General features: G+C 47.4%; 1 protein-coding gene and 1 long non-coding RNA gene across 4 annotated transcripts; one reads left to right on the top strand and one right to left on the bottom strand.

Annotated features, from left to right (window-relative positions):
• Positions 1–55,306: 55,306 nt before the first annotated feature.
• LOC139249383 (guanylate-binding protein 2-like) lies at positions 55,307–128,305 on the top strand. Of its 3 annotated transcripts, none has more exons than XR_011591160.1 (10): positions 55,307–55,413; positions 63,140–63,333; positions 77,040–77,167; positions 86,278–86,387; positions 92,073–92,260; positions 97,863–98,111; positions 102,986–103,260; positions 103,429–103,641; positions 108,300–108,742; positions 111,542–111,631. XR_011591160.1 is itself a non-coding variant. In XM_070872377.1 (10 exons), the coding sequence occupies exons 2-10, from the start codon at positions 63,141–63,143 to the stop codon at positions 128,182–128,184; spliced, it is 1,701 nt and encodes a 566-aa protein (XP_070728478.1). In that variant the 5' UTR covers positions 55,307–55,413; position 63,140; the 3' UTR covers positions 128,185–128,305. The 3 variants fall into 3 exon arrangements, 2 of the variants coding, with proteins under 2 accessions (XP_070728478.1, XP_070728479.1); XM_070872377.1 differs by lacking the exon at positions 108,300–108,742 and adding an exon at positions 127,943–128,305 and having other exon boundaries at positions 111,542–111,644; XM_070872378.1 differs by lacking the exons at positions 108,300–108,742; positions 111,542–111,631 and adding an exon at positions 127,943–128,051.
• LOC139249384 (uncharacterized) lies at positions 77,008–187,455 on the bottom strand. The gene is made up of 3 exons (XR_011591161.1): positions 187,313–187,455; positions 94,978–95,135; positions 77,008–77,191 (listed from the first exon to the last, which is right to left on the bottom strand). It is a non-coding gene; the product is annotated as an uncharacterized lncRNA (long non-coding RNA).
• Between the last annotated feature and the right edge of the window lie 100,903 nt (positions 187,456–288,358).

The following is a 288,358-nucleotide window of genomic DNA, read 5'->3' on the forward strand; positions in this document are numbered from 1 at the left end:
CCGTGAGTACACAAATCATAACCTCTAAACAAATTCTCAGTCTGCGTTGTACGCCACTACAGACCGAGTCCTTAACTTATCCTAATAACAGCTGATAAAACTTAAGGTTCCGTACCCAAACTCTTTGATCGATTGCGCTCTTTTTTTTTATAGTCTTATCACATAAGAACCCCTTCCGAATTAAAAACAATAAAAATCTTATCACATAAGAACCTTCGATCGATTAGCGCTTTCTTTTTTTATTTTTTTTTAATAGTCTTATCACATAAGAACCCCTTCCGAATTAAAAACAATAAAAATCTTATCACATAAGAACCTGGAACCCTTTTCGATCGACTAGCGCTCCCTTACCTACTGAAACCTTCCCCGGGCTGTCTCGAGATTTTTTCCAGAACCTGTTCTCTTCTGCTGGCGAGCTGAGAAAGAAATGGTTATAAAAAAAATACCTTTAACTTTTAAATGCCGAGTCTTGTAGATGCAGTACCTCAGCTGTGGACAACAGATTACATCTGCGATTCAACAGTGAAGAAACCTCTTGTGAGCAAAGGCTCACCTTGTTTGGCCACCGAAGCCTTTCACTGGAGAGGCACTATGCCTGTATCCGTTTTACTCACAGAACAGAGAGTATGCATCTCGGTGGAACCTCCAATAACTGTCGAAATCTCGACCTCAGAAAAGAATGACTCCGACACTTACAGCTCCGATAGAAGTTTCCCTTTTAATTTACTTGCTCGCAAGGGGTAGGTTTCACTCAGTCAAGGGCTAAATGAACACCTCTGCAATGGTTCAGTTTAACAAGATATTTATACAGTAAAACCAAAGTTCTGGCCTCTCCCTGTGTATTGCTCTGTCTCACAGTCAGTGAATACAGATAAAGAGTTAATTACTATATCCTGGTCCTGACATGGTGTCCAAATATTTCCTTTTGTCAGGGTTATCAGAAAGCCAAACGGCCATTACTCCATGAGTCATAGGTAATGGGCTATCACCTGTCTTGTATTGTGTCAGGATTGTTTCAATTTCCTGGTCAGTTTACCTGTTTGCTTCAAATGGATGAGGTAAAGGAACAGAGATAATGGCTAGAAGATAAGGGTGGGGTGACATGGAACTCCTGTAGTGTAGACAATAGGAGAGCACCATGGGGGTTACTTGTCTCAGCATGACTTGTCTCCTAGCTGTCTGATAACCATCAGCCATCTAACAGCAGGTTTAGCTGTTTATGCAAGCTGGCTGCTAAAATGCAGAAAGTTCTGGAAGGGCCAGAACTCCATTTTAATCAAAAGGCACACAAATACCGTATGGTATCAGCTTAGATAAAAATACATTTCCACACTGGCCACAGACAAAGGTCCTCTGTGTGGGAGTGAGAAACAGAAAGTGATACTACAGGGGAAAGCTCTCCTTTATCTCAGAGCAGAAACTGAACTTTAAAATGGATACTTCGAGAAAGGGTGAAAAAAAATGAGGTTTAATAATATGGCTGGTCCTTTCCAGACATGTTAAGAGATGCTCCAATGTACGGAGAGTAAGGAACAGGGTCATTGCCATTCTAATACGTGATCCTGAATCGTACAACAGGCTGGGATCAAGGTCCTCGCCGGAAAGATAACACGTGCCGTGAAAAGGACTTTAAACCAATAAATGCGGGAGGGCTCAGGCAGCAACAATAATAACAGTGAAAATCGTCTCAAGATAAGAAAAAGAGATCAGAGCAAATTACAGACCATAATTAGTGTTAAAGGTAATAAAACACTTCAGGTTCGGTGAAGATACAGCAAATAATAATAAAATTACTGTTAAAATACAGGAGGAGTGCTGGGAAACAAGAAACGTGATGTTAAACAGTGAGAGAAACAACATCAGCCCAACAGGGCAGGGTAGGCTCTGTTACCCAAGAACAGTTTTAGACACTAATGCACAGAGCATACTGAATAAAAGCAGTGAATTAGAAAAGCAGATTGGGGAAGTCCAGAACCAGGGGACATAGTCTTAGGATAAGGGCTAAGCTATTTAGGACTGAGATGAGGAGGAACTTCTTCACTCAGAGAGTTGTTAACCTGTGGAATTCCCGACCGCAGAGAGTTGTTGATGCCAGTTCATTGGATATATTCAAGAGGGAGTTAGATATGGCCCTTATGGTTAAAGGGATCAAAGGGTATGGAGAGAAAACAGGAACGGGGTACTGAAGGAATGATCAGCCATGATCTTATTGAATGGTGGTGCAGGCTCGAAGGGCCGGATGGCCTACTCTTGCACCTATTTTCTATGTTTCTATGTAACAGGAAGGTCATGCCTGACGGACCTGATGGAATTTTTTGAGGAGGTGACTGAAGTATTGGACAGGGATGTCTATGGATGTTATTTTTACCGACTTCCAGAAGGCATTTAATAAAGTTCCTCATAAGAGACGGTTAGAACATAAGAAGAAAAGAAGGTAAGAAGATAAGAAATAGGAGCAGGAGTCGGCCACCTGGCCCCTCGAGCCTGCTCCGCCATTCAATAAGATCATGGCTGATCTGATCATGGACTCGGCTCCACTTCCCCGCCCGCTCTCCATAAATCTTTACTCCCTTATCGATCAAAAATCTATCTATATCCGCCTTAAATATATTCAATGACACAGCCTCCACACCTCTCTGGGGCAGAGAATTCCACAGATTTACAGCCTAACTCAAGTTGCTGCTCACGGAATTGAAGGTAAATGATGGACCTAGTTAGGAAATTGGCAGAGCAGTAGGAGACACAGAGTAGGGACAATGGGCAGGTACTCTAATGGAGAGGATGTGACTAGTGATGTTAAAGTTCATGCTACAGCCACATTGGTTAGATCACACCTGGAGTACTGTGAGCATTTCTGAGCACCACACCATAGGAAGGATATATTAGCCTTGGAGGGAGTGTAGCGTAGGTTTACCAGAATGACTCCTGGACTACAAGCTCACTGACAATCCCACACAGTTCAGCTCCATTCAAAAGTCCTCCAACAAAACAGCAGCACATGGCAGGAAACAGCAGAATTGTAGAACCTCCAGCCCAGCATGGTCAAGTGTAGATAACACTTGGTGCCACGTCACGACCAGGTAAGGACCATCACCAAACAGAGAAATCTCAGCGCAAACCCCAACTTTCAATTCCAACACTGTGAGTGGCCAACCCTTAATATCTTAGCAGTTACCGATGGTTACAATGGGAAAAGATCCAGTTATATCAATACTGTGGCTTCAAGTGCAGGAAGGTACTGCCCCCACACTGCGTTCAAGCATCCATTTCACATTACAGCTGAAATGTTAGTGTGGGTTTGTGGTAATGAGTGAGGGTCCTGATACTGAATGTTCAGTGTGGGGGGAGTATTGTGAGTGAGGGTCCTGATACTGAATGTTCAGTGTGGGGAGGAGTACTGTGAGTGAGGGTCCTGATACTGAATGTTCAGTGTGGGGGGAGTATTGTGAGTGAGGGTCCTGATACTGAATGTTCAGTGTGGGGAGGAGTACTGTGAGTGAGGGTCCTGATACTGAATGTTCAGTGGGAGGGGGAGTACTGTGAGTGAGGGTCCTGATACTGAATGTTCAGTATGAGATGCTTACAGGTGATGGAGCTGAATGTTGGGTTGTTTGCTGTTGATCCTCGTGTATGAGAATTGTGGAGTGCAGGGTGACTCAAACAGTTGGCCATTTTCAGACATGAGCTGGACATTGATGTTTGGTGCCCTGTTTGACCATTGACAGGGTTGGCATCTCCTCTGAGGACATAGAAACATAGAAACATAGAAAATAGGTGCAGGAGTAGGCCATTCGGCCCTTCTAGCCTGCACCGCCATTCAATGAGTTCATGGCTGAACATGCAACTTCAGTACCCCATTCCTGCTTTCTCACCATACCCCTTGATTCCCCTAGTAGTAAGGACTTCATCTAACTCCTTTTTGAATATATTTAGTGAATTGGCCTCAACAACTTTCTGTAGTAGAGAATTCCACAGGTTCACCACTCTCTGGGTGAAGAAATTCCTCCTCATCTCGGTCCTAAATGGCTTACCCCTTATCCTTAGACTGTGTCCCCTGGTTCTGGACTTCCCCAACATTGGGAATATTCTTCCTGCATCTAACCTGTCTAACCCCGTCAGAATTTTAAACGTTTCTATGAGGTCCCCTCTCATTCTTCTGAACTCCAGTGAATACAAGCCCAGTTGATCCAGTCTTTCTTGATAGGTCAGTCCCGCCATCCCGGGAATCAGTCTGGTGAACCTTCGCTGCACTCCCTCAATAGCAAGAATGTCTTTCCTCAGGTTAGGAGACCAAAACTGAACACAATACTCCAGGTGTGGCCTCACCAAGGCCCTGTACAATTGCAGCAACACCTCCCTGCTCCTATACTCAAATCCCCTCGCTATGAAGGCCAACATGCCATTTGCTTTCTTAACCGCCTGCTGTACCTGCATGCCAACCTTCAATGACTGATGTACCATGACACCCAGGTCTCTTTGCACCTCCCCTTTTCCTAATCTGTCACCATTCAGATAATAGTCTGTCTCTCTGTTTTTACCACCAAAGTGGATAACCTCACATTTATCCACATTATACTTCATCTGCCATGCATTTGCCCACTCACCTAACCTATCCAAGTCACTCTGCAGCCTCATAGCATCCTCCTCGCAGCTCACACTGCCACCCAACTTAGTGTCATCCGCAAATTTGGAGATACTACATTTAATCCCCTCGTCTAAATCATTAATATACAGTGTAAACAGCTGGGGCCCCAGCACAGAACCTTGCGGTACCCCACTAGTCACTGCCTGCCATTCTGAAAAGTCCCCATTTACTCCTACTCTTTGCTTCCTGTCTGACAACCAGTTCTCAATCCATGTCAGCACACTACCCCCAATCTCATGTGCTTTAACTTTGCACATTAATCTCTTGTGTGGGACCTTGTCGAAAGCCTTCTGAAAGTCCAAATATACCACATCAACTGGTTCTCCCTTGTCTACTCTACTGGAAACATCCTCAAAAAATTCCAGAAGATTTGTCAAGCATGATTTCCCTTTCACAAATCCATGCTGACTTGGACCTATAATATTACCTCTTTCCAAATGCACTGCTATGACATCCTTAATAATTGATTCCATCATTTTACCCACTACCGATGTCAGGCTGACCGGTCTATAATTCTCTGTTTTCTCTCTACCTCCTTTTTTAAAAAGTGGGGTTACATTGGCTACCCTCCACTCCATAGGAACTGATCCAAAGTCAATGGAATGTTGGAAAATGACTGTCAATGCATCCACTATTTCCAAGGCCACCTCCTTAAGTACTCTGGGATGCAGTCCATCAGGCCCTGGGGATTTATCGGCCTTCAATCCCATCAATTTCCCCAACACAATTTCCCGACTAATGAGGATTTCCCTCAGTTCCAACTCCTTACTAGACCCTCCGACCCCTTTTATATCCGGAAGGTTGTTTGTGTCCTCCTCAGTGAATACCGAACCAAAGTACTTGTTCAATTGGTCCGCCATTTCTTTGTTCCCCGTTATGACTTCCCCTGATTCTGACTGCAGGGGACCTACGTTTGTCTTTACTAACCTTTTTCTCTTTACATATCTGTAGAAACTTTTGCAATCCGTCTTAATATTCCCTGCAAGCTTCTTCTCGTACTCCATTTTCCCTGCCCTAATCAAACCCTTTGTCCTCCTCTGCTGAGTTCTAAATTTCTCCCAGTCCCCGGGTTCGCTGCTATTTCTGGCCAATTTGTATGCCACTTCCTTGGCTTTAATGCTATCCCTGATTTCCCTTGATAGCCACGGTTGAGCCACCTTCCCTTTTTTATTTTTACGCCAGACAGGAATGTACAATTGTTGTAGTTCATCCATGCGGTCTCTAAATGTCTGCCATTGCCCATCCTCAGTCAATCCCTCCAGTATCATTCGCCAATCTATCCTAGCCAATTCACGCCTCATACCTTCAAAGTTACCCTTCTTTAAGTTCTGGACCATGGTCTCTGAATTAACTGTTTCATTCTCCATCCTAATGCAGAATTCCACCATATTATGGTCACTCTTCCCCAAGGGGCCTCGCACAATGAGATTGCTAATTAATCCTCTCTCATTACACAACACCCAGTCTAAGATGGCCTCCCCCCGAGTTGGTTCCTCGACATATTGGTCTAAAAAACCATCCCTTATGCACTCCAGGAAATCCTCCTCCACCGTATTGCTTCCAGTTTGGTGAACCCAATCTATGTGCATATTAAAGTCACCCATTATAACTGCTGCACCTTTATTGCACGCACCCCTAATTTCATGTTTGATGCCCTCCCCAACATCACTACTACTGTTTGGAGGTCTGTACACAACTCCCACTAACGTTTTTTGCCCTTTGGTATTCTGCAGCTCTACCCATATAGATTCCACATCATCCAAGCTAATGTCCTTCCGAACTATTGCCTTAATTTGCTCCTTAACCAGCAATGCTACCCCACCTCCTTTTCCTTTTATTCTATCTTTCCTGAATGTTGAATACCCCTGGATGTTGAGTTCCCAGCCCTGATCATCCTGGAGCCACGTCTCCGTAATCCCAATCACATCATATTTGTTAACATCTATTTGCACAGTTAATTCATCCACCTTATTGCGGATACTCCTTGCATTAAGACACAAAGCCTTCAGGCCTGTTTTTTTAACACCCTTTGTCCTTTTAGAATTTTGCTGTACAGTGGCCCTTTTTGTTCTTTGCCTTGGGTTTCTCTGCCCTCCACTTTTCCTCATCTCCTTTCTGTCTTTTGCTTTTGCCTCCTTTTTGTTTCCCTCTGTCTCCCTGCATTGGTTCCCATCCCCCTGCCATATTAGTTTAAATCCTCCCCAACATGACTAGCAAACACTCCACCTAGGACATTGGTTCCGGTCCTGCCCAGGTGCAGACCGTCTGGTTTGTACTGGTCCCACCTCCCCCAGAACCGGTCCCAATGCCCCAGGAATTTGAATCCCTCCCTGCTGCACCACTGCTCAAGCCACATATTCATCTGCGCTATCCTGCGATTCCTACTCTGACTATCACGTGGCACTGGTAGCAATCCAGAGATTACTACTTTTGAGGTCCTACTTTTTAATTTAGCTCCTAGCTCCTTAAATTTGTTTCGTAGGACCTCATCCCTTTTTTTACCTATGTCGTTGGTACCAATGTGCACCACGACAACTGGCTGTTCTCCCTCCCTTTTTAGAATGTCCTGCATCCGCTCCGAGACATCCTTGACCCTTGCACCAGGGAGGCAACATACCATCCTTGTTCAATCTTGTTCAATGTTAACCACCACGATTGCCTTCATTCCAGCGACAATCACTGGATGATGATCTCGAGCGGAGGTGTTTGTCAATTTTTCCCCATGCTGCTGAGAAACAACAATTTCTCTCACTGAGTTTGGCCAACCACAGACCGGGGATTGAATCTTAGACCATGTTGGGCCCTGTGGCTGAATATCAGAACAAGGTGTATTTCCCCACTGTGAGCACTCCCTACACTGAATATTATACATTCCCTCTCTCTCAGTCACTCACCAACTCACTGCCCAGCCCTGTGTATTGTTAGCATGTTGCGGCACAAAACTAACATTGCAGAATGTTTTTGACAAGCAGCTGCCTGATTTACCAGAAATGCAATTTGCAATCGTCACCTTATCACTAGGTGCTGGCCACAGATAAAGGTCCTCTGTGTGGGAGTGAGAAATAGAAAGTGATACTACAGGGGAAAGTTCTCCTTTATCTCAGAGCAGAAACTGAACTTTAAAATGGATACTTCGAGAAAGGGTGAAATAAAATGAGGTTTAATAATATGGCTGGTCCTTTCCAGACAGGTTAAGAGATGTTCCAATGTACGGAGAGTAAGGAACAGGGTCATTGCCATTCTAATACGTGACCCTGAATTGTCCAACAGGCAGTTGTAAGCTGGGACCAAGGTCCTCGCCGGAAAGATAACACGTGCCGTGAAAAGGACTTTAAACCAATAAATGCGGGAGGGCTCAGGCAGCAACAATAATAACAGTGAAAATCGTCTCAAGAAAAGAAAAAGAGATCAGAGCAAATTACAGATCATAATTATTGTTAAAGGTAATAAAACACTTCATGTTCGGTAAAGATACAGCAAATAATAATAAAATTACTGTTAAAATACAAGAGGAGTGCTGGGAAACAAGAAACGTGATGTTAAACAGTGAGAGAAACAACATCAGCCCAACAGGGCAGGGTCGGCTCTGTTGCCCAAGAACAGTTTTAGACACTAATGCACAAAGCATACTGAATAAAAGCAGTGAATTAGAAAAGCAGATTGGGGAAGTCCAGAACCAGGGGACATAGTCTTAGGATAAGGGCTAAGCCATTTAGGACTGAGATGAGGAGGAACTTCTTCACTCAGAGAGTTGTTAACCTGTGGAATTCCCGACCGCAGAGAGTTGTTGATGCCAGTTCATTGGATATATTCAAGAGGGAGTTAGATATGGCCCTTATGGCTAAAGGGATCAAAGGGTATGGAGAGAAAACAGGAATGGGGTACTGAAGGAATGATCAGCCATGATCTTATTGAATGGTGGTGCAGGCTCGAAGGGCCGGATGGCCTACTCCTGCACCTATTTTCTATGTTTCTATGTTTCTATGTAACAGGAAGGTCATGCCTGACGGACCTGATGGAATTTTTTGAGGAGGTGACTGAAGTATTGGACAGGGATGTCTATGGATGTTATTTTTACCGACTTCCAGAAGGCATTTAATAAAGTTCCTCATAAGAGACGGTTAGAACATAAGAAGATAAGAAGATAAGAAATAGGAGCAGGAGACGGCCACCTGGCCCCTCGAGCCTGCTCCACCATTCAATAAGATCATGGCTGATCTGATCATGGACTCAGCTCCACTTCCCCGCACGCTCTCCATAAATCTTTACTCCCTTATCGATCAAAAATCTATCTATCTCCGCCTTAAATACATTCAATGACACAGCCTCCACACCTCTCTGGGGCAGAGAATTCCACAGATTTACAGCCTAACTCAAGTTGCTGCTCACGGAATTGAAGGCAAATGATGGACCTAGTTAGGAAATTGGCAGAGCAGTAGGAGACAGAGAGTAGGGACAATGGGCAGGTACTCTAATGGAGAGGATGTGACTAGTGATGTTAAAGTTCATGCTACAGCTATGAAAAGCATTGGTTAGATCACACCTGGAGTACTGTGAGCATTTCTGAGCACCACACCATAGGAAGGATATATTAGCCTTGGAGGGAGTGTAGCGTAGGTTTACCAGAATGACTCCTGGACTACAAGCTCACTGACAATCCCACACAGTTCAGCTCCATTCAAAAGTCCTCCAACAAAACAGCAGCACATGGCAGGAAACAGCAGGAATTGTAGAACCTCCAGCCCAGCATGGTCAAGTGTAGATAACACTTGGTGCCACGTCACGACCAGGTAAGGACCATCACCAAGCAGAGAAATCTCAGCGCAAACCCCAACTTTCAATTCCAACACTGTGAGTGGCCGACCCTTAATATCTTAGCAGTTACCGATGGTTACAATGGGAAAAGATCCAGTTATATCAATACTGTGGCTTCAAGTGCAGGAAGGTACTGCCCCCACACTGCGTTCAAGCATCCATTTCACATTACAGCTGAAATCTTAGTGTGGGTTTGTGGTAATGAGTGAGGGTCCTGATACTGAATGTTCAGTGTGGAGGGGGGGAGTACTGTGAGTGAGGGTCCTGATACTGAATGTTCAGTGTGGGGGGAGTACTGTGAGTGAGGGTCCTGATACTGAATGTTCAGTGTGGGGGATACTGTGAGTGAGGGTCCTGATACTGAATGTTCAGTGTGGGGAGGAGTACTGTGAGTGAGGGTCCTGATACTGAATGTTCAGTGTGGGGGGAGTACTGTGAGTGAGGGTCCTGATACTGAATGTTCAGTGTGGGGGATACTGTGAGTGAGGGTCCTGATACCGAATGTTCAGTGTGTTGGGGGGGAGTATTGTGAGTGAGGGTCCTGATACTGAATGTTTAGTCGGGGGGGGGAGTACTGTGAGTGAGGGTCCTGATACTGAATGTTCAGTGTGGGGGGGGGGGGGTGTACTGTAAGTGAGGGTCCTGATACTGAATGTTCAGTGTGGGGGTACTGTGAGTGAGGGTCCTGATACTGAATGTTCAGTGTGGGGGGAGTACTGTGAGTGGGGGTCCTGATACTGAATGTTCAGTGTGGGGGGAGTACTGTGAGTGAGGGTCCTGATACTGAATGTTCAGTGTGGGGGATACTGTGAGTGAGGGTCCTGATACTGAATGTTCAGTGTGTTGGGGGGGAGTATTGTGAGTGAGGGTCCTGATACTGAATGTTTAGTCGGGGGGGGGAGTACTGTGAGTGAGGTTCCTGATACTGAATGAGATGCTTACAGGTGATGGAGCTGAATGTTGGGTTGTTTGCTGTTGATCCTCGTGTATGAGAATTGTGGAGTGCAGGGTGACTCAAACAGTTGGCCATTTTCAGACATGAGCTGGACATTGATGTTTGGTGCCCTGTTTGACCATTGACAGGGTTGGCATCTCCTCTGAGGACATAGAAACATAGAAACATAGAAAATAGGTGCAGGAGTAGGCCATTCGGCCCTTCTAGCCTGCACCGCCATTCAATGAGTTCATGGCTGAACATGCAACTTCAGTACCCCATTCCTGCTTTCTCACCATACCCCTTGATTCCCCTAGTAGTAAGGACTTCATCTAACTCCTTTTTGAATATATTTAGTGAATTGGCCTCAACAACTTTCTGTAGTAGAGAATTCCACAGGTTCACCACTCTCTGGGTGAAGAAATTCCTCCTCATCTCGGTCCTAAATGGCTTACCCCTTATCCTTAGACTGTGTCCCCTGGTTCTGGACTTCCCCAACATTGGGAACAGTCTTCCTGCATCTAACCTGTCTAACTCCGTCAGAATTTTAAACGTTTCTATGAGGTCCCCTCTCATTCTTCTGAACTCCAGTGAATACAAGCCCAGTTGATCCAGTCTTTCTTGATAGGTCAGTCCCGCCATCCCGGGAATCAGTCTGGTGAACCTTCGCTGCACTCCCTCAATAGCAAGAATGTCCTTCCTCAGGTTAGGAGACCAAAACTGTACACAATACTCCAGGTGTGGCCTCACCAAGGCCCTGTACAATTGCAGCAACACCTCCCTGCCCCTGTACTCAAATCCCCTCGCTATGAAGGCCAACATGCCATTTGCTTTCCTAACCGCCTGCTGTACCTGCATGCCAACCTTCAATGACTGATGTACCATGACACCCAGGTCTCTTTGCATCTCCCCTTTTCCTAATCTGTCATCATTCAGATAATAGTCTGTCTCTCTGTTTTTACCACCAAAGTGGATAACCTCACATTTATCCACATTATACTTCATCTGCCATGCATTTGCCCACTCACCTAACCTATCCAAGTCGCTCTGCAGCCTCATAGCATCCTCCTCGCAGCTCACACTGCCACCCAACTTAGTGTCATCCGCAAATTTGGAGATACTACATTTAATCCCCTCGTCTAAATCATTAATGTACAGTGTAAACAGCTGGGGCCCCAGCACAGAACCTTGCGGTACCCCACTAGTCACTGCCTGCCATTCTGAAAAGTCCCCATTTACTCCTACTCTTTGCTTCCTGTCTGACAACCAGTTCTCAATCCATGTCAGCACACTAACCCCAATCCCATGTGCTTTAACTTTGCACATTAATCTCTTGTGTGGGACCTTGTCGAAAGCCTTCTGAAAGTCCAAATATACCACATCAACTGGTTCTCCCTTGTCCACTCTACTGGAAACATCCTCAAAAAATTCCAGAAGATTTGTCAAGCATGATTTCCCTTTCACAAATCCATGCTGACTTGGACCTATCATATTACCTCTTTCCAAATGCACTCCTATGACATCCTTAATAATTCATTCCATCATTTTACCCACTACTGAGGTCAGGCTGACCGGTCTATAATTCCCTGTTTTCTCTCTCCCTCCTTTTTTAAAAAGTGGGGTTACATTGGCTACCCTCCACTCCATAGGAACTGATCCAGAGTCAATGGAATGTTGGAAAATGACTGTCAATGCATCCACTATTTCCAAGGCCACCTCCTTAAGTACTCTGGGATGCAGTCCATCAGGCCCTGGGGATTTATCGGCCTTCAATCCCATCAATTTCCCCAACACAATTTCCCGATTAATGAGGATTTCCCTCAGTTCCTCCTCCTTACTAGACCCTCCGACCCCTTTTATATCCGGAAGGTTGTTTGTGTCCTCCTCAGTGAATACCGAACCAAAGTACTAGTTCAATTGGTCCGCCATTTCTTTGTTCCCCGTTATGACTTCCCCTGATTCTGACTGCAGGGGACCTACATTTGTCTTTACTAACCTTTTTCTCTTTACATATCTATAGAAACTTTTGCAATCCGTCTTAATATTCCCTGCAAGCTTCTTCTCGTACTCCATTTTCCCTGCCCAAATCAAACCCTTTGTCCTCCTCTGCTGAGTTCTAAATTTCTCCCAGTCCCCGGGTTCGCTGCTATTTCTGGCCAATTTGTATGCCACTTCCTTGGCTTTAATGCTATCCCTGATTTCCCTTGATAGCCACGGTTGAGCCACCTTCCCTTTTTTATTTTTACGCCAGACAGGAATGTACAATTGTTGTAGATCATCCATGCGGTCTCTAAATGTCTGCCATTGCCCATCCACAGTCAACCCCTCCAGTATCATTCGCCAATCTATCCTAGCCAATTCACGCCTCATACCTTCAAAGTTACCCTTCTTTAAGTTCTGGACCATGGTCTCTGAATTAACTGTTTCATTCTCCATCCTAATGCAGAATTCCACCATATTATGGTCACTCTTCCCCAAGGGGCCTCGCACAATGAGATTGCTAATTAATCCTCTCTCATTATACAACACCCAGTCTAAGATGGCCTCCCCCCGAGTTGGTTCCTCGACATATTGGTCTAAAAAACCATCCCTTATGCACTCCAGGAAATCCTCCTCCACCGTATTGCTTCCAGTTTGGTTAACCCAATCTATGTGCATATTAAAGTCACCCATTATAACTGCTGCACCTTTATTGCACGCACCCCTAATTTCATGTTTGATGCCCTCCCCAACATCACTACTACTGTTTGGAGGTCTGTACACAACTCCCACTAACGTTTTTTGCCCTTTGGTATTCTGCAGCTCTACCCATATAGATTCCACATCATCCAAGCTAATGTCCTTCCGAACTATTGCCTTAATTTGCTCCTTAACCAGCAATGCTACCCCACCTCCTTTTCCTTTTATTCTATCTTTCCTGAATGTTGAATACGCCTGGATGTTGAGTTCCCAGCCCTGATCATCCTGGAGCCACGTCTCCGTAATCCCAATCACATCATATTTGTTAACATCTATTTGCACAGTTAATTCATCCACCTTATTGCGGATACTCCTTGCATTAAGACACAAAGCCTTCAGGCTTGTTTTTTTAACACCCTTTGTCCTTTTAGAATTTTGCTGTACAGTGGCCCTTTTTGTTCTTTGGCTTGGGTTTCTCTGCCCTCCACTTTTCCTCATCTCCTTTCTGTCTTTTGCTTTTGCCTCCTTTTTGTTTCCCTCTGTATCCCTGCATTGGTTCCCATCCCCCTGCCATATTAGTTTAAATCCTCCCCAACAGCACGAGCAAACACTCCCCCTAGGACATTGGTTCCGGTCCTGCCCAGGTGCAGACCGTCCGGTTTGTACTGGTCCCACCTCCCCCAGAACCGGTTCCAATGCCCCAGGAATTTGAATCCCTCCCTGCTGCACCACTGCTCAAGCCACATATTCATCTGCGCTATCCTGCGATTCCTACTCTGACTATCACGTGGCACTGGTACCAATCCCGAGATTACTACTTTTGAGGTCCTACTTTTTAATTCAGCTCCTAGCTCCTTAAATTCGTTTCGTAGGACCTCATCACTTTTTTTATCTATATCGTTGGTACCAATGTGCACCACGACAACTGGCTGTTCTCCCTCCCTTTTTAGAATGTCCTGCATCCGCTCCGAGACATCCTTGACCCTTGCACCAGGGAGGCAACATACCATCCTTGTTCAATCTTGTTCAATGTTAACCACCACGATTGCCTTCATTCCAGCGACAATCACTGGATGATGATCTCGAGCGGAGGTGTTTGTCAATTTTTCCCCATGCTGCTGAGAAACAACAATTTCTTTCACTGAGTTTGGCCAACCACAGACCGGGGATTGAAACTTAGACCGTGTTGGGCCTTGTGGCTGAATATCAGAACAAGCTGCATTTCCCCACTGTGAGCAGTCCCTACACTGAATATTATACATTCCCTCTCTCTCAGTCACTCACCATCTCACTGCCCAGCCCTGTGTAATGTTAGCATGTTGCGGCACAAAACTAACATTGCAGAATGTTTTTGACAAGCAGCTGCCTGATTTACCAGAAATGCAATTTGCAATCGTCACCTTATCACTAGGTGCTGGCCACAGACAAAGGTCCTCTGTGTGGGAGTGAGAAACAGAAAGTGATACTACAGGGGAAAGTTCTCCTTTATCTCAGAGCAGTAACTGAACTTTAAAATGGATACTTCGAGAAAGGGTGAAATAAAATGAGGTTTAATAATATGGCTGGTCCTTTCCAGACAGGTTAAGAGATGCTCCAATGTACGGAGAGTAAGGAACAGGGTCATTGCCATTCTAATACGTGACCCTGAATTGTCCAACAGGCAGTTGTAAGCTGGGACCAAGGTCCTCGCCGGAAAGATAACACGTGCCGTGAAAAGGACTTTAAACCAATAAATGCGGGAGGGCTCAGGCAGCAACAATAATAACAGTGAAAATTGTCTCAAGATAAGAAAAAGAGATCAGAGCAAATTACAGATCATAATTAGTGTTAAAGGTAATAAAACACTTCAGATTCGGTAAAGATACAGCAAATAATAATAAAATTACTGTTAAAATACAGGAGGAGTGCTGGGAAACAAGAAACGTGATGTTAAACAGTGAGAGAAACAACATCAGCCCAACAGGGCAGGGTAGGCTCTGTTGCCCAAGAACAGTTTTAGACACTAATGCACAAAGCATACTGAACAAAAGTAGTGAATTAGAAAAGCAGATTGGGGAAGTCCAGAACCAGGGGACATAGTCTTAGGATAAGTGGTAAGACATTTAGGACTGAGATGAGGAGGAACTTCTTCACTCAGAGAGTTGTTAACCTGTGGAATTCCCTACCGCAGAGAGTTGTTGATGCCAGTTCATTGGATATATTCAAGAGGGAGTTAGATATGGCCCTTATGGCTAAAGGGTTCAAAGGGTATGGAGAGAAAGCAGGAAAGGGGTACTGAAGGAATGATCAGCCATGATCTTATTGAATGGTGGTGCAGGCTCGAAGGGCCGGATGGCCAACTCCTGCACCTACTTTCTATGTTTCTATGTTTCTATGTAACGGGAAGGTCATGCCTGACGGACCTGATGGAATTTTTTGAGGAGGTGACTGAGATGACTGCTATTGAGGGAGTGCAGCGAAGGTTCACCAGACTGATTCCCGGGATGGCAGGACTGACCTATCAAGAAAGACTGGATCAACTGGGCTTGTATTCACTGGAGTTCAGAAGAATGAGAGGGGACCTCATAGAAACATTTAAAATTCTGATGGGTTTAGACTGGTTAGATGCAGGAAGAATGTTTCCAATGTTGGGGCAGTCCAGAACCAGGGGTCACAGTCTAAGGATAAGGGGTAAGCCATTTAGGACCGAGATGAGGAGAAACTTCTTCACCCAGAGAGTGGTGAACCTGTGGAATTCTCTACCACAGAAAGTTGTTGAGGCCAATTCACTAAATATATTCAAAAAGGAGTTAGATGAACTCCTTATTACAAGGGGGATCAAGGAGTATGGCGAGAAAACAGGAATGGAGGACTGAAGTTGCACGTTCAGCCATGAACTCATTGAATGGCGATGCAGGCTAGAAGGGTTGAATGGCCGACTCCTTCAACTATTTTCTATGTTTCTATGTATTGGACAGGGATGTCTATGGATGTTATTTTTACCGACTTCCAGAAGGCATTTAATAAAGTTCCTCATAAGAGACGGTTAGAACATAAGAAGTTAAGAAGATAAGAAGATAAGAAGATAAGAAATAGGAGCAGGAGACGGCCACCTGGCCCCTCGAGCCTGCTCCGCCATTCAATAAGATCATGGCTGATCTGATCATGGACTCAGCTCCACTTCCCCGCCCGCTCTCCATAAATCTTTACTCCCTTATCGATCAAAAATCTATCTATCTCCGCCTTAAATATATTCAATGACACAGCCTCCACACCTCTCTGGGGCAGAGAATTCCACAGATTTACAGCCTAACTCAAGTTGCTGCTCACGGAATTGAAGGCAAATGATGGACCTAGTTAGGAAATTGGTAGAGCAGTAGGAGACAGAGAGTAGGGACAATGGGCAGATACTCTAATGGAGAGGATGTGACCAGTGATGTTAAAGTTCATGCTACAGCTATGAAAAGCATTGGTTAGATCACACCTGGAGTACTGTGAGCATTTCTGAGCACCACACCATAGGAAGGATATATTAGCCTTGGAGGGAGTGTAGCATAGGTTTACCAGAATGACTCCTGGACTACAAGCTCACTGACAATCCCACACAGTTCAGCTCCATTCAAAAGTCCTCCAACAAAACAGCAGCACATGGCAGCAAACAGCATGGTCAAGTGTAGATAACACTTGGTGCCACATCACGACCAGGTAAGGACCATCACCAAGCAGAGAAATCTCAGCGCAAACCCCAACTTTCAATTCCAACACTGTGAGTGGCCGACCCTTAATATCTTAGCAGTTACCGATGGTTACAATGGGAAAAGATCCAGTTATATCAATATTGAGGCTTCAAGTGCAGGAAGGTACTGCCCCCACACTGCGTTCAAGCATCCATTTCACATTACATCTGAAATCTTAGTGTGGGTTTGTGGTAATGAGTGAGGGTCCTGATACTGAATGTTCAGTGTGGGGAGGGGGGAGTACTGTGAGTGAGGGTCCTGATACTGAATGTTCAGTGTGGGATGAATACTGTGAGTGAGGGTCCTGATACTGAATGTTCAGTGTGGGGGGGGAGGTACTGTGAGTGAGGGTCCTGATACTGAATGTTCAGTGTGGGGGGAGTACTGTGAGTGAGGGTCCTGATACTGAATGTTCAGTGCGGGGGGGAGGTACTGTGAGTGAGGGTCCTGATACTGAATGTTCAGTGTGGGGGGGGGAGGAGTACTGTGAGTGAGGGTCCTGATACTGAATGTTCAGTGTGTGGGGGGAGTACTGTGAGTGAGGGTCCTGATACTGAATGTTCAGTGTGGGGTGAATACTGTGAGTGAGGGTCCTGATACTGAACGTTCAGTTTGGGGGGGAGGGCGAGTACTGTGAGTGAGGGTCCTGATACTGAATGTTCAGTGTCGGGGGGGGGGGGGGAGTTCTGTAAGTGAGAGTCCTGGTACTGAATGTTCAGTGTGGGGGCGAGGGGGAGTACTGTGAGTGAGGGTCCTGATACTGAACGTTCAGTGTGGGGGGGGAGGGGGAGTACTGTGAGTGACGGTCTTGATACTGAATGTTCAGTGTGTGGGGGGGGGGGGGCTACTGTAAGTGGGGGTCCTGATACTTAATGTTCAGTGTGGGGAGATGGTTGGTACGGTGATTGAGTGTCCTGATAATGAATGTTCAGTCTGTGGGGGGTGTACTGTGAGTGAGGGTCCTGATACTGAATGTTCAGTGTGCGCGGGTCCTGTGAGTGAGGGTCCTGATACTGAATGTTCAGTGTGTGGGGGTACTGTGAGTGAGGGTCCTGATACTGAATGTTCAGTGTGTGGGGAGTACTGTGAGTGAGGGTCCTGATACTGAATGTTCAGTGTGTGGGGGTACTGTGAGTGAGGGTCCTGATACTGAATGTTCAGTGTCGGGGCGAGGTACTGTGAGTGAGAGTCCTGATACTGAATGTTCAGTGTGGCGGGGAGTACTGTGAGTGAGGGTCCTGATACTGAATGTTCAGTGTGGGGTTGCTGGTTCTGTGAATGATGGTCCTGATTATATTACATTCTTACAACATCACGAACAAATTCACTCTGCAAAATGGCTCTTAATGCAGAAACTGTGATCATGTGACTTTGCCACCTCATCCTTTATTATTTGCATCAGTAGTTGCAGCATATCAGTAGGCCACTAGATGGTGCAGTAGTCCACTAGGAGGAGCTGTATATTGCACTTCTCCCTCCTTAATGAAGTTGTAATCATAACAAACTAATCATTAAACATAACTTGCATGTTTATAGACAACAAAAGATATGGACTTATTTTACCATATTTACAAATCAAACTTAACCAATAGTTTATTGTTTCAAAGAGGATACCTTCGCTCTTGAGCAGAACTTTCTAATCTTAGTAGCGAACTTAGACTCATTCTAGGCTGAGCCTGAGGAGAGTTTTTCTCCAAGGGTAATCTTGATCTACATTTCAACTCTCTACAACTTCAGACTGTTTGTCTGCCTGACTCAGATTCAGACTTAAATTCTGACTTTCTCTTTGACATGTTTCTAGTACATCTGATGTAGGATTTGCTACTGGTACTCTACTTGTAATAAGGCTATCTGATGAGTCAGAAATCATCGCATCGTCCCAATTTCAACTCCTTCCACATCTGTAGGTAAAATATGATCAATGTGAACAAACCTAACCTGTCCATGATCAAACATCTTGATCAAATATGTGCGAGGACCAATATCTTGATTAATCTTCCTGGTAACCACTTGAGCCATTTATGGTGATGGTTCTTCACTCTAACCTTCTGATTCAATCTCACACTTCTCTCTCTTACTCTACCTCCATCATGATTGGCTTTCTGTCTTAATTGTTTCTCTTCTACTGACTGTGCCAAGTTTGGTTTTAACAATGACAACCTGGTTTGTGGCTGTCGTTTGAGAAACAACTCTACTGCTGTTCTACCAGTAGTTGTATGAGGAGTATTACGATAAGTATTCAGAAAATTTGCTAATTTGTGGTCCAACAACAACTGCTGTTTCTTTGGATTTTCATCCAACCTTTGCTTGATGAGGGCACATTTTACAATTTGTACTGTGTACTCTGCTGCAACATTTGAAGCAGGGTGGTATGGTGGAACTTTGGTATGTTTCACAGTGTTTCTGCTCATGAACTGTGCATATTCTTCTGAACAAAATTGCGGCCTATTGTCAAGCACAATTTCTTCTGGGAGGCCATATGAAGAAAACAATCTTCGCAAATTATCTAGTGTTTTACTTGTTATTTTCCACATCGGAAACACCTCTGCCCACTGCGAATGACTATCTATTACTATGAGCAATTGCTGTCATTCTAGCTCAGCAAAATCTACATGTAACCTTTGCCACACCCTGGGAGGCCATTTCTTTGGCTGTAATGATACTGATGGTGGTTTCTTGCTTACTGATTGACATGTCGTACATGGACTAACGATGTACTCTATGGGCTGGATTTTTGGCTAATTTGCTCCCCAGTTCATGCCTTGGCTGGGCACAAAAATGTGTTTTTCTGCATCCAAGATTTAGCACCCACCCGGGATTTTTGCCAATGGTTTTGCGGTGGTACACAAATTTACCGTCCCGCCCTGCGTTTTGACCGTCAGGATGACGTCAATCATCGCGCAAGGCCACGCCAGTGCCCCGATTGGAACTTTGGAGCATTATGCCTGATTTGGCGTCCGCCCCAGGATGTAACCAAAATAGCCAGACGGTCCCAGGGTGCAGCAGGCACAATTGATGCCATATTCAAAGGGAGGCTGGAGAATCTTATATCACAGTTGACAGTGACTGTCACGCTTGCGCGCAGAATGCTGCGCGAGTGCACACTTTGAAGTTGTGCTTTTATGTGAGTTGACCCTTTGTTTTCAAGGTCAGTTAGATAGTTCAATAGGGGCAATGCTAGTTTGGCAACAAATCATGTTCGTTGCAGGCAACTGCAAGCTGGAAGGAGGCTTATTGTCCATGGTTTGCAATGGAATCGAAGAGGTGGCAGGTGTTTGGGGAGGAGGCCTTACTCCCCATGTGTTTACAGGGAACATCAGTCATACCGACACATTTCTGATGTGCAGTGCGTTCGAAGGCTGTGCTTCAGAAAAGAAGTGCTGACAGAAATATGCCAGCTCTTAAAAGCAGACCTACAGCTTACCAGTGGCAACAGAACTGCACTGTGCGTCGAGATGAAGATGACTGCGGAGCTGGCCTTCTATGCCTCCGGCTCCTTCCAGGCAGCAGCAGGGGACATCTGCTCCATCTCGCAGCACGCTGCACATTGCTGCATTCGTCAGGTGACAAGGGCACTGTACGCATGCAAAATGGACTTCATAAAGTTCCCAATGAGCAGGGACAGCCAGAATGAGAGGGCTATAGGTTTTGCATGATGTGCAGGCTTCCCCAAGGTTCAGGGTGCAATTGACTGTACATACGTCACCCTGCGAGCACAAACACAGAATGGTGAGGTCTTCTGAAACTGAAAAGGCTGCCACTCCCTAAACGTTGAGCTGGTCTGTGGCCACACTCACCGCATCCTCGCAGTCAATGCCCACTATCCAGGGAGCGCACATGATGCAGCCAGTGGGAGCAGGAGGCTCAAGGCCTATAAAAGGCCAGTTGCAGTCGGAGGAGCGGCAGTCAGGAGCAGCCAGCTGGAGTGGGAGGCTCAAGGCCTATAAAAGGCCTGTGGCAGTCGGAGGAGCGGCAGTCGGGAGCAGCCAGCTGGAGTGGGAGGCTCAAGGCCTATAAAAGGCCTGTGGCAGTCAGAGGAGCAACAGTCGGGAGCAGCCAGCTGGTGCAGGGACAAAACGCAAAATAGAAGTAAAAACAAATCAGAGTGTGACGTCACAGCCAAGTGGGTAAGTGATTGGCTGGTTGATTGGTGAGTACTTTTTCATTTACTTTTTCTTTTTCTTTTCTTATCAGTAGGAAACCTTTGGCATTGTTGCCAAATTAATTTAATCTAAGGGTTAAGTCATGGCAGGAGAGCCCAGACCCATGTCATGCTCTTCCTGTGCTATGTGGGAAGTTAGAGACACTTCAAGTGTCCCTGACTACTATGTGTGCAGGAAGTGTATCCAGCTGCAGCTCCTGTCAGACCGTATTGTGGCATTGGAGCTGCTCATGGATTCACTCTGGAGCATCCGCGATGCTGAGGACATCGTGGACAGCGCATTTAATGAACTGGTCACACCGCAGGTAAAGGTTACACCGGCAGATAGGGATTGGGTGACCATCAGGAAGAGCAAGGGAAGGGCAGGGGTCCCCTGTGGTCACCTCCCTCCAAGTGAAGACAGCACTGGGACACTCTGCTCTCCTCCGGTTCCCGGGATCTTTGCTCAGGGTAACGAATCTCCCCGGCTTTGTGAAACCAGGATAATAGGGAAAATCCCGGGACATACAACATCAGGAAATGTTGATCAAAGTTCAACACTGGACGCCCCTTTTGTGGAAATGGATTTTATTTTTGTGTCAGAGATTGAACCAGACTGAATCAGAGTGATTGTAACTTTAACATGACTGAGAGAAGGGGAATAGTGTACAGTGGGGCAGCAGCAGAGGGAGATGGAGACAGGGACAGGGGAGCTGGAGGGTCCCACTGCTGCCGGTGTACAGGTTTATAGAATGAGTGGGGGTGTCTAATCGACAGGCAGCATCATTGGTTCATATCCGAATACTTCGGATCCGATTGTAACCGAAAGGACCCGGCGGGGAAGGGGCGGGGCTGAGGGCAATGCTGAGCAAGATTGGGCGGGGCCTAAAAGGGGCGTCTGCTCTGAAGCCGGCAGGTGGTTCTAGTTAATAGTGAGCCTTTAAGGCCTGAGAATAGCGCTCCCCACACATTCCCAATACACAGGCACTTTACACCGCCTGCACCTCTCCCTCCACATTAGCATGGATGTGGTTTGTGAGAAAGAGCCTGGTCACCAGGTGTGAGGTGCTCTGGGTGTTGCTGTACCTGGCACAGGTCTGGCCCATATCCCGCCCCTGCACTGCACCAGTCACCCGAGCCGTCTCCCACTTTGTCTGGAGATCGCAAACGTACCGTGTCCGCAGCGATACGATGTTCAAATCTCCAGACAAAGGGGGAAAGGACGTACCCAACGTGGCCCTCGGCCTGATGGCCACTTGTGTGTGCGGCTGCACCAAGCTGTGTATAGACCCTCGGTACACAAACACCGAGAGTCATTACATGCTGACGTTCTCTCTGTCCCCGGGGTTGTGACAGAGGGTGGTTCCCCGAACAGACTGGCAAAGTCGTTTGGCAGAATGTCTCATCACCAGAGCTTTCACACAAGCTGCAAGACGTAGCTTGGCCGGCGGTGAGAGGGGCCCGACCCGTCAGATCCTTCATGCACAGCCGGTGTCACAGCACCACGGCACTCTGCCCTTGTGTCGGCTGTGGGGCGGACCAGACCATCGTCCATCTGCTTCTGGGAGGTGCCTTTGCAAAGAGGGTCTGGAAAGAGATGCAGTGGTTGCTGTCGAGGATCATCCCGAGCAGCTCCATGACACAGGACTCTGTGCTCTATGGACCGTTCCCAGGGACGTACACCGAGACAGACATCGACTGCTGCTGGAGGGCCATCAACTCAGTGAAAGATGCCCTTTGGTCTGCCTGAAACTTGCTGGCCTTCCAGAGCAAGGAGCTGTCCACGTGCGAGGGTTGCAGACTGGCGTATTCCAAGGTGGAGGAGTACGTGCTGAGGGACACACTGAAGTTTGGTGCAGCCGTCACAAAGGCACGATGGGGAAGGGTCATTGTCTAAGGCCCTCCCACCACTGTACACCCGGGGGTTAGAACCCGTATAAAGCACCCCTCGGGCTGTCTGAACATAGTGAACATGTTATCAGTTTGTGTAAGTAGAACTCGGCGTGCTGATTTCACGTGTATCGCGCTGTATGTAATGTGATTGCTCTATTGTACTGCAATGTACCTTGAAATGTAATGTAAATGTGTTCTTATCAGTTCCATGTCCTGCTTTCATCTGCATAGTGCTAAATGTATCGTCATCTGTGGATTGTATTGCAATGTACCTTGAAAAGCTATGTATTGTATTTTGCCAGAATTCTATCAATAAAGTATACTTTTAGATTCAAACAATAAATGAGCATGGATGTGCAATCCCCCCGCCCTGTACATTGCAGGGGGCTGACAGTCCTTCCAGCTGTCCCTCATATCAAAGAATCTATCTCTCAGATCGACAGTCTGCCCCTTGCTGACTAATCCCTTTTTAGAGGTTTCTGAAACTGTATTGCAAGGATAGTGTCTGATATTCCAATAGACATCTCCCCATCCGCCCCACCATTGTGTCCCCTCAGCATGGCTATAGGTAACCCAATCCACTTCACAGGAACAGGAGGAGGTCACAGAGCGACGAGGGGACGCCCTCGTCCCAAAATAAAATGTAAAAGTAAACTCAGTTCTGCTCCGGGCTCCGACCAGCAGACGGAGCCAGAGATCAGGTGAAAGTGAAAGCAGTGACAATCTAACGTGATTTCCCGGAATACAGAGAGATTCCCGGACCCTCACTGCGGTGAGAAACACACACAGGAAAAGGGGGGCCCAGACAGCGGGGGGGCTGAGGGGGGGGGTGGGGGAGAGCCGGGAGGGAGGTGTACTGGGGGGCCCAGGCCTGTGAGAGGGGTGTACGGGGGGTTGGGGAGTAACCCCGCCCCGGGAGACGGGTGTACAGGGCGGGTAGAGCTGGGTGTCATCAGCGTAAATGTGGAAACTGACGCTGGGTTTTTGGATGATATTGTCAAGGGGCAACATGTAGATGAGAAATAGGGGGCCGAGGATAGATCCTTGGGGGACACCAGAGGTAACAATGCGGGGGCAGGAAGAGAAGCCATTGTAGGTGATTCTCGGGCTACGATTGGATAGATAAGAGTGGAACCAGGCGAGTGCAGTCCCACCCAGCTGGACGAGGCGTTGGAGAAGAATAGAGTGGTCAACCGTGTCAAAGGCTGCAGACAGGTCCAGAAGGACGAGGAGGGATAGTTTTCCTTTACCACAGTCACAAAGGATGTCATTTGTGACTTTGATGAGTGATGTTTCGGTACTGTGGCAGGTGAGGAAACTGGATTGGAGGGATTCAAACATGGAATTGTGGGAAAGATGGGCACGGATTTGGGAGGAGACAACACGTTCAAGGACATTGGAGAGGAAAGGGAGGTTGGAGATGGGGCGGTAGCTTGCAATGACGGAGGGGTGGAGGGTTGTTTTTTTGAGGAGAGGGTGATGACGGCAGATTTGGAGGAGAGGGGGACAGTACCTGAGGGGAGAGAACCGGTAACAATGTCAGCTAACATGGGAGTGAGAAAAGGAAGTTGGGTGGTCAGCAGTTTGGTGGGAATAGGGTCAAGGGAGCATGAAGTGGGTCACATGGATAAGATGAGCTCAGAGAGGTCATGACGGGAGATCGGAGAGAAACTGGAGAAAGATGTGAGGTCAGGGCTAGGGCAAGGGGCTTCCTTAGAGGAAGTTTGGGCCCGGTGGGCTCGGGGAAGGAAGGGAAGGGGCAGAGGCAGCTGAACGGATGGTCTCAATCTTAGAGACAAAGAAGTCCATGAGCTCCTATTGTCGGAGGTGAGGGTGGAGACTGGGGAGAGGGGTTTAACAAGATGGTTAGTAGTAGAGAATAGAAGCCGGGGTTTATCTTTACATTCAAGTAGAATTCTGGAATGGTGAGTGATTTTGGCAGACGAGAGCAGGACCCGATAGTCCTTTATGTGGTCCAGCCAGATCTGGCGGTGAATGGTAAACCAGTTGTCCGCCACATCTGTTCAAGTCTGCGTCCCTTGCACTTAAAGAAGTGAAGATGAGAGCCGTACCAGGGGAAGGGCCAGGGTGAGAGAGAGTACTGGTTTTAACAGGGACTGGGGCATCAAAGGTGGTGGTGAGGGTGTGATTGAGCAGATCGGTAGCTACAGAAATGTCCTGGTGAATGGAAGGCCAAAGGTTGGACAATTGGGAGTTCATAAGTGCAGTTGTAAGAGAGTTGGGAGAGAGTTTCATCCAGGGGTGGACACAGAAGGAGGGAGAGTTGGTGGGAGGGGGGTGGAATGGGGTTGTGGGTGGAGAGCGATACGAGGAAGTGGTCAGAGATGGCCTTATCTGCGATTGACACGATGGGAGTAGCGAGGCCACGAGAGTGACAAGGTTGAGGGGGTGGCTGTGAATTTGGATTGGGGAGTTTACATGGAGGGAGGGATTAAGGGAGGACAGGAGGCGAGTGAACTCAGAGGAGAGAGAGTATGACGAATTGAGATGGAGGTTGAATCACTGAGGATGAGAAGTCACTCGGTGCAGAGGCTGAGTGAGGAAAGCAGTGACGATATATCGGTAATAAACTGTTTATGGTACTTGGGCGGGGGGGGGTAGAGAATGATAATTTTAAATGAGAGGTGAAAGGGGTAGAATAAGGTGAGACACTCAAAGGAGGAGAAAGTGCCGAGGAGTAAAGGGATAGACCAAGATATGATTTGATGCTGAGAGTCACACCGTCACCACGGCAGCCTGGACAGGGCAAGAGGTGGATGGTACAGCCGGGTGGGGAGGCTTCATTGAAGGGTAAGGTGACATCGCCCCTCAGCCAGGCTTCCGTCAGGGCCATGATTTAAACATTTTTTAAACCAGCAAAGTACGACTAAAACAATGATGGCCCAGAAATCCCGGCCTCCCCGGGTCTGTACGGAGTGTGTATGGAGTGTGTCCGGAGTGTGTACAGAGTGTGTACAGAATGTGTCCGGAGTGTGTACAGAGTGTGTACGGAGTGTGTACAGAGTGTGTACGGAGTGTGTACGGAGTGTGTACAGAGTGTGTCCGGAGTGTGTACAGAGTGTGTACAGAGTGTGTATGGAGTGTGTCCGGAGTGTGTACGGAGTGTGTACAGAGTGTGTACAGAGTGTGTATGGAGTGTGTCCGGAGTGTGTCCGGAGTGTGTACAGAGTGTGTACAGAGTGTGTACGGAGTGTGTACAGAGTGTGTACAGAGTGTGTCCGGAGTGTGTACAGAGTGTGTACAGAGTGTGTAAAGCCGGTTTCCAGCGCACAATGCGCATGTGCTGAAATTTGGCTTTTCCGATCTGTAAAGCTCCAGTTTGACAGATCCTCCGCAGCTCAGGAGCGAGGACATTTGCACGGGCAAGATTGTGGTATTTACCCATATCTTTCCCGGCAAATGTCCTCAAAACTCTTGCACGTGATAAAAGCAGGTGCATAGCCTACTGTTGCAGGCATAAGAATCTTAAAACACACAAAAACATTGTAAAATAAAATTAAAAAAACACATTTTATTGTTAGAAACCCTGCCCCCTAAGGTAAGTTTATTTTAAACCACGCAAAAAAACCTTTGAAAAGATTGGAAAAAACTACTTTTTTTTAAAGACACAAATAACTTTAATTTAAATTAATGTTAAATATGTGGTATATTTTTTATATTTTTTATGTGTTTTGGGTGTTTGGGGGCTGTTTCTCAATCATAATTTAAAAACGGATGCAGACAAAAAGCAGGAACTACAGACCAGTTAGCCCTAATCTGTCTTTGTTAAAATGCTGAAGTCCATAATTAAGGAAGCAGTAGTGGGACATTTGCAAAAGCATAATTCAATCAAGCAGAGTCAGCATGGTTTTATGAAAGGGAAATCATGTTTGACAAATTTGCTGCAATTTTTTGAGGCTGTGACGAGCAGGGTGGATAAGGGGGGACCAGTGGATTTCCAGAAGGCATTCGATAAGGTGCCACATAAGAGGTTACTGCACAAGATAAAAGCTCATGGGGTTGGGGTAATATATTAGCATGGATAGAGGATTGGTTAACTAACAGAAAACAGAGAGTCGTTTTCCGCTTGGGAAAGAGTGACTACTGGGGTGCCGCAGGGATCAGTGCTGGGTCCTCAACTATTTACAATCTATATTAATGACTTGGATGAAGGGACCGAGTGTAATGTAACCAAGTTTGCTGATGATACAAAGATGGATGGGAAAGCAAATTGTGAAGTGAACACAAAAAATCTGCAGAGGGATATGGAGTGGGTGGGCAAACCTTTGGCAGTGGAGTATAATGTGAGGTTAGCCACTTTGACAGGAAAAATAAAAAAGTAAATTATAATTTAAATGCAAAAATTTGCAAAGTGCTGCAGTACAGAGAACATAAGAACATAAGAACATAGGAATTTGGAACAGGAGTAGGCCATCTAGCCCCTCGAGCCTGCTCCGCCATTCAACAAGATCATGGCTGATCTGGCCGTGGACTCAGCTCCACTTACCCGCCCGCTCCCCGTAACCCTTAATTCCCTTATTGGTTAAAAATCTATCTATCTGTGATTTGAATACATTCAATGAGCTAGCCTCAACTGCTTTCTTGGGCAGAGAATTCCACAGATTCACAACCCTCTGGGAGAAGAAATTCCTTCTCAACTCGGTTTTAAATTGGCTCCCCCGTATTTTGAGGCTGTGCCCCCTAGTTGTAGTCTCCCCAACCAGTGGAAACAACCTCTCTGCCTCTATCTTATCTATCCCTTTCATTATTTTAAATGTTTCTGTAAGATCACCCCTCATCCTTCTGAACTCCAACGACTAAAGACCCAGTCTACTCAATCTATCATCATAAGGTAACCCTCTCATCTCCGGAATCAGCCTCGTGAATCGTCTCTGTACCCCCTCCAAAGCCAGTATATCCTTCCTTAAGTAAGGTGACCAAAACTGCACGCAGTACTCCAGGTGCGGCCTCACCAATACCCACATACTTCAATAACAAAAGAAAATCTATATCCTGCAGTGACATTGTTATAAAATGAATACTGCAGCCTGCAGTATACAATGTGGATCATTGATTCAAGAGCCATCCTGCAGTGGGCTCCATTCTTGGGTTGCCCTACTGCTGATGGCTACTGCCTTTTGCCCTCCTTCCCTTCAACCCCTCCAATGCGTGCTGCTCCCCCTCAATGTGACATCAGGGCATGCAGAAAGGCTGCTAGAGGGCTGCTGTCTTGGGGGCTGAGACAATGGTGAGAGCGTCTGAGGACACACTGGACCAGCTCATGGCCAGGAAGGTCCGGCTCCCCATTGGCTCACCTCTTCCTTGGTGTTGTCAGTCATAGGTGGTTTGGGTGTCAACCATCGTTGGTGCTTGGTTGGCGAGTGAGTGGAGGGAGATGGAATGTCATCATCCTGAGGAATGCCAGCACCTCCCATCTCCCTGGAGCCACTCTGTCGCCGACGGGGTTGGGCCTTAGCAACCGGAACACGATGTAAAGGAGCACCTTCCCGGCCTGCTTCGGCACCGTCACTTTTCCGTGGGACAGTGGGGAACACAGAGGGTGTGGAGGCAGGCATGGACTGCATCCCCTGCCCAAGCTGAAGCAGAGCTTGTGCCTGTAATGCGCCCGAGTCTGCAACGTGCTCAAGGTCACGTGCCACACTCTCTGGAACTCCACTGTCACTGCTCGAGGACACCAGCCTCTGAGCGTGGGCAATGATGGCCTCGCTGGAGACAATCGCAGTGAGCTTGTCAACGCTCACGGGCATCCGTCCCCAGGTATCAAGGAGCTGATGGCTGATCACGGTGTTAGCCCTGGACATTTCCACCAGATCTAGTTCTAATTCTGCCTGTCTGTTAGCAGCCCAATGTTGCTGACTCACCCTCTGGAGAGCTGGCCTGCAGGATTCCACTCCAGCACCGTGTTGCTGCACTCCACTGTGCCCAGGGGCTTCCGAGTCCTCAAACCCCGGGAACGCAGCCTCGTTCCCAGATGAGCTCAGTCGAGATGGCACATCAGGTGGGTTGGGATGCTCTGCCGGAGCTGTGTCATCCATCTCCTCCTCCTCCTCCTCCTCCTCCACACCATGGCCTGATATGGAGGGCTCCCTCGAGGGATGTGGTGCCTCTGGTTGGTCATCTGGAAGTAGAAAGGAGAGGCGGCCGGGCAACATGAGGAAGGTGGCATTGCACAGGCTCATTTGAAGGACTACCGCTACTCCATTGTATGTCTCAAGGCAGTGTTTTGAGTCGCACGATCCATTTAATTACCCTCAGTACCCGAAGGGGGCTCAGTAACCCAACCAGCAGCTGCCCGACCTGTGACTCCGATAAGGGCTGATACTCTCTCCTCCACATCAGTCAGTGGAAGTTTCTGAGGCGGATTCCTGCCTGTCCTTATTTGCTCCCTCCAGTTGTGGGGGTGCTTCAACTGAAAAGATAAACATGTGAATGGTTACATAAGGTCAATTTGCTGTTGTGGCACAGATGGCCACCAAAGTAGTTTAGGTTATGCTGTGTGAATGTTCTCGGGGCCTCTGTTTAATGTGCTTGGATCTTTCATGTGCTTCGCCAGTATGTTATCGATGTTTACAGGCATCTAACATGAGGTGCGTAAGAGATCTTTCAGAAAGCGATAGGAACAGTTGTATTGCGATGAACGGTGTTAATTATGCCCACAGATCATTCAACACATATCGGGTGCTGAAGTAAGCCGTCCTTTCTGTTATGCATCGTGGGAGGCAACACACAGAATGTTGCAACATTAGAACAATCAGATACTGTGGCAGATTTATCTTTGAAGTCATGGAGGATTGCACAGATGAAATCATTAAACTTTTTTCGGCACAGTGTGCTAGTCCTGGGCACAATGTCTGTAGCAAACACCTAACGTTATCCCAGCGCTATTTCCTTCCAAATCTGCTTGAAGACAGCAGGCTGTGGTCTGGATCCCCTGGAAGATGCAGTGCAGCCCACCCCCTCTCCATCGCATCCACCAACGCTTCTTTGGACTCATGGGTGAAGCGCCTAGCACGCCAACTGCCCTGCCCCTCCTCCATCTCAGCAGAAGTGGCTGAGGTGGTCCGGTTTAAGTGCACATACGCACAGTAAGTTGCCACGCTCTGCATTAGTGTTTGCGACAGGAACGTAAACTAGGAGGTGGAGAAAAAAAACGGGAAAAAAAGCACATGCGCAAAATGATCGCCTCTTTCAATGCCGGAAGTTTCGGGAGTGTTGTAGAGAGTAGAAACCCATATATAACTAGGCATTAGGCACCTGCTGGACATTTAAAACCCACATAAGCTTAAAGTGGACACACACATAAAATGGCTGCCCAGGCATGATGGGAAATCAGGTAGTCAAGCTGTGAACTGTTGAACGTTCAATGACCGAGCAATAACCCTGTGAGGCCCACTATAGGAATGCCTGGGATGCGGGAAGACAGAGATAAGAAGGAAACCATCTCCTGTGAACAAGGTCATAAACCAATTAATTCCCCAGGAAGAAAGATAAGAGGGAAACCATCTCCTGTAAACAAGGTTATAAACCAATTATTTCTCCCAGATGAAAGAACTAGGGAGAGAACCTATCTCCCGTAATAAAGTCATAACCGAACATATGGTTCCCGGGACACTAGGGGAATTCTATTGGGTTAAAAGAACCTATATATAATCTATAATCGTTGTGATTGGCTTGTGTCCAGCCGTGATGGGCTGTGTAGCTGTAGTAAACTGTTTTGTAACTGTTGTGAAACATATAAAGGTGCATGTAACTCTTTGTTCTGTGGAGAGAAACCTGGATACGGTCCTGAGTTTTCCTCCCCGCTGAGCGTAATAAAGGCCGCCAGGCGTTGGAACCGACTCTGAGTGTTGAGTGATTCTTCTAAGAAAACACTAACGCTAACAATGGCGTAGTCGACGGGATTTCCCGGAGTCGCTGGACACCCTTGGAAAAAACCCGGGTGAGTATAAAAAACAATTTTTAAGTATAAAGGGTGCGGAAGGTGGAAGCTGGTTGATCGACACGAGGAGACGGTCTAATATCTCAAACGCCTAGCCTGAGCCTGAATTAAGAGGACTTTTGTCCCACGTGATGGCCAGGAACCAAGTAGGCGTAGGGAACACACTTAGACCGTGGGATCGTGATACCGAGAGACATCTTCCGGACCCAGCCGTGTAATTTGAAATACCCCGGGGGAGAACCAAGCGGTGTACAGCGGCTAACGGAATCCAAACCTGTGAACAGGGTCGGAGCAACGGGCCGAGCGGTGGTAGGTAGTCGTTAAGGATACGTAGAGCACTGCGGGAATTGCTTAAACGCGTTTTAAGAATTGTATAAGTTTGTGTAACAGCAGAACTTGTGACCTGACAGTAGCTAGGAGACGGTTTACTACAAGTTACGCTAGGAAGAAAGCGGACCTCTGAGAGTAGATTCCTAACGGTACTAGTCCTACCCAGGAATGGCCATGAAAGCAAGTAACCTCGAGTGGGGACCAGAAGGGTCGCTTACCCGCCACCTGGCGGAAAAAACAAAAGAAACTAATCGAAAAAAAAAAATGATTAGCTCAGGGTGGGATCCTCAGGAACTACCAGCAAAGCAAAGGGAATGGTGGGAGAAGGAACGGAAAGTCAAAAAGAAAAAAAAGGCTGTGGTCTTGATACTGCGAGCCCATGTAAATTAACATGGGAAACTAAGATTAAAAAAAAACTGACGGTGATTGTCTTAAGTGAAGTATGGAAGAGGAATAGAACCGGCCAAAAAAAAAGAATAATGAGAAGTGCCTGTGTGATTTTGTGACTGCGGAATGAATTTTTATGTTGTCATGTTCCTGAAAGCCTGGTTGGAAGAGAAATGCAAGTGTCTGTTTATTTTAGCTAACTCTTTGTAGTGCTGTCCTGTATGTGGGAAGTTTTAAGACATTTAAGTTAGAAACGCAGGTGTGGATTTATTCGGATGATAAGTTACGGAGCTAGGAAATGTACAAAGGATAGGTTTGTTGAGCAAAAGATTTATTTGACACGCTCACTTACTTGCCGAAAGAAAACATGCAATGATTGATTGGGTTGAAAGACATAAATTTAGTCTCGGAATGAGATAAAGAATGCTTTAAAAAAAAGAGCTTCTAGCAAAAAAAAAAGTTTTAAATAAAGATTGAAATTACAAAGTTTGAATTGGGATTTTGAGATATTCAGAGAAGGCACAGAAAATACTGAGGTGGATTAAAAAAAAAAAATTATTAAATTAAATCTGATCAGGTCAAACTCCGGGGCGAGTGGCGAGCTATCTGCGAAGATGTAAAAGGGACTTTTGGAAAATGTTAAAAACAGCAAGCTTTAGTAACGACTTTGAAACTGGAGCATTTTGAGATAACGAAAGGCAGCCCTCAAACTCTCAAAGCTGGACTCCATTCCAGTTATGGAGAAAAAGAAAAAGATAAAGACGCCACTTTGAAAATAAACAAATGATTTTAAATTAACAACTTTATGGAGTTACAAACCCTCCGTGTAAAATACAAAGCCTAATTTGAAGAAAGAAAAAAAAAGATGTAACGGACTAAATGGAAAAAACATAACTTACTAAATACTAGTTGATGTTTACTGTGAAAAAGATATTGGTTTAATTGGAAGAAAAAAATTGGAATAAGTAAAAAACACTCTACATGGATTCGAATTTTAAATTAGAGAAAGTTTCAATGCAGTTTGAAAAGATTTCCAAAATGGACAGTGTTTATAAAAAAAAGTCCCGAACAGTCTAACCAAGCAGGAGGGTTTTGAAGATAACGAGGAGAAAGAGAGAAATTTAAAAAAAACAGAATTGAATTTCAGTAAACAAAATTGCTATTGTATGTGTGGTCTCGTTTTAAAACAATTTAAAAAAAAATTATTTGGCAAGTACTTGAATTAGAAGTTAAGAAAACATTGGAGTTTACTCTAATGATTTATGCTGTTTAACGGATTCCTAATTTCGAAGCCAGTTTTGAAGGCACAAAGACTTTTTTTTTTCAGATGATTCCGTGAAGTCACGTAATGACATCAGGTCTTCTTACAAACCTGGAAAGGAGTTAACCCTTTCCATTGACAGCCGTTTTATACTGAACATTATTTGGATTTCTTAATAGAAAAAAAAGACTCACCTAACAGAGGAAACAAAAATAAAAACACAACTAGCTTATGTAATAATACTTGCCTGATACAATAAAGAAATAGATACTCAATAAAACAAATTGAAGAATTAAAAGCTAAGATAAACAGGTTGGAAGAGATAAGGGGACTAGACGGACAGTGCAGTGCGCAGCCATAGCACCATCACCTATGGCAATAGAGCCAATGTACTCCACGGTGGGTAGGTGTAGTCCACAAACCCAACCTAACGGTAAAGCAGACAGCGATGTTTGGAGGAATAGCTTTGGCCTTGGTCATAGGAGTTTGGGTAATATTTAAGTGGGTAAAGACACGGGCGCATGCCCTACAGATTCAGCTCGAAATGGTTCGATTATAACCTTGTGCTTCTGATTTTGCAGGGTGACAGGAACACTCGTAGAGCAAAAAAACTTAACCCCTGGTGACGACCAGGCCATCTGTTTAAAATTACAGATAATACTTACCGGACTGGGAATACGAACGGCGCTACTCGTAATATGGATAGCCCTGCGACATGCACGTACCCTGGGCAACACCGACGGATTGCAGAGCACGCTGGAAATAAACAACTACCTGAACTATGGAGTCTTGTTTAATTTAATGGATGGAATGTGCATCCCAGCAGCCAAGGACTGGAGCAAGGACAGGACTTATTTTAATGCATGGTTACAAGTGAATCCTAAAAGGAATCCTAATAAGAATAAGAGTATGTGTACAGTGCTCCACGGGTACAAGGAGCAGCTGCATTAAACGGAGGGATGTCAAAGGGCCTGATGAATGTACTTTCGGCATAATTTGCGCGTCTCCGGGACAATCCCAGCAATCGGTCATCCGCAAGAAGGGAATGGGGCTGTGTGGGTATTACGAGGAGGTGGGGGCGGCTGCAATATCATTGTATGTATGTTTCTCACCCCCTCCAACACCGCACCCCATAAGAACCACTACATTGCCCGAGGAACTGCCTTGTCCCATAACTACTAAGGGACCAGAGAATGGGATTGTAATGTACAACGAAGGGGAATTATTGTATGATAATGTTAAACATGAAATTGTGCCTGTTCTGATCAATATTTCAGGCATCCAGATGCCGGAATACTGTACCGAACAGTCAAGGAAAATGTACAATGTATTAAGTAAAGTCGTAATGCAGCAGGCTGCCGATGCCATGGGTGCCAGTAGGTTCCGGGGACAGGGGTTAGCCCCCAGGGTGAAGAAGGAAATAGTTAATGATGTTGCAACCGTTTTCAATACAGGGACCTCCGTAGTGAACTCGATAGACATACACGGGTTAAATGAGAGAGTGGAACAGCTTAGAGGGGTGATGAAGGGGTTATTGGAGAGGGTGGAGCAAAACCAGGAAGACCAAGACAACCGAGGAAAGGAGGGTGCTGAAATCCAGTTGGATGGCATCTCAGTCCTGGAAGCTCACGCCAAAACCATCAATCACCTCATTGATAGAGAAAAAGAAGTTACCGGAAAGCAAAGACAGGGCAACTCTGCCACGCTTATGGTCTGTGGATGGTGGGACAGATCCGCCACAACCTCGACCAGATCCAACGCGGGGAAGTACCCGATTGGATAGACAGTTCACATTTAGCTCAGTTGGCTAACCAGAAGGGGACACTGGATAATTGTACTCTGAAGGGACTGACCCGAGTATACCCAGCAATTCCAGATTGGCAGATGGGTAAGACTACCGGGATAGGGATAGTCCTGGTGATCCCTATAGCCACGCCGGACTCAGGGCCGTTCCCCCTATACCAACTAGAGAATATCGGAGTAATACGGGAAAATGTCTCCATACGCTACTACCTGACCACCACCTCTGCCGTTCGTTGAAACAACATACTTACCGGGATTTCCCTAGCAGATTGCAAGCAAAAGGGGGAAATCACAGTATGCCCTCACCCGGTGGGCCGAGGGGAGCTAGACGAGTGCGGGTTTAACCGAACCGATGGGTGTGTACTAGAAATAGTGCCCGCACACATGCACTTCGCGAGGGCAGGCTACGGAGGGAAGGGAAGATACTGCATCTCTACTACTGAGCGTTCATTCCAGTATAATGATCTGCAGTGCCCTATACCACAGCCAAACTTTTGCTTTACACCACTTCGACCTGTCGCGATCGGGCAAGCGCACATCACCCAGGTTAGGCGCCGGAAGTCTGAAGTTATTGAAGTAACCGATCAGCTCCATGATCATTTACAGGATTATGACGAGCCAGATCATGTCCCTATCCCACATCTAACCGAAGTATTACGAGAGTTGAGGCTCAGAGTGGGTCAATCCGTAAAGCTCTATCACCAACTGCAAACTAAAATCAAAGAACTGGAAGAAGATATCGATGTAGACTTACAAAGTCAGAGTTGGTGGAGAAAGGTCTGGGACTGGGGAATAAATGTGAACATCCACCCGTGGATTCGAATAATTTTGCACATACTGGTCGGAGTACAATTGATCTTAGCAATAACATGGGGCGTGATGGCCTGCCAGGCATGCAGGCACCACAAACAGCGCAGACGGACCAATCACCGTTCCCCGGATATTAAACAAGCCTGTTTAATAGGGGGACGGGAGGAGATAGCCTTTGTTAATTTGATCTAAGCAACCGGGACTCCTGAAACCGCGTGACTGGCCAGCATGTTGAGGCAGGGAGTACCGGGCCATGCACAAAAATCTGATAAAGGCAGTACGGTCGGTTAAAAGCAGACTAGGACTAGTCCCTTTACCGAAAGGGGGAATTGTTGTAGAGAGTAGAAACCCATATATAACTAGGCATTAGGCACCTGCTGGATATTTAAAACCCACATAAGCTTAAAGTGGACACACACATAAAATGGCTGCCCAGGCATGATGGGAAATCAGGTAGTCAAGCTGTGAACTGTTGAACGTTCAATGACCGAGCAATAACCCTGTGAGGCCCACTATAGGAATGCCTGGGATGCGGGAAGACAGAGATAAGAAGGAAACCATCTCCTGTAAACAAGGTTATAAACCAATTATTTCTCCCAGATGAAAGAACTAGGGAGAGAACCTATCTCCCGTAATAAAGTCATCGATCAGCCCAAGCTGACAATAACCGAACATATGGTTCCCGGGACACTAGGGGAATTCTATTGGGTTAAAAGAACCTATATGTAATCTATAATCGTTGTGATTGGCTTGTGTCCAGCCATGATGGGCTGTGTAGCTGTAGTAAACTGTTTGTAACTGTTGTGAAACATATAAAGGTGCATGTAACTCTTTGTTCTGTGGATAGAAACCTGGATACAGTCCTGAGTTTTCCTCCCCGCTGAGCGTAATAAAGGCCGCCAGGCGTTGGAACCGACTCTGAGTGTTGAGTGATTCTTCTGAGAAAACACTAACGCTAACAGGATGTTTACCCTCATGGGGGAATCTGGAACTTGGGGGCATAGTTTCAGAATAAAGGTCGCTCATTTAAACCAGAAATGAGGGAGAATTTCTTCTCTCAGAGGGTTGTAAATCTGTGGAATTCACTTCCCCAGAGAGCTGTGGAGGCTGGATCATTGAATATATTTAAGGTGGAGATAAACAGATTTTTGAAAGATAAGGAAGTCAAGGGTTATGGGGAGAGGGCAGGGAAGGGAGCTGAGGCCAAGATCAGATCAGCCATGATCATATTGAATGGTGGAGCAGGCTCGAGGAGCCAAATAGCCGACTCCTGCTCCTATTTCTTATGTTCGGATGTTCTTATGTGCTGTGAAAAATCAGGTCTTTGTGAAGATTGTTGGTAATGCAGCTGCTTCCTGTGTTTCTGCTGCTGCCAGTGTTGAGGCTCAACTTGGTTCGATTCTGAGGCAATATAAATGGTACGCATGCTCAGGTAATCGATAGCAGGTCAAATAGCAGGTCAGAGAAGCAATCTGTCAATGGTGTGATAGTTGGTAGCAGTGAGGTGAGATTGGCCTCCGAAGTTGCAGAAAATACTTGCAAACTCTTGACACCTAAATCTGTGCTCAAAATGCCCTCAGTACGAGCCTTTCCCTGAGGTAAGTAATGAGGTGCCATGTGGGAGTATTTATTTGGATTTCCATGCTCTGCATTAAGGATCTCACACAATGACCACTGAGCTCCTGCCTCAGGTTGACAGACGCGGTTCCCGAGCTACGTGGTTCCCGAGCTGCATCATTCCCGTGGTCATTGTGTGAACTACAAAAGGTCAGGTTACAAACACTGTTCGGGGTCTGACAACAAGGTTTTAATGAGTTACATTAGGTCACTGCGACTCTGCCGTTCGGCTCTGTTTTATTCCGACTTTTACTGCCAACCCGCCTCCAATCCCACACACACGGCAGCAGGAAAATTCCAGCCGTAGAGTTTAAAATGAAATGGAAAAAGAAGGCTTCTGATAAATGTCAGGTTCATAATTCAGTAAAGAAGCAAATTGCACATAGAAAGTACAGGGGAGAACTGAAAAAGATAATTAAGAGCGGTACATCTTGTTTGACTAATTTAATCAAATTAAGAACATAAGAACACAAGAAATAGGGCAGGAGTAGGCCATACGGCCCCTCGAGCCTGCTCCGCCATTTAATACGATCATGGCTGATCCAATCATGGACTCAGCTCCAATTCCCCATAACCACTTATCCCCTAATCGTTTAAGAAACTGTCTATTTCTGTCTTAAATTTATTCAATGTCCCAACTTCCACAGCTCTCTGAGGCAGTGAATTCCGCAGAGTTACAACCCTCTGAGAGAAGAAATTTCTCATCATCTCTGTTTTAAATGGGCGGCCCCTTCTTCTAAGATCATGTCCTCTAGTTCTAGTCTCCCCCATCAGTGGAAACATCCTCTCTGCATCCACCTTGTCAAGCCCCCTCATAATCTTATATGTTTCGATAAGATCACCTCTCATTCTTCTGAATTCCAATGAGTAGAGGCCCAACCGACTCAACCTTTCCTCATAACTCAACCCCCTCTTCTCCGGAATCAACCGAGTGAACCTCCTCTGAACTGCCTCCAAAGCAAGTATATCCTTTCGTAAATATGGAAACCAAAACTCCACGCAATATTCCAGGTGTGACCTCACCAATACCCTGTATAACTGCAGCACGACTTCCTTGCTTTTATACTCCATCCCCTTTGCAATAAAGGCCAAGATATCATTGGCCTTCCTGATCACTTGCTGTACCTGCAAACTATCCTTTTGTGTTTCATGCACAAGTACCCCCAGGTCCCGCTGTACTGCAGCACTTTGCAATCTTTCTCCATTTAAATAAAAGAGTTCTTTAATGAAGTAATAAGAAGAAACTGCTTCCAGTGGCAGGAGGGTCACTACCTGGAGGACAGAGATTTAAGGGAATTGGTAAAAAGCCACGAGAGGCGTCGGGAGGTGCATTGGAGAGGCGTGAGTCCGAGGTCAGCGAGAGGCCTACAAAAGGCCACGAGAGGCGTCGGGAGGTGCATCGGAGAGGCAGGAGTCCAGGATCAGCGAGAGGCCTACAAAAGGCCGCGAGAGGCGTCGGGAGGTGCATCGGAGAGACGTGAGTCCGGGGTCAGCGAGAGGCCTACAAAAGGCCACGAGAGGCGTCGGGAGGTGCGTCGGAGAGGCAGGAGTCCGGGGTCGGCGAGCTGCCTACAAAAGGCCACGAAAGGCGTCGGGAGGTGCGTCGGAGAGGCAGGAGTCCGGGGTCAGCGAGAGGCCTACAAAAGGCCACCAGAGGCATCGCGAGGTGGGGCAGAGAGGCGTGAGTCTGGGGTCAGCGAGAGGCCTACAAAAGGCCACGAGAGGCGTCGGGAGGTGCGTCGGAGAGACGTGAGTCCGGGGTCGGCGAGCTGCCTACAAAAGGCCACCAGAGGCATCGCGAGGTGGGGCAGAGAGGCGTGAGTCTGGGGTCAGCGAGAGGCCTACAAAAGGCCATGAAAGGCGTCGGGAGGTGCATCGGAGAGGCAGGAGTCCGGGGTCGGCGATAGGCCTACAAAGGCTGGCCGGTGCAGCTACAAGGAGAAGACAAAAAAGAAGCAGAAAGAAATGGAAAGGTGACGTCACAGCCAAGGGGGTAAGTGATTGGCTGGTGATTGGTGAGTAGTTTTTCTTTTTTCTCCTCTAACAGTGAGTAAACTTTAGCATTGTTGTTGCCAATTTAAGTTAATCGAAGGGTTAAGTTATGACAGGAGAGCTTGGTCACGTGATATGCTCCTCCTGTACCATGTGAGAACTCAGGGATACTTCCGGTGTCCCAGACGACTACGTGTGCAGGAAGTGTATCCACCTCCAGCTCCTTACGGACCGCGTTGCGGAATTGGAGCTGAGGGTGGATTCACTCTGGAGCATCCACGATGCTGAGAATGACGTGAGTAGCACGTGTAGCAAGTTGGTCTTACCACAGGTGAAGGGTCCACAGCCAGTTAGGGAATGGAAGACCAGCAGGAAGAGTAGTGCAAGGAAGTTAGTGCAGGGGTCCCCTGCGGTCATCCCCGTGCAAAACAGATACACTGCTTTGGGTACTGTTGCGGAGGATGACTCATCAGGGGAGGGCAGCAGCAGCCAAGTTCATGGCACCGTGGTTGGCTCTGCTGCACAGAAGGGTGGGAAAAAGAGTGGGAGAGCGATAGTGATAGGGGATTCAATTGTAAGGGGAATGGATCGGAGTTTCTGCGGCCACAACCGAGACTCCAGGATGGTATGTTCCCTTCCTGGTGCAAGGGTCAAGGATATCTCGGAGTGGCTGCAGAGCATTCTGGAGAGGGAGGGTGAACAGCCAGTTGTCGTGGTATATGTAGGTACCAACGATATAGGTAAGAAGTGGGAAGAGGTCCTACATGCTGAATTTAGGGAGCTAGGAGTTAAATTAAAAAGTACGACCACAAAGATAGTAATCTCAGGATTGCTACCAGTGCCACGTGCTGATCAGAGTAGAGGGAGCAGGATAGTTAGAATAAATACGTGGCTTGAGCAGTGGTGCAAGAGGGAGGGATTCAAATTCCTGGGACATTGGAACCAGTTCTGGGGAAGTGGGACCTGTACAAAAGAGACGGTCTGCACTTGGGCAGGACTGGAACTGATGTCCTAGGGGTAACATTTGCTAATGCAGTTCGGGAGTGTTTAAATTAATATGGCAGGGGGATGGGAACCTATGCAGCGAGATAGGGTGAAGTAATATGGAGTCAGAAACAGATGGTAGAAAGGTAAAAAAGCAACAGTGGAAGGCCGAGTAAACAAAGGCAAGAAACAAAAAGGGCCACACTACATCATAATTCTAAAAAGACAAAGAGTGTTAAAAAAACAAGCCTGAAGGCTTTGTGTCTTAATGCAAGGAGTATTCGTAATAAAGTGGATGATTTAACTGTGCAAATAGATGTTAACAGATATGATGTGATTGGGATTACAGAGACGTGGCTCCAGGATGATCAGGGCTGGGAACTCAATATCCATGGGTATTCAACATTCAGGAAGGATAGAATAAAAAGAAAAGGAGGTGGGGTAGCATTGCTGGTTAAAGAGGAGATTAATGCAATAGTTAGGAAGGGCATTAGCTTGGATGATGTAGAATCTATATGGGTGGAGCTGCAGAACAGCAAAGAGCAAAAAACGTTAGTGGGAGTTGTGTACAGACCTCCAAACAGTAGTAGTGATGTTGGGGAGGGCATCAAACAGGAAATTAGTGGTGCATGCAATAAAGGTGCAGCAGTTATAATGGGTGACTTTAATATGCATGTAGATTGGGCGAACCAAACTGGAAGCAATACGGTGAAGGAGGATTTCCTGGAGTGCATAAGGGATGGTTTTTTAGACCAATATGTCGAGGAACCAACTAGGGAGGAGGCCACCTTAGACTGGGTGTTGTGTAATGAGAGAGGATTAATTAGCAATCTCGTTGTGCGAGGGCCCTTGGGGAAGAGTGACCATAATATGGTGGAATTCTGCATTAGGATGGAGAATGAAACAGTTAATTCAGAGACCATGGTCCAGAACTTAAAGAAGGGTAACTTTGAAGGTATAAGGCATGAATTGGCTAGGATAGATTGGCGAATGATCCTTCAGGGATTGACTGTGGATTGGCAATGGCAGACATTTAGAGACCGCATGGATGAACTACAACAATTGTACATTCCTGTCTGGCGTAAAAATAAAAAAGGGAAGGTGGCTCAACCGTGGCTATCTAGGGAAATCAGGGATAGTATTAAAGCCAAGGAAGTGGCATACAAATTGGCCAGAAATAGCAGTGAACCTGGGGACTGGGAGAAATTTAGAACTCAGCAGAGGAGGACAAAGGGTTTGATTAGGGCAGGGAAAATTGAGTACGAGAGGAAGCTTGCAGGGAACATTAAGACGGACTGCAAAAGATTCTATACATATGTAAAGAGAAAAAGGTTAGTAAAAACAAACGTAGGTCCCCTGCAGTCAGAATCAGGGGAAGTCATAACAGGGAACAAAGAAATGGCAGACCAATTGAACAAGTACTTTGGTTCGGTATTCACTAAGGAGGACACAAACAATCTTCCGGATATAAAAGGGGTCAGAGGGTCTCGTAAGAAGGAGGAACTGAGGGAAATCCTTATTAGTCGGGAAATTGTGTTGGGGAAATTGATGGGATTGAAGGCTGATAAATCCCCAGGGCCTGAGGGACGGCATCCCAGAGTACTTAAGGAGGTGGCCTTGGAAATAGCAGATGCATTGACAGTCATTTTCCAACATTCCATAGACTCTGGATCAGTTCCTATGGAGTGGAGGGTAGCCAATGTAACCCCACTTTTTAAAAAAGGAGGGAGAGAGAAAACAGAGAATTATAGACCGGTCAGCCTGACCTCAATAGTGGGTAAAATGATGGAATCAATTATTAAGGATGTCATAGCAGTGCATTTGGAAAGAGGTGACATGATAGGTCCAAGTCAGCATGGATTTGTGAAAGGGAAATCATGCTTGACAAATCTTCTGGAATTTTTTGAGGATGTTTCCAGTCGAGTGGACATGGGAGAACCAGTTGATGTGGTATATTTGGACTTTCAGAAGGCTTTCGACAAGGTCCCACACAAGAGATTAATGTGAAAAGTTGACATTGGAATTAGGGGTAGTGTGCTGACATGGATTGAGAACTGGTTGTCAGACAGGAAGCAAAGAGTCGGAGTAAATGGGTACTTTTCAGAATGGCAGGCAGTGACTAGTGGGGTACCGCAAGGTTCTGTGCTGGGGACCCAACTGTTTACATTGTACATTAATGATTTAGACGAGGGGATTAAATATAGTATCTACAAATTTGCAGATGACACTAAGTTGGGTGGCAGTGTGAGCTGCGAGGAGGATGCTATGAGGCTGCAGAGTGACTGGATAGGTTAGGTGAGTGGGCAAATGCATGGCAGATGAAGTATAATGTGGATAAATGAGAGCCAGGATAAACGGGTCCTTTTCAGAAAGGCAGGCAGTGACTAGTGGGGTGCCGCATGGCTCAGTGCTGGGACCCCAGCTATTTACAATCTACATTAATGATTTAGATGAAGGAATTGAGAGTAATATCTCCAAGTTGCAGATGACAGTGAACTGGTGTGAGCTGTGAGTAGGACGCTAAAAGGCTGCAGGGTGACTTGGATAGGTTAGGTGTGAGGGCAAACGCATGGCAGATGCAGTATAATGTGGATAAATGTGAGGTTATCCACTTTGGTGGCAAAAACACGAAGGCAGAATATTATGTGAAATGGCGGCAGATTAGGAAAAGGGGAGGTGCAACGAGACCTGGGTGTCATGGTACATCAGTCATTGAAAGTTGGCATGCAGGTACAGCAGGCAGTGAAGAAGGCAAATGGTATGTTGGCCTTCATAGCGAGAGGATTTGTGTATAGGAGCAGGGAGGTCTTACTGCAGTTGTACAGGGCCTTGGTAAGGCCACACCTTGAATATTGTGTACAGTTTTGGTCTCCTAATCTGAGGAAGGATGTTTTTGCTCTTGAGGGAGTGTCGCGAAGGTTCACCAGAATGATTCCCGGGATGGCAGGACTGACATATGAGCAGAGACTGGATCGACTGGGCTTTACTGGTGTTTAGAAGGATGAGAGTGGATCTCATAGAAACATATAAAATTCTGACGAGACTGGGCAGGTTAGATGCAGGAAGAATGTTCCCGATGTTGGGGAAGTCCAGAACCAGGGGACATAGTCTAAGGTTAAGGGGTAAGCCATTTAGGACAGAGATGAGGAGAAACTTCTTCACTCAGAGAGTTGTAGACCTGTGGAATTCCCTACCGCAGAGAGTTGTTGATGCCAGTTCATTGGATATATTCAAGACGGAGTTAGATATGGCCCTTACGGCTAAAGGGATCAAGGTGTATGGAGAGAAAGCAGGAAAGGGGTACTGAGGTGAATGATCAGCCATAATCTTATTGAATGGCAGTGCAGGCTCGAGGTGCCGAATGGCCTACTCCTGCACCTATTTTCTATATTTCTTTGCTTCTATGCAAGACACTTACTGACTGACCCCCTTCCCTCTTTCTTACAGGTGAGGGTGGCATATAACAGCAGGGAGCAGCAAAGACCGGAGAGGATAAGCCCGCGTTCATGTTTTAATCCCCATGGAGGAGACATTGCTGGCCATCATCTCTTAGGAGGACAGCATTCATCCATCTACCTCTACCCCTCGCAGAGAGATCAACAACCAGGGGGCATAAATTTAAAGTAATTGGTAGAAGATTTAGAGGGGACATGACGGTAGATTTGTTCATGCAGAGGGTTGTGGGGGTCTGGAAGTCACTGCCTGAAAGGTGGTAGAGGCAGAAACTCTCATTGCATTTAAAAAGTACTTGGATGTGCACTTGAAGTGCCGTGACCTGCAGGGTTATGGACCTAGAGCTGGAAAGTGGGATTAGGCTGGATAGCCTCTTGTTGGTCGGTGCGGACATGATCGGCCGAAATGGCCTCCTTCCGAGCTGTAAATTTCCCTGATTCGATGATTCTCTGCAATCTGCCACTGCCCTTGCTGTTGCCCGTCAGCCAACCAGCCCAGACTGCTGCAGCCCAGGCCGAGATGGTGCAGTGTGAAGCCAGGCCTTAGTAGCTCAGAGCCAAAGCCATTTGCAGTCTCCTCAATTAAAGATCAGCAGATTTCCACCAACAATGCTGCAGCCCCTGGGGAAGCACCTCAAAGGAGCACTAGGAGAAGCAAAGGCGCATGGAAGACAGGGACCAAGGAAATGCACCAGAGCATTTCATTTCATTTAGTATGCATTATATAGAGGAAAGCTAAGGAGTGTGGGACTGTTGGTGAAGGGAGGGAGTTCCAGGATTTTGACCCAGCGACTACAAAGAAACGGCGATATATTTCCAAGCCAGGATAGCGTGTGACTTGGAGGGGAACTTGGTAATAATGGTGTTCGCATGCACCTGCTGCTCTTGTCCTTCTCAGTGGGACAGGTCGCTGGTTTGGGAGGTGCTGCCAAAGAATCCTTGGCAATTTGCTGCAGTGCATCTTGTAGATGGTGCACACTGCACCCTTGGTGCGCTGGAGTCGAAGGAGTGAATGTTTAAGGTGGTGGATGGGGTACCAATCAAACAGGCTGCTTTGTCCTGGATGGTGTCGAGCTTCTTGAGTGTTGTTGGAGCTGCACTCCTCCAAGCAAGTGAAGCTTTTCCATCCTGATTTGTGCCTTGTTGATGGTGGAAAGGCTTTGGGGAGTCAGGAGGTGAGATACTCACCGCAGAATACCCAGCCTCTGACTTGCTCTTGTTGGCATAGTATATACGTGGCTGGTCCAGTTATGTTTCTGGTCAATGGCGATCCCGAGGATGTTGATGTTGGTGGATTCAGTGATGGTAATGCCGATGAATGCCAAGGGGAGGTGGTTAGACTTTCACTTGTTGGAGATAGTCATTGCCTGGCACTTGTGTGTCGCGAATGTTACTTGTTACTTATCACCCCAAGCCTGAATATCATCCAGATCTTGCTGCATGCAGGCATGGATTGCTCCATTATCTGAGGAGATGCAAACCAAACTGAACACTGTGCAATCATCAGCGAACATCCCCACTTCTGACTTTATGATGGAGGGAATGTCATTGATGAACCAGGTGAAGTTGGTTGGGCCTAGGACACTGCCCTGAGGAACTCCTCAGCGATGTCCTGGGGCTGAGATGATTGACCTCCAACCACCACAACATCTTCCTTTGTGCTAGGTATGACTCCAGCCAGTGGAGAGCCCCCTGATTCTCATTAACTTCAGTTTTACTCGGGCTCCTTGATGCCACACTCGGTCAAATGCTGCCTTGATGTTAAGGGCAGTCACTCTCACCTCACCTCTGGAATTCAGTTCTTTTGTCCATGTTTGGACCCAGGCTGTAATGAGGTCTGGAGCTGAGTGGTCCTGGCAGAATGCAAACTGGGCATCGGTGAGCAGGTTATTTGTGAGTAAGTGCCGCTTGATAGCACTGTCCATGACAACTTCTATCGCTTTGGTGATGATTGAGAGTAGACTGATCGGGTGGTAATTGGCTGGATTGGATGTGTCCTGTATTTTGTGGACAGCACATACCTGGGCAGTTTTCTCTATTGTCGGGTACATACCAGTGTTGTAGTTGTACTGGAACAGCTTGGCTAGAGGCGCGGCTAGTTTTGGAGCATAAGGCTTCAGTACGACAGCCGGGATGATGCCGAGGTCCATAGCCTTTGCAGTACCCATTGAGCTCAGCTGTTTCTTGATATCACGTGGAGTAAATCGAATTGGCTGAAGACTGGCTTCTGTGATGGTGGGGACCTCAGGAGGAGGCTGATATGGATTATCCACTTTGCACTTCTGGCTCAAGATAGTTGCAAATGCTTCAGCCTTGTCTTTTGCACTCATGTGCTGGACTCCGCCATCATTGAGACTGGGGATATTGATGGAGCCTCCTCCTCCTGTTAGGTGTTTAATGATCCATCACCATTCACATGGATTTGGCAGGACTGCAGAGCCTTGATCTGATCTATTGGTTGTGGGATCGCTTAGCTCTATCTATAGTATGCTGCTTCCATTGTTTAGCATGCATATAGTCCTGTGTTGCAGCTTCCCCAGGTTGGCACCTCATTTTTAGGTACGCCTGGTGCTGCTCCTGGCATGCACTTCTGCACTCCTCATTGAACCAGGGTTGGTCCCCTGGCTAGATGGTAATGGTAGAGTGAAGGATATTCTGGGCCATGGGGTTACAGATTGTGGTGGAATACAATTCTGCTGCTGCTGATGGCCCACAGTGCCTCATGGATGCCCAGTTTTGAGTTGCTAGATCTGTTCTGAATCTATCCCATTTAGCACGGTGGTAGTGCCACACAACACGATGGAGGGTGTCCTCCTTGTGAAGACGGGACTTTGTCTCAACAAGGACTGTGTGGTGGTCACTGCTATCTATATGGTCATGGACAGATTCATCGGCAACAGATAGATTGGTGAGGACAAGGTTAAGTAGGTATTTCCCTCGCGTTGGTTCTTCACCGTCTGCTGCAGGCCCAGTCTGGCAACTATCTCCTTCAGGACTCAGTCTGATTGGTCAGTAGTGGTTCAACCGAGCCACTCTTGGTGATGGACATTGAAGTCCCCCAACAAGAGTACATTCTGTGCCCTTGCTACCCTCAGTGCTTCTTCCAAGTGGCATTCAATACGGAGGAGTACTGATTCATCAAGTGATTGGGGGTGGTAGTCAGCAGGTTTGCTTGCCCATGTTTGACCTGAAGCCATGAGAATTCATGGGGTCCAAAGTCAATGTTGAGGACTCCCAGGGCCATGCCCTCCCAACTGTAGCTCTCGACTGCTGTGCCGCCTCCCTAGGTGGGTGTGTCCTGCCGGTGGGACAGGGATGGTGATGGAGGAGTCTGGGACTTTGCCTGTGAATATGACTATGTCAGGCTGTTGCTTGACTAGTCTGTGGGACAGCTCTCCCAGATGTTAGTGAGTACAGGGTTGGCTGGGCTGGGTGTGCCATTGTGGTGTTTGAAGCAGGTGCATAGGTCGATGCCGGGTAGCCCATCTGGTTTTATTCTTACTGTTGTTTCTTGTAGCAGTTTGTTACAACTGAGTGGTTCTGGGCCATTTGAGAGGGCAGTTACGAGTCAACCATGTTGCTGTGTGTCTGGTGTCACAGAACAGGTAAGGACGGCAGATTTCTTTCCCTAAATTACATTAGTGAACCAGATGGGTTTTTATGACAATCCGGCAGTTTCATGGTCACCTGTTAGCTTTTTATTCCAGATTTATTCAATTAACTGAATTTAAATTCCACAGCTGCTGTGGTGGGATATGAACTCACGTCTCTAGATTATTAGTCAAAGCCTCTGAATGACTTGTCCAGTAACGATCACAATGCTGCCGTATCCTTGCACTGCTGCTGCTCAGCTTCCTGCCTGATAGGTAATGGCGAGGTTGTGCAGCATGCAGCATACTGTCTTGATACCCGCTCAGCTGAGTACTGCAGGACTCCTCCAGAGAGGTCCAGGCAGCAGAAGCGTTGCTTGAGGATGCTGATGGTGGGCTCTATAATGTTGCTCATGGCAGTACGGCTCTCTCACTGTACGCCGGCTGTGCACATGGTCGTGGGGGGTTCTGAACCAGAGTCATGAGTGGCTAGCCCTTGTTGCCCAATCTTTGACTTCCCAAGGTCGGTCAAATTCAGCCGGCACAGAGGACTGCTGCAGAATGAAGAAATCGTGACGACTGCCAGGGTAACAGGCATTCGCCTGCATGCGCGGCTGCCTGTGGTCGGACCTATCTGCACATTGAAAGAATGGAATCCCTTTCGCTTCATGAAAATGGCCGAATTCACATGAGGCACACATAAGGCCATGTGCATTCATGCAGTGGCAGCCTGCACCATGGGGAAGTCTGAAATTCATGCAAACTCTCATGGTCACTCCACCGGCTTGTCAATGGCAAGTAGGAATGAGATGAAGCTGTCTCTCGGTGTATGGCGAGCCTCAGTAACCTCCCTTATGTCGCAGTGTACAGAAAACTGTGAGATGTTGCTTATATCTCCAGCAGCAGCCTGGATGGAGTCAGATTCACAAAAGTTAAAAGTCACAGTCACCTTGACAGACACAGGAAATGCAGTCTCTACTTTGAACTTGCAGCAGGGCTACGTCTGGCACCAACCCTCTTCTCGATCTTCCTTGTTGTAATGCTCCACCTCACACTTAACAAGCTCCCCGCTAGAATGGAACTAAACTACAGAACCAGTGGGAACCTGTTCAACCTTTGTCGCCTCCAGGCCAGATCCAAGACCGTCCCATCCTCTGTCATCGAGCTACAGTACGCGGACAATGCCTACATCGGCGTATATTCAGAGACTGAACTCCAAGTCAAATTCAACACCTTCACCGAGGTGTATGAAAGCATGGGCCTTACACTAAGCATCCGTAAGGCAAAGGTCCTCCACCAACCTGACCCCACCACACAGCACTGCCCCCCAGTCATCAAGATCCACGGCGTGGCCCTGGACAACGAGAACCACTTTCCGTACCTCGGGAGCTGAGTATCAGCAAGGGCAGACATTGATGACGGGGTTCAACATCGCCTCCAGTGCACCAGCACAGTCTTCGGCCACCTGAGAAAAAGAGTGTTCAAAGATCAGGCCCTCAAATCTGCCACCAAGCTCATGGTCTGTAGTGATACCCGCCCTCCTGTATGTTTCAGAGACGTGGACCATATAGACACTTCAAATCGCTGGAGAAATACCACCAACGATGTCTCCGCAAGATCCCTTCAAATCTTCAGGGAGGACAGATGCACCAACATTAGCGTCCTCGACCAGGCCAACATCCCCAGCATCGAAGCACTAACCACACTCGACTAGCACATTGTTCGCATGCCTGACACAAGACTCCCAAAGCAAGTGCTCTACTCGGAACTCCTACCTGGCAAGCAAGCCCCAGGTGGGCAGAGGAAACGTTTCCAGGACACCCTCAAAACCTCCTCGATAAAGTGCAACATTCCCACCGGTATCTGGGAGTCCCTGGCCAAAGACCGCCCTGAGTGGAGGAAGTACATCCGGGAGGGCACTGAGCACCTTGAGTCTCGTCGCCGAGAGCATGCAGAAATCAAGCGCAGACAACGGAAGGCGCGTGCGGCAAACCAGACTCCCCACCCACTCTTTCCTTCAATGACTATCTGTTCCATCTATGACAGAGACGGTAATTTTCACATTGGACTGTTCAGTCACCTGAGAACTCACTTTTAGAGTGGAAGCAAGGACTGCCTATGATGGTGATGGCAATGTTAGGCTAACTGGTCTATAGTTTCCTGCTTTTTGTCTGCCTTCTTTCTTAAATAGGGGCGTTACATTTGCAGTTTTCCAATCTGCTGGGACCGCCCCAGAATCCAGGGAATTTTGATAAATTACAACCAATGCATCCACTATCTCTGCAGTCCCTTCTTTTAAGACCCTAGAACGTAAGCCATGAGGTCCAGGGGACTTCTCCACCTTTAGTCCCATTATTTTACCGAGTATTACTTCATTAGTGATTGTGATTGTATTAAATTTCTCCCTCCCTTATAGCCCTTGATTATCCACTATTGGGATGTTTTTAGTTTCATCTACCATGAAGACCAATACAAAATATTTGTTCAATGTCTCTGCCATTTCCCTGTTCTCCCATTATTAATTCCCCAGTCTCATCCTCCCGGGGACCAACATTTACTTTAGCCACTCTTTTCCTTTTTATGTACCTGTAGAAACTCTTACTATCTGTTTTTATATTTTGTGCTAGTTTACTTTCATAATCTATCTTCCCTCTCAATCATTTTTTTCGTCGTTCTCTGCTGGTTTTAAACATTTCCCAATTCTCTGGCCTCCCACTGGTCTTGGCCACATTGTATGCCTTTGTTTTCAGTTTGATACCCTCCCTTATTTCCTTAGTTAGCCACGGATGGTTATCCCTTCTCTTGCAGTCTTTCCTTCTCATTGGGATATATTTTTGTTGCAAGTTATGAAATATCTCCTTAAATGTCTGCCACTGCTCATCAACCGTCCTATTCTTTAGTCTATTTTCCCAGTCCACTTTAGCCAACTCTGCTCTCATACCTTTGTAGTCTCCTTTAAGCTTAGGACCCTTGTTTGAGAACCAACTTTGTCACCCTTAAACTGATTTTGAAATTCAACCATATTATGGTCACTCATTCCTAGAGGATCTTTTACTATGAGATCGTTTATTAATCCTGCCTCATTACACAGTTGTAGATCTAAGATAGCCTGCTCCCTGGTTGGTTCCGCAACGTACTATACAAGGAACCTGTCCCGGATACACTCTGTGAACTCCTCCTCAAGGCTACCCTGGCCAATTTGCTTTGTCCAATCAAAATGAAGGTTAAAATCACCCATGATTATTGCAGTTCCTTTATTACAAGCCTCCATTATTTCTTGATTTATACTTTGTCCAACAGTCCAACAGGAGAAATACCACCAACGATGCCTCTGTTCAGCCACCTAAGGACTCATTCTAAGAGTAGAAGCAAGTCTTCCTCTATTCCGAGGGACTGCCTATGATGATGATGTTAGGGGGCCTATAGACTATGCCCACCAGCAACATTTTCCCTTGATTATTCCACCCAAACTGATTCACCATTTTTATCCTCTGAGCCAATATCGTTTCTCACTAACGCACTGATCCCATCCTTTAACAGAGCTACCCCACCTCCTTTTCCTTTCTGTCTGTCCTTCCGAATTGTCAAATACCCCTGAATATTTAGTTCCCAGTCCTGGTCACCTTACAACCATGTCTCTGTAATGGCTATCAGATCATACCCATTTGTATCTATTTGTGCCGTCAACTCATCTATTTTGGTACGAATGCTACATGCATTTAGACAAAGATCTTTTAAATGTGTTTGTTTTTTTACTCTCGGCCCTTCCTATCCACTCTATCGAGGCCCCTCATAATTTTATACACTTCAATCAGGTCTCCCCTCAGCCTCCTCTGTTCCAAAGAAAAAAACAAAGCCTATCCAGTCTTTTCTCATTGCTAAAATACTCCAGTCCAGGCAACATCCTCATAAGTCTTCTCTGTAGCCTCTCTAGTGCAATCACATCTTTCCTGTAATGTGGTGACTAGAACAGCACATAGTACTCTAGCTGTGGCCTAATTATTCTTTAATACATTTCAAGCATAACCTCCCTGCTCATGTATTCTATGCCTCGGCTAATAAAGGCAAGCATTCTGTATGCCTTCTAAACCACCATATCTACCTAGCCTGCTACCTTCAGGGATCTGTGGACATGCACTCCAAGATCCCTTTGTTCCTCTACATTTCTCAGTGTCCTACCATTTATTGTGTATTCCCTTGCCTTGTTAGCCCTCCCCAATGCATTACCTCACATTTCTAGATTGAATTCCATTTGCCACATTTCTGCCCACCTGACCAGTTTATTGATATCTTCCAGCAGTCTACAGCTTTTTTCTGCATTATAAACCACACAGACAACTTTTGTATCATCTGCAAACTTCTTAATCATACCATCTATATTCAAGTCTAACTCATTGATAAATACCACAAAAAGCAAGGGACCCAGTACTGAGTCCTGCGGAACCCCACTGGATACATCCTTCCAGTCATAACAACACCCATCAACCATTACACTTTGCTTCCTGCCTCTGAGCCAATTTTGGATCCAACTTGTCATTTTGCCTTGAATTCCGTGGGCTTTTATTTTCGTGACCAGTCTGTCATGTGGGACCTTATCAAAAGCGATGCTAAAATCCATATACACTACATCATAGGCACTACCCTCATCGACCCTCCTTGTTACCTCCTCAAAAAATTCAATCAAGTTAATCAGACACAACCTTCTCTTAACCAATCCATGCTGACCGTCCTTGATTAATCCATGCCTTTCTAAATGAAGATTTATCCAGTCCCTCAGAATTTTTTCAAATAATTTTCCTACCACTGAGGTTAGGCTGGCTGGCCTGTAATTACTCGGTCTGTCCCTTTCTCCCTTTTTAAACAAAGGTATGTTAGCAGTCCTGTACCAGAGAGGATTGGAAAATGATGGTCAGAGCCTCTGCTATTTGCTAATTTGCTTCTCTTAACTGCCTGGGATACATTTCATCCGGGCCTGGGGATTTATCCACTTTCAAAGCTGCTAAGCCCCTTAATACTTCCTTTCATGCCATGTTTATTTCATCGAATATTTCACACTCCTCCTCCTTGATTGCAATGTCTGCATCGTCCCTCTCTTTTGTGAAAACAGATGTAAAGTATTCATCAAGAACTATACCCACGTCTTCCTCCTCCACACACAGATTACCCTTTTGGTCTCTAATAGACCCTACTCTTTCTTTAGTTATCCTCTTGCTCTTGATGTATTTATAAAACATCTTTGGGTTTTCCTTGATTTTACTTGCCAAAATGTTTTCATGCTCTCTCTATGCTTTCCGAATTTCCTTTTTAATTGCATCCTTGCACTTTCTCTCGAATGTCTGCAGTACTCAGCCCTTGGTATCTGTCATAAATCTCCCTTTTTTCTGAATAAAAGCTCACTTACTGCAATTGCTGCCTCAGTTCCCTCTGGCAAACGCTTGGCAGAGAGTTCTAGTGTGAAGAGGAAGACCATCACCATTCTCAACAGTGACGACGTGCTTTGGTGAGAGTAACTTGTTTCTTCTTCCTATTGTCCCTCCTGCTCTTGACTGCACCCAGCAGTAATTCCAGCAATACGTCATTGAATCGGTGTGCTGCCCTTGCTCTATGTTAACACCAACTACTTGTATTTATATAGTGTCATTAACGTAGTAAACTGTCCCAGGAATGTTATAAGAGAACAAAAATTGACACCTAGCCACATCAGGTGATATGAGGAGATGACAATTTTGGTCCAAGAGGCAGGTTTTAATCAGCATCTTAAAGGAGGAAAGAGAGGTAGAGAGACGGAGACATCTAGGGAGGGAATTCCAGAGCTTGGGGCCTAGGCAGCTGAAGGCACAGCCACCAATGGTGGAGCGATTAAAATTGGGGATGCTCAAGAGGGCAGAATTAGAGGAGCGCAGACATCTTGGGGGGTTGAAGGAGATTACAGAGATAGGGAGGGACGAGGTTATGGAGGGACTTGAAAACAAAGATGAGAATTTTAAAATGGAAAGGTTGCTTATTCAGGAGCCAATGGAGGTCAGTGAGCACATGGTTAATGGGTGAACGGGACTTGGTGTGAGATAGAACATGGGCAGCTGAGTTTTGGATGAGCTCAAGTTTACATAGGGTAGAACATGGGAGACTGGATGGGCAAGAGTAGAACCAAGCCAGGGCAGTCCCACTCACCTAGACAAAAAAAGGAGAGGCATTGGAAGAGGATAGCATTGTCAACCATGTCAAAGGCTGCAGAGAGATCAAGCAGTAAGTGTACCATAATCACAGTCAAATAGGATGTCATTTAAAGATTTCATTGCCCACCTCCTCCCCGATCTTAGCCTATCTGCTGATGAAACCCTCGTCCATTGCTTTATCACCTGTCTGGACTATTCCACTGCTCTCATATCCTCTACCCATCATTCATCCAAACCTCCGCTATCTATATCCAATAGTGCACAAAGTTCCATTCACCCATCACCCTGTCCTCGCCAATCTACATTGGCTCCTGATCCCTCAACTCAAATTTAAAATTCTCAACTTGGTCTGAATATTTTTCAATGGGAAGAAACTATTAAATGTTGGTGTTCAGAGAGATTTCCTGTCCTCGTACAGAAAACACAGAGTTAGCATGCAGGTACAGCAAGCAATTAGGATGGCAAATGGCATGTTGGCTTTATTACTATGGGTTGGAGTACAAGAGTAGGGATGTCTTGTTACAATTGTACAGGGCTTTGGTGAGACCACACCTGGAGTAGTCTGTACAGTTTTTGTCTCCTTATCTAAGGAAGGATGTCCTTGCCTTAGAGGCGGTTCAACGGAGGTTCACTAGACTCCTCCCTGCGATGAGAGAGTTGTCCTATAAGGAGAATTTGAATAGATTAGGCCTATACTCTTTGGAATCTAAAAGAATGAGAGGTGATCTCATTGAAACATATAAGATTCTGAAGATCGTTAACAGGGTAGATGCTGGGAGATTGTTTCCCTTGGCCGTAGTGTCCAGAACATGGATGCATAGTCTCAGGATAAGGGGTCGGCCATTTAAGACTGAGGGAATTTCTTCATTTAGAGAGTTGTGAATCTTTGGAATTCTCCACCCCAAAGGGCTGTGGATTTTGAGTCATTGAGTATATTCAAGGCTGAAATAGAATTTTGGAATCAAAGGATATGGGGATCAGGCAGGAAAATGGAGTTGAGGTCGAAGATCAGCCATGATCTTATTGAATGGCGGAACAGGTGCAAAGGCTGTATGGCCTGCTCCTAATTCTTATGTTCTTAAACCTCTTCATGGCCTCATGCCTCCCTATCTCCTTCAGTGTCAATCTGTGAATTCTTCCTATTCCTGCCTTTTATGCACTACAGTTCCCACCCACTTCAGCACCACCCACCGCACATTTTCCCATAATTACAAAAGAACGCGCATTTATATAGTGCCTTTCACAACCTCAGGTTGTCCAGAAACATTTTGCAGCCAATTAAGCTCTTTTTGAAGTGTAGTTACTGTTGTAATGTGGGAAACGCAGCAACCGTTTTGCAGACAGTAAGCTCCCACAAACAGCAATGTGAAAGTGAGCAGATAGTCTGTTTTAGTGATGTAGGTTGAGGGATAAATGTTGGGCAGAACTCCCTTGCTCTGCTATTCCGTCCATCTTAGGGGTTTAATGTTTCATCCGAAAGATGGAACCTCAGACAGTGCGGCACTCCCTCAGTGTGGCACTGAGGTGTCAGCTGTATATATAGTCACCTGGGCCCCATGCTCTGGAAATACCTTCCTAAACCCCTGTACTTCTCCACCATGCTCTGCTTCTTTGACCCTCCTTAAAACCCACCTTTTTGGACTAAGCTTTTGGTCTCCCTCCTTTGGATCGGTTTGTGAAGGGCTTTGTTTTTTTCTACTTTCAGGCAAGGTTTGGTGGCGCAATAAAGCAGAGCTGGAGCCAACAGGCCCGAGGCAGATTTGGGTGAGGGGACACTGGAGAGATTGTTTATATCACAGACCAGGAATAAAAGTCGTGATCAGAAACACACTGGGAATTAAAGAGGGTTAAAAGAACGGTTGAGTATTTCCAGACAATCCTTAGGGGATTTTGGAATGTATGAAACTTTGCGTTGTTTGATGTGGCTGTAACCTTCTCCCTCCCCCTCCAATTCTTCCTGTTTTTACTGATCATTTCAGACCTGAACCTCCTGCTGAGACTATTGGAACCAGCGCCACCCTCTGAACACTGAGTTTATTACAGTGGGCGGGCTCTTGTTTTATGAGTCACAATCATAAAACACTTTCCTGTTGAACATTGGTTGAACAACAGCTCTTCCTGTGATTGGTAGAATTGCAAGATATTTACTGGGGCATTTACAGCAAGCATTGCTGATCCAGCTTCATACCAACTGGTGCTGAACAGTACAGTTACTGAGCAGCGGAGAGGTGAGTATTTCAACACGTATTAGACAGTAAGAGAATGTAAGCTGTCAAGCAGTAAAAGGTCACATTTACAGCTAACCGGTGTCTCTGGGAGTTTGTGCTAGTCTGTAGGACAGTGTGGCTTTTATTTAGAATGAGATTTGGGAAGGCTGACAGAGCAGTAAATGATATTCACTCTCAGAGAAGCATTACTTCCATGTGTGCAGGTTCTACTGAATGCTACGAAGTGAGGTGGCTGCAGGAGCTTAGTAAAAATGAAGCAAACCTTGCGAGCATTGAGCTCGAGCAGGGGCCACAGTACACAGGGCGAGGACCTCTTCAATGTTCATTTGGTGCGAGTGGGAATTAGATGCAGAGGTGAAAGGAGCTGCCAAGTGAATTAACTGAGGGATAAAAGCAGGCGGGGGAATTCAAGGGATAGCTCTTTTTCTCAAGGTTATTATTACGTCAAACAAGCTTAAGACTTTAGTGTTGCTCGAGGGTGGTTGCAGAAATTGTAAAGTGTTTGCCTTCCAGACCCATATTCTGGAGGGTTTCATCTTCAGTTGAGGAGAGAAACTGTTGGAGAGCACCAGGGAGAGTTGCTTCTGGTCCATTGGTTGATGCACTCAAGGTGGAAGAAGTTTTAGAGATGAGGGTTGGAGAAGGAGAGAATACCCTGGTGTCGGGGGGGGAGAGGGGTCTCAGAAAGGGTGGCCAAAAGTGGTGGTCATGTAATGGGGCAGGAGCGGTTATCCCTGGTGCTCGCCAACAGTTTCTCTCCTTGAAATGACTGTGACACGCAAAGATGTGCCTTGCACTGGCTGATCCAGCAGCCTGTCGGGGAAGGGAGGAGAGAAAGGGAAGCAGACATGTTGCGGTGTTAGGGGATCTGATTAGTCACCATATAGATATAATTCTGTGCAAACTAGACCCAAAAAAATCAAATGGTGTCGTCTCTTGGGCGCACAGATCGATGATCTGGCGTTCCAGCTTGACAGAACATTAGAAGGAGCAGGATCAATTGTTCTCCATGTGGGAACAAATAACATGGGTAGAAGTAGACCAGAAGTCCTCCATGCTAAATTTAGGACATTATGTGTAGTATTTGCTGAAATACAACCCATGTCACATGCGAGTGAATATAGTCTGAGGGTAACTACACAGACCAACGCATGGCAAATGAATCGGGATTAGGAATCAGAGTATTGGTTCTTCAAACAATGGAGCAGCTTTTTTGAATAGAGGGAGCCTGTGCTTACTGGGTGGGCTCCATCTAAACAAAAGTGGGGTAGAGCTGTTGGTGGGAAGGATAGATAGATGGTGGGGATTGTTTAAACTAGATGCAGGGCTTGTTGTGAGTGATGTAAGGAACATCTGTACCGATTGGAACAAATGTACCTATGAAAATATAAATGAAAGTTGGATAAGCCTAATTCCAATGATGGGAGATAAATAAAATGTGACTGTAATCTATATAGCTTCACCCAGTGGACTACTGGAGCATTGCAGCCAGTGCTGTTTACAACAATAAACAGTTCAGGTCACCTGACTGTGGTTCCTGAAGTTATCAGCCATCTTCGAGCCTGTGTGTTTGTGATGTCTTACTGAAAACATATCATCAGAGGCAGTCCCTCGAACGAGAATGACTTGCTTCCATCAGTTCACAGGTGTTTCAATGAAAGACCCGATATTCCAGTCCTGAACTCCAATTGAGGGGGTGGAAGATGCCAGTGCATGGAGTTTTTTTTAACATATGGTGACCGTTGCACACCAGCCACCACACGGGCTTGATAGAGCTAGGTCTTGATCCAGTGACAAGGTCGCAGTGTGGGCTGGCCCGTACTGCCCTTGGGCCCTCGGTCCTTCTGGGCCCCATAACCTCATCTGTCACACCTCCGCCACCATCTCTTGCCGCTCCTCCACCATAAATATTCACCGCATCTTGCCACAAACTCTCACTGCTCATCTGCCCCGACCTTCCCACCCCTCTGTACCTGGGACCTGCCGATATTCCTGCCCACACTCCAAAATGGTGACCAGGGTTTTGATAACGTCAGCCAGTCGCCCAACTCAAAATCGTCGCACACTTGGAGCAGCTCGCGCTGGAGGTTGAAGTATTATGTCCTCCAGCTCTTTTATAACCTGACCTGTGGAGCTGTTCTCTCGCAGGTCGTGGGGAGTGGGGGCCACGATGTCCCAGGGCCCACTGCTCCAGCTCTTTTATAACCCGACCTGTGGAGCTGTTCTCTCGCAGGTCGGGGGGAGTGGGGGCCACGATGTCCCAGGGCCCACTGCTCCAGCTCTTTTATAACCCGACCTGTGGAGCTGTTCTCTCGCAGGTCGGGGGCCACAATGTCCCCGTGAAAACATAACAGTGACAGTGAAGGTCTTGCAAGGACCGGCAGATTGGACATAATCAGCATCACAGACAACTGGTGGAAAGAGCCCAATCAGTGGGATACCAATCTGGAAAGCTATAAATCTTTCGAAGCGACCATATCGGGAGAATCGGAAGTGGAGTGACCATGTATATAAACTCCAGTACTGAAGCACAAGAGTGAAGATATAAAAAAGGAAAGGACAAACACAAAATCTCTTTGTGCATAATTAATGGATGGTAACTGAGAGAAACTATTATTGAGGGTATGCTAAAGATTCCAGGCCAGAGTGAAAACCTTGATGTGTTTGTATATTTCTTCCTCCACCTCCCTTCCATGATTGGGTGGCCTGTAGACTATCCCTATTAGTGTGATTGATCCTTTATTATCTTTTACCTCTATTCACATTGATTCTATGTTTGTCTTACTGATAGCTGTATCACTTTTTTCTACTGCCATAATGTTATCCCTAATAAGTACAGCTAATCCACTTCCCCTTTTTCCTACTCCATCTTTTCTAAATATGTTGTACCTTAATTCCCAGTCCTGATTTTTCTGTAGCCATGTCTGAGTAATCCCCACTATATCTGGTTCCTCACAATGTATTGTTGCCTCCAATTCCCCTGTTTTATTATGGACACTGTGCATTGCTGTATAGACAGTTTAACTCACTTGTAATAGCAATTCCCCTCTTATTTTTAACCCTCTCTTTATACCCTATTCTACAAACCTATTTATTCCCTGGCCATTTCTGTTTTCCCTTAGTTTAGTATGCCTCATGCTCGCCTTCCCTGTTTTATTTATATTTAGGCTGGTTTCATCTCTTGTAGATCCCTCCCCCATCTTACTCAATTAAAAGCCTTTGCAACCCCCCTATTTACTCTTTCCACTCGGACACTGGTCCCATTCTGGTTCAGGTGGAGCCTCTCCCATCGGTACAGTTCTTTCTTGACCCAGTACTGGTGCCCATGCCCCATGGAGAAGAACCCTCTTGCCCACACCACTGCTTTAGCCATTTGTTAACTTGCCTAATCTGTCTGTCTCGATGCCAATTTACACATGGCTCAGGCAATAATCCAGAGATATTACTCCCGAGGTCCTCCTTTTAAATTTAGTTCCCAACTATTGATACTCCCTCAGCAGGACCTCCTCCCTGTTCCTACCAATGGACCATGACAACTGGATTTACCCCCCTCCCTTTCCAAATTCCTCTCCCTTACCCTAGGTAGGCAATGCACCCTCGGGACTCTTGTTTGAGGCTTCTGCAGATGCTATCGATTTCCTAATTAGAGAATCCTCGAACACCACTACATTTCTATGCTGCTCTTCCCCAACCCATGAACAGCCTTCTGAGCCACGGTGCTTTGGTCTGCATTGGTAGCGAGTACATCGTACCTGTTGAACAGGACCAGTGTCTGCGGGACCTCCTTCGCAACCTCTCCTAAGTCACCACTACCTGCCTCCCTAACAGTCACAGGCTCCCTTTCCTGAACCTGTGCTTTCCTCTGAGTGTGACTGTTCTCTGAATGAAACTATCCAGAAATTCCTCCCCCTCCCTTATGTTTCAGTGTGTCTAACTCACACTTCATCTCACTGACTCTGAACTGGAGTGACTGAAGGCAGAGACATTTTGTGCAGCTGTGGGAATCCGGGATGGTCTCACTGTCCACAAACTCCCACATACTACAGTCCCGACACACAGCCCGCACTGCCATTTCTAATCTTTTTTATTTACTTGTTTATCAGTAGCCTGAATTAAAATTAGGTAGACAGCTGTTGTTAAAGAAAACAAATTACTTACTGCTTACACACCTGATTTATTCACCCTCAGAGCTCCTCCGCTGTGCTCACCGTGACATCATTTTCCCTTGAGTTGGTTTCTGTCTGCTCCTTTTAACCATGTTTTATCTCTGCGCTGGTTCTGATATCACTCGCTCGTCATTCTTTCCATTTCCGCTTTATCCCAGCTCCACTCTGGCCGCCAGAGAAGGTTAAGAGGTGATTTGATCAAGGTGTTCAAAATCATGAATGTTGTAGATTGAGTAAAGATAACCTGTTTCCAGTGGCAGAAAGTTTGATAACCAGAGGGCACAGATTTAATGTGATTGGCAAAATAATCAGGAGATATGAGGAAAAATGTTTTTTACACAGCGAGTTGCCATCTGGAATGCACTGCCTGACACGGTGGTGGAAGTGAATTCCAATGCAACATTTAAGAGAGAATTGGATAAATACTTGAAGAGCTATGGGAAAAGAGCATGGAAGTGTGATTAATTGGTAGCTCTAGCAGAGAGATGGCACAGGCACGATGGACTGAATGAACTCCTTCTATGCCATATCATTCAGTGATTCTACAATTCTTATGCTACGTACGTTAGTGTATAGAACTTTAAATTGGGCAACTTTTAACTGTCCCACTCTTGTGTTCTGATCTTGTTTTTAATAGCAGTGTCTACAAGAGTAATTCTTTAGCTGTGAATGTTTTTCTTTCCTTAAAATATCTGCAGTGCTGCTCTTCAATAATTAAACAAGGAAGGAGCCTGTATCATGAGTCTGATTTAAAGAGTTGCTCACAAATCTGCCATTTATTCCCGATTCTTTTCTGTTTGTTTGATACTCTGGAAATTTACTCACATATTTTTTCTTTGAACAAAATATTTCAAGTTTAGTTTTGTTTTTCTGTGTTGTTAAACACTTGTTTATTCAAAGTTTTGCTTTATTGGTAATGTTTAATGCCATTTTTGGCACACTTTAGTATCAATTTAAGTTCCAAACCCACATTCCTCCATTGTCCTGCCCTTGTCCAGTTTGGGTTTGGTAAAAAAGTGGCTCAGATTGAGAGTCAGGACTCGAGCGCCAGATAGACAGACAGTCCGTGCTTTAATCCAATTCTCTGTGGCATAAAAGCTAAAGCCACCCAGTTTTCCTCTATGGGGACTCATTGCCAGGGATTTTCAGGGGAAGGTTTACTAAAACAGATTGTGTGAACCCAACAGGAAACAAATGGAAAGTGTATTGCTCAGGAGGAGATTAGGCTGGTGTACACATGGAAGTCTGAAACATCTTGGAAGGGAAATCCCAACAGAACAAAGATAACTCCAATTAAACATCCTGTTCTATTTAAAAGGTGTCACTTGTACTGCACCATCTTATGACAGCAGCTAAGCAAATGATTCGGATTTGAAACCAGCCACAGTGCAAGCATCATATCTTGTTGCAAATACTGGAACTCCAGGGACCCAACATAGCACATCACCAGGAGGCCTCTCAAAGTGTAGGTTTTCAAACTGCGCTGTCCAGGGTCCAGAGGGTCCACAAGAGGGTTCTAGAGGGTTCCAATCTCAATCACATTTCTGTATTTATTGATATATTAGCAAATTATTTCTATTGCTGGATAATAATGTTATTTGAATTTTGGTTAGACACAAGAATTGAAATCTTTCTTAGGATGACTAGTCTGATTGTCAATTTCGGGTTGGCAGGCTGTAACTAGTGGGGTTCCGCAGGGATCAGTGCTGGGGCCTCCACTATTTACATTCTATTTTAATGACTTAGATGAAGGGACAAAGTGTAATGTATCCAAGTTTTCTGACAATACAAAGCTAGGTGGGGAAGTAAGTTGTGTGGAGGATGAGGGGATTGCCCTATGAGGAGAGAGTGAGTCGACTAGGGCTACCTTCCCAGAAGTTTAGAAGATGAGAGATGATCTCATTGAAACAAAATTCGTAAATAGCTTGACAGGGTAGATAGAAACATAGAAGCATTGAAAATAGGTGCAGGAGTAGGCCATTCGACCCTTCGAGCCTGCACCACCATTCAATAAGATCATAGCTGTTCATTCTCTCAGTACCCCTTTCCTGCTTTTTTCCATATCCCTTGATCCCTTTAGCCGTAAGGGCCATATCTAACTCCCCCTTGAATATATCCAATGAACTGGCATCAACAACTCTCTGCGGTAGGGAATTCCACAGGTTAACAACTCTGAGTGAAGAGGTTTCTCCTCATCTCAGTCCTAAATGGCTTACCCCTTATTTTTGATTATGTCCCCTGGTTCTGGACTTCACCAACATTGAGAACATTCTTCCTGCATCTAGCCTGTGCAGTCCTGTCAGAATTTTATATGTTTCTATGAGATCCCTCCTCATCCTTCTTAACTCCAGTGAATACAGGCCCTGCCGATCCAGTCTCTCATATATCAGTCCTGCCATCCCAGGAATCAGTCTGGTGAACCTTCGCTGCACTCCCTCAATAGCAAGAACGTCCTTCCTCAGATTAGGAGACCAAAACTGAACACAATATTCCAGGTGAGGCCTCACTAAGGCCCTGTACAACTGCCGTAAGACTTCCCTGCTCCTATACTCAAATCCCCTCGCTATGAAGGCCAATATACCATTTGCCTTCTTCACCGCCTGCTGTACCTGCATGCTAACTTTCAATGACTGATGGACCATGACACCCAGGTCTCATTGCACCTCCCCTTTTCCTAATCTGCTACCATTCAGATAATATTCTGCCTTCGTGTTTTTGCAAACAAAGTGGATAACCTCACATTTATCCACATTATACTGCATCTGCCACGTGTTTGCCCACTTATCTAACCTGTCCAAGTCACCCTACAGCCTCTTAGCGTCCTCTTCACAGCTCACACCGCCACCCAGCTTAGTGTCATCTGCAAATTTGGAGATATTACACTCAATTCCCTCATCCAAATCATTAATGTATATTGTAAAGAGCTGGGGTCCCAGCACTGAGCCCTGCGGCACCCCACTAGTCACTGCCTGCCATTCTGAAAAGGACCCTTTATCCCGACTCTCTGCTTCCTTCTGCCAACCAGTTCTCTGGGAGGATATTTCCCCAGTTGGTTAGGGGTCGGCGATTTAGGACTGATGAGAAAAAATGTCTTCATGCAAAGTGTTCTGCATATTTGGAATTCTGTACTCGAGAGCTGTGGATGCTCACTCATTAAGTATATTCAAAACAGAGACCGATAGATTTTTGGATATAAAGGGAATCAAGGGACACGGGGATAGTGCAGGAAAGTGGAGTTGAGGTCGAAGATCAGATATCATCTTATTGAATGGCAGAGCAGGCTTGAAGAGCTGAATGGCCTACTCCTGCTCCTACTTCTTGTGTTCTTATATCAAATGTACTGGAAAAAACAATGGCAAGAGGAAGAAAACTGCAATCTAAAGACATTCAATTTAAAATTATAATTTGACCTCTTGAAGCAAAAAATAAAGTTTGTATAAGCTGCCAAAAAATATTTCACGTAATTGTCCAATTTTGACAACCTACTAATGCCAGTAGCTGTACTATATAATATAAATTTCTCTGTGATAATCCTATTATCATGTGGTCTTGGTTAACAGGATGGCACCATTCATACCAATGGAATCTCCAATGTACCTGGTTGCAAATTCAACTGATGGAAAACTGTCTGTGTGTCAAGATGCTGTGGTCATGTTAACTTCTATTGATCAGCCTTTGGTTGTTGTGGCTTTGGTTGGGAAATACCGCACGGGAAAATCATTTCTGCTGAACCGACTTGCTAAAAGAAATACAGGTAAGTGTGAGAATGTGAAAGAACTTGTAATTATTGTCCATTGTGAAAGTGATTGTTGACACTACATGGATAGAGCTGAGCACTGCAGTTTGACGGAATTTGATGTCTTATACTTTGGGTGAGGATAGCACGCAGCAAATATGATCAAGCATTTGTGATGTAAGAATATCAGATTCAATGCTTAGTCAATGTGAAGAATGACCTAATAGCCCAGAATTTCCTGACCTTTTTGGGGCAGAATTTGGCCGAAGGGTCAGTGCATGGACCCGAACTTCATGTTGCACAAGCAAATTGGGAGTGGAGACAAGTGCCTCTTCTGCTTGCTCTCCTGCATCCTGGCTCCAGTCTGCTGGAGTTTCTGGTGGCATTCTTGGACCAACCCAGGAATCCCACAAAATACACTCCCTACATGCACAGAAATCAGCCGTAAGCATCATTCTGGACCACTCCACAACTAAATTGGCTCAGTTTGCTCACTGCAATCAGGTTAAGCAGAAGGTCCGGGATGTACTCTGAAATCCCGCACCATCGACATCCTGGGGGTTACCGTTGCCCAGGCACTTAACTGGACCAGCCACATAAATACTGTGGCTACCAGAGTAGGTCAGAGGCTGGGTATTCAGCGGCAAGTGTCTCATCTCCTGAGTCCCCAAAGCCTTTCCACCATCTACAAGGCACCATTTAGGAGTGTGATGGAATACTCTCCACTTGCCTGGATGAGTGCAGCTCCAACAACATGAAGAAGCTCGACACCATTCAGGTCAAAGCATCCCGCTTGATTAGCATCCCTTTTAACATCTTCACTCTTTCCACACCAGCGTACCGGGGCTGCAGTGTGTACCATCTACAAGATGCACTGCAACAACTCACCAAGGTTTCTTTGGCAGAACCTCCCAAACCCATGATCTCCACAGCCTGGAAGGACAAGGGCAGCAGACGGGTGGGAACACCACCATGTCCAAGTTCCCTTCCAAGTCACACACCATCCTGACTTGGAAATATATCGCCGTTCCTTCATCGTCGCTGGGTCAAAAATCCTGGAACCCGCTCCCGAACAGCACTGTGGGAGTACCTTCACCACACGGACTGCAGCGGTTCAAGAAGGTGGCTCACCACCACCTTCTCGTAGGCAATTAGGGATGGGCAATAAATGTTGACCTTGCCAGCAATGACCACATCCCGTGAATGAATGAAAAAAACAGCTACCTCCATAATTTAAAATCCGTGAACAGCAGATTAGTGAACAAAGGCTGCACAACCAGCCTGGCTGTCCCCTGCCTGATCTGTCTTAACCATTTGGTCCGTGTCGGCCATGGCTCAGTTGGTAGCACTCTCAGCTCCGAGTCTGAAGGTTGTGGATTCAAGTCCCACTCCAGAGACGTGAGCACAAAAATCTAAGCTGACTGTTGGAGTTGCCACCTTTCAAATCATAGAAAGGTTACAACACAGAAGGAGGCCATTTGGCCAGTAACTCCGCAATTTCCACATTTATTTTCCTCCGCATCCTAGGATGCATCACATCCGGTCCTGGTGACTTATCCACTTTAAGTTCATCATAGGCAGTCCCTCAGAATCGAGGAAGACTTGCTTCCATTTCTGACATGAGTTCTTTGGTGGCTGAACAGTCCAATACGAGAGCCACAGGCTCTGTCACAAGTGGGACAATAGAAACATAGAAAATAAGTGCAGGAGTAGGCCATTCGGCCCTTCGAGCCTGCACCACCATTCACTATGATCATGGCTGAGCATGCAACTTGAGTACCCCATTCCTGCTTTCTCTCCATACCCTTGATCCCCTTAGCCGTAAGGGTCACATCTAACTCCCTTTTAATATATCGAACGAACTGGCCTCAACAACTTTCTGTGGTAGAGAATTCCACAGGTTCACAATTCTCTGAGTGAAGAAGTTTCTCCTCATCTCGGTCCTAAATGGCTTACCCCTTATCCTTAGACTGTGATCCCTGGTTCTGGACTTCCCCAACATCGGGAACATTCTTCCTGCATCTAACCTGTCCAATCCTGTCAGAATTTTATATGTTTTTCTATGATATCCCCTCTCATTCTTCTAAATTCCAGTGAATATAAGCCTAGTCGATCCAATCTTTCTTCATATATTAGTCCTGCCATCCCAGGAATCAGTCTGGTGAACCTTCGCTGCACTCCCTCAATAGCAAGAATGTCCTTCCTCAGATTAGGAGACCAAAACTGTGCACAATATTCAAGGTGTGGCCTCACCAAGGCCCTGTACAACTGCAGTAAGACCTCCCTGCTCCTATACTCAAATCCTCTCGCTATGAAGGCCAACATACCATTTGCCGCCTTCTCTGCATGCTGTACCTGCATGCCAACTTTCAATGACTGATGTACCATGACACCCAGGTCACTGCCTGCCATTCTGAAAAGGACCCGTTTATCCCGACTCTCTGCTTCCTGTCTGCCAACCAGTTCTCTATCCACGTCAATATATTACCCCCAATACCATGTGCTTTAATTTTGCACACTAATCTCTTGTGTGAGACCTTGTCAAAAGTGTTTTGAAAGTCCAAATACACCACATCCACTGGTTCTCCCTTGTCCACTCTACTAGTTACATACTCAAAAGATTCTAGAAGGTTTGTTAAGCATGATTTCCCCTTCATAAATCCATGCTGACTTGGACTGATCCTGTCACTGCTTTCCAAATGCGCTGATATTACATCTTTAATAATTGATTCCAACATTTTCCCCACTACCGATGTCAGGCTAAGCGATCTATAATTCCCTGTTTTCTCTTTCCCTCCTTTTTTTTTTAAAAGTGGGGTTACATTATCTACCCTCCAATCCATAGGAATTGATCCAGAGTCTATAGAATGTTGGAAAATGACCATCAATGCATCCACTATTTCTAGGGCCACTTCCTTAAGTACTCTGGGATGCAGACTATCAGGCCCCGGGGATTTATCGTCCTTCAATTTCCCAAACACAATTTCCTGACTAATAAGGATTTCCTGCAGTTCCTCCTTCTCACTAGAACCTCGATCCCCTATTATTTTCGGGAGGTTATTCGTGGCTTCCTTAGTGAAGCCGGAACCAAAATATTTGTTTAATTGGTCTGCCATTTCCTCGTTCCCCATTATGAATTCGCCTGATTCTGACTGCAAAGGACCTACATTAGTCTTCACTAATCTTTTTCTCTTCACATATCTATGGAAGCTTTTGCAGTCAGTTTTTATGTTCTCTGCAAGCTTACACTCGTACTCTATTTTCCCCCTCCTAATTAAACTCTTTGTCCACCTCTGCTGGATTCTAAATTTATCCCAATGCTCAGGTTTGCTGCTTTTTCTAGACAATTTATATGCCACTTCCTTGGATTTAAACACTATCCCTAATTTCCCTTATTAGCCACGGTTGAGCCACCTTCCCCTTTTTTATTTTTACGCCAGACAGGGATGTACAATTGTTGAAGTTCATCCATGTGGTCTTTAAACGTCTGCCATTGCCTATCCACCGTCAACCCTTTAAGTATCATTTGCCTGTCTATTCTAGCCAATTCACATCTCATACCATCGAAGTTACCTTTCTTTAAGTTCAGGACCCTAGTCTCTGAATTAACTGTCACTCTCCATCTTACTGAAGAATTCTACCATATTATGGTCACTCTTCCCCAAGCGGCCTCGCTTGACCAGATTTCTAATTAATCCTCTCTCATTACACAAGACCCAGTCTAGGATGGCCAGCCCTCTAGTTGGTTCCTTGACGTATTGGTCGAGAAAACCATCCCTAATACACCAGGAAATCCTCCTCCACAGTACTGCTGCCAGTTTGGTTAGTCCAATCTATATGTAGATTAAAATCACCCATGATAACTGCTGTACCTTTATTGCACGCATCCCTATTTCCCGTTTGATGTCATCCCCAACCTCCCTACTACTTTCGTTGAGGGAAGGGGTGGGTGGGACTGGTTTGCCACTTGCTCTTTCCGCTGCCTACGCTTGATTTTTGCATGCTTTCGGCGTTGAGATTCGAGGTGCTCAGCGCCCTCTCAGATGCACTTCCTCCACTTCGGGCGGTCTTGGGCCAGGGACTCCCAGGTGTCAGTGGGGATGTCTTTATCACAACATCAGCGTCCTCATCCAGCCTAACATCCCCAGCATCGAAGCACTGACCACACTTGATCAGCTCCGCCGGGCAGGCCACATAGTTCGCATGCCAGACACGAGACTCCAAATGCAAGTGCTCTACTTGGAGCTCCTTCACGGCAAACGAGCCAAAGCTGGGCAGCGGAAACGCTACAAGGAGACTCTCAAAGCCTCCCTGATAAAGTGATTAAGTACAACCAGCCTTTCTAATAACTCCTCCTTATCAATTTTTATCCCATACATTATCTCAGCTACCTCCTCTTTCACTATGACTTTGGCAGCACCTTCTTCCTTGGTAAAGACAGGTGCAAAATATGTATTTAGTATCTCAGCCATGCCCTCTGCCTCCATGGGTAGGTCTCCATTTTGGTCCCGAATTGTCCCGACGCCTCCTCTTCCTACCTGTTTACTATTTATATACCAATGGAAGACTTTTGGATTCCCTTTTATGTTAGCTGCAAATTTATTATATTCTCTCTTTGGCCCTCTTATCTTTTTTTTCACTTCCTCTCTGAACTTTCTATATTCAGCCTGGTTCTCACTTGTATTGTCAATCTGACATTTGTTATACGCCCCCTTTTTTCTGCTCTGTCTTCCTCTCTATCTCTTCCATCATCCAGGGAGCTCTGGCTTTGGTTGCCCTACCTTTCCCCTCGTGGGAATGTACCTCGACTGGACCCGAACCATCTCCTCTTTAAAGGCAGCCTATTTTGTGATTACAGTTTTGCCTGCCAATCTTTGATTCCAATTTACCCGGGCCAGATCTTTTAACCCCACTGAAATTGGCCTTCCTCCAATTAAGTATTTTTACTTTAGATTGTTCCCTGTCCTTTTCCAAAGCTAATCTAAACCTTATGATATTATGATCACTGTTCCCTAAATGTTCCCCAATGACACATGCTCTACTTGACCCACCTCATTCCACAGAACCAGATCGAGCAATGCCTTCTTTCTCGTTTGGCCAGGAACGTACTGATCAAGAGTTCTCCTGAACACCCTTCAGAAATTCTTCCCCTCTCGGTCCTTTACACTACTATCCCAGTGGTATGCCGCCACGTTGCTCCTTCCACTCCCCGGCCTGCTCCGATGGTGCTCACAGGCCGGGGGCTACTCAGCCTGCTGGGCTACACCACCACATTGCTCCTTCCACTCCCCGGCCTGCTCCAGGGAGCAGCACGTGCTGGAGCAGGAGAGCAAGGCAGTGAAAAGGGACATCATCAAGGTCCAGGTCAGTGATTGGAGCGTGGGCAGGGACTGCAGCAGTGGCCAGGTTGGGGCGAAGGAGCGGCGAGAGATTGTAGAGGGACGTGATCGGGGCCCAGGAGAGGCGTGAGTTCGGGGCCCAGAAGAGGCGAGGGCCCAGGGGCAGCACGGGCCAGCCCACACTGCGATATGTGTGCACACCAGGTCCGTGCAGCAGAGCTGGTCTCCAGTCGTCTTGGTTAATCCTTGCTACTGGGCCAAGACCTAGCTCTGTCAAGCCCGTGAGGTGGCTGATGTGCAACGGTCACCACACGTTAAAAAAATCCAAGCACAGGCATCTTCCACCCTTCAAGCTTTAGTTCGTACCTGGAATGTCAGGTGTTTCAATGAAACACCTGTGAACTTTTTGACGTGGAAGCAAGTCATCCTCGATTCGAGGGATTGCCTATGATGATGATCCCAGTCTATATTAGGAGAGTTGAAGTCTCCCATTATCATTACTCTATAGTTCTTGCACCTCTGTAATTTCCCTGAAAATTTGCTCCTTTATATCCTTCCCACTAGTTGGTGGCATGTAGAATACACCGCATAATGTAATGGCATCTCTATTGTTTCTCAACTCTAACCAAATGGATTCTGTCCTCAACCCATCCAGGACATCCTCTCTCCAGCCCTGTAATATTCTCCTTAATCTGTACTGCCACCCCACTGTAAAGTCCTTACTCTACAATATGAAACCACACGAGGCACATTCTGGGAACAAGGTCACTCTGTGACCTTAACTCTTTATTCACAGGACCTCAAGTGATGATCCTGCATGGGACCTCCCTTTTTATACCTGTGTGATCAGGTAAGGAGTGTCTCCCACAAGTTCACCCCTTGTGGTCAAGGTGTGCATTTAGGTTGAGTGTATACAGTAATACTGTGGTGTTACATTGTGGTTACATACATGACACCCACCTCCTTCTTTTCCTGAACACCTTGTATCAATTTATATTTAATACCCAATCCTGTCATTTTTGAGCCAGGTCTCCATGATCGCCTGGACATCATATTCCCAAGTGGCTATTTCACCTGCAACTCACCAACCTTACTTAGCACACTTTGTGCATTCACACTCATGCACTGTGGGCCTATACTCACTGGAGTTAAGAAGAATGAGGTGATCTTATTGAAACATAAAAAATACTGAGGGGGCTCGTCAAGGTAGATTCAGAGAGGATGCTTCCACTCGTGATTGAATCTAGAACTAGGGGACATAGTTTAAGAATAAGGGGTCACCCATTTAGAACTGAGATGACAATGAATTTCTTCTCTGAGGGTTCCAAATCTGTGGAATACTCTACCCTATAGAGCTGTGAAGGCTGGGTCATTGAACGTATTTAAGGTGGAGATAGACAGATTTTTGAGTGATATTCATTCATTCATTCATACATAGGCTGTCCCTCGGAATTGAGAAAGACTTGCTTCCACTCCCGAAGTGAGTTCTTCGGTGGCTGAACAGTCCAATACGAGAGCCACAGACTCTGTCACAGGTGGGACAGATATTCACTGAGGGGAGGGGTGGGTGGGACTGGTTTGTCACATGCTCCTTCCGCTGCCCGCGCCTGACCTCTTCACGCCCTTGGCAATGAGACTCGAAGAGCTCAACGCCCTCCCGGATGCACTTTCTACACCTAGGGCGGTCTTCGGCCAGGGACTCCCAGGTGTCAGTGGTGATGTCGCACTTTATCGGGGAGGCTTTGAGGGTTTCTACTGCCCACCTTTGTCTCATTTGCTGTGAAGGAGCTCTGTGGTCAGTGCTTCAATGCTGGGGATGTTAGCCTGGTCGAGGACACTGATGTTGGTGCACCTGTCCTCCCAGGGGATTTGCAGGATCTTGCGTAGACATCGTTGGTGATATATCTCCCACGACTTGAGGTGTCTTCTGTACATCGTCCATGCCTCTGATCCATACAGGAGGGCGGGTATTACTACAGCCCTGTAGACCATGAGCTTGGTGGTAGATTTGAGGGCATGGTCTTCAAACACTTTTCCTCAGGCAGCTGAAGGCTGCACTGGCGCACTGGAGGCAGTGTTGAATCTCCGCATCAATGTCTGCATTTGTTAAGAGGCTCCCGAGGTATGGGAAATGGTCCACGTTGTCGAAGGCCGCGCCGTGAATCTTGATGACTGGGGGACAGTGCTGTGCAGCGAGGACAGGTTAGTGGAGGACCTTTGTCTTATGGATGTTAAGCGTAAGGCCCATGCTTTCATATGCCTCTGTGCATATATTGACTATATCCTGGAGTTCAGCCTCAGAATGTGCGCAGATGCAGGCGTCGTCCGTGTACTGTAGCTCAACGACGGAGGTTGGGGTGATCTTGGACCTGGCCTGGAGGCGGCGTAGGTTAAACAGCTTCCCACTGGTTCTGTAGTTTAGTTCCACTCCAAGGTGACTGTGAGGTGGAGCATGGCGGTGAGGAAGATTGAGAAGAGGGTTGGAGCGATGACACAGCCCTGTTTGACCCCGGTCCGGACGTGGATTTGGTCTGTAATGGATCAGTTTTAAGGATCACTGCCTGCATATCATCGTGAAGCAGGCGAAGGATGTTGACAAACTTTTGGGGGCATCCGAAACGGAGAAGGACGTTCCAAAGACCCTCACGGTTGACACTGTCAAAGGCTTTTGTAAGATCGAAAAAGGCCATGTATAAGGGCTGGCGCTGCTCCTTGCATTTTTTCTGCAGCTATCGCGCTGCAAAGATCATGTCCATTGTGCCCCATAGGGGATGAAATCCGCATTGTGATTCCGGGAGGAGCTCCTCGGCCACAGGGAAAGATGGTTGAAGAGAACTCTAGCGACAACTTTCCCAGTGGCTGATAGCAGGGAGATTCCCCTGTAGTTGCTGCAGTTGGACTTGTCCCATTTTTAAAGATGGTCACGATCACTGCATCTCTGAGATCTGCTGGCATGCTCTTCCCCCCCGCTCCAGATGAGAGAGATGAGGTCATGTATCCGTGCCAACTTTAGCACCTCAGCAGGGATTCCATCCGCTCCCATAGCCTTGTTATTCTTGAGCTGTTTTATGGCTTTGCCTACCTTGTGCAATGTTGGGGTTTCACTGAGGTGGTGGCATGTCGCATGTTGCAGGATGGAGTCGAGAACACTCGAATCAAAGGCAGAGTCTCGATTGAGGAGATCTTTGAAGTGCTCCTTGACAGCCTTAGTGTCCTTGATGAGTGTTTCTCCATTCTTGGCCAGGAGTGGGGTGGGGCCTTGGGAGTTTGGACCATAGGTGGCCTTGACTGCAAGAAGAATCCTCACATATCATGGCTGTCGGCCAGTTGTTGTATCTCCTGTGCTTTCTCCATCCACCACCTTCTCCTTCTCCAATCTCTGTCTGAGACATTAAATCAAGTTTGCTCTCTCAGGTGGATGTAAAAGATCCCATGGTACTATTTCCAACAAGAGTGGGGCGTTAAACCCAGGGTCCTCGCCAATATTGATTCCTCAATCAACATCACTGAGCAGATAATCTGCTTTTTTCTCACATTGTTGTTTGTGGGACCTTGCTGAGCACAAATTGGCACCGTGTTTCCCACATTGTAACAGTGACTACACACCAAAAGTACTTCATTGGCTGGAAAGCGCTCTGGGACATCCTGAGGTGGTGAAAGCAAGCCGTTTTTTCCACATCCATGTTCTCTTATTCTAGAGTGATTCTAGATGGCAAAGGAAACCTCAAATTCCTCTTTGCCACCACTCGCCCCTCAGTTATTGCATCCTCAATCGTCATCTCTGATTCAAGATTAGAGAAGCTGATCTTTTAAATTCTCTTAAAGATGTGGGTGGCGCTGTCCATCTCAGTTGCCATGAGAGGTTGGCAGTGGGCTTTCCCCTTGAACTGCTAAAGTCCTTATGGTGTAGCTATCCCCAGGAAGCTGTTAAAAACATAGAAATTTACAGCACAGAAGGAGACCATTTCGGCCCATGTCCGTGCCGGCCGACAAAGAGCCACACGGCCCTCGGTCAGCAGCCCTAAAGGATACATATAAACCTATGAACAATGACGGAAAGGTAAAGAGCACCCGGCCCAACCAGTCCGCCTCACACAACTGTGACACCCCTGATACTAAAACATTCTACACTCCACCCCAACCGGAGCGATTGATCTCCTGGGAGAGGCAAAAACCAGATAAAAGCCCAGGCCAATTTAGGGAGGAAAAAAATCTGGGAAAATTCCTCTCCGACCCCATCCAGGCGATCGAAACTAGTCCAGATCACCCTGGCCATATTCTATTCCCTGCAGTACTTACCAATATATATGCGCCATCCATCGTAAGGTCATCCAGTCTAATCCCAATTACCAGCTCTAGGTCCGTAACCCTGCAGGTTACGGCACTTTAAGTGCCCATCCAACCATCTCTTAAAAGTGGTGAGGGTTTCTGCATCCACCACTTCAGGCAGGGAGTTCCAGATTCCCACAACCCTCTGCATAAAGAAACCCCCATCAAATCCCCTCTTAACCTTTCACCAACCACCTTAAAACTATGCCCCCTCATAATAGCCCCCTCCACCAATGGAAATAGGCCCTTACTATCCACTATGTCCAGGCCCCTCAATATTTTGCACACCTCGATGAGGTCTCCTCTCAACCTCCTCTGTTCCAATGAGAACAAACCCAATCTATCCAATCTGTCCTCATAACTAAGATTCTCCATTCCAGGCAGCATCCTAGTAAATCTCCTCTGCACCCTCTCTAGTGCAATCATGTCCTTCCTATAATACGGCGACCAGAACTGCACGCAGTACTCCAGCTGTGGCCTAACCAAAGTATTATACAATTTAAGCATAACCTCCCTGCTCTTATATTCTATGCCTCAGCCAATAAAGGTAAGCATTCCGTATGCCTTCTTAACCACCTTATCCACCTGGCCTGCTACTTTCAGGGATCTGTGGACAAGCACTCCAAGGTCCCTTTGTTCATCTACACTATTAAGTGGCCTACCGCTTAATGTGTATACCCTTTGCTTATTAGCCCTCCCAAAGTGCATCACCTCACACTTCTCTGAATTAAATTCCATTTGCCACTGCTCTGCCTACCTGACCCATAGATTGATATCCTCCTGCAGCCCATGACTTTCCTCTTCATTATCAACCACACAGCCAATTTTTGTGTCATCTGCAAACTTCTTAATCATACCCCCTATATTCAAATCTAAATCATTGATATATACCACAAAAATCAAGGGACCCAGTACTGAGCCCTGCGGAACCCCACTGGAAACATCCTTCCAGTCACAAAAACATCCATCAATCATTACGCTTTGCTTCCGACCTCCAAGCCAATTTTGGATCCAACTTGCCACTTTGCCCTGGATCCCATGGGCTTTAACCTTCATGACCAATCTACCATGCAGGACCTTATCAAAAGCCTTGCTAAAGTCCATATATACCACATCGTACGCACTACCCTCATCGACCCTCTTGGTTACATCCTCAAAAAATTCAATCAGGTTAGTCAAACACAATCTTTCCTTAACAAATCTGTGCTGACTGTCCTTAATTAATCCTTGCCTATTCAAATGCAGATTTATCCTGTCTTTCAGGATTTTTTTCCAATAACTTTCCCACCACTGACGTTAGGCTGACAGGCCTGTAATTACTCGGCCTATCCCTTTTTCTCTTCTTAAACAAGGGTACTTACTACATTAGCAGTCCTCCAATCCTCCAGCACTATGCCCAGATCCAAAGTAAAGCGTAAAATGATGGGTAAGGAGTTCTTGGACTTTGACCTGGCAACAATGGTGGACAGTGATAAATACCCAAATCAGGATGATGTGTGACATGGAGGGGAACTTGAAGTGTTCCCATCATTTTGCTGCTTTTGTTCTTCTAGGTGGTAGAGGTCACATCATTGTGCTGTAGAAGTAGGTTCAGCAAGTTGCTGTAGTGCATCCTATAGATAGCATATAACTGCAGTATATGCTATCTATAGGACAAGAGATAGAGTGGGTAGATATTGAATCCAGTGGCAGAATGCTGAGCAAGTGGACTGTTGTATCCTGGATGATGTCAAGCTTCTTGAGTGTCGTTACACTGCTCCCAGCCAGATGAATGGGGAGTCTTCCATCACACTACTCATGGACTTCTTTGTGAAATCAAACCCAGCTACTCAGCCTCTTCCTGTCCTTTATTCCGCACAATCTTTCTTTCAACCTGATCCCCACTGCTTTTTTCTGAATTTTCTGCTCCCTCGCTCTCTGCAGCCCTGATACGACTCCTTTTCACGATGAAGTTCACTATCTGTTGCCTGTAACCCACTAAATTCCCCTTGCTGATATTGTCAATCTGTCCTTCTCCTCAAGGATTGCTTCCATCCTTTTTAAAAGCACTTCTAGATCATAAGTTACTACATTACTAGGCTGCGTACTAAGGGAACTAAGAAGGTTCTGTCCATTGAATGAGACATTGAACCAATGCCCTGTCTCCCTGTCCCAACTGTTCAGCCAGTTGGTAAAGATCCTCGGCCTCTACAAAGAACAAGGAATTCTTCCAGTCTCCTGGAGAATCGTCTCCTCTCGACCAACACCATCAAGATTTAACGGCGTTCTCTCTGCACAATCTTGCTGTGCTCACCCACATAGCCTCAATTTTTCAATGTAAAGCACTTTGAGACTTTGCTGAGATGTGCTAAGATGCTATATAAATACAAGTCTTTCTCTTCCCTATTCCTTTGCGCTCACTCTTGCTCTCTGACCCTTTCTTTTCCCCTTCTCTGTTTCTTGGCTAAACACTTCCTCAATCCCCTTTATCCTGCCCCTCCTTCACCCACCCTTTGAATTGTGGGGGGCTACCTATCGGAGGAGAGTATCCTGCTGGATGTCAACCCAGAACTCGTAGCCAGAGTTCTTGTCTCCATATGCCTGGACTATCTGGAGCGAGGTTTGAAACCTTCTCCCTCTGACTCAGGAAGGAATGCGAACACTAAACCAAAGGCTCACTCCAAACATCCTGGTAGCCACCTGATAGAAACATAGAAACATAGAAAAGAGGTGCAGGATTAAGCCATTCGGCCCTTCGAGCCAGCACCACCATTCAATAAGATCATGGCTGATCATGCAACCTCAGTACCCCATTCCTGCTTTCTCTCCATACCCCTTAATCCCTTTAGCCATAAGGGTCACATCCAACTCCTTTTTCAATATATCTAACGAACTGGCCTCAACAACTTTCTGTGGTAGGGAAGTCCACAGGTTCACAATTCTGAGTGAAGAAGTTTCTCCTCATCTCAGTCCTAAATGGCTTACCCCTTATCCTTAGATTGTGACCCCTAGTTCTGGACTTCCCCAACATCGGGAACATTCTTCCTGCATCTAACCTGTCCAATCCCGTCAGAATTTTATGTTTCTATGAGATCCCCTCATTCTTCTAAAGCCTAATCGATCCAGTCTCGCCTCATATGTCAGTCCTGCCATCCCGGGAATCAGTCTGGTGAACCTTTGCTGTACTCCTTCAATAGCAAGAATGGCCTTCCTCAGATTAGGAGACCAAAACTGTATACAATATTCAAAGTGTGGCCTCACCAAGGCCCTGTACAACTGCAGTAACACCTCCCTGCTCCTATAATCAAATTCTCTCACTATGAAGGCCAACATGCCATTTGCCTTCTTCACCACCTGCTGTACCTGCATGCCAACTTTCAATGACTGATGTACCATGACACCAGGTCTCGTTGCACCTCCCCTTTTCCTAATCTGTCACTAGTCAGATAATATTCTGCCTTCCTGTTTTTACCACCAAAGTGGATAACCTCACATTTATCTACATTATACTGCATCTGCCATGCATTTTCCCACTCACTTAACCTGTCCAAGTCACCCTGCAGCCTCTTAGCGTCCTCCTCACAGTTCACACTGCCACCCAGGTTAGTGTCATCTGCAAACTTGGAGATATTACATTCAATTCCTTCGTCTAAATCATTAATGTATATTGTAAATAGCTGGGGTCCCAGCACTGAACCTTGCGGTACCCCACTAGTCACTGCCTGCCATTCTGAAAAGGATACTATAATAATGCAGTTGGTAACCAATCAGTAAATCTCCTTTTGGTGGCATTGATCGAGGGAAGCAGGTTGTTGAGGGATATTAACATCCACCTGACAGGTGAGTGAAGCCTTTGTTTTAACATTCCATCTGCAAGATGCCATCTATGAATTCCTTCAGTGTTGCACCGTGACAGCTTAGACCCTGTGCATAAATCCTGGAATTGGGTTCGAAGCCACCACCTTCTGACTAAGAAACAAGAGTATTACTAACTGAGTAAAACTGGCATACAAGTTACAATAAATAACAGCTGGAAAATAATTTTTGCAAGGCATATTATTTGTTCTGTTTCATCAGGGTTTGCAATTGCATCAAGTGTACAATCTCAGACAAAGGGAATCTGGATGTGGTGTCTCCCACATCCATGCCTTCCTGAGCACTGCATGGTACTGTTGGACACTGAAGGTCTTGGAGATGTGGAAAAGGTACTCTTGTTGTTGTTCATATTGCTGTGAAAATAAAACATTTGCATGTGTAATACCATATCTATAAATGGATACGTATTCAATATGTATGCAGGAATAAAGCAAGTAGGGGCTTGTATTAGCTCTGCTCCAACACTAAGTATAGTGTGGCAGGACTTCCTTCAATCCACAATTCATTCTGGATACCGCCCCATTTCTCGGTAACGGATATTTACATTGGGTGGGCATTCATGTCATTTATAACAGATGGATGGCCACCTCTGGGAGTGGGAGGAAAATTGCTGTGCCAGTTTTGAAAAATGTTTCCTTAATATAATTGATCACAGGGAAACCAGCCATTTAAAATTGAAATCCCACCAAGAAAATTAACGACCCTAGATGCCAGGAATTGACAGGTATCCCTTGCACCCAGCATTGAGCGCTATATTATAGATGTAATTTCCCTCATTGGCATGACATCATAACATGCTCGCCCATATATGGATGGGTCTATTATGTGCTGGCTCCGAAATATAGCAGAATTTTGACTGATACAAAAAGCAGTGATGACCCAGCCCAAATTTGGCCCCCACCCATCCAAATTACACAGCTTTTCTTTCAAAAACACCAAGGAATTTGGGGCCTAACATTTTCTTCCTGTATCAGCATCACTGACACCAATTTGAACACGTTTCCTTCTTTGCAGAGGTACAAACTTCTTTCTCCAGCCTCAGTTCCATAATTTGCATATCAAATGGATTCCTTTGTCTCTAACATTGAGAACAACCCTGCAACTATCTGATCCCCTACCCTTCCATCCACTCTACCTTCAATATCATAAGAATTAAGAGCCTCTCGAGCCTGCTCCATCATTCAATGAGATCATGGCTGATCTTCTACCTTAACTCCACTTTCCTGCACTAACCAGAGATCCCTTGCTTCCCTTAATATTCAAAAATCTATCGATCTCTGTATTGAATATACTCAACGACTGAGCAACCACAGTCCTCTGGGGTAGAGAATTCCAAAAATTTACCACCCTCCGAGCAACGAAATTTCTCCTCACCTCAGTCCGAAATGGCCGATCCCTTATTCTGAGACTTTCAACCCTGGTTTTAGACTCTCCAGCCAGGGGAAACATCCTCCCTGCATCTACCCTGTTAAGTCCTGTAAGAATTTAGTATGTTTCAATGAGATCACCTCTCATTCATCTAAACTCTATAGAATATAGGTATGGTCTACTCAATCTCTCCTCATAGGACAATCCCCCATCCCATGAATCAGTCTGGTGAACCTTCATTGCACTCACTCTATGGCAAGTATATCCTTCCTGAGGTAAGGAGACAAAAACTACACAATACTCCAGGTGTGGACTTACCAAGGCCCTATATAATTGCATCAGTATGTCTTTACTCTTAGACTTAAATCATCTTGTAATAAAGGCCAACATACCCCCCGCTTTAAACAGGCGCTCCCTCCTCTCCCGCTTTAAACGGGCGCTCCCTCCGCTCCCGCTTTAAACAGGCGCTCCCTCCTCTCCCGCTTTAAACGGGCGCTCCCTCCGCTCCCGCTTTAAACGGGCGCTCCCTCCGCTCCCGCTTTAAACAGGCGCTCCCTCCTCTCCCGCTTTAAACGGGCGCTCCCTCCTCTCCCGCTTTAAACGGGCGCTCCCTCCGCTCCCGCTTTAAACAGGCGCTCCCTCCTCTCCCGCTTTAAACAGGCGCTCCCTCCGCTCCCGCTTTAAACGGGCGCTCCCTCCGCTCCCGCTTTAGACGGGCGCTCCCTCCGCTCCCGCTTTAGACGGGCGCTCCCTCCGCTCCCGCTTTAAACGGGCGCTCCCTCCGCTCCCGCTTTAGACGGGCGCTCCCTCCTCTCCCGCTTTAGACGGGCGCTCCCTCCTCTCCCGCTTTAAACAGGCGCTCCCTCCGCTCCCGCTTTAGACGGGCGCTCCCTCCTCTCCCGCTTTAAACGGGCGCTGTCTCCTCTCCCGCTTTAAACGGGCGCTGTCTCCGCTCCCACTTTAGACGGGCGCTCCCTCCGCTCCCGCTTTAGACGGGCGCTCCCTCCTCTCCCACTTTAAACGGGCGCTCCCTCCTCTCCCACTTTAAACGGGCGCTCCCTCCTCTCCCACTTTAAACGGGCGCTCCCTCCGCTCCCGCTTTAGACGGGCGCTCCCTCCTCTCCCGCTTTAAACGGGCGCTCCCTCCGCTCCCACTTTAAACGGGCGCTCCCTCCTCTCCCGCTTTAAACGGGCGCTCCCTCCTCTCCCGCTTTAAACGGGCGCTCCCTCCTCTCCCGCTTTAGACGGGCGCTCCCTCCGCTCCCGCTTTAGACGGGCGCACCCTCCTCTCCCGCTTTAAACGGGCGCTCCCTCCGCTCCCGCTTTAGACGGGCGCTCCCTCCGCTCCCGCTTTAAACAGGCGCTCCCTCCTCTCCCGCTTTAGACGGGCGCTCCCTCCTCTCCCGCTTTAAACGGGCGCTCCCTCCGCTCCCGCTTTAAACAGGCGCTCCCTCCTCTCCCGCTTTAGACGGGCGCTGTCTCCTCTCCCGCTTTAGACGGGCGCTCCCTCCTCTCCCGCTTTAAACGGGCGCTCCCTCCTCTCCCGCTTTAGACGGGCGCTGTCTCCTCTCCCGCTTTAGACGGGCGCTCCCTCCTCTCCCGCTTTAGACGGGCGCTCCCTCCTCTCCCGCTTTAAACGGGCGCTCCCTCCGCTCCCGCTTTAAACAGGCGCTCCCTCCGCTCCCGCTTTAGACGGGCGCTGTCTCCTCTCCCGCTTTAGACGGGCGCTCCCTCCTCTCCCGCTTTAAACGGGCGCTCCCTCCGCTCCCGCTTTAAACAGGCGCTCCCTCCGCTCCCGCTTTAAACGGGCGCTCCCTCCTCTCCCGCTTTAGACGGGCGCTGTCTCCTCTCCCGCTTTAGACGGGCGCTGTCTCCTCTCCCGCTTTAGACGGGCGCTGTCTCCTCTCCCGCTTTAGACGGGCGCTCCCTCCTCTCCCGCTTTAGACGGGCGCTCCCTCCTCTCCCGCTTTAAACAGGCGCTCCCTCCGCTCCCGCTTTAGACGGGCGCTCCCTCCTCTCCCGCTTTAAACGGGCGCTGTCTCCGCTCCCACTTTAGACGGGCGCTCCCTCCGCTCCCGCTTTAGACGGGCGCTCCCTCCTCTCCCACTTTAAACGGGCGCTCCCTCCTCTCCCACTTTAAACGGGCGCTCCCTCCTCTCCCACTTTAAACGGGCGCTCCCTCCGCTCCCGCTTTAGACGGGCGCTCCCTCCGCTCCCGCTTTAGACGGGCGCTCCCTCCTCTCCCGCTTTAAACGGGCGCTCCCTCCGCTCCCACTTTAAACGGGCGCTCCCTCCTCTCCCGCTTTAAACGGGCGCTCCCTCCTCTCCCGCTTTAAACGGGCGCTCCCTCCTCTCCCGCTTTAGACGGGCGCTCCCTCCGCTCCCGCTTTAGACGGGCGCACCCTCCTCTCCCGCTTTAAACGGGCGCTCCCTCCGCTCCCGCTTTAGACGGGCGCTCCCTCCGCTCCCGCTTTAAACAGGCGCTCCCTCCTCTCCCGCTTTAGACGGGCGCTCCCTCCTCTCCCGCTTTAAACGGGCGCTCCCTCCGCTCCCGCTTTAAACAGGCGCTCCCTCCTCTCCCGCTTTAGACGGGCGCTGTCTCCTCTCCCGCTTTAGACGGGCGCTCCCTCCTCTCCCGCTTTAAACGGGCGCTCCCTCCTCTCCCGCTTTAGACGGGCGCTGTCTCCTCTCCCGCTTTAGACGGGCGCTCCCTCCTCTCCCGCTTTAGACGGGCGCTCCCTCCTCTCCCGCTTTAAACGGGCGCTCCCTCCGCTCCCGCTTTAAACAGGCGCTCCCTCCGCTCCCGCTTTAGACGGGCGCTGTCTCCTCTCCCGCTTTAGACGGGCGCTCCCTCCTCTCCCGCTTTAAACGGGCGCTCCCTCCGCTCCCGCTTTAAACAGGCGCTCCCTCCGCTCCCGCTTTAAACGGGCGCTCCCTCCTCTCCCGCTTTAGACGGGCGCTGTCTCCTCTCCCGCTTTAGACGGGCGCTGTCTCCTCTCCCGCTTTAAACGGGCGCTCCCTCCGCTCCCGCTTTAGACGGGCGCTGTCTCCTCTCCCGCTTTAGACGGGCGCTGTCTCCTCTCCCGCTTTAGACGGGCGCTGTCTCCTCTCCCGCTTTAGACGGGCGCTCCCTCCTCTCCCGCTTTAGACGGGCGCTCCCTCCTCTCCCGCTTTAGACGGGCGCTCCCTCCGCTCCCGCTTTAGACGGGCGCTCCCTCCGCTCCCGCTTTAGACGGGCGCTCCCTCCGCTCCCGCTTTAGACGGGCGCTCCCTCCGCTCCCGCTTTAGACGGGCGCTCCCTCCTCTCCCGCTTTAGACGGGCGCTCCCTCCGCTCCCGCTTTAGACGGGCGCTCCCTCCTCTCCCGCTTTAGACGGGCGCTCCCTCCGCTCCCGCTTTAAACAGGCGCTCCCTCCTCTCCCGCTTTAGACGGGCGCTCCCTCCTCTCCCGCTTTAAACGGGCGCTCCCTCCGCTCCCGCTTTAAACGGGCGCTCCCTCCTCTCCCGCTTTAGACGGGCGCTGTCTCCTCTCCTGCTTTAGACGGGCGCTCCCTCCTCTCCCGCTTTAGACGGGCGCTCCCTCCTCTCCCGCTTTAGACGGGCGCTCCCTCCTCTCCCGCTTTAGACGGGCGCTCCCTCCTCTCCCGCTTTAAACGGGCGCTCCCTCCGCTCCCGCTTTAGACGGGCGCTGTCTCCTCTCCCGCTTTAAACGGGCGCTCCCTCCGCTCCCGCTTTAAACGGGCGCTCCCTCCGCTCCCGCTTTAAACGGGCGCTCCCTCCGCTCCCGCTTTAGACGGGCGCTGTCTCCTCTCCCGCTTTAGACGGGCGCTCCCTCCTCTCCCGCTTTAGACGGGCGCTCCCTCCTCTCCCGCTTTAAACGGGCGCTCCCTCCTCTCCCGCTTTAGACGGGCGCTGTCTCCTCTCCCGCTTTAGACGGGCGCTGTCTCCTCTCCCGCTTTAGACGGGCGCTCCCTCCTCTCCCGCTTTAGACGGGCGCTGTCTCCTCTCCCGCTTTAAACGGGCGCTCCCTCCGCTCCCGCTTTAGACGGGCGCTGTCTCCTCTCCCGCTTTAGACGGGCGCTGTCTCCTCTCCCGCTTTAGACGGGCGCTCCCTCCTCTCCCGCTTTAGACGGGCGCTCCCTCCGCTCCCGCTTTAGACGGGCGCTCCCTCCTCTCCCGCTTTAAACGGGCGCTCCCTCTGCTCCCGCTTTAGACGGGCGCACCCTCCTCTCCCGCTTTAAACGGGCGCTCCCTCCGCTCCCGCTTTAGACGGGTGCACCCTCCGCTCCCGCTTTAGACGGGCGCTCCCTCTGCTCCCGCTTTAGACGGGCGCTCCCTCTGCTCCCGCTTTAGACGGGCGCACCCTCCGCTCCCGCTTTAGACGGGCGCTCCCTCTGCTCCCGCTTTAGACGGGCGCTCCCTCTGCTCCCGCTTTAGACGGGTGCACCCTCCTCTCCCGCTTTAAACGGGCGCTCCCTCCTCTCCCGCTTTAAACGGGCGCTGTCTCCTCTCCCGCTTTAAACGGGCGCTCCCTCCTCTCCCGCTTTAAACGGGCGCTCCCTCCTCTCCCGCTTTAAACGGGCGCTGTCTCCTCTCCCGCTTTAGACGGGCGCTCCCTCCGCTCCCGCTTTAAACGGGCGCTCCCTCCTCTCCCGCTTTAGACGGGCGCTGTCTCCTCTCCCGCTTTAGATGGGCGCTCCCTCCTCTCCCGCTTTAAACGGGCGCTCCCTCCTCTCCCGCTTTAAACGGGCGCTGTCTCCTCTCCCGCTTTAAACGGGCGCTCCCTCCTCTCCCGCTTTAAACGGGCGCTGTCTCCTCTCCCGCTTTAGACGGGCGCTCCCTCCGCTCCCGCTTTAAACGGGCGCTCCCTCCTCTCCCGCTTTAAACGGGCGCTCCCTCCTCTCCCGCTTTAGACGGGCGCTCCCTCCTCTCCCGCTTTAAACGGGCGCTCCCTCCTCTCCCGCTTTAGACGGGCGCTCCCTCCTCTCCCGCTTTAGACGGGCGCTCCCTCCGCTCCCGCTTTAAACGGGCGCTGTCTCCGCTCCCGTTCTTTAAGCAATCCACTTTACTACCTTGCATGAGGCATCTACCATAATAATCCACTGCCACGATATACCGAGAATGACAATGAACATTATGCCTATAAAATAATTATCCATTTACAAGTTTGCTTCCCTTTATAAGATCCCCTCTCAAATGCTACATTTCTAGGCTGATAAGCTAAAGTATCCAGTCTTTCCTAAATGCTCAGGCCCTTGACAATAAGAGTCAGCCCCATGGCATTCGACACAGTACTCAAGGCCCAGTCTGATCAGAGCACTATCACGTTGAATCACTGCCTGCTCTGAACTATATTCTACTGTTTGGGCGCTCTAGTTCAAAATCCCATTGGCTTTCTCTGCATTAGTTGGTCACATTAAGCATCAATACCACTAAGTCTCTTTCAACTTTATCCTGGGCTATTTCAACACCATAAAAGCAAGTTGTTGTGGTAAGGTGAAACCCACTAAAGGAATTCTGAGAAGACAGCTGAGATTTTCCAATTGGAGCACATCCCTAGTGGGGCAGAATTACCACCCACCGTAGAGATGCTCCCCTGACTCTGGACACATTTTTGTCCTGGATTCATAGAAATTTACGGCCCAGAAGAGGGCCATTCGGCCCATTGTGTCTCTGCCAGCCAAAAAAAGAGCTATCCAGCCTAATCCCACCTTTCAGCTCCTCGTCTGTAGCTTTGTAGGTTACAACACTTCAAATGCATATTCAAGTGCTTTTTAAATGCTGTTCAGGTAGTGGGTTCCAGACCCCCAACACCCTCTGGGAGAAAACATTTCGAAACATAGAAAATAGGTGCAGGAGTAGGCCCTTCGAGCCTCCTCAATAAGATCATGGCTGATCATTCATCTCAGTACTCCTTTCCTGCTTTCTCTCCATACCCCTTGATCCCTTTAGCCGTAAGGGCCATATCTAACTCCCTCTTCAATATATCCAATGAACTGGCATCAGCAACTCTCTGCGGCAGGGAATTCCACAGGTTAACAACTCTGAGTGAAGAAGTTTCTCCTCATCTCAGTCCTAAACGGCCTACCCCTTATCTTAAGACTGTGTCCCCTGGTTCTGGACTTCCCCAACATCAGGAACAATCAAGCCACATCTAAACTGTCTAGTCCCATCAGAATCTTCTATGTTTCTATGAGATTCCCTGTCATCCTTCTAAACTCCAGTGTATAAAGGCCCAGTTGATCCAGTCTCTCCTCATATGTCAGTCCAGCCGTCCCTGGAATCAGTTTGGTGAACCTTCGCTGCACTCCCTCAATAGCAAGAACGTCCTTCCTCAGATTAGGAGACCAAAACTGAACACAATATTCCAGGTGAGGCCTCACCAAGGGCTTGTACAACTTCCCTCTAATCCTCGACCAATTACTTTAAATCTGGTTACTGACTCCGCTGCTAAGTGAAATATGTCCTTCCTATCCACTCTATCTAGGCCCCTCATAATTTTACACACCTCAATAAAATCTCCACTCAGCCTCCTCTGTTCCAAAGAAAACAATCCCAGCCTATCCAATCTATCCTCATACTTAAAATTTTCCAGTCCTGACAATATCCTCGTAAATCTCCTCTGCACCCTCTCCAGTGCAATCATATCTTTCCTGTAATGTGGTGACCAGAACTGTATGCAGTACTGCAGCTATGGCTGAGCTAGTGCTTTATACAGTTCTAGAATAACCTCCCTGCTCCTATATTCTATGCCTTGGCTGATAAAGGAGAGTATCCTGTATACCTTGTTAACCACCTTGTCTACCTGTCCTGCAATGTTCCCTATCATGGGGGGCTGCTGTGTGGCCCATTCAAGAGTCCATGCCTGCGTGTTTTTTTCAATTTAAAAGCTGGCTCAACAGCTGTGTGGGACCCTGGAGCATCGCACTGCTTAAAGTAACATTGTTGTCCTGCTACCTTCAGGGATCTGCGGGCATACACTCCAAGGTCCCTCTGTTCCTCTACATTTCTCTGTATCCTACCATTTATTGTGTATTCCCTTGCCTTGTTAGCCCTCCACAAATGTATTACCTCACACACTTCTCCAGATTGAATTGCATTTGCCACTCTTCCACCCATCTGACCAGTCCATTAATATTTGCCTCATTATCAACCGCACGGCCAATTTGTGTATCATCTGCAAATTTCTTAATCATGCCCCCTACATTGAAGTCTAAATCATTGACATATACCACAAAAAGCGAGGGACCTAGTACTGAGTTTTGCAGAACTCCACAGGAAGCGGCCTTCCAGTCATCCATTACCTTTTGCTTCCTGCCACTGAGCCAATTTTGGATCCAACTCATCACTTTCCCTTAGATCCCATTGGCTTTTGCTTTTCTGACTAGTCTGCATGTGGGACCTTGTCAAAAGCCTTGCTAAAATCATTACCAAAATGGAGACCATCAAAGTTGGGGCAGAAATGAGTTGTCTGAGGCCTGTTACAGTTTGAGGGTGCGAACAGCCACCAGTAAACCAGCAATGGTTTTACTACAAATGTTTTTCTTGCTTTAGTGGTTTTGTGAATTGCAATGGTTAGACAACAACAGTATTATGCCCCTTGCAGCAATCTCTCAGTGCAGGACACCTAGGCAGAAGAGACCGCCCTCACGATGCAAATGCTGGAAAACACCACAGACCACATATCGGCATGTTGTTGTTTTCATGCCCTCGCCCCGAGATCAGCAGACACTCTCTTCACAGCTCAACCTATCCAACGGGAAATAGAAAGAGACACTATGTGGCATAGGACATTACTGAGCAATTTTCCAGCCCTGTCCCACCCCCATCCTGGACCAGATCAGTTCAGAAACTGGCGGGAGGGGTCTGGGAAATCTGGCCTGCCTACTTTAACCTTCTCTGCTCCGAAGATTACTACTGACATAAAACTGAGGTTTAAAATTATTAACTCATCTCTTTAGGGTGACTTATCTTTGCTTTCAGAAGAATTTGATTTGAAACATCAGTTTGTAATTCATTAAATGAAACCTAATTAATATCTGTCATTGGTTTTCTCTGTCTCTGTATTGCAGGGTGATGATAGCAATGATAATAAGATTTTTGCATTAGCTGTTCTGATGAGCACTATGCTTGTGTACAACAGCAAGGGGACAATCGACCAGCAGGCACTGCAGGACATCAAGTATCCTTAACATTATATTCTTAATTCTGCTTTTAAACAACGACAAGTAATAAATTATTGGTTGGATACCTTCACAGCCACCTCCTTGACCTTGCTATTTCTCGCAGCCTCGCTATTCCTACCATGTCAATTACAGATAAGGCAGTCTCTGATCATTTCCTTGTATTGCTCTCCACCCACATCCTCCTTCCACCATTCAACCCTAATTCCTTCTGCATCCGTCCCTGCATAAAAACTCTCTCAATGCTCTGACTGTTATGTCCAGAATAACTCCACAAGAGTGTATCGTAAGCTCAAACTGTTGTGACCTTGGTCTCTTTATTGTAACTCCAGAGTGAGGAAGCAGCATGTGGAATCACCTTTTATACCTGCTTGCCCAGGGTGCACCGGTGATCCTTAGGTCTCCCACAGGTGTGCCCCCTGGTGGCAAGTCTTACATATTGGTGAGGTTTACATACATCACACTGACAACTGCACTTATCAACTCCAAAATGTCCAGCCATTGGCTCTCCACTGACCATGACATTTCTGCAGCCACCGCTCTGCTCAACCATACCCTAAGCCCCACCTTTGATGCCCCAGTCCCGATTAAAACCATTCGTCTCTCCCACCCTGGCCGTTCCCCCTGGTACGGCACTTAGCTTCGCTCCCTCAAGTCGAAGGGATGCAGTCTTGAACAGATGAGGCGGGCAACTGGTTTCGCCATTCAGCACCAGATCTGGCATTATCAGGTCCTACTCTCATCTGCCAAAACTGCTCACTATTCCAGGATTATTCTGGAATGCAAAGATAACCCCCAGCTACTATTCTCTACTGCTAACCGTCTTCTTAAACCCCTCTCCCCAGTCTCCACTACACTCACCTCCAACAACGTGTGAGGAGCCTATGGACTTTGCATCAAAGATTAAGACCGTCCATTCAGCTGCCTCTGCCAATTCCCTTCCTACCCCTAGCCCACCGGGCCAAACTTTCTGAGGTTCCCCCCTGCCCTAGCCCTGAACTTACATCTTTCTCTAGTTTCTCTCCGATCTCCTCTCATTACCTCTCCATGCTCATTTTGTCTCTGAGACCCACTTCCTGCTCCCTTGACCCTATTCCCACTAAACCGCTGACCGCCCAACTTCCTTTTCTGGCTCCCATGTTAGCTGACATTGTTAACTGTTCACTCCCTTCAGGTACTGTCCACCTCTCCTCCAAATCTGTGATCGTCACCCTTCTCCTCAAAAACCAACCCCTGACCTCACTGTGCTTGCTGGCTACCGCCCCATCTCCAACCTCCCTTTCCTCTGCAAAGTCATTGAACATGTCGCCTCCGAAATCCGTGCCCATCTTTCCCGCAACTCCATATTTGAATCCCTTCAATCTGTTTTCCGCTCCTGCCACAGTACCAAACAGCTCTCATTAAAGTCACAAATGACATCCTTTGTGACTGTGACAAAGGTAACCTATCCCTCCTTGTCCTCCTCGACCTGTCTGCAGCCTTTGACATGGTTGACCACTCTATTCTCCTCCAACACCTCTCAACCATCGTCCAGCTGGCTGGGACTGCACTCGCCTGGCTCCACTCTTATCTATCTAATTGTAGCCTGAAAATCTCCTGCAATGGCTTCTCTTCCCACTCCCATATCATTTCCTCTTGTTTCCCCTAAGGATCTGTCCTTGGCTCCCTCTTATTTCTCATCTCTATGCTGCCCCTTGGCGATATCATCCGAAAAGACGGAGTCAGTTTCCACATGTACGCTGATGACACCCAGCTCTAACTCTCCACCACATCTCTTGACCCCTCCATGGTCTCTAAATTGTCAGCCTGCTTGTCCAACATCCAGTACTGGATGAGCAACAATTTTCTCCTATTATATATTGGGAATACCGAAGCTATTGTCTTTGGTCCCGCATCAAGTCCCGATCACACATCACTCTTGTCGCGTTAACCTACATTGGCTCCTGGTTAAGCAACACCTCAATTTCAAAGTTCTCATCCTTGTTTGCAAATCCCTCCATGGTCTCTCCCCTCCATATCTCTCTAATCTCTTTCAACCTCACAACCCCACAAGATTAACGACTTGGAAGAAGGGACTGAGTGTAACGTAGCCAAGTTTGCTGACGATACAAACATGGTGGGAAAAGCAATGTGTGAGAAGGACACAAAATCTGCAAAAGGACATAGACAGGCTAAGTGAGTGGGCAAAAATTTGGCAGGTGGAGTATAATGTTGGAAAGTGTGAGGTCATGCACTTTTGGCAGAAAAAAAATCAAAGAGCAAGTTATTATTTAAATGGAGAAAGATTGCAAAGTGCTGCAGTACAGCGGGATCTGTGGGTAACTGTGCATGAAACACAAAAGGATAGTATGCAGGTACAGCAAGTGATCAGGAATGCCAATGGTATCTTGGCCTTTATTGCAAAGGGGATGGAGTATTAAAGCAGGGAAGTCATGCTACAGCTCTATAAGGTATTGGTGAGGCCACACCTAGAATACTGCGTGCAGTTTTGGTTTCCATATTTACGAAAGGATATACTTGCTTTGGAGGCAGTTTAGAGAAGGTTCACTCGGTTGATTCCGGGGATGAGGGGGTTGACTTATTGGAATTCAGAAGAATGAGAGGTGATCGTACCGAAACGTATAAGATTATGAGGGGGCTTGACAAGGTGGATGCAGAGAGGATGTTTCCACTGATGGAGGAGACTAGAACTAGAGGGCATAATCTTAGAATAGGAGGTCACCCATTTAAAACAGAGATGAGGAGAAATTTCTTCTCTCGGAGGGTTGTAAATCTGTGGAATGCGTTGCCCCGGAGAGCTGTGGAAGCCGGGACATTGAATAAATTTAAGACCGAAAGAGACAGTTTCTTAAATGATCAGGGGATAAAGGGTTATGGGGAGCGGGCAGGAAAGTAGAACTGAGTCCATGATCAGATCAGCCATAATCTTATTGAATGGCGGAGCAGGCTCGAGGGGCTGTATGGCCTACTCCTGTTCCTATTTCTTATGTTCTTATGTCTGCGCTCCTATAATTCTGCTCTCTTGAGCATCTTTGATTCTAACCGCTCAACCTTCAGTGGCTGTGCCTTCAGCTGCCTGGGCCCCAAGCTCTGGAACTCCCTGCCTAAATCTCTCCACCTCTCTCCTCCTTTAAGACACTCCTTAAAACCTACCTCTTTGACAAAGCTTTTGGTCATCTGCCAGAATTTCTTCTCATGTGGTTCGGTGTCAAATGTATCTGTTTTGTCTTGTAACAGTGCTGTGAAACGCTTTGGGATGTTTTACTACGTTAAAGGTGCTATATAAATAAACGTTGTTGTTGTTGTTGTTGGATATTAACCCAAAATAACACTGTAAAACTCTGCTACTTTTCACATGGTTATGTGTTTGAACTTAAACAGCATTAAATGGACTTATCAAGGAAATCACATCTGACCCGATATTGGGTAGTGCCATGTTTAGGTGGCGGCAGGAATTAGGCACTTTATACGTAAATGAGGGGCATAATGCATGTTTTAGGCCCCCTCTGCTAAAGTGGATATTACAGAGCCATTGGAAATGATGATATAAGAGGCTGGGTTTTCTACCTCCTCTTCCGGCCGTTGTTCACACGCAGCGATAGAGTAGAGGGCCGAAGGCAATTTCACATCCGGGGCAATTACAGGGTCTTGTGCACTTAATGACATCACGATCTACGAGGCGCTAGAGACCCAGGTGGTAAGCGTTAGTGCCAGCATTAAACTGGCACTGAAGTTCATGGTTGTCACTGCATTCTCCGTGTCCGGTCGTTGAGCTTCTCCGAATGAAGCGGCTGAACCAAGTATCAGACAACTACCATAGTGCAGCTCAAGGAAGCAACATTTAAAATTTGTTGGGCTTTCAGACAGGAAGTTGTAACATGATCCTTGAATGACCAATATTGCTGCTGATCATTAAAGAATGTGCCAAACTGAGACAACTCATGATGGAGCAGAGAGGAATAAAACACCAAAACATTTTAATGATTGACAGTAAGATTGGCCACAGAGAATGCCACCACTTCCTGTTTGTACTCTCCCTTTCCCCTCCCCATCCAGTGATCGAGATGACACACCACACCATTATTAGATTTGATGAAGACTTTGAACAGAGCCGAGAAGTTTTTATGTCAAAAGCAACACAAACTATATAAAGCACTAACCGTTGAATTATATCTGATGTAAGTTTAATTAGAAAGGCAATGGGGGCAATTTTAACCACCAAAAACGGGACGCTCGGGTCAGGTGAGATGCTAAAATGTTAAAAATCTGAACCCCCACTCCAACCCGCCCACTTCGGGTTTTAACGGAGGCAGGATGGGGGGTTGGGCACTCAACCCACTTGCAGGAGGTGGCTTGGCAATTTCCACATTATAATGAGGCTGGGGCCTCACATTTAACATTTTACCCTGGCCGGCCGGGTTTCCTGGGCCTTGGGAAACCTGGCAGCTAAAGGGAGGTGAGGACTGCTGCAATCAGGAGGCAAGTGCCTTTCCACTTACCTGCCTGATCCAGCTTACCTGCTTCACTCAACCCCCCCCCGCCACCCTCAACCCTTCCGATCGCCTCCTCGAGGCCTTCAATCTCATCCTCTTCCCCCCTGATCATTCTGATCTCCACCTGCTCTGGCATCCTATCTTCCTTGTGGTCTCTGGAGTCAGATCACCTCATGTTGCTCAGCTCACAACTCCCGATCTTCCTCCAGCCCCCATCACCAGCCTCCCTGATCCCTCCCTTCGTCTTCTCATGTCCCCGGCTGTGGCCTTGTGTTGAAGGCCTACCTGTCCAGCAGTGAGCTGATCTCTCAATCTGGCTGGCTGCGGCAGGAAAATGGAGACAAAAATGTTAATCAGGTCCTGCCATTAAAATTAGCAGGACCTTCAGGAAACCCGTTCTTCCGGGTTTCCCGACCTCAATCCAGCCCACCACTTCCTCCGAATTAATATCCAGCCCAATATAACTTTATATAAGAGTATAAGGTATTATACAGGACTCGTCTATATAGACAAGCCTCAACCCAAAGCTTCCAATTCCATCCTTGGCCCTCCCCTCCCCTCCACTCACTAACACATCCAGCCAGACCAGGTTCCAGACTATGCACTCACACTTGTCAAGCAGTAGGAAACCACCCCACTCCAATGTTGCTTCAACTTGACCCTTGCATGCGGCTTGATCATTGCTCCAACTCTTGTCTGCCCTGTGTCCCATTCCCACCCAATCCCTCCAGTCCATAGCCTGTCTCGAAACCACCAGTAAGCAATACAGTGGGAGAACTACAAATCATTTTAAGATACGTTTCTCATTTCTTTTGCATATGAACAGATTGTTACAGTGGGATATATTGGTGCATGGTCACAGAATAGGATCAAACTTAAAAGAACCCTTCTTTAGATTACTCTTGATCACCTTCTTTGGCTAATGAAATTGTGACATTTTATTATTTTTCTCATTGGAATATTCTTCATCCCTTAAAATGCTTTTAAACAATTTCAGTTTTCTTCTGTTGATTTATTTTCTAGTTGCAGTTTACACTCTAGTCCTTTTTTTTTTCGCCCTCCTTTATAACACCAAACGTTTTTCCATTCACAGCATTACTCCTAATTGCAGCATCAGATCTAACTGTACAGCGATGACTTGAACCTAAGGGTTGGCCTATTTCTAGATTATTCTCCTTAACATTGGATCAGTTATGTGACGGAACTGACTCAACTCATTAAAACAAATTCCAAGACAGATAACGAACATGGAGACAATTTCATGGAATATTTTCCTCGCTTTGTGTGGACTGTGCGAGATTTTACTCTGGAGCTGAAAATTAGTGGGAAAACAGTAACTGCAGATCAATACCTGGAGAACGCCCTTAAACTGAAAACAGGTAAATAAGAAAAACCATGTATTGATAACAATCATCTCATCTAATGCTGTGGAATTGAAACCAATTACATTAGTCTTCATTCTGCATGTTCCACAAGCCTTATGAGCGAGGCCAAGATTGGTGGCCCTGGAGAAACCACAAGCATGCAACAATAAAATGACACCACAACATCAGCAATGGCTGAAGCTACACGTGATATCCTACTCCATCTGTCACCATCATCTATGGGCTGCCTAAGGCCCATTCTCTTTCTCTAATCCAATTTGTCTTGTGCTTATCTCTTCTGTCCCCCACCCCAAGTATTCATCATTCAAACAGACCCCGCCCCTTCTAAACCACACCCTCTTCTAGCTCCGCCTCCCCTCTGTCCCTCTCTCTCTTCCCTCCCGCCCCCGCCCCCCACCCCCGTCCGTCCTCAATCACTTTCGCTCTCCTTTCCAACGGTCCTCCACAACTCTCCTCTTCCTCCCTATTTCCAATCCCCTCTCCTTTGTTCCCCTCTTCCACCCATTCCTCCTCTCATCCTATTCTTTTACCATCATCTTCCCTCTCCGCTCTGCCTGTCCACCTCTCCTCCAGCCGTCCACCTACCCAGCCCTCATCCATCTTCTCTCCCTTCCCCTCCTCCAGTTCTCTCTCCTCTACCATTCTCCTTTCTCCTTCTCTGCCTTTGCTACCCCACTCCCTCTCCCCTCCTATTTCTCCTCCCCATCTCTTCCCATCCTCTCCGCCATGTCGCCCTCCCACCCCTGTCTGCGGCTGTTTGACCTGAACTCCACGCTTGGTCCTGACTCCCCATGTGAGGATCATTAGGGATCAACGGGTATTACAAAAACTCCTCGGCACACATCTGGCCCACATAACCTTACTTTCTGTTACAGTTTTACATTGTAAACTGATATATAAACATTTCTAACGGAATTCCAATGTTAATTTTAATACTTGCCTTTAGCCCTTAGAACATAAGAACATAAGAATTAGGAACAGGAGTAGGCCATCTAGCCCCTCGAGCCTGCTCCGCCATTCAAAAAGATCATGGCTGATCTGGCCGTGGACTCAGCTCCACTTACCCGCCCGCTCCCCATAACCCTTAATTCCCTTATTGGTTAAAAATCTATCTATCTGTGACTTGAATACATTCAGTGAGCTAGCCTCAACTGCTTCCTTGGGCAGAGAATTCCACAGATTCACAACCCTCTGGGAGAAGAAATTCCTTCTCAACTCAGTTTTAAATTGGCTCCCCCGTATTTTGAGGCTGTACCCTCTAGTTCTAGTCTCCCCGACCAGTGGAAACAACCTCTCTGCCTCTATCTTGTCTATCCCTTTCATTATTTTAAATGTTTCTGTAAGATCACCCCTCATCCTTCTGAACTCCAACGAGTAAAGACCCAGTCTACTCAATCTATCATCATAAGGTAACCCCCTCATCTCTGGAATCAGCCTAGTGAATCATCTCTGCACCCCCTCCAAAGCTAGTATATCCTTCCTTAAGTAAGGTGAACAAAACTGCACACAGTACTCCAGGTGCGGCCTCACCAATACCCTGTACAGTTGCAGCAGGACCTCCATACTTTTGTACTCCATCCCTCTCGCAATGAAGGCCAACATTCCATTCGCCTTCCTGATTACCTGCTGCACCTGCAAACTAACTTTTTGGGATTCATACACAAGGACCCCCAGGTCCCTCTGCACCGCAGCATGTTATAATTTCTCCCCATTCAAATAATATTCCCTTTTACTGTTTTTTTTTCCCAAGGTGGATGACCTCACATTTTCCGACATTGTATTCCATCTACCAAACCTTAGCCCATTCGCTTAACCTATCTAAATCTCTTTGCAGCCTCTGTGTCCTCTACACAACCCGCTTTCCCACTAATCTTTGTGTCATCTGCAAATTTTGTTACACTACACTCTGTCCCCTCTTCCAGGTCATCTATGTATATTGTAAACAGTTGTGGTCCCAGCACCGATCCCTGTGGCACACCACTAACCACCGATTTCCAACCTGAAAAGGACTCATTTATCCCGACTCTCTGCTTTCTGTTAGCCAGCCAATTCTCTATCTATGCTAATACATTTCCTCTGACTCCACGTACCTTTACCTTCTGCAGTAACCTTTTGTGTGGCACCTTATCGAATGCCTTTTGGAAATCTAAATACACCACATCCATCGGTACACCTCTATCCACCATGCTCGTTATATCCTCAAAGAATTAGTTAAACATGATTTCCCCTTCATGAATCTATGTTGCGTCTGCTTGATTGCACTATTCCTATCTAGATGTCCCGCTATTTCTTTCTTAATGATAGCTTCAAGCATTTTCCCCACTACAGATGTTAAACTAACCGGCCTATAGTTACCTGCCTTTTGTCTGCCCACTTTTTTAAACAGAGGCGTTACATTAGCTGCTTTCCAATCCACTGGTACCTCCCCAGAGTCCACAGAATTTTGGTAGATTATAACGAATGCATCTGCTATAACTTCCACCATCTCTTTTAATACCCTGGGATGCATTTCATCAGGACCAGGGGACTTGTCTACCTTGAGTCCCATTAGCCTGTCCAGCACTACCTCCCTAGCGATAGTGATTGTCTCAAGGTCCTCCCTTCCCACATTCCTGTGACCAGCAATTTTTGGCCCTTACCTATAACAGTTGCTTATCACATAAGCAGATCGTGCTCTAATACAGCTTCTAATGTTAAATGGCAACACTGACCTGTAACAATTACCTGTCATGCCACAAGGTGATACTGTATTATCTTTAAAATCAGGCTTGGTGTAAAACAGGCTGTAGATTCGCTATGAGCCCGTTTCCTGCTCCTGGTGAAAACCAATTGTACCTCCATGGCCTTCATCGACCTTTCATTGCAAAATCTGTGAAAATTATTAGAGGCAGAGAAGCATTTAAGACTGAGCAACAAATAGCTCACCACTAACCCAATCACATGCTTCCTACAACAATCATTAAAGAGACCAAAGAACAACTAATCACAACAAATTGCACTGACATAGAGACATGACACAAAGTGTTTCACAAAGGGCCCAGAATGGGCCCAGAGCGACAATTAGGAATGAGTAAGGGAGGTCAGTGAAGGTGGGCGTAAAGATTGGAGAAGATGACTTTGGGATTGTCCTATCTTTTTTAAAACTTGGGGCCATATACATGAGCCAAAACCAGTGAGTGGATTGCATGTAATTAGACAATAAAGTGCAGGAGAAGTGGTTGTGAGGCAGGAAAGAATCTGAAACAAATTAAAAAATTGTGAATCTGAAAAAGTGACTTCAGGAGAGCGGTGGAGTCTGAGGAATTACAGTTAATTGTTTAATTCATCATATCATTAAGTCAAGTGCTTAATTTAATATTTTCATTCATTTAAATATTTAATTAATCAATCAGATCTAACGGGATAAAATTAAATTAACTAAATAGAGGATACTAACATGAAAGGGTTCTGAATTTTATTAAATTAAACGCTGGTGTGTCTACATAAATAACAAATAGGAGTTAAGGAAATAACAAAATAAAGTTAAACAAACAACAATTAATCTGAAATCAAGCTAAATCCAATTGCTAAATATAATCCAGCTACTCTTCTGCAATCTGGGGCACAGGGGCACCAGGCTGCAGCTTATCATAACCATTGGCCTCCATGTAGCCCAGTGAAGAAGGAACGCAAAAAGGTCAAATATATTTATTTCCATATTATTTTAACTGAATTCTCAAACTGGCATGGTGAGGTTTGAACTCACATTTATTGGATTAGTAATAACCACTACCTGGACTGTAAATTGCTTTCCCTGACTCACCCATGGATCAATAGCATATATACCAACCTGAAAACTAGAGAAAGTTAACTAATGGTGTCAAAAAGCACACAGTGCAGAAATAGTTCTGAATATAAGGGGGCTAAATTTGGTCAAGGCTGCCACCCGCCCAAGTGCCGCCAATGGCCACCGAGGTACCGGACGGTACTTTGGGCGGGATATTCATCGCCGAGGGCCCTCGAAGGTCGGCGGGCGGCAAATGGATGACGTATGCTGCCAATCTGGGTGGCAGCGGGCGGGAGGTCTCATTCTCGGCGGCAGGGCACTTGCTGCCCAAGTGCCGCCAAGGATGGAGTCAGGCCCACGGAGAGTCGAAGACTTGAAAAAAAAAACAGCAGGAAAAAATAAAATAACTATCGGAAGACCTTCAGGGGACCCCATCCAGGTAAGTCGCTGTGGAAAAAAATATATAAAATGTTCACGAACCTTTTTTTCAGGATCTTCATACTTACAGGATCTACATACTTACTGGGGACAGACCAGCCTCCAGCCAGCGGTCCAGCCCCGTTCTGGTGCCAACTCCTGCCCGTAGCAATCGGGGAGCTCAGCGGGCGGAAGGTCAGTTGTGCCACTTGGCCATCCGCTGATATCAGCGGGCTGTTCCCGGCAGCTCTCCCCTCCCACCCTGAAAGTGGCATTGGGCGGATGTTGCAGGGGACTATCGACGACATGATGATCATTTAAGGCCTCAAAGTGTTCGATTGATTGTGCCATGGGACATGGGCTTGGCATAAGCTATGCTGCAAGGATGTCCACATTCTATCACTTTTAGTTCCTTTACAAAAGCACATTTAGCAGCTTTGGTGCGTTACGAATGACTGAAGCAGAAAGTGAGGATTTTCTGGGGGCACATGTCCCCTTTCAGAATACTTGGATTCTGACACCTAATTTACTGCACTTATTGGCATTTGAGGACCATTGCAGTTGATTGTGAATCTTAGTATTTATTTTTAATTTAATATAACACAACATCATTCTAACCTCAATACCAAAGCAAAATACTGCGGATGCTGGAATCTGAAATAAAAACAGAAAAATCTGGAAATATTCAGCAGGTCAGGCAGCATCTGTGGAGAGAGAAACTGAGTTAATGTTTCAGGTCGATGGCCCTTCATCAGAACTCATTCTAACTCCACTTTCTATTTTATTTCCAAACCTTGAAACTCGACACCTACAGTGGAAACAGTTGACCTTTTTTTGTAACATGCAACAAGCTGGATATAGGGTGGAGTTTTACTGGGAGTCGGGGAGGGAGCGGGGATTGGTTTGAGGTCTGGAAACCCGAGAGAACGGGTTTCCCTCAGGCCCGGCACAATTTAGCGGCAGGACCTGATTAACATTTTATTCTCCATTTTCCAGTGGCAGTCAGATGGGAGGCCCCATGGGGGAGGTCGGACGGAAATCGGAAGTGTCCGACCTCAAGGGGTTGGTGAGGCAGGTACGCTGGATACAGCAGTCCTCGCCTCCCTCCTGCTGGCAGGCTCCCCGAGGTCTGGGAAGCCTGGCCGGCCAGCGGTGAATTTGAAATGGCGGATTATATGCGGCCTCATTATAATATTTAAATATCCAGCCTGCCTTCTAGGAGCAGATTGGTTCCCCTGCCCTGCCCCCGTTAAAACCGGAAGTTGGAGTCGGGATTCAGATTTATTAACATTTTAGCCTCCCCCCTCGATTGCCCCAAACTCGCCCATTTCTTGGGGTTAAAATTCCCCCCATAGTGCATGTTCCATTCAGTATTGATCTGCATGAGTAATTAGTGAAACTTGTCTGTTACAGGTTCAAGTAAAAAAGCCAAACAATACAACTTGCCAAGAGAGTGCCTCAGATATTATTTTCGCTCTAGGAATTGCTTTGTGTTTGATTGCCCTGGAAATAAAAAGATACTGCAAAATATAGCAACAGTTGATGACAGCGAGCTGGAATCAGATTTTGTCGAAACATGCAATGCATTCTGTGAGTTTATTTACACAACGGCAGAAAAGAAAACAATTCCTGGTTGTGGAGGCAAATTGGTCACTGGTGAAAGTAAGTCCTGTTGAACTACGTATTCAGATTGTAAACACACATTCAACAGCTTCAAAAATACTGACCGCTCAAAAGCACGCAGAATATAGATTGTATAACATGTGCGACTGACTGGAGTGCTCCAAGCGGCTGCAGTCTTGCGGCCCTGGCCTCATTAACTTTGGGCAGCAAGCTGCAGGGCAATCATTGCAAAAAACCAAAGTGCCTGAACATGTTGTTTGCAGAAACAGGCCTGGGAGCTGAATGTAGTGCACTCCGGTAAAAGAAAGATTTGCATTGATATTGTGCCTTGGGGCCTCCATATCGCATTACAGCCAAAGAAATGCTTTTTGAAGTATGGTCACTGTTGAAATGTCGGAAACCCGGCAGCCAATTTGCACACAGTAAGATCCCACGAACAGCACGTGATAATGACCAGATCATCTGTTTTAGTGATGTTGGTTGATAAATAAATATTGGAATATTTATATTAGAATATTTATTTTTAGTTTTTTTGTAATCAGTAAATAAAAGGCAGGTACCAGAAAACATGAACATGAAGTTGCTGGATTGTCATAAAAATCCAAGTGGTTCACTAATGTCCATTATGGACAGAAACCCGCCATCCTTACCCTGTGTGCTTTACCACAGCAGTCGGTGCTGGGTTCAATATTCGATACATAGAGATGATTTGGTCTTGGTTGCAGGAAGCATAAATTAAATTTACTGATGACACAGCAGTAAGGGTATGGCAAATAGTGAGGACTGTAAAAGGCTTTAGGAGGATATAGATAGATTAGTGGAATGTAGAGACTAGTGGATACAATCTAGTGTGGATATACATTAACGGAATGTATTTGGAGGAAATACATAAAATAGGGGGCATAAATTCAATGAAAAGACGCTGATGGATATGGAGGTACACAGAAACGGAGGGGTACAAAAACAAAATTTGTGAATGCAGGCAGATAAAGTAATATAAAAACCAGCAGCATTTTGGGTTTCATTAATCGAGGCAAAGAGATCGAGAACAAAGAGGTAATGATAAATTTAAACAAGGCAATAGTTAAGTTTTTTATAATTCTTGGCATGTTGACGGTGGATAAGCAATGGCAAACATTTAAAGATCACATGGATGAACTTCAGCAATTGTACATCCCTGTCTGGAGTAAAAATAAAACGGGGAAGGTGGCTCAACCGTGGCTAACAAGGGAAATTAAGGATAGTGTTAAAGCCAAGGAAGAGGCATAGAAATTGACTAGAAAAAGCAACAAACCTGAGGACTGGGAGAAATTTAGAATTCAACAGAGGAGGACTAAGGGTTTAATTAAGGGGGGGAAAATAGAGTACGAGAGGAAGCTTGCAGGGAACATAAAAACTGACTGCAAAAGCTTCTATAAATATGTGAAGAGAAAAAGATTAGTGAAGGCAAACTTTGGTCCCTTGCAGTCAGATTCAGGTGAATTTATAATGGGGAACAAAGAAATGGCAGACCAATTGAACAAATACTTTGGTTCTGTCTTCACAAAGGAAGACACAAATAACCTTCCGAATGTACTAGAGGACAGTGGGTCTAGTGAGAAGGAGGAACTGAAGGATATCCTAATTAGGCTGGAAATTGTGCCAAGGAAATTGATGGGATTGAAGGCCGATAAATCCCCGGGGCCTGATCGTCTGCATCCCAGAGTACTTAAGGAAGTGGCCCTAAAAATAGTGGATGCATTTGTGATCATTTTACAACAGTCTATCGACTCTGGATCAGTTCCTATGGACTGGAGGATATCTAATGTAACACCACTTTTTAAAAAAAGGAGGGAGAGAGAAAACGGGTAATTATAGACCGGTTAGCCTGACATCAGTAGTGGGGAAAATGTTGGAATCAATCATTAAGGATGAAATAGCAGCGCATTTGGATAGCAGTGACAGGATAAGACCAAGTCAGCATGCATTTATGAAAGGGAAATCATGCTTGACGAATCTTCTGGAATTTTTTGAGGATGTAACTAGCAGAGTGGACAAGGGAGAACCAGTGGATGTGATGTATTTGGACTTTCAAAAGGCTTTTGACAAGGTCCCGCACAAGAGATTGGTGTGCAAAATCAAAGCACATGGTATTGGGGGTAATGTACTGTGGAGAGGGAACTGGTTGGCAGACAGGAAGCAGAAAGTTGGGATAAACGGGTCCTTTTCAGAATGGCAGGCAGTGACTAGTGGAGTGCCGCAGGGCTCAGTGCTGGGACCACAGCTCTTTACAATATACATTAACGATTTAGATGAAGGAATTGAGTGTAATATGTCCAAGTTTGTGGATGACACTAAACTGGGTGGCGGTCTGAGCTGTGAGGAGGACGCTCATCAGCTGCAGTGATTTGGACAGGTTAGGTGAGTGGGCAAATGCATGGCAGATGCAGTATAATGTGGATAAATGTGAGGATATACATTTTTGGGGCAAAAACATGAAAGCAGAATATTATCTGAATGGCGGCAGATTAGGAAAAGGGGAGGTGCAACGAGACCTGGGTGTCATGGTTCATCAGTCACTGAAAGTGGGCATGCAGGTACAGCAGGCAGTGAAGAAGGCAAATGGCCTTCATAGCTAAGGGATTTGAGTGTAGGAGCAGGGAGGTCTTACTGCAGTTGAACAGGGCCTTAGTGAGGCCTCACCTGGAATATTGTGTTCAGTTTTAGTTTCCTAATCAGAGGAAGGACGTTCTTGCTATTGAGGGAGTGCAGCGAAGGTTCACCAGACTGATTCCAGGGATGGCTGGACTATCATATGAGGAGACTGGATCAACTGGGCCTATATTCACTGGAGTTTAGAAGGTTGAGAGGGGATCTCAGAGAAATGTATAAGCTTCTGACGGGACTGGACAGGTTAGATGCGGGAAGAATGTTCTCAATGTTGGGGAAGTCCAGAACCATGGAACATAGTCTTAGGATAAGGGGTAGACCATTTAGGACTGAGATGAGGAGAAACTTCTTCACTCAGAGAGTTGTTAACCTATGGAATTCCCTGCCGCAGAGAGTTGTTGATGCCAGTTCATTGGATATATTGAAGAGGGAGTTAGATATGGCCCTTACGGCTAAGGGGATCAAGGGGTATGGAGAGAAAGCAGGAAAGGGGTACTGAGGGAATGATCAGCCATGATCTTATTGAATGGCGGTGCAGGCTCGAAGGGCTGAACGGTCTACTCCTGCACCTATTTTCTATGTTTCAATGTTAAGTTCAGGACCTTAGTCTCTGAATTAACTGTGTCACTCTCCATCTTAATAAAGAATTCTACCATATTATGGTCACTCTTCCCCAAGGGGCCTCGCACAACAAGATTGCTAATTAGTCCTTTCTCTTTACACATCACCCAGTCTAGGATGGCCAGCCCTCTAGTTGGTTCTTCGACATATTGGTCCAGAAACCCATCCCTAATACACTTCAGGAAATTCTCCTCCACCGTATTGCTACCAATTTAGTTAGCCCAATGTATATGTAGATTAAAGTCGCCCAAGATAACTGCTGTAGCTTTATTGCATGAATCCCTAATTTCTTGTTTGATGCTGTCCCCAACCTCACCACTACTGTTTGGTGGTCTGTCCACAACTCCCACTAGCGTTTTCGTAGATGAGGACAATGCAATTGATGTGTCTATGGACTTTCAAAATGCATTTGATAAAGTACCACATATTAGATTGTTAGCAAATTTGAAGTCCATGGAATAAAAGGGGCAGTAGCAGCATGGATACAACATTGGCTAAGGGATAGAAAACAGAGTTGTGGTGAATAGCGGTTTTTCAGACTGGAAGGAGGTACACAGTGGCTACCCTAAGGGTTCAGTAGTACGGCCTCTGCTGTTTTTGACTTGGACTTGGGGGTACAGGGCACAATTGGAAGTGTATTAATCAGTGAGGAAGATAGTAATAGACTTCAAGGGGGCATAGACATGCTGGTAGAATGAGCGGACACATAGCAGATGAAATTCAATGCAGAAAAGTATTAGGTGATACATTTTGGTAGGCAGAATGAGAAACAATACACACTAAATGGGACAATTTTTAAGGGGGTCCAAGAACAGGGAGAATTGAGAGTGCTTGTGCACAAATATTTGAAGGTGGCACGACAGGTTAACAAAGCAGTTAATAAAGCAATAGGGATTGTGGGCTTTATAAACGGAGAGCAAAAACCAGGACGTTATGCTAAACCTACATAAAACACTAGTTCTGCCCCAGCTAGATTGTACAGTGACCAATTCTGGGCACCACACTTTAGGACGGATGTCAAGGCCTTGGAGAGGGTGCAGAGGAGATTTACTAGAATGGTATCAGGGATGAGGGACATCAGTTATGTGGAGAGACTGAAGAAGCTGGGATTGTTCTCCTTAGAACAGAGAAGGTGAATAGGAGATTTGATCGGGGTGTTCAATCCTGAAGGGATTTGATAGAATAAATAAATAGAAAGGGTTTTCAGTGGCAGAATAAAGCCATGGATTGCAAATGCTTTTTTAACAGCTTTCTCAACTTATTCTGCCACTTCAAAGATTTGTGCACATACACAGGTCTCCCTGTTCCTGCACGCCTGTGAAAATTGTACCATTTAGTTCACATTGTCTCTTCTCATTCTTCCAACCAAAATGAACACTTCACACTTCCCTGTGCTAAATTTCATCTGCCCATTTCACCAGTCCTGCTGATATCAGTTACTATCCACCTCATTGTTTACTGCATTTCCGAGTTCTGATGAAATGTCACTGACCTGAAAGGTTAACCCTACGTTTCTCTCTCGATAGATGCTGCCTAAACCTGCTGAGTGTTTCCAGCATTTCTAGTTTGTAATTCAGATTTCCAGCAGCTGAAGGACATTGCTTTTTAAGTTATAAATGACATGTTTTTATTGATTTCTCTAGCTTTTGCACAACTCCTGAATACATATGTTGACATATTGAGTAGTGGAAAGCATGCATTTCTTGACAAAGTCATTCAGTCATTGGCTGAAACAGAGAATGAAAAAGCAGTGGAAGAAGCTATCCAATGCTATGAAAAGCTGATGAAACAAGTGATTCTCCCAATGGACACTGTTGAGGAGCTAAATCAGATTCATGAGAAATCTAACAAAGAATCATTTGACATTTTCTTGAAGCGTGCTTTAGGGGAAAGAATGAAACACCAAGACAAGCTGCAGGTCTGTGTATCCAGCTGAATAATTGTACTTTATCAACTTTTGCTATATATGGAGAAAATGGTTTGCAATAAAATCATCAAGGATATATAGCTGGAACTGTGATTGTTTTGTGTACTGTAGCTGAAACGTGTTCAATCTGACTAACTTCTCTTTACTTTATTTATGCAGGATACCATTAAGACGATCTTTGATGATTATTGTCAAAGAAATGTAAAGGCATCTGAGAATAAATGCATAAACCTTTTGATGGAACTATTTGGGGAAATTGAAAATAAATTCAAAATAGATGGCTATGCAAAGCCTGGTGGATACAGTGAATATGTAAAAGATCGAAATCATGCTGAAAATACCTATCGTTTGACAACACAAAAAGGAGTAAAGGTAATTTAAAAAATACAGATGGTTATTCAGACATTAAAAAAGGTCAATTTTCACCTCTTGCGCATGTTGGGAACAGTTCAGCTGGGTTGGGAAGATGGTGTAGGGCTTTGTGTCGATGAATAGAAAAGCAAAATATTTTTTTAAAAGGTGAGATACTAGGTAATGTTGGCATTTGGAGTGATTTGGGAGATCAAAATATCTCTATCAAAGTCCAAAAATCTATCGATCTCAGCCTTGAATATAGTCAGAGACTCAGCATCCACAGTCCTTTGGGGTAGAGAATTCCAAAGATTCACAACCCTCTGAGTGAAGAAATTCCACCTCATCCCACTCTTAAATGGCTGACCCCTTATCCTAAGACTATGCCTCCTAGTTCTAGACTCTCCAGCCCGGGGGAATCAACCTTTCAGCATCTACCCTGTCAATCCCCCTCAGAATCTTATGTTTCAATGAGACCATTCTTCTAAACTCCAGAGAGCATAGGCCAATCTACTCAATCTCTCCTCGTAGGACCACCCTATCATAGAATCATAGAAATTTACAGCACGGAAGGAAGCCATTTCGGCCCATCGTGACCCGCCGGCTGACAAAGAGCTATCCAGCCTAATCCCACTTCCCAGCTCCTGGTCCGTAGCCTTGTAGGTTACGGCACTTCAAGTGCTTATCCAAGTACTTTTTAAATGTGGTGAGGGTTTCTGCCTCTACCACCCTTTCAGGCAGTGAGTTCCAGACCCCCACCACCCTCTGGGTGAAAAAATGTCCCCTTAAATCCCCTCTAAGCCTCTTACCAATTACTTTAAATTTCTGCCCCTCTGCTAAGGGAAATAGGTCCTTCCTACCCACTCTAGATCCCTCATAATTTTATACACCTCAATAAGGTGTCCCCTCAGCCTCCTCTGCTCCAAAGAAAACAAACACAGCCTACAGCCTATCCAACCTTTCCTTATAGCTAAAAATTCTCCAGTACAGGCAACATCCTCGTAAATCTCCTCTGTACCCTCTCCAGTGCAATCACATCCTTCCTGTAATGCGGTGACCAGAACTGCACGCAGTACTGCAGGTGTGGCCCAACCAGTGTTCTATACAGTTCAAGCATAACCTCCCTGCTCTTATATTCTATGCCTCGGCTAATAAAGGCAAGTATTCCATGTGTCTTCTTAACCACCTTATCCACCTGGCCTGCTACCTTCAGGGATCTGTGGACCTGCACTCCCAGGTCCCTCTGTTTCTCTACACTTCTTTCTGAACACCAACATTTAAAAGTTTCTCACCATTTGAAAAATGTTGTTTTTCTATTCTTCCTACCAAAGTGAATAAACTCACATTTCCTCATGTTGTACTCCACCTGCCACCTTATTGCCCACTCACATACCCCGTCTATATCCCTTTGCAGGCTCTTTGTGTCCTCCCCACAGCTTACGTTCCCACTCTTAACCTTGTTTCTTATTTTCTCAGTCATACAGAATTATACAGCACAGGAGGCCATTCACTGCCAAGACTGCATTCTTCCACAGGCCTGGATCATGCCCTTCATGGGCCTTCGCTCAGGGCCAAAAACGTTACATTTTCCTTTGATTGATTACAGTCTGTAAGACCTTAGCTGAAGAGTCTTTCAATTTGTGGGCTCTGTCCCATGAAGAAGCAACACCCTCACACATTGCAGTGCGTCACAGTTTCAGACACTAAATTGCAGCCTTCAGCCTTTAAATTGCTGCAGCAGCATTGGATTTTTCTCTCTGCCCCCTGTCCCCCTCGAGAGGTCGACTGCCTGTAGAGTATATAGAAAGCACTGGGAACCAGCCACGGATATTTAATGAAGGTGCACCAGGGAATGGGGCTGGTTCTCAGCAGTGCAACACCAACGCTTTGTGAGCTTCCTTTTTTATACAAATCTCACTTCTGCTGTGCTCACTTGCACTTACTGTTGTGTATGGAGAAAGAGTCAGATTGAACACTCTGAGCTCAAAGTAAAGTGTGACCTTAGTCTTTTATTGCAGGTCTCCAGAGTGCCTCTCCAACCTGTGATGCCTCCTTAAATACCTGTGCTCCCAAGGGATTATGGGATCCCTTGGGACTCCAGGGGATGAGCCCTCTGGTGGCTGTACAGGGTAAATACAAGTCCACATATATAACAGCATTCCCCCCCCACCCCCCAAAGTCAATAGTGTAACTATTTACAATGTGAGTCGATCTGGGGCCCTTCTTGCCCTGGTTGATCATCTCGGTGTGTAAGCTAGTGTTGTTGAATCATTTGTTGGGCCCTCGCTGGGCTGCTGGGCTGCCTGGTGTGTTGGGCCCTGCAGGGCTGCTGTGGATGATGGGTTCTGCTTCGTGGCCAACCGTGGTGCCGGTTGCCACTGGTGTGTATGTTGGGGGATCAAAAAAGGTAGGGTCCAAGGTGGGTTGCTCAGGATAGTCCGTGAATCTGAGTTTGATTTGGTCCAAGTGTTTCAGGTGAATTTGAAAGTTTGACCCGAAACACCCTGCTCCCCTCTTTGGCCACGACAGTGCCGGGAAGCCACTTGGGACCTTGTCCATAATTTAATACAAATACAGGATCATTGATTTCAATCTCGCGTGACACATTTGCGCTATCATGGTATGCACTTTATTGAAGCCGCCTGCTCTCTACCTGTTCATGTAGATCAGGGTGAACTAACGAGAGCCTTGTCTTAAGTGCTCTTTTCATGAGCAGTTCAGCAGGTGGGATCCCAAAAGTGGTAGCTGAGCAGGACTCGGGATAGGCGAGTCTGCAGTGAGCCTTCAGTGACCCTCTTCAAGCCTTGCTTGATGGTTTGCACTGCTCTCTCTGCCTGACCACTGGACGCTGGTTTAAATGGGGCAGATGTGACATGTTTAATTCCGTTACGGGTCATGAATTCTTTGAACTCAGCACTGGTAAAACATGGCCGGTTGTCACTCACCAGGACATCAGGTAGGCCCTGTGTGGCAAACATGTCCCGCAGGCTTTCAGTAGTGACAGCGGACGTGCTAGCTGACATTATCTCATATTCAATCCACTTGGAGTACGCGTCTACAACCACAAGGAACATTTTACCCAAGAACGGGCCTGCATAGTCGGCGTGTACCCTCGACCACGGTTTGGAGGGCCAAGACCATAAACTTAGCAGCGCCTCCCTGGGTACATTGCTGAACTGCAAGCATGCATTACATCTGTGAACGCAGGACTCTAAGTCCGCATCGATACCGGGCCACCACACGTGGGATCTGTCTATCACTTTCATCATTACGATGCCTGGGTGGGTACTGTGGAGGTCATTGATGAAGGTGTCTCTGCCCTTCTTGGGGATCCCTACTTGATTGCCCCACAGAAGGCAGTCTGCCTGGATAGACATTTCATCTTTGTGCCGCTGGAACGGCTTTATCTCTTCCTGCATTTCCACTGGGACACTAGACCAGCTCCTGTGAAGCACACAGCTTTTGACTAGAGATAATAAGGGGTCCTGGCTTGTCCAGGTTTTGACCTGCCGGGCAGTGACGGGTGATTTCTCACTCTCAAATGCTTCCATAACCATGGCTAGATCTGCAGGCTGCACCATTTCCACTCCCGTGGTGGGCAATGGCAGCCTACTGAGAGCATCGGCACAGTTTTCTGTGCCTGGCCTGTGGCGGATGGCATAGTTGTATGCGGACAACGTGAGCGCCCATCTTTGGATGCGGGCCGATGCGTTGGTATTTATCCCTTTACTCTCGGAAAACAGGGATATAAGTGGCTTATGGTCAGTTTCCAATTCGAATTTTAGCCCAAACAGGTATTGATGCATTTTCTTTATCCCATAGACACATCCTAACGCTTCTTTTTCAATCATGCTGTAGGCTCTCTCAGCCTTAGACAGACGCCTGGATACATGAGCAACCGGTTGCAGTTTCCCGAAATCATTAGCTGGTTGCAATACACACCCGATGTCATATGACGACGCATCACATGCTCGTACCAAACGTTTACATGGATCATACAACACAAGTAATTTGTTTGAGCATAACAATTTTCTCTCTTTTACAAAGGCATTTTCTTGGCTTTTGCCCCAAACCCATAGTAAGACATGTCGTGGTTCTAGCAGTGTGCTGAGAATCGGTAAGAAGTTATCAAAGTAGTTCAAGAGTCCCAGAAACGACCGCAGCTCCGTCACGTTCTGTGGCCTCAGTGCATTCTCGATTGCATCCGTTTTCACGTTGGTGGGCCTGATTCCATTCTCCTCCCCAGGAACTCCACTTCAGGTGCCAGGAAAACGCACTTCGAGCGTTTTAACCTGAGCCCCTCGCAGTTGACTCGACTAAGAACCTCCTCCAGGTTCTGCAGGAGCTCAACTGTGTTCCAATCTGTGACCAAGATGTTGTCCTGGAAGACCACGGTGTGCGGGACCGACTTCAGTAAACTTTCCATGTTTCTCTGGAATACCGCCGCTGATCGGATTCCAAACGGGAATCTGTTATAAACAAAAAGACCTTTGTGCGTATTGATGCAGGTGAAGGCCTTCAATGAATCCTCCAGTTCCTGCGTCATGTAGGCTGAAGTCAGATCCAGCTTCGTGAACGTCTTTCCTACCGTAGGTGTTGCAAAGAGGTTGTCGGCCTTTGATAGTGGGTATTGGTCCTGCAGGGAGAGATGATTGATAGTTACTTTGTAATTGCCACAGATTCTGACGGTGTTGTCTCCCTTGAGGACTGGGACGATAGGACTGGCCCTCTCGTTGAACTCGATCGGTGAATGATGCCCTCTCGTTGCAGCCGGTCGAGCTAGATCTATCCTTTCTCTCATCATGTATGGTATTGCTCTCGCCTTGTGATGGATGGGTCACGCCCCCGGAATTAGGTGGATCTGCACTTTTGCTCCTTGGAATTTCCCGATGCCTATTTCGAACAGCGAAGGAAATTTGTTTAAGACCTGGGCACACGAAGTGTCATCAGCGGGCGATAGCACTCGGACGTCGTCCCAGTTCCAGCGTATCTTTCCCAGCCAGCTCCTGCCGAGCAGCGTGGGACCATCGCCCGGTACCACCCAGAGTGGTAGCTTGTGCACTGCTCCATCGTAGGAGCCCTTTACGGTCACACTGCCGATTACGGGAATCAGTTCTTTAGTGTAAGTTCTTAGTTTTGTGTGAACTGGAGTTAAGACTGGCCTTGAGGCATTGTTGCACCACAACCTTTCAAAAGTATTTTTGCCCATGATGGACTGGCTTGTGCCCGTGTCCAGCTCCATTGACACCGGGAGTTCATTTAGTTCAACATTCAGCATTATCGGGGGACAATTTGTGGTGAATGTGTGCACCCAGTGTACCTCTGCCTCCTCGGTCTGAGGCTCTGGTTCGTCGTGATCCTCCGTGGATCTGTCCTGTGCTTGCATTGCGTGTAAAATGGTGGTGCAGCCGCCATTAAAGGGGAGGGCACACTGCCGCAGCTGCCACCTTATTTTTCTTTCAGCCAACTGCCAGTTTGGCCCGATAATTATGTCCCCGGGTTCGGCCGGGCCGCCAACCCCCTCTTGGGTGGCAGGTCGCTGCCCCGGCCGAAACCCTCCCTGGTGGTCCAGTGGACCTAACTAAAATAATCGCAGTGCGCGCAGCGGCTCTCCCCTGTAAGTGAAGGGGAGAGACATGGTGATGCGCCAGCGTGATGACATCATCAGCGCTACGCTGATGACTGACAGTGCCGGACACTCCGCCCGCCCCCACTTCCTCCCCCATTATGACCAACTTCCACCCCTCTCGAAAAAAAAAAAGACATAAAGTTGAATTTCGCACAAGAGGCCACCGCATCCACTGCGGCAGTGAAAACACACCAAAAACGGTCGGTGCGACCAGTTCCCGGCGGCGGTGAATTTTGGCCCCCTGCTGTCCTTACCCAGTCTTGCCAGCCATCACCTTCCCAGGGCAACTAGGAATGGGCCAATCAATATTGGCCTTGCCAGTGACAACCTCATTTGAGAATGAATTAAAAAAGAGAAAATAGAAATAAATTGTCATTCGGTAATCTGCAGTGGGATACAGGAAATCTGTTCAAAGTTTACAGATGTAGCTTTTCCAAGCCCTGCTGGGTTCCCATTAACCATCAGGGTTAATGTGACAAGCCATCCAATTATCTCTTGATAAATAATAATAACTTGTATTTATATTGCGCCTTTAACGTAGTAAAACGTCCCAAGCACTTCCCAGCGCGTTATAAGACAAAACAGATAAATTTTGACACCGAGCCACATGAGAAGAAATTGCAGCAGATGACCAAAAGCTGGTTAAAGAGGTAGGTTTTAAGGAGCGTCTTAAAGGAGGAAAGAGAGGTCGAGAGGCGGAGAGGTAAAGGGAGGGAGTTCCAGAGCTTGGGGCCCAGGCAGCTGAAGGCACGGCCACCACTGGTTGAGCAGTTATAATGATAGCTATATTGTAATATTCCAAGAAATGAAGAAAGCAATTATTAATGGAGAGTTTCCTCATCTTTAATTGTAAACCACTGGCCAGTTTTCCAAATGTGCTGGTCTCAGCAGAGGTCCTTGCCCACCAAGGGCTCGTATCAGGAAATCACAGGCACACTCGCCGTGAATTTCCGTTAATGGATGGAAAACCATGAGGAATGTGCTGTCGCAGGAGTAGAAAATTAACCTTCCCTTATAATAAATTATTGAGACAATAAAGGTCTCATACCACAACAATATTGTGGTCAATATTTAATCGCTCTCCTCAGAGACTCGGTCCTTAATATTTGGAATATTAAATTTCCGACATTGTGTCTATCACAGATGTACATGTCATCACCATAGGCAGTCCTTCGAAATCAAGGGAGACTTGCTTTCACTCTAAAAGTGAGTTCTCAGGTGAATGTACAGTCCAATATAGGAATTACAGTCTCTGTCACAGGTGGGACACACAGTGATTGAAGGAAAGGGTGGTTGGGACTGGTTTGCCGCACGCTCCTTCCGCTGCTTGCGCTTGGTTTCTGCACGCTCTCGGAGACGGGACTCGAGGTGCTCAGCGCCCTCCCGGATGCTCTTCCTCCACTTAGGGCGGTCTTTGGCCAGGGACTCCCAGGTGTCGGTGGGGATGTTGCATTTTATCAAGGAGGCTTTGAGGGTGTCCTTGAAACGTTTTCTCTGCCCACCTGGGGCTCACTGGTCGTGTAGGAGTTCTGAATAGAGCGCTTGCTTTGGGAGTCTTGTGTCAGGCGTGCGAACAATGTGGCCCGCCAACAGAGCTGGTCGAGTGTGGTCAGCGGCTCGATGCTGGGCCTGGTCGAGAACACTTAACGTTGGTGCATCTATCCTCCCAGGTGAATTGCAGGATCTTGTGGAGACAACGCTGGTGGTATTTCTCCAGTGACTTGAGATGTCTACTATATATAGTCCACGTCTCAATTGGAGTTTAGGAGTGGAACATCGGGTCCTTCATTGAAACATCTGTGAACTCTTGTGGAAGCAAGTCATCCTTGTTCGAGGGAGCGCCTATGAGTGGGAGACATCTCTGAGCCATACAGGAGGGCGGGTATCACTACAGCCATGTAGTCCATAAGCTTGGTCCCAGATTTGAGGGCCTGATCTTCAAACACTCTTCCACAGGCGACCGAAGGCTGTGCTGGTGCACTGGAGGCGGTGTTGAACCTCATCGTCGATGTCTGCTCTTGCTAATAGGCTCCTGAGGTATGGAAAGTGGATCTTGGTGACTGGGGGGCAGTGCTGTGTGGCAGGGTCAGGTTGGTGGAGGACCTTTGTCTTACGGATGTTTAGTGTACGGATATACATGTAGCACTGGACCTTCAGGGGCTGTGCACCTCCACTAGACTAGCAAGGGATATGAACATAATTCACACACGCGAGACCTATTAGTTGCTGAAACAGCACAAGAGTCTTTTGAAGTAAAGTGTTCATATTTTTTACGTGTTGTTCACTCAATAGGCAAAGGAAATTCTGACAGAATTTCTCGATCAGAAGAGGACTCAAGCTGAAAGCATTAGAATGATGGATCAGAGTCTCACAGATCACGAGAGGAAAATGGAAGGCAAGTCACTTTCTGTCATCACTAAAATCTTGAATTACATTGGCCAGGAATTTTCTCCGAGCTGTTCCACTCTGCCACCGTAGCTTCCCCGGAAGTGTTTAAACTTCACCCCGGTTGCACCTCCATGTATCACAGTGCTTCTCATCCAGTTCAAATAAGCTCGATAAACACTCCAAGGAAAACTTAATCTCCAGGAGTGCACCCTCATCACTTTGACTAGAGTTCTACTATTGCTCCAATGGAATATGCAGCATTTACCATCATAGCTCGATCAAGCCTCGTTTAGTGTCAGCAGTACTGCCTCAGATCAGAAGGTGCAGGGTTTGAACCCCATTCCCGATAGTCCCAGAGCTCTGGCAATGAAACATGTAATATTAGCAGTGTTACAGTCATAACACACAGTACTCAGTCTGTCTATTATGAGCAACTGTGACCTTAGCTCCTTTATTAAAGTTCCAGAGTGCAGGTACCTCGTGGGTGACCTGCTTATATACTGTGCTCCCAAGGGATGCTGGGATCCCTTGGGACTCCAACAGGTGGGCCTCTGGTGGTCAGGTGTGACGCAGATTACAAGGGGTTAAATACATAACATCACTCCCCCGTGAAGTCAACAGTACACTTATTTACAAGGTGAGACGATCTGGGGCTTAGTGCTCCTTTGTCGATCGTCTCGGTACAAATGCTGGTGTGGGTGGGTTGGTCAGTTCTTCACTGGGCTGTTGGGCAGCCGGCCTTGCCAGGCTGCTGGGGATGTTGAGTTCGGTTTTTTGGTCAACTGTGATGTCAGTTGCCACTTGTGTGTGTGTTGGAGGGACAAAGTTGGTGGTGTCCTCTTCAGGTTGTTCGTAGCTGTTGGTGAACCGCAATATGATTTGGTCCAAGTGTTTTCTGTGCATTTGTCCATTGGTCAGTTTGACCTGAAACACCCTACTACCCTCTTTGGCTGTGACCGTGCCAGTGAGCCATTTGGGACCATGTCCATAATTGAGCACAAACACAGGATCATTGATCTCAATATCACGTGACAAATTTGCGCGGTCATGGTACACACTTTGTTGATGCCGCTTGTCCTCCATGTGATCATGTAGATCAGGGTGGACCAGAGAGAGCCTTGTTTTGAGCACCCTTTTCATGAGCAGCTCAGCTGGGGGAATTCCGGTGAGTGAGTGGGGTCTGGTGCGGTAGCTGAGCAGTACTCGGGACAACCGGGTCTGCAGGGAGCCTTCCGACACACATTTCAAGCTTTGCTTGATGGTCTGAACTGCCCGTTCTGCCTGGCCATTGGAAGCGGGCTTGAACGGGGAAGATGTGACATGTTTGATCCCGTTGCGGGTCATGAATTCTTTGAATTCAGCACTGGTGAAGCACAGCCCATTGTCGCTGACGACATCGGGCAAGCCATGCGTGGCAAACATAGCTCGTAGACTTTCAATTGTGGCCGTGGATGTGCTTACAGACATTATTGCATATTCAATCCATTTTGAATAAGCGTCTACGACTATGCCTGGGAATGGGCCCGCATAGTCTACATGGATCCTCGACCACGGTTTGGATGGCCATGACCATAAACATAGCGGTGCCTCTCTGGGTGCATTGCTCAACTGAGAGCAAGTTGCACTGGGGCACGCATACTCTAAATCTGAGTCGATACCGGGCCACCACACATGGGATCTGGCTATGGCTTTCATCATTACTATGCCTGGGTGGGTGTTGCAAATAAATGTGTCTCTGCCTTTCTTGGGCAAGACTATGCAATTGCCCCACAAAAGACAGTCTGCCTGCAGGGACAGCTCTGCTTTGCATCTGTGGAACAGCTTAATCGCTTCCTGCATCTCCACTGGGACACTGGACCGGCTCCCAGGGAGGACACAGTTTTTTTTACCAAGGACAGTAAAGGATCCTGGCTGGTCCAGGTCCTGATCTGGCAGGCCGTAACGGGGGATTTCTCATTCTCAAATGCCTCCATAACCATGAGCAAGTCCGCTGGCTGTGCCATTTCCTGTGGTGGGCGATGGTAGCTGACTGAGAGCATCTGCACATTTCCCTGTTCCCAGTCTGTAACAGCGTGAGCGCCCATCTTTGGATGCGGGTAGAGGCATTGGTATTAATCCCTTTGTTCTCCGAGAATAGCTATATGAGTGGCTTGTGGTCAGTTTCAAGCTCGAACTTGAGGCCAAATAAGTACTGGTGCATTTTTTTTACCCGGTAAACGCACGCCAGAGCCTCTTTTTCAATCATGCTGTAGGCCCTTTTGGCCTTGGACAAACTCATGGATGCATACGCAACTGGTCGCAAAATTCCCGATTCATGAGCCTGTTGTAACACACGCCCGACCCCGTATGACGACGCATCGCAAGCTAACACCAATCATTTACATGGGTTATACAGGACAAGCAGTTTTAGAACACAATAAGTTTCTGGCTTTCATAAAGGCAGCCTCTTGTGAATTCCCTCATACCCAGTCGTCTCCCTTGCACATTAGCGCATGTAGGGGTTCTAGCAGGGTGCTTAACCCAGGTAGGAAATTACCAAAATAGTTAAGGAGTCCCAGGAACGACCGCAGCTCCGTCACGTTCTGTGGTCATGGCGCGTTCTTGATGGCCTCCGTCTTGGCGTCGGTGGGTCTGATGCCGTCTGCTGCAATTCTCCTTCCGAAGAATTCGATGACCTGTGCCAGGAAAACACACTTCGAGCGTTTCAACCTGAGCCCCACGCGATCCAACCGACTAAGAACCTCCTCCAGATTCTTCAAGTGCTCCATGGTGTCCCGATCTGTAACCAATATGTCGTCCTGGAAGACCACTATGCAAGGAACTGACTTTAACTGCTGGAAGATCGCCACGGCTGACCGAATCCCGAACGGGCATCTGTTGTAGATAAACAGACCTTTGTGCGTGTTGATGCAGGTGAGGCCTTTCAAAGACTCCTCCAGCTCCTGCATCATGTAGGCCGAGGTCAGGTCCAGTTTGGTGAATGTCTTCCCTCCAGCCAGCATCGCGAATAGGTCGTCTGCCTTGGGTAGTGGGTACTGGTCCTGCAGCAAAAAACAGTTAATCGTTACTTTATAGTCCCCGCAAATTCTAACCGTACCGTCCTCCTTGAGTACCGGAACAATCGGACTGGCCCAGTCGTTGAATTCCACCGGCCGATGATGCCTTCACGTTGCAGCCTGTCCAGCTCGATTTCCACTTTCTCACGCATCATGTACGGTACCGCCCGAGCCTTGTGGTGGATGGGTCGCGTATCGGGAACCAAATGGATCTGCACTTTTGCCCCTGAAAAGCTTCCAATGCTTGGCTCGGATAACGAAGGGAATTTGCTTAGAACCTGGGTACATGCGATGTCGTTGACGGACTAAAGCGCTCGGATGTCGTCCCAGTTCCAGCGGATTTTTCCCAGCCAGCTTCTGCCAAACAACGTGGGGCCATCCCCTGGCACGATCCACAGCGGTAGTTCGTGTACTGCTCCATCATAGGAGACTTTGACTTCTGCACTGCCAATTACAGGGATCAGTTCCTTGGTGTAAGTGCTTAGTTTGGTGTGAATGGGCTGAGCTTGGGCCTGTGTGCCTTCTTTCCCCACAGCCTGTCAAAGGCCATTTTGCTCATTATAGGCTGACTTGCCCCCGTGTCCAGCTCTACAGACACTGGAATACCATTTAGTTCAACTTTCAACATTATTGGTGGGCATTTCGTCATGAACTTATGTACCACGTACACCTCTGCCGCCTCCGTATGAGTTTCCAATTCCATCTGATCCACTGTGGATCGATCTTCCTCTGCAACGTGGTGGTTTGCAGAATTTGCAGCTCGCCTGCACATTTGTTGGAGATGTCCCATTGTTCTGCAACCATTGCACACATAGTGCTTAAAGCAGCATTGATGGGGCCGATGATCACCTCCGCAGTGCCAACAGGGTGTTAACTGCCTCGCATTAACAGATGATGGACTCAAGGTCAATTGAGGTCGGGCCACAGCAGCCTGTGTGTACGTTCTGCCCTGTACATTTCTGCTCAAAACCGACATTACTTTATGCACAGTACTGGCCGAAACTTCTTTGTTCTGTGAAATCTGCTTGGTGTTGTCGCTGGTGGACATAAATGCCTGGGCTACCATTATGGCTTTACTCAGATTCGGAGTTTCTACAGTCAACAGTTTGCGAAGGATTGTCTCATGTCCGATGCCCAGTACAAAAACTTCTCTGAGCATTTGTTCTAGGAAACTCAAACTCAGAATGTCCTGCAAGGCGCCTTAGTTCAGCGACGTAGATCACCACTTCCTGGCCCTCCGATCGTTGACAGGTATAGAACCGATATCTCGCCATCAAAATACTTTCCTTACGAGTTAGGTGCTCCCGGACCAGCGTACACAGTTCTTTGTAGGATTTCTCTGTTGGTTTTGCCGGGGCTAAGAAATTCTTCATGAGGCCGTAGGTTGTTGCCCCACAGTTAGGAGGATCGTCCTTCATTTGGTCGCGTTCTCGTCCCCTTCCAGCTCATTGGCGACGATGTATTGGTCGAGTCTCCACGAAGGCTTCCCAATCGTCCCCCTCTGAGAACTTCTCCAGGATGCCGACCGTTCTTTGCATTTTCGCGCGGTTGTTCGTTACCTCATCGCCAATTGTTACATTCATAATAAATGGTCACACTGAGTACTGTGTGCAATGAGCAAGTGTGACCTTAGCTCCTTTAATAAGACTCCAGAGTGCAGGTACCTCGTGGGTGGCCTGCTTATATACTGTGCTCCCAAGGGATGCTGGGATCCCTTGGGACTCCAACAGGTAGGCCCTCTGGTGGTCAGGTGTGATGCAGGTTACAAGGGGTTAAATACATAATAACAACCAGCAATAAATGATGCTTCGAAAGCAGCATACCCACCCACACAGATATACCACACCCATACCCAGTGAGATGACTAACTGCAATCATTGAATAAACAACGATCCATGAGTTTTGCTCAAATTATTTGTATTATTTCATAGAATGATAGAAGCACAGAAGGAGGCCATTCGGCCCATCGAGTCTGCGCTGGCTCTTTTGAAGAGCATTCCAGTTAGACCCACTCCCCTGCTCTTTACCCATATTCCTGCATTTTTTCTCCTTCAATACTCGTTTGAAAACCACCTTGCAGTCCAAATCCTAACCACTCGTTACGTAAAAAAAAGTTTTTCCCCATGTTTTCTCTTTTACCAATCACCTGTGTCCTCTGGTTATCGACCCTTCAGCCATTGGAAACAGTTTCTCTATTTACTTTATCTAAACCTTTCATGATTTTAAACAGCTCTATCAATCTCCTCTTCGCCTTCTCTGCTCCAAGGAGAACAAGCCCAGCATCTTCAGTCTATCCACTAAACTGTAACTCTCATCCCTGGAACCATTCTAGTAAGTCTCTTCTGTACCCTCTCCAAAGCTTTCTCGTCCGTCCTAAGGTGTAGTGGCAGAATTGAATATGCCAGCTGGGGCCAAACCAGTGTTTTAGATAGGTTTAGCATGACTTCCTACCTTTTGTACTTTACGCCTCTATTTATAAAGCCCACGATTTTGCATGCCTTGTTAACCTGGGATATGGCCGTAGGAGTCCTCAACATTGACTCTGAACCCCATGGTGTCTCATGGCATAGGCAAAGCAACCACTTGCAAATTACCACATGCCAATCTCCCTCAGCTGATGAACCAGTACTCTTCCATGGTGGACACCACTTGGGAGGAAGCACTGAGGGCAGTAAGCACACAGAATATACTCTGGGTGTGGTACTTCCATGTCCATCAGAAAGAAGACAATATAAAATGGAATGCAAAAGTCTTCTATCGACATGTTTAACAGTAAAAGGGCTGTTAGAGAAGCGGTGGGGCTGATTTGGGACAAAATGGAGAACTATTGGTGAAGACATGGCTGAGGTACTAAATGAGTACTTTGCCAAGGAAGAGGACTGAAATTCATAGAATCATAGAAATTTACAGCACGGAAGGAGGCCATTTCGGCCCATCGTGTCCGTGGCCAAGAGCTATCCAGTCTAATCCCACTTTCCAGCTCTTGGTCCGTAGCCCTGTAGCTTACGGCACTTTAAATGCACATCCAAGTATCTTTTAAATGTGGTGAGGGTTTCTGCCTCTACTGCCCTTTCAGGCAGTGAGTTCCAGACCCCCACCACTCTCTTGGTGAAGAAATTTCCCCTCATATGTCCTCTAAACCTTCCCCGAATTACTTTAAATCTATGCCCCCTGGTTGTTGACCCCACTGCCAAGGGAAACAGGTCCTTCCTATCCACTCTATCCAGGCCCCTCATAGTTTTATACAACTCAATCAGGTCTTCCCTCAGCCTCTTCTGTTCCAAAGAAAGCAGTCTCAGCATCTCCAATCTTTCCTCATAGTCAAAATTCTCCAGTCCAAGATTCTTATAAATCGCCTCTGCACCCTTTCCAGTGCAATCACATCTTTCCTGTAATGTGGTGACCAGAACTGCACACAGTACTCCAGCTGCGGCCTAACCAGTGTTTTATATAGTTCGAGCATAACCTCCTTGCTCTTGTATTCCATGCCTCGGCTAATAAGAACATAAGAACATAAGAATTAGGAACAGGAGTAGGCCATCTAGACCCTCAAGCCTGCTCCGCCATTCAAGATCATGGCTGATCTGGCCGTAGACTCAGCTCCACTTACCCGCCCGCTCCCCGTAACCTTTAATTGTCTTATTGGTTAAATAAAGGCAAGTATTGCATATGCCTTCTTAACCACCAAAGCTATGGTAAACGAGGGGATTGCTGGGATACTGAAGGACATAAAAATAGATAGAGGAGTTAATAGGAAGGCTGGCAGTACCTAAAGTGGATAAGTCTCCCGGTCCGGATAGAATGCATCCTCGGTTGCTGAGGGAAGTAAAGGTAGAAATTGCAGAGGTGCTGGCCAGAGTTTTCCAGGGGTTGTGCCAAAAGACTGGAGGATTGCAAATGTTGCAACCCAGGTTCAAAAAAGGGGAGAAGGATAAACCTGCCAATTACTGGCCAGTCAGTTTAATGTCGGTGATGGGAAAGCTTTTAGAAACAATGGGCAGAATTTTAACTTGAAGACGGGTAGAGAGCGGGGGTGCTGGATTGCAGATGGGAAACCCGGGAGAATGGGTCTACCAAATTTAACAGGTGGCAAATCAGGTGGACATGACATCAGCAGATGGGATTAGAAATGATATAACCGCATTTAAAATAAAGAGGCGAAATATAGGGCTAAAAATTCGATAGGTTAGCGCCTCCTGCTAGCGTGTGGGGGCGCGAATGAGGTGCTAAGGGGTTAGTGCCCGTGCACGGCAAATACAGTGACTCCCGCGAACTTCAGTGCTGGTTTAGCGCCTGGCAGATTGTGATATCATAACGTTTGCAGTGCCCCGTTATCGCCCCAGATTTAAATTGACTCTCGCCCGCTGCTGTATCGCCTTGTGCTGACAATGCCAGTCAGAGGAGACATTGTGAACTCAGCTGGTCCCTTGCGGAATGCTAATTAAAGGGATTGGTTAACAGCTAGCGCAACCTTTATTGTTTGCACCAGTCTGGTGCCTGCGCAAAGTTTCTAATGTTTCATCAGTGCAAGCTGTCCAAGCCTCCATTCTGTGAGAGTGTTTAGGGTTGTACCAGCAGTTGGGCAGGTCGCCTTGCAAAACAGAACTGCTGACAACTAGCTTGTGTAGAATCATTGGCCCTTCCCGTTAAGCGAGGGAAGCAGCCTCTGATGCCGTTACCAATGCGCACGAATATATAGTTACATTTAAAGGGAGGCAAGACAAGTATATGAGGGAGAAGGGAATAGAGGGTTATGCTGATAGATTTAGATGAGGAAGGATGGGAGGAGGTTCGAGTGAATTGTAAACGCCATGCACTGGTTGGGCCGAATGGCCTGTTTCTGTGTCGTATATCTGGTGTAATCCGATGTAAAACATTGCCATGTGCTCTCCAAATACCACAGAGGTTCTCTTGAAGAAGGGCTTGGGGCTCTGTGCTGCCGCTCCTGCAGAATTTGCATCATGCTGATCGCTCCAGCAGCGGGGGTCAGAAGCCCGGGATCGGAGATTGTGGGTGGGGCGGTTGGGGGAGGTCTCAGATTGTAAGGCTGTAGGTGGGGGAGGGGGAAGTGTCGGAGGCCTCATGATGAAGATCAGAAGGGTCAGGCGGTGGGTGGGTCCAATTGTGGGCAGCTGGTGAGGCAGTTACACTGGATCCAACAGGTAAGTGGAAAGGCCCCTACCTCCTGGATCCAGTTGTCCTCACCTTCCTTTAGCTGCTGGATTCCCGGAGTTAAATTTAGAACCTTTTTTCAAAATGAGGCACGCAGCCTCATTATAATATTTTAATGCCAACCTGCCTTCTGCGAGCGGATTGGGGCCGGGATTCAAATTTTTAACACTTTAATCCCCATCCGACCCAAACCCAACTGTTTTTTGGGGTTAATATTCCCCCCAATAATCCAGGAGAAAATTAACAGCCACTGGGACAAGCATGGACAAATCAAGGAGAGCCAGCACGGATTTCTTAACGGCAAATCATGTCTGACTAACTTGGTTACATTTATTGATGAAGTAATGGATATGGTGGATGAGGTCAGTACAGTTGATGTTGTTTATACGGACCTCCAAAAGGCATTTGATAAAGTAACTCATATTCGATTGTTAACAAATTTAAAGTCCAAGGGATAAAAGAGGCAATAGCAGCATTGATACAAAATTGGGTAAAGGATAGAAAACAGAGTTATGGTGAATGGCTGTTTTTCAGACTGGAGGGAGACAGACAGTGGTGTTCCCCAAGGTTCAGTACTAGGACCACTGCTGTTTGTGATGTACATTAATGACTTGGACTTGGGATTACAGGGCACAATTTAAACATTTTCAACAGAAACGAAACTTGGAAGTATATTAATCAGTGAAGAAGCTAGTAATAGACTTGAAGAGGACAGAGTCAGGTTAGTGGAATGGGCAGACACATGCCAGATGAAATTCAACACACAAACGTTTTTTTAAATTCATTCATGGCATGTGTGTTCCACTGGCAAGATCAGCGTTTATTGCCCATCCCTAAATGTTCTTGAGAAGGTGGTGGTGAGCTGCCATCTTGAACTGCTGCAGTTTGTGAGGTGAAGCCACTCCCACAGTGCTGTAAGGGAGGGAGTTCCAGGATTTTGACCCAGCGACAATGAAGGAACGGTGATATATTTCCAAGTCAGGATGGTGTGTAAGTTGGAGGGGAACTTACAGGTGGTGGTGTTCCCATGCACTTGCTGCCCTTGTCCTTCTAGGAGGTACTGTCGAAGAAGCCTTGGCAAGTTGTTGCAGTGCATTTTGTTGATGGTACACACTGCAGCCACTGTACGCAGTGGAGGGAGGGAGTGTTTAAGGTGGTGGATGGGGTGTCAACAAACAGGTTGCCTTGTCCTGGATGGTGTCGAGCTTCTTGAGTGTTGTTGGAGCTGCACTCATCCAGGCAAGTGGAGAGTGTTCCATCACACTCCTGACTTGTGCCTCGTTGGTGGTGGAAAGACTTTGGGGAGTCAGGAGGTGAGACATTCCCCACAGAATACCCAACCTCCTGGGACCAAGTGTGAGGTGATACATTCTGGTCGGAAGAATGAGAAGAAACCATACACACTAAATGGCACAATTTTAAAGGGGCTGCAAGAACAGAGAGACCTGGGGGTGTTTGTACACAAATCTTTGAAGGTGACAAGACAGGTTAAGAAAGTTGTTAATGAAGTGTATGGCTTTATAAATAGAGGCAGTGAGTACAATAACCAGGAAGTTATGCTAAACCTACATAAAACACTGGTCCGGCCCCAGCTGGAGGTTTGTGTCCAATTCTGGGCACTGCACTTTAGGAAGGACGTGAAGGCTTTGAAGAGGGTACAGAAGAGATTTACTGTAATGGTTCGAAGGATGAGGATTTGTAGTTACATGCATAGACTGGCGAAGCTGGGGTTGTTCTCCTTGGAGCAGAAAAGGCTAAGGGGAGATTTGATAGAGGTGTTTAAAATAATGAAGTGTTTCGATAGCGTGAATAAAGAGAAATGGTGTCCAATGACTGAAGGGTCGATAACCAGAGGGCACAGATTTAAGGTGATTGGCAAAAGACCCAGAGGCGATGTGAGGAAAAACTCTTTATTTTATGCAACAAGTTGTTAGGATTTGTAATGCACTCCCTGATAGGGTGGTGGATACTGTTATGTATGTTAATGTGTGTACTGTAACACTAGACCACTGAATGTACCTTCACACTGTATACTCCATACCTGTACCACCAGAGGGAGCTGCTGGTGGAGACTAAGGGTCACCTGCACACTGCAGGTAACCAAGTATAAAAGGGAGTTCGCCTCATTGTGTCCACACTCAAGGAGCTGCAATAAACGCACTAAGGTCACTACAGTTCAAGTACTATACCCTTACCTCATGGAGTCATTATTAGAGTGCTTACATATACTACAACTGGCGACGAGGTTACAAATTTCCACACACAACATGTCTAACCTAAGCAACTTCCAACAATTCGCTGATGAGGAAGATTGGGATGCCTTTGTGGAAAGGCTCGAACACTTTTTCATCACGAACGACCTGTCTGGAGACACACCGACCTTGTTGCCTGATAAGTACAGAGCCATCCTGCTCAGCAGTTGTTGGCCCAATGTCCACGGTCTTGTCAGGGACCTGCTAGCTCCAGCGAAGACGGCAACCAAGACTTATGCGGATCTCGTAACAATAATACTGGAACAACTCAAACCTAAAGAGAGCATCCTCACAGCCAGACACCGGTTCTCCATCCACCGGTGGCCCGAAGGCCAAGAAATTGCTAAATATGCTGCAGGCCTGAGAAGATTGACTGCACCGTGTGATTTTGGCGACCACCTCACTGAAGCACTAAGGGACATCTTCGTTATTGGAATCGGCCACGAGGGCCTCCTCCATAAGCTGCTCTCTGCAGACACTAGTGACCCTGCAGAAGGCAATCAAAGTGAGCCAGGCTTTCATGATTTCGGCCTGCGACTCCAAGAGGATGATGACTCACCCCCAGGACTCTAACGCGACCAGTACAGTGAAGCGAATGGTGCCTTTCAGAGGCAAGGCTGCTGCCCCGAGTCCCGCAACCCTGAGTCCGACACTTGGGGACAACCGGCTAGCCCCATGCTGGCGCTGTGGAGGAAACCACAGGGCCCACCAGTGCCGATACAAAGACTATACTTGCAAAGGCTGTAACACGAAAGGTCATCACCAGTGAATGTGTAGAAGAAGTTTTACTCACCGGATCGCTGAAGAGTTGGCTGATCACCCGGGCTCCAGCGCTGATGAAGATGAAGAGAGAGTCTATGAAGTGGCTCAGTCCCTGGAAGAGGTGTACGGAGTGTATACCTGCTCCGAGAGTTCCCCGTGGAAAATGGAAGTAGAAATCAACGGTGTTCCAGTCTCGATGGAGGTCGATACAGGGGCGAGCCAATCGTTGATGAATCAGGCGGTCTTTGAGAAACTCTGGGACAATCCCACCAAATGACCCAAAATGTTCCCAATCCAGGCGAAGCTGCTCACTTACACAAAAGACACCATCCCAGTCGTTGGTAGCGTGGATGTCCAGGTGTCCCATGGCGGTGCGATGCACAGCTTCCTTTGTGGATCGTTGCCGGTGATGGTCCAACTGGGAAGAAGATGGATGAAGCAAATCCAAATCTGTTGGAGCTGGAAAAACCTCCAGGCCCCGGCAATCGACATCCTACGCGGCCCCAAACTTGGATCCATTACAGCAGCTGGAAATCCTACCGTCCAACTCGACTGCCTGGCGGTGACACAGACTGCACAACTCAACAGCGAGATGATCCAACCTGAACGACCAGACCTCACCTTCCTGGCTCCAGTGGCAGGACTCCGAGGGAAGAAGATCGGCACAGAAGGTAGATTTCCCGGCTTCCGTGGCAGAACCTGGGGAGCAAAGGATCACCGCAGCCTACCTTTTGGAGAGAAAGAAGATGGCGCCCACACCACGAGGTGAAGCACCTAGAATCAAGATGGCCGCGACCAGACCACGAAGGGCAGCGTTGAGGGAGCAACACGTGACACCGAGCAGGGAACTGGATTGGGGTAAAGATTGCAAGGCCCTCTTAAAAGAGACCGGCAACCTAAAACAATTAAAGGGATAGTTCCACTCTTGGTACAGTGATGCCAGAATCACTAATGATAAAGGTGTAATTAATGAATGCAAGTATATAAATGTACTGCTGAACAGTGATGCCAGTAATGCTGATGAGAAAGATGTAACTAACAAAGGCAGGTATCCAAATGTAACCTTGCACAGAGATACTGATAGTACACAGGAAAGTGTTGTGATGGACAAATGTGAAAGTGTAAAGACAAATAACAATGTGAGTCGGCTGTTTTGGTCAGAGCCAATGCAACATGAATGCTAATGATAAAATGAGAAATGATGCCGGGTTCTACATGTATGCCGACAATGCCAAAGGCAACCTCCCATGGGAAATACCCAGGTCCAGCGGGCTACCCGATCATGTAGCCTGCGCCTCCGGGACCAATGTGATGTCCCAGGGAGGGTACACACACACACACAGTGGGAGCATACCTACTGCAGGACCAGCGATTAATGGATGGCACAGCCACCAGCACTAGCGCCAGATCGGCCCTACCCCCTTGGCCACCCGGGCCAGCACCGGAAGCAAGAGGCCAGTACCCTCCAGCTTTCCCGGCGGGACCTGGGATGACCAGACTTCCACCACCATGAAGGGCAGCAGGGTGACCCTGCAGCACTCAATGGAGGACAAGGAGGCCACACCACCCTGTGGCTCTGCCCACCACTAAATGTCCTCACGCACCCATATATAACGCATGTACCTTACCTATAGCATGTACTTGCTCCACCACTGCTGAACTCAAAAAACAGTGACATAACCAACCTGATTCCTTACTCACTTTACATGTATGCCAAAACAGGTGTTGAGCCACACACATGGTCGATGTATGGGGTGGGCGGGGGGGGGGGGGAAAACAGATGTATGTAGCCATGAACACATGGATCACACCCAGAACCCACAAAACCCTCCCTACAATCTCTCAAGTCGAGGGCCAGAGAATACAATGCAAAAGCCTGTGGCACAAGACTAAGGGGGGAGTGTTGTTATGTATGTTAGTGTGTGTACAGTAACACTAGGCCACTGAATGTACCTTCACACTGTATACACCATACCTGTACCACCAGAGGGTGCTATTGGTGGAGACCTAAGGGTCACCTGCACACTGCAGGTAACCAAGTATAAAAGGGAGCTCACCTCATTGTGTCCTCACTCAAGGAGCTGCAATAAACGGGCTTAGGTCACTACAGTTCAAGTACTATACCCTTACCTCATGGAGTCGTTATTAGAGTGCCTGCATATACGACAGATACAGATTCAATAGTAGCCTTCAAAAAGGGAATGGGATAAATACTTAAAAGAATTTTAAAAAATTGCAGGGATATGGGGATAGAGCAGGGAAGTGGGACTAATTGGAATGGTCTTCAAAAAAGCCGACAACAAAGCTGAGCTGAATGGCCTCCTTCTGCGCTGTACTATTCTATGATTCTATTGGTTCAGTAATACCACCATTGACTGAGCTGGCCAAGTCTTGAAGGACATAGTTCACAGCCTGGACTTGTGGCAGGAGGTGAGAGAACCAACACGAGGGAATAACCAACTTGTCCTTGACCTCACCAATCGATCTGTCACAGATACTTCGATCCCTGACGGTGTTGATAACAGTGACCTAGTCCCGTCTTCACACTAATGTCACTATCCTGCTCTACAATGTCGCACTACCACAGTGCTAATTGAAACAGATTAAGAATAGATCTAGCAGCTGAAAACTGGGTGTCCATGAGGCGGTGTGGGCCAACAGCAGCAGCAGCAGAATTGTATTTCACCACAATCTGTTAGCTCATGGCCCTACATATCCCTCACTGCTCCATCACCATCAAGCCAGATAACCAAACTTGATTCAGTGAGGAGTCTAGAAAAGCATGCCAGGAGCAGCACGGTGTACCTGAAAATGAGGTGCCAAGCTGGTGAAGCTACAACACAGGACCACATGCATGATAAAGAGTGGGAATAGCATACGAAAAACAAAGCTAAGTGATCCCACAACCAACAGATCAGATCAAAGTTCTGCAGTCCTGCCACATGGGTTGTGAATGGTAGTAGACCATTACGCAACTAATGAGCACCACACTTGAGGGAGGATGTCAAGGCCTTAGAGAGGGTACAGAGGAGATTTACTAGAATGTAACAAGGGTTGAAGGACTTCAGTTATGTGGAGCGATTGGCGAAGCTGGGGTTAAGGAACAATTTAATAAAGGTGTTCAAAATCATTAAGAGTTTTGATAGAATAGACAAGGAAAAACTGTTCCACTGGCAGGACGGTCGATAACCAGAGGACACAGATTCTAGATAAGGGGGAAATAATTTTTTTTTAATTAACGCAGCAAATAGTAATGAACTGGAAAGCACTGCCTGAAAGGGTAGTGGAAGCCGATTCAATAGTAATAGTCAAAAGGAAATATCGTTGAAAAGGAAAATATTGCAGGGCTGTGGACAAAGAGCAGGAGAGTGGGACTAATTGGATAGCTCTTACAAAGAGCCCACACAGGCACGGTGGGCCGAATGGCCTCCTTCTGTGCTATAAGATTCTTTGAGGATGGATGACCAATGATTGGTCAAGGAGATAGATGTCTTTAGAAGTTTTTATAGATGGAAAGAGATGGAGAGATTTAGGAAGAGAGTTGCAAAGGCACTGATTGAGGCAGTTGGAGGCTCTGCTATCTATGCTCGCCTGAGAAACAGAGTGTTCAAGAGAGAACATAGGGCTGGACATTGCAGAGACAGGGCAAGGCAAGGTCATGGAGAGATTATTGAAAGAGGACTAGGGTTTGAATTTAATACATTTGGTGTTGGTCAGCTGGCATGTATCAGCGAAATAATCAATAAGTGGGATTTAATGCAGGACAGTGGCAAAGTTTTGGACAATTTGGAGAATGTGGAGATGGATGATGGGAGATCAAGAAAGAGAACATTCGATTATTAGTCTGGAAATGACAAAAGCATCAATAAGGATTTCAGCATCAGAAGGGCAAAGGCAGGGAGGTGTAGGGGCAGGCAACTTTGCTGAGGTAACACTCCTGCTGATGGATAGGTTGTGGCCAAACCAGTGGCAGAGGAGCAATGTTTGTGGTGGGGCAGAAGAAAATGGCTTTAGTTTTCCCAATGTTGAGCTGGAGGAAATCAAGACTCATCCAAGACTGGTGTCAGACAAACAGAGGGAAAAATAGGAAAATACAGACAGGTAATATTGCTGGATTGACCTATAAATCACAAGGGAAAAAGAGGAGATTATAGATGGCCAAGATTATATTGGGAAGAAGTATTAAACATTTAGAGAAACAAAGAAAGTGTGAATATCTACGGCAGTCAGAGACTCGCCGAAAGAAAAGACGAGAAAAAGGAAGGCAATGAAAACACAGCAAACTGCAGATCCAGTCTAAAAGTAAAACAGAAAAGTCAAAGAGGGAATGGGAGGGAGTTTAAGCAACGAGGCTCAGGTAGAGAGGAATTAACATGGTAAGGCACGGGGAGGAGTTAAGTTAAAGTGGCGACGTATGGGGCGGTGGTTCGAGCCTTTGTGACTCCAGTCTCACACCAACAGCCCTTTGACTTGGCCTAGCAAGCCATGTCAATGGATTGTATTAAGCCACTACATTATCAGGGCAACTAGGGATGAGCAATAAAGGCTGGCCTTGCCAGCAACACCAACATCCCAAAACGGAATTCGATTCAAAGTTTATCTATGTGTGTGATTAGATGACTATTTCATTGTAATGAGATGAGGAGAAATTTCTTCACTCAGAGGGTTGTGAATCTTTGGAATTCTCTACCCGAAGGCGATGGAGGCTCAGTCGTAAGACATATTCAAGACAGAGAGCGATAGATTTTTGGATATTAAGGGAATCATGGGTTTTGCGGATCGTGCCGGCAAGTGGAGTTGAAGTAGAATATCCCGCTATGATCTTATTGCATGGCGGAGCCAGCTCCTGGGGCCGAATGGACTACTCCTATTTCTTAATGTTCTTCTGTAATCTGGGCCTGTGTTAACAAACTGATGCACAAGAACTGTTTCACTGGTCACCTTAATATGTAACCAGATGGAGGCATCACATCATCACCACAGACCATCGATTTAAATAAGTTGTAGTTGATTATAACAATGTCATTAAAAGCCTCAGTAATTAACATTTCTTATTTTTGCAGCGGAAAACGATAAAGGGGCCATGATGGAGCTACATAAGTCTGCAATGGAACAACAGATGCAAGTGATGAAAGAGGCTATGGACGCTCTGGTACGAAGCAACAAAGAAAATATGAAACAATTGGAAGAACGAATGAGGATGGAGGCAAAAGCAGACAGGGAAGAGAAAGAAAAAATTAAAGCAGCAAAACTGAAAGAGGCAGAAAGGCTGAAACAAGAAGGCAGTCGCTGTTCTATATGTTGAAGAAACACGGGGTGGGAAAAGTAAGAAAAAACTTACTAAACTGTAAAATTAGTCTACGGATTAATATTTCATTTGAAAGTTTGTGTCAATAAAGGAAATATCTGTAATCAGGATCCTTGAACATTTTCTCTCCAATCACTTTATACTTTCTTTCTCTGAGTGCACTCCCATATCTCACACACAGGGACCACTGGGGTGAGATTGAATACCACCCCGGTTAGGGCGGTAACAGCTGTGAGGTGGGACTTCTTGCGCCAGGCACAGAAGTCTTGCCCCGTGAACTAAATTGGGCTCACCGCCCGAGAGGAAGTGGAGTGCAAAATCTCGTGCTCCACTTGCTCTCGGGGGCGGTTCCAAGGCACTAACGAGCGTGCATTTTCCAGTGCTACATGGAGAGACACATAGCACTGGTGGGAACACAGGACCCTCCCCTTCCATTCGAGAGGAGGGCCACACTGCTGACTCTGCAGGAGGGAGAAGGGTCACCACTAGAGCAGCAGTGAGCAGGGTGCCACAGCAGCAGCCCGGCACAGAAACAGAGTGCCGGGCTGCAACATTGCGGCACAGACCCCGCGATTTGAAGTTGAGAAGGCCACACTGGTACGTCGGCCATTTAAAACATTTTCAGCGCTGCCCCTCCCCTTTAATTTTCACCCCTCGAGCGGCCTAAAGCCTGGTATGCGCCCCACGAAGCAGCATTGCCCGCGGCAGTCTCATCGAATTCTCGTTCCGGGGCAAAAACGGGTCATTGCTCACGATGATGACAGTAATCCAGGCGCTAGCGGCAGGAGCGGGGCACTAACGGCTAGCCCCAGCGCTAAACTCCAGCGGAATTTCGCAGGAGTCAATAAAGGCGCTGCGCCCAAGCGAAAAGTTGTTTGCACCCCGCGCTAACGTGAGGCGCAAACGACCCGAATATTTACCCCCATGTCTGTTAACTGAGCATTGTAGGAATGGCATAGGTAAACTGAAGACATCAGCTTCATAGTCATTGTCAATTGCCAAAGATGTCCTTGTAACTTGACTACACAATGCCAAATGCAACCCATTATGAGCATCCGTAACATGTGCTGCTCCAGAAGCCTTGTACTTCATTGACTATAACAGCACCTTGGGGTATCCCGAGGTAGCGAAAGGCTCTGTATAATTGCAACTCTTTTTTTCATTTTTTGTTCAACTGTGCAAAAGGCTAGACAGTCGTGCCACTGCCACGTGAGACCATGTGATGTGAAACTGGCTGCCAGATTTCAATTTACTGGGCACCAGATCTCAGATTGCTGAGCTACCTACTCCACACTCATTCACACATCTTCAGAAATTGAAAATATTACCACTATTCATCATTACAGCTGTCACCATACCAGACAGGTCAAATAATAGTTCTTCCAGACAAGAGATACATTTGGGGGCCGAAATTGGTGGAGGCTGCGGCTGCAGCCGCCCAGGTTGCACCGGAAATGTAGTTTTTCTGGACAATTCCTCCGGATCTGTCCATCTGCCGTCCACATTCCGCCCGGCGGGAGATTGGTCACGGAGGGTACCGTCGGCGTGACATCATGTCGCCCGCCCATGCCAGATGCTGCAAATCACCCATTTTGGTGAGAGATGCTGGTCTCGGGTCGGCCTGCCACCTACAAAAAGCAGCTGTGAGCTGGCCGTGAGTCAGGCGGCAGGGAGAAGGGCTCTGAATGCTGAAGCGCTGCACATCACGGCCATGGTGCAGATTCTGGACCATCAGGAGTGGGACTGCTGGGAAAAAGTTCGGTGGATGTTTGCTTCACTTTATGGCTGATGGTCAGGTTTCATTTGGATGTGATAAAAGCGACTGAAATGTGTCTTGGCCGATGGAAACATTTTTCTTTGACATTGCTGAAAGACCTTCATTGAGAAGCCCAATGGCGAAGGCAAAATAATTATGAATAAGTGAAAAGTCTTCAGCAGGTCACACTTTGTTCATCCAAGCTGATTAATTAATTCTGTGACACAGTCCTTCAAGAAGTTCTCAGGGAAGCACTACATATCACATAGAGGGTGAGAGGGTTAGGGTTAGAATGATCTATTGTAAGCCTGAGACAGCTGCAGACTCTGACAACATTTGTATGGGAGGAAAAGGGTATAAAGTTATAGCTATTCGACTTTAGGGACAGCACGATTAGAGAGCAAACTGAGGAAGGACTACGGTCGATAGAACACAGCAAGAGACACGTGCTGTGGTGACTCAGTGACCACCTGTTGAGGTTTCAACAACTAGACTGTCACTATTGACTTGTTAATGTGGGTTTTTTTGTACTGCAAGCAAACAACTTCATAAAATCTATTCTGATTCAACACAAGTGACCTGTATCCAGCATGCCTTGTTGTGGTGACGGACATAAATCTATTCTGAGAGATGTAATATATCTGACAGATCGAATAATCCTCAAAGCACAGAGTAATGTGATGGACCTTAACCCGCACAGAGAGAGTTCAGATATGTTTCTCCATCTGACTCCATTGAAGGGAAGGTGCGGTGGATGACGCGGCAATGAGTAGCGAAAGATGGTAAAGGCTCAGTGGAGATGCCCTCCAAGAGTTATGTGGACCATATTTAGGCTCATATTGTGACTGCGCAGAGGGTATGGGAGTATGTCAGGCTGAATAAGCGAGAGGCAGAAGATTTAAAGAAATAGTGCATCGCTGCAAATGATCGCCAGAAGAGCATGACACGGGACTGCAATGTAACTGATGACCATGTCATCTCAGGGGTGGCACTCCACCATGTTTGGCCTCGGAAAAAGAGAGTTGAAGTGCAAGCCTTAAGGGCTGCCCTGCAAGTAGGTAAAATGAGAGTAATTTAATGGCAGCCTTCCTGCATTGGTGACCCTTCCTTGTCATGTTGCGATGGCCTGATGACAGGACCCATTGTACAATGCAGTCACATGTGGATGACCTGAGGGACAGATGTATGTTTCTCACAAGGCACCACACATGATGTTAAAATCAGACACTCACCAAGAGAGGGTCAACAATGTGAGTGTATTTACAAGTGCACAACAACAAAGGTTACATAACATTATTACATTGACACCACCAACACCCATCCCTCTACCCAGCACCACCACCTCTCTTCCCCCCCCCCCACCCCCCCTTGAAGCGATGCCCAAGTTCCTCTTCCTCGCCCCGCCTACACCACGGCGTGCCGCTCCCCGGTCCCTCACTGCCTCTGGTTGACGAGGTTGTGCAGGAGGGCAGCGGGATGTCTGCAGATCTGTGCGTCTTGATGAGACGGCAGGGGGCATGACTGAAGATGCCAGATCTCCTGCTCCTCCGGATCTGTCTGCCTTGAGGGTGTGGGCTCGGGGACTTGCACTACGCGTACAGAAGCCGTCTCTTGCCTCATTGTCTCAACGAATTCGGTTGTGTACCAACACAGTAATGTGCCAGTCCATCCTGTCATCATGCTGCTGAGTGAAGGTGGCGATGTGTATTGTGTAGGGTTAATCACATAGGGTTAATTATGATATTTTGACATTTACAGTGTGTTTCTGCTCCATGCCTCGGGGAATGTTGTTGAATCAGAGAGAGAGAGAGAGAGAGAGACCTTGAGGCACACACCAGCTTGCAGCTGGGGCCTTACAGATTAGGAGTTGGCCAGAAGCCACATGCACCCATGTTTGTTCAATAGTAAAAAGGAACAGAACTGACCAATAGCTCTTTGAACTTCACCTTGGACCGTGATTCGCGAGCGGTGCCGGGACCCCCAAGGCTCCTGACAAGCCGTCGTTGCGGAGTTCCCGATGGGCTGAAGGCCGTCAGCTTTGTTGCATCTTATCATACTTCTCTTTTTTTCGTAAACTGCATTATGTTTCTTTTCTCTCAGTAAACGGTATTTTATCTTTACTTCATTTGTCTTGTCTCTTATTTAACATTCATCCAGATCCCGAAGCTGGATCTATTATTATCGATCCAAAACACGATACTGCCAGCGTTCCCAGCCATGGTCTGGAGCATATCACGACCTATCTGCATGCTTGTCCGTGATAGCTGGACCATCTCCTGACTTGCAGAGAGCGGTGCTGCATCCTCAGCTGGTTTCTCGCTCCTGGTGGGTTCTCTCGTCTTGTTTGCATTCACGCCATGGCCTCTGTACTTGGTCGAACTTCCCAGTATGGAGTGGGTTCCAAACCCCAGGAACTCGGTGCCTGACACCAAGGTTCTACGGACATTTGGCTCACATGGCAGGAGGCTGTATTCATCCTGTTCCGGCTCCTCCAGCTCAAGGGTCACAAAGTTGGACCCTTCTCCTTCCTCTTCTTCGTGGCTGTGGGCAGAGGAGGTGGGCGATCTGGTAGGAGGGGGGCGGAGTGTGTGGAGGAATGATCCATTGTCTTGGGCTGGGGCAACGTCTGGGTGGGAGACGTTGGGATTTGACGGATTTTCTGAAGGCCAGAGGTCGATGGTGTACCTTGATCCATGCTGCAAGTAGAGGACAACATTTCAGTCTGTGGGGTGGGGGGGTGGTGCTGGTCAAGCTTAGATGTGAGCCGTGCCCTCTCACATTCTGTCAGCAAGGAGTTCGATCTCTACATGGGCATGCCAATACTGTGCAACAAAATGTAGGCGAGTGCCTCAACATTGCAAGACTTTTCATGCCATGAACGCGGCTGAGACTGCAGATTAGTAGAAGCTTACCATGCTCCAGCACCTGCTGTGGTTGCATGGCGGCGGTCACCCACCAATGCCAAAAGATGCTCCTCCAGCTGCTCAATTCGACCACCCCTGCTGGTCCCCCTCCCAGCGCATGCAAGGCTTGTTGCCTTGGACGGGGTTTTTTTCTGCACAAAGAAACGTTGTAGCCTTTAGCCCCTTTCCTGATGCCTCCCCGCGGCCCCCCTACACACACACATCTGGCGCACAACCCTTTTCCTTTTTGAAGTTGGACAGGAGCGGGTGAATACATTTTTACTCACTCTTGCTGCCAGTCCAAGTCGTTCCAACGTTTCCGGCATTGGTCCCCATCTCGGTCAAGGATGTCCATTGTGGACACGATCTCAGCAATCTTCCTCCCAATGTGTCAGTATTGGGGTGGTGGAGGTTTGCCACCACCATCCCAGGTGAGGTGTTTGTACCTGTACTCCACCTCCGTTACCATCTCCTCCAATTCCACTTCATGAAACCAGGGAGCTCTGGCCTGCTTTTGGCAGTCTTCGTGGCAGATTTCTGGCCACTCATCCTCAATGATGAAACGATTGGCTGCACAAGAGCTGGTGGGTCTCAATTTCTCAGACTGCCCCCTCTCCAACCGCACGCTCGCCCCCTCTCCAACCTCCAGCTCGCCCCCTCTCCAACCTCCAACTCTCTCCTCTCCAACCTCCAACTCTCATGCTACTCACTGCCTTCCCCACTCTCCATACCATGCTACTCACTGCTTCCCCACTGCCCCATATAACGCTACTCACAGCCTTCCCCACTGCCCCATACCATGCTACTCACTGCTTCCCCACTGCCCCATACCATGCTACTCACTGCCTTCCCCACTGCCCCATACCATGCTACTCACTGCCTTCCCCACCGCCCCATACCATGCTACTCACTGCCTTCCCCACACCATGCTACTCACTGCCTTCCCCACTGCCCCATAACATGCTACTCACTGCCTTCCCCACTGCTCCATACCATGCTACTCACTGCCTTCCCCACTGCCCCATACTATGCTACTCACTGTCTTCCCCACTGCCCCATACCATGCTACTCACTGCCTTCCCCACTCTCCATACCATGCTACTCACTGTCTTCCCCACTCTCCATACCATGCTACTCACTGCCTTCCCCACACCATGCTACTCACTGCCTTCCCCACTGCCCCATAACATGCTACTCACTGCCTTCCCCACTGCTCCATACCATGCTACTCACTGCCTTCCCCACTGCCCCATACTATGCTACTCACTGTCTTCCCCACTGCCCCATACCATGCTACTCACTGCCTTCCCCACTCTCCATACCATGCTACTCACTGTCTTCCCCACTCTCCATACCATGCTACTCACTGCCTTCCCCACTCTCCATACCATGCTACTCACTGCCTTCCCCACTCTCCATACCATGCTACTCACTGCCCACGGTCGGGGGAGGGGGTGAACGCGGTCGGGGGAGTGGGTGAACACGGTCGTGGGGGGGGGGGGGGGTGAACACGGTCGGGGGAGGGGGTGAACACGGTCGGGGGAGGGGATGAACACGGTCGGGGAGGGGGAGGGTTGAACAAAGTCGGGGGAGGGGTGAACACAGTCGGGGAGGGGGAGGGGGTGAACAAGGTCGGCATTCCCTCCCTAAACCTCTCCGCCTCTACTTCCTTTTGGTCACTCCTTAAACCCGGCCTCTTCACCTGGCTTAATATCTGTTCATGTGGCTCGGTGTCAAATTGTGTCTGATACCGTTCCTGAGAAGCACCATGTGAGGGTTTATTACGTTAAAGGCACTATAAATACAAGTTGTTCTCATTGAATGGGTCGGGCTGCAGCCCACAATTGGATTTGTGCAGCCACAAACACACTCGGCAAACAGCGAGGGGGAGCCCAGCTTCTCCAAGTATTGGCGGACCGGATTAAACACACGGAGAACTGCAAACCCCAAATTGTGGTTCGAAAACGAATGGAGTTGTGAGCATCAGTGAATAAATGGGAGCAGTGGCAATACCAACAAATCAGTAAGTAAGTGGGACAGTGAGAACTGAACCAACTCCAGAGCCATGGACACACGGAAATCAATTCCTGAAGCAGCAGGCACATCAGCAGATGAATGGATTAACAGCAACATTGGTGAATTGAGAGAGAATGGGCTAGCAACAAATCAATAAAGGAAGGGAGCAGCTGGCACTGGTGAACTAATATCCCTTCTTACCTTTGCTGCCACTGCTTCCTGCCCCCGAGGCTGTTAACCCACTTTCACTGGTTTCACCAGCGGTTTACGTTTCAAAGCACTGTGACCCATCCTCATGTATTTGCTGACTACAAGGCAAGTTCAAAACACTAAAGGTGGTTTCAGCGAAGAAAGAGGCTTTTACTTTGCTGCAGCACTTAGACAGTTAATATATATTTGTATAATATAATCAGTTTATGGTCTTTCAAAAATTCCTGCGTAAAATCCACTGGTGGCTGTATTTTAATATAGATTGCTCTATAGATAGAGACACATAAATAGGTGTATGCCACTCAATGATGTTCACAAATACAAGTAAAACATATTCAAAAATATTCCGATTTGTCTTTCTTGGATCCAAAATGGATGACCTCACATTTCCCTGTAATAAACCCCACCTGCCATAGTTTTGCCCACTTAATGAGTCTGTCTCTGTACCTTTGTAACTTCCTGTTCCCATCTGCACAACTTACAGTGTCTCCTAACTCAGTGCCATCTTGGATGTGTAACTCTGTCCCTCCATCCAAATCACTAATAAATATGGTGAAGAGCTGAGTCCCCAGTCCAGATCCCTGGGAAACACCACTTGTCACATCCTGCTAATCAGAGTACCTGTCACTGTCTCCTATCTCTCAACCAATGACCAACACATGTCACTGAGTCCCCTTCAATTCCATGTCTTCTCATGTTTGATAATCTGTCAGGAACCTGATCTTTCTGGAAGTTCATGCAGACCATATCCATAGACACTCCCCTATCCACCATGTGAGTGAGCTCCGAAACACATTCAGCTCGATGAACCAGACATGACCTAGTCTTCACAATCCGTGCTGGCTCTTTGATCAGCTCAGACTTGTCCACGTGCTCGGTCACTCTGTCCTGGTGATCTATTCCAGCAACTTCCCCACAACTGACATTAAACTGCCAGGTCAGTAGTTACTTGCTTTCTGCCTCCCCCTTCTTCAAATATGGAGCACCATTTGCAATTTTCCAGACCGTGGACATAATTCCTGATTCTAGAGAACTCTGCAAAACTACGACAAACACATCTACAATTTCCTCACTGGTTTCTTTTAATATCCGGGGTGGTAACCAGCAGGTCCTGGAGATCTGTCTCTCTTCAGACACAATATTTACACAGTGACATTTTTTACATGCATTAACTCCAGTAAGTTCTTCAAAATCGATGCAAAGTTTCCATTGCCCAAGCCTGCCGTGCCCTTATTATCTATTATAGTCTCGCCTGTATCTGTCTTTATTGGGCCCACATTCCCCTTCAGCTGCTCCCTTTCTCCAAATAAACTGAAACACCCATCAGTGCCTTTGTCACCTCGAGACTTGACTATTCCAACACACTCCTAGCCGGCCTCCACATTCAACCCTACGTAAACTAGAGGTGATCCAAAACTCGGCTGTCCGTGTCCTAACTCGCACCAAGTCCCACTCACCCATCACCCCTGAGCTCGCTGACCGACATTGGCTTCCGGTTAAGCAACGTCTCAATTTCAAAATTCTCATCCTTGTTTTCAAATCCCTCCATGGCCTCGCCCCTCCCTATCTCTGTAATCTCCTCCAGCCCCACAACCCCCGCCCCCCCCCCCGAGATATCTGCGCTCCTCTAATTCTGCCCTCCTGAACATCCCTGATTATAAACGCTCCACCATTGGTGGCCGTACCTTCTGTTGCCTGCGCCCCAAGCTCTGGAACTCCCTGCCTAAACCTCTCCGCCTCTCTTTCCTCCTTCAAGACAATCCTTGAAATCTACCTCTTTGACCAAGCTTTTGATCACCTGCACTAATTTCTGCTTATGCGGCTCGGTGTCAAATTTTATCTCTCATAATACTCCTGTGAAGCTCCTTGGGAAGTTTCACTACGTTAAAGGTGCTATATAAATACCAGTTGTTGTTAACTTCTGCTGTTTGCTTTGATAATCTTCACCAGTTTTTTCTGTATTCCTTTATGCAGCTCTTACTTTCTTTGTATCCCTTTGTTGCTTTATTTCCACGTTGCCGTGCATTTGTGTCAGCCTTTGCTTTCAGTATAATACTGTTTCTTACCTCACAGGAGGGGCTAGCCTACTGATAGCTCACCCAACGCCTGTTCTTCACAAGTGAATCTGAACAATACATCGTAGATGGCTTCTCAGTCTGGAAGAGCAGTTGATCCTATTGGTCTCCACACCCCAGCAGTCACACACACAGACCAGGAGTGGGATAACTGGGCAGTGTGGCTCAGTGTCACATCTTACCGGGTATTTGTCCACTGAACCATGAGAAATCCCAACATATCTCAATTCTTAAACATAAATATCTGACTGCAAAATACCCGACTCACACCACCCGGCCACAATCCCGAAATCAAACTCAGAAATGTGATCATATGAAACCAAACCCAGGTTGGGTGCCCCCGCTCTGGGCATTTACTTACCCACTGCGACACAGAGGGTCAGAGTCACGGCTGTGAGCCTCGGGCCAAACATTTCAAATTAATTATTTTTAAAAGATGGAATTCCTGTTCATTCACACACTGTACAATATGCTACCGTCGATGTTTCAGAGATAGCTGATTGTCACTGAACTTCCTTACAGGGTTCTCACAGCTCAAGTACAAACCACATAAAGAGGAACAAATAACAAGAGCAAGTGGGCCGTCCTCTGGAAAACATATTCACACAAAGAAAGACTTGCATTTATATAGCGCCTTTCACAACCACCAGACGTCTCAAAGCACTTTACAACCACTGTAGTACTTTTGGAGTGTAGTCACTGTTGTAATGTGGGAAACGCAGCAGCCAATTTGTGCACAGCAAGCTCCCACAAACAGCAATGTGATAATGACCAGATAATTTGTTTTTGTTGTTGATTGAGGGATAAATATTGGCGAGGACACGGGGATAACTCCCCTGCTCTTCTTTGAAATGGTGCCATGGGAGCTTTTACGTCCACCTGAGAGCAGACAGTGTCTCGGTTTATCTCAGCCATGATGGTATTAAATGGCGGAGCAGGATCGAGGGGCCGTATGGCCTACTCCTGCTCCTATTTCTTATGTTCTTATATAATGTCCCTTCGACAGTCTTCCTGCGATCGTGGTTTCTCCAACAGTGCCGCTCCCTTCGGCCTCAGCTCCACCACTGACCCTTGCTCCCCGTTTCTTCTCTCTCTGGGACAATGGTGCATCTTCACCTATCTTGCTCCCTTTTGGCTTCTTTGTCTCCCCACTCGTTGTCCTGCTGCCCCTTTAAGACTCCTCCCTCTTGCACCCTCTCCTTGTCTTGCCCCCTCCTGCTCCCCGGGATGTCTGACTCCCCGCCTTTCTTTGGAGTACTTACACTTACCCCGTTCCCACCTCCGCTCCCCCCACAGACACCCGATTCCTTAGGGTGAGCCGAGTTGTATTATGGCTCGACTCTGCCCTTGACCAATGCTGCCCCCCGCTGCCTTTGTCCTTTTCCACCACACTTGGTATGTTTTCCACCATCTCCGTCCTGTTCTCTGCTCCACAATTTTCTGCCTCTTCTTGTGCTCTTTTCTCATTCCGTTCGCCGGCAGTGTCCTCCGCCTGCTCTGCTCCTCCAGCCACTCCACTCACACCTCCTGCTCATTCTCCCATCTCCTCGTCACTCAAGGGGCTTCCTTCTGCCTCACACTCAGAGGGTGGGGCCTTTGTGACACACCCCACAGCTCTCTGCCTTGCAACTCCAAGTAATGTGTCCAGATTCACCGCAGTTATAGCAGTACAGGTCTGGACAGCTTCTTCCAAGCTGGTCGTGTCTGAGACAATAACAGCAAATCTTCACCTGGTTACCATGCAGTACCCGGAAGTACTGCAGTCCTTCCATTGTCTCAAATTTCATGCTGGGTAATGACATCATCCCCTCTGGGAAGCACACTTTTACTTAACGGGTTCCACCTGCTTCCCGCGTTCCTGGAGAGTATCTCCTCTTTATTGCCGAGTAAATTTTAATGTCCCACGACTCCAACTTTTTTATTAGCACATGGTCCTCAATATAAACCGTCAGGTTTAAGAATGAGACCACCACCTCTTCAGAATACAGCAGAGATACATCCAAGAACTTATCACCAACCTTCAAACTCAGCCACTGACCGTCACCTCGAACCCAACATTGGGCTTTGGTCGGCAGGCAAAGCAGCTTCTCTCACCACAATCCTCATGTACTGCCTGGATAATGTCCCAAGCTCGTATCTCCTTATCCTCGCACTGCACCACCACCGTGTTTTCTTTTCCCAATCTCCTGGGGTCACGGCCCAAATCTTTGGGTCTTTTATTCTCCCTACCCCCAACATTTTCTCCCCTGATTAAATGCATCCTGGGAACATTGTCCTCTGAGGGGCCCAGCACTCCGGGTCCCTGCACTCCGGGTCCCTCAGCAGACATCAGTTCATGGGCCAAAATGGCCCTAAAACTCAACAGCAACTTTTTACAAATTCACTCCAACCCCCAGCATTAATCAAACAACCAGCAGTCCCTGCTCACTCCTGGCCCCTCCCACCGAGAGAGTGCTACCCACTGAGCTACAGCTGATGGTAATTCGAGTGGGAGGAGCTTGTGTGGTGCATCAACACCGGCGCGGACCCATTGGGCCTCAGGGCCTGTGTGCGTTGTAGATTATGTATAATTCATCCCTAATTCTTCCTACGTTCTTAACATTACCACTTATTACAGGATATCAGGTCAGCATTTACAGGAAATACCCTGGTTGGGCATTTTCCTGTTGTGGTATGGCTTCTAAAAATAATTAGACCAATTTTAGCAGAAGAGGTTGTTCATGGCCCGGTTTTGGATGCCAATCACGTGTATGAAGGACCAAAATCTGTTCCTGTTACGGAAGTGAATTAAGGAGGCAGTGTAAATAAAACCGCTGCAGATTATTTATGGATTGACCATTTTTGAAAGTGCAGCTTTGTTTGTGGGTTTGATGACGTGTGTACATACACTTTAAACTGGGAATAACACCCACCCCTGCTGATGGTCACTTGGGCTGTGCACAGTGTCATTTAAGGCAGCCAGTACAATCAGTCTGGTTACAAATGTCACAAATAAGAGAGGACAAGAACAAATGATTTTGAGAGTTCCTCCTTGTTACTGTGTTTTCACAATTTTACTGGAGAGGAAACTGTGAGCTTGTGATCTGGGAACACTTAGACTGCCTTCTTTCACTTCTGTAATATCGCCCGTCTCTGCCCCAGCCCATCTGCTACTGAAACCCTCACCCATGCTCTTGTTCCCTACAGACACAACTATTCCAACACTCTCCTGGCCGGCCTCACATCTTCCACCCTCCATACTTGAACTCATCCAAAACTCTGCTGCCCTTAGCCTAACTCGCACTAATCCCATTCACCCATCACCCCCTGTGCTCGCTGACCAACATTAGCTCCCAGTCACCAACACCTCAAATTTAAAATTCTCATCCTTGTGTTTAAATCTCTCCGTGGCCTCGCCCATCCCTTCCTCTGTAACCTCCGACAACTCTATAACCCTCCGAGACCTCGACATTCCTCCAAATTTGGCCTCTTGTGCATCCCTCATTCTCTTCCCACAACCATTGGTTCAGCCGTCTAGGCCCTAATCTTCCTTCCCAAACCTCTTCACTTCTCCACCTCTCTCTCCTCAAGATGCTGCTTACAGCTGACCTCTTTGACCAAGTGTTCGATCACCTGCCTTCTTTAGTGGCTCGATGTCAACTCTTGTCTGATTGCACTCCTGTGAAGGACCTTGGAACATTTTTCTACATGAAGGCGCTATATAAATGCAAGTTGATGTTATCTCAGTTTCCAAATTCCAGATATACATTTTTGACAGAGAATCACAATTTATAGGGAGAGACAGATAAAAACACAAAGAATGGGCTGTACCAGCCTCGGTCATATCACTCAAAATTCCACTTGTCTGGATGTGTGCAGCTACAACAACACTCAAAGCTCGACACTATCCCAGATTAAACAACGAATCCCTCCACGTCCGACACACCGTGTCTGCAGTGAGCACTAACTCACTATCCCAGATTAAACAACGACTCCCTCCACCACCGACACACCGTGTCTGCAGTGAGCACTAACTCACTATCCCAGATTAAACAACGACTCCCTCCACCACCGACACACCGTGTCTGCAGTGAGCACTAACTCACTATCCCAGATTAAACAACGACTCCCTCCACCATCGACACACCGTGTCTGCAGTGAGCACTAACTCACTATCCCAGATTAAACAACGACTCCCTCCACCACCGACACACCGTGTCTGCAGTGAGCACTAACTCACTATCCCAGATTAAACAACGACTCCCTCCACCACCGACACACCGTGTCTGCAGTGAGCACTAACTCACTATCCCAGATTAAACAACGACTCCCTCCACCCCCGACACACTGTGTCTGCAGTGAACACTAACTCACTATCCCAGATTAAACAACGACTCCCTCCACCACCGACACACCGTGTCTGCAGTGAGCACTAACTCACTATCCCAGATTAAACAACGACTCCCTCCACCACCGACACACCGTGTCTGCAGTGAACATTTACTACTGCATGGACTGCAGCAACTCACCAAGGCTTCTTCGGCAGCATTTCCGAATCCCACGACTTCCACCATCTAGAAGGACATGGGAACACCACCACATCCAATTTCTCCAGTCACACACCATCCTGACTTCGATGTATATTCATTGTTGCTGGGTCACAATCCAGGAACTCCCTCCCTAAAAGCACGGTGGGAGTCCCTTGAAGAGCAACAACTTGCATTTACATAGCACCATTAATGTAGTAAAATGTCCCAAGGTGCTTCACAGGAGCATTATCAACATTTGACACCGAACCACATAAGGAGATATTAGGACAGGTGACCAAAAGCTTGGTCAAACAGGTAGGTTTCAAGGAGTGTCTTAGAGGAGGAGAGAGAGGTAGTGAGGTGGAGGGGTTTAGGGAGGATATTCCGGAGTTTAGGGCCTAGGCACACAGACTACTTCGGTCCAACAAGGCAGCCCACCACGACCTTCTCAAGGGCAGCTGGGGATGGGCAATAAATGCAGGGCTTGGCCGCGACACACACATTGCAAAGAATGATTTAAAAAAGCTTCAGGTGGTACAGCAGTGGAGAAAGAGGGAATATGAGGTGAGGATGCCAGCCACTGGGGACGCCTGCCCTGCAAACACCACGAATAGATTTTCTCCTTACATCAGGGAACCCAGCGACCCAAAGTACAAGGCCTCATGGCAACAGCCTGGCTCCAAGCACTGGTATCAGCGAGACTACATCATTGTTTGTGTGAGGGACCACAAGGACGTGTGTATCACCCGCGCCATGACAGGACTGACAACTGCTGGACGGACAATGTAGCCCCAAAACAACGGCAGCAACAGAAATTGATGCTGGAGTACTCAAAGACCCTGCTAAGAAAGCTCCATTCAGCCAGCACCTCACAACCAACCTGACAACTTCCAGTGAACCCGAGACGCACAGTGTCCACTGTAGTCTGTGTGCCTAGGCCCTAAACTCTGGAATATCCTCCCTAAACCCCTCCGCCTCAAGGCCTCCATAATTAGCACCTGTGAAGAGACACTCGGTCACTCCACCAGGAAACACCAAGACTGGTTCGATGAGTACGACCAGGAGGTCCAGGAGCTAATAAGTCGCAAACGCAAGGCATTCTTGAACTGCAAAGAGCATCATAACTCGAGAACAAGAAAGCAGCTCTATCAACGTCTGAAGGTTGACGTCCAAAATAAAACTCGTGACCGAATGAACAAATGGTGGGTGGAAAAAGCGCAGGAGATCCAGCAACTAGCCCACAACCACGACATGCGTGGACTCTTTAGCGCAGTCAAGACCACCTATGGCCCAAGCACCCAAGGTCCTCCCCCACTGTGGGCCAAGAACGGAGACATATTCATTAAGGACAGAGAGGCAGTCAGTGCCCGCTGGAAGGAACAATTCGAAGATCTCCTTAACCAAGAGTCTGTCTTTGACATGAATGTCCTCGACTTCATTCTGCAGCATGCTACCCACCATCACCTCAGCACAACCCCAGCCCGGCATGAGGTTGAAAAGGCCATCCGACAACTGAAGAACAACAAGGTCTCAGGACCAGATGGAATCCCCACCGAAGCACTAAAGCATGGTGGAAAAGTACAATTTGCACGAATCCATGAACTCATTTCTCTTATTTGGAAGGAGGAGAGCATGCCTGGAGCTCTCAGATGCTGTAATCGTGACCATCTTCAAAAAAGGTGACAAGTCCGATATTTAATTCTGAGTATCGGTAAGGGCGATGGTGACTCTGGGCAGTGCAGCCAGAGCCAATTCCAAGGCACCACGGCTGGTTCAGCTGCACAGGGGGGAGAGACGAAGAACAAAAAACTCCGAGTGATGGAGGATTCTATAGTTAGGGGAACAGACAGGCGTTTCTGTGGCCGGAGACGTGACTCCCGAATGGTTTTATGCCCCCCTGGTGCCAGGGTCAAGGGTAGGGCCTCAAAGGTAGTCATCTCCGGGTTACTATCAGTGCCACGTGCTAATGAGTGCAAGTATAGAAGGATAGAGAGGATGAACACATGCTGGAAAATTGGTGCAGGAGGGAGGGCTTTAAAGTCGAGGCATTGGGACTGCTTCTGGGGAGATGGGACCTGTACAAACCGGACGGGTTGCACCTCAACAGCGCCGGGACCAATAACCTCGCAGAGAGTTTTGCTGGTGTAGTTGGGGAGAGCTTAAACTAGCTTGGCAGGGGGATGGGAACCTGAGAACAAATTCAAAAGGGAAGGAAGTAAAGCAGAAGTTGGATAGCAAGAACCTAGAAAGCGAATCTGTAAAATAGAGGAAACAGGGCTTAGTATGTAGTAAGCAAGGAGATCTTCCTGTGCTGAATGGTATATACTTTAATGCAAGGAGTATAGCGAAAAAGGCGGATGAGATAAGAGCGTAGATAGACACTTGGGAGTATGACATTATAGCCATGACAGAAACATGGCTGAAAGAGGGGCAGGTTTGGAAGATTAATAATCCTGGCTACAGGATATTTAGACAAGATACAGAAGGGGGTAAAAAGGGGGGTGGGCGGGGTGGGTTGCAGTATAAATTAAAGTAACTATTACAGCGGTAAGGAGGGATGATATGTTAGAGGGATCATTAACTGAGGCCGTATGGGTGGAATTGAAAAATAAAAAAGGGGCGATCACACAGCTGGGAGTGTATTATAGACCCCCAAACAGTGGGGGGGAGATAGAGGAGCAAATATGTAGGCTGTGAAGTCTAAAAACCATAGGGTAGTAATAGTAGGAGATTTTAACTCTGGAAATATTGATTGGGACAAATTTAGTGTGAAGGGTATAGAGGGTGGGGAATTCTTGAAATGCATTGAAGAGAATGTTTTAGTCAGTATGTAACAAGCCCAACACGAGAGGGGGCAGGCTTGGATTTAGTTTTGGGGAATGAAGCTGGGCAAGATGAAGGGGTATTAGTGGGGGAGCATTTGGGTGCTAGTGACCATAATTCAGTCAGATTCAAGTTGGTTATGGATAAGGACAAGAATAGGCCTGAAATAAAAGTTACTAATTGGGAAAAAGCTAATTTTGCTAAGTTAAGGAGTGATTTGTCTATAGTGGACTGGAAACAGCTACTTGTGGGTAAATCGGTGCCAGAATAGTGGGAGGCATTCAAGGAGGAGATCCGAAAGGTTCAGGCCAAACATGTGCCCTAATAGAAAAATGCTGGGAAAAATAATTCTCGAGCCCCCTGGATGTCTAGGGACTTACAGGGGAGGATTAAGAAAAAAAGGGACACTTATGTCACATATCAATGGCTAAATACTTTAGAGGAATATAGAAAGATAAGAGGTAAAATTAAAAAGGATATTAGGAATGCTAAGAGAGAGCACGAGAAATTCTTGGCCAGTAAAATTAAGGAAAACCCTAAGATGTTCTATAAATATATTAAGAGTAAGAGGGTAACTAAGGAAAGGGTATTAGAGACCATGAGGGTAATCGCTGTGAGGAGGCAGAAGATGTTGATAGGATTCTTAATGAATACTTGCCATCTGTTTCCTCAAAGGAAAGCGGTAATGCAGATACTGCTATCGAGGAGGAGTGTGATATTCTGGATGAATATAGTGAGAGAGGAAGTATTTAGGGGTTTAGCAGCTTTGAAAGTAGATAAGTCCCCAGGCCCAAATGAAATGCATCTCAGGTTGTTGAGTGAAGTAAAAGAGGAAATAGCAGAGGCCTTGACCATCATTTTCCAGTCCTCTTTGGATATGGGCCAGAGGATTGGAGGACTGCTAATGTAGTACCCTTGTTTAAGGAGGGAGAAAGTGATAGGCCGAGTAATTACAGGCCAGTCAGCCTAACGTCAGTGGTGGGAAAATTATTGGAAAAATTCCTGAAAGACAGGATAAATCTGCATTTGGATAGGCAAGGATTAATTAGGGACAGTCAGCACGGATTTGTTAAGGGAAGATCGTGTTTGACTAACCTGATTGAATTTTTTGAGGAGGTAACCAAGAGGGTCGATGAGGGTAGTGCGTACGATTAGCAAGGCTTTTGATAAGATCCCGCATGGTAGACTGGTCATGAAGGTTAAAGGCCATGGGATCCAAGGCAAAGTGTCAAGTTGGATCCAAAATTGGCTTGGAGGTAGGGAGCAAAGGGTAATGATTGATGGATGTTCTTGTGACTGGAAGGATATTTGTAGTGGGGTTCCGCAGGGCTCAGTACTGGGTCCCTTGCTTTTTGTGGTACAAATCAACGATTTAGATTTGAATATTGGAAGTATGATTAAGAAGTTTGCAGACAACACTAAAATTGGCTGTGTGGTTGATAATGAAGAGGAAAGTCATGGGCTGCAGGAGGATATCAATCTACGGGTCAGGTAGGCAGAGCAGTGGCAAATGGAATTTAATTCAGAGAAGTGTGAGGTGATGCACTTTGGGAGGGCTAATAAGCAAAGGGTATACACATTAAGCGGTAGGCCACTTAATAGTGTAGATGGGCAAAGGGACCTTGGAGTACTTGTCCACAGATCCCTGAAAGTAGCAGGCCAGGTGGATAAGTTAGTTAAGAAGGCATACGGAATGCTTGCCTTTATTGGCCGAGGCATAGAATATAAGAGCAGGGAGGTTATGTTTAATTGTATAATGCTTTGGTTAGGCCACAGCTGGAGTACTGCATGCAGTTCTGGTCGCCGTATTATAAGAAGAACGTGATTGTACGAGAGAGGGTGCAGAGGAGATTTACTAGGATGCTGCCTGGAATGGAGAATCTCAGTTATGAGAACAGATTGGATAGGCTGGGTTTGTTCTAATTGGAACAGAGGAGGTTGAGGGGAGACCTCATCGAGGTGTACAAAATATTGAGGGGCTGGAGATAGTAGATAGTAAGGGTCTATTTCCATTAATGGAGGGGGCTAATACGATGGGGCAGAGGTTTAAGGTGGTTGGTGGAAGATTTAGAGGGGATTTGTGGGAGGGTTCTTCTTTACACAGAGGGTTGTGGGGATCTGGAACTCGATGCCTGGAAGAGTGGTGGATGCAGAAACCCTCACCACTTTTAAGAGATGGTTGGATGGGCACTTAAATATAAGAGCAGGGAGGACCAAGAGCTGGTAATTGGAATTAGACTAGATGACCTTTTGTTGGTCGGCGCAGATATAATGGTCAGTACTGCAGGGAATAGAATATGGCCAGGGTGATCTCCTGGACTCGTTTCGATCGCCTGGATGGGTCGGAGAGGAATTTTCCCAGATATTTTCTCCCTTAATTGGCCTGGGTTTTTATCTGGATTTTGCCTCTCCCAGGAGATCACATGGCTCCAGTTGGGGTGGAGTGTCGATGTTTTTAGTATAAGGGGTGTTGCAGTACTGTGTGGTGGACTGGTTGGACTGGGTGCTCTTTGTCTTTCCGTTATTGTTCATGGGTTTGTATGTAACCTTTAGGCTGCTGACGAAGGGCCGTGCGGCTCTGTCGGCTGCTGCAGACACGATGGGACGGAATGTCCTCCTTCTGCGCTGTAAATTTCTGTTTCTAAGCTTTTCTGTGGTTCAGTTGAAATTGTGCTTTATAATGCTCCTGTGAAGCATCTTGGAACGTTGTACCCTGTTGAAGGTGCTATATAGATACCAGTTGTTCTTGTTGTTAACTTACATTAAGTGGTTTTGCTGCATCAAATATTGAGGTTTTTGTAAAGTTTAATTTTTTCTGACATTTACTTGCATCAGTGAAATGAAAAATAAAATGCTTCTGCTGAATAATGTGTGAGAAACTTGTTCACAACGATATAAAGATCAAGCTCGAGAGCTAAGCACATAAACCACAGACTTTACACAGTATTTCCTTTGGCCCCTGCCCATTTCTCAGCCTATTTCCTCAACTCAGGCCCACGTTTGATTCTGAAAACCATATTAGGTTAAAATGTGAAGGCTGAGACTGCGATTGGCACGTCTCCCATGGGCATGTTATTCCGATCGTAAAATAGGAGCGAGGTGCAATTAGAAACATAGAAACATAGAAAATAGGTGCAGGAGTAGGCCATTCGGCCCTTCTAGCCTGCACCGCCATTCAATGAGTTCATGGCTGAACATGCAACTTCAGTACCCCATTCCTGCTTTCTCGCCATACCCCTTGATCCCCCTACTAGTAAGGACTACATCTAACTCCTTTTTGAATATATTTAGTGAATTGGCCTCAACAACTTTCTGTGGCAGAGAATTCCACAGGTTCACCACTCTCTGGGTGAAGAAGTTCCTCCTCATCTCGGTCCTAAATGGCTTACCCCTTATCCTTAGACTGTGTCCCCTGGTTCTGGACTTCCCCAACATTGGGAACATTCTTCCTGCATCCAACCTGTCTAACCCCTTCAGAATCTTAAACGTTTCTATGAGGTCCCCTCTCATTCTTCTGAACTCCAGTGAATACAAGCCCAGTTGATCCAGTCTTTCTTGATAGGTCAGTCCCGCCATCCCGGGAATCAGTCTGGTGAACCTACGCTGCACTCCCTCAATAGCAAGAATGTCCTTCCTCAGGTTAGGAGACCAAAACTGTACACAATACTCCAGGTGTGGCCTCACCAATGCCCTGTACAACTGTAGCAACACGTCCCTGCCCCTGTACTCAAATCCCCTCGCTAAGAAGGCCAACATGCCATTTGCTTTCTTAACCGCCTGCTGTACCTGCATGCCAACCTTCAATGACTGATGTACCATGACACCCAGGTCTCTTTGCACCTCCCCTTTTCCTAATCTGTCACCATTCAGATAATAGTCTGTCTCTCTGTTTTTACCACCAAAGTGGATAACCTCACATTTATCCACATTATACTTCATCTGCCATGCCTTTGCCCACTCACCTAACCTATCCAAGTCGTTCTGCAGCCTCATAGCATCCTCCTCGCAGCTCACACTGCCACCCAACTTAGTGTCATCCGCAAATTTGGAGATACTACATTTAATCCGCTCGTCTAAATCATTAATGTACAGTGTAAACAGCTGGGGCCCCAGCACAGAACCTTGCGGTACCCCACTAGTCACTGCCTGCCATTCTGAAAAGTACCCATTTACTCCTACTCTTTGTTTCCTGTCTGACAACCAGTTCTCAATCCATGTCAGCACACTACCCCCAATCCCATGTGCTTTAACTTTGCACATCAATCTCTTGTGTGGGACCTTGTCCAAAGCCTTCTGAAAGTCCAAATATACCACATCAACTGGTTCTCCCTTGTCCACTCTACTGGAAACATCCTCAAAAAATTCCAAAAGATTTGTCAAGCATGATTTCCCTTTCACAAATCCATGCTGACTTGGACCTATCATGTCACCTCTTTCCAAATGCACTGCTATGACATCCTTAATAATTGATTCCATCATTTTACCCACTACCGATGTCAGGCTGACCGGTCTATAATTCCCTGTTTTCTCTCTTCCTCCTTTTTTAAAAAGTGGGGTTACATTGGCTACCCTCCACTCGATAGGAACTGATCCAGAGTCAATGGAATGTTGGAAAATGACTGTCAATGCATCCACTATTTCCAAGGCCACCTCCTTAAGTACTCTGGGATGCAGTCCATTAGGCCCTGGGGACTTATCGGCCTTCAATCCCATCAATTTCCCTAACACAATTTCCCGACTAATAAGGATTTCCCTCAGTTCCTCCTCCTTACTAGACCCTCTGACTCCTTTTATATCCGGAAGGTTGTTTGTGTCCTCCTTAGTGAATACTGAACCAAAGTACTTGTTCAATTGGTCCGCCATTTCTTTGTTCCCCGTTATGACTTCCCCTGATTCTGACTGCAGGGGACCTACGTTTGTCTTTACTAACCTTTTCCCTTTACATATCTATAGAAACTTTTGCAATCCATCTTAATGTTCCCTGCAAGCTTCTTCTCGTACTCCATTTTTCCTGCCCTAATCAAACCCTTTGTCCTCCTCTGCTGAGTTCTAAATTTCTCCCAGTCCCCGGGTTCGCTGCTATTTCTGGCCAATTTGTATGCCACTTCCTTGGCTTTAATACTATCCCTGATTTCCCTTGATAGCCACGGTTGAGCCACCTTCCCTTTTTTATTTTTACGGCAGACAGGAATGTACAATTGTTGTAGTTCATCCATGCGGTCTCTAAATGTCTGCCATTGCCCATCCACAGTCAACCCCTTAAGTATCATTCGCCAATCTATCCTAGCCAATTCACGCCTCATACCTTCAAAGTTACCCTTCTTTAAGTTCTGGACCATGGTCTCTGAATTAACTGTTTCATTCTCCATCCTAATGCAGAATTCCACCATATTATGGTCACTCTTCCCCAAGGGGCCTCGCACAACGAGATTGCTAATTAATCGACAAAAATAATCAGTTTCAATGTACAAAAGTTTCAAATTCAGGAACAGTCATACCCATCCTTCGCTTTGAAGCCCAGACTGATATTAAGCAAATATTAAAAAGGTGCCGCTGACCATTGAATGAAACTGTCACTCACAGCCTAGTTCAAAGATACCCATTTTCACCCCCTCCCCCCACATGAGGAATTATCTTCATAGTAAATGATCTACTACACTTAGAGACCCAGGGATAATCTTGAAGTGGAGCATTAATCGGGCAGGTGATGGGCGTAGAGATCCTAAAATAGTGAGTATACTTTCTCCCCTTGTAAGAGACCTTCCTCAGGCTGCACGTGGAACACTGTGTCAGTTTTGGTCTCCTCACATGGTGGGTGATTTTGAGGCTTTGCAAAGGGTGCAGAGGAGGGCCACTTGACTAGTTCCCAGTTTAAAGTTTCCTAGTTATCAAGGTAGGCTCAACGAGCTGGGACTCTACATATTGGAGAAGACTTAGGGCTGATCTAATCAAGGTTTATAAGATAATGAAGGGAAGCGATTATGTTCGAGTTGACAGTTTGTTCCAATTACAAAGGTTAGGGAGGACCAGGGGTCACGATGTGAAATTTTGTAAGGCCAGATCGAGGTTAGATGTTAGGAGGTGGTTCTTTGCCCAGGGAACAGTGGACCCTGGCCTTCATAGCTAGGGGATTTGAGTACTTGAGCAGGGAGGTCTTACTGCAGTTGTACAGGACCTTGGTGAGGCCTCACCTGGAATATTGTGTTCAGTTTTGGTCTCCGAATCTGAGGAAGGGCGTTCTTGCTATTTAGGGAGTTTAGCGAAGGTTCATCAGACTAATTCCTGGGATGGCAGGACTGACGCATGAGAAAAGACTGGATCAACTGGGCCTTTATACATTGGGGTTTAGAAGGATGAGAGGGAATCTCATAGAAACAGACAAGATTCTGACGGGACGGGACAGGTTAGATGCAGGTAGAATGTTCCCGATGTAGGAGAAATCCAGAACCAGGGGACACAGTTTTAGGATAAGGGGTAGGCCAATTAGGACTGAGATGAGGAGAAACTTCTTCACTCAGAGTTGTTAACCTGTGGAATTCCCTGCCGTAGAGAGTTGTTGATGCCCGTTCATTGGATATATTCAAGAGGGAGTTAGATATGGCCCTTAGGGCTAAGGAGATCAAGGGATATGGAGAGAAAGCAGGAAAGGGGTACTGAGGGATTGATCAGCCATTGAATGGTGGTGCAGGCTCGAAGGGCCGAATGGCCTACTCCTGCGCCTATTTTCTATGTTTCTACCCTGGAACAGACTGCTGGCTCATGCGATGGACACGGATTCACTGAATTTCTTCAAGCGAGAGATGAACCTGTTTCTGGTTGGGGTGGAGATCACCTCATACAATAGGTAGGTACTGCAAGAAATTATCAGGGCCAGCGTGATCTCCCGGATTAGTTTCGATCACCTGGGGGCAGAGAGGAATTTCCCGCATTTTTCCCTCATTTGGCCTGGGTTTCTTTCTGTTTTTTCACCTCTCCCAGGAGATGACATGGTTTTGAGTGGGGTGGAGTGTATATATTGTGGTACACAAGGTATCACAATTGTGTGGGACAGGCTGGATGGAGCAGTAGGTCTTTTCCTGTCCGTCATTGTTCGAGATCTCTGCGTTCCTCTAATTCTGCCCTCTTGAGCATCCCCGATTATAATCACTCAACCATTGGTGGCCATACCTTCTGTTGCCTGGGCCCTAAGCTGTAGAACTCCCTGTCTAAACCTCTCTGCCTCTCTTTCCTCCTTCAAGACAATCCTTAAAACCTACCTCTTTGAACAAGCTTTTGATCACCTGCGCTAATTTCTCCTTATGTGGCTTGGTGTCAATTTTTATTGTCTCATAATACTCCTGTGAAGCACCTTGGGATGTTTCACTGTGTTAAAGGTGCTATATAAATACCAGTTGTTGTTGTTGTTGAGGTAGGCTGTAAGAAGCCGGATTCATTTTCAGGGTCAGGCCTCATTTGCATGGAACCATCAAGCTGAAGGCACGTTATAATTAATCATATGGTAGCTCGCCATTTTGGGAGGGAGGGGTTCGAAATCTGGGGAGTCAAGTTGGCAGAAAAGTATTCAGGGGGAGGAGTAGGTTGATCAGTCTGGCAGCAGCTAAGTCGAAGTTCAGGAGGCATTTTGGGAGGTGCAGGAAGAATAAATATTGTTGCAGATGTTGGTGCTGGACTCCTCCCACTTGTTCATCCTCTCAACCACATGCGTGGAAAGTGTCTCCACCAGCTGCTCACGAGACTGATGCTCCCAAATCATTGGCCTGGGCCGTTCGTGGAGGACTGTTGTTTCTCCTCCTGCCATGGTGGAACGGTACTGATCCTCTCTTCCACTCCTCGGTCTTCATTCTCACTAGTGGTTCGCCTGGTGATCACCCTTCTCACTGTCCAGTGCCTCACTAATGGGCGTCTCGGTGCTGATGCTCGGACAGGTAAGATGCCAGGATGGAATTAGTGAGGATGCAACATGGAAGCAGCTGGACATAGGGGCAAAGGTGGCATGTGGGCCCAAGCAGAGGTGCCATCGTTACCGTTAATGTGAGCTTCCCCTTCTGCCCCTTTGTGCTGGGTGCCCATTTGAAGTATTTCTTCACTCATTTCCCTCAAGATCCTGAGATGGAAACCATCCACCTACCTTAAGTTTAAGTTGTGTGTTGTGTCCAATCTGTGTGTGAATAATAACCCCCACCTCTGCTGGTTCTACATCTCAATAACCACCTCCTCTATGAAAGCTGAGACAAAGGCCTTATGTCATATCTCTTTCATTCCCACCCTCCCACGACGACCTTTGCCTCCCCCATCTCTCAGTAGCCCTGACTACCTGCTCACTACCCAATATGCTTGTTGAAGCCTTATTTCCTTTATGTTTTTATTGCTAGTTAACTCTGTTACTCTCTTATTTATCCTTTTGTAGCTGTCCTGTATTCATTATATTGGTTCGTAAACCTTGCATCACTTTCTTTCATCAGCTTGGCTTCCCTGGAACCACATTTTGAAGATTGGAAGATGTAAAAGGTACTGTTGACAATGGGTAGAAACACTCAGTTCCTCTGGTGGGAGCAGGAGCTGGGAAAATAACTGCAGTTAAGGAGTTAGACCAGAATTCGGAATTTGCTTCCAAGCTGCCTTACGCACAACCCAATTATTGTATTATCCTTTTCATTTAGTATCACTGAAGTCTTGTCAGCCTGTTTGCTTTGATGATATCTGTCCCTCCTCCCTCTACGTACCACCTGATGATTTGTCACAAGTAACTGGTGTCACCAAGTAACATCTGCTTATCTGATCGATTATAGTGTCTGATAGATTAGTGGCTGCAGGGGCACGCTTTCCAGTTGGAATGATCTGTAAAATGTTCCTGGTTTTCACTCTGACCCTCTGCTCTTCTGTGTGTAGGTACTTGTTCCAGTTTGGTTCGGAAGTAGTGAATGTTTGGTTCAGTATGTTCGACTTTTGATGGGTTCTGTTACTGATTGCGAAACCGTGTCCTGTTAGACATACATATTCTGCAGTGATCTAGCAATGTGCTGAATTTATTAATATCCAATTTCAACATGTGTGCCTCAGAAGAGGAAGCAGCATTATTATATTGGCAGATTCCATTCAGCGTGCATTTACACCAACTTCTGGTGTGAGACGGGAGCTGGAGTTTGGCTTTAAGTATGACTTGGCTCCTGGCTGCCTGTTTAGGAAAGATCACTGTACCTGTCTGCATAAAAATAACTTGCATTTATATAGCACCTTTAACAGGATATCCAAATGGCGCTCTGGATTAATGTCGGACTTTGACTCTCACTGCACCTCACTCCAGAGTGGAGTTAAATCCTGACACTGGATTTGCAATGGAACTTTAGTTATGCACCAACGTTAAACTTGCGGTGCAAACATTGCCGTGACTGTGTGATCACATCTCTGAGGCTGTGGAAAAAAGGCTTCATTGGACATTATTACTGCCCCACATTCTCCCCTTCAACACTGAGTGGGTGAAACCTGTGCCTTCATTTCAAGTACAGGTTGAACCTCCCTTAAAAACAGATAGCAAGAGTTTCTTTAGGTATATAAACAGGAAGAGTGGCTAAAGTAAATGTTGGTCCCTTAGAGGACACGACCGGGGAATTAGTAATGGGGAACATGGAGATGGCAGAAACTCTGAACAAATATTTTGTATCAGTCTTTACAGTAGAGGACACTAACAATATCCCAACAGTGGATAGTCAAGGGGCAATGGAGGGGGGAGGGGGGGCGAAGAACTTAACACAATCACAATGGAGGTGGTACTCAGTAAGATAATGGGTCTAAAGGCAGATAAATCCTCATGACATGATGGCTTGCATCCTAAGCTCTTAAGAGAAGTAGCGGCAGGGATAGTAGATGCACTGGTTGTAATATACCAACATTCCCTGGATTCTGGGGAAGTCCCAGCAGATTGGAAAACTGCAAATGTAACGCCCCTATTTTAAAAAAAAAGGCAGACAAAAAGCGGGAAACGAGAGACCAGTTAGCCTAACATCTGTGGTTGGGAAAATGTTGGAGTCCATTATTAAAGAAGTAGTAATCGGACATTTGGAAAAGCATAATTCGGTCAGGCAGAGTCAGCATGGATTTATGAAGGGGAAGAATTTGCTGGAATTCTTTGAGGATGCAACGAACAGGATGGATAAAGGGGAACCAGTGGATGTGGTGTATTTGGACTTCCAGAAGGCAAGGTGCCACATAAAAGGTTACTGCACAAGATAAAAGTTCACGGGGTTGGGGGTAATATATTAGCATGGATACAGGATTGGCTAACGAACAGAAAACAGAGAGTCAGGATAAATGGTTCATTCTCGGGTTGGCAATCAGTAACTAGTGGGGTGCCACAGGGATCAGTGCCGGGACCACAACTATTTACAATCTATATTAACGACTTGGAAGAAGGGACTGAGTGTCACGTTGCCAAGTTTGCTGACGATACAAAGATGGGAGGAAAAGCAATGGGTGAGGAGGACACAAAAAATCTGCAAAAGAACGTAGACAGACTAAGTGAGTGGGTAAAAATTTGGCAGATGGAGTATAATGTGAGAAAGTGTGAGGTCACGTACTTTGGCAGAAAAAAATCAAAGAGCAAGTTATTATTTAAATGGAGAAAGATTGCAAAGTGCTACAGTACAGCAAGTGATCAGGAAGGCCAATGTAATCTTGGTTTTTATTGCAAAGGGGATGGAGTATAAAAGTAGGGAAGTCTTGCTACAGTTATACAGGATATTGGTGAGGCCACACCTGGAATATTTATGAAAGGATATACTTGCTTTGGCGGCAGTTCAGAGAAGGCTCACTAGGTTGATTCCGGAGATGAGGGGGTTAACCTATGTGGAAAGGTTGAGTAGGTTGGGTCTCTACTCATTGGAATTGAGAGGTGATCTTATCGAAATGTATAAGATGATGAGGGGGCTTGACAAGGTGGATAGAGAGAGAATGTTTCCACTGATAGGGGAGACTAGAACTAGGGGGCATAATCTTAGAATAAGGGGCCGTTTTAAAACTGAGATGAGGAAAAATGTCTTTTCTCAGAGGGTTGTAAAACTGTGGAATTCACTGCCTCAGAGAGCTATTGAAGCTGGGACACTGAATAAATTTACGATAGAGATAGACAGTTTTTGAACCGATAAGGGAATAAGGGGTTATGGGGAACGGGCAGGGAAGTGGATCTGAGACCATGATCGGATCAGCCAAGATCGTATTAAATGGCAGAGCAGGCTTGAGGTGCCGTATGGCCTACTCCTGCTCCTATTTATGATGTTATTATGTTCTTATCCAGAACTCCCGTATCCAGAGCCACCCCTCGTCCAGAACCATTCCCGGCCACCGGTGGCACATGCTCAGAAGTCCTACATGAACAAATTGAAGTCCTTCCTCGCTGCCGACTCCAGCAATCGTTGGCCTGACCCCGCGATCCACCCCCCCCCCCGCCCCATGATCTCTCTGCTGCACTCCCAGCCCCAAGCCAGCCAGCCCTGATATCCCCTTGCTCAGTACCTGTACCATCCAATTTAACATGACCACCCCTCATCCGGAAAAATCCCTTATGCAGAACAGGCCAGGTTTCCAGGGTTCTGGATAAGGGAGGTTCAACATGTACAGAAAACTCTGTCAGCGACTCAAAAGCACAATAATGCGGATGCTGGAAATCGGAAATCAAAACAGAAAATGCTGGAAATACTCAGCAGGTCAGAACTGACGAAGGACCATCAACCTGAAACGTTAACTCTGTTTCTCTCTCCGTAGATGCTCTGACCTGCTGAATGTTTCTAGCATTTTCTGATTTTATTCCTGGCAGTAGCCCTCAGAGGATTCACATGCATAATAACAACTTGCACCTGTAACATAGTAAAACATCCCAAGACACTTCACAGGAGCATTATCAAACAAAATATGATACTGCGCTTGGTCAAAGTAGTAGGTTTAATGAGGGCGGAGAGGTTTAGGGAGGGAATTCTAGAGCTTAGGGCCAAGGCAGCTGAAGGCATGGCCGCCAATGTTGGAGCGATTGAAATCGAGGTTGCACAAGAGGCCAGAATTGGAGGAGCGCTGAGATCTCGGAGGGTTGTAGGGCTGGTGGAATTCAGGGAGGGATGAGGGATTTGAAAACAAGGATGAGATTTTTTGAGGCATTAACAGACTAGGAGCCAATTTAGGTCACGAGCACAAGGGTAAAGTCTAGAGGTAACAAAGGCATGGATGGGAGGCTTCAACAACAGATAAGCTGAGGCAGGGGCAGAGTCTGACCATGCTACAGAGGTTGAAGTTGACGATCTTGGTGATAGTGCGGATATGTGGTCAGAAGCTCATCTCGGGGTCAAGTGCGACACCAAGGTTGCGAGCGGTCTGGTCCAGCCTCAGACAGTTGCCAGGAGAGGGATGGAGTCGGTGGTTCGGGAAGAGAAGTAGTTGCAGGTGATTCTCGGGCTACGACTGGACTTTATAATAGGCTTATAAAGTATAGGCACTGTAGGAAGGTGGTGTTCAATGGGCATTTTGCTGGATAGTGTTAGAGCAGCCTGCTAAACCTTCTGGGTCTGTTGTGGTCGATGGTGTCAGTCCTTTGAGTGTTCAAACATCTGGAGAAATAACTGCTGCTGCTGTAACTCTGACAGCCAGTTCACCACTTCAGGACAACATTTCTATTCTTCCATTTTAACTGGTTCTCCAGTGGCCGATAGGGGCTGAAACTCTCACTGCACCATGTGTGATGGAGTGCCCCTTGTCTCAGGATGACCAGCACTTGCTTTGCTCCTTTATATTCTCCAAACCGATTCAATCCAGTCCACCGAAGGTAGCTCAGCTCCGGCGCACTTTTATTGTTCGATGAAACTCAAGACTGGTCACAAATCTGCAATATTGAGTTTACATAAACCCTTTCCTGTTTCTGTAATCAGGGACATGGGTGAACACTTATTGGCACCATCCACTTCCCATGGTCCTCAGGCCCGAAAACCTCTGGAGAGGATGGAGAGTTTTCCCACAGTACATAAATGTGTCAAAAAACCAATTTCCTCGCTCTTTTTTAGCACAATAATGGTGCAAGTGCTGAGGATTGCGAGAAAATTCAAGGCCCATGTCAACATTTTATATCGAAAAAACCCAACATTTCACTGTCATGGCTTGTTAACCAATCCAATTACTCATAATACTTTTTTTTTAATAATGGTGCAGATTTTGCGGGAGGAATCACGGTGTGTTCAAACAGGTCCTAGATCCCCTGTCGAGGGCACCGCGCTGTTTTTACTCTCTGATTACCGCAAGTTACAGTGCAAAAGCCCACAGAGAGTCTTAGGCCTAAAAATCTGTTCTAATATTAGCGCCGGGCGATGTTTACCGTGTCCAAACGGGATATTCACTAGTAGCGCCCCAAGAGGGGAGTGGAGCACTTAGGGAAGCGTTCTACGCTACTTTGAGGGCTCTAGGGGTGGTAGCACTGCATGGATAATGAAGGTCTGGTGCTCGGAAACCTGAAAAATGACAGAAAGGTGAAGGGAGCGTTGGAAACATCGGCAGCAGTATGTGCGACCTCACAGAATCACGGCAATGTTAAAAGATTTTACAACTGACCAGCCACAGGCTCCTGCTCTATAACATCGCCCCAGGAGCTTCCATGGAACACCCGCTCTCCCTGTCGGTGACAGTGCCAGGCACTACGGCAGGCGAAAGGAGTGAAGTTCAGGATCGCGGCACTAACGTGGCGTTGTACACCCATGACGTCACCAAGTGGGTGGTGCTAGAGTGCACGGCGTTAACTGATAGCGCCGCTGCTAAACCACCACTGAGGTTCACGGCAGGCACCGACAGTGCGGCACTCGGGCAGCAAGTGCTTAGCGGCTAGAAGGCAGTAGAGCAGGGGAGCGATGGGGGAAATGATAACCAGAGTGTGACAGGAAGGGACAGAATTTATAAACATAAGTGTATCAGAAAGTGAGGTCAAAGCAGGGAAAATGGTAAAAGACAAAATCAAAAGCACTTTATATGAATGCACGCAGCATTTGTAACAAGACAGATGAATTGACGGCACAAATAGATATAAATGGGTACGATCTGATAACCATTACAGAGCCATGGTTGCAAGGTGACCAAGGCTGGGAACTGAAAATTCAGGGATTTTTGACAATTCGGAAGGATGGACAGAGTGGAAAAGGAGGTGGGGTAGCTCTGTTAATAAAGGATGGGATCAGTGCAGTAATGAGAAATGATATTGGCTCAGAAGATCAAGATGTGGAATCAGTTTGGGTGGAGATCAGAAATAATGTGAAGAAGTCACTGGTGGGCATAGTCTATAGACCCCCTAACAGAAGCTACACTGTTGGACAGAGTATAAATCAAGCGGTATTGGAATCTTGTAAGAAAGTTACGGCAATAATCATGGGCGATTTTAATCTATATATTGATTGGACAAATCAAATTGGCCAAGATAGCCTTGAGGAAGAATTCATCGAGTGTATCTGGAATGGTACATTGTGGAAACAACCAGGGAGCAGGCTATCTTAGATCTGGTACTGTGTAAACATAAGAAACATAAGAAATAGGAGCAGGAGTAGGCCAAAGGGCCTCTCAAGCCTGGTCCGCCATTCAATAAGATCATGGCTGATCTGATTATTGGCTCAGCTCAACTTTCCTGCCCGCTCCCCATAACCCCTTTACTCCCTTATCACTCAAAAATCTGTCTATCTCCGCCTTAAATATATTCAATGACCCAGTCTCCACAGCTCTCTGGGGCAGAGAATTCCACAGATTTACAACTAACTGGGAGAAGAAATTCCTCCTCATCTCAGTTTAGAATGGGCGACCCCTTATTCTAAAACTATGCCCCCTAGTTCTAGATTCCCTCACAAGTGGAAATATCCTCTCTGCATTTACCTTGTCGAGCCCACTCATTATCTTCTATGTCTCAATAAGATCCCCTCTCATTCTTCTGAACTTCAATGTGTATAGGCCCAACCTACTCAACCTTTCCTCATAAATCAACCCCTTCATCTCCGGAATCAACCGAGTGAACCTTCTCTGAACTACCTCCAATGCAAGTATATGTTTCAATGCTAAGGGTTATGGGGAGTGGGCGGAGAAGTGGAGCTGAGCCCAAGATCAGATCAGCCATGATCTTATTAATTGATGGAGCAGTCTCGAGGGGCCAAATGGCCTACTCCTGCTCCTAATGTTATGTTCTAGCGCCCCCCCTTGGGCACTAACGGGTGGTGCTAAGCAAACAACTGTTTCACCCCAAGTGTAATGTGGTGTAAAGTGTTAGTGTAATGAACAGTGAGCGCCGTTCATTCTCCGCTGACCACTGACTGACCAATAATAATTGCAATTTATTCCCCGGTAACTGAAAGTTCGAATGTCCGAAATAAAGTTTAAAGCATAATATAAAATTCTAAATATGAAGACCCTCTCACAGTAACATGATTAAATGTATCTATTGAATTGTCTTTTACTGTCTTCCCTAAAGCCTATACTTGAAAGCTTCGCCTTGTCTCAAGAGTTGGGACTGCTCCTCAACAGGTCGACAGTTTCTAACCACATTCTGGCAATGGCATTCTCAGCATGTGCAGCTGCAAAATTGTCCAGCGTGCAATAATGTACAAGATCACCGGCCAGAATATTCCAGCTATAACACTCCCATATACAATTCCCCCCTTCCTGTTCAACATTGTTAGTGTACGTCATTAAATACAGAGCAACCAGGCAGCTGGTGGGCAAAAGCAAGCTGGTCATTAATTCACATCAGGCAGTAGGAGAGGTTGGACGTTTAGCAAGAGTGAGTTCTCTCGGAGAAGGACATCATTTAGACTGAGTACTTTATACTGTGGGATTATTGAGCAATGCAGGGGGTGTGAAAGGGAGAAATGTGCTTCTTGATGAGAAAGCATTTGCTTTGGATGGGCTATTCACAATGCGGCACTATTTGGTCATGCAGTTAAATATTAAACATCGAATGATTAATTCTCTTGCAAAGAATTATATTAAATGCAGGAGATGTCGTCAAATGCTGAGATTGTGTTTTGTTTTTGGTTTATCGACTGTCAGTTGTGGCTCAGTGGGCAGCACTCCCACCTGAATCAGAAGGTTAGAACATAAGAAATAGGAGCAGGAATAGGCCATACGGCCCCTCGAGCCTGCTCCGCCATTTAATACGATCATGGCTGATCCGATCATGGACTCAGGTCCACTTCCCTGCCCACTCCCCATAACCCCTTATTCCCTTGTCGGTTAAGAAACTGTCTATCTCTGTTTTAAATTTAATCAGCTCCCACAGCTCTCTGAGGCAGCAAATTCCACAGATTTATTACCCTCAGAGAAGAAATTCCTCCTCATGGGCAGCCCCTTATTCTAAGATTATACCCCCTAGTTCTAGTCGCCCCTATCAGTGGAAACATCCTCTCTGCATCCACCTTGTCAAGCCCCCTCATAATCTTCCACGTTTCGATAAGATCACCTCTCATTCTTCTGAATTCCAATGAGTAGAGGCCCAATCTACTCAACCTTTCCTCATAAGTCAACCCGCTCATCTCCGGAATCAACCTAGTGAACTGCCTGCAAAGCAAGTATATCTTTTCTTAAATATGGAAGGGCTTAAACCTGGGCCTCATAATCTTATATGTTTCGATAAGATCACCTCTCATTCTTCTGAATTCCAATGAGTAGAGGCCCAATCTACTCAACCTTTCATAGAAATAATAGGTGCAAGAGCAGGCCATTCGGCCCTTCGAGTCTGCACCACCATTCAATATGCAACTTCAGTACCCACATCCTGCTTTCTCTCCATACCTCTAATCCCTTTAGCCATAAGGGCCACATCTAACTCCCTTTTGAATGTATCTAATGAACTGGACTCAACAACTTTCTGTGGTAGAGAATTCCATAGGTTCACAATTCTCTGGGTGAAAAAGTTTCTCATCTCAGTCCTATATGGCTTACCCCTTATCCTTCAACTGTGAGCCCTGGTTCTGGACTTCCCCAACATCGGAAACATTCTTCCTGCATCATCAGAATTTTATATGCTTCTATGAGATCCCCTTTCATTCTTCTAAATTCCAGTGAATATAAGCCTTGTCGATCCAGTCTTACTTCATATGTCAGTCCTGCCATCCCAGGGATCTGCCTGATGAACCTTCGCTGCACTCCCTCAATAGCAAGAATGTCCTTCCTCAGATTAGGAGACAAAATCTGCACACAATACTCAAGGCGTGGTCTCACCAAGGCCCTGTACAACTGCAGCAAGACCTCCCTGCCGCTATACTCAAATCCTCTCTCTATGGAGGCCAACATGCCATTTGCTTTCTTAACTGCCTGCTGTACGTGCATGCCTACTTTCAATGACTGATGTACCATGACACCCAGATCTCGTTGCATCGCCCCTTTTACTAATTGGTCACTATTCAGATAATAATCTGCCTTCCTGTTTTTGCCACCAAAGTGGCTAACCTCACACTTATCCACATTATACTGCATCTGCCATGCATCTGCCCACTCACCTAACCTATCCAAGTCACCCTGCAGCCTCTTAGCATCCTCCTCACAGCTCACACTGCCACCCAGCTTAGTGTCATCTGCAAACTTGGAGATATTACATTCAATTCCATCGTCTAAATTAATATATATTGTAAATAGCTGGTGTCCCAGGACAGAACCTTGCGGTACCCCACTAGTTACTGCCTGCCATTCTGAAAAGGACCCGTTTATTCCTTCTCTTTGCTTTCTGTCTGCCAACTAGTTCTCTATCCACATCAATACATTACCCCCAATCCCATGTGCCTTAATTTTGCACATTAATCTCTTGTGTGGGACCTTGTCAAAAGCCTTTTGAAAGTCCAAATACACCACATCCACTGGTTCTCCCTTATCCACTCTGCTAGTTACATCCTTAAAAAATGAAGAAAGATTTGTTCAGCATGATTTCCCTTTCATAAATCCATGCTGACTTGGACCGATCCTGTCACTGCTTTCCAAATGTGCTGCTATTACATCTTTAATAATCGATTCCAGCATTTTCCCCACTACCGATGTCAGGCTAACTGGTCTATAATTCCCTGTTTTCTCTCTCACTCTTTTCTTAAAAAGTGGGGTTAAATTAGCTACGCTCCAATCCATAGGAACTGATCCAGAGTCCATGGAATGTTGGAAAATGATCACCAATGCATCTACTATTTCTAGCGCCACTTCCTTAAGTACTCTGGGATGAAGACGATCAGGCCCTGGGGATTTATCAGCCTTTAGTCCCTTCAATTTCCCCAATACCATTTCCCGACGAATAAGGATTTCCCCCAATTCCTCCTTCTCGCGAGACCCTCGGTCCCCTCGTATTTTCGAGAGATTATTTGTGTCTTTCTTAGTGAAGACGGAACCAACGTATTTTGTTCAATTGGTCTGCCATTTCCTTGTTCCCTATTATGAATTCACCTGATTCTGAATGCAAGGGACCTACATTAGTCTTCACTAATCTTTTTCTCTTCACGTATCTATAGAAGCTTTTGCAGTCAGTTTTTATGTTCCCTGCAAGCTTACTCTTATACTCTCTTTCCCCTCTCCTAATTAAACCCTTAGTCTTCCTCTGCTGAATTTTAAATTTCTCCCAGTCCTCAGGTTTGCTGCTTTTTCTGGCCAATTTATATGCCTCTTCCTTGGATTTAACACTATCTCTAATTTCCCTCATTAGCCACGGTTGAGCCACCTTCCCCGTTTTATTTTTACGCCACACAGGGATGTACAATTGTTGTAGTTCATCCAGGTGATCTTTAATTGTTTGCCATTGCCTATCCACCATCAACCCTTTAAGTATCATTCGCCAGTCTATCCTAGCCAATTCACATCTCATACCATCGAAGTTACCTTTCTTTAATTTCAGGACTCGAGCCTCTGAATTAACTCTGTAACTCTCCATCTTAATGAATAATTCTACCATATTATGGTCACTCTTCCCAAGGGGCCTTACACGACAAGAGTGCTAATTAATCCTCTCTCATTACACAAGACCCAATCTAGGATGGCCTGCTCTCTCGTTGGTTCCTCGACATATTGGTCTAGACATAAGTCATACCCCTCATCTCCGGAATCAATCAAGTGAACCTTCTGTGAACTGCCTCCAAAGCAAGTATATCCTTTCTTAAATACGGAAACCAAAACTGCACGCAGTATTCTAGGTGTGGCCTCACCAATACCCTGTATAACTGTAGCACGACTTCCCTGCTTTTATACTCCATCCCCTTTAAAATAAAGGCCAAGATTCCATTGGCCTTCCTGATCACTTGATGTACCAGCATACTAACTTTTTGTGGTTCATGCACCAGGTCCCCCAGGTCCCGCTGTACTTTGCAATTTTTCTCCATTTAAATAATAACTTGCTCTTCAATTTTTTTTGCCAACGTGCGTAACCTCACACTTTCCAACATCATACTCCATCTGCCAAATCTCCCCCAGGATCTGCTCGACCTGGTAGAGAATTTTAATAAAGCAACCCCGACCGCTCATGGCGGGGAGGGGGAAGGCCCCCTATCTCCATCTCTGATGTTGGAGAAACTGGAGATGGTTTTCTCCCCAGTTTCCCCATACACCCCGGTGCCTGGGGCGGAGGGGACCCCGATCCGCCTCCTGGCCTGACACCCCTGGAAGAGCCTCGGGAAGACTCCTCCCTCCGTCGATCCTGGGGGTGGGATCGGGACAAAGGGAGGGCCAGCTGGTGCAGCCGGGCCATTCGTCGTACCGTGTGGTCGACGGGCTGGCTGCTAGCGGTGACCTCCCGGAGGAGGACAGGGGGCTCATTGGTGGGCGCGGAAGAGGATTTAGATTCCATCGCCAGTGAGGCGCTCGATGTCCTTGTGCCCTCCGCTGAGTCCCTCCTCATTCCTGTCGAGGAACTCCAGGATTTTATGGCAGAATGCCAGTGTCACTGTAATAAGTTCGAACTGGCTGTGGACAAATGGTCCGAGCCGGCGCTGTTCATCAGGTCCGTCTGCGCCGCCATCAAAATCATTGGCGTGGACAAGGCCGCGACCCAAATAGACAGTCAGGAGCTGCGCCGGTCTCAGACGTTCCTCATTGGACTGCTGAGGGAGTGGAGGTCAACACATGACTCCTCTCCCTCTCCACAGGAAGGTTAAGCAGAGGTTGCACTATATTCTTGTCATTAAGATAACCACAGCCAGCCTCAACATCAACGGCAGCAGAGAGGCACGCCAGAGTTCATAACTTTTTGCTCCTAAAGGAGATGAAATATGCAGTGTGCTTCCTGCAAGAAACCCACACCGTTCCGGGAGACGAGGCCATGTGACTCCTGGAATGACAAGGAGAGGTCCGCATGAGCCACCTCACCGCCACTTCTTGTGGGGCGGCTATCTTGCTGGCTCCACATTTTTAGCCGGAGATTTTGGGGGTCAAGGAGCCTGTGCCAGGCCGCTTGCTCCAGGTCACTGTTTGCCTGGGGGATGTGCCGCTCCATTTAGTGAACGTGTACTCCCCTCAGCCCGGTGTGCAGCAAGTGGACTCTTTTAGGCTCCATCGACGTCACCGACTGCATTGTCCTCGGGTAGGATTTTAATTGCATCCTCGAGGTGAGGGACCGCTCCGGTGCCCTGCAGAGCTTGGCGGCGATGCAGAAGTTGAGGGACCTGGTCGGGTCCTTCGACTTGGTGGACGTCTGGCGAAATCTCCATCCCAACTCCAGCGCCTTTATTTGGGTGAGGCCTGGAAGAGGAAGGTCCAGAATCGACTGCCTGTACATTTCCCAGGCGTACATTTCCTGCGTTCCAGCAGCTTTCATGCGGCCGGTGCCGTGCCCGGACCACCACCTGGTGTAGGTGGAGATTGCTTCGCTCTGCACGTGGGTGGGGTCCGCGTACTGGCATTTTAACAACCTGCTGCTGGAGGACAAGCGGTGCCAGGATTCGTTCCGTCGGTTCTGGTCCAACAGGAGAAGGAAGCAGGGGGGCTTCCCCTTCTTGAGGTTGTGGTGAGACGTGGAGAAGACTGACGTCCGTCTCTTCTGTCAAGAGTACGCGAAGGAGTCGACCAAGAGGCAGGAGGTCAGGGTGGAGCACCTGGAGAAGGAGGTGCGCGACCTGGGTCCTGTCTCGGTCAAGTTGTCGAGGACTCGACCCTGCAGATGGTGTACGAAGTGAAGAAGGCCGCGCTGAAGGACCTGCAGCTCGTCGGGTCCCGAGGCGCGTTAGTGAGGTCGCGGATCCAGTTCCTTCGGCACCTGCACCACGGCACCCCCTTCTACTGTGTATTCATTAACACCATGTTGGCGCTGCGGGGGCAGTCATAGAGCTCGTCAATGTCAATTCAAGCCATATGTGTGCAAGGACTGTGGAACAACGGGGCATCTCCTGTGAATGTGCAAATGACCTGTGACTCACCATGTGGCAGAGTCAGGAGAGGACGACCGATCCAGTGAGGATCACGCTGAACAAGGAGAGGAAACGCAACCTGAGGGTGAAGAGGAAGTATACGGGATACACATCTTCAACACCAAAAGCCCTCCGATAATGTTAAAAGTTGAACTCAATGACACTCGAGTCTCCATGGAATGGGGGGGCGAGTCAATCAATTATGAGCCAGAAGGCATTCGAGAGGCTTCGGGCAACAAAACACAACGACCCAAGCTGATCCAGATTCAGGCAAAGCTGTGCACCTACACCAAGGAACTGATACCAGTTATTGGTATTGCGGACATAAGACTATCCCATGAGGGAGCGGTGCACGATTTAGCACTTTGGATTGTTCCAGGTGATGGGCCAACTCTTGGTAGGTGGATGGGGAAGATTCGATGGAACTGGGAAGACCTCTGCGTACTTTCTCCGGCAATCGATGTCTCCCTTGCTCAAAGACTGACCAAAGCCCCACCTTCAGCTGAACCAGGCATCAAAGTGCAGATCCATTTGCAGATCCCAGAGGCACAGGACGCTCATCACGACCATGAGGAGATGAAGATCAACCGAGCAGCAGTACAGGCACGATACCCACCACCCGAAGCCGATGATCTTTTCGCGACGATGGAAGAGGCTCCAGGTCGACCAAGCAGAGTGGGACTCCGGCCGAAACGATCCGAAAGCGTCCTTCCGACGCCAGAGGCAAAATCCCTGGGGAGGAAGATCACGGCAGTCGGCATCACGGACACGGACGAGAGTATGTCCAGACCACGGGACGGGGGAGCGTCCAGACCACGGGACGGGGGAGCGTCCAGACCACGGGACGTCGCCGCTATGAAACAGAGACATGTGTTGCCCAGCAAGGAAGACAACTGGGTTTGGGGCAAAGGTAAAGGGGCGGCTGCTGAGAAGGCCAGGAACCCACTATGTTCTAATAAGTTGTTTGCACTGTGTAACCCATGTGAGCGTTCTTTCGCGGCCAATGATGTACTATCATATGGGGTCGGGGGTATCTTACAACAAGCCAAAGTAGCGGGCGAACACCAACCGGTCATATATGTATCTGACAAAGTATTTATAACAAGTGAGGTGTTACCACACGGGGTCGGGCGTGTTGTGCAGCAAGCCAAAGTAGCAGGCGAGCCCCAACCTGTTGTACATGTATCCAATAAGTTGACCAAGGCTGTAGCCTGGGCTCACGGGACAAAAGAGATGTACCAAAGAGTGTCCCAATATGTGCTCGAGTCAGACAAGCTGCCTATCCCACAGTTTTGGGAGAGCAGAGGCACCATTAAGGATGTGTTGTTTCGAGAATGTCTAACACTGTAACATGATCCGCCACGGACCAGGCACTGAGAATGGCGCCAATGCCCTCAGTTAGCTACAGTTGCCCAACATCGGAGTGGAAACACCGCAGTCTGCAGACCTACTCGTTGTTGTGGAAGTGCTAGAAAGTGAGGGGTCAACTGTAACGGCCACCCAGTTTAGGACCTGGACCAGTCAGGATCCCACATTACCGCCCGCCAATGGTGAACCGCTAGATGGGATGTTGCAGCTTATCCGTCGCAAAGACAAAAGGCTCATCCCATCAGATTGCCTCCTATGGGGCAACCCTGCAACATTGCAAAGAAAGGCAGGGAGGCTACACACAGTCGGTGGTCCGGGGCCTCCATATCATGGCCCAGGATCCACAGGGACCACGCGGCCTCCCGCCACTACTGAAAGTCTCAAGGCCATATCGACCATCCTGGGCTTGCCAGACCTTAGGGTCAGCGACAATAGTCCGGAGCAGGTAGCCCAAATCACAAAGCCAAGCACCACACGTGTCACGGTGGACTCCCTACAGACCCGGCTATTCCGGGTGCTACGCAGTCACCAGACAGAAGCACTCAGAACCGAGCCTTCCATATAGTATCAGCAGAGAATGCACCATGATCAGAATAAATGATGTAGACCATGTTCAGAGCCCCAGATAGGCCGCTAGCACTGTATTAGCCAAAGAGGGGAATGGAGTGTGTGTGATGAAAATGGAGCATTTGATTGTGAAACCATGTACTGGGCAAACGCAGAAAGCATTTGGACCAGACCAAACTGCGAACTACAGATAACCAGGAACCACTGTGAAAGACCTGGCCCCCAGCGATCCACTAACACAATCGACCTCACCGTCAACCACAAGAATGAACCCACCATGCCAGGACTTCAACTCAGGCAATCGACCCGGGGACGCAGGGCGCCAGATCGCCTCAACTTGTACATAAGACTTTGGAGGGGGCGGGGGGGGGGGAGTGATGTTATATATGTATGTAAACCTCACCGATATGTAACACTTGCCACTAGGGGGCACACCTGTGGGAGACCCAAGGGTCACCTGTGCACCCTGGGCAAGCAGGTATAAAAGGTGACTCACCATGCTGCTTCTCCACTCTGGAGTCTGAATCAAGAGACCAAGGTCACAACAGTTTGAGCTTGGATTTATTCTGAACATAACAGTGATTATATCTTGTGGTTCCTCATCAGTTCTGATCATCAGTTATTTACTATTCACAGGTCTAAAGGCAAGTCCGGTTCTTATCCAGTCCCCAGAAGTTGTGACGGTGCCCGAGGGTGGGACGGTGCAGTTTCGGTGTACCCTGGAGAGCAGCAATGTGAATGACCGTGTGGATAAATATACTGTACACTGGTACCTCTCACAGGATAGGAAACACATAATATTTTCTCATTATGTAGGTGGCAGGATTTACCGATCACGCGGTTTCTCTGAGCGGTTTCAGCTTTCCAGAGATGTTGCCAGTAACAGCTACATTCTGACCATCAGAGGCGTGGAGCGCAGAGACAGCGCGGTCTATATCTGTGGTATTTGGGGATCAATCTATGGAAATGGAACCCGGCTGAATGTAACCAGTAAGTACTTTCTATATTATATTGTTTTTCGACCTAATGTTACCGTACAAATATCTTGTTTAAATGTTATACAAACTGTTCCTTTTACAGTAACAACACTGAGTTTTAACTACAGAATGGAGGGTGAAATCTGGGCCAAACTCAATTTGTTTTTAACAGAACAAATAATTGTGAGCACATGGTGGGACAAAATCTCACACACAGGATTCAACGGTAAAATACATGTTGAGGGAAAAGTGCAGTAATAGGAATAATTTAGAGAGCTCGAAACCATGAAATCGACCCTGAAATTAACCCTCTGCCCCCCCCCATGCTGTGCGGGAGAGCATCGGAGGGGTGGGTGTTAGTGTTAATTATGGGAAAATTGTCCCCAACATGCCCAAGTCCTCCAGATAGCGCACGCTCTCCTTTCCCTTCCCGATCATGGCCTATCTCACCTTCCTCACCCAATCAGGCCTCTCTGTCTCTCTCTCCCCCACCCGATCGTGACCTCTCTCTCTCCCCCACCCGATCGTGACCTCTCTCTCTCACTCTCTCTCTCCCCCCCACCCGATCGTGACCTCTCTCTCTCCCTCACCCAATCGTGACCTCTCTCTCTCTCCCCCAGCCCAATCATGACCTCTCTCTCTCTCTCTCTCTCTCTCTCTCCCCCACCCGATCGTGGCCTCTCTCTCTCTCCCCCGTACGATCGTGGCCTCTCTCTCTCTCTCCCACCCGATCATGGCCACTCTCTCTCTCTCTCTCTCTCTCTCTCTCCCCGCCGGATCGTGGCCACTCTCTCTCTCCCCGCCCGATCATGGCCTCTCTCTCTCTCCCTGCCCGATCATGGCCTCTCTCTCTCTCTCCCCGCCCAATCGTGGCCTTTCTCTCTCTCTCTCTCTCCCCCCGCCCGATCGTGGCCTCTCTCTCTCTCTCCCCGCCCGATCGTGGCCTCTCTCTCTCTCCCCGCCCGATCATGGCCTCTCTCTCTCTCTCTCTCTCTCCCCGCCCGATCGTGGCCTCTCTCTCTCTCTCTCTCTCTCTCTCTCTCTCTCTCTCCCCGCCCGATCGTGGCCTCTCTCTCTCTCTCCCCGCCCGATCGTGGCCTCTCTCTCTCTCTCCCCGCCCGATCATGGCCTCTCTCTCTCTCTCTCTCTCTCCCCGCCCGATCGTGGCCTCTCTCTCTCTCTCTCTCCCTCCCCGCCCGATCATGGCCTCTCTCTCTGTCTCTCCCCGCCCGATCGTGGCCTCTCTCTCTCTCTCTCTCTCTCTCTGCCCGATCATGGCCTCTCTCTCTCTCTCTCTCTCTCTCTCTCTGCCCGATCGTGGCCTTTCTCTCTCCCCCCGCCGATCGTATCCAGTCCCTCTGTCTCTTTCTCCCCCACCCCTCCAGATTGTGGCCTCTCTCTCTCTAATCTATCTAGGCATAGGGCCAGCAAGTAAATAAAGTAAACAGCTTGCATTTATATAGTGCTTGTCATGATCTCAGGATATCCCAAAGCGGTTTACAGCCAATGAAGTACTTTTGACGTGTAGTCACTGTTGTAATGTCGGAAACACAGCAGCCAAGTTGTGCACAGCAAGCTCCCAGTTTTAGTTGCTGCAGAAATGATGTTATCCAGTTGCTCAGACTCCAAACATCACATTAAGAAATTGATTCATTGGATTAATGGGTGATTTTTATACTAAAATCAATAAGCCAAAATATTCAATGAACTTCCTTTTTTACCAATATTTCTGCAGCAGGACTTGTTGTCATTAAAGAGTTCCAGTTAATGCACCGTCTAAATGTAGGTGTTTCATACAATACTCTCAGGATTTTCTCCATCAAATTAACCCTTTGTCTGCTGCTCCTGTTGTATTCCTTCTGTAATATTATAATACATGTGAATGAGATATAAAACCACCCCAACTATTCACAACATCTATCCATAATCCATTAACTATCATAAATCTGTGTGCACTTCTTGGCTGCACAAATTCACTTTCATGTTTTTGTCACACTTTTGGGGAGGGAGATTTTAAGTTTCCTGACTGGGCGGAAATCAGACGGGAGTGGATCAGCCTCCTATTTAAACCCACCCTCTACTGGCTCACTGGTCTTTACCGTCTCCCCCGCTCCCTCTCTCCCAACTCTCAGTCTCTCCTCCCTTTCTGCTCTCTGTCTCCTCGACTCTCTCTGTGCACTGCCTCCTCTACTCTATCCTCCGCTCCCTCTCTACCCCTCAGCGCCCTCTCTCTGCTCCCAATACGGGTACAGTAGTGGAGTGTGGTGGTTATGTTACTAGACGAGTAATTGAGAGTCCCGCACTAATAATCCAGAGAACGTGGGTTCAAATCTCACCCTGGCAGTGAGAGAATTTCAAATCATATTAAAAATAAACACAAAGAAAAAAAACCTGGTAGTGAAAACCTGTTACCAATAAATCCCTCATTCTCCCACCATCAACATCCCGGGGCTCACTACTGACCACGATCACTACTGGACCAGCCATTATCCACAGTGTGGCTGCAGGAGCAACAGAACCGGTTTATATTTCTGTCCTACGCTGGTATTTATTGTGGAATTCCCACCCACACCTCTTCCACTGAATTTATACTGAAGTGATTTCCAAAATAAGACAGTGATGGTCACCATCTTTAGTGAAGCCGACACCCACCCAACCCTTGGTGAACTCAGGAGCCCGCTTTAGGGACAAGTACATCTCTTGGCAGCAGCGCAGTAAAGTTTGCGCCCAGGAACAGTTTGCATCTCAGTCAGCAAATTTCAGCAGCTGGGCCCCGAGTGTGGGGCGGAGAGCTAATGGAGGCGTTGCCCACCTCTTGTAGGGCACTTGGCTGGCTGAGAATGCGAAAATCCCGAGCTGAACAGCCGGCCTAGGAGCACTGTGAGAGAGGCCTGGGGGAAAAAATACTGAAAAAAACCCCACCAAAACATTGCCAATAAATAACTCACGTCACCACAACATAAATCACAAAACAAATTCAATAAAAACCAACCACACTTACCCGAGGTGGACATGACTTACCTCACTGCAGCCGCTACAGGTCGGACTGCCCGCTTGCACAGGCGGTCCCAGCACGGCGCTCTACTGAGTGCTACAGATCTGGCGGGAGCCATAAACAACCAGGGGCGTTGCACACCGGCTCGCCTCTTCCAGGCGGTAATGCTCCACACCCTGAAACCCCCGGCAAGGCACTGGAACCTGGCTGTCCAACCGGAGAGCTTACCGTCACCAATTCCGCACCTCCAGGGCGAAAACAGAGGCGACAAGCCGAAAATCCAGCCCAATGTTTTTACAGTGCATTACAACCCTCCCCTACAAGTTCAGCACAAGCCTGACAGTCTCCAGCACCAGGAAGGCTATCCCAACTTGCAGTGATTCACCGGTTTGTACTCAGAATAACGAATCCAAGATGGCAGGCTCAACAGCTCAGTCACAGTAACAGCCGAGACAGCCACAAAGTTGGCAGCATTAAAACCCGCGAGGTGCTACGGTGCAACCGAGCACGAGTCAACAGCACCTCCCACAGCGAGCCGGAGGGTGAGTGATGTGAGGGGGTTGGGGTCTCCAGTTCCAGGCCCAGTGTTGGCACTGCTGGAATACCACAAACTGAACGTTTCCAGGTTTGCAAATTTCACTCAAATTGCAAGTATTAAAGGAACATTTTCAAATATTGGATCTATGAGTGCCCTTCCTTCTATGTCCATCTCCTGGCTCGCCTCACACATTCTGTCCTTCGTAAGCTTGAGGTCATCCAAAACTCGGCTGATGGTGTCCTAACTCGCACCAAGTCCCACCCACCCATCACCCCTGTGCTCGTTGAGCTACATTGGCTCCCGGTTAAGCAACGCCTCGATTTTACAATTCTCATCCTTGTTTTCAAATCCCTCCATGGCCGCGCCCTCTCTATCTCTGTAATCTCCTCCAGCCCTACAAACCCTCGAGATGTCTGCGCTCCTCTAATTCTGTCCTCCTGAGCATCCCTGATTATAATCGCTCCACCATTGGTGGCCATGCCTTCTGTTGCCTGACCCCAAGCTCTGGAACTCCCTGCCTAAACCTCTCCACCTCTCCTTCTTCCTTTAAGATGTTCCTTAAAACCTACCTCTTTAACCACCTGCCCTAGTTTCTCCTTCTGTGGCTCGGTTAATTTTTTTGTCTAATAACATTCCTGTGAAGTGCCTTGGGACCTTTTACTGCATTAAAGGCGCTATATAAATACCAGTTGTTGTTCCCTCCCCAGGTCTCCCTTTACCAGTTTCCATGGTAGAATCAGACAGCACCGAAGGACACCATTCGGCCCATTGTAACCGTGCCAGCCGGTGGATGAAAAGAAAAAGAACCTGCTCTTTTATTGGTGAACTTGTTCAAATAAAAGGCAGGGTTCACAGCACAGGTTTTCCACAATTTGGATCGGAATCAGTAACAGACTAACCGCACTGCTCCAGGATTGATCTCTGTCTAACTTGTACTGCCTGGACTGTCCCTTTAAATATCGGGAACATTTTGTAACCTTCAGACCGGTTTTTAAGTGATTGATATTTTTCCCATTAAAGGTGCAGTTGTCCCTGTCCTGACCCAGTCTCCGAGCCTGGAACGTGTCACAGAGGGTCACACGGCGCGGTTACAGTGCACCATGAGGAACGCCAGAGTGAGTGACACCGATGTCCACTGGTACCGGCAACTCCTGGGGCAAGATATGGAGTGGGTTTTAACACATGAGGCAAGTGGCAGCACACGAGGGAGCCCAGGTTCCACTGACCGTCTCCAGCCTTCCAGAGACACCTCCAATAACAGCTTCGTTCTGATGTGCAGCCCAGTGACACTGCCGCCTATTACTGTAAAGTGTGGGGCGATATCAGCGGGAACGGAACCCAGCTCAATGTAACCAGTAAGTACAGTTCACATTGTAATAATATTATATCTGCGTCTGACATCACCTTGTGGTTCAGGGCTGGTAAAGGTCCAATATTTGATGGCAAATACCTTATTCTGTAAGTCCGGTCCCTAACATGTCCCTCTCACTTTCACAGATCCTAACGTGCAAATGGATGAAGACCTGACGATTGTCTGGATCGGTATGGGGGCTGTGCTGGGACTTACTCTCATTGCTGGAGCTGCTCTTGTCTTCTGTATCAGACAGGCATGGTTCGGGAGACTGCAATCCTGTATGTTTAAATAAATATTTCACGGTAACTCTACCACATCTGGATCAGCTGCCCATAGTCATTGAAGGGATAAGAACAGAAAATACTGGAAACACTCAGCAGGTCAGGCAGCAACTGTGGAGCGAGAAACAGAGTTAACGTTTCAGGGTGATGACCTTGTGTCAGAACTGGAAGGGGTTAGGGATGAACAGCTTTTAAGCAAGTACACAGCCAGGGAAAGATGGGCATTCATAGGTGCTGTCTGAGTATTTCCAGCGTTTTCTGTTTTTATTTCAGATTTCCAGTATCCGCAGTATTTTTCTATTGTTTGAGTCATTGAAGGGCGAGAGTGTCAGCGAATTAAAGAGAGAGTTGGGTCGATTATTTTGGTGAAAGAAGTGTTATGGGCTACGAACGACACAGTACAGTTTGGGTTTGTGAGAACTTTGGGACCACCCAATGGCCTTTCCCAGACCTCCATGTTTCCGTGTTCCTATCTACACTCGGTGTTGGTGACATTCTGTGATTTCCTTTACAGCCCCGTCTGTCCACACTGCCACTACATTGCCAGCACCCAATTATGAAAACATCTCTCTTCCCGGACGCACACAAGTGAGTCGAGTTGGTTGGCCCAGTGCCAGTCTTTTGTTAATGTTCCTGGAGTATTTAAAGTAATATGGCCTAGAAATTCGATGACGTTGGGTCCATTTTACAGGCATAAAACGGGCACCTAAGTGTCCAGTGCAGTGGTCAAGCAGCACGTGTATATTGCATGTTGGGTGTGCACCACCCGCCATATTGGTATAGGCATCAAAAGAGGCGTCCAAGGCCCACGTCTGAAACAGCCATTAGTCCTTTGCATTTGCAAATCAGGGGCCGAGTGCCTGGTTGATGCTTCCTTTACCAAATTGGTTTGCCTGAACACAGCTGGCACCAGGCCGGCTGCATTCAAGAAAACCAGGTCTTCCTGCAGCCTAACCAGCACCCCTCAATGGAGCCGCTGGAGGCCACCAGCAAAAGGGAAGTTTAAAATAAATACTTACATGAATGTGGAGCCGACAGGTGCAGGAGTGCCCCCGCACCTGTCTAGATTTCCCCCCCTCTCCCGGGCACATCCCCTTCTCCCGAGACCTATACCTGATGCAGTAACCACAAATTCAAATACTCTTCAACGCCGTGCTGCCTGGGGAGATCCGAGCAGGTGTCTGCAGCTCGTCGGTTTGGTGTAAATGAGAAGCCCGATATTGGGTGAGCTTTGGGCCTGTCCGTTCCAGCACAGAGATCGTTCTCTAGACTTGAATGTGGAGGCTCAGTCGTTGAGTATGTTCAAGACAGAGATCGATAGATTTTTGGATATTAAGGCAATCGAGGGATATGGGGATAGTGCGGGAAAGTGGAGTCGAGGTACAAGATCAGCAATGATCTTACTGAATGGCGGAGCAGGCTCGAGGGGCCAAATGGCCGACTCCTGTACCTAATTCTTATGTTCTTATGTTGAACACACAACCTTCTGATTCAGAGATGAGAGTGCTACCAACTGAGCCAAGACAGACACCTTAGATTGTTGAGAGACACTAAAGTACCAAATATGCTGTTGCCTAAAGTGACCTATCTGGATTTCTTGCTTTCCTTTTTTCAGTTTTCCCAGAAGCCCAAGGAGTTGAGATCTGCCAACAGAGAAGCATGTACCTCCAGAAAATACCAAACTAGACGCTTCATTTCAGGACAAAGCAAGACTGAACAAGTGCTTGAGAAACACCAGCATTGCCGAGAACTGAAGGATCAGCAACTTCAACCAACACAATGGACTCACCAGCATCAGTCGGCACCAAGAGGTCACCAGCACCAATCATCACTGAGGCGCTTTTTACCCTTTAAGAATTTAGCACCACCAACCAGCAACAAGACTTTATTGGCACCGACTGGTTCTGAACTCTATGCAAACCAAAGACAGATTAAACCTCATCTCTCCAAGAAGGTAACTATCAGGCCGGTAACATAGGACTCCCTTCATACAGAGAACTCCCAATTCCCACCACTGTAGTGGTCCAAATACACAGAACCATTTGTTGGGAACGTGGCCCACATCTCAATATACAAGCTCTGCAGATCCTGACCTGAGTAGAGCCCTTCCTCTTCATCCTGCATAGAACACTTCTGCTGGCTTGAGGTTTCTCATGTCCACATCCCTTTGGACCATAATATCAACACCTTAGCCTAAAAGGAGGCCCAATGAAGTCCTTCTACAGTACGCTAGTTGAAGACTCAATCGCTGGGTTTTTCCAATTAAAGTCATAGAATGGTTAAAGCGCAGAAGGAGGCCATTCGGCCTGTTGAGCCTGTGCTGGCTCTCTGGAAGAGCACTTAAGCACGTCCCACACAGCCACCCGTTCCCTGTAGCCCTGCAATTTATTTTCCTTCAGGTACTTATCCAATTCCCTTTTGAAAGCCACAATTGAATCTGCCTCCACCCCCCTTTCAGGCAGCGCATTCCATATCCCAACCACTCGCTGCGTAAAAAAGTTTTCCCTCATATCGCCTTTGGTTCTTTTGCCAATCACCTTAAATCTGTGTCCTCTGGTTCTCAGCGCTCCCGCCAATGGGAACAGTTTCTCTCTATCTATTCTGTCCGGACCCCCATGATTTTGAACACCTCTATCAACTGTCCTCTCAACCTTCTCTGCTCTAAGGAGAACAACCCCAGCTTCTCCAGTCGAGCGAAGTAACTAAAGTCTCTCATCCCTGGAATGTTTCTGGTAAATCTTTTCTGCACCCTCTCTAAGGCCTTCACATCCTTCCTAAAGTGCGGTGCCCAGAATTGGCCTGTTTCGATGTTTTTTTACCGCAGTTGCGGTTGAGGTCGACTCGTTCAGGAAATTCTGCTCTTAGTTTTTTTTTGTTTCCATCCAGAAGTCGGCCATAATGGGGGCGGTGACTACACCTGAGGGATAAAGACATAATGGGGGCGGTGACTACACCTGAGGGGCAAAGACATAATGGGGTCGGTGACAACAACTGAGGGGCAAAGACATAATGGGGGCGGTGACTACACCTGAGGGGCAAAGACATAATGGGGTCAGTGACTACACCTGAGGGGCAAAGACATAATGGGGTCAGTGACTACACCTGAGGGGCAAAGACATAATGGGGGCAGTGACTGCACCTGAGGGGTAAAGACATAATGGGGTCAGTGACTACACCTGAGGGGCGCAAGTTGGGGGCGGTGCGTATTCACCGCCGCGATGGTGTTATCGCAGCGCCACATCACCACAGCTCTCCCCTTCACTTAAAGGGGAGATCCTCTGCATTTTTAAACTTTGGTTGAGGGTTTCGGCGAGGCCAGCGGCCTGCCACCCAAGAGGGAGTTGGCGGCCCGGCCGAACCCAGGGGCATAATTGTCGGGTCAACCTGGCGATCGGCCAACAAAAAAAAACATGGCGGCAGTGCGTCCTCCCCTTTAAGGGAAGCCACACCGGCACTGCAGAAGGCCACAGCCTCACTGGACCACTGCAAAAAGGTTGTTTTGGCACCGCCGGGTGCGCCAAAGAGAATGTCGCCGTCGTGGGGTTAGATCGGCGGTGCGCACGGTGATGATGTGCTTAACACCGATCAGCAACAGAGGAACGGTAAGGGCAGGATCGGGGCACCACCGGGAAAACTTGGGAGGGCAACTGGGTTAGCTGCCAAAAGTCAATGGCCACTCCACTCCGCAGCGTGGCCACCGATTTGCGGTGGTGACGGGCCTTAAAGGGGCAATTTCAGTCCCTATGCCTCTATTTATGAAGCCCAGGATGCCATATGCTTTTAACCACTTTTTCAACCTGCCCGACCACCTTCAACAATTTGTGCACATATGCCTCCAGGTCTCTTTGTTCATACACTCCTTTTAGGATTGTACCCTTTAGTTTATATCGCCTCTCCTCGTTCTTCCTACCAAAATGCATCACTTTGCACTTTTCTGCATTAAATTTCATTTGCCACGTGTCCGCCCATTCCACCAGCCTGTCTATGTCCTCTTGAAGTCTATCTCTATCATCCTCGCAGTTCACTATACTTCCTAGTTTTGCGCCATCTGCAAATTGTGAAATTGTACCTTGTACACCCAAGTCCAAGTCATAAGTATATATCAAGAAAAGCAGTGGTCCTAATACCAGCCCCTGGGGAACACCACCGTAGACCTTCCTCCAGTCCGATAAACAACCGTTCACCACTTTTGCGGAATGTTGCCATGTTTTCGGCACAGCGGGACCTGTGCCACGACAAGAAGGCACCCATGACCCTCGCCCATTTTTTAGTCACAGGATTATTTGCAGTTTCCAGGTGTGTGCTCCCAGAGGAGGAGCAGAGATTGGCTGTGGAAGTTCCTGATGGACCTGCCCAGCATCGCACAATCAATAGCCTCTGTGCTGCCTGTTAAAAGTTGTACAAAGGTACATTTTAAAAACAAGACACAGAATCGAATACAATCAAATGATGGGCTTTTGTAATTGAAATGACTTCTCCACCACCCTACACATACCGGGGCAAGTAGTTAACCCTGGCACCTAGTGTCACCATGGGGCAAGTGAGAAACAAATAGATCAGATGGTGTAATTGAGTCATTTGCATATTATAAGATGGCCCCAGATATGGGTGGACATAGTGTGTGTCCACACCTCTGGTGGGCATGTTTGGCAGTGATGGGTATAAAATGGGAGCCGGCAGAAAACTTCCACGTTTAAGTCAATTCAAGTTACACTTGGGAGTTAGTGTGACTTAAAGCATAAAATCCAGATCCCAGCAGAGAAATTCACTGCAGGTGAGAAAACTAAGCCTCTGGCCCCTCAGACCAGGTAGACAGGCACACTACACCAATGAATTTATCACAAGAGTCTACTTAAGTTAGGATGGCGTGTCACCAGCAGCATTGACAGCTTTTGTTCATCAAAGTGCCAGGAAGCTCAAGGCAGTCGCTAAAACAGAGCAGGACAGTTTTAGCAAGTCCGTTTCTGCCCGCATTAAAGATTAAAACCAGGTGGCCATGTGCAGCTGAAGGTAGTGGACCTTGACCTTGACTCAACAGTATGGTTTTCTGCGTATTTCTCCATTGACTGCAATGGCGCTGTTTAAGAAGAGGTAGGTAAAGGGGATAAGGGAATGGAGTTTCTACAATGTGTACAGGACTCCTTTCTAACCCAATATATAAAGAGCCCAACAAGGGACCATTCGCTATTGGATCTAGTAATGAACCAGAGCAGATAAGAGAAGTAAAAGTAAGGGAGCATCTAGGCAATAGTGACCATAATATAATACGCTTTATGATAATTGAGAAGGACATAAGTATGACGACTACCAGGGTAATAGACTGAAGAAAAGCTGATTTTGAAGGGCTGAGAATAGAACTTGGGAGAATAAAATGGGCAACAATATTGGGGAAAAAATTATGTAGATAAACAATGGGAAGCATTTAAAATGATCAACAGAATGCAGGGACAATATATTCCGCTAAAAGGAAAGAACAAACTAAACACTAATGGGACTCCATGGATGAATAAAGCCATGAGGTAACAATTGAGGGTAAAGAAAAAGGCGTACATTAAGTACATAGACAGCAGGAGAGTGTATGATAAAGGAGAATAGGAAAAGATTAGGTGAGAAGGCAAATAAAGGCAAAGAGGAACTATGAAATTAAATGATCAAGGAACATAAAACAACATAGTAAAATATTTTACAGGCACATCAACAAAAAAAGGAAACACAAAAGCAAAATACTGCAGATGCTGGAATCTGGAATAAAAGCAGAAAATGCTGGAAATCTCAGCGGGTCAGGCAGCATCTGACATATAATAATAAAAGGAAGGTTGGGATGGGAATAGAGCCATTAAGGGGTGGATGAGATAATACCACCAGTAATGACAGAGAGATGGCAGAAATATTCAATCATTATTTTGCTTCAATATTTACCAGGAAGCTGGAACAGGTGCACATGACATTGGATAAGGAGATTAGTAATAAGGGCCCCAAGTTTCCACACGCTACAAAACGGGCGCCCCCTCCGAGCTGGGCGCCCGTTTTTTGCACCAAAAATGGCGCCTGAAGAAAAACGCGCGATTCTGGAGCGCCCTGCAGCTCCATGGCAGCTTGTTGCGATGCCCAGGGGGGCGGAGCCTACCACTCGCGCCGATTTTTGAAGTGGGAAGGGGCGGGTACCATTTAAATTAGTTTTTTTCACGCCGGCAACCCTGCGCATGCGCATTGGAGTGTTCGCGCACGCGCAGTGTGAAGGAAACATTGGCACTCGGCCATTTTTGTAGTTCTTTGTAGCTGTTTAATTTTTGAACATTTTTTAATAAAAGCACATCGCCCTTATATGATCAGCACTGAGGCTTTCTGCAGCCTTCTCACTGCCTCCTTCCCCCCCCGCCCGGCGTCGGCTGCCTCCGGCCCCCGCTGCGGTCGGTCGGTCGGGCCCTCACTCCCTCCCTCCCTTCCCCCCGCCCGCCGTCGGGAACGGCTGCCTCCTCCCTGCCTCCCGTTCGCGAGAACGACGCCACACCGCTGAGCTGACTGTAAGGTTTCCACCTCAAGTGGAAGGCTGCTTGCTGCCTGTTTACTGCCCGACTGACCCTCCCTCCCACCCATTCGCAGGAACGACGCCACACCGCTGAGCTGACTGAAGCTGCCTGAATCACTTTCACACAGGTAGGCAGGCTAGAAGGGCTGAATGACCTACTCCTGCACCTATTTTCTATGTTTCTATGTTCTCCCTTGTCCACTCTACTGGAAACATCCTCAAAAAATTCCAGAAGATTTGTCAAGAATGATTTTCCTTTCACAAATCCATGCTGACTTGGACCCATCATGTCACCTCTTTCCAAATGTGCTGCTATGACATCCTTAATAATGGATTCCATCATTTTACCCACTACCGATGTCAGGCTGACCGGTCTATAATTCGCTGTTTTCTCTCTCCCTCCTTTTTTAAAAAGTGGGGTGACATTGGCTACCCTCCACTCCATAGGAACTGATCCAGAGTCTATGGAATGTTGGAAAATGACTGTCCTTGTAGCACACACAAGAGATTAATGTGCAAAGTTAAAGCACATGGGATTGGGGGTAGTGTGCTGACGTGGATTGAGAACTGGTTGTCAGACAGGAAGCAAAGAGTAGGAGTAAACGGGTACTTTTCAGAATGGCAGGCAGTGACTAGTGGAGTGCCGCAAGGTTCTGTGCTGGGGCCCCAGCTGTTTACATTGTACATTAATGATTTAGACGAGGGGATTAAATGCAGTATCTCCAAATTTGCGGATGATACTAAGTTGGGTGGCAGTGTGAGCTGCGAGGAGGATGCTATTAGGCTGCAGAGTGACTTGGATAGGTTAGGTGAGTGGGCAAATGCATGGCAGATGAAGTATAATGTGGATAAATGTGAGGTTATCCACTTTGGTGGTAAAAACAGAGAGACAGACTATTATCTGAATGGTGACAGATTAGGAAAAGGGAAGGTGCAACGAGACCTGGGTGTCATGGTACATCAGTCATTGAAGGTTGGCATGCAGGTACAGCAGGCGGTTAAGAAAGCAAATGGCATGTTGGCCTTCATAGCGAGGGGATTTGAATACAGGGGCAGGGAGGTGTTGCTACAGTTGTACAGGGCCTTGGTGAGGCCACACCTGGAGTATTGTGTACAGTTTTGGTCTCCTAACTTGAGGAAGGACATTCTTGCTATTGAGGGAGTGCAGCGAAGGTTCACCAGACTGATTCCCGGGATGGCGGGACTGACCTATCAAGAAAGATTGGATCAATTGGGCTTGTATTCACTGGAGTTCAGAAGAATGAGAGGGGACCTCATAGAAACGTTTAAAATTCTGACGGGTTTAGACAGGTTAGATGCAGAAAGAATGTTCCCAATGTTGGGGAAGTCCAGAACCAGGGGTCACAGTCTGAGGATAAGGGGTAAGCCATTTAGGACCGAGATGAGGAGAAACTTCTTCACCCAGAGAGTGGTGAACCTGTGGAATTCTCTACCACAGAAAGTAGTTGAGGCCAATTCACTAAATATATTCAAAAGGGAGTTAGATGAAGTCCTTACTACTCGGGGGATCAAGGGTTATGGCGAGAAAGCAGGAAGGGGGTACTGAAGTTTCATGTTCAGCCATGAACTCATTGAATGGCGGTGCAGGCTAGAAGGGCTGAATGGCCTGCTCCTGCACCTATTTTCTATGTTTCTATGTTTCTAGTAGTGGAGTCATTAAAACAAAATACCGCTATGTCCAAAAATGGAATTTTCAGCCCTTAGGGTATTGCATACAGTTCTGGTCGTCATATTATAACAAGGAAATAAAGAAGCACTGGAGGGGGTGCAGAGAAGGTTTACAAGGATGATACCAGAAATGCAAGTGTATACCTATCAAGAAAGAATGAACAGGCTGGGTCTCTTTTCTCTTGAAAAACTTCGGCTGAGGGGTAGTTTCATAGAGGGCTTTAAATTTATGAACGGTTTTGATAGAGTGGATAGAAAATGTTTCCACTTGTGGGTAAGAACATAACTAGAGGCCATTAATATAAGATAGTCATCAAGAAATCCAATAAGGAATTCAAAAGAAACTTCTTTACCGAGAGAATGGTGAGAATGTGGAACTCGCTACCACAGGGAGTGGTTGAAACGAATAGTATCGATGCATTTAAGGGGAGGCGAGACAAGCATATGAGGGAGAAGGGAATAGAGGGTAATATTGATAAATTTAGATGAGGAAAGACGGGAGGAAGCTCGAGTGGAGCATAAACGCTGGCATGGTCTGTTTCTGTGCCATATATTCAATGTAATCCTATGTCATGTCTTTATGGGGGCAACATCAGCAGCTATCACAACTGCCCTTGGACAGGGTTTATTTTGAGCAGGTAGAACACATGCTGTTTTAAGTGAAACAAGCAGAATATACTTGCTTTGTAGGTGAAAAAGCAGGATCCATTTTAAAAGCCTCTCTCACTCACCTGACAGACTGGGGCTCAGCTGCAGGCTTATTACACCCTGCATCGGGCACCAAGCTCTACAGCATCTGCTATATTCGCAGTGACGTTCAGGTCCAAGGATCAGGTGCATGTGAGCCACCTCAGGCTTCAGAGGAGTGATGGAGCAGATATTGCCATCCCACCTATTGCCCTCGGAGAAAGCTGCCTGTACCAATCTGTAGCCATGTGGAGAAGTAGCACGGCAAATATCAGAGAGAGTTACTCTCTTCATTTCAGAAGCATGTGTATCAGATTAGATCACACCACCCATTGCAGAGTTCTCCGATGAGACAGACATCTCATTAATGGAATTTAGAAGAATGAGAGGGGATCTCTTAGAAACATATAAAATTCTGACGGGATTGGACAGGTTAGATGCAAGAAGAATGTTCTCGATGTTAGGGAAGTCCAGAACCAGGGGACACAGTCTAAAGATAAGGGGTAAGCCATTTAGGACCGAGATGAGGAGAAACTTCTTCACTCAGAGAGTTGTGGGCATGTGGAATTCTCTGCCACAGAAAGTTGTTGGGGCCAGTTCGTTAGATATATTCAAAAGGGAGTTAGATGTGGCCCTCTCGGCTAAAGGGATCAAGGGGTATGGAGAGAAAGCAGGAATGGGGTACTGAAATGCATGATCAGCCATGATCATATTGAATGGTGGTGCAGGCTCGAAGGGCCGAATGGCCTACTCCTAAATCTATTTTCCATGTTTCTACGACAAGCTACATGGACTCATATTTAATGGATACAGTCTGCATCCTCCATCTGATTCCAACCATTTGTTTTAAATTACAGAAATCAAGTGATCTTCAAGCGGATTCCAACTCGATATACATGGTAACTATATTATCAAATATAGTCATTCAAACTAAGTTAGTGATTGATACCAATATAGAAATTCATGTCAATATAGTGAGTTAAGCCAAATCAAAACAATCTTTCAGAATAAAATGTTAATGGATTGCATCTACCTTTTGTTTCAGAATTTTGATCCAGTCTTAAGTCAGTGCACAAAACAGCCCCGTCAACAATCAAACCTGGAAAAGCTGTTGGTCCAAATGGTGTTTACCCCAAATTCTTAAAAGCACTGGGACCCAAAGCAAAGATATAGTTGACCTCCTTCTCTGAGGTACTGGCAACCGGTAAAATTCCACCAGTTTGGAGGGAGACTAAATTAATTGCCCTCCTGAAGCAGGGGAAGAACACTTGTGAATCCTCCAGCTACTGCCCGATCTCCTTCCTCTGTACTAGTTATAAAGTGCTGGAGAGGCTGTCCATCACCGAAGTGACCCTTACCAGTTATTTACAGAGGATGGAGGCTTACTTCCACCGATGGCAACTTCAGACAAATCAAGAGACTGACACCTCGACATTCCACCTCAACACCCATCAAGAAAACCAAGCTTTGAAAGTCTCATTTTGCGGCACTGAAGTAAACCATGCCCAAAACCCTCCTATTTAGGAATCAAGCTTGATCGCATTCGGTCAGTAATTACATAAATAAATAAAATCTGGAATAAAAAGCTAATGTCAGGAATGGTCACCATGAAACTCCATGATTGTCGTAAAAACCCATGTGGTTCACTAATGTCCTTTAGGGAAGGAAATCTGCCGCCCTTATATATGTCTGGCCTATATGTGACTCCAGTCCCACAGCAATGTGGTTGACTCTTAACTGGCCTCTTAAAAAAGGCTCAGCAAGCCACTCAGTTGTAACAAACCACTTCAGAAAACAATAATAATAATAAAACCGGCAGCATCTACCTCAGCACCAGCTTCAGACGCGACAAAGGATTACCCAGCCCAGTCAACCAGCAAAGTCCCTCTCACTAACATCTGGGAACTTGTGCCAAAATTGGGAGAGCTGTCCCACAGACTAGTCAAGCAACAACCTCACATAGTCCGACTTACAGAATCAAATCTTCCAGCCAATGTCCCAGACTCCTCCATCACCATCTCTGGGTATGTCCTGTGTCCCACCGGCAGGATAGACCCACCTGAAGTGATGGCACAGTGGTATACAGTTGGGAGGGAGTGGCCCTGGGAGTCGTCAACATTAACTAAGGACCTCGTGAAGTCTCATGGCTTCAGGTCAAGCATGGGCAAGGAAACCTCCTGCTGATTATCACCGACTGCCCTCCCTCAGCTGATGATCAGTACTTCTCCATGTTGAACACCATTTGGAAGAAGCACTGAGAGCAGCAAGGGCACAGAATGTACTCTGGGTGGGGAACTCCAATGTCCATCACCAAGAGTGGCTCGGTAGCACCACTACTGACCGAGCTGTCCCAGTCCTGAAGGATATTAAATTATTTAAATGGGGAGAGATTACAAAATGCTGCGGTACAGAGGGATCTGCGGGTCCTTGTACATGAAACACAAAAGGTTACCATGCAGGTACAGCAAATAATTAGGAAGGCAAATGGAATGTTGGCCCTTATTGCAAAGGGAATGGACTATAACAGTAAGGAAGTCCTGCTACAACTGTACAAGGCGTTGGTAAAACCACACCTGGAGTACTGCTTACAGTTTTGCTCTCCTTATTTAAGGAAGGATATACTTGCATTGGAGGCAGTTCAGAGAAGGTTCACGAGATTGATTCCTGAGATGAAGGAGTTGTCATATAAAGAAAGGTTGAGCAGGTTGGGCTGAGAGAGTGGGGATGGGGTGAGAGCACAAATGAGGGAAATAGACCGGACACAGCTGAGGGCCATGTTAACCATAGTAGAGGGGTATCTGTGGTTGAGGAAAAAGGAAGAAATATTGGATCCAAAAAAATCTCAGATGCAGGAAGCAAAGTGTAATAATGGTCAATGGGTGTTTTTGTGATGGGAAGGCTGTTTCCAGTGGAGCAGCGCAGGGCTCAGTACTAGGTCCCTTGCCTATATGTCAATGATTTGGAATTTAATGTAGGGGGTATGATTAAGAAATTTGTAGATGATACAAAAATTGACTGTGGTTGATAAAGAAGAAAGTTGTAGACTGCAGGACGATATAAATTAACTGGTCAGGTGGGCAGAAAAGTGGCAAATGGAATTCAATCCGGAGAAGCGTGAGGTAATGCATGAGGATGGCTAACAAGGCAATGGAATACACAATAAATGGTAGGACATAGAGGTGTCGAGGAAGAGGGGCCTTGGAATGCATGTCCACAGATCACTGAAGGTAGCAGGGCAGGTGGATAAGGTGGTTATGAAGGCACATGGAATACTTGCCTTTATTAGCCAAGGCATAGAATATAAGAGCAGGGAGGCTATGCTTGAACTATATAAAACACTAGTTAGGCCATAGCTGGAGTACTGCATGCAGTTCAGGTCACCATATTACAGGGAAGGTGTGATTGCACTAAAGAGGGTTCAGAGGAGATACAGGAATTGCCTGGACTGTATAACCACAATCCCTTGGGAGCACCTGTATATAAGGAGGCATCATAGGGTGGAGAGGCACTCCGAGATCTGTAATAAAGGATTACGGTCACACTTACTTTGAACTTGCAGCATCTAGTCTGACTTTTTATTCAAGAGATAACAGATACGGTGGCAAGTGCTGCAGGGAATCGAATATGGCCAGGGTGATCTCCTGGACTAGTTTTGATTGCCTAGATGGGTCGGAGAGGAATTTTCCCAGATTTTTTTCCCCCAATTGGCCTGAGTTATCTGGTTTTTGCCTCTCCCAGGAGATCACATGGCTCCGGTTGGGGTGGTGTGTAGAATGTTTTGGTGCAAGGGGTGTTGCGATTGTGTGGGGGCGGACTGGTTGGGCTGGGTGCTCTTTACCTTTCCGCCATATTCATTGGTTTATCTGAAACCTTCAGGGCTGCTGACCGAGGGCCATGTAGCTCTTGTCAGCCGGCACGAGAACGATAGGTCGAAATGGCCTCCTTCTACATTGTAGATTTCTATGTTTCTATGTAAAAGAGCAATGGCTTGTCAACAGGTTTGTTTGGCTGTTTAGAAATGCATCTGTGTCCAGGAAAGATCTAGGAAAAGCTCTGCCCACCTGGGGCTCGCTTGCCATGTAGGAGTTCAGAGTAGAGCGCTCTATTTGAGAGTCTTTTGTCGGGCATGCGGACAATGTGGCCTGGCCAACGGAGTTGGTCGAGTGTGGTCAGTGCTTCAATGCTGGGGATGTTGGCCTGATTGAGGATACAGACGTTGGTGCTTCTGTACTCCCAGGAGATTTGAGGATCTTGCGGAGGCATCGCTGGTGGTATTTCTCCAGCAAAGTGAGGTGTGTACGGTATATGAGCCATACAGGAGGGTGGGTATCGCATCCTTTGTCGTCGAACTACAGTACGTGGATGACGCTTGTGCTGTGCACATTCAGAGGCTGAACTCCAAGTCATCGTCAACATCATCAACAAGGAGTACAAAAGCATTGGCCTTACACTAAACATCCGTAAGACAAAGGTCTTCCACCAACCTGACCCCGCCACACAGCACTGGCCCCCAGTCATCAAGATCCACAGCGCAGCCCTGGAGAACATGGACCACTTTCCATACGTCGGGAGCTTATTATCAGCAACAGCAGATATCGACGAGGAGGTTCAACACCGCCTCCAGTGCAGCAGTGCAGCCTTCGGAAGAGAGTGTTCGAAGATCAGGCCCTCAAATCTGGCACCAAGCTTATGGTCGAGTGATAGTTATTATTACAAGTCTCCCCCCACCCAACCCCACCCCCACCCCACAATAGCTCGATTATCAATTATTGGGATGTTTTTAGTGTCCTCTACCGTGAAGTCCGATACAAAATATTTGTCCAAAGACTCTGCCATTTCCGTTTCCCATTATTAATTCCCCAGTCTCATTCTCTAAGGGACCAACATTTACTTTAGCTAATCGTTTCCTTTTGATATAACTGTAGAAACTCTGACAGTATGTGGTTATATTTCTTGCTAGTTTATTCTCATTCTATCTTCTCCGTCTTTATCCCTCTGTTCTAGAAAAAACATAGAAAATAGGTGCAGGACAAGGCCATTCGGCCCTTCTAGCCTGTACCGCCATTCAATGAGTTCATGGCTGAACATGCAACTTCAGTACCCCCTTCCTGCTTTCTCGCCATACCCCTTGATCCCCCAAGTAGTAAGGACTTCATCCAACTCCTTTTTGAATACATTCAGCAAATTGGCCTCAACAACTTTCTGTGGAAGGCAATTCCACAGGTTCACCACTCTCTGGGTGAAGACGTTTCTCCTCATCTCGGTCCTAAATGGCTTACCCCTTATCCTTAGACTGTGACCCCTGGTTCTGGACTTCCCCAACATTGGGAACATTCTTCCTGCATCTAACCTGTCTAAACCCATCAGGATTTTAAACGTTTCTATGAGATCCCCTCTCATTCTTCTGAACTCCAGTGAAGACAAGCCCAGTTGATCCAGTCTTTCTTGATAGGTCAGTCCCGCCATCCCGGGAATCAGTCTGGTGAACCTTCGCTGCACTCCCTCAATAGCAAGAATGTCCTTCAAGTTAGGAGACCAAAACTGTACACAATACTCCAGGTGTGGCCTCACCAAGGCCCTGTACAACTGTAGTAACACCTCCCTGCCCCTGGACTAAAATCCTCTTGCTATGAAGGCCAACATGCCATTTGCTTTCTTAACCGCCTGCTGTACCTACATGCCAACCTTCAATGACTGATGTACCATGACACCCAGGTCTCGTTGCACCTCCCCTTTTCCTAATCTGTCACCATTCAGATAATAGTCTGCCTCTCTGTTTTTAACCACCAAAGTGGATAACCTCACATTTATCCACATTATACTTCATCTGCCATGCATTTGCCCACTCACCTAACCTATCCAAGTCACTCTGCAGCCTCATAGCATCCTCCTCGCAGCTCACACTGCCACCCAACTTAGTGTCATCCCAAATTTGGAGATGCTACATTTAATCCCCTCATCTAAATCATTAATGTACAATGTAAACAGCTGGGGCCCCAGCACGGAACCTTGCGGTACCCCACTAGTCACTGCCTGCCATTCTGAAAAGTCCCCATTTACTCCTACTCTTTGCTTCCTGTCTGACAACCAGTTCTCAATCCATGTCAGCACACCACCCCCAATCCCATGTGCTTTAACTTTGCACATTAATCTCTTGTGTGGGACCTTGTCGAAAGCCTTCTGAAAGTCCAAATATACCACATCAACTGGTTCTCCCTTGTCCACTCTACTGGAAACATCCTCAAAAAATTCCAGAAGATTTGTCAAGCATGATTTCCCTTTCACAAATCCATGCTGACTTGGACCTATCATGTCACCTCTTTCCAAATGCGCTGCTATGACATCCTTAATAATTGATTCCATTATTTTACCCACTACTGAAGTCAGGCTGACCGGTCTAAAATTCCCTGTTTTCTCTCTCCCTCCTTTTTTAAAAAGTGGGGTTACATTGGCTACCCTCCACTCGATAGGAACTGATCCAGAGTCTATGGAATGTTGGAAAATGACTGTCAATGCGTCCGCTATTTCCGAGGCCACCTCCTTTAGTACTCTGGGATGCAGTCCATCAGGCCCTGGGGATTTATCGGTCTTCAATCCCATCAATATCCCCAACACAATTTCCCACCTAATAAGGATTTCCCTCAGTTCCTCCTTCTTACTAGACCCTCTGACCCCTTTTATATCCGGAAGGTTGTTTGTGTCCTCCTTAGTGAATACCGAACCAAAGTACTTGTTCAATTGGTCTGCCATTTCTTTGTTCCCCGTCATGACTTCCCCTGATTCTGACTGCAGGAGACCTACGCTTGTCTTTGCTAACCTTTTTCTTTTTACATATCTATTGAAACTTTTGCAGTCCGTCTTAATGTTCCCTGCAAGCTTCTTCTCGTACTCCATTTTCCCTGCCCCAATGAAACCCTTTGTCCTCCTCTGCTGAGTTCTAAATTTCTCCCAGTCCCCAGGTTCACTGCTATTTCTGGCCAATTTGTATGCCACTTCCTTGGCTTTAATACTATCCTTGATTTCCCTTGATAGCCACGGTTGAGCCACCTTCCCTTTTTTATTTTTACGCCAGTCAGGAATGTACAATTGTTGCAATTCATCCATGCGGTCTCTAAATGTCTGCCATTGCCCATCTGCTTTCTGCAGCACTTGCCAATTTTTCTCCATTTAAATTATAATTTGCTTTTTAAAAAAAAAATTCTGCCGAAGTGAATAACCTCACACTTTCCCACATTATACTCCATCTGCCAAATTTTTGCCCACTCAGCCTGTCTACATCCCTTTGCAGATGTTTTGTGTCCTCCTCACAATTTGCTTTCCCACCCATCTTTGTATCATCAGCAAACTTGGCTACATTGGATTGGTCCCTTCATCCAAATCATTAATATAGATTGTAAATAGTTGAGGCCCAGCATCAATCCCTGCGGCACCCCACTAGTTACTGTTCACCAACCGGAAAATGACCCATTAATCCCGACTCTCTGTTTTCTATTAGTTAGCTAATTCTCTATCCATACTAATATATTATCCCCAACCCTGTGAACTTTTATCTTGTGCAGTAATCTTTTATGTGGCACCTTATCGAATGCCTTCTGGAAATCCAAATACACCACATCCACTGGTTCCCCCTTAGCCACCCTGCACGTTACATCCTCAAAGAACTCCAGCAAATTTGTCAAACATGATTTCCCTTTCATGAAACCATACTGACTCTGCTTAATTGAATTATGCTTTTCAAAATGTCCTGCTACTGCTTCCTTAAGAATGGACAACAGCATTTTTCCAACGACAGATGTTAGGCTAACTGGTCTATAGTTTCCTGCTTTCTGTCTGCCTCCTTTTTTAAAGAGGGGCGTGACATTTGCAGTTTTCCAGCCTCTGGGACCTCCCCAGAATCCAGGGAATTTTGGTTAAAATACAACCAATGCATCCACTATCTCTGCAGTCACTTATTTTGAGACCCTAGGATGCAAGTCATCGGGTGCAGGGGACTTGTCCACCTTTCGTCCCATTATTTTACTGAGTACTTCCTCGTTAGTGATAGTGATTATTGGGATATCAGGAGGAACTTAAAACAGTGGATAATCAAGGGGCTGTTTTTGTCTTCTACCATGAAGTATACGGTACTGCACTTGCTTCTGTGCACAGTCAGAGGCTGAACTCGAAGCCATGGTCAACACCTTTACCGAGGCGTATGACAGCATGGGCCTTACACTAAACATCCGTAAGACAAAGGTCCTCCACCAACCTGACCCCGTCACATAGCACTGCCCCCCCCGGTCATCAAAATCCACAGCGCAGCCTTGGATAACGTGGACAATTTTCCTTACCTCGGGAGCCTATCAGCAAGGGCAGACATCGATGACGAGGTCCAGCTCCGTCTCCAGTGCACGAGCGCAGCTTTCAGTCGTCTGCGGAAGAGATTGTTTGAAGACCAGGACCTCAAAATTGTTACCAAGCTTATGGTCTATAGGGTAGTAGTGATACCCACCCTCCTACATGGCTCGGAGACGTGGACCATATACAGCTGGTTATATATGTAAACTTGTATTTACTCTGTACAGCCACCAGAGGGCTCATCGCCTGGAGTCCCAAGGATCCCATAATCCCTTGGGAGCACAGGTATTTAAGGAGGCCTCACAGGTTGGAGAGGCACTCTGGAGACCTGCAATAAGACACTAAGGTCACACTTTACTTTGAGCTCAGTGTTCAGACTGACTCTTTCTCCATACATAACAACTAGCGACGAGATACAGATAGTGAACCCAAAGATGCAGAGAACATCCTGCAGAAATTCTCGGAGAGAGATGATTGGGAAACTTTTGTGGAGCGACTCGACCAATACTTCGTGGCCAACGAGCTAGATGGGGAAGAGAATGCTGCCAAACAAAGGGCGATCCTCCTCCCCATCTGTGGGGCACCAACGCATGGCCACAAGAAGAATCTGCTCACTCCAGCAAAACCCACGGAGAAATCGTACGACAATTTATGCACACTGGTCCGAGAGCATTTGAACCCGAAGGAAAGCGTTCTGATGGCGAGGTACCGGTTCTACACCGACAGAAGGTCTGAAGGCAGGAAGTGGCGAGTTATGTTGCCGAGCTAAGACGCCTTGCAGGACATTGCGAATTTGAAGGACATTTGGAGCACATGCTCACGAGACTTTTTCGTACTTGGCATTGCCATGAAACCATACTTCGCAAACTTTTGACTGTAGAGACGCCAACCTTGAATATCTATACAAGCAGACTGCTTTCTGTGGGGCAATCGAGTAGTGGTCCCCAAGAAGGACAGAGACACCTTCATCAATGAACTCCACAGTACCCACCCAGGCATCGTAATGATGAAAGCGATAGCTAGACCCCATGTGTGATGGCCCGGTATCAATGTGGACTTAAGAGTCCTGCGTTCACAGATGTAATACATTCTCGCAGTTAAGCAATGTAGCTTGGGATTGGCCGCTAAGTTTATGGTCTTGGCCCTCCAAACCGTGGTCTAGGGTACACGTCGACTACGCAGGCCCATTCGAGTAAAATGTTCTTTGTGGTTGTAGACTCGTACTCCAAGTGGATTGAATGTGAGATAATGTCGGCTAGCACATTCGCTGCCACTACTGAAAGCTTGCGGGACATGTTTGCCACACACGGCCTACCCGATGTCCTGATGAGCGACAACGGGCCATGTTTTACCAGTGCTGAGTTCAAAGAATTCATGACCCGCAACGGGATCAAACATGTCACATCTGCCCCGTTTAAACCAGCGTCCAACGGTCAGGCAGAGAAAGCAATGCAAACCATCAAGCAGGATTTGAAGAGGGTCACTGAAGGCTCACTGCAGACTCGCCTATCCTGAATCCTGCTTAGCTACCGCACGAGACCCTACTCGCTCACTGGGATCCCACCTGCTGAACTACTCATGAAAAGAGCACTTAAGACAAGTCTCTCGTTAGTTCACCCTGACCTACATGAACAGGTAGAGAGCAGGTGGCTTCAACAAAGTGCATACCATGATAGCGTTACACATTTGCGCTAGATTGAAATCAATGATCCTATATTTGTATTAAATTATGGACAAGGTCCCAAGTGGCTTCCCGGCACTGTCGTGGCCAAAGAGGAGAGCAGGGTGTTTCAGGTCAAACTTTCAAATGGACTCATTCACCGGAAACACTTGGACCAAATCAAACTCAGATTCACGGAATACCTTGAACAACCCACCTTGGACCCTACCTTTTTTGATCCCCCAACATACACACCAGTGGCAACCGACACCACGGTTGACCACGAAGCAGAACCCATCATCCACAGCAGCCCTGCAGGGCCCAACACACCAGGCAGTCCAGCAAGGCCAGTTGCACAGCAGCTCAGCGAGGGCCCAGCAAATGATTCAACAACACCAGCTTTCACACCAAGGGGATCAAGAAGGGCCCCAGATCGACTCACATTGTAAATAGTTACACTATTGACTTTGGGTGGAATATTGTTATATATGTGGACTTGTATTTACTCTGTACAGCCACCAGAGGGCTCATCCCCTTGAGTCCCAAGCGATCCCATAATCCCTTGGGAGCACAGGTATTTAAGGAGGCTTCACAGTTGGAGAGGCATTCTGGAAACCGGCAATAAAAGATTAAAGTCACACTTTACTTTGAGCGCAGTCTGACTCTTTTGCCGTACATAACACAGCGGACACCTCAAAGTGCTGGAGAAATACCACCAGTGCTGCCTCCGCAAGATCCTGCAAATCCCCTGGGAGGACAGAGGCACCGTCAGTGTTCTCGATCAGGCCAACATCGAAGCACTGACCACACTCGACCAGCTCCGTTGGCCGGGCCACACTGTGCGCACGTCTGACACAAGACTCCCAAAGCAAATGCTCTACTCGGAATTCCTACACGGCAAGCGAGCCCCAGGTGGGCAGAGGAAATGTTTCCAGGACACCCTCAAAGCCTCCCTGATAAAGTGCGACATCCCCACTGACACCTGGGAGTCCCTGGCCAAAGACCAGCCGAAGTGGAGGAAGAGCATCCGGGAGGGCGCTGAGCACCTCGAGTCCCGTCGCCGAGAGCGTGCAGAAACCAAGCGCAAGCAGCGGAAGGAGCGTGCGGCAAACCAGTCCCAGCCACCCTTTCCTCCAACCACTGTGTGTCCCACCTGTGGCACAGACTGTCATTCCCCAATTGGACGGTTCCGTCACCTGACAACTCAGTGTTAGAGTGGAAGCAAGTGTCCCCCGATCCCGAGGGACTGCCTGTGATGGTGATGATGTGTTGTATACACGCGCTGTCTCCTGTTACCGTCCATGGTCCACAGGTGGCTCAATGTCACTTCACTTCCCCACATTGTTGTCACAGCTCGAATACAAGCGATCATATTGGGATGTGGGTTGAAAGGATTGGCCCCACGTTCTCAGCCAGGACTGTGAGCCTGTGTGCTGCAGGAGGGGAGATGGAGTTGTCCCGGGAACTATTGGCATTGGCCGCAGTTACTGCCCTGACTGGGGAGTGTTGGAGGGAGTTTATCCCCGCCCCGCCCCGCTCACTGCCTCCTCCAGCCCACTGCCGCCACACCCCGCACCACCTCGGCCCCTGGAGCCCACTCCCCCCTAACCCCATCCATCCATCCCCCGCCCGGGTCCGCCCCCCGCTCACTGCAGGCCGGCCCCGGCCCCGGCCCCCAGCCTCTCCCCGCCCGCCCGGGCCCGGGCTCAGCCTCCGCTCACCGGCCGCCATCGCCTCCAACCGCGGCGCCGCTCCGCTGTTCCCGCCTCATCCACTCGCCATTCTGATTGGTCCCCAGCGCCGCGCGGGGCGGGGCGGGGCGGGGCCCCCGCGCGGGGCGGGGACGGTTGGGCGCGCGGGAAGTTTGAACCGGATGACCCAAATATACAAACAAACCATTTGTGGTCAATCACAGCATGAGAAGGAATAGAAGCGGGAAATCAAATCAATGAGTTGTGTGCAGCAACAATCCTGAAAGGAAGTGTGAGCTTGGACAGATAAACAAGGGCAAGGAGCAGCTTTAAATACGGCCAAAAGATAAAGTCTGTCAATGCTGGGAGTGTGGGGCTTACTGAGGGAATGAGAAACAATGGTGGCACGGATTTAACAGCACTGACAAACCTGGCTGGGAATTGTGCAGGAGTGCAACATAAACATCAGATTGCAATGTTTTCAGGAGGGGCAGAACAGGAGCAAGAGTGCAAGACAGGGTGAAGGAGGGAATAGATTCTGCAGGGAGCTGATGTGCACAAAAAATAAGTTCAGACAAAAAAAGACAACAGCAGAAAAGAACCGAGATACAAGGAAAGTTGCGGGGGACCTCTCTACTCTTTACACCTTTTAGGCTCTCCCTAAAACCTACCTCTTTGACCGAGCTTGTGGAGCGCCTTGGGACGTTTTACATTAAAGGCACTATATAAATACAAGTTGTTGTTGTTAAGGAGCATCTTGAAGGAGGAACGAGGTAGAGAGGCGGAGAGGTTTAGGCAGGGAGTTCCAGAGCTTGGGGCCAGGCAACAGAAGGCACGGCCACCAATGGTGGAGCGATTATAATCCGGGATGCTCAGGAGGGCAGAATTAGAGGAGCGCAGACATCTCGAGGGGTTGTGGGGCTGGAGGAGATTACAGAGATGGGGAGGGGCGAGGCCATGGAGAGATTTGAAAACAAGGATGAGAAGTTTGAAATTGAGGCATTGCTCAACTGGGAGCTAATGTAGGTCAGCGAGCACAGGGGTGATGGGTGAGTGGGACTTGGTGCGAGTTAGGACACGGGCTGCTGAGTTTTGGTTGACCTCAAGTTTACGTTGCCAATATAGATGATAAATAGGAGGGGGCCAAGGATAGATTCTTGGGGGGGGAACCAGAGTTAACATGCAGGAGTAGGAAGAGAAACTATTCTCTGGCAACGGTTAGATAGATAAGATTGAAACCAGGTGAATGCAGTCCCACCCAGCTGGTCAACGGTGGAGAGGGTTTGGAGGATGGATTGGTAAATCATGTCAAAGTCTGCAGACAAGTCAAGAAGAACAACATAAAGACATTACGGTTACAATGTACAACGTCACAGGAGATTGGCTAATTTTTAAAAAGAACCTTGTCTTGTGCAATGAGGATTGGGCGGATTCTACACTGGGTGTCAGCTCACAACAGCAGTTTTACACAAGTTGAAAATCTTACGTATTTGATTCAATGTATATTTTAACCTGTTGATGTTAGATGAAGAAACCAGATGTGAATTGGTTTGCCTGGGCCTATCATAGCGACTGCTGATTGCACATCTTAATTTGTAGTTTTTGGAGCTTCGTGTTTTGGTGTTTTTCATTCCTGCTTGTTACTTGCTGATTCTCACGTTCTCCACCTGTGCAGTTGTGATCTGTTGGTGGTTGATGAATATGAAATTTAATCCTATCGGCTGGGAGAACTTTGCATATGAGAAGGTGTGACAGCCAAAGTGTGACACAGGAAATGTGACAGGCAAACAGGAAATGCATCCTGTGCACCATTTTTAATAGGTTGCCAGTGGATGTCCTGTGTTACTCACAATAAGTCAGAGAATGCTCTGTTTTATGGAGCAATATACATGAACCTTTCGTTAACTTCAAATAGCGATTCATTTTAAAGTGGCTTTTCTCCCTACGACTGACGGTAGTTTCAAGCTGGTGACCATGTAGATGGCAAATGCCCTGGTTACTGGTCATTTATTTCAGTCTAGTTTTAAATAGTATCCATGAGCTGAGCATTGAGAGATTGTACAGGGAGGTGCCACAGTAACCAACAGGAAGCTTACTTCATTGTAGAAAGAGACAGAACATGGGCATTTTAAAACAGGTCACTTATTAACGTTGGGTGGGGCCGAAATTGCCCCTTCCGATAAAGCCTCTTGCTGCCTGAAAGCAGCGGCTATGGGGCGGCGCGGAATGGCCGGGGACTCACGGCGGACTGGCCGATGTTCGTGGCATTGCCCTCAAAGGTTTTTGCTGCATTGTGAAGATCCGCCCCGCTCCAGCAGATGCGTCGTTAACGATGTCATCCGAGCACGCACCGCATCGGACCCGCCCCGGAAGGTAAATTCATTCAAAAAGTCTTCCAGCCGCCTGTCGATGCCAACGACAGTTTTTTGGGTCGGTACACAGTGCTAACTCAAGACCACCAGCAGCCTTTAAAAGCGTGTTGCATGTAGCAGCATTCTGCACTGACCCTCCCACTCCAGATATTGGGTGAAATGGAGAGAAGGCAGGGTGCACAGGAGGCAGATGCTTGCCAGCAGCAGGCTGCAGAGGGTGAGGAGCAGCAAGAGCATGAAGGAGAAGGCAATGAGGCAGCTGCCATCGGAAGACGTGAACATAGACATGGCGGGGAGAAGGCCCTATCGTCCAAGGGTGTACAGACAGCAGTTCTCATACATGGACCTGACGGATGACCAGTGTCTCCGGAGACTTCGATTCCTGTGCAATCTCCTGCAGCCAGACCTCCAGCCTCGAACAAAGTTGAGGACAGTGCTGACCGTTGCATCCAAGGTGACCATAGCACTCCATTTCTATGCGACTTGATCATTCCAAGCTGCTGCAGTAGACATCTCGAACATTTCACATTTCACCGCGCGTAGCTCCATCATTAAGTGACAGATGCTCTCTATAAGAGAAGGAGGGACTAGTTATCCTTCCCGATGAGCAGGGACAAACAGTTGGTGTGGAGACCAGATTCGTGAGGTGTGCGGGCTTCCCCAGGGTTCAGGGTGCCATTGACTGCACCCACGTCGCAATGAGGGCACCACAGAACAATCCCGAGATCTTCAGAAACTGCAAGGGATTCCACTCCCTCAATGTGCAGCTGGTGTGTGACACCCCACCACAAAATCATGGCAGCTGATGCCTGGTATCCTGGCAGCAGCCTCGTTGCTTTCATCCAGCGCCAGAGCGGTGCGCCTGACGTGTTTGTTGGACCAAGCCAAGGTTGCGGCTGGGTCCTTGGAGACAAGGGCTACCCACTGTGCACTTGGCTGCTGACTCCCCTTCACAACCCCAGGACTGCTGTGCAGCAAGCCGGCAATGACTCTCATTCAGCCACCAGCTGCTTCATTGAGCAGTGCATCAGAATCCTTAAACAGAGGTTCCGTTGCCTGGATCACTCTTCCAGTACTCGCCTGAGCGGGTCTCCCTATTCGTGGTCGTCTGATGCATGCTTCATAACCTGGCAATCATGAGGGCACAACCATTGGAGGACGAGGCACCAGTATCAGCTGAGGAGGAGGACCAGGAGGAGGAGGACCAGTACCAGTACCAGGAGGAGGAGGAGGCACAGGAGCACGATGCACAGAAGGAGGAGGAGGTGCAGGAGGAGGACCAGGATGCGGGTCGCTGGCCAAGCTGGAGGCAGCGTCGTCATCCAAACCCTGCAAGGGAAGTGCAAAACCGTCTCATTGTTGCTCGTTTCTGATGAGTTCATGCGCACTTCACCCTTCACCTGTGCATCTCCATGGCCAACCCAATGAGCCCTCTCACACATCATTGCCCACAGGGAAATGAGACACCTGCACAGATATTGAAACACAAAATAAAGATTTATTACACAAGAAAGAATGGTGCAAAAAAACATACACCATCAATTATCATCCTTGTGCATTTGCTTATTCTTACACAAACCTATTCTTGAACTATGCCCCAGTGTCTCGCCTGTGGCTGCATCATGCGTCTGGGAAGGCTGCTGTGTTTCAGGTGTAGAAGCTGCAGATGTTCTTCTAGGACGCCCTCGACCAGCTCTTTCCCTGGGAGTGCCAGCTGCAGACTGCACCGCACTCTCCTCGGTGCATTCAGTCGGGATTGGCTGGGGCGATTCCATGCTTGATGGCAATGGCGGACTGAGAGGTCTCAGCTCAGGACTACTGAGAGAGCACATCAGAATCCTGGTCCGAGGAGCCTGCTCCACTCCCCTGGGGCAGCACCTCACCACCCCCACGAATCAGCTGGAGCACAGGTCAGTGGTGTGGCACGACACCGGAAGTTCCCCGTGGACCGTGGTGGACCCAGCCGCGATGGCAACAGTCAGATCTCGCTTGGCATCCAGCTGAGACTGCATGAGAGCAGATACAGTCTCGATGCCACCAGAGACTACAGCAGTAAGATGCTTCGTAAGACAGCAGCATGAGCCTGGAGCAGCTGAGGGAGAGTTAAACATCAGCGTCTCCGGGACAACGGAGGCCGCGCGAGCCTGGTGCACCTGTTCGGCATGTGGCGTGGGTAATGGTGGCGGCCACTCTGACTTCTCCCACAATCCTTCGAGAAGCTAAAATGGAGCAGGGCCCCAGCATGTTTCATCCCATTCCCTCATCACACCTCAGATCTCCCACCACCTCTCCTGAAGGCACTGCTCAGTGCCGAGCTTACAGCTCACACCCCACTATAGGCAATTAGGCCCATACAGTAGTGCCTGGTCTCCAATCGTCTCAGACCACCTTGCCACTGGACCAAGACCTTGCTCTGCTAAGCCCGTGTGGTAGCCGGTGTTCGGTGGCCACCCCACCGTAAAAAAACTCACGCACATGTATCTTCCACCCTTCAAATGAAGTTTCGGACTTGGAACGTCCGGCCCCTCATGGACAACCCCAACAGCGACAGACTGGAATGCCGCACCGCCATCGATTCCCGGGAACTTAGAGGCTTCGATATCGACAGTGCCGCCCGAAGCAGATCCGGTGAGTAGGGGAAGGCCAGATCAAAGAACAAGGTGGAGGTTACACCTTCTTCTGGGAAGGCAAATGGTCTACAGGGCTGTAGTGATACCCGCCCTCCTATATGCTCAGGAGACGTGGACCATATACAGTAGAGACCTCAAATCGCTGGAGAAATACCACCAACGATGTCTCCGCAAGATCCTGCAAATCTCCTGGGAGGACAGACGCACCAACATCAGTGTTGTCAATCAGGCCAGCTTCGAAGCACTGACCACATTCGACCAGCTCCATTGGGCAGGCCACATTGTCCGCATGTCCGACACAAGACTCCCAAAGCAAGCGTTGTACTCTGAACTCCGACACAGCAAGTGAGCCCCAGGTGGGCAGAGGAAACATTTCAAGGGCACCCTCAAAGCCTCCTTGATAAAGTGCAACATCCCCACTGACACCTGGGAATCCCTGGGCAAAGATTGCCTTAAGTGGAGGAAGAGCATCCGGAAGGGCGTTGAGCACCTCGAGTCTCGTCACCGAGAGTGTGCAGAAAACAAGCGCAGGCAGCGGAAGGAGCGTGCGGCAAACCAGTCCCACCCACCCTTTCCTTCAATGTCTGTCTGTCCCACCTGTGACAGAGACTGTAATTCCCCTATTGGACTGTTCAGTCACCTGAGAACTCACTTCTAGAGTGGAAGCAAGTCTTCCTCGATTTTGAGGGACTGCCTATGATGATGATATTGCCTGTTTTGAACAAAATTAAAAACAGTTATCTGCAGTAATCTAGTGTAAAATGTGACAATTCAGACATTGAGTTTATCCCGGGCATATCTGAGCCATACAGCCATAACTACACTAAATCTAACTGAATTATGATCACTAACACCAAAATGCTCTCCCACTGATACCCCTACCATCTGTCCAGCATCATTCCATAAAACTAAGACCAGAACCGCCCCTCTCTTGTTGGGCTTGCTACGACTGACTAAAAACGTTCTGCTGAATGCATTTTATGAATTCTGCACCCTCTGTACGTTTTACACTGATTCTATCCCAGTTCATGTTAGGGTAGTTGAAATCCCCTATTGTTTTTGCACTTCTCAAAAATGTGCTTATATTTGCTCTTGTATCTTCCTCTGACGATTTGGGGGTCTATAGTACACTCCCAGCAGTGTGATTGCCCCTTTTTTGTTCTTCAGTTCAACCCATAAGGCCTCATTTGATGATCTTTCTAACGTATTATCCCTCCTCACAGCTGTAATTGTTTCCAATATTGCGAGTACCCCTTCCATTTTTTATCCCCCTCTCTATCTCGTCTGAAAATCCTGTAACCAGGAATGTTTTGCTGCCATTCGTGGCAAGTAGAATCAGGGACAACCCAAAGATGTTTTATAAATACATTAAGAGCATGAGGATAACTAGAAAAGGAGTGGGGCCTATTAGATACCATAAAGTAAATCTGTGTGTGGAGGCAGAAGATGTGGGTATGATTCTTAATGAATATTTTGCATCTGTTTTCACAAAAGAGAGGAGCGATGAAGACTTTGCAATGAAGGAGGAGGAGTGTGAAATATTAGATGAGATAGACATTGTGAGAAAGGAAGTATTAAGGGGCTTAACAACTTTGAAAGGGGATAAATCCCCAGGCCCGGATGAAATGTATCCCTGTTAAGAGAAGCAAAAGAAGAAATAGCAGAGGCTCTGACCATCATTTTCCAATCCTCTCTGGCTACAGGTGTGGTACCAGAGGACTGGAGGATTGCTGATGTTGTACCTTTGTTTAAAAAGGGAGAAATGGATAGACCAAGTAATTACAGGCCAGTCAGTCTTAACTCAGTGTTGGGAAAAATCCTGAGGGACATGATAAATCTTCATTTGGAAAGACAGGGATTAATCAAGGATAGTCAGCACGGATTGGTTAAGGGAAGGTCATGTCTGACTTACTTGATTGAATTTTTTGAGGAGGTAACGAGGAGGGTCAAAGAGGACAGAGTGTATGATGTAGTGTATATGGATTTTAGCAAAGTTTTTGATAAGATCCCACATGACAGACTGGTCACGAAAGTAAAAGCCCATGGGATCCAGGGCAAAGTGGCAAGTTGGATCCAAAATTGGCTCATAGGCAGGAAGCAATGGGTAATGGTTGATGGGTGTTTTTGTGCCTGGAAGGCTGTATCCAGTAGGGGTCCGCAGGGCTCAGTGCTGGGTCCCTTGCTTTTTGTGGTATATATCAATGACTTGGTCTTGAATGTTGGGGGTATGATTAAGAGGTTTGTAGATGACACTAAAATAGGCTGTGTGGTTGATAATGAAGAAGCAAGCTGCGGATTGCAAGGCGATATCAATGTACTGGTCAGGCGGTTGGAACAGTGGAAAATGGATTCAATCCGGATAAGTGTGAGGTAATGCATTTGGGGAGGTCTAACAAGGCAAGGGAATACACAGTAACTGGTACGACACTGAAAAGTGTAGAGGAACAAAGGGACCTTGGAATGCAGGTCCACAGATCCCTAAAGGTAGTAGGCCAGGTAGATAAGGTGGTTAAGAAGACAGAGAGAATATTTGCCCTTGTTAGTCGAGGCATGGAATACAAGAGCTAGGAGGTTATGCTTGAACTGTAAAAGCACAGGTTAGGCCGCAGCTGGAGTACTGTGTGCAGTTCTGTCACCCCATTACAGGAAAGGAGGGTAGCTAATGTTACACCACTTTTTACAAAAGGAGAGAGAGAGAGAAAACGGGTAATTATAGACCAGTTAGCCTGACATCAGTAGTGGGGAAAATTTTGAATCAATTATTAAAGATGAAATAGCAGCGCATTTGGAAAGTAGTGACAGGATCGGGCCAAGTCAGCATTGATTTATGAAAGGGAAATCATACTTGACAAATCTTCTGGAATTTTTTGAGGATGTAACTAGTAGAGTGGAGAAGGGAGAACCAGTGGATGTGGTGTATTTGGACTTTCAAAAGGCTTTTGACAAGGTCCCATACAAGAGATTGGTGTGCAAAATTAGAGCAAATGGTATTGGGATAATGTATTAACGTGGATAGAGAACTGGTTGGCAGACATAAAGCAGAGAGTCGGGTTAAACGGATCCTTTTCTGAATGGCAGGCAGTGACTAGTGGGGTGCCGCAGGGCTCAGTGCTGGGACCCCAGCTATTTACAATATATATAAATGATTTACATGAAGGAATTGAGAGTAATATCTTCAAGTTTGCAGATGACACTAAGCTGGGTGGCGGTGTGAGCTGTGAGGAGCATGCTAAGAGGCTGCAGGGTGACTTGGACAGGTTAGGTGAGTGGGAAAATGCATGGCAGATGCAGTATAATGTGGATAAATGTGAGGTTAGCCACTTTGGTGGCAAAAACATGAAGGCAGAATATTATCTGAATGGCGGCAGATTAGGAAAAGGTGCAACGAGACTTGGGTGTCATGGTACATCAGTCATTGAAAGTTGGCATGCAGGTACAGCAGGTGGTGAAGAAGGCAAATGACATGTTGGCTTTCATAGCGAGGGGATTTGAGTATAGGAGCAGGGAGGTCTTACTGCAGTTGTACAGGGCCTTGGTGAGGCCTCACCTAGAATATTGTGTTCAGTTTTGGTCTCCTAATCTGAGGAAGGATGTTCTTGCTATTGAGGGAGTGGAGCGAAGGTTCACCAGACTGATTCCTGGGATGGCAGGACTGACATGAGGAGAGACTGGATCGACTGGGCCTCTATTCACTGGAGTTTAGAAGGATGAGAGGAGATCTCATAGAAACATATAAAATTCTGACGGGACTGGACAGGTTAGATGCAGGAAGAATGTTCCCGATGCTGGGGGAGTCCAGAACCAGGGGTCACAGTAAGGATAAGGGGTAAGCCATTTAGGACCGAGATGAGGAGAAATCTGTTCACTCAGAGAGTTGTTAACCTGTGGAATTCTCTACCACACAGAATTGTTGATGCCAGTTCGTTAGATATATTCAAGAGGGAGTTGGCCCTTACGGCTAAAGGGATCAAGGGATATGGAGAGAAAGCAGGAAAGGGGTACTGAGGTGAATGATCAGCCATGATCTTTTTGAATGGTGATGCAGGCTGGAAGGGCCAAGTGGCCTACTCCTGCACCTATTTTCTATGTTTCTATGAAAGATGTGATTGCACTGGAAAGGGTGCAGAGGAGATTTACAAGAATGTTGCCTGGGCTGGAGAATTTTGGCTTTGAGGAAAAATTGGAGATGCTGGGTCTGTTTTCTTTGGAACAGAGGAGGCTGAGGGGAGACCTGATTGAGGTGTATAAAATTATGAAGGACCTAGATAGAATAGATAGGAAGGACCTGTTTCCCTTTGCAGAGGGGTTAACAACCAGGGGACATAGATTTAAAGTAATTGGGAGGAGGTTTAGAGGAGATATTAGGGGAAATGTCTTTACCCAGAGGGTAGTGGGAATCTGAAACTCTCTGCCTGAAAGGGTGGTAGAGGCAGGAACCCTCACCACATTTAAAAATACTTGGATGTGCACTTAAAGTGCCGTAACCTACAGGGCTACGTTCCAAGAGCTGGAAAGTGGGGTTAGGCTGGATAGCTCTTGGTCGGCCGGTGCGGACACGATGGGCCAAAATAACCTCCTTCCATGCTGTAAATTTCTATGATTCTATACGTAGCTTTCCCTTGATTATTATGGTCTGTTTTCCCAGAATTAATGTGACATAGCTCTTGTTGGAAAACATCAGAGCCAATAATTTACTTAACCCTTGAAACCAATGGAAAATGTTGAATCAGAAAATGAAATGTGCTGGCTACTTTTAACCTGGTTACAATACTCAGTGTGAACAAAGGAGAGGATTTGTGTGTGTGCGGCTGTGGGTGTTAATGATTTAGTAAAAGCTGTTCATCACCACACAACATTCAATCCATCACCGTACTGGGCTACTGATGGCCCGTTACCACACTGGGCTCATTGCTCTCGGTCTATTCCAGGCAGTGTTGCTGCTATGGATCCATTTTAGGTGAAGGTTTCCCACAGTTTCACCATTTATACAAAAAGTGACAGATATCACACGCTTTGCCTCTACCCTTGTCAGTGTGAGAGAAACATACCTTTAAGCTCACTGTATATGGACTGATCCGATTCCTTCATTGCCTGACAGGGAACAGAGCAATGATAGTAACATAGAAAACAGGTGCAGGAGTAGGCCATTCGGCCCTTCGAGCCTGCACCACCATTCAATAAGATCTTGGCTGATCATTCACCTCAGTGCCCCTTTCCTGCTTTCTCTCCATATCCCTTGACCCCTTTAGCAGTTAGGGCCATATCTAACTCCCTCTTGAATATATCTAACGAACTGGCATCAACAACTCTCTGTGGTAGAGAATTCCACAGGTTAACAACTCTCTGAGTGAAGAAGTTTCTCCTCATCTCGGTCCTAAATGGCTTACCCCTTATCCTTAGACTGTGACCCCTGGTTCTGGACTTCCCCAACATTGGGAACATTCTTCCTGCATCTAACCTGACTAGTCCCGTCAGAATTTTATATGTCTCTATGAGATTCTCCCTTCATTCTTCTGGATCCCGGGAATCAGTCTGGTGACCCTTCGCTGCACTTCCTCAATAGCAAGCACGTCCTTCCTCAAATTAGGAGACCAAAACTGCACACAATACTCAAGGTGTGGTCTCACCAAGGTCCTGTACAACTGCAGCAAGACCTCCCTGCTCCTATACTCAAATCCCCTTGCTATGAAGACCAGCATGCCATTTGCTTTCTTTGCTGTCTGCTGTACCTGCTTGCCTAACTTCAAAGACTGATGTACCATGAGACCCAGGTCTCGTTGTACCTCCTCTTTTACTAATCTGTCACCATTCAGATAATAATCTACCTTCCTGTTTTTGCCACCAAAGTGGATAACCTCACATTTATCCACATTATACTACATTTGCCCATTCACCTAACCTGTCCAAGTCCCCTGCAGCCTCTTAGCATCCTCTTCGCAGCTCGCTCTGCCACCCATCTTAGTGTCATCTGCAAACTTGGAGATATTACATTCAATTCCTTCGTCTAAATCATTAATGTATATTGTAAATAGCTGGGGTCCCAGCATTGAACCCTGCAGCACCCCACGAGTCACTGCCTGCCATTCTGAAAAGGACCCGTTTATTCCCACTCTTTGCATCCTGTCTGCCAACTATTTCTCTATCCACGTCAATACATTACCCCCAATACCATGTGCCTTAATTTTGCACACTAATCTATTGTGTGGGACATTGTCAAAAGCCTTTTGAAAGTCCAAATACATCACATCCACTTATTCTCCCTTATCCACTCTACTAGTTACATCCTCAAGAAGCTCTAGAAGATTTGTCAAACTTGATTTCCCGTTCATAAATCCATGCTGACTTAGACCGATCCTGTCACTGCTTTCCAAATGTGCTGCTATTTCATCTTTAATAATTGATTCCAACATTTTCCCCACCACCGATGTCAGGCTAACTAGTCGAAAATTCCCTGTTTTCTCTCCCTCCTTCTTTAAAAAGTGGTGTTACATTAGCTACCCTCCAATCCATAGCAACTGAATCAGAGTCCATGGAATGTTGGAAAATGACCACCAATGCATCTTCTATTTCTAAAGCCACTTCCTTAAGTACTCTGGAGTGCAGACAATCAGGACCTGGGGATTTATTGGCCTTCAATCCCTTCAATTTCCCTAACACCATTTCCTGACTAATAAGGATTTTCTCGCTAGACCCTCGGTCCCATAGTATTTTCGGGAGGTTATTTGTGTCTTCCTTAGTGAAGACAGAAACAAAGTATTTTTTCAATTGGTCTGCCATTTCCTTGTCCCCCATTATGGATTCCCCTGATTCTGACTGCAAGAGACCTACATTAGTCTTCACTAATATTTTTCTCTTCACATATCTGTAGATGCTTTTGCAGTCAGTTTTTATGTTCCCTGCAAGCTTACTCTCATACCCTATTTTCCCCCTCCTAATTAAACCCTTAGTCCTCCTCTGCTGAATATTAAATTTCTCCCAGTCCTCAGGTTTGCTGCTTTTTCTGGCCAATTTATATGCCTCTTCCTTGGATTTAACACTTTCCCTAATTTCCCTTGTTAGCCACGGCTGAGCCACCTTCCCTTTATTTTTACGCCACACTGGGATGTACAATTGTTGTAGTTCATCCATGTGATCTTTAAATGTCTGCCATTGCCTATCCACCGTCAACCCTTTAAGTATCAGTTGCCAGTCCATCCTAGCCAATTCACATCTCATACCGTCGAAGTTTCCTTTCTTTAAGTTCAGGACCCTAGTCTCTGAATTAACTGTGTCACTCTCCATCTTAATGAAGAATTCTACCATATTATGGTCACTCTTCCCCAAGGGGCCTCACACGACCAGATTGCTAATTAATCCTCTCTCATTACACAAAATCCAGTCTAGGATGGCCTGCTCTCTCATTGGTTCCTCAACATATTGTTCTCGAAAACCGTCCCTTATACACTCCAGGAAATCCTCCTCCACAGTATTGCTACCAGTTTGGTTAGCCCAATCAATATGTAGATTAAATTCACCCATGATAACTGCTGTAACCTTATTGCACGCGTCCCTAATTTCCTGTTTGATGCCATCCCCAACCCCCATACTACTGTTTGATGGCCTGTACACAACTCCCACGAACGTTTTCTGCCCTTTGGTTCTTCGCAGCTCCACCATATAGATTCCACATCATCCACGTTAATGTCCTTCCTTACGATTGCGTTAATCTCCTCTTTAACCAGTAACGCTACCCCACCTCCTTTTCCTTCCTGTCTATCCTTCCTGAATATTGAATACCCCTGGATATTGAGTTCCCAGCCTTGGTCAGCCTGGAGTATGTCTCCGTAATCTCAATTACATCATATCCATTAATATCTATCTGCGCAGTTAATTCGTCCACCTTATTGCATTAAGTTTACCAGCGGTTTTTGTGATATTAATCAGATACTGATCAATAAATCCATGTGTAAGAGGTTATTCCTTCTATTCAGGTTAATATAATGCAAACTGTATTTACTGGTTACATTGAGCTGGGTTCCGCTCCCGCTGATATCGCCCCACATTTTACAGTAATAGGCGGCAGTGTCACTGGGCTGCACGTCTGTGACTGTCAGAATGAAGCTGTTATTGGAGGTGAGTCTGGAAGGCTGGAGATGGTCAGTGGAACCTGGGCTCCCTCGTGTGCTGCCACTTGCCTCGTGTTAAAACCCACTCCGTATCTGGCCCCGGTAGTTGCCGGTACCAGTGGACATCGGTGTCGCTCACTCTGGCGTTCCACATGGTGCACTGTAACCGCGCCGTGTGACCCTCTGTGACACGTTTTAGGCTTGGAGACTGGGTCAGGACAGGGACAACTGCACCTTTAATGGGAAAATATCAATCACTTAAAAACCGGTCTGAAGGTTACAAAGTGTCCCCGGTATTTAAAGGGCCAGTCCAGGCAGTACAAGTTAGACGGAGATCAAAGATTGCAATCCTGGAGCAGTGCGATTTGTCAGTTACTGATTCCGATCCAAAATGTGGAAAACCTGTGTTGTGAACCCTGCCTTTTATTTGAACAAGTTCACCAATAGAAGAGAAGGTTCTTTTTCTTTTCATTCACCGGCTGGCGTGGGCACGGGTACAATGGGCCGAATCAGTGTCCTTTGGTGCTGTCTGATTCTATCATGGAAACTGGTAAAGGGAGACCTGGGGAGGGACCTGGTATTGATATAGCGCCTTTAATGCAGTAAAAGGTCCCAAGGTGCTTCACAGGAGTGTTATTAGACAAAAGATGGTTCCTTCAAGCTGCGAGGAACCATCAGCGGAAGGTCGGGGCTTTAAAAGGAGGAGCAGCATGGCGGCATACCACTGCAAGGTACAGCGCGAGCCAGTCAGGGAGGGCAACGACTGTGAAGAGGGCGACTGGAATGGACATCCTCATAATGCAGGTCGGTGATTGGAGCGTGGGCAGGTACAGCAGGAGCGATGAGGTGCGAAGTAGTGGCGAGGGATTGCAGACCAACGTGATCGGGGCCCAGGAGAGGTATGAGTTCGGGGACCAGAAGAGGCGAGGGCCCAGGGGCACACGGGCCAGCCCACACTGCAATATGTGTGTGCAGTAGATCCGTGCAGCAGAGCTGGTTTCCAGTCGTCAAGGTTAATCCTTGCCACTGGACCAAGACCTAGCTCTGTCAAGCCCGTGTGGTGGTTGGTGTGCAACGGTCACCACACGTTAAAAAAATCCACACTCTGGCATCATCCATCCTTCAATCTGCAGTTCGGGACTTGGAATAGCCAGTCCTTCATTGAAACACATGTGAACTCATCCCTTTTTGGTGGAAGCAAGTCATACTCGATACAAGGGACCGCCGAAGAGAAGATAAGACAAAAAATTTGATACCAAGACACATGACACAAATGGTCAAAGAAGTAGGTTTTAAGGGGCGTCTTATCGGAGAAAAGAGAGTCGAGAGGATTAGCAAGGAATTCCAGAGCATAGGGAGCTGGAGGCACGGCCGCCAGTGGTTGAGTAATTATAGTCGGGGGTGCTGAACAGGCCAGAATTAGTGGAGCGCAGACATCTCTTTGGCGGGGGGTCATGGGGCTGGAGGAGATTACAGAGAGTGTAAAGATCGAGGCCATGGAGGGATTTGAAAACCAGGATGAGCATTTTTAAAATCGAGGCGTTGCTTAACCGGGAGCCAATGTAGGTCAGCGATCACAGGGGAGATGGGTTTACAGGACTTGGAAAGTTTACAGCACACAAGCGACCTATTCGGCCCATCGTGTCCATGCCGGACGACAAAGCTATCCAGCCTAATCCCACTTTCCAGCTCTTGGTCCATAGCCTTGTATGTTACGGCATTTCAAGTGCATATCCAAGTACTTTTTAAATGTGGTGAAGGTTTCTGTCTCTACCACCCTGTCAGGCAGTGAGGGGATAAGGGGTTATGGGGAGCGGGTGGGGAAGTGGAGCTGAGTCCATAATCAGATCAGCCATGATCTTATTGAATGGCGGAGCAGGCTCGAGGGGCCGTATGGCCTACACCTGTTCCTATTTCTTATGTTCTTATAGACCCCCACCACCCTCTGGGTGAAAAAAATTCTCCTCAAATCCCCTCTAAACCTCTTACCAATTACTTTAAATCTATGCCCCCTGGTTGATGACCCCTCTGCCGATGGAAATAGGTCATTCCTATCCACTCTATCTAGGCCCCACATAATTTTATACACCTCAATTAGGTCTCTCCTCAGCCTCCTATGTTCCAAAGAAAACAACCCCAGCCTATCCAATCATTCATTAAGGCTAAAATTCTCCAGTCCAGGCAAAATCCTCGTAAATCTCCTCTATACCCTCTCTAGTGCAATTACATCTTTTCCTGTAATGTGGTGACCAGAACTGCAAACAGTACTCTATCTGTGGCTTAGCTAGTGTTTTATACCATTTAAGCATAACCTCCCGGCTCTTATATTCTATGTCTTGGCTAATAAAGGCAAGTATCCCATATGCCTTCTTATCCACCTTATATACCTGTCCTGCTACCTTCAGGGAGCTGTGGATACAAGAACATAAGACATTTGAGCCGTTCTAGGCCATATGGCACCTCGAGCCTGCTCCGCCATTCAATAAGATCGTGGCTGATCTGATCTTGGCCTCCACTCCACTTTCCTTCCTGTTCCCCATAACCCTTGACTCCCCTATAGTTCAAGAATCTGTCTATCTCAGCCTTGAATATCTTCACTGACAGCCTCCACATCTCTCTGGGGTAGAGAATTCCAAAGATTCATGACCCTCAGTGAAGAAATTACTCATCACCTCCGTCTTAAATGGACGATCCCTTATTCTGAAACTATGTGCCCTAGTTCTAGATTCCCCCATGAGGAGAAACATCCTCTCAGCATCTGCCCTGTCAAGCCCCCTCAGAATCTTATATGTTTCAATAAGATCACCTCTCATTCTTCTAAAGTCCAAAGAGTACAGGCCCAACCTGCTCAACCTTTCCTCATAACATGCCTTCATCCCAGTAATCAACCTAGTGAACCTTCTCTGAACTGCCTCCAATGCAACTATATCCCTCCTTAAATAAGGAGACCAAAATAGCACGCAGTACTCCAAGTTTGGTCTCACCAATGCCCTGTACAGTTGCTGCAAGACTTCCCTACATTTATACTCCATCCCCCTTGCCATAAAGGCCAACATTCCATTTGCCCTCCTAATTACTTGCTACTTGAATGTTAACTTTTTGTGTTACATGTACCCCCTGCAACACAGAATTCTGTAGTCTCTCTCCATTCAAATAATATTTTGCTTTTCTGTTCTTCCTATCAAATTGGATAACCTCACATTTTCCCACATTATACTCCATCTGCCAAATGTTTTCCCACTCAGTTAACCTATCTATATCCCTTTGCAGACTCTGAGTCCTCCTCACAACTTGATTTCCCACCTATCATTGTATTGTCGGCAAATTTGGCTGTAATACTCTGTCCCTTCACCCAAGTCATTAATATAGATTAAAATAGATTGTAAATAGTTGAGGCTCCAGCACTGATCGCTGTGGCACCCCACTAGTTACAGTTTGCCAACTTGAAAATGGCCCATTTATCTCGACTCTCTGTTTTCTGTTAGTTAGTTAATCCTCTACATGCTTATATATTACCCCCCAACACCATGAGCTCTTATCTTGTGTAATAACCTTTTATGTGGCATCTTATCGAATGCCTTCACGAAATCCAAGTACACAACATCCACTGGTTCTCCTTTACCCACCCTGCTTGTTACATCCTCAAAGAACAATAATAAATTTGTCAAAAATGATTTCCCTTTCATAAAACCATGTTGAATCTACTTGATTGTATTATTATTTTTGTATTAATTCTTGGGGGTCACTAGACACCAGAGGGCACCGTCGTCGGAGGTCATCAGGCTGTATGCATGTGGCATGTGTGCTTGGTCACCTGTATATAAGCTGGGTGTCTTTGTCACGGTGGCACTCTTGGGCTGGAATAAAGATGGATCAAGTTGCACCTGAGTGAGTTTCCAGTAACCAGACTCTTGCGTCATTACAATTGGCGACGAGGTAATTTAAGAACCTTCGCATGCACAATGAGCACTGTTGGAATCCTGGAGAGATTCGTGGAGGGCGAGGATTGGGTGGATTTTGTCGACCGCCTGGATCAATATTTTGTGGCCAATGGCATGGAGGCAGAGGCCTACGCAGTTAAGTGCAGGGCAGTTCTCCTCACCGTTTGTGGTCTGAAAATTTACGGCTTCATGAAGAATCTTCTCTCGTCTGTACATCCGGTGGAAAAGGTACGCGGAATTGTGTACATTGGTGGGTAACCATCTGAAACCAAACGAGGGGATCATCATATCACACTACCGTTTCTACACACATGTTCATGCTGAGAGCCAGGACGTGTTGGGATTTGTCGCTGACCTGCGACGTCTTGCTGAGCCGTGTAAGTTCGGGAACAAACAGTAGTAACAAGGTTGGGGATGGCATCAAATAGAAAATTAGAGACACGTGCAATAAGGGTACAGCAGTTATCATGGGTGACTTTAATCTGCATATTGATTGGGCTAACTAAACTGGTAGCAATACTGTGGAGGAGGATTTCCTGGAGTGTATAAGGGATGGTTTTCTAGACCAATATGTCGAGGAACCAACGAGAGAGCAGGCCATCCTAGACTGTGTAACGAGAGAGGATTAATTAGCAATCTGGTCGTGCCCTTGGGGAAGAGTGACCATAATATGGTAGAATTCTTTATTAAGATGGAGAGTGACACAGTTAATTCAGAGACTAGGGTCCTGAACTTAAAGAAAGGAAACTTCGACGGTATGAGACGTGAATTGGCTGGGATAGACTGGCGACTGATACTTAAAGGGTTGATGGTGGATAGGCAATGGCATACATTTAAAGATCACATGGATGAACTACAACAATTGTACATCCCTGTGTGGCGTAAGAATAAAAAAAGGGAAGATGGCTCCACCGTGGCTAACAAGGGAAATTAGGGAAAGTGTTAAGTCCAAGGAAGAGCTATATAAATTGTCCAGAAAAAGCAGCAAACCTGAGGACTGGGAGAAATTTAGAATTTAGCAAAGAAGGACAAAGGGTTTAATTAGAAGGGGGAAACTAGAGTATGAGAGTAAGCTTGCTGGGAACATAAAACCTGCAAAAACTTCTACAGATATGTGAAGAGAAAAATATTAATGAAGACTAATGCAGTCAGAATCAGGGGAATTCATAATGGAGAACAAGGAAATGGCAGACCAATTGAACAAATACATTGGTTCTGTCTTCACTAAAAAAGACACAAATAACCTCATGAAAATACTAGTACACCGAGGGTCGAGCGAAAAGGGGGAACTGAGGGAAATCCTTAATAGTCAGGAAATGGTGTTCGGGAAATTGAAGGGACTGAAGGCCGATAAATGCCCAGGGCCTGATAGTTTGCACTCCAGAGTACTTAAGGAAGTGGCCCTAGAAATAGTAGATGCATTGGTGGTCATTATCCAACATTCCATGGACTCTGGTTCAGTTCCTATGGATTAGAGGATAGCTAATGCAACACCACTTTTTAAAAAAGGAGGGAGAGAGAAAACAGGGAATTATCGACCGGTTAGCCTGACATCGGTGGTGGGGAATATGCTGGAATCAATTATTAAAGATGAAATAGCAGCGCATTTGGAAAGCAGTGACAGGATCGGTCCAAGTCCGCATGGATTTATGAAAGGGAAATCATGCTTGACAAATCTTTGAGAGTTTTTTGAGGATGTAACTAGTAGAGTGGATAAGGGAGAACCAGTGGATGTGATGTATTTGGATTTTCAAAATGTTTTGACACGAAATTAGTGTGCAAAATTAAGGCACATGGAATCGGGGGTAATGTATTGACGTGGATAGAAAACTGGTTTGCAGACAGGAAGCAAAGAGTGGGAATAAATGGGTCCTTTTCAGAATGGTAGGTAGTGACTAGTGGGTGTTGCAGGGTTCAGTGCTATATCCCCAGCTATTTTCAATATACGTTAATGATCTAGACGAAGGAATTGAATGTAATATCTCCAAGTTTGCAGATGACAGTAAGCTGGGTGGCAGTGCGAGCTGCGAGGAGGATGCTAAGAGGCTGCAGGGGGACTTGGACAGGTTGGGTGAATGGGAAAATGCATGGCAGATGCAGTATAATGTGGATATGTGTGAAGTTATCCATTCTGGTGGCAAAAACAGGAAGGCAGATTATTATCTGAATGGTGAAAGATTAGTAAAAGGGGAGGTGCATCGAGACCTGGGTGTCGTGGTACATCAGTCATTGAAGGTAGGCATGCAGGTACAGCAGGCAGTAAAGAAATCAAATGGCATGCTGGCCTTCATAGCAAGGGGATTTGAGTATAGGAGCAGGGAGGTCTTACTGCAGACCACACCTTGAGTATTGTGTGCAGTTTTGGTCTCCTAATCTGAGGAAGGACATCCTTGCCACTGAGGGAATGCGGCGAAGGTTCACTAGACTGATTCCGGGGATGGCAGGACTGACATATGAAGAAAGACTGGATCGACTAGGCTTATGTTCACTGGAATTTAGAAGAATGAGAGGAGATCTCATAGAAGCAAATAAAACTCTGATGGGATTGGACAGGTTAGATGCTGGAAGAATGTTCCCGATGTTGGGGAAGTCCAGAACCAGGGTCACAGTCTAAGGATAATGAGTAAGCCATTTAGGACAGACATGAAGGAAACTTCTTCACTCAGAGAATTGTGAACCTGTGTAATTCTCTACCGTAGTAGTTGAGGCCAGTTCGTCAGATATATTCAAATGGGAGTTAAATGTGGCCCTTACGACTAAAGGAATCAAGGAGTATGGAGAGAAAGCAGGAATGGGGTACTGAAGTTGCATGATCAGCCATGATCATATTGAATGGGGGTGCAGGCTCGAAGGGCCGAATGGCCTACTCCTGCACCTACTTTCTATGTTTCTAAGACATGCGGCGTGATGTCTCAGTGATAGACATCAGCCATGATGCGATGCTCAGGAAGCTGTTGGCTGCAGATACGCTGGATTTGAAAAAGGCCATCGCGACTGCCCAGGTATGCATGACAACAGATGAGAATTTGAGGCAGATATCATCGACGAGTTGGAGTTCCATGGCAAGTACTGTACACAAGATGGCGTTGTCTTCGGGCAGAGTTGCTTCCCCGAAACCTGCCGCTGCTCACAGTCCGCCAACTGGTTCGATCCAGATTTCACCCTGTTGGTGATGTGGGGGCAATTATCGGCCTCATCAGTGTCGGTTTATGCAATGGATGTTTAAAAGTGGGGCACCTTCACAGGATGTGTCCACAACGGAGCAAGCATGGTGCGGCTCACCACGTGGTGAATGAGGATCAGTTCAGTGATGGCCCGGATACACAACCCGAGGAGGAAGTGAATGGACTGTATTCGTTCCTGAGCAAGAGCCAGCCGAATAGTGGTTAATGTGAAGCTGCATGGCGTGCGTGTATCAATGGAGCTGGACACGGGTGTGAGCCAGTCGATAATGAGCCAAAGGACATTCGACAAGCTGTGGGACACTAAGGCTGCGAAACCAAAGCTGAGTCCAGTCAATGCCAGGTTGTGTACTTGCACTAAGGAACTCATACCTGTGCTCGGCAATGCAGCAATCGAGGTGTCATATGATGGTGTGGTTCACGAGCTACCATTATGGATCATCCCAGGTCATTATCCAACGCTGTTCGGCAGGAATTCACTCGAGAAAATCAAGCTGAATTGGAATGATGTCAAGATGTTGTCCTGGGTAGATGATACTTAGTGTGCTCAAGTATTGAAAAAGTTTCCTTCTTTGTTTGAACCGGGCATTGGTAATTTTACAGATTCACCTGGACTCGAATGCAAGGCCTGCCTATCACAAAGCTCGGTCTGTTCCGTACATGATGAGGGAGAAGGTTGAAATCGAGCTTGACAGACTCCAGCATGAAGGGATCATATCACCGGTCAAGTTTAACGAGTGGGCCAGTCCCATTGTTCCTGTGTTGAAGAGTGATGGCATTGTCAGGATTTGTGGAGACAACAAGGTGACGATTAACCGATTTTCAAAACAGGATCAGTATCCATTACCGAGGGCCGATGACCTGTTCGCCATGCTAGCTGGTGGAAAGTCGTTCACGAAACTGGATCTGACGTCGGCCTATATGACCCAGGAACTTGTCACCACTTCGAAGAAACTCACCTGCATCAACACCCATAAAGGACTGTTCGTCTACAACAGGTGTCCTTTTGGGATTTGTTCAGTTGCAGCCATATTTAAGAGGACTGTGGAGAGTTTACTGAAGTCCGTTCCTAGGAAAGATGTTTTTTGTCGTAGTAGATGCATATTCTAAGTGGTTATTTCGTCATCCAGCACGTCTACAGCTAACATTGAGAGCCTTCGTATCATGTTTGCTACTCATGGTTTGCCTGACATTGTTGTGAGCGACAATGGATCTTGCTTCTCAAGTCTTGAGTTCCAGGAGTTCATGAAACTCAATGACATCAGACATGTGAGATCAGCTCCTTCAAGCCTGCTTCTAATGGTCAAGCAGAGCGTGCCATTCAAACGATCAAGCAAAGTATGAAACATGTAACTCAGGGCTCACTGCAGAGATGGTTGCCATGTATATTGCTCAGTTACAGGTCAAGACTACATACACTTACTGGGGTTCCTCCTGCTGAACTACTGATGAAGAGAAATCTCAAGACCAGGCTTTCTCTTCATCCTGATTTGAATGATCATGTTGAAAACAGACGTCAAAGTCAGCAATGGTGTCATGATCGTGTTGCCATGTCACGTGACATCTTGGTCAACGATCCGGTTTATGTACTGAACTATGGTCAAGGTCCAAAGTGGATCGCCGGCACTGTTACAGCCAAGGAGGGTAACAGAGTGTTTATTGTCATGCTCAAGAATGGGCAAACATGCAGGAAACACCTTGACCAGGTTAAACTGCGGCACACGGATGAACTGGAAGCGAGTGAGGAAGATGCAGTCAGTGACCAACCAGCCATTGTTGACCCATCAGAGGACTCTGCTGACATTACTGACTCTGGACCTTCAGTCTCTGATGTGGTCATGACCACTCCCATCAGCTCAGCTACTCAGCCCTCAGTCTCAACGGACTCAGAATGCTCGCCCAGAGCCAAAGTTGAACTGAGACGATCAACTCGTGAGAGGAAAGCCCCAGACCATCTTAATTTGTAAAAAAAAAAACTCGTTAAGGTTTTAAAAGGGGAATGTTGTTATGTATTAATACTTGAGGGTCACCAGACACCAGAGGGTGCCGCGGTCAGAGGTCATTGGGCTGTACACATGTGGCATGTGTGCTTGGTCACCTGTATATAAGCTGGGTATCTTTGTCACGCTGGCACTCTTGGGCTGGAATAAAGAAGGATCAGGTTGCACCTGAGTGAGTTTACAGTAAACAGACTTGAGTCATTACAATTTTCTAAATGTCCTGCTACTACTTCCTTAATAATAGATTCCAGCATTTTCTCAATGACAGATGTTAGGCTCACTGACCTATAATTTCCTGCTATCTGTCTCCCTCCTTTCTTAAAGAGGGGTGTTCCATTTGCAGTTTTCCAATCCTTGGGACCTTTCCAGAATCTAGGGAATTTTGAAACATTACAACCAATGCATCCACTATCTCTGCAGCCACTTCTTTTAAGACCCAAGGATGCAGGCCATCAGGTCCAGGGGACTTGTCAGTCTTTAGTCCCATTAGTTTGCCGATTACTTTTTCTGAAGTGATGATAATTGTTTTTATTTCCTCCCGACCCTTTGCCCTTGATTTTCTATTAGTAGGATGCTTTTCATGTCTTCTACCGTAAAGACAGATACAAATATTTGTTCAAAGTCTCTGCCATTTCCTTGTTTCCCATTATTATTTCCCCAGTCTCACTCTCTCAGGGACCAATATTTACTTTAGCTACTCCCTTCCTTTTTATATACGTGGCGTGGCGACCCCGACCATGGAGGAAATACCAGCAGCAGGTCGGGGCCATAAAAGGCGAGCAGCGAGCGACCCTGGGAGCAGCGTGGTGACATGCCACTTCAGGGAGCAGTGCGAGCTGGTGCAAGAGGGCAACAGCAGTGCAGCGGGCAACTGGATTGGACATCACCAAGGTCCAGGTCGGTGATTGGAACGTGGGCAGGTACAGCAGCAGCGGCGAGTTTGGGACACAGGAGCGGTGAGTTATCGTGGAGCAATGTGATCGAGGCCCAGGAGAGGCGTGAGTTTGGGGCCCAGCAGAGGCCAGGACCCTGGGGCAGCAACTTCTTCACTCAGAGAATTGTTAACCTGTGGAATCCTCGACCGCAGAAAGCTGTTGAGGCCAGTTCATTAGATATATTCAAAAGGGAGTTAGATATGGCCCTTACGGCCGAAATGGCTTTCCCCTTATTCTTAGAGAGTGACTGGTTCTGGAACTCCCCAGCAATGGGAACATTCTTTCTGCCTCTAACCTGTCCAATCCCGTCAGAATTTTATATGTTTCTATGAGATCCCCTCTCATTCTTCTAAACTCCGATGGATACAAGCCCAGTTGATCCAGTCTCTCCTCATAGGTCAATAAGGGGTATGGAGAGAAAGCAGGAAAGGGGTACTGAGGTTGAATGATCAGCCATGATCTTGTTGAATGTCGGTGCAGGCTCGAAGGGCCGAATGGCCTGCTCCTGCACCTAATTTCTATGTTTCTATGTTTCTACGTTTAACATGTAGTTCGGGACCAGGAATATCAGGTCTTTCATTGAAACACCTGTGAACTCATCCTTTTTTAGTGTGGAAGTGGGTCATCCTCGATACGAGGGACCGCCTAAGAGAGATATACTTGTAGAAGCTCTTACCGTCTGTTTTTATATTATTTGCTAGTTTACTCTCATAATCTATTTTCTCCTTCTTTATTCATTTTTTAGTTATCCTTTGGTGGTTTCTAACATTTTGCCAATCTTCTAGCCTACCACTAATCTTTGCAACATATCTGCCTTTTCTTTCAATTTGAGTCTTTCTCAATGGAATATATCTTTGTTGAGAATTATGAAATATCTCCTTAAATGTGTGCCACTGCTTATCTATTGTCTTACCTTTTAATCTAATTTCTCACTCCACATTAACCAATTCTGACTTCATACCTTTGTAATTGCCTTTATTTAGGCTTAAGATATAGTTTCAGATCCAGGTTTCTCACCCTCAAACTGAACGTGAAATTTTATCATGTTATACTCACTCTTCCCGAGAGGATCCTTTACTATGAGGCAATCAATTAATCCTGTCTCATTGCACCTTACCAGATCTAAAATAGCTTGTACCCTGGTTGGTTCTACAATGTATGGTTCTAAGAAACTGTCACGAATACACCCTATGAACTAGTTGTCACAGCTACCTTTGCCAATTTGATTTGTTGAATCTATATGAAGATTAAAATTGCCCACGATTATTGCAGTACCTCTCTTAAAAGCCCCATTATTTCTTAATTTATACTCTGTCCTGCACTCCAAGGTCCCTCTGTTCCTCTACACTTCTCATTGTCCTACCATTTATTGTATATTCCCTTGCCTTGTTAGCCCTTCCCAAATGCATTACCTCACACTTCTCCGGATTGAATTCCATTTGCCACTGTTCTGCCCACGTGACCAGTACATTGATATCTTTCCTACAGTCTACAGCTTTCTTCTTCATTATCAACCATACAAAAAATGGTAGTATCATCTACAAACTTCTTAATCATACCCCCTATATTCAAGTCTAAATCATTGATATATACCACAAAAAGCAAGGGAACTTGTACTCAGCCCTGTGGAACCCCACTGGAAATAGCCTTGCAGACACAAAAGCACCCATCGACCATTACCCTTTGCTTCCTTCCTCCAAGCCAATTTTGGATCCAACTTGTCACTTTGCCCTGTATCTCATGGGCTTACCCTTCATGACCAGTCTACCATGTGGCACCTTATCAAAAGCCTTGGTAAAACCCATATATACTACATCGTACGCACTACCCTCATCAAACCTCCTTGTTACCTCCTCATAAATTCAGTCAAGTTAGTCAGACACTATCTTCCCTTAAAAAAATCCATGTTGACTGTCCTTGATTAATCTGTGTATTTCGAAATGAAGATTTATCCTGTCCCTCAGAATGTTTTCCCATAATTCTCCCACCACCGACGTTAGGCTGATAGGCCTGCAATTCTCGGTCTATCCCTTTCTCATTTTTTAAACAACAGTATAATGGGCAGGGGGAGAGAGAGAGAGAGAGAGACAGTGAACAGGCGGGGCGAAAGAGAGAGGCCACGATTGGGCAGGTGAGAGAGAAAGGCCACGATCGGGCAGGGAGAGAGAGAGGCCATGATTGGGTGGAAGAGAGAGAGAGACCACGATCGGGTGGGGGGGAGAGAGAGAAAGGCCATGATTGGGCGGGAGAGAGATAGAGACCATGAACAGGTGGGGAGAGAGAGAGGGCTCGATTGGGTGGGGAGAGAGAGAGAGAGAGGCCATGATCGGGCGAGGGGGAGAGAGAGAGAGGCCACGATTGGGCAGGGGAGAGAGAGAGGCCACGATCGGGCAGGGAGAGAGAGAGGCTACGATCGGGCAGGGAGAGAGAGAGGCCACGATCGGGTGGGGGAGAGAGAGAGGCTACGATCGGGCAGGGAGAGAAAGAGGCCATGATTGGGCAAGGGGGAGGGGGGAGAGAGAGAGAGAGAGACCACGATCGTGTGGGGGGAGGTGCGGGAGGGGAGGGAGAGAGAGGGCATGATTGGGGGAGGCGGAAGGGAAAGGAGAGAGTGCGCTATCTGGAGAACTTGGGCATGTTGGGGACAATTTTCCCATAATTAACACGAACACCCACCCCTCCGATGCTCTCCCGCACAGCATGGAGGGGCAGAGGGTGGCAGGGGGTTAATATCAGGGTCGATTTCATGGTTTAGAGCTCTCTAAATTATTCCTATTACTGCACTTTTCCCTCAACATGTATTTTACCGTTGAATCCTGTGTGTGAGATTTTGTCCCACCATGTGCTCACAATTATTTGTTCTGTTAAAAACAAATTGAGTTTGGCCCAGATTTCACCCTCCATTCTGTAGTTAAAACTTAGTGTTACTGTAAAAGGAACAGCTTGTATAACATTTAAACAAGATGCTTGTACATAACATTATTAGGTATAAAACCAATATAACATAGAAGGTACTTACTGGTTACTTACAGCCGGGTTCCATTTCCATAGATTGTTCCCCAAAATACCACAGATATAGACCGCGCTGTCTCTGCGCTGCATACCTCTGATGGTCAGAATGTAGCTGTTACTGGCATCATCTCTGGAGAGCTGAAACCGCTCAGAGAAACCGTGTGATCGGTCAACCCTGCCATGTACGTAATGAGTAAATATTTTGTGTTTCCTATCCTGTGAGAGGTACCAGTGTACAGTATATTTATCCACATTCACATTGCTGCTCTCCAGGGTACACCAAAACTTCACCATCCCACCCTCGGGCACCGTCACAACTTCTGGGGACTGGATAAGAACCGGACTTGCCTTTAGACCTGTGAATAGTAAATAACTGATGATCAGAACTGATGAGGAACAACATAAAGTAATAACTTGAAATGGAAGTGGCGATGATGTCACGACGCGTGTGTGTAACCCCGCTCTACCCTTCACTTAAGGTGAGAGCATTCAGCATTCAGAAACATCGGTCCACTGGGCCACCAGGGAGGGGCCAGGCCACTGACCCTGTTGCCGGCCCGGCTGAACCCGGGGCAATAATTGGCCGGCCGATCGGGAAGTCGGCCGGCAAAAATAAAAACATGGTGGCCGCGGCAGTGGGCCCTCCCCTTGAAGGGCCGCCACGCTGTCATGCTGCACACAGGCAGAACAAGGTGCACCAACAGAAAAAGCTGTCGGGGGCACCATGCAGCGGCTCGTGGATTTTTTAAAGTAACTTTGGGGCAGATTGCAATGGAGGTGCGGGATAGCGGCGGTGCGTGCTTTGATGACGCGCTTGTGGCTGAATTTGGGTCGGGGTGGTGTGGAAAGTATTTTTATCTAAGCTGATACCATACGGTATTTGTGTGCCTTTTGATTAAAATGGAGTCCTGGCCCTTCCAGAACTTTCTGCATTTTAGCAGTCAGCTTGCATAAACAGCTAAACCTGTTGTTAGATGGCTGATGGCCATCAGACAGCTAGGAGACAAGTCATGCTGAGATAAGTAACCCCCCCCATGGTGCTCTCCTATTGTCTACACTACAGGAGTTCCATGTCACCCCACCCTTATCTTCTAGCCATTATCTCTTTCCGAGACCTCATCCATTTGATGCAAACAGATAAACTGACCAGGAAATTGAAACAATCCTGACACAATATTAGACAGGTGATAGCCCATTACCTATGACTCATGGAGTAATGGCCGTTTGGATTTCTGATAACCCTGACAAAAGGAAATATCTGGATACCATGTCAGGACCAGGATATAGTAATTAACTCTTTATCTGTATTCACTGACTGTGAGACAGAGCAATACACAGGGAGAGGCCAGAACTTTGGTTTTACTGTATAAATATCTTGTTAAACTGAACCATTTCGGAGGTGTTCACTTAGCCCTTGACTGAGTGTGACCTACCCCTTGCGAGCAATTAAAGATAAGAAACTTCTACCGGAGCTGTAAGTGTCGGAGTCATTCTTTTCGGAGGTCGAGATTTCGACAGTTATTGGAGGTTCCACCGAGAGGCATACTCTCTGTCCTGTGAGTAAAACGGATACAGGCATAGTGCCTCTCCAGTGAAAGGCTTCGGTGGCCAAACAAGGTGAGCCTTTGCTCACAAGAGGTTTCTTCACTGTTGAATCGCATATGTAATCTGTTGTCCACAGCGGAGGTACTGCATCTACAAGACTCGGCATTTAAAAGCTAAAGGTATTTTTTATAACCATTTCTTTCTCAGCTCGCCAGCAGAAGAGAACAGGTTCTGGAAAAAATCTCGAGACAGCCCGGGGAAGGTTTCAGTAGGTAAGGGAGCGCTAGTCGACCGAAAAGGGTTCCAGGTTCTTATGTGATAAGATTTTTATTGTTTTTAATTCGGAAGGGGTTCTTATGTGATAAGACTATTAAAAAAAAAAGAGAAAAAAGAAAGCGCTAATCGATCGAAGGTTCTTATGTGATATGATTTTTATTGTTTTTAATTCGGAAGGGGTTCTTATGTGATAAGACTATAAAAAAAAAGAAAGCGCAATCGATCAAAGAGTTTGGGTACGGAACCTTAAGTTTTATCAGTTTTTATTAGGATAAGTTAAGGACTCGGTCTGTAGTGGCGTACAACGCAGACTGAGAATTTGTTTAGAGGTTATGATTTGTGTACTCGCGGGAATATTGTTTGTTGTCCTTGTATTACTGTCGTGTGCAATACCTTTGAGAGTCATTGCCATTAGAGAAACGGGAAGAGTCACTAGGGAAAATTGTGATTCGAAAAAAAAACACAAGGATTGATTAGGAAAAGAAACAGTAACTGATTGATCAACTACGGTTGGTTCGTGCCAACATATCTCACACACCCAGACTGAGCCCGAATTAAGAGCCTTTTCAGGCCACGTAACGGCCAGGAGAAGTGGGCGTAGAGAACTCGGTTGGCCGAAAGGATTGTGAGATCAGAAACTGTGGAAAAATCTTAAATCATCCAGAATGGGGGCTGGAGCAAGTAACCCACCACCAAAAGGCACACCAGCCTATGTCATGCTCCAGAATTGTGGTCAGTCTTCAATTGACCAAAGAAACAAAAACCGGTAAAGTGGACTAAGGGTGAAAACAGGCCATTTCCACCCGATGGTTCATTTAATTTAGAGAGAACAACATGTCTAGAGGAGTGTCTTATAAACAGAGATCCAGGTAGAAAAAAAAAGGAAAGTAATAGAAAAGGCCTGGGTTCCGATTCTTCAAGCCCATGTAAAATTAACAGAGGAAGTAAATCAAATGTAAAAAAAAAGAGAACCTGATAGTGACTTATGGATTCAAAAAAAAAATGAAGCTAGCAAAAGAAAAAGCTTTATTGAATGGAGAGAGACTTGTGAATGTCTTGTCTTTGAATGAGAGTGCGTGAATGTCTTGTCTTTGAATGAGAGTGCTTCTGTTTTTTTTCCTTGTGTCTGGAAACCTGTTTGGAAAGGTTGTGGAACTGCCTGTTTGTTTTAGCTCCACCCACTTTTTCAAACAAAGTGAAGTTTTTTTAACCCTTCATAGTGTTGTCCTGTATGTGGGAAGTTTAAGACATTTTAAGTTAGAAGCGCAGGTGTGGATTTATTCGGATGAGAGGTTACGGAGCTAGGAAATGCACAAAGGATAGGTTTGTTGAGACATGGTCCCGGTGGTTAAAAGTTGTAATGCCTTTTTTTTGAAAAAAAGCCTTTGTGGGTCTCTCGAGGTGCAGGCTGGGGGAGTACACTCTCATTGTCCTTGGTGTAAAATCTTGGTACAAAAGCTTCTAGCTCAGTAAGAGGATTTTTTTGATAAAGAGTGACAGTACAATAGTTGAATTGGGATTTTGAGATATTTCAGGTGATCTCCTTGATCAACATTTTGGGTGTATTGGAAAAATCTTGGGTTTGGAAGCCTTTTAATAAAATTAGAAAACAAGTACTTTACATTCTGTGATCTGTGAATCACTATAAGCATAAATGAGAAGTCCGTGTAACACACAGATTCGTCCAGTTCAGAAGCCCACACAAATGGAGGTTTGTCCATGACCTATGAGCTGTGAATGAATCTACTATATTCTCACAATGCTTAAAGGATGTGGAATGAAGTATCCCGGAATGCTTTCCAGAGTCTTAAGCAGTCCCTCACTTCAGCACCAGCCTTGGGATTACCAGATTACACTAAGCTATTCAACTTATTTGTGCATCACAAGTCGGGTTTTGCACAATCTGTTTTGACTCAGTTACATGGGGACAAGCAGCGACCGGTAGCATATTTCAGTACCCAACTAGACCCAGTAACACGCGGACTACCAGGATGTCTTCCTTTGTTGGCAGCAGCTTATTATGCTATGCAACAGGCTCAGACAATAACTCTAAATCATCAGACCATTTTGTATATCCCACACTCTGTCGAGATTTTACTTACTAAATGTGCCACCCAACACCTAACCTCCGCAAGAACCACTAAATACGAGGTCGAACTGTTATCAAATCCGAACCTAATCATCAAAAGATGCACTACCTTAAATCCAGCCACTCTACTCCCCACGGATGACGACGGCGAACCCCATTCATGTGAAATGGTAACCGAATTAGTGACTAAACCACGTATCAATCTAACAGATGTACCAATGTGTAACCCTGATCTAATGTACTATGTTGACGGATCAGACTTACGAAATGATAGGGGCCAACTGAGAGCAGCTTATGCAATTGTAACTCAGTTTAATGTTGTCGAAACAGCCTCTCTTCCAGACTCCTTTTCAGCCCAACAAGCCGAATTGTTTGCGTTAACTCGAGCCTGTATTCTGGCTGAAGGACACACAGTTAATATCTACACTGACTCCAGGTATGCTTTTGGGGTATCACATGACTATGGACAAATTTGGAAGATTCGCGGGTACCTGACTTCTTCAGGAACCCCTATCAAAAATGCAGAACAAGTGGAAAATCTCCTGCGAGCCATTCAATGCCCTTTGAAACTTGCCATTATCAAATGCCAAGCACATACAGGCCAGTCGAATGAGGGGGCACTTGGGAATGCCAGAGCTGATAATGCAGCTAAGTCAGCAGCTCTGTCGAAAGGGGGGATGCAGGTGTCATTGTTCCCACTAAGGAAAAATAATTGCTCAGACCCGCCACCCACTATTAATGACGTGCTGGCCTTTCAGACACAGGCCAGTACGGAGGAGGTGGTGACCTGGACGAAGGATCAATGTTATAAAAATCCAGAAGGAATATGGGTTCACCAGGACGGCCGCGTGGTGGCCCCTAGATCCTTACTTCCATGGATTGCCCGATGTGTTCATACATTCACACATGCAGGCAAAGGGGGATTGGCAGATTATATTTTGGCAACTTGGTATGCACCAGGTATTTCGGCAATTGCAAAACAAATCTGTGAAAATTGTGTTACCTGTCAGACAATGAATCTGGGTAAGATGGAAAAAGTAGAATCTGCCTCCCACCCAAATCCAGTCGGGCCTTTTGTACATTTACAAATGGATTTTATTGAATTACCTATGTGTATGGGATTCAAGTATGTATTAGTTATTGTAGATGTGTTCTCTAGATGGATTGAAGCCTTTCCATGTAAAAAGGCCGATGCCACTACTGTTGCTAAATGTTTGTTAAAAGAAATTGTACCGCGCTTCGGAATCCCTGCTAAGCTTTCCAGTGATAATGGGTCACATTTCACGGGAACTGTTATAAGAGAAATGTGTAAAGCTTTACAGATTAATCAACGTTTTCATTGCAGTTATCATCCACAATCAGCTGGACTTGTTGAAAGATATAATGGAATGCTTAAAAATAAGCTGGCAAAACTATGCAATGACACTGGACTGAAATGCACAGAACTGCTGCCCTTAGCTTTGATGGTAATGCGATCTGCAACCAACAGAACAACAGGCCTGTCACCGCATGAGATAGTTATGGGACGTCCCCAACGACTACCTTTTACAGCACCATTTACTGCAAAACAAATGGACATCCACAAAATGGAGGAAAATATGTTGAATTATTGTATTGCACTAACCAAATGTATTTCCAGCTTTCATTCACAGGTAAAGGAAGCCCAAGTCAAGCCAGCGGAAGGGAAGTGTCATAACCTGGAGCCAGGGGAATTCGTTTACATCAAGATTTTTAAAAGGAAAAGCAGTCTACAGCCAAGATTCGAAGGACCATACCAGGTCCTGCTGGCGACCAATACTGCAATCAAGGTAAAGGAAAGACCAACATGGATCCACGCATCCCATTGCAAACGGGCACCCGACCAGGAGGAAGGGACGAAGGAATCAGAGGAACAGAAAAAGGAAGACTGAATAAGGAACTGTATGGACTATGGGGACTGATGGTGCTGGGCTTGACAGGGTTTTACTTCGCATTATTGATTACACCAGGGGTACAGACCCACCACCGAAGGGAATGGCACGTAAACGTATTTATGGCACTGAGTCATAGGTATGCTCAAGAAAGAAACTTGTCGAGTTGTTGGATATGTTCCCATGTACCTGTTCACTCCAGGGGGGGTATTCCCCTGAGATCTGTCCCCTTCAACGAATCAGAAATGGTAGAATGGTTGACAGTGCAAAACAGGACAAAACTAACTAAGGGGCCAGAAACGAAGGAGCAAACAGAATGGAGGTCGGCAGGGTATAAACTTACAGCCTTCCAGGGATGGTACCAGCCCAATTATGATAATAACCATCAGCCTCCCTTCCTAAGCATTACTCCCAGAATAGGAAATCCTGAAGGTATAATATGCCTAGTGAGTAATGAAACTAAAGGACCAGAAATGGGACGCAGCAAGTGTTCCCAAATGACTAAATGGCAAGCCACAACTAATCCCACTGAGAGAAAGATAGCAACCGTTGGCTGGACAACGGTCCATAACAAAGCCCCAGGTGAAAGGTGGGAAGGTGAGACCACTCGAGTAGGGATAGTGCGAAAGGACCAGGAGCTGACACCCTATAATTGCACCTACTTTATTTGTGGCCATAAAGCCTACCCATGGTTACCAGCCAACTGGACAGGGTCCTGTTACTTAGGATATGTGGTACCCCTTATCAGATCAGTAAGGACTCTAAGGGAGGCCTATGGAAGCCACAGATTTGAACGGGATTTGACGTGGCTAAACGGAATATTCAAGGTAATGGTGCCACCCTATGGAATAGCATCGACCGAATGGCAGTTACGGGAACTGGCTAACTTAGTAGAATCAGTAGCCAACGCAACTTCCCAAGCCTTTGAAGGGATAAATGATGAAATGGTAGCTATTCGAACAGTGGCTCTCCAAAATTGTATGGCCTTAGATTATCTCCTAGCCAAGGAGGGAGGAACATGCGCATTAATAGGTGAAGAATGCTGTACGTATATCCCAGATAAATCAGAAGATATCAGCAGTCTAGCTGAAAACATCGGGATGGTTGGGAGCCCTGGGGAAATCTGTGGTACAGGGTTTAATCATATTCCTGCTGATAGTCTTCGCCCTGTATCTATTATTTGTCATCGTTAAGTGTTGCTGTGCCAGGGTGGGAGAAACTATGTTACCTACCGAGACCACGGCTAGAGTTATGGTAGCAACAACTGCTGAAGGCTCTTGTGTGGAAATGGAAATGGAGAGACTGTACAAGATCAGAATGGATTAAGTTGTCCTTGTGAAGGACAAAATGGGGGAATGTGGAAAGTATTTTTATCTAAGCTGATACCATACGGTATTTGTGTGCCTTTTGATTAAAATGTAGTCCTGGCCCTTCCAGAACTTTCTGCATTTTAGCAGTCAGCTTGCATAAACAGCTAAACCTGCTGTTAGATGGCTGATGGCCATCAGACAGCTAGGAGACAAGTCATGCTGAGACAAGTAACCCCCCCCCATGGTGCTCTCCTATTGTCTACACTACAGGAGTTCCATGTCACCCCACCCTTATCTTCTAGCCATTATCTCTTTCCGAGACCTCATCCATTTGATGCAAACAGATAAACTGACCAGGAAATTGAAACAATCCTGACACAATACAAGACAGGTAATAGCCCATTACCTATGACTCATGGAGTAATGGCCGTTTGGCTTTCTGATAACCCTGACAAAAGGAAATATCTGGATACCATGTCAGGACCAGGATATAGTAATTAACTCTTTATCTGTATTCACTGACTGTGAGACAGAGCAATACACAGGGAGAGGCCAGAACTTTGGTTTTACTGTATAAATATCTTGTTAAACTGAACCATTTCGGAGGTGTTCACTTAGCCCTTGACTGAGTGTGACCTACCCCTTGCGAGCAAGTAAAGATAAGAAACTTCTACCGGAGCTGTAAGTGTCGGAGTCATTCTTTTCGGAGGTCGAGATTTCGACAGTGGCCAATGGACTGCAACATGGCGGCCACTCGATTTCGCTACGTGGCCGTCGCAAAACGGCGGTAACCGGCCTTATACGGACCCTGAATTTCAGCTAGTTGTTTTAAACATATCCTGAGCTTAGCTCTTTAACATCACACTGTACTGGCCAACAGTGTCAGCCGAGCTTCTTGTGCTCAAGTCTCTGGAGAGGGACTTGACCTGAGCCATGGCTGACACACAGCAGGGAGGGGTCGAGGGGGTGGAACATTGGGTTGGAGGCAGGCCTGAAGGGCAAAAGGTGTGCTGGTGTTGGGTGGGTATCAACAGGGCTCCACGTGAGCGACAGGGCGAGCTCGGCCAGGAGCAGTGCAGCTTCCTCCAGTTAGAGGCCGACCACAAAGCCCCAGGCAGAAAATCATCACAGAGCAGTTTAGTCAGGGGGTGGGCCATTTTATTGGGAGGTTAAAATATTCCTGCATTTTTCTATCAGTTACGTTTTAACTTGTGTTGTTTACCTGTGTGTAACCAGAGGGCTCAGGGGAACATGTTTTGCAAAAGTATTTTGAGTGGTTTGATTGGTTCACCTACCGTTCTTTTCTGTTGCTGGATCTAGTGTCCTGTGTGCTGTAGTTATGAAGTTCTGATTGGTTGTATCTGAAAGGATTTTTAAAAAGAGGTGTGATTTGATTGCTTCAGATTGTGTCATGTCCTGAATCACCGACCCCGATATTAACGCAGAGACGGGAACAGAGCGCGTGGGGCGGGAACAGAAGAACATAAGAACATCAGAATTAGGAATAGCAGTAGGCCATCTAGCCCCTCGAGCCTGCTCCGCCATTCAATAAGATCATGGCTGATCTGGCCGTGGACTCAGCTCCACTTACCCGCCCGCTCCCCGTAACCCTTAATTCCCTTATTGGTTAAAATTCTATCTATCTGTGACTTGAATACATTCAGTGAGCTAGCCTCAACTGCTTCCTTGGGCAGAGAATTCCACAGATTCACAACCCTCTGGGAGAAGAAATTCCTTCTCAACTCGGTTTTAAATTGGCTCCCCCGTATTTTGAGGCTGTGCCCCCTAGTTCTAGTCTCCCCCACCAGTGGAAACAACCTCTCTGCCTCTATCTTGTCTATCCCTTTCATTATTTTAAATGTTTCGATAAGATCACCTATCATCCTTCTGAACTCCAAGGAGTAAAGACCCAGTCTACTCAATCTATCATCATAAGGTAACTCCCTCATCTCCGGAATCAGCCAAGTGAATCATCTCTGTACCCCCTCCAAAGCCAGTGACCAAAACTGCACGCAGTACTCCAGGTGTGGCCTTACCAATACCCTATACAGTTGCAGCAGGACCTCCCTGATTTTGTACTCCATCCCTCTCGCAATGAAGGCCAACATTCCATTCACCTTCCTGATTACCTGCTGTACCTGCAAACTAACTTTTTGGGATTCATGCACAAGGACCCCCAGGTCCCTCTGCACCTCAGCATGTTGTAATTTCTCCCCATTCAAATAATATTCCCTTTTACTGTTTTTTTTTCCCAAGGTGGATGACCTCACACTTTCCGACATTGTATTCCATCTGCCAAACCTTAGCCCATTCTCTTAACCTATCTAAATCTCTTTGCAGCCTCTCTGTGACCTCCACCCAACCCACTTTCCCACTAATCTTTGTGTCATCTGCAAATTTTGTTACACTACACTCTGTCCCCTCTTCCAGGTCATCTATGTATATTGTAAACAGTTGTGGTCCCAGCACCGATCCCTGTGGCACACCACTAACCACCGATTTCCAACCCCAAAAGGACCCATTTATCCCGACTCTCTGCTATGTGTTAGCCAGCCAATTCTATATCCATGCTAATACATTTCCTCTGACTCTGCATTCCTCTATCTTCTGCAGTAACCTTTTGTGTGGCACCTTATCGAATGCCTTTTGGAAATCTAAATACACCACATCCATCGGTACACCTCTATCCAACATGCTCGTTATATCCTCAAAGAATTCCAGTAAATTAGTTAAACATGATTTCCCCTTCATGAATCCATGTTGTGTCTGCTTGATTGCACTATTCCTATCTAGATGTCCCGCTATTTCTTCCTTAATGATAGTTTCAAGCATTTTCCCCACTACAGATGTTAAACTAACCGGCCTATAGTTACCTGCCTTTTGTCTGCCCCCTTTTTTAAACAGAGGCGTTACATTAGCTGCTTTCCAATCCGCTGGTACCTCCCCAGAGTCCAGAGAATTTTGGTAGATTATAACGAATGCATCTGCTATAATTCCGCCATCTCTTTTAATACCCTGGGATGCATTTCATCAGGACCAGGGGACTTGTCTACCTTGAGTCCCATTAGCCTGTCCAGCACTACCCCCCTAGTGATCGTGATTGTCTCAAGGTCCTCCCTTCCCACATTCCTGTGACCAGCAATTTTTGGCATGGTTTTTGTGTCTTCCACTGTGAAGACCGAAGCAAAATAATTGTTTAAGGTCTCAGCCATTTCCACATTTCCCATTATTAAATCCCCCTTCTCATCTTCTAAGGGACCAACATTTACATTAGTCACTCTTTTCCGTTTTATATATCTGTAAAAGCTTTTACTGTCTGTTTTTATGTTTTGCACAAGTTTACCTTCGTAATCTATCTTTCCTTTCTTTATTGTTTTTTAGTCATGCTTTGCTGTTGTTAAAAATTTTCCCAATCTTCTAGTTTCCCACTAACCTTGGCCACCTTATACGCATTGGTCTTTGATTTGATACTCTCCTTTATTTCTTCGGTTATCCATGGCTTGTTATCCCTTCTCTTACCGCCCTTCTTTTTCACTGGAATATATTTTTGTTGCGCACTATGAAAGAGCTCCTTAAAAGTCCTCCACTGTTCCTCAATTGTGCCACCGTTTAGTCTGTGTTTCCAGTCTACTTTAGCCAACTCTGCCCTCATCCCACTGTAGTCCCCTTTGTTGAAGCATAGTACGCTTGTATCTGGGATATAACGAGCGACTGTCCCGCAGCATCGCCAGACCAGGAAATCTGGCTGATTTTAACTGCCGGGACTCATTTGAATATAGCTCCCGGGTTCATCGTCTTCTCTGTGCATCGGTGGAAGTGACGCAGACCCGCGTGATGCAATTTCCCGGCGCCAATTCCAAGGTTCAGCTCAGCACGGAAATGGAGGAAGAGGTTCGCGCTTTCTACACAGAGGACTGAAGAAGAGGAGCTGTGAGAGGCTGCGGAAAGTGGGAAGGTTGCCGCTATGCCCCCATTTCACAGAAGCTTCCCCTGATGTTCTGCTGGGCGCTGTCAGAGCCAGGAGGGACGGGCTAGTTCCCACCGGCAGGAAAAGGAAAGCTGCTGTCACAGCTCAAGGTGTGAGTAGAGGCGACAGAAGTCAGGAGCAGGAGTGTGACCAGGAGGTTGTGGATTCAGTGCTGTTAACGGTTCAATGACTTGACTAGGTCAGGGAAGGTCAGTCGATGGCTATCTGCACCCGAATCCTCCAATGCACCCTCGCACACCTCCTCTCATCCTCACTCCCTTCACAAGCTCATCACCCTCTTCCTCACTCCACCACTGTCAGTAACCGCAATTCTCATCTCATCTGACCTCAATCACCTCCACCCACTCTCATTACACATCCTGAGGTGGCACCGTGACCATGTTCCTCAAAGGCATGCCATTCCCACTCCTTATGCATCTGCCTGATTCTCACCTTCACCATATGCAGTGCATCCATCGGATGCCACTCACAGGGCTGCAGGATGAAGAGAGCGCAGAATGCCAGGGAAAGGGCCAGGACCAGAGGAGGGCTGCAGGAAATTGTTAAGAGGAGGCGCTGGTGATCCGTGGCATCTCAAGCACTGTGAGCATTGGAGATGGAGAGGTTGGTGGAGCAGGGCGACTGCTTTAATCTTTCATACCTGCACCTCCCACAAAGCAACATCACCCACAGTGGGCTTCACAACATCATCACCTGATCAAGTGCTTCATGGGCATATCAACAATTACAAAGTACCATCTCCAAATATTATCTCTTCCTTCTCGCCCCAGTGCCATCACATGAAGAACCCGAGCCACTGCCCAGGGAGGATGAAGATTCCTCGAGGACTTTATACCTGCGGAGGATGTACCATCACAGGATACATGCATTGCAGGCACCAGTGCAGATACCAGCACCTCGGTGATTCTCACTGCACAAATCAACATGAGCAGAGTGGTGGTGAGAATGCATACTGAACATGGATATTAAATGTATACAGACATTTAAGTCGAGAAGTTGAGAACGTGGGAATTATATATGGACAGTATAAGCTAACAAAGGATTCATGACATCTCAGACTCGAGACTGCAAAATGTTACAACACTAACACATATTGAAACAAAACCCACAGCTTGCAGAAAAACCTCAAGGTCTTATTAAATCATGTTATTAACCTGAAACATTAACAGAAGGTCTTTGTTTAAAATCAGACCATACTTAGGTCGGCTTATGAGTGGACAAAGGGAAAGAGGGATCAAAAGGGATAGGCTGAACTAGGATGTCACTCTAGCCCTATCTTGTTATCTTTTACCGAAAATGTATAACCTTCGTCCCTTTACAATGTAACGTCACTTTGTCCGTAGGACGTGAGTGCGATCTATCAGAGTTGCATTCCTTCTGTCTGATAAGGTCCCCAATCGGGATTTGCTTTTTAAATAAAAGCTTGCCTTGTTTAAAGCACAATCGGTATTCGACTCAGTGATTTCACTGAACCAGATTGAGGGAAAAGAATCCAGAAATCAACATTTGGTGTCAGAAGTGGGATCTCAACGGACGACTGCCGAAAACTTGCGAATTAAGAGCCAGACTAGCCTTGGACGAGACGAGGGGAAAGTGGCCACTGGAGTAAGTATACTTTCAATACTGCTCCAGTTTCCCCCGGTTTCAAAAGTCTGAGGAAAGTTTAGCCACTCGCTGGTTCTCAGGTAGTGTCTGAACGAGATCCAGGACAATCTGGTGAATACCTTTCAAACTTAGAATAGGGATAGAGTTAGGGAAATTGCGCGGTGACGCAAACCAAGCGGCGACTTGGAAAGATAGGTTAGAATAGGTAAGTCTGCCTGGGTTCGAGGCCCAGAGCTTGCCTGGGTTCGAGGCCCAGTGTCTGTGTGGGTTCGAGGCCCAAGTAAAACCGCGCGGCAACGCGGAGAGAGAGAGAGAATCGCGCGAACCGCGTAGGGAAACGCGGAGGTTAGGGAATTACGTAAAATTAAGCCGCGGGACTACGCGGGACTGTGTAAATTTTAAATTGTACCTACGCCAGGTACGGCGTCGATCTTGTACATCACTTGGTCCACCTAGACTCTGGGTAAGATAACTGAAACCACCACGGGGCGACGTGGAGACAATCAGGACTAATTAGGACCCTGATCCAACGTGCGGCGACACAGGATGGGTAATTTAGATAAAACTACAAATTCCCTGAAAGGTCATGGATCCAAAAATAGAGCCGGCCAAAACAATTAATAGGAAAGAAGAGAGAATCTTGTGAACGTCTGTTTTAAATGAGAAATGCTTATGTGATTTTTACTGTGGAAAAGAAAGCCGGGGAGTTGTGGTTTGTTTTAGCTCCACCCACTTTTTCAAACAAAATGAAAGTTTTTTTAACCCTTCGTAGTGTTGTCCTGTATGTGGGAAGTTTAAGAGTGTGAGCCTTATTGAATTACGTATATTCGGATGATAAGTTACGGAGCCAGGAAATGCACAAAGGATAGGTTTGTTGAGTAAAAAAAGAAAAAAATACATGGTCCCGGTGGTTAAAAAAGGATTTGACATGCTCACTTACTTGTCGAAAGAAAACATGCAATGATTGATTACATTACAAAGTTTGAATCGGGATTTTGAGATATTCAGAGAAGGCACAGCAAAACAACTGAGATGGATTCAAAAGGATTCAAAAAAAATATATGATATTAAATCTGCAGTTTAGAAGAAATAGTATAACACAACCTTGAGGCTGGAACAATTGAGATAACGAAAAGCAGTCCACAGCCTACGTGCCAGACTTCCCTCTAGTTGTGGAAAAGATGAAAAAAAAGACGTAACGTACTAAATAGGTGCTGAAAAAAAAATGTTCTGAGATTTTAAATTATGAGAAAAGTTCTATTGCAGTCTAAAAAAAAATGCATCACTCCTGTCGAGTTGGCAGAAAAACTCCATTAAATTAGGGCTTTCATTGACAGAAGGAGGACATATTAAAAACCGTAGACATCTTAAAGAAAGAGTGCATGCACGAGAAATGTACTCAGAGTTCCACTGGGACCTCTGAGAAAGGTATCGATAGACTACGTAGTTAAAATGGTTGGCTTTGCATTCACTGAGGCTGATGACGAAATTGAATTTCAGTAAACAAATAGCTATTAAAAATGTGTGGTCTCGTTTTAAATCAATTAAAAAAATATCTTTGGCGAGTACTTGAATAAGAAGTTAAAAAATATTGGCGTTTAATCAAATGCTGCCTTTCCTGATGAAAAGATTTTTTTTTCAGATGGTTACGCGAAGTCACGTAATGACATCAGGTCTTCTTACAAACCTGTAAAGGAGTTAACCCTTTCCATTGACAGCCGTTTCACACTGAACATTATCAATTTGGATTTCTTAATAGAAAAAAGACTCACCTAACAGAGGAATGGTGCGATAGTCAGAATAAAAATAAAAACAGAACTAGCTTATGTAATAATACTTGCCTGATACAATGAAGAAATAGATACTCAAACAAAACAAATTGAAGAGTTAAAAGGCTAAGATAAATAAGCTGAAAGGGATCCACAAACCCAACTTAACCCTGACCTCCGATTTCACGGAGTGACCTCGACATGCATGGATATAATGCAGAATCAAGGGACCTGTAGGCCCTGGTAAAGCCAACCCTGAGCCCAACTGAGCAAGCCCGATTTCTAACTCACCTAGGACGTGCTACTCATGATGCATTGTTGGTTGCTCACCCTAACGATGTCCAGGATCGCCTAAACACTAATGCTCTCACCACGACCCTTCAGAAGCCCATCAGTATGGCCGCAGTATTAGAAACTAAACCCAAACGAGAAGAAACTGCCGATGAATTCATGGAAAGATTTATTGAAATATACGGAAGTCAATCAGGAGATAATGCCTTCAGGGCAGGAGAGGATTCTCCTCAATTCTGCGCTATCCTACTTCAGTGCCTGCCCTATTCGGTTGCTCACGCTATCCGGACAAATAATATGAATTGGGCAGATAACAGTAAAGACCAGATGGAAAGGGCGGTTAAATATTATTGGCAGGAAAAGAAAGGAGAGGGGGGAGGTGCGCCCCCAACCCGGGTCAAGACTGAATACGTGACTAGAAAGGAAGAGCCGCCTCGGGTGGAAGGACCAAAACCCGACCCAAGGGGATACCAGATGGAACCGCAGTGTTGCGTGCAGGGTTGGTGGATAAACAGGGATACGGTTATATCAAACACCCAAATGGCCCGGGCCCTGCTAATTACGGACCGCCCTACTGTCCCCGGCCTGGTATGGGAAGAGGTCGGGGCTGGGAAAGACGAGATGGATGCTTTATTTGTGGGCAAGAAGGACATTGAAATAGAAATTGTCCCTCCCGTCAGCACGAAAAAGGAAGAGGAGGAAGAGGAGTGGGGCAAGGGGGGAGAGGACGGGGATCTTACACTAACTTCTCCCAGAACAACCCCTTTGGCCAACCGTCCCCCGATTATTCGTATTGACTATGTAGCTTGGTTGTGCAGGGACCCTCCCCGGATGACGAACTGATGATATTGTTAAAAATTCGGAATGAGTGGCAACCCTTCTTGATAGATACGGGAGCCTTCATTTCTTCTGTACAATCAAAGCTTAAACTCCCCGCCTTCACTGAAACACAGGGACTGTCAGGATTCCTGGGACAAGTCTCTACATTCCCGATGTCAGAACCGGTTAAAATGGGTTACCAGGAAGAATCGGTGGAACATCGATTTGTTATCACAACCAATCTGGACTGTAACTTGATGGCTAGAGACCTCCTCTGCAAATTCCAGTTGCATTTGGAGTGTGGAGATGATGGGATTATTGTAAAACAAGGAACCCTTAAGCGGCAGAATTATACCACTAGAACCCCTCAGTGGTGGTCTCTGGACCTGCCGCAGGCACCCTATCACGTGACCCTAGCATACGATCCCAGTGGAAAGAATCAGGACCTGCAGAACTTTTATCAGGATCACGAAGGGGAAGTGAAGGAAATTCTATTAAGGGCTAGAGTGACTGGACCGGAAGGGAAGGCAGATTTTGTGGAAATGGACAGCCCCCAACGGTGGCACCACATATTACTCGTGAAGTATTACCTCCCCACCACGCTAAAGATTTGGGAGTTATGGTGCGCCAGGCTATAGACGAGGCTGACCCTACCAGCTGGGATGTGCAAATTGTAAAACATGGCCGAACAGGCCAATTCCACGGGGACCCCGAGAAGGTCTTAACGACTCTGCAGCATCATACTGGTTCTGACATACCTGACTATGTGGATTCTCATGTGTGGGAAGAGGACCCCTCCCAAGTGGGTTATACTCCCATTGATCCGATTGAGATCCCAGTGCAGGGCAATGTGGACTGGCCCTCTATCCGACAGTACCCACTGAAATCACAGGCAATACCGAGTATCCACCGAGCTCTGGAGGCTAGCCGAGTCGAACCAATTTGCCAGTTTCCAGTCCCTAGCACGGCTAAACAAATGCGACAGTGGTTGGGGATGATCAATTACTGCAGATCCTGGATCCCTAATGTTGCCCTGATGACTAAGCACCTCACCCCGTATATAAATAAGGAAGGCAGCTTTGAAATAGAAACCGCAGACGTCCAAGCCTTTAAGGAACTAAAGACAGTCCTGCTGCAAGCTCCGGCTTTGGTCCGGCCCCTCTATGACCTTTCAACTGTATTGTACAATCCTGAAAGACTGTGCTACCGTTGTCTTAACACCTCTCACTCCGTAGCTGCCCTCCTGAGCCAGCTGCAGACTCAACACCTTACCATGGCCAGGCAAAGCAGATATGAGATCTACCTACTAAACAATCCTAAGCTGACCTTTCGGCACTGTACTGCAATTAATCCGGCCTGTTTTCTTACTGAGCCGCCCCAAGATGAGGAAGAACCCAGTCATGACTGTTTATCTTTAATTCAAGAGGCCACATCAGTCAGGGAAGATTTAGTTGATGTACCAATGGAAGATCCAGGCTGTATTATGTATGTTGACGGAAGTTCTTCTATTAATCCAGAAGGTACACGAATCTCAGGATACGCCATAGTAAACCAGGAGAATCAGGTCTTGAAATCTGCCGCCTTTGAAACCGCCTATTCTGCCCAACAAGCTGAACTATTCACCCTCACCCGAGCCTATATCTTGGCCAAAGACCTCAAAGTCAATATCTATACCGACTCTAGGTATGCCTTTGGGGTGGCCCATGATTTCGGACAATTATGGAAAAATAGGGGATTCCTAACCTCACAGGGGAATGAGATATTCCATAAGCAACTAGTATCTGATTTGTTGCAAGCCCTCATGCTCCCCAAGCACATTGCCGTTGTTAAATGTACCGCCCACACCACCGGAAAATCCCCGGTTGATATCGGGAACCACTGTGCTGACAAAGAAGCTAAACAGGCCTCTCGTGACCAACAGATGGTAGTGTCCAAAATGATGAGTCAGACTAAAAAATCCTGCGAAGGATAAGTTAGCCTCGGAAAAACCAATGCCAACCATCCAAGATGTTATTAAAGCACAGGAGGACGCTCCTGAAAAAGAAAAACTGTTGTGGAAAAATTATGGATGTACTTATGACAATGTTTCTAAACTCTGGACCACTCCCGCGGAACAGACTTGCATGTCTGATGAGTTGGCTCTATGGGTTATTGAATGTATGCATTTTTGCTACTCATTGTGGAGCAAGGACCACGAGTGACACACTTTTGGCTACTTGGTGGCATCCTAGACTCCAGGCGCTCGCCCAGAACATCAGTAGTCGTTGCCTGGTTTGCCAGCAACATAATCCAGGGAAGGGAGTCCTCTGTGATTGGGGTAAAATGCCCCTACCCGAAGGTCCCTTTGAGACATTTCAGTTGGACTACATTGAGTTGCAAAAAGTTCAGTGTTACAAATATGTGTTAGTAATAGTAGATGTGTTTAGCAGGTGGATTGAAGCCTACCCTACCCTGGACAATAAGGCTCAAACTGTTGTTAAGGTGTTAATGAGGGAAATTGTTCCTAGATATGGTATCTCAGCTCGACTGATGACCACCTATGTTCTTTCTCTGACTCAGGCTCTGCGACTAGCTCACAACCAGGTTCAAGAGGCTCACCTCGATCTCCCAGTTTTACCCAAATCGTCCCTCATGGTACCTGGGAAGTATGTCCTGATTAAGAGGTGGATTCGGAAGGGATTGGAGCCACAATGGGAGGGGCCTTTTCAGGTGTTATTCACTACCCCCACTGCAGCCAAGGTTGAGGAGAGAAGTGCCTGGGTTCACCTGCACCACTGCAAGCTCACCACCCCCGAACAAACCTATTTTACTGGCTATTCTAATTCCTGTTTCTGTTCCAGACTTCCTCTTCTCCATAGCTGAACAAGGCCGTTGACATCCTAATTGTAACGTGGACCAGTTTGAACTTTTACCCGTAGTGATAGACAGCCAGCTACACCGACGGTGACCTAAGAAGAGAGACGGGAGAACCGAACTCTTTTAATCAGCAAAATAATTGGACTATTTATCTGAATCCTGAGCCATAAGATGAAACTGTGTCTGTATGCCACAGTCTGTATAATATGACAGTTTCAGCGCATGGGAGGGGAGACAGAGAAGAGAGCTCCATGTAAACACCTTTTTGTACATGTCTTATGTTTATGCGCAATATGGGAACTTTTCTTGATGCTGGGTGTGCTCACATATCCCTATACATTCCAAAGGGGGTATTCCTTTACGCCCCGTTCCACTGACCCTAACTGAGACTGTCAAGTGGCTTCTGAGCCAGACTAGCATGAGCGGAGGGGGGCCAATGCAAATACGAGAGAGGAAAGGCGGGTCAAAAGAGGGATCACAGAGATCAGGAGGCGTATTATACCGTTACCACATGAACGACCACGGGGAGGTCACCAAGTGGGAGCGTGCTGGAGACCCCATTAGTCAGATGTCCCAGGGATGGTACCAACCAACCTACGACTGTGGAAAGGAACCCCCATTCTTAGCTCTGACCAATACCTCGGGGATTGGGAGGCCAACCGGGGACATATGTCGAACCCGAAATGACACCAGTAACAAGGGACATATCATAGGGTACAGCAAATGCCCACACAATCTCAACATCACCACAGGTGCACGAGTCACCATCCTCTCTCACCTTCCGAGTAAAACAGGTGGAGGTTTGTGGGCCCAGTCCTGGGACCCGGAAGCAATATATCAGAAAGCAGCTTTTAACGGCACGTATTTCGTGTGCGGTCATAAGGCATATCCTTGGTTGCCCAGGCGATGGACAGGGTCCTGTTATCTGGGATATGTGGTGCCATTTGTGCGGCAAGTACGTACCCTGGTGGAAGCACATGCCTCCAGCCGATACAAGCGAGCCATCACCCCCGTCGACAAGTTCTTTGGGGTCATGATGTTCCCAATCAGGATAGGACGTCTCACGGATGAAGTACAGAACCTAGAGACGATATTGGAACAGATAGCTAACAATACTGCTGAAGCTCTGGAGGGCATCATAGCTGAAATGGTAGCAATAAGGACCGTAGCATTACAAAACCGAATGGCCCTCGATTACCTGTTAGCTGAGAAAGGGGGAACGTGTGCCCTGATAGGATCTGAATGTTGCACTTACATTCCCGATAGTTCAGAAAACATAACCAATCTCGCTGATCACATAAGAAGGGAGGTGAAGAAGTTATCCACACCAGCAGAAGGATCTAACTGGTTTGATGGGCTATCAGATGGATCTTGGAGATCCTATCTAATGCATGGGGCAATTATTCTCATCGTAGTAATAATTGCCTGTTGTTTGCTTGTTGGTTGCCTTAACCTTTGTTATAAAGTAATGATGGCAAGGTTAGTAAACCCTCTTGTGGTCAAGGGCTCCCGAGTTATGATCCAACGAACTAAAGAACTAATCGACACTAACAACAATATGATTCAGGAAATAGAGTGTGAACGGATGAATGCAATACTCCTAGAATGATCCTAAGTGTTAGCATGGAATGATAAAAGGGGGAAATGTGAATGTTTAAAAATGTATAAAGTCGAGAAGTTGAGAAAGTGGGAATTATATATGGACAGTATAAGCTAACAAAGAATTCATGGTGGAATAGCCATGACATCTCAGACTCGAGACTGCGAAATGTTACAACACTAACACATATTGAAACAAAACCCACAGCTTGCAGAAAAACCTCAAGGTCTTATTAAATTATGTTATTAACCTGAAACCTGAAACATTAACAGAAGGTCTTTGTTTAAAATCAGACCATACTTAGGTCGGCTTATGAGTGGACAAAGGGAAAGAGGGATCAAAAGGGATAGGCTGAACTAGGATGTCACTCTAGCCCTATCTTGTTATCTTTTGCCGAAAATGTATAACCGTTGTCCCTTTACAATGTCACGTCACTTTGTCCGTAGGAAGTGAGTGCGTTCTATCAGAGTTGCATTCCTTCTGTCTGATAAGGTCCCCGATCGGGATTTGCTTTTTAAATAAAAGCTTGCTCTGTTTAAAGCACAATCGGTATTCGACTCAGTGATTTCACTGAACCAGATTGAGGGAAAAGAATCCAGAAATCAACACACGTATCATACTCGAGGGCACACAGGTGGACAGGCTGTGCCTGTCCTAGTCACGGTTTTGGTTGGGAGGGGGCAGATGGGATTTCGGTACCAATGGCGGTGGCTCCTTTCCAGGGCCATCTAACATGGCTCGGAGCACAGTTAAAAAGGTCTCAAACGAGTGGGGAGGGACTGGCTTATCTGTCCCGGTTTTTTGGGCAGGGGCTGGAGAATTCTTTCCTGCGCTATTCTTCCAAGGATTTCTTCAATCCTTTCTCCAGTGCCCACTCTTTCCACACCCAAAGCAGGTACGTTTTGTATCGGAGGGGTTGCCCCCTTGTGGTGCCATTCCCTCTTGTCTTGGTTAGGTCAGATTTCGTGAACCCTTCCCTTTTGTGGGGGCTCTTCTGTCCCTCTGCCGTTTCTGTAAGCTAGGGTCAGCTGCCTAAGCACTCTCTATTCTGTGGCTTGGGGGTCTCTGGGGTCGAACCAGGCCTCAGCCTTGGTTCTTATTCTGGGTAAACTGTTAGATACTAGGCTTCGGAGCCAGTGGGCTAACTTGTCCGGGTTGAGGTCCCCTCCACAGCCCACAGTCGGTCTGCGAAAGCCTGTGGGGTTTCCCCTGTGAGCTGCACCGTTTACTCTGGAGAAGGGACTCACTTCATGCAGCCCATAGCTTCTGAAATGTTTTTCTGGATGGCAGCAAGTGTTTTCTGTCCTCTTTTGCTCTCAGTAGAGAGGGACTGGTACAGTTTGCTATCGAGAGATAGGAGAAGCATCTTTGCCATCTCGGCCTCATCGCACCCATTAATATCCCCTGCCTGTTCCACCTCCACAAAGTGAACTGAGGGGTCTCCCTTTGGAGTGAGCTTTCCCAGGTGGCTTATCATAGCCCTAAGCTGGTGGGGAGTGTGGGGGACCACAAACTGACTTTCCAGGGTCCTGGACCCCCGGCAAGGGTGGGCGGGCCAAACCTCTGTTGCCGGACCGGGCACATTGGCCCTGGTTCTGGCTCTCCCTGTTCTGGCTCGCCTCCCTCTCCTCCCTGCTGCCAGACCGAGCTGAAACTCGGTGCCACAGGTGCTGGTGGTTCACTATCCCTGTTCACCCTGCAACTCGTTCGCCCCTCCTGCTGCTTCACCGGTGTAGTCACCGGTGCTACAGGTAGTGGCCAGGTCGTTTCTTCCTTCTCTTCCAGGTTTACCTGGGGCGTACCCGGGCTTATTAAACATACCATGCCTTTTGCCTTGGACAGAGCAAGGGTTAAACTCTTGATTTGCTGCTGGCAGGGACTGTGGTCTCCCGATTCAAACCCATTAGTGCTAGCTACTTTATACGCTGCTTGCACATCTTTTAAATTTTCCTGGAGCTCTTTTACTTGTAGGGTGAGGCGAGTGCTTTCCTCCCTCAGTGACTTTTCATTACTTTTGGCCTCGGTAACCTGACATTGAAAATAGTCCTGACTGTTCTTAAACCTTTCCATTAGCTGGGTCTTTTCCTGTTTTAGCTTACGGAGTTCTCCCCATAACCTTTCTTCTGCCATAGCCCTTTCCTGATAGTTCTCTGCACATTCCCATAACTCTGCCTGTAGTGTCTCATTGGTTTTATCCAGGAGTTGGACCTGTCGCTGCAGACAGACCAACCAGATTGCCTTCTCTACTGATTCTTTGTGATTCTTGCTTGCTGTCCACTGAGCTGCAGCGTCGGCTGGACGCTCAGCGCACAACAGACCAAGCACCCATTCCTTAGTGACATTCACTTTCTTGTACACATAGGAGGAAATCCTCTCTTCCATCTTGGTTCTTTCCCCCAAACCAGCACGCTCCGCATCACAGCCCTTGTACCAGAGTCCTGCCGCGGTCGCCATTTTGTAAGGAGTGGTCCCGGGCTTCAGGTTCACCTCTGACCTACTTGAGCGGTTCGAATGGCTCCCACTCCCTTGGGTTCTACACTCTGGGATTATTTGGGGAATGTGACAAAATGCAAAGTACAACTGGTTTGGTGCAAAGAACTTTGACTTTATTACAGACAAGAAAGTACAAGGTCAGCCTTATAATCACTGTAATAAAGAACAATACATTACACATTCATAGAAACATAGAAACATAGAAAATAGGTGCAGGAGCCGGCCATTCAGCCCTTCTAGCCTGCACTGCCATTCAATGAGTTCATGGCTGAACATGAAACTTCAGTACCCATTTCCTGCTTTCTCGCCATACCCCTTGATCCCCCGAGTAGTAAGGACTTCATCTAACTCCGTTTTTGAATATATTTAGTGAATTGGCCTCAACTACTTTCTGTGGTAGAGAATTCCACAGGTTCACCACTCTCTGGGTGAAGAAGTTTCTCCTCATCTCGGTCCTAAATGGCTTACCCCTTATCCTCAGACTGTGACCCCTGGTTCTGGACTTCCCCAACATTGGGAACATTCTTCCTGCATCTAACCTGTCTAAACCCGTCAGAATTTTAAACGTTTCTATGAGGTCCCCTCTCATTCTTCTGAACTCCAGTGAATACAAGCCCAGTTGATCCAGTCTTTCTTGATAGGTCAGTCCCACCATCCCGGGAATCAGTCTGGTGAATCTTCGCTGCACTCCCTCAATAGCAAGAATGTCCTTCCTCAAGTTAGGAGACCAAAACTGTACACAATACTCCAGGTGTGGCCTCACCAAGGCCCTGTACAACTGCAGCAACACCTCCCTGCCCCTGTACTCAAATCCCCTCGCTATGAAGGCCAACATGCCATTTGCTTTCTTAACTGCCTGCTGTACCTGCATGCCAACCTTCAATGACTGATGTACCATGACACCCAGGTCTCGTTGCACCTTCCCTTTTCCAAATCTGTCACCATTCAGATAATAGTCTGTCTCTCTGTTTTTACCACCAAAGTGGATAACCTCACATTTATCCACATTATACTTCATCTGCCATTCATTTGCCCACTCACCTAACCTATCCAAGTCACTCTGCAGCCTCATAGCATCCTCCTCGCAGCTCACACTGCCACCCAACTTAGTGTCATCCGCAAATTTGGAGATACTACATTGAATCCCCTCGTCTGAATCATTAATGTACAATGTAAACAGCTGGGGCCCCAGCACAGAACCTTGCGGTACTCCACGAGTCACTGCCTGCCATTCTGAAAAGTACCCATTTACTCCTACTCTTTGCTTCCTGTCTGACAACCAGTTCTCAATCCACGTCAGCACACTACCCCCAATCCCATGTGCTTTAACTTTGCACATTAATCTCTTGTGTGGGTCCTTGTCGAAAGCCTTCTGAAAGTCCAAATATACCACATCAACTGGTTCTCCTTTGTCCACTTTACTGGAAACATCCTCAAAAAATTCCAGAAGATTTATCAAGCATGATTTCCCTTTCACAAATCCATGCTGACTTGGACCTATCATGTCACCATTTTCCAAATGCGCTGCTATGACATCCTTAATAATTGATTCCACCATTTTACCCACTACTGAGGTCAGGCTGACCGGTCTATAATTCCCTGTTTTCTCTCTCCCTCCTTTTTTAAAAAGTGGGGTTACATTGGCTACCCTCCACTCGATAGGAACTGATCCAGAGTCAATGGAATGTTGGAAAATGACTGTCAATGCATCCGCTATTTCCAAGGCCACCTCCTTAAGTACTCTGGGATGCAGTCCATCAGGCCCTGGGGATTTATCGGCCTTCAATCCCATCAATTTCCCCAACACAATTTCCCGACTAATAAAGATTTCCCTCAGTTCCTCCTCCTTACTAGACCCTCTGACCCCTTTTATATCCGGAAGGTTGTTTGTGTCCTCCTTAGTGAATACCGAACCAAAGTACTTGTTCAATTGGTCCGCCATTTCTTTGTTCCCCGTTATGACTTCCCTTGATTCTGACTGCAGGGGACCTACGTTTGTCTTTACTAACCTTTTTCTCTTTACATACCGATAGAAACTTTTGCAATCCGCCTTAATGTTCCCTGCAAGCTTCTTCTCGTACTCCATTTTCCCTGCCCTAATCAAACCCTTTGTCCTCCTCTGCTGAGTTCTAAATTTCTCCCAGTCCTCGGGTTAGCTGCTATTTCTGGCCAATTTGTATGCCACTTCCTTGGCTTTAATACTATCCCTGATTTCCCTTGATAGCCACGGTTGAGCCACCTTCCCTTTTTTATTTTTACGCCAGACAGGAATGTACAATTGTTTAATTCATCCATGCGGTCTCTAAATGTCTGCCATTGCCCATCCACAGTCAACCCCTTAAGTATCATTCGCCAATCTATCCTAGCCAATTCACGCCGCATACCTTCAAAGTTACCCTTCTTTAAGTTCTGGACCATGGTCTCTGAATTAACTGTTTCATTCTCCAGCCTAATGCAGAATTCCACCATATTATGGTCACTCTTGCCCAAGGGGCCTCGCACAATGAGATTGCTAATTAATCCTCTCTCATTACATAACACCCAGTCGAAGATGGCCTCCCCCCTAGTTGGTCCCTCAAAATATTGGTCTAGAAAACCATCCCTTATGCACTCCAGGAAATCCTCCTCCACCGTATTGCTTCCAGTTTGGCTAGCCCAATCTATGTGCATATTAAAGTCACCCATTATAACTGCTACACCTTTATTGCATGCACCCCTAATTTCCTGTTTGATGCCCTCCCCAACATCACTACTACTGTTTGGAGGTCTGTGCACAACTCCCACTAACGTTTTTTGCCCTTTGGTGTTCCGCAGCTCTACCCATATAGATTCCACATCATCCAAGCTAATGTCTTTCCTAACTATTGCATTAATCTCCTCTTTAACCAGCAATGCTACCCCACCTCCTTTTCCTTTTATTCTATCCTTCCTGAATGTTGAATACCTCTGGATGTTGAGTTCCCAGCCCTAATCATCCTGGAGCCACGTCTCCGTAATCCCAATCACATCATATTTGTGAACGTCTTTTTGCACAGTTAATTCATCCACCTTATTGCGGATACTCCTTGCATTAAGACACAAAGCCTTCAGGCTTGTTTTTTTTAACATCCTTTGTCCTTTTAGAATTTTGCTGTACAGTGGCCCTTTTTGTTCTTTGCCTTAGGCTTCTCTGCCCTCCACTTTTCCTCATCTCCTTTCTGTCTTTTGCTTTTGCCTCCTTTTGTCTCCCTCTGTCTCCCTGCATTGGTTCCCATCCCCCTGCCATATTAGTTTAACTCCTCCCCAACAGCACTAGCAAACACTCCCCCTAGGACATTGGTTCCGGTCCTGCCCAGGTGCAGACCGTCCGGTTTGTACTGTTCCCACCTCCCCCAGAACCGGTTCCAATGCCCCAGGAATTTGAATCCCTCCCTTCTGCACCACTGCTCAAGCCACATATTCATCTGCGCTATCCTGCGATTCCTACTCTGACTGGCACGTGGCACTGGTAGCAATCCCGAGATTACTACTTTTGAGGTCCTACTTTTTAATTTAGCTCCTAGCTCCTTAAATTCATTTCGTAGGACCTCATCCCTTTTTTTTACCTATGTCGTTGGTACCAATGTGCACCACGACAACTGGCTGTTCTCCCTCCCATTTCAGAATGTCCATTCAAAGGTGGTTACAGTAAAAATTACACCTCCCACCTCCCAGTACCTAAGCCTAGCTAGGTTAGACTCCAGGGCAGGCAGGGACTATGCTTACCAATCCTTTCTGGTCAGTTAGCGGTAGTTCGCGATTTTGTGTTCGTTGAGTTCTGTAGGTTCTGCTTGCCGTACCCCGAACATCGGAGAGGACTTCTGACTGCACAATCTTCAGTTGGGCTGAGTCCGCTGATGTGGAAAGGCACGTTTTGGATTTGTGGGGTAAGTACCCATTTTCTATCATTAGAAGTAGGTTTTTACAGTACTTTAGGTAATGTTTTATCCATTGGTAGCACAGGAACAGCTTGTAGAGTGGAAACTTTCGATTCTTCGGTTTCTTTCCGTTGGAGTTTTGTTTCGAGTTTGGTCGATCTCGGTGGCTTTTATTGGTACCACGTTGGCTGCGGTCAGTTGCTGCCACGATGGTGATCTTCTTCCTTCCCTTTTGGACTTCAGGACTTCGAGGCTGGAGAAGTTCGTTTTCAACTGTTGCGTTGCTCTCTCTCCCTTCTTGATGGCACAGTCGTAGTATGGTATACACGCATAGCATACTCAGTGTCTCCTGAGGTAGTAGCAACCTAGCCTCTGTTAAAACAGGGGCCAGTTATATGGTTTGAGCTGTCCTAATCTTCATGCCAAATAAGTCCAGAATTCTGTGTTTAAATTTGGCAGGCTTGACATTACTTTGTAATATTTTGGCGGGCTCATTAAAAGTTTGCATGTCTTGGGTGGGTTGCTCTTCGAAATCTGTTTCCTGATGGAAAATATTGGCTTGGTAATCGAAATGTCCTTTTGTGCTTGGTTTTTGCATACAGGCTGTAGTGGGCCCTTTTGTTTTTATGCGTGCCGAAGATGGCTTTTCTCAGTTCGGTTGGATTGCTGGCCATCTCTGAGTTAGTGTTGTAATATTAATCTCTCTTCTGGAGATTATCGAATATCTATTTCTCCAGACACTTTACGTTAGCCCCAACACCCAGACAGTTCCAATAATCAAGTTGGCTCCTTCAGTTCTTTGAGGCCTGCCCACAGACTTGAATTTGTCTTGTAAAAGTCCAAAATTCGATTAAAGTTCGTGGTTTCTTCCATAAGCACTTTAGGATTTCAACTTTCCAGTAGATAGTCCCAAATTAAATTTCCTTTCCAATGAGCCCAAACACTGGTCGGGGGGTGGGGGGGCGTTGGGGGGAGTGGGGGGCGGGGGAGGGGGGGTGGTGGGGCGGGGGAGGGGGGGGGGGCGGTTTCCAGTGAATTTTGACCTTTCACCCCACTGGTCAATGCCTGCCATTCTAAAAAGGACCCGTTTATCCCGACTCTCTGCTTCCTGTCTGCCAACCAGTTCTCTATCCACGTCAATACATTACCCCCAATACCACGTGCTTTAATTTTGTACACCAATCTCTTGTGTGGGACCTTGTCAAAAGCCTTTTGCAAGTCCAAATATTTTCTCTGAACGTAGATGTTATAACCATGCATCCATTGTGGATACAAACCGTATTAGCATGTAACTTTAGAATTTGTTGTCTTTCCGTAATAGTACCTAGTCTATTGGTTTATGCCATGCAGAGGAAGATATCCACGAATCAGGCGGACCAGAGGAACACCGGAGGAGGTCCTGCTGATATACAGACCCTGACTGACTTGGCAGAATGTGCTGCAGCACTAGTGGGCAGTCACAGTCGCTCTGCCACCCGCGGTGGTGCAGGTCCCGTTGTTGTACAGCGTGACTAATGTGTAAAGCAGTGGTAAACCAGAGTCATTTAAAGTCATTTAATGGCATTTCATTATAATATAATAATAATGCCATGTTGTGCATGCAGCTTCTGTAGTACTCTCAGTTAAAGAACATAAGAACATAAGAAATAGGAGCAGGAGTGGGCCATGCGGCCCCTCGAGCCTGCTCTGCCATTCAATACGATCATGGCTGATCTGATCATGGACTCAGCTCCACTTCCCTTCTCGCTCCCCATAACCCTTTACTCCCTTATCGCTCAAAAGTCTGTCTATCTCTGCCTTAAATATATTCAATGACCCAGCCTCCACAGCTCTCTGGGGCATAGATGTACAACCATAATGATGTAATCATATGTAACGTCTCTTGTTCACATTTATTGCAGTAATGTTGCTCCTTGTACATATGCCAGTACAGCGCAAGCATTCTCCTGTCTACCCTTCTGTTCTAATAACCTCAATGATGATTTGCAGGTCCCGAGACTCCCGAGGTGCGAAGGGAGGCCCCTCCACGGACGCCTGTGCCATTGCAGGTGGTCATCACCACGGGTCCAGAGGAGACTACTGAGGAGGAGGAAGATGACCAATTGTCATCTGTTGTACCTGCGGCCACGTCTTCATGGGCGGATGAAGTAGCGGGGCCAAGCGGCTTGCAGCAGGCCACTCCAAGGCGTACAGTGCCCACGCTGACCCCACGGAGGTTGATTCGGCGAGATAGGCATGCACTGCGACAGGCAGATCCTACTGAGGACCTGGTGACACTGTCCAGGGACAGTGTCCATATCGGTCGACAGCTCCTCCAGGCGATTGGTGGGTTGACCGGAAACACTGCCGCAATGTCCACACGAATATCGGAGGGCGTGGAGCGGATAGTTTTGGTGGTCCCATCTGCAATTGTTGTCCTCTCCTGACAGCTAGGTTCTACAACATGCAGCACACCACATTAAGCTCCGCGACCTGCTCAGGGTGGTATTGTAGGTTACCTCCTGAGTGGTCCAGGCATCTGAAGCGCTGCTTCAGAACTCCAATTGACTTTCTAACGACATTGCATGTCGCTATATGGCTTTCATTGTAGCACTTCTTGGCTTCCGTCTGGGCCTTACGCAGGGGGGTCATGAGCCAGCTGGCAAGGTCATATCCTTTATCCCCCAGCATCCAACCGTGACCTTGTGGCTGACTCTTAAACAGGTCAGAGACAGTGCTCCCATGCAAGATGTGTGCATCATGGATGCTGCCGGGATAATTACATTTATTGCCAGGATTATTTGCTTGTGGTTGACAACGAGCTGCACGTTCAGGGAGTGGAATCCTTTTCGCTTCCAAAGTACCTCTACATCCTGAAAAGGTGCTCGCAGGGCGATGTGTGTACAGTCTATTGCTCCCTGCACCTTGAGGAAGTTTGCTATTTGCGAGAAACCCAAAGCCCTCTCAATCTGTGCCTTCCTGGCCATAGGGAAGTTTATAAAGTCCATCCTGAGTGCGTAAAGGGCTTCAGTCACCTGTCGAATGGAGCAGTGTGTGTCGGGCGTGCTGATAGCTTCCGCAAATGTCGCCAGCTGAGGTTTGAAAGGAGCCCGATGCGTAGAAGGAAAGTGCCGCAGTAACCTTAACCTCAACAGGCAGTGCAGTCCTGATGGTGCTGGTAGACTGCAGATCTCCCTTGATGAGCTGGCATATCTCACTGATGTCCTCCTTTCGGAATCGCAGCCTCCTAACGCACATGTAATCGGACAAGTTCAGCTATGATCACTTTTCCCTGTAAATGCGTTGGGTGTAAGGTCTCCTCCTCGGCCCCAGTCTGCCAACTCTTTGATTGGACACATATTGCCGAGTATTGCCGAGTACTGCCGAGTATTGCCGAGTACTGCAGAGTATTGCCGAGTACTGCCGAGTATTGCCGAGTACTGCAGAGTACTGCCGAGTATTGCCGAGTATTGCCGAGTACTGCAGAGTACTGCCGAGTATTGCCGAGTACTGCCGAGTATTGCCAAGTATTGCAGAGTATTGCCGGGTACTGCCGAGTATTGCCGAGTACTGCCGAGTATTGCCGAGTACTGCCGAGTATTGCCGAGTACTGCCGAGTATTGCCGAGTACTGCCGAGTATTGCCGAGTACTGCAGAGTACTGCCGAGTATTGCCGAGTATTGCCGAGTACTGCAGAGTACTGCCGAGTATTGCCGAGTACTGCCGAGTATTGCCAAGTATTGCAGAGTATTGCCGGGTACTGCCGAGTATTGCCGAGTACTGCCGAGTATTGCCGAGTATTGCAGAGTATTGCAGAGTATTGTCGAGTATTGCCGAGTACTGCAGAGTACTGCCGAGTATTGCAGAGTACTGCCGAGTATTGCCGAGTACTGCCGAGTATTTCCGAGTACTGCCGAGTATTGCCGAGTACTGCCGAGTATTGCCGAGTACTGCCGAGTATTGCCGAGTACTGCCGAGTATTGCCGAGTAGTGCAGAGTACTGCCGAGTACTGCCGAGTATTGCCGAGTACTGCCGAGTATTTCCGAGTACTGCCGAGTATTGCTGAGTATTGCCGAGTACTGCCGAGTATTGCCGAGTACTGCAGAGTACTGCCGAGAATTGCAGAGTACTGCCGAGTATTGCCGAGTATTGCCGAGTACTGCCGAGTATTGCCAAGTATTGCCGAGTACTGCCGAGTATTGCCGAGTACTGCCGAGTATTGCCAAGTATTGCCGAGTACTGCCGAGTATTGCTGAGTATTGCCGAGTACTGCCGAGTATTGCCAAGTACTGCCGAGTATTTCAGAGTACTGCCGAGTATTGCAGAGTACTGCAGAGTATTGCCGAGTACTGCAGAGTACTGCCGAGTATTGCAGAGTACTGCCGAGTATTGCCAAGTATTGCCGAGTACTGCCGAGTATTGCCGAGTATTGCCGAGTACTACCGAGTATTGCCAAGTACTGCCGAGTATTTCAGAGTACTGCCGTGTATTGCAGAGTACTGCCGAGTATTGCAGAGTACTGCCGAGTATTGCCAAGTATTGCCGAGTACTGCCGAGTACTGCCAAGTATTGCCGAGTACTGCCGAGTACTGCCGAGTATTGCCGAGTATTGCCGAGTACTGCCGAGTACTGCCGAGTATTGCCGAGTACTGCCGAGTATTGCCGAGTACTGCCGAGTACTGCCGAGTACTGCCGAGTATTGCCGAGTATTGCCGAGTACTACCGAGTATTGCCGAGTACTGCCGAGTACTGCTGAGTACTGCCGAGTACTGCCGAGTATTGCAGAGTACTGCCGAGTATTGCAGAGTACTGGCGAGTATTGCCGAGTACTGCCGAGTATTGCCGAGTACTGCCGAGTACTGCCGAGTATTGCCGAGTACTGCCGAGTATTGCAGAGTACTGCCGAGTACTGCTGAGTCCTGCCGAGTACTGCCGAGTATTGCCAAGTACTGCCGAGTACTGCCGAGTACTGCCGAGTATTGTCGTGTACTGCCGAATACTGCCGATATTGCCGAGTACTGCCGAGTACTGCAGAGTACTGCTGAATATTGCAGAGTACTGCCGAGTACTGCAGAGTACTGCCGAGTATTGCCGAGTACTGCCGAGTATTGCCGAGTACTGCCGAGTATTTCAGAGTACTGCCGAGTATTGCAGAGTACTGCAGTGTATTGCCGAGTACTGCAGAGTACTGCCGAGTATTGCAGAGTACTGCCGAGTATTGCCAAGTATTGCCGAGTACTGCCGAGTACTGCCGACTATTGCCAAGTATTGCCGAGTACTGCCGAGTACTGCCGAGTACTGCCGAGTATTGCCGAGTACTGCCGAGTACTGCCGAGTATTGCCGAGTACTGCCGAGTACTGCCGAGTATTGCAGAGTACTGCCGAGTATTGCCGAGTACTGCCGAGTATTGCCGAGTACTGCCGAGTACTGCCGAGTATTGCCGAGTACTCCTGAGTATTGCAGAGTACTGCCGAGTACTGCCGAGTCCTGCCGAGTACTGCCGAGTATTGCCAAGTACTGCCGAGTACTGCCGAGTACTGCCGAGTATTGCCGTGTACTGCCGAATACTGCCGAGTATTGCCGAGTACTGCCGAGTACTGCCGATTATTGCCGAGTACTGCCGACTACTGCCGAGTATTGCCGAGTATTGCCGAGTATTTCCGAGTACTGCCGAGTACTGCCGAGTATTGCCGAGTACTGCCGAGTACTGCCGAGTATTTCTGAGTACTGCCGAGTATTGCCGAGTATTGCCGAGTACTGCCGAATACTGCCGAATACTGCCGAGTATTTCCGAGTATTGCCGAGTATTGCCGAGTACTGCCGAGTATTGCCAAGTACTGCCGAGTATTGCCGAGTAATGCCGAGTACTGCCGAGTATTGCCGAGTACTGCCGAGTATTGCCGAGTACTGCCGAGTATTGCCGAGTACTGCCGACTACTGCCGAGTATTGCCGAGTACTGCCGAGTACTGCCGAGTATTTCTGAATACTGCCGAGTATTGCCGAGTATTGCCGAGTACTGCCGAGTACTGCCGAATACTGCCGAGTATTTCCGAGTACTGCCGAGTATTGCCGAGTACTGCCGAGTATTGCCGAGTACTGCCGAGTATTTCCAAGTACTGCCGAGTACTGCCGAATACTGCCGAGTATTGCCGAGTACTGCCGAGTATTTCCAAGTACTGCCGAGTATTTCCAAGTACTGCCGAGTATTGCCGAGTATTGCCGAGTACTGCCGAGTACTGCCGAATACTGCCGAGTATTGCCGAGTACTGCCGAGTACTGCCGAGTATTGCCGAGTACTGCCGAGTATTGCAGAGTACTGCCGAGTACTGCTGAGTCCTGCCGAGTACTGCCGAGTATTGCCAAGTACTGCCGAGTACTGCCGAGTACTGCCGAGTATTGTCGTGTACTGCCGAATACTGCCGATATTGCCGAGTACTGCCGAGTACTGCAGAGTACTGCTGAATATTGCAGAGTACTGCCGAGTACTGCAGAGTACTGCCGAGTATTGCCGAGTACTGCCGAGTATTGCCGAGTACTGCCGAGTATTTCAGAGTACTGCCGAGTATTGCAGAGTACTGCAGTGTATTGCCGAGTACTGCAGAGTACTGCCGAGTATTGCAGAGTACTGCCGAGTATTGCCAAGTATTGCCGAGTACTGCCGAGTACTGCCGACTATTGCCAAGTATTGCCGAGTACTGCCGAGTACTGCCGAGTACTGCCGAGTATTGCCGAGTACTGCCGAGTACTGCCGAGTATTGCCGAGTACTGCCGAGTACTGCCGAGTATTGCAGAGTACTGCCGAGTATTGCCGAGTACTGCCGAGTATTGCCGAGTACTGCCGAGTACTGCCGAGTATTGCCGAGTACTCCTGAGTATTGCAGAGTACTGCCAAGTACTGCCGAGTCCTGCCGAGTACTGCCGAGTATTGCCAAGTACTGCCGAGTACTGCCGAGTACTGCCGAGTATTGCCGTGTACTGCCGAATACTGCCGAGTATTGCCGAGTACTGCCGAGTACTGCCGATTATTGCCGAGTACTGCCGACTACTGCCGAGTATTGCCGAGTATTGCCGAGTATTTCCGAGTACTGCCGAGTACTGCCGAGTATTGCCGAGTACTGCCGAGTACTGCCGAGTATTTCTGAGTACTGCCGAGTATTGCCGAGTATTGCCGAGTACTGCCGAATACTGCCGAATACTGCCGAGTATTTCCGAGTATTGCCGAGTATTGCTGAGTACTGCCGAGTATTGCCAAGTACTGCCGAGTATTGCCGAGTAATGCCGAGTACTGCCGAGTATTGCCGAGTACTGCCGAGTATTGCCGAGTACTGCCGACTACTGCCGAGTATTGCCGAGTACTGCCGAGTACTGCCGAGTATTTCTGAGTACTGCCGAGTATTGCCGAGTACTGCCGAGTACTGCCGAATACTGCCGAGTATTTCCGAGTACTGCCGAGTATTGCCGAGTACTGCCGTGTATTGCCGAGTACTGCCGAGTATTTCCAAGTACTGCCGAGTACTGCCGAATACTGCCGAGTATTGCCGAGTACTGCCGAGTATTTCCGAGTACTGCCGAGTATTTCCAAGTACTGCCGAGTATTGCCGAGTATTGCCGAGTACTGCCGAGTACTGCCGAATACTGCCGAGTATTTCCGAGTACTGCCGAGTACTGCCGAGTACTGTCGAGTACTGCCGAGTATTTCCGAGTACTGCCGAGTATTTCCAAGTACTGCCGAGTATTGCCGAGTATTGCCGAGTACTGCCGAGTAGCACCGACTTAAGGTCAGGTGAGTGCAGCTTTTTTTCAGCGACTTTTCGACCAGCGACCATTTCGGCGAAGTGTGGGCGAAATGCCGGAAGTTGCGGTGGCGATAAATGGGCGATAATCGGGCACAAGTTTCCAGTTTCAGCACTATTCTCGGCCTGGCACGCAGATGACGTCATATATTTTTTAAACTTAAGCCGGGCAATGCAGCACATTCATGTGTGCCAAAAGTTTGGCCAGCGATAAATGGGCGATAATCGGGTGCTTGTTTCTACTTTCTGGCAAAAATGGGCAATAGCCTGTATCTCAGCATTAAATGGGCGATCAATGGGCGATCAATGGGCTATAAGTGGGCGATAAATGGGGGATAAATTGGGCGATGATGTGCCGAAAGTCTAGTCCCATCGATTCTAGAACGGTTCCCATGGACTGGAATGTTGCTAATGTTACGCCACTATTTACGAAAGGAAGGAGAGAGAAAACGGGGAACTACAGACCAGTTAGCCTGACATCAGTAGTAGGGAAAATGCTCGAATCTATTATTAAGGGCACTGAGAAAATAATAATAGGATTGGGCAGAGTCAACATCGATTTATGAAAGGGAAAACGTGTTTGACAAATCTGTTTTGAGTTTTTTGAGGTGGTAACTAGCAGAATAGATCGGGGGAATCAGTGAATGTGGTCTAGTTTGGATATTCAGAAGGCATTCGATAAGGTGCCACACCAGAGATTATTAAACAAAGGAGGGTTGATGGGATTAGGGGTAATATACTAGCATGGATTGAGGATTGGTTAAAGGGTTGGGAAAATGTTGTTAAAGAATCAGTAGCAGGACATTTGGAAAAACATAATGCAGTCAGGCAGAGTCAGCATGGATTTATGAAGGAGAGGTCATGTTTGACAAATTTGCTGGAATTCTTTGAGGATCTAATGAACAGGGTGGATAAAGGGGAACCTGTGGATGTGGTGTATTTGGATTTCCAGAAGACATTTGACAAGGTGCCACATAAAAGGTTACTGCACAAGATAAAAGTTAACGGGGTTGGGGGTGATATATTAGCATGGATAGAGGATTGGCTAACGAACAGAAAACAGAGAGTCGGAATAAATGGTTCATTCTCTGGTTGGCAATCAGTAACTAGTGGGGTGCTGCAGGGATCAGTGCTGGGACCCCACCTATTTACAATCTATATTAATGACTTGGAAGAAGGGACCGAGTGTAACGGAGCCAAGTTTGCGGGCGAAACAAAGATTGGAGGAAAAGCAATGAGTGAGGAGGAAAAAAAAAATCTGCAAAAGGACATAGACAGGCTAAGTGAGTGGGCAAACATTTGGCAGATGGAGTATAATGTTGGAAAGTGTGAGGTCATGCACTTTGGCAGAAAAAAAATCAAAGAGCAAGTTATTATTTAAATGGAGAAAGATTGCAAAGTGCCGCAGTACAGTGAGACCTGGGGGTCCTGGTGCATGAAATACAAAAGGATAGTATGCAGGTACAGCAAGTGATCAGGAAGGTCAATGGAATCTTGGCCTTTATTGCAAAGGGGATGGAGTATAAAAGCAGGGAAGTCTTGCTACAGTTATACAGGGTATTGGTGAGGCCACACCTGGAATACTGCGTGCAGTTTTGCTTTCCATATTTACGAAAGGATGTACTTGCTTTGGAGGCAGTTCAGAGAAGGATCACTAGGTTGATTCCGGAGATGAGGGGGCTGACTTATGAGGAAAGGCTGAGGAGGTTAGGCCTCTATTCATTGGAATTCAGAAGAATGAGAGGGGATCTTATCGAAGCGTTTAAGATTATGAGGGGGCTTGACAAGGTGGATGCAGAGAGGATGTTTCTGCTGATGGGGGAGACTAGAACTAGGGGGCATGATCTTAGAATAAGGGGCCGCCCATTTAAAAATGAGATGAGGAGGAATTTCTTCTCTCAGAGGGTTGTAAATCTTTGGAATTCACTGCCTCAGTCTGCTTTTGGATGCTGGATCATTTAATGGATTTGACAGAAAGAGACAGTTTTTAACTGATAAGGGGTTAAGGGGTTATGGGGAGTGGGCAGGGAAGTGGATCTGAGTCCATGATCCGATCAGCCATGATCGTATTAAATAGCGGAGCAACTCGAGGGGCCTTATGGCCTACTCCTGCTCCTATTTCTTATGTTCTTATGTTCTTATGACTGCTGCACCACCGTTGCTCTGAGCGTCCAGCACTCCAAACCCAAGAAACACAAAAGCTGTCTCAGAAGGACATTGGAGTGCTAGAGTCATCCTCCACCCAGAAATGTGGGCATGGAGAAGGCAAACAAGTTTATCATTGTCCATCGCCCGAGCAGTACATTTGGATGCGGTCAGCAATTCCATACAATACATTTGGATGCTGGGTTATAACCAAGTGTAAAGCTGTTATTGTATTCTAGTGCATCTAGTCATTTTAATCTCAAGCCCAGGGGTTTTTGACCAACACAGTTACATCAAGGTAACTGGACGGGTCAAACCGTGACATCACAGGGCAAGCCTGACCCTACCCTGTGCATCACAGTGAGATTAGGCATCACAATAGGTTTGTAACCTGGGGCTACCTGAGACACAAGCAGTTTCAGTGAAGGAAAGCACTGACTGAGACTAACTGGCTGATCTCTCTAGCAGTGAATGTGGCCGGATACAATATCTCACCATTTTTGCTTTTTGAAGAGAACACTATGAAAACATCATCAACCAGCAGATTAGAGAGAAGGTTGTGAGCTTTGAAAGGTTGGGATTAACCTATTGATCTTGTATCATCATTTGTGAAAGTCAGAATGAGCAACATAACGAGTTTAATAGATACAGTAATACTGGTGCACAATAGCTTGTTAGAACAGTACATTTTGTTGTTATTTGATCTTCTTTGGGGTTGTTAATAGTTAGTCTGGAGCCTGTTGCCTGCTCACAGATGGTTACTGAGTCCCACTCTCAGCTCCCTCACTAACCAGACTCTCCCAGCCCTTGCGTTTGGTGCTCACTCCATGTTCTGTAAATGTAGACAACTACTTATCATTGGTAGACCTCCCGGGGCATTGCTCGGGACAGTCTGCAGGGTGAGCAACAGTCACACATGTAACTGGGCCCCACTGAGAGAAGGGGGCACGGAGAAGGCAAACAATCCCATCACTGCCCATTGCCCGCACACCCGACTCTCTGGGTCATAACCAAGTGCAAAGCGGTTATTGTATTCCAGCACATCCAACCTAAGGCCCAAGGCTTTTTGGCCAAACACCGTTGTATCAAAGTGAGGCCCTTTCACTGGACGGGTCAAACTGTGACATCACAGGGCAAGCCTGACCCTACCCTGTGCATCACGTGATCACTGACATCACGATAGGTTTGTAAACAGGGGCAACATGAGGCAGAAGAGGTTGCACAAGCAGTTTCAGTGAAGGAAAGGGAGCTGTACTGGCTGTGACTAACTGGCTGATCTCTCTAGGAGTGAATGTGGCCGGCTAGAAGATCTGGTGAAGGGAATGTGAACAATGGAATCATCACTAACCAGCTGACAGTCGGAAGGGTGTTGCTATGGAAGGTTTGTTTATTCCAGCTCGAACTAGGAGGCATAATCTTAGAATAAGGGGCCGCCCATTTAAAACTGAGATGAGGAGGAATTACTTCTCTCAGAGGGTTGTAAACCTGTAGAATTCACAGACTCAGAGTGCTTTGGATGCTGGGCCATTGAATGGATTTAAGACAGAGATCGACTGTTTCTTAACTGATAAGGGGTTAAGGGGTTATGGGGAGCGGGCAGGGAAATGGACCTGAGTCCATGATCGTATTAAATGGTGGAGCAGGCTCGAGGGGCCGAATGGCCTGCTCCTGCTCCTATTTCTTATGTTCTTATGTTCTTATGACTGCTGCACCACCATTGATCTGAGCGTCCAGCACTCCAAACCCAAGAAACACAAACGCTGTTTCAGAAGGACATTGGAGTGCTAGAGTCATCCTCCACCCAGAGATGTGGGCATGGAGAAGGCAAACAAGTTTATCATTGTCCATCGCCCGAGCACCCACATCTCTGGGTCATAACCAAGTGTAAAGCTATTTTCGCATTCTAGTGCATCTAGACCTTGTAATCTAAAGCCCAGGGTTTTTTGGCCAAACGCAGTTACATCAAGGTGAAGACCTTTCACTGGACGGGTCAAACTGTGACATCACAGGGCAAGCCTGACCCTACCTTGTGCATCACGTGATCACTGACATCACGATAGATTTGTAAACAGGGGCAACATGAGGCAGAGAGGCTGCACAAGCAGTTTCAGTGAAGGAAAGGGAGCTGTACTGACTGTGACTAACTGGCTGATCTCTCTAGGAGTGAATGTGGCCGGCTAGAAGACCTGGTGAAGGGAGCGTGAACAATGGAATCATCACTAACCAGCTGACAGTCAGAAGGGTGTTGCTGTAGAAGGTTTGTTTAATCCAGCTTGTATAATTCCCTGTGAAAGTCAGAGTGTGTAACAGTATAACCCACTGCAGTGACCATGCAGACATCAATGTTCAAACCCTGGGAACTGAAACCAGATCAGTACTCGCTCGTTGTTCTGATCAACTGGGATAATCTGTGTGACAAGGAGTCGATGGGAAACTCTTGTCCCAGCTGTTACTGGTGCCCTCTGACCTTGTCAATCCCTGGGTCCTTGTCAAGGACCTGCTCCCAGGTCAGCTGGCTCAGGTACTGCCACCAATAGCCCTCCGATTGTCAGAGAAGTTCCTTGTCCCAATGATCCTGGTTCACCTGATGGCATTGCCGCCATTCTGGACCATCTCTCGGATTCTGAAGAAGGTGTAAATTCCCCAACTCCACAACCTTTAATACTCAGGTGGCAGCAGAATCTGTGGCCAGTGACATTACATGGAAAGAAACACGTTGATAGTTTTGCCCCCAGAATCTGCATTAAACATTTACAGCTTCAATGGTTTACTGTACAATGCTCATTCTAAAGTACCTGTCGTTGTCTTGTTGTGATCCAGTGATTTAAAAACAAATCTGTCATTTGTTCTTCTGCTAGAGGTACACGGTTGGCGTCAGGATGAGAGAGAGAAAATGGGCGGTTTCATCAAAGTACCTCCAGACTAAAGTTGTGAGTAACAAAACCACAAAGACAAGTGGATCAGACACACAAGAGAGAGCACATCGTGACAGAAATCAAATCAATGCCAGCAGAGAAACCACAGGAGCGGGCGGTGTAACTGAAATTATCCCGATGCCCTCCCTCTGTGTCCCATCCATTTCTCAGTACCAACTCCACACCTTTCAATTTGTGTTTCATTTAACGGCCAGTATCCCCCCTTCCCCAGAGACCCATCTAGTCCTCATGTCCCTGCACCGGCAACAAGCACCAACCCTGCTCCAACTCCAGGCTCAGTTCGGCAATGCTTGGGGTGAACTGCACTGGCACTGGGTAAAGCCCAGTCTGTGCCATCATCTCCAACCAGTGCCATCCAGGGTTCCACCTCGGGACTTAACAGGAAAGTCTCAAGCATGGACGCTCTGGTTGTTGCCCCGAGACTTCCCAGAATTCAGAGGGAGCCCTCCCCTGGCACCAGCTGGCTCGGAGGAGTCCGTGACTGCTGGTACCAGGATCTCTCCCAATTCCTATGGGGCATCGAGGTTCCAAGGGCTCTCACTCCAAGGGAGGATATGTGTGCCCCAGTGGTACCTCCCCCACGAGGCGGGGGCTCATGTCTGCAGGGTCTAACTCAATCGGCCTTTGTATTCATGAGCCTGTAACTAATCGCTTCCGAAGGCAGGAAGCCTCCAGTAGCTTCCTCGGGCTGAACCGGCAGGAAGGCTGATCGTGAGGCCCTCATCTCTGTTCCCAGAGCCTCACTATCAACCTTCCCTGTCTCTTCAGCCCGAGGCAGCTTCCCAGAGCCATCCCACCTTCGGATGCCAAGCTGGGAGCCTGAGTCGGACCAGCACCTCCAGTCTTTTGGGCTTTTTCATGTATTTAACACAAGGGTGACGAATCTGAAACTGTGGGTTCCAGAAGTCCCTTCACTTGGGGCTTTGTGTCTTTACTTGGGGTTTACTCAGGCTGTTGCTGTATTCATCCGACCAATTTCCAGGGCACTTCGGGTGGACTGCTGCAGCAGAACCTTCATCGTTCCCAGAATTGATGGCATGAATCGCAGAATTGATGGAACGAATCCCAAAACCGCTCACCCTCAAGCAGCAGGTTTTAAAAATGCCAATGCGCAGACCCCACACCCATTCACGGAGCGGAGCGAGCTCTGCCCACACCAGGTGGTGCTCCGAGCATGGCTCCAGCTGTATGGAAGCTGCCAGAATGTGGGTGACGTAAGCCCGGGAAATGTAAAGATACTTGTTTCTAAACCTTCCTCCTCTCGATGTTGTAGCCCACCCCATCTATAGGCCCCTTCCACTCACCATCACCAATCCTTTCTTATATTTAAGGAGGGAGATGAAACTTGTCCAGGGAACTATAGATCAGTCAGCTTAACATTAGTCATAGGAAAATTAATGCAATCCCTACTAAAGGAGAAAATAGAAGCACATCTATAAACCAAAAATATAATAATGGATAGCAGCCTGGATTTCAAAAGGAAATGTCTTGCTTGACCAGCCTCATTGAAAAGGTAACAGAGAGAGTAGATAAGGGCAATGCAGTAGATGTCATTTATCTAGATTTTCAAAAAGCCTTCAATAAGGTACCACAAAATAGACTAAAATATAAGGTCAGAGAAGGTGGAGTCAGGAGACAAGTAACAGAATGGATAGCTAGCTGGCCTCATGACAGAAAGCAGAGAGGAGGGGTAAAGGGTAGCTATTGACAGTGGCAGAATGTGGGGAGTGGTGTTCTACAAGGATCAGTGCTGGGACCAATGTTGTTCACAATTTATATTAATGATTTAGACTTTGGAATCAAAGACACAATTTCTAAATTTGCCGATGACACTAAATTGGAGGGTAGTCAATACTGAGGAGGACCGCAACAAATTATAAAGGAGGACATTAATAAACTTGCAGAATGGGCATCTACTTGGCAAATTAATTTCAAACAGAAAAATGTGAGGTGTTACATTTTGGTGGGAAGAATAAGGAGGTCACTTATTGTTTGGATCGTGCGAGTCTGGGTGGGGTCGAGGAACAAAGGGATCTCGGAGTACAAATACACCAATTGATGAAAGTTGTGACACAGACTAACAAGGCCATAAAATAAGCAAACCAGGCACTGGGGTTTATTTCTAGAGGGACAGAATTGAAAAGTAGCGAAGCTATGCTAAACTTGTATCAAACCTTGGTTAGACCACACTTGGAGCACTGCGTACAATTCTGGTCACCATATTACAGATAGGATATAGAGGCACTGGAGCGGGTGCAGAGAAGACTTACAAGGATGATAGTGAAATGCGAGGGTAAACCTATCAGAAAGTGATGAACAGGCTGGGTCTCTTTTTGCTTGATAAAAGAAGGCTGAGGGGTAACCAATAGAGATCTTTAAAATGATGAAAGGTTTTGATCGAGTAGTTACAGAGAGAATGTTTTCACTCGAGGACATCAATATAAGATAGTCACCCACAAATCAATTAGGAATTCAGAAGAAACTTCTTTACCCAGAGAATGGTGAGATGTGGAGTAGTTGAGGCAAATAGTATCGATGTATTTAAGGGGAGGCTAGATGAGATATGTGTACGCACTAGGTCCGTGCAGCAGAGCTGGTTTCTAATCGTCTTGGTTAACCCTTGCCATTGGACCAAGACCTCGCTCTGTCAAGCCCATGTGGTGGCTGGTGTGCAACGGCCACCAGATTTTAAAAACATCCAAGCACAGGCATCTTCCAACCTTGAGGATGTAGTTCAGGGTCTTCATTGAAACACCTGTGAACTCATCCTTTTTTGGCATGGAAGCAAGTCATCCTCATTTCGAGGGACTGCCTATGATGATTGATTGAGAAGTATAGAAGGGAGAAGTGAATCGAGGGTTATCCTGATAGTTAGATGAGTGGAGACAGGGGGAGGCTCGAGTGGAGTATAAACGCCAGCATGGACTGGTTTAGCTGAATGGCCTGTTTCTGTGCTGTATTCCTATGTAATCATTCACCTCCATTAGCCTTTACAAGGCTTTATCCGGACCGCAATGTCCTTTGCACCATGATCGCCTATCATTCCAGATTAGGACCTGGAATGCAGGGAGGTAACTTTCGATACCCGTTCCAGTTCCACCTCCCCAAGCAGTGATCAGCAGCCTCGGGTGTGAATGGTACAATAGGACATTGTAGACTTTCAGACTCGGTGAGGGGCAAGTCAGCATGTCTACACTCAGACTGTATGACAGTAGTCCGGTATTTCTACAGTCTGGGACCCACTCCTGGGTCCCTCTGTCAAGTTGACGTGTTGCTTCCCATTGGTGCTTGAATGACGGGGTGACACTCTTGCTGCCACATTTGTCCTAGGTGGAGGTCATCATCATAGGCAGTCCCTCGGAATAGAGGAAGACTTGCTTCCACTCCTCAAGTGAGTTATTTGGTGGCTGAATAGTCCAATACGAGAGCCACAGACTCTGTCACAGGTGGGACAGATAGTCGTTGAGGGTAAGGGAGGGTGGGACTGGTTTGCCGCATGCTCTTTCCGCTGTCTGTGCTTGATTTCCGCACGCTCTCGGCGTTGAGACTCGAAGTGTTCAACACCCTCCCGATGCACTTTCTCCACTTAGGACGGACTTTGGCCAGGGACTCCGAGGTGTCAGTGATGATGTCGCACTTTATCAGTGAGGCTATGAGGGTGTCCTTGCAATGGTTCCGCTGCCCACCTTTGGCTCATTTGCCGTGAAGGAGCTCAGCATCGATCACTTGCCTTGGGAGTCTCGTGTCTGACATGCGAACTTTGTGGCCTGCCCAGCCAAGCTGACCGAGTGTGGTCAGTGCTTCAATGCTGGGGATGTTAGCCTGGATGAGGACGCTAATGTTGGTGTGCCTGTCCTCCGAGGGGATTTGTAGGATCTTGCGGAGACATCGTTGGTGATATATCTCCAGCGAATTGAGGTGTCTTCTGTACATCGTCCATGCCCCTAAGCCATACAGGAGGTTGGGTATTACTACAGCCCTGTAGACCTTGAGCTTGGTGCTAGATTTGAGGGCCTGGTCTTTGAACAGTTTTTTTCTCAGGCAGCCGAGGGTTGCACTGGCTCACTGGAGGGAGTGTTGTATCTCTGCATCACTGTCTGCTTTTGTTGACAAGAGGCTCTCGAGGTATGGGAAATGATGCACGTTGTTGAGGGCCGTGGATCTTGATGACTGGGGGGCAGTGCTGTGCGGTGAGGACAGGCTGATGGAGGAACTTTATCTTACGGATGTTTAGCGTAAGGCCTATGCTTTCGTATGCCTCAGTAAATACGTCGACTCTATTCTGGAGTTCAGCCTCAGAATGTGCGCAGACACAGGAGGCCAGGCTCCACCTCACAGTCAACAAGCTCCCCGCTGGAGTGGAACTAAACTACAGAACCAGTGGGAAGCTGTTTAACCCACGCTGCCTCCAGGCCAGGACCAAGATCACCCCAACCTCTGTCGTTGAGCTACAGTACGCGGATGCCGCCTGCATCTGCACACATTCTGAGGCTGAACTTCAGGTTACAGTCGATGTATTTACTGAGGCATACGAAAGCATGGGCCCTACGCTAAATATCCATAAGACAAAGGTCCTCCACCAGCCTGTCCTTGCCACAAAGCACTGCCCCGAGTCATCAAGATCCACGGCGCGGCCCTCAACAACGTGGACCATGTCCCTTACCTCAGGAACCTCTTATCAACAAAAGCAGACAGTGATGCGGAGATTCAACACCGCCTCCAATGCGCCAGTGCAGCCTTCGGCCACCTGAGGAAAAGAGTGTTTGAAGACCAGGCCTTGAAATCTATCAGTAAGCTCATGGTCTACAGGGCTGTAGTAATACCCACCCTCCTGTATGGCTTAGGGGCATGGACGATGTACAGAAGAGACCTCAATTCGCTGGAGATATATCATCAACAATGTTTCCGCAAGATCCTTCATATCCTGTGGGAGGACAGACGCACCAACATCAGTGTCCTTGCCTAGGTTAACATCCCCAGCTTGGGCAGGTCACTTAGTTCACATACCAGACACGATGCTCCCAAAGCAAGCGCTCTATGCGGCGCACCTTCATGGCAACGAGCCAAAGGTGGGCAGTGGAAACGTTACAAGGACACCCTCAAAGCCTCCCTGGTGAAGTGTGACATCACCACCGACACCTGGGAGACCCTGTCCGAAGACCGTCCTAGGTGGAGAAAGTGCATTCAGGAGGGTGTTGAGTTCTTCGAATCTCAACGCTGCGAGTGTGAAGAGGTCAGGTGCAGGCAGCGGAAGGGGCGTGTGGTAAATCAGTGCCACCCCACCCTTTCCACGACGAATGTCTGTCCCACCTGTGACAGGGTCTGTGGTTCTCATGTTGGACTGTTCAGCCACTAAAGAACTCACTTTAGTAGTGGAAGCAAGTCTTCCTCGATTCCGAGAGACTGCCTATGATGATTGATTGAGATAAGCATTTCAGGGAGAAGTGAACAGAGAGTTATCCTGATCGTTAAATGAGGGGAGACAGGGGGGAGGCTCGAGTGGAGCATAAACGCTAGCATGGACTGGTTGAGCCGAATGGCCTGTTTCTGTGCTGTAATCGATGTAATCATTCACCTCCATAAGACTTTACAATGCTTTATCCAGACCGTAATGTCCTTTGTACCATCTAGTCCATCATTCCCGATTAGGACCTGGAATGCAGGGCAGTAACCTTCGAAACCCGTTCCAGCTCCACATCCCCAAACAGTGATCAGCAGCCTTGGGATGTGAATGGTCCAATAGGACAGTGTAGACTTTCAGTCTCAGTGCCGGGCAAGTCAGCATGTCTGCGGACAGACTGTATGACAGTAGTCCGGTATTTCTACAGTCTGGGACCCCCTCCTGGGTCCCTTTGTCAAGTTGACGTGTTATTTCCCATTGCTGCTTGAACGACGGGGTGACATTCTTGCTGCCATATTTGGCCAGGGTGGACATCATCATCATAGGCAGTCCCTCGGAATAGAGGAAGACGTTCGTCCACTCCTGAAATGAGTACTTTGCTGGCTGAGTAGTCCAATAAGAGAGCCACTGCCTCTGTCACAGGTGGGACAGATAGTCATTGAGGGGAAGGCTGGGTGGGACTGGTTTGCCACATGCTCTTTCCGCTGTCTGCGCTTGATTTCCGCACGCTCTTGGCGTTGAGACTCGAGGTGCTCATCACCCTCCCGATGCACTTTCTTCACTTAGGGCGGTCTTTGGCCAGGGACTCTCGGTGTCAGTGATGGTGTCGCACTCTATCAGGGAGGCTTTGAGGGTGTCATTGCACCGTTTCCGCTGCTCACCTTTGGCTCATTTGCCGTGAAGGAGCTCTGCATAGTTCACTTGCTTCAGGAATCTCGTGTCTGACATGCGAACTATGTGGCCTGTCCAGCGAAGCTGACCGAGTGTGGTCAGTGCTTCAGTGCTGGGAATGATAGCCTGGACGTAGTCGCTAATGTTGGTGCGCCTGTCCTCCGAGGGGATTTGTAGGATCTTACAAAGACATCGTTGGTGCTATATCTCCAGCGAATTGAGGTGTCTTCTGTACATCGTCCATGCCCCTGAGCCATACAGGAGGGTATTACTACAGCCCTACAGAGCATGAGCTTGGTGGTAGATAAAGGTCCTCCACCAGCCTGTCCTTGCCGCAAAGCACTGTCCCCCAGTCATCAAGTTCCATGGCGTGGCCCCCGACAACCTGGACCATTTCCCTCACCTCAGGAGCCTCTTATCAACAAAAGCAGATGTTGATGCAGAGATTCAACACCGCCTCCAGTGCGCCAGTGCAGCCTTCGGCCACCTGAGGAAAAGAGTGTTCGAAGTCCAGGCCCTGAAATCTACCACTAAGCTCATGGTCTACAGGGCTGTAGTAATACCCGCCCTCCTGTATGGCTCAGGGGCATGGACGATGTACAGAAAATACCTCAAAGTCACTGGAGATATATCATCAATGATGTCTCCGTAAGATTCTTCATATCCTGTGGAAGGACAGACGCACCAACATCAGTGTCCTTGCCTAGGCTAACATCCCCAGCTTGGGCAGGTCACTTAGTTCGCATGCCAGACACGATGCACCCAAAGCAAGCGCTCTGTGCAGCGCACCTTCATGGCAAACGAGCCAAAGGTGGGCAGTGGAGACGTTACAAGGACACCCTCAAAGCCTCCCTGGTGAAGTGTGACATCACCACCGACACCTGGGAGACCCTGGCTGAAGACCGCCTTAGGTGGCGAAAGTGCATTCGGAAGGGTGTTGAGTTCTTCGAATCTCATCGCTGCGAGTGTGAAGAGGTCAGGTGCAGGCAGCGGAAGGGGCGTGTGGTAAATCAGTGCCACCCCACCCTTTCCACGACGAATGTCTGTCCCACCTGTGACAGGGTCTGTGGTTCTCGTGTTGGACTGTTCAGCCACTAAAGAACTCACTTTAGTAGTGGAAGCAAGTCTTCCTCGATTCCGAGAGACTGCCTCTGATGATTGATTGGTCACTTTTCCCTGAAATGCTTATCTCAGAGAGTTATCCTGATAGTTAAATGAGGGGAGACAGGGGGGGGGCTTGAGTGGACCATAAACGCTAGCATGGACTGGTTGAGCCGAATGGCCTGTTTCTGTGCTGTAATCGATGTAATCATTCACCTCCATAAGACTTTACAATGCTTTATCCAGACCGTAATGTCCTTTGTACCATCTAGTCCATCATTCCCGATTAGGACCTGGAATGCAGGGCAGTAACCTTCGAAACCCGTTCCAGCTCCACGTCCCCAAACAGTGATCAGCAGCCTCAGGATGTGAATGGTCCAATAGGACAGTGTAGACTTTCAGTCTCAGTGCCGGGCAAGTCAGCATGTCTGCAGACAGACTGTATGACAATAGTCTGGTATTTCTACAGTCTGGGACTACCTTCTGGGTCCCTCTGTCAAGTTGACGTCTTACTTCCCATTGGTGCTTGAACAACGGGGTGACACTCTTGCTGCCACATTTGGCCAGGGTGGACATCATCATCATAGGCAGTCCCTCGGAATAAAGGAAGACTTGCTTCCACTCCTGAAGTGAGTACTTTGGTGGCTGAGTAGTCCAATAAGAGAGCCACTGCCTCTGTCACAGGTGGGACAGATAGTCGTTGAGGGGAAGGCTGGGTGGGACTGGTTTGCCACATGCTCTTTCCGCTGTCTGCGCTTGATTTCCGCACGCTCTTGGCGTTGAGACTCGAGGTGCTCATCACCCTCCCGATGCACTTTCTTCACTTAGGGCGATCTTTGGCCAGGGACTCTCGGTGTCAGTGATGATGTCGCACTCTATCAGGGAGGCTTTGAGGGTGTCATTGCACCGTTTCCGCTGCTCACCTTTGGCTCATTTGTCGTGAAGGAGCTCCGCATAGTTCACTTGCTGAAGGAATCTCGTGTCTGACATGCGAACTATGTGGCCTGCCCAGCGAAGCTGACCGAGTGTGGTCAGTGCTTCAGTGCTGGGAATGATAGCCTGGACGTGGTCGCTAATGTTGGTGCGCCTGTCCTCCGAGGGGATTAGTAGGATCTTGCGAAGACATCGTTGGTGCTATATTTCCAGCGAATTGAAGTGCCTTCTGTACATCGTCCATGCCCCTGAGCCATACAGGAGGGTATTACTACAGCCCTATAGAGCATGAGCTTGGTGGTAGATAAAGGTCCTCCACCAGCCTGTCCTTGCCGCAAAGCACTGTCCCCCAGTCATCAAGTTCCATGGCGTGGCCCCCGGCAACCTGGACCATTTCCCTTACCTCAGGAGCCTCTTATCAACAAAAGCAGATGTTGATGCGGAGATTCAACACCGCCTCCAGTGCGCCAGTGTAGCCTGCGGCCACCTGAGGAAAAGAGTGTTCGAAGTCCAGGCCCTGAAATCTACCACTAAGCTCATGGTCTACAGTGCTGTAGTAATACCCGCCCTCCTGTATGACTCAGGGGCATCGACGATGTAGAGAAGACACCTCAAGTCGCTGGAGATATATCATCAATGATGTCTCCGCAAGATCCTTCATATCCCGTGGGAGGACAGACGCACCAACATCAGTGTCCTTGCCTAGGCTAACATCCCCAGCTTGGGCAGGTCACTTAGTTTGCATGCCAGACACGATGCTCCCAAAGCAAGCGCTCTATGCGGCGCACCTTCATGGCAACGAGCCAAATGTGGGCAGTGGAAACGTTACAAGGACACCCTCAAAGCCTCCCTGGTGAGTGTGACATCATCACCGACACCTGGGAGACCCTGTCCGAAGACCGCCTTAGGTGGAGAAAGTGCATTCGGGAGGGTGTTGAGTTCTTCGAATCTCAACGCTGCGAGTGTGAAGAGGTCAGGTGCAGGCAGCGGAAGGGGCGTGTGGTAAATCAGTGCCACCCCACCCTTTCCACGACGAATGTCTGTCCCACCTGTGACAGGGTCTGTGGTTCTCGTGTTGGACTGTTCAGCCACTAAAGAACTCACTTTAGTAGTGGAAGCAAGTCTTCCTCGATTCCGAGAGACTGCCTATGATGATTGATTGAGATAAGCATTTCAGGGAGAAGTAAATAGAGGGTTATCCTGATAGTTAGATGAGGGGAGACAGCGGTGAGGCTCGAGTGGAGCATAAACGCTAGCATGGACTGGTTGAGCCGAATGGCCTGTTTCTGTGCTGTAATCGATGTAATCATTCACCTCCATAAGACTTTACAATGCTTTATCCAGACCGTAATGTCCTTTGTACCATCTAGTCCATCATTCCCGATTAGGACCTGGAATGCAGGGCAGTAACCTTCGAAACCTGTTCCAGCTCCACGTCCCCAAACAGTGATCAGCAGCCTCGGGATGTGAATGGTCCAATAGGACAGTGTACACTTTCAGTCTCAGTGCCGGGCAAGTCAGCATGTCTGCAGACAGACTGTATGACAGTGGTCCGGTATTTCTACAGTCTGGGACCCCCTCCTGGGTCCCTCTGTCAAGTTGACGTGTTACTTCCCATTGGTGCTTGAACGACGGGGTGACACTCTTGCTGCCACATTTGGCCGGGGTGGACATCATCATCATAGGCAGTCCCTCAGAATAGAGGAAGACTTGCTTCCACTCCTGAAATGAGTACTTTGGTGGCTGAGTAGTCCAATAAGAGAGCCACTGCCTCTGTCACAGGTGGGACAGATAGTCGTTGAGGGGAAGGCTGGGTGGGACTGGTTTGCCACATGCTCTTTCCGCTGTCTGCGCTTGATTTCCGCACGCTCTTGGCGTTGAGACTCGAGGTGCTCATCACCCTCCCGATGCACTTTCTTCACTTAGGGCGGTCTTTGGCCAGGGACTCTCGGTGTCAGTGATGATGTCGCACTCTATCAGGGAGGCTTTGAGGGTGTCATTGCACCGTTTCCGCTGCTCACCTTTGGCTCATTTGTCGTGAAGGAGCTCCGCATAGTTCACTTGCTTCAGGAATCTCGTGTCTGACATGCGAACTATGTGGCCTGCCCAGCGAAGCTGACTGAGTGTGGTCAGTGCTTCAGTGCTGGAAATGATAGCCTGGACGTGGTCGCTAATGTTGGTGCGCCTGTCCTCCGAGGGGATTAGTAGGATCTTACAAAGACATCGTTGGTGCTATATCTCCAGCGAATTGAGGTGTCTTCTGTACATCGTCCATGCCCCTGAGCCATACAGGAGGGTATTACTACAGCCCTATAGAGCATGAGCTTGGTGGTAGAAAAAGGTCCTCCACCAGCCTGTCCTTGCCGCAAAGCACTGTCCCCCAGTCATCAAGTTCCATGGCGTGGCCCCTGACAACCTGGACCATTTCCCTTACCTCAGCAGCCTCTTATCAACAAAAGCAGATGTTGATGCGGAGATTCAACACCGCCTCCAGTGCGCCAGTGCAGCCTTCGGCCACCTGAGGAAAAGAGTGTTCGAAGTCCAGGCCCTGAAATCTACCACTAAGCTCATGGTCTACAGGGCTGTAGTAATACCCGCCCTCCTGTATGGCTCCGGGGCATGGACGATGTAGAGAAGACACCTCAAGTCACTGGAGATATATCATCAATGATGTCTCCGCAAGATTCTTCATATCCCGTGGGAGGACAGACGCACCAACATCAGTGTCCTTGCCTAGGCTAACATCCCCAGCTTGGGCAGGTCACTTAGTTTGCATGCCAGACACGATGCTCCCAAAGCAAGCGCTCTATGCGGCACACCTTCATGGCAAACGAGCCAAAGGTGGGCAGTGGAGACGTTACAAGGACACCCTCAAAGCCTCCCTGGTGAGTGTGACATCACCACCGACACCTGGGAGACCCTGTCCGAAGACCGCCTTAGGTGGAGAAAGTGCATTCGGAAGGGTGTTGACTTCTTCGAATCTCAACGCTGCGAGTGTGAAGAGGTCAGGCTCAGGCAGCGGAAGGAACGTGTGGTAAATCAGTGCCACCCCACCCTTTCCACGACGAATGTCTGTCCCACCTGTGACAGGGTCTGTGGCTCTCGTGTTGGACTGTTCAGCCACTAAAGAACTCACTTTAGTAGTGGAAGCAAGTCTTCCTCGATTCCGAGAGACTGACTATGATGATTGATTGAGATAAGCATTTCAGGGAGAAGTGAACAGAGAGTTATCCTGATAGTTAAATGAGGGGAGACAGGGGGGAGGCTCGAGTGGACCATAAACGCTAGCATGGACTGGTTGAGCCGAATGGCCTGTTTCTGTGCTGTAATCGATGTAATCATTCACCTCCATAAGACTTTACAATGCTTTATCCAGACCGTAATGTCCTTTGTACCATCTAGTCCATCATTCCCGATTAGGACCTGGAATGCAGGGCAGTAACCTTCGAAACCCGTTCCAGCTCCACGTCCCCAAACAGTGATCAGCAGCCTCAGGATGTGAATGGTCCAATAGGACAGTGTACACTTTCAGTCTCAGTGCCGGGCAAGTCAGCATGTCTACAGACAGACTGTATGACAGTGGTCCGGTATTTCTACAGTCTGGGACCCTCTCCTGGGTCCCTCTGTCAAGTTGACGTGTTACTTCCCATTGGTGCTTGAACAACGGGGTGACACTCTTGCTGCCACATTTGGCCAGGGTGGGCATCATCATCATAGGCAGTCCCTCGGAATAGAGGAAGACTTGCTTCCACTCCTGAAGTGAGTACTTTGGTGGCTGAGTAGTCCAATAAGAGAGCCACTGACTCTGTCACAGGTGGGACAGATAGTCTTTGAGGGGAAGGCTGGGTGGGACTGGTTTGCCACATGCTCTTTCCGCTGTCTGCGCTTGATTTCCGCACGCTCTTGGCGTTGAGACTCGAGGTGCTCATCACCCTCCCGATGCACTTTCTTCACTTAGGGCGGTCTTTGGCCAGGGACTCTCGGTGTCAGTGATGGTGTCGCACTCTATCAGGGAGGCTTTGAGGGTGTCATTGCACCGTTTCCGCTGCTCACCTTTGGCTCATTTGCCGTGAAGGAGCTCTGCATAGTTCACTTGCTTCAGGAATCTCGTGTCTGACATGCGAACTATGTGGCCTGCTCAGCGAAGCTGACCGAGTGTGGTCAGTGCTTCAGTGCTGGAAATGATAGCCTGGACGTGGACGCTAATGTTGGTGCGCCTGTCCTCCGAGGGGATTAGTAGGATCTTGCGAAGACATCGTTGGTGCTATATCTCCAGCGAATTGAAGTGCCTTCTGTACATCGTCCATGCCCCTGAGCCATACAGGAGGGTATTACTACAGCCCTATAGAGCATGAGCTTGGTGGTAGATAAAGGTCCTCCACCAGCCTGTCCTTGCCGCAAAGCACTGTCCCCCAGTCATCAAGTTCCATGGCGTGGCCCCCGACAACCTGGACCATTTCCCTTACCTCAGGAGCCTCTTATCAACAAAAGCAGATGTTGATGCGGAGATTCAACACCGCCTCCAGTGCGCCAGTGCAGCCTTCGGCCACCTGAGGAAAAGAGTGTTCGAAGTCCAGGCCCTGAAATCTACCACTAAGCTCATGGTCTACATGGCTGTAGTAATACCCACCCTCCTGTATGGGTCAGGGGCATGGACGATGTAGAGAAGACACCTCAAGTCGCTGGAGATATATCATCAATGATGTCTCCGCAAGATCCTTCATATCCCGTGGGAGGACAGACGCACCAACATCAGTGTCCTTGCCCAGGCCAACATCCCCAGCATTGAAGCACTGACCACACTTGATCAGCTTCGCTGGGCAGGCCACTTAGTTTGCATGGCAGACACGAGACCCCCAAAGCAAGCGCTCTATGCGGCGCTCCTTCATGGTAAACGAGCCAAAGGTGGGCAGTGGAAACGTTACAAAGACACCCTCAAAGCCTCCCTGGTGAAGTGTGACATCACCACTGACACCTGGGAGATCCTGGTTGAAGGCCACCTTAGGTGGAGAAAGTGCATTCGGGAGGGTGTTGAGCTCTTCGAATCTCAACGCTGCGAGTGTGAAGAGGTCAGGTGCAGGCAGCGGAAGGGGCGTGTGGTAAATCAGTGCCACCCCACCCTTTCCACGACGAATGTCTGTCCCACCTGTGACAGGGTCTGTGGCTCTCGTGTTGGACTGTTCAGCCACTAAAGGACTTACTTTAGTAGTGGAAGCAAGTCTTCCTCGATTCCGAGGGACTACCTGTGATGATGATTATGGGGCCTTGGAAGTTTGGACTGTAGTTGGTCTTGACTGCGATGAAGAATCCTCGCATATCGTGACTATCGGCCAGCTGCTGTATCTCCTGTGCTTTCTCCATCCACCACCTTTTTGTTAGGTCCCGGGTTTTTTGTTGGACCTCAGCCTTGAGCCGTCTGTAATGTTACTTTGCTGCTCCCATGTTGGGTTGTTGTTTGAGGCTCAGAAATGCTCTGCTCTTGTGATCTATTAGTTCTTGGATCACCTGATCATTCTCATCAAACCAGTCCTGGTGTTTTCTAGTTGAGTGACCAAGTGGTCACAGGCACTGGTTATGGAGGCCTGGAGGGCAGACCAAGCACTGTGGGCATTCAGTATCTCAGGGTTATCAAGGCATGCCAGGTTAGCTGTGAGGTGCTGGCTGTATAGGTCCATCTTTGCTGGGTCTTTAAGTGCCCCTGCATTGACTTTTTTGTGGCACTGCTTCTGCTGTCCCCTTCGCTTTGGGGCTTTTAAATGTCGATGATGGATCGGATTAGGCGCTGGTCCATCCAGCAGTCGTCAGCTCCTGTCATGGCGCGGGTGATGTGCACATACTTGCAATCCCTGGCTCGGATGATGACAGTCGAGAAGGTGCCAGTGTTTGGAGCGAGGGTGTTGCCACGATACCTTGTATTTGTCCCTCTGGCGGAACAGGATGTTGGTGATGAGAGGTTCATGTTCTGGACATTTTGTCAGGAGTAGGGTACCGCTGGCTTTCTCTATCCCCTCGCTGCCAATCCCAGAGGGCTGTGTCTTTGCTGACCCTGACGTGAAGTCACCTCGGAGGATCAGTTTGTCGCCCGCGGGGACACGGGACAGGGATATTTCGAGGTTGGAATAAAAACCCTCTTTGGTCTCATCCGTTGCATCGAGTGTAGAGGCCTACGCAATGATGATCGTGGTGCATCGGTTCCGGGATAGGGTGAGTCGAAGAGTCATGAGGCGTTCGTTAACCCCACAGGGGGAGTCTTTGAGGTGGCCGACCAGCTCACTTTTGATGGCGAAACCGACTCTGTGAAGGCGGCGTTCTTCCTCTGGTTTTCCGTTTCAGAAAAAGGTGTAACCTCCACCTTATTCCTTGAGCTGGGCTTCCCCTGCCCACCGGGTCTCGCTTAGGATGGCTATGTCGATGTCAAAGCGCTTAAGTTCCCGGGCGACTATGGCGGTGAGGCGTTCTGGCCTGTTGCTGTTGGAGTTCTCCATGAGGGTCCTGACGTTTCAGGTCCCGAACTTCATGTTAACAAAGTGAAAGATGCCTGTGTGTGAGTTCTTTTAATGTGGGGTGGTCGTTGCACACGGGCTTAGCTGAGCAAGGTCTTGGTCCAGTGGCAAAGGGGTCCAAGACGACTGGAGACCAGGCACTGCTGTATGAGCCGAATTGCCTACAGCGAGATGTTGGCGGCAAGCTCGGTGCTGAGTAGCGCCCTTGATTGTAGGTGTCCCGAGGCTTGGTTGGGGGCAGGCATTAGGAAGGTCAGTTGTCCGCTGGAGTTCCGAGGGATGTTTTAAAAAGTTTCTTCCAAAGTTTAAAAAATAAGTTTTCTAAAATTATGTAACACTTTCTCCAGAGGTTTTAAACTAATTTCTCCAAGTTGTTTAAAAGTTTAAAAGTTTTCCCAAATTGTTTGGAAAGTTTCTCAAGTTGATTAAAAGTTTAAAAGTTGATTAAAAGCTTCTTAAAAGTTTAAGATGTAAGTCAGTAGTAGGTTACTCCCTTGGCACTGCTCCATGGGCACTGCCAGCCCTCTGCAGCTGCACAAAGCCCTGGGCAGACCACACCCGGAGCACCGCGGGGAGGTAGCGGCCCAGTCGTCCCCAAGGGAGCCCGAATGCCCGGACTCTGCCGGGGAGAGGCCCAGACATCACTGGGAAGAGGCCTGGATGCCATTGGGGGCCCGAGCGCAAGCTGGGTGTATTGAGCAGTAGTTTTGGGTAGTTCCGGCCCTGGAGTCCCTTCGGTCGGGGTGGACAATACTACAGTCAGCACAGTCAGCCGCTCTGTGGTTCACCCTGACAAGTGGATGATCCACACTGAGATCGTCCAGAATATCTTCAGCACTTTGAGGCTTACCAGATCGATGGACTTGCTCGTATCACCGGACAATCGCCAATCTGCTCAAGGACCTCAGGCAGTCAGGCGGAGGCTGGACAGTCTTTCGTTCTTTAGTTTCTAGATTCTGTTGCTCAGGGGTTGCCTGATCTCCAGGATGCTACAGAAAATTGCAGCAGATGGTGATTCTGGTTAACCCTTTCCTTGCCTCACAAACCGTGTTTCTCATACACCCGCGTGTTGAATATTGCCGGTCTGACTTCAGAAGCTCACAGGAGTCATTTCCAGATTAAAGACAAGCCTACTTTTTTTTAGGGAATCGTTATTTTTCATTCCAACATGCTCCACATACTGTTGGACACTGACCAACTGGTAATCAGGGTGAGAAGGGTGGGCCCTGTAAGGGAACAGACTCTGCAACTCCCAGGACAAATTGATCAAAGTCAGAGTTATTCACGGACACCAGCGCCAGATCGAAACAGCAAACTGCATCAGCAGGATCTGGATTTGGATCTTGCCAGCTTCTGATTGGTAGCCTGGCTGTTGAGATGGCATGCCCATCAGAGTAGGGTGTACCCATGGGTAATAATCACTTTATCACGTCTGTCTGGTCACTTAAGCCTCCTTTCTCATCCTCCTCGTCTACTTGGATGGTTGCCAGCAGTGCGTGGGGAATGCCCAAATGAAGATCAGCTCCTTTGTAAGCTGTTCCCTTGTAAGCTCCTCTTCATTCTTCAAGTGACGGCATTTTCAAGCTATCTGGTTGTCTCTTGTGTCTTTTGTGGAGGGAAGTGAATGGATTCTCCTCATTCTGGATTGTCTTTGGGTGTCAACAAACTGAGTTCTGGAGTGTGCTAAAAGTTAACACAGCATGGGAGCCGCGTAAATTGTGCCGATGCACCCCGATAATTAGGTCCCCATCCCCAACCGCCTCACCCCCCTTGAACCCTCCCATTTGGCCCATTAATGTTTAGGAGCTGATGTTTCATCCATTCATTGCTGCTGGCTCTGTAACTCAATTCCAATCCACTGAGCATGGCAGGGCCCAAAGGAATGGCAAATGAAAGGGGTCACAGTTAGCGCTTTCAAAAACAGATTGGCGACAGTGTTTGTGCAAGCCGGAATGACATCAAAGTGAAAACTCGGGACAAGCCGCTGACGGGTTTCAAGTCATCATCAAATGTTGTCTGCTGGTACAGAGCATCTCAGTTGTGTGGGACAGGCTGGATGGAGCAGCGGGTCGTTTCCTGTCCGTCATTTATGTTTCAAGTCACGTTATTTCAACAACTTAATTGTGAGAAGTTTAACATCTGGAAATAAAGGTGCAATGAAGATTAACGAACTTACTCTGTGTTTCCTGATTTACATAAGAACATAAGAACATAAGAATTAGGAACAGGAGTAGGCCTTCTAGCCCCTCGAGCCTGCTCCGCCATTCAACAAGATCATGGCTGATCTGGCCGTGGACTCAGCTCCACTTACCCGCCCACTCCCCGTAACCCTTAATTCCCTTATTGGTTAAAAATCTATCTATCTGTGATTTGAATACATTCAATGAGCTAGCCTCAACTGCTTCCTTGGGCAGAGAATTCCAAGATTCACAACCCTCTGGGAGAAGAAATTCCCTCTCAAATCGGTTTTAAATTGGCTCCCCCATATTTTGAGGCTGTGCCCTCTATTTCTCGTCTCCCCGACCAGTGGAAACAACCTCTCTGCCTCTATCTTATCTATCCCTTTCATTATTTTAAATGTTTCCATAAGATCACCCCTCGTCCTTCTGAACTCCAACGAGTAAAGACCCAGTCTACTCAATCTATCTTCATAAGGTAACCCCCTCATCTCCGGAATCAGCCTAGTGAATCGTCTCTGTACCCCGCTCCAAAGCTAGTATATCCTTCCTTAAGTAAGATGACCAAAACTGCACACATTACTCCAGGTGCGGCCTCACCAATACCCTATAGAGTTGCAGCAGGACCATCCTGCTTTTGTACTCCATCCCTCTCGCAATGAAGGCCAACATTCCATTCGCCTTCCTGATTACCTGCTGCACCTGCAAATTAACTTTTTGTGATTCATGCACAAGGACCCCCAGGTCCCTCTGCACTGCAACATGTTGCAATTTCTCCCCATTCAAATAATTTTTTTCCAAGGTGGATGACTTCACACTTTCCTACATTGTATTCCATCTGCCAAACCTTAGCCCATTCGCTTAACCTATCTAAATCTCTTTGCAGCCTCTCTGTGTCCTCTACACAACCCGCTTTCCCATTAATCTTTGTGTCATCTGCAAATTTTGTTACACTGCACTCTGTCCCCTCTTCCAGGTCATCTATGTATATTGTAAACAGTTGTGGTCCCAGCACCGATCCCTGTGGCACACCACTAACCACCGATTCCCAACCCGAAAAGGACCCATTTATCCCGATTCTCTGCTTTCTGTTAACCAGCCAATTCTCTCTCCATGCTAATACATTTCCTCTGACTCCGCGTACCTTTATCTTCTGCAGTCAGCTTTTGTGTGGCAACTTATCAAATGCCTTTTGGAAATCTAAATACACCACATCCACCGGTACACCTCTATCCACCATGCTCGTTATATCCTCAAAGAATTCCAGTAAATTAGTTAAACATGATTTCCCCTTCATGAATCCATGCTGTGTCTGCTTGATTGCACTATTCCTATCTAGATTTCCCACTATTTCTTTCTTAATGATAGCTTCAAGCATTTTCCCCACTACAGATGTTAAACTAACTGGCCTATAGTTACCTGCCTTTTGTCTGCCCCCTTTTTTAAACAGAGGCGTTATATTAGCTGCTTTCCAATCCGCTGGTACCTCCCCAGATTCCAGAGAATTTGGGGAGATTATAACGAATGCATCTGCTATAACTTCCGCCATCTCTTTTAATACCCTGGGATGCATTTCATCAGGACATGGGGACTTGTCTACCTTGAGTCCCATTAGCCTGTCCAGCACTAACCCCTAGTGTTAGTGATTGTCTCGAGGTGCTCCCTTCCCACATTCCCATGACCAGCAATTTTTGGCATGGTTTTTGTGTCTTCCACTGTGAAGACCGAAGCAAAATAATTGTTTAAGGTCTCAGCCATTTCCACATTTCCCATTATTAAATCCCCCTTCTCATCTTCTAAGGGACCAACATTTACTTTAGTCACTCTTTTCCATTTTATATATCGGTAAAAGCTTTTACTATCTGTTTTTATGTTTTGCGCAAGTTTACTTTCGTAATCTATCTTTCCTTTCTTTACACCTTTGTGCACAGATCATAGCAAGGAACAAAGGGGAAGGGTTGAGTTCTTCGATGGGGAGTTTTTGCAGACTGTGGATTGTCCTTGGGCTGAGCTACTGACTGGGTGAACTCTCTGAGCCACACACCAGGCAGGGCCCAGAGATAATCCTCAGTCTGCACATACAAACCTACAAAAGGACCATCAGTAGATAAAGACTCTCAGACAGCATAACCTCGCCTGCTCCTGTCCCACCTCCAGTAATGCTATCTCTTGGAACAAACAAAGGAATGTGGCCAATTCAGGAAAAAAACCTCTGGGCAATTGCTCTACAACTCCCTGAGGTTCCAGGGAGAGCATTGCTGCTCCAGGAACATCACAATCTAAAGTGGCCTCTCACTCCCCGTAACTGCCAATGTCCGCTCAGAAACTTTTCAACTTCCCCTGTAAAATAAATGAGTGTAGTGCCCCAACACTCACTCACCCTCTGTTACTCACCACATGTTGCACTCTGATGACTCTGTGACAAGCCATGGACTCATACAGCACGGAAGGAGGCCATTCAGCCCATTATGTCTATGCTGGACCTTTGCACGAGCCACACAAAAGTCCCATTCCCCTGCTCCCTCCCCACAGTCCCACAAATGGCTCCTAACCACCCGCTGCCCTCCCAGCACACATCTAATTCTCTCCTTGTTCCCTTCCCACAGCCCTGTAAGTGGCTCCCACACCCCCTGCCCTCTCAGCTGGAAGTGGTTTCCCTTCGGTGTTTTCGAAGCATCCCCACTTTACAATAGTTCTAACGCTGGGAATTATTACTGTACCGAACAGATGGATGAGTCAGGGATGGGTACCTTGGTCCGAGTACTGGCAATGCTTTTATTAAAGTTAAAACACACACTTGCACCCAGTACAAACACACCCTGGTAGTGTAATAAAAACAAACGCAGTACAACACACAGTCTGGCCTGTCTAAGCCTACTGCGAAGTACCCACGTCTAAAACACCTCCCCTGAAAATCCCTAAGATATTGGTTGGGAGAACGCACGATACCCCCTCACACCGTGACTGTGATTTTAAAAGATGTGTGTGCAGAAATAATGCTCACCGATTCGCTGGCTTACTCACTGCTTCTTCCGATGAAAAGGTGTCTCTTCTGGTTTCTTCTCTCCATCCCACATGGAGGGTTGGATTCTTGTCGAGGTGAAACAGCGATGCAAGAGAGAGAGAGAGTGACCACACGGCCTCTTTTATATCCCAGTACTGTCTGTCCTTTCAGGCTGAATAAAGTTTGTTTCGAGGCAAGACTTCCTGTGGGTGTGTCTTCTGCTTTTAGCTCAATAAAGTTTCTCCCTTTGTTTCGAGGTTTCCTGTTTTTCCAGTGATGGGTTTTGCTTCCGAGCAGTCTGGGGCTTAATGGCTTTCTATTGTTCTGGTCTCTCATCCAGGTAATGGCTCCATCACTGATCAGTTCACTTGACCAGTTCACATTGCTGAACAAAACACAGTCCATTTGCTCATCATCTGCAATAAATTGCCTTAGCGTGGTCATTGTCTTCCCAGAACCCCTGCCCATCATTCTAAGTCCATCATAGCCGCACCTGGGCCCCTTCCAGCTTTTTCTGCGGTGAGAAAAACATTAAAACGCAAATCCTTGGGGATTAAAACGCAATGTCCAGATCCTTGGGGATTCGTTGCTTACAGTCCTTACAGTCTCCCCTATGATATTTCAAGAGTCTTCGAGAACATATCAACGTCCGCTGGTGACCAAGCCTCGTGGTTCCCAACCAATCCTATCCCTTTTTACTTTTAAAACACCCCGAATATACATCCCTGAAATACAACCGTGCATCGCACTGTTACCATGGAGATACAGAACGTTACATTCACGGTTCGTTAACTGCAGCCTCCCATCGACTCCGGAGCATCTGACTTGTCTTTTTACAAGAAATACACAACAGGTATATCACAATCAAACACTGTACAATGACGCGAGCATGTGAGCATATCTGGATCCACGGAGGAACCTCCACACTTATACCAAGGTCCCACCAGGACGGGGCATTTATCCCTTTAATTCTTTCCCCTGTGTCCCGGTTCGTCTGTTCCAGCGTGAAATAATGTTTTTGGGGTTAGCTCGATGACCTTTAATAACGTTGTTAGGTGTCCCGGCTCAAAAGGAATCTGAGACCTGAACTGGGTAATGTACTGTTGCAGGTTCGGGATCGTGTTGTTTACCGTAATGTGTACCGTGGATGGTTCTGGGATCGGAATAATACCTTCCTGTGCCACTTGAACTTCGGCGTGGGGTTTGAAGCAGAAAGTGCTGTCATTGCCGGACACCAAGTGTCCCGGTGCATTCGATACCGGTCCACACTCGTGGTTACACAGTATGTCCCGTCGCCCACATGTGCTACCTGAGGTGGGACGTGGCTCTAGGGCCTCACCTCCATGGGGCAATTGATGAGCTCGTGCCTCTTGGATTCAAACCCACACTCTGGCCGATCGAATGCGTTCAAATGCTGGGGACACAATATGACGTGTGCACCCCTGCTCTGGCACCCCTTGTGGTCAGTGCCAGTCATGGCGTGCTCCCACTTTATAACAAATGGTGGGACAGCATGATACCGCATGTGCACCCCATCCCGTACGCCCCCAATGTTCTCCACCCTGTATACCGGCGCTGGTTGTGATGTCCCACCCATTACCGGCGTACACAACACTATCCCCATGATTGAGTGGTTGGACAGACCACAATCCACTGGGACTGATAGGCTTCAGAGGCTAGACACAGCTGACACGGGCTCATCGAATTACTGTACGGGCTGAGTGCTGCGAGGTGCTGGTTGCTGATCCATGGCGGGATGTGACCTTGCTGGTAAATTACTGCACCCCTCGCTCAGCAACCAGGCACCGTACAACATGCACACTTCGTTTCGTGCTGCCTGCACCGAGGTATTCCTGTCCTCCCGTATTAATGCATTTACAGTCTTTGCATGTGTCTCCAGCTCTGCGATAACCTTTAAATGGACAGTCATTGCCTGGTCCTCCTCTAACTCTGACCCTCCCACCGCGTTCCCTTCCCCAGGATTTTCCACAGCTGGTCCTTGAAACCACTGATCTGCAGCTGCACGGTGTCCATGCTGTTGACCAGAGATGTACCCGCGCTAAACGCAGTAGTGACCTCATTGAGCACCCCTCGCCTCTGCCTCCCCGGACTAACGTTATCCCTCACTCCCATAGCGTACAATCTATCCCGACTCACATCCCCGTAACTGAGTTCAAAGAACTGGCGGAACATTTCTCCAATGAGCACCTCATACAGCTGCTCAGTTTCTTTTAGACACCACTCAGGCAGATGTACCGCGGTTAGGTTTAACATGACCGATGCCACTGTGTAATGCAGCCCCTGGAATAAAACCTTTCTGGTCAGGACTAAAACTAAACCATTCCCTGGGCCTGGTGTGGTGGTGGGACACCTAACTTCTGTCATTACCGCGTGAAAGTTCGTGATCCGTTAGTCGTCGCCAATTTGTTATGTTCAGAATCAATTCACAGGACTATATCGCAAGTGCAAACTGTTGTGACCTTGGTCTCTTTATTCAGACTCCAGAGTGAGGAAGCAGCATGGTGAGTCACCTTTTATACCCGCTTGCCCCAGGTGCACAGGTGATCCTTAGGTCTCCCACAGGTGTGCCCCCTAGTGGCAAGTCTTACATTTTGACAAGGTTTACATCCATACATAATATCGGCGAAGAGATTCGAAGTGCTGAGTGCCTTCCCGGATGCTCTTCCTCCACTTTGGGCAGTCTTGGGCCAAGGATTCCCAGGTGTTGGTGGGGATGTTACACTTTATCAAGGAGGCTTTGAGGGTGTCCTTGAAGTATTTCCTTTGCCCACCTGGGGCTCGCTTGCCGTGTCAAAGCTCCGCATAGAGCGCTTGCTTTGGGAGTCTCGTGTCGGGCATGCGGACCATGCGGCCCGCCCAATGGGGCTGATCGAGCGTGGTCAGTGCTTCGATGCTTGGGATGTTGGCCTGAGCGAGAACACTGACATTGGTGCGTCTATCCTGCCAATGGATTTGCAGAATCTTGCGGAGGCAGCGTTGGTGGTACTTCTCCAGTGTTTTGAGGTGCCTACTGCACATAGTCCATGTCTCTGAGCCCTACAGGAGGGCGGGTATCACCACTGCCCTGTAGACCATACGCTTGGTGCCGGGTTTGAGGTCATGGTCTTCAAACACTCTCTTCCTCAGGTAACTAAAGGAGGCTGCACTGGCACACCTTGTCAGTGATGTAAGAACATAATAAATCGGAGCAGGAGTAGGCCACCTGGACCCTCGAGCCTGCTCTGCCATTTAATAAGATCATGCTGATATGATCATGGAATCAGTTCCACTTCCCTGCCCCCTCCACATAAACCTTTATTCGCTCAAAAATCTGTGGCAGAGATTTCCACAGATTTACAACCCTCTGAGAGAAGAAATTACTCCTCATTTCAGTTTTAAATGGGCGGCCCCTAATTCTGAGATTATGTCCCCTAGTTTTAGTTTCCCCCATCAGTGTAAATATCCTCTCTGCATCCACCTTGTCAAACCCCCTCATTATCTTATAAGTTTCAATAAGATCACCTCTCATTCTTCTGAACTCCAATGTGTATAGGCTCAACCTACTCAACCTAGCCTCACAAGTCAATCCCCTTCATCTCCGGAATCAACCTAGTGAAACTTCTCTGAACAGCCTCCAATGCAAGTATATCCTTCCTTAAATACGGAGGCCAAAACTGCACGCAGTACTCCAGGTGTGGCCTCTCTAATACCCTGTACAGTTGTAGCAGGACTTCTCTGCTTTTATACTCTATCCCCCTTGCAATAAAGGCCAACATTCCATTTGCCTTCCTGATTACTTGCTGTACCTACATACTAACTTTTTGTGTTTCATGCACAAGGACCCCCAGGTTCCTCTGTACTACAGCACTTTGCAATGCTTCTCCATTTAAATTATAATTTGCTTTTCTATTTTTTTTGCCAAAGTGGATAACCTCACAGTTTCTCACATTATAAAATACACCACATCCACTGATTCCCCCTTATCCACCCTATTCATTACTGTAAGGGCTGGTCTCGGGGGCCAGGTTCACCTCTGACCTTCTGAGCGCTTCGAATCGCTCCCACTCCCTTGGGTTCTCGACTCTGGATTTATTTGGGGAATGTGACAAAGTGCAAGAGACAACTGGCTTGGTGCAAAATAACTTTGATTTTATTAAAGACAAGAAAATACAATGTCAAACTTATAATTACTCTAATAAAGAACAGTACATCACACATTCAAAGGGGTTACAGAGAATAATACACCCCCCACCTCCCAATACCTAACACTGTAGGGGAGGATGAAAACCCCTCATTTTATCCAGAGGGAAAAGGGCTGTGGGATCTGTCTGTGCTGCAGCAGGCCAGTGTCCTGGAAGGAACAGGGAACCCAGAACCAGATGTGGATTGAAACCGATACGATTTGGCCTTGGCAGGGCAGTGATTGGACGGGGGATGATAATGGAGGGCCAATGGTGGGACAGAGTCAGCCCGAAGCAAGGGACTCCAAGCCAATGGGAGCGCCCTTGCTCGAAAACTCGGGACTGACTCATCACCGATACCGGGCTATTGTCTCCCCCACGTTTACACTATGCAGGGATATTATGCAGGCCTTAAGAAAACTAGGGAACCCAAAACAAACTGAGGGCCTACACAATGGCTACAGGAGGCCCACACCCTGCCAACCCAATTAACACCTACTCAACCCTTGATTAGGTTAACATCAGGGATGGCCAGTGGAAAACCCCCAAGAAATCCAACACTGCTGCATTTTTCAAAAATCACAAGCCCACCAATGGGAAGGATTTATTTCAGCACGAAAGTCTGGACATAAGAAGGGGTTTCTGCCCTGACAAGTTGTTCCGTTCTCGTGTTCCAGCAAGCAGGCAGCCTTTCGACACAGAAGGAAGACCAGTGTCTGAAGACACTGAAGACAGAAGAAGCAAACCACCATCCCGAGACGGCATCAGTTCAGCCTCCTTTCACGACTGGGGACTGAACCTTTTCTTTTCCACAAGGATTTTCCCCTGAGAGCTGGTCTCAGGTAGATCCACAGCAACAACAAGACGCAACAACAACCAAGTTTCCAAGAAAATCACAACCGAAAAAGTAACTTCAAGCTCCTGAAGATAGCAAAAAGAGAACCCCGAAACCGCGTTTTGACCTGGAAAGACTGTAAAGGCTGTGGTGAGTATAATCTCTGGTCCCAGAACTCCCAACTCAGTTAGGTCAGGAAGGTGGGAGGTTGGGCATTGCACTGCTGTTAAACTCGTGTAAAAATTTCCGTTGTGTCCGTTTAGTGGGATTTAGGGGGATTGTTTTGTTGGTGTATTGCTGTTTGTTGAGATACACCTTGTCAAATAAATTGGAAGCTTAAAGTTCCTCTTGGAATCGCCTCGTCTCAGTTCTGTTGTATTACATCTCCTGATCATCAGTCTTGTGTCAGAACAGTGTAAGGGTAGACAGGAGCGCCTCGAAAACACTCAACTCTGTGCCACAGGCTAGGGAAGAAAGGGGTTAGGAGTGTTTGACACTCACAGGTGCCTCACAGGCTAGTCATAAGCTGTGGGGACGCTCGAGTCTCAAAACCCCCTTCATAAGCTGTGGACACAGTCTCTCCAGGGGTGCTCTTGCAGCACCCAGGGTACCTCACAGGCCAGGCATAAGCTGTGAGGGCAGAAGGCCAGAGAGAGACACCCAAGGCACAACAACACTCCCCGAGAACCCCTTACAGAACATGGTGACCGCGGCAGGACACAAGCAAACAGGAGATGTTAATATAACAGATGAGGTGATAAGAGAGGAAACTAAAATGGAGGAGAGAATTTCCTCATACATTTTTGGCAAGGTGAACCTCACCAAACCTTGGGTGCAAGCCCTCACTCGGGCAGAGCGCCCAGTGGATGCTGCTGCCCAGTGGACAGCAGGGAAGGACCACAACCACAGGGTGGAAAAGGCCATCTGGCTTATCTGCTTCACCCGCCAAGTCCGAAAGCTCGATCAGCGGGTGAAGGACTTGGAACAGAGTCTTCAGAAATCAGAGGAGCTGTCTGCTATCCGGGCTGTGGTTGGGGACAACCTGCTGGCCGAATTAGCTGAGGAGCAGTAAAGGAAGAGGCAGTTGGAGGAGACCTTCCGAAATAACGGGACTATCTTCAGTGTCAGGTCACTGAGGCCAAGGGTAGTGAGGGGTCCCTCCGGGAACGGAACTCTCGGTACACCCAGAAAATTTGGGAACTAGAGAATAAATTAAAAGATGTACAGGCAGCTTATAAAGTGGCCAGTAGCAGTGAGTTTCAAAAGGCAGATCACGGTCCCTGCCAGGAGAGGATTAAAACTCTCACCCACGCTCTATCCCAGGCAAAGGGGATGGTCGCCCTGATAGGACCCGGAGGGTCCACAGGGGACAAAGGAGAGTATTGGGGGGTAGAGGAGAATCCAAAGGCAAGAGACGCCCGACCACCTCCTGAGGCACCGGTGGTTTGTCCGGTGGGGTACCAGGAGGGGCGGGGCACGCAGGTAGTAGCATACCCAGGGCTGGGGGCAGGACCAATGAGTCCCGCTCGGCAGCAGGGATGTGAGGCTCCAGCCGAGGGTCAGTTAAGGGCTGGATCAGGCGACCAGGCACTGTCTGCTGCACCGGGTTTGGTGGGACAGCCGGAGGTAGAGGGACCAGCGCAGAAAGATCCTGAACCAGGGCGGATGTGCCCGGTCAGGCAGCGCAAGTACGGTCCTCCACAGGGAGGTGGCCAAGGTCAGGGAGCGCTGGAGAGCGACTTTATTATTCCCCATGGAGTTCAATCACTCAGGGCCATGGTGGCCCATTTGGCCAAACTCACTCGCAGCGGGGACCCGTCTATCCACTTCATGGAGGTGATGCAGGCCGGGGAAATTAATGGGTGTGACGAGGAAGAGACAGCCAAGCTGCTGCTCTTCTCTCTGGACACCAAATTATACCAGGCCCTACCGGCAGAATGCCGGAGGGGACAGCGTACATTTACTGAGGTCCAGAGGGCCGTCCTTGAGGCTATGGGCTTCGATGACGGCAGTCCTTTCGAACGGGTCGAAAGGACAAGGCAGCTCGCAGGGGAAACCCCGCAGGCGTTTGCGGACAGGCTGTGGGTGGTATACCACGCAGCCTGTGGGGAGCTCCTTGACCGGGCGAATCTTTCCGCGGTACAGACTGGCCGCTGGCTGAGGATGTTGGTGGCAAACTGCTTGCCCCGGCTCAAGGCCAGGGCAGAACTGTGGTTCGATTCCCGGGACCCCAACCTCACCGAGGAAGCAGTGGTCAGGCAACTGGCACTGGTCCAACGGAATGGAGGAGGGGAGGAGGAGAAAACCTCCAAAGGTCGGGTAAATTAAGTAAAACCCAACTCGATTCCCAAAAGGGAATGGCACCAGGAGGGTGGCCGCTCGTCTGATATGGAGGGAGTGTGCTACGGGTGCGGGAAAGCTGGGCATTTTAAAAGGGATTGCAGGAGCCCAGTAAAGAGATATGGGGGGAGAAGTCCTTCAGGAGCCGCCCAGAGTGGGGGAAGTGGAGCGAGCTCCTCACCATCCCTTGACCAGATAGTAGCTGCAGTGAGGACAGCGCTGGAGGGGACTGGGAAGGTAACCACGGCAACAGGCAGGGAAGCACCAGCAACCCTGCCAGTACAGAGGCCGTGACTAGCCCAGAGCCAGCCTGCATACCTGTGCCCACTAGAATACACCCCTGGGGACGACCCTGGGTCAAGATGGAGGTTGAGGGTGTATTAGGTACTTACCTTTTGGACACTGGTACTTCCAGCACGATAGTCCATTCGGAGGACCCCGCAACCTCACCTCTATCAAACGGGGTGCCGTATCAACTAGTTGGGTTCACAGGTAATGAGAAGGCTGGGTTTTTCTCAGTCCCACTCGCAGTTCATTTAGGAGCACTCCAAACACAATGGAAGTGCGTCCTGATGAACTGGGAGCAGGTGGGAAAAGGGATCTGATCGGGGAAATCCCTGCATCCGCAACCACGTTCACAGTGTTGGACATATCCAACGGGTTCTGGTCTATCCCTGTACGGAGGGAAGACCAGTACAAGTTTGCCTTCACCTTCCGGGAACAGCAGTATACATGGAGCTGCCTCCCACAGGGCTTTCATAATAGTCCCAGCATCTTTCACCAATGCATGGCGAACTGCTTAAAAGGCTTCAGCCAACCACACCAGCTGGTCCAGTATGTGGACGACCTGTTGTTGTTCACAGACAGCAGTGAGGAACACGGTCCACTACTGGCCGAACTGCTGGTCTTACTGAAGGAGGGGGGTTTTAAAGTTAACCCCAAGAAAGCCCAGATAGGTCTAGGAGAAGTAAAATTCCTGGGCCTGACGATAAGGGC

The sequence above is a fragment of the Pristiophorus japonicus genome, unplaced genomic scaffold (assembly GCF_044704955.1).
Source record: "Pristiophorus japonicus isolate sPriJap1 unplaced genomic scaffold, sPriJap1.hap1 HAP1_SCAFFOLD_310, whole genome shotgun sequence".
Lineage (NCBI taxonomy): Eukaryota > Metazoa > Chordata > Chondrichthyes > Pristiophoridae > Pristiophorus > Pristiophorus japonicus.

Bases quoted from the DNA above. Each gene is read 5' to 3' on its own strand.
- LOC139249383 (XM_070872377.1), top strand. From the start codon at position 63,141: ATGGCACCATTCATACCAATGGAATCTCCAATGTACCTGGTTGCAAAT. The intron at 77,168-86,277 runs GTACTCTTGTTG...TCTGTATTGCAG, and splicing joins GTCTTGGAGATGTGGAAAAG to GGTGATGATAGCAATGATAA. The intron at 111,645-127,942 runs GCAAGTCACTTT...TTATTTTTGCAG, and splicing joins TCACGAGAGGAAAATGGAAG to CGGAAAACGATAAAGGGGCC.